Source organism: Rattus rattus, chromosome 1 (genome assembly GCF_011064425.1).
Source record: "Rattus rattus isolate New Zealand chromosome 1, Rrattus_CSIRO_v1, whole genome shotgun sequence".
NCBI classification, from domain to species: domain Eukaryota; kingdom Metazoa; phylum Chordata; class Mammalia; order Rodentia; family Muridae; genus Rattus; species Rattus rattus.
Genome location: NC_046154.1, coordinates 40,139,063 through 40,370,430, shown reverse-complemented (window position 1 = coordinate 40,370,430; position 231,368 = coordinate 40,139,063). Strand labels below are relative to the sequence as shown.

Genomic DNA, 231,368 nt, shown 5'->3' with positions numbered 1-231,368 from the left:
CCTGTGTTACAACTTGGACTTTTAGACAGAAGAAAGGAGAGGAGAGTTGAGGGGGCAGAGGAGGAGGGAGGAGGAAAGGGAAGAGGGAAAAAGGAGGAAGGAGAGAGGGAAATTCTCTCCCAGCCTCTTTTTTAAAGTTCATTTCATTTACATTGAAATTGAGCTGGATTCCCAGCACCCACATTTGGCTCCCAACTTTTGGTATGTAACTCCAGTTCCCGGGGGATAGGACACCCTCTCTGGATCTCCTCAGACACTGCATGCACATGGTGCTCAGACATACATGCAGGCAAAACACCCCTCCAAATAAAATACGATTTTTTTTTAACTTTTCCTTTTTTTCCTTTAATTTTTCAAGGAAGGATTTTTTTTTTTTCCTGTGTAGCACTGGCTGTCCTAGAACTAGCTCTGTAGATTAAGCTGGCCTCAAACTCACAGAGATCCATCTGCCTCAGAAACTCCCACCCCTGCGGTGATGGGTTTAAAGGTGACACAAGGGTTGAGGGATTTAGCTCAGTGGTAGGCTGCCTAGGAAGACAAGGCCCTGGGTCCATCCCCCAGCTCCAAAAAAAGAACAAAAAAAAAAAATGACACAAACCCCACATGGTAGAAAGAAATACATCAAAAATTTGTCCAAGGGTTTTTTAGCTCAGTGGTAGAGCATTTTTATGCGAGGCCCTGGGTTCGGTCCCCCAACTCCGGAAAAAAAAAAAAAAAAAAAAAAGTTGGCCATACCCTCACCTAGACACATAACAAGGGTATGCATGGACACATACTAAATAAATACATTTTAAATTTAATAATTTTTAAAATTACAGCTGAAGCCAATTGAAAAAGATAGTGGACTAAATACCCTATACTTTTTTTTTTTTAATCTTCCCATTCCCAACAAATCAAGGAAACGTTCAGGATTCTCAGATCACCCTTTTAGCTGAAATGCTACTATAGGTAAATTGCAGGCATCACTTACCATGGCTCAGATATTCTTTTCTGACAATTGTTTCTGTTTTTAATTTATTTCTATTCTATGTGCATTGGTGTTTCACCCGCATGAATGTCTGTGTGAAGGTGTCGGATCTCCTGGAACTAAAACTACAAGCAGTTGTGAGCTGCCATGTGGGTGCTGGGATTTGAACTCAGGACCTCTGGAAGAGGAGTCAATGCTCTTAACCACTGAGAATCCCTCCAGCTCCAATCAATTATTATATGTATGTTTCCTCTAACCTTCATGATTTCTCTGCCAAGTATACATTACCTCCCACGTAAGGGACTAAGGCCGCTGAGTGTGGTGGCACACATCTTTAATCCAAGCAATGGGAGATAGAGGCAGGTGGATCTGATCCACAAAGCAGTTTCCCTTGCCGTGGATTCACAGGGAGATTTCTGTCTCGAGTAATAAAAAGGGGAAGTAAGTAGGACAGTCGAATTAATACCTGTTGGAAGATAATTAATACAGACTTGGGGTTCAAAAGTTAAGTTTCCAAAGCTAAGCACTTACCCCTATAAAGTGTGTCCCTCCACGAACATAGCTACATTCCTGTTAATTACAAGAAGTTACTACTACTAGTCTCTACAAAGAGACTAAAATGTATGCACACATATCTTGCCAGCAACTTCTAAGGCAAGCTGTGGGTTGAAACTCTCTTGAGGGTCACATATCAGATATTTACATTACGACTCATAACAGTAGCAAAATTATAGTTATGAAGTAGCAATAAAAATAATTTTATGGGCTGGAGAGATGGCTCAGTGGTTAAGAGCACTGATCAGAGGTCCAGTTCAAATCCCAGCAACCACATGGTAGCTTACAATCCACCACACATGAATAGCAGTAAAGGGTCAGGTTAGGAAGGTTGAGAACCACTGCTCTAAGGCTTTTAAAAGACCGGTCAATTATTTAAAGCAAAACCTACCACTGATCCTAACAGACTTCTTTTGTTGTTCAACTGTTGTTTGTTTGTTTGGGGGTTTTGTTCATATGGAGGTTTGTTTATTGTTGTTGCCTCTCCCCACCCCAAAACAGATTTTCTAAGGAATGGATGACAAACTAGCAGGAAAAAAAACATGCCAATTTGTTGCTCTTCCTTCTATGCTCTTTAAACATATAGTTTGTTCCTTTTTCTTTCTCTTTCAGACAAGGTTTCATGGAAGACGGGGTTGACCTCAGATTCCCTAAGTAGCTGAGGATAACCCTAACCTTCTGATACTCCTGACTCCACTTGCCAGATGTGAGCCAACACTCCCAGTTTTATGCTCTGCTGGGGATTTAACCCAGGACTCTGTGTTGGTAGGCAAGCACTCTACCAACTAACTGTGCTGTATCCCACATCCACAGAGTTATCATACACTGACATCAAAAACAAGGCAAACAGGCTAGAGAGGTGGCTCAGTGGTTAAGAGCATTGACTGCTCTTCCAGAGGTCCTGAGTTCAATTCCCAGCAACCACATGGTGGCTCACAACCATCTGTAATTGGATCTGATGCCCTCTTCTGGTGTGTCTGAAGACAGCTACAGTGTACTTACATATAATAAATAAATCTTTAAAAACAAAGCAAACAACCTTTCACAATAGTGAAGACGCAAATAAAACCCTACAATCTACTGAAACACTATCAGCTGATAACAGGATAACACTGAGCCAGTACTGAGAATCTTCAACGTCCATCCCAATACAGAATGGAGCATCCATCAAGCTGGTGATGAATTGAGGCCAGCCTGGTCTACAGAGCAAGTTCCAGGTCAGCCAACCAGGGGTACACAGACAAACCCTGACTCAAAACACACACACACTCACACACCCCAAAAACCAAACAAACAAAAAGATTGGTGAGGAAGGAAGACGCTCGAAGTGAGGAAAGAAATACAAATATGCTGATGTCCTAATCATTTTGGTTTTCTCTAAAATCATAAAAACTCTTTAACAGATCTAAAAAGAAAGTGATAATTTGTTCTGTGTGATACCTAAGTTGGCCACTCAGTTCCAGATTAGGACACTGGCAAGCGAACGCATGGCAACTACACGACAGCTCAGCTCAGCTCAGCTCAGCTCAGCTCAGCAGTTATCCTCTCCATGGGCCAACACAGCAAATGCGGACATTTCAGGATGGCTGCATAATTCAAACTAAAAGCAACCTGCTGAGCTTGACACCCTGCAGGGAAATAAGTCGCAATCGCCATTCAAACCAAAGGCATTCTAGCATAAAACTGACATCCCCGACTTAGCTGCAAAAAATCACCATGGCACCCACTAGTGCCAGACAGATCAAAAGATAGATCTTAGAACTGTACTGGTTCTTTTGAGTAACTACCATATTTGCTATGAAACTGGAGCCACCCGGCTCAGGCCAGGCGGCAGGCCACAACATAAAACAGAGATTTAGGCTGAGAGTTACAAAGGCATTGAGGTAAATTAGTTCACATGCCTTAGCCATTTACAGGAATCTCTGCGGTTTTTGTTTGGTTTGTTGTTTTATTGAGATAGTTTCACACTGTAGCCCAGGCTGGCCTGGAACACACAGGAACCCTCCTGCCTCATCCTCCTGAGTACTGGATTACTGGTATAAACCACCACGTCTGGCTAGGAATTCCTTCTATGAACTGCCCACGTGAGGGCAGCGAGATGGCTCAGCAGGTAAAAGTGCTCGTGGAACAGACTGACAACCTGAGTTCAATCTCTGGTTCCCACAGTAAAGAGCTGACTCCTGAAAGTTGTCCTTTGACACCCTCCCACACAGAACAAAGAAGTGGAATGTAAGAAATTAAGCTGGGTAACCAGGATGACAACAAACTTTTTTTTTTAAAGATTTATTTATTTCATGTATGTGAGTACACTGTAGCTGTCTTCAGACACACCAGAAGAGGGCACGGATCTCTTTACAGATGGTTGTGAGCCACCATGTGGTTGCTGGGAATTGAACTCAGGACCTCTGGAAGAGCAGTGAGTGCTCTTAACCACTGACCCATCTCTCCAGCCGGACAACAAACTTCGGATCCCCCTGCCTTCACCTAAGAAACAGGATTCCTGGCACACACCACCATAGCAGTTTTTTATACAGTCATTCAGAACTCCCGCATGCTAGGCAAGCACTCCAGCAAGCAAGCTACATCCCTGTCCAGATGTTCTGATTCTTACCGATCTTTTCTTTCCAATGAAAGAAAAACACTGGCTCTGTAGTATATATTACTTTATTTGAATACTGAACCTGAGGCTAATAGTTAAAACAACGGCCAGTAAATAAATTCCAAAACATTCTTTAATAATATCCCCACTATTTCAGGTATGACTTCAACAGCATTTCAGACCAGCTGGAAGAACTACATACAACCTATCATACTTTTCATATATCGCACATGACAGTTGGAGATCTTTAGTGAGCTGGGCACTGTGCTCCCACCTGTTACCCCACAGGGAGAAGGCTGAGGCTGGACCTCTGAGTTTGAGTCCAGCCCAAGCTACAACATGAGATCCTGTCTCAACAAAGAAAATCTTCAAAGATATCTGCTCCTTTGTTGTTGTTTTGTTTGGAGGGGGGATTCCAGATAGGGCTTCTCTAGCCCCTCATCCTGGAACTCGCTCTGTAGATGAGGTGCCCTCAAACTCAGAGATCTGCCTGCCTCTGCCTTCTGAGTGCTGGGATTAAAGGCGTGTGCTACCACGGCCCAGCTGTGGTCATTTAATCTGTTAACCGCTGAGTTATCCTGCCCTTCTAGCTCCGATTTCATCCATCTTGACTCTTCTATCCAGAGACACAAAGTATCTCAGTATGTGCTCAGTGTTAACTGTCAACTTGACAAAGTCTAGAATCGCATGATAGTCACTTCATTTGGGCATGCCACTGAGGACCATCTTGACTGCATTAGTCAGGCGAGAAGCCCCATGCACTGTGCTGAGCACCACTCCTGGCTTTGACCCTGGAGAAGGGCACCTGAGGGGTAGCATGCTAACTCATTCTCTCGCTTTCTGACTATGAGCAGAAGTGACCTGCTGCTTCCCAGTCCTCCCACCTCGGCTTCTGGAAGGACCCTGGGATTGTAGGTCAGAATGAAGCCTCTCTCTTTCGAGCTGCTTATTGGTAAGGCTTGCTCACACGACAGTGCCCGTGCATGTGACTTTTTTTTCTCCTCAGTGTGTTCTTACTGGTTTCTTCAACACGGAATTAACTAAAAGGAGAAGCGCTTCTGACCTTTCAATCTCCTTTGTCTGTGCTCTGAGATGGTATGTCCTGCACAAATCCTTATCACGGTTATCTTGCCGCACACTAATTGTTGCTTATCTGTTTTCTTCTGGACTATGAGCTCCATAAGGACTTGGACTTGAACGTGCTCACCTTCAAATGAATTATGGTATATGCATGTTAGTATTGGATAGAAGTCAAAACATATAGTTGGGGGGGAAGGGGTAAAATTTAGACACTGAGACTTAAATTTTAGGGGTTCTTTTGTTTTGGATTTAGTTTGACTTTTTGTTGTCAAGTGTTTGAAATGTGCACTTTTGTTCTGAGGACAGAGTCTCTCACTGGATCTTGCTGATTATACGAGACTGACTGGCCAGTGCGCCTCCCTCAGGAATTATCTTCTCCATTTCCCTAGCATTGGGATTATGGATGCATGCCATTATATCCCAGCTTTCTAAATGAGATTTGGAGATCACTGGGGTCAAATCCTCGTGCCTGTACCGTAAGGACTTTATTAACTGAGCTATCTCACCATATGGGGATTTAAACTGTATATCTAAAAATACTCATTTTTTTCTTTTTTCTTTGGTTTTTTTTTGTTTGTTTGTTTTTTGTTTTTTGTTTTGTTTTGTTTTTGAGACAGGGTTTCCAGGTGTAGCCCTAGCTATACTGAACTTACTCTGTAGTCCAGGCAGGCTCAAACTCAGCAATCCTCCTGCCTCTGCCTCCAGAGCGCTGGGATTAAAGGTATACAGCACCATGGCTGGCCTATATTTAGTTTTCATTGCTTAATTGACAAGTCATTTTGTGTATCTTGGTGTTTTGTCTGTATATCACATGTACACAGTGCCCGCCAAAGCCAGAAGCGGAGAGCATCAGATGCCTGAAACCAGAGTTATGGATGGCTGTGAGACCATCAGGGGATCTGAGGATTGAATCTGGATTCTCTGCAAGAATAGCCAATGATTTAAAACACTGGGCCATCTCTCCAGTCCCCATGCACATAAATTTTTTTTAATGTCTTTTTAAAAGTTGCTAAGAACTAAATTAATTGAATGTGGCTGGACAATTGAGGGCACACTGTACAAGTAACTAAAGAATAAGAACCAGGACACATTATGGCTAATAACCCAGCAGCTGAAAGCATTCCAAACACCAGAGCCCTGGGACCTGACAGTTAAGAAGGAAATGTGTTGTTCTGTGGATTTACTTCTGAAATTAAAACTTTCCTGAAATTAGAAATTCATTCCTAAAGTCCTTTTTGATAATACTATACAGTTTTCAGTAATGATGTATACATAGTATTGCTTTTTCTCCTTAAATGTGCTATTTTCATAAATATCTAATGAATGGAAAAATATGCAAATTTATCAAGATTATCACAGTGAATACAATGTGGAAATCATTTTTGAAAAAAAAAAAAAAAGGAGCCCATGCAAATTGTTCTAGGAAAACATTAGCAATAAAATCACCCTAACTTTTTCTTCTTTTTCTTGTTTTGTTTTGTGAGAGTTTCACTACAGAGCCCTGGCTGCCTTGAAACTCACTATGATACCAGGCTGACCTCAAATACACAGAGATCAGCCTGCCTCTGTCTCCCAAGTGCCCAGTAAAGGCCTGTACCATCAGGCCCAGCTCCTGATTTTCTATATTACACAAGATTATATCATTCTATTCCACCTAATACAGAGGAAGACATGACAGCCTCTGTACAACGTGTTCAGAAGATAAACTAATAAACAGCATTACATTTCATGTCTAATGATTTACAGTTCACAAGCACTTTGACCCTTACAACAATTCTGTGTCCTTGTTCTAGCTGGATAGATTCAATCAGCAAGGACTGAAATGCAGAAAGCCTGTCTTTTTATATTTCAAAATCCAGAAACCATAAAAGAAGATTGAAAAGTTTATCAGCATAAAAATCTAGAACTTCTATAGGGAAATAGAAGAACAGACATCAGAAAGGCGAATATTAAAATGGATCTGAGGGCCTGAGGGCAGAACAGAGCTTGGTTCGAAAGAGGCCCTGGGTTCAATCCCCTCCATCCATGGAAGAAAGAGAAGAGTTCGTGTAGAACATATCGCAGACCTCTAACTTTTTATAGGGAGTCCAAGAAATCAGAATGACAGAGAACCCTGACTCAACAGAGAGGTTATGACTCAAACATAAAAGATGCTTCATCTCAGCATAATTAAAATAAAACAGCTGAACCGCTCCAAGATATCTCTCATTTGTGTCTATCACACTGGCAATAATCCAAGACCGATAACAGCAGACATAATATTAACAACGCTGACCCTCCAGTCACAGTGCTGACAGCCATCTCCACAGCAGCTCGGTAGCTACAAAACCAGAGTCAGTGCCCACCTCAAAGGGCTTTTACTAAGATTAAATGAGATAATATACATAAACTTTCTACAATAGTATTCATTGTACGAAACACTGTTTAAGCACTAGCTACGTACGGCCCGGGCAATGTAGATGGGAAAAATACCTAAGGAAGGAAACTGGTAGTAAATGTATATCAGCTTTAAAATTCTGCTTTTGTAAATTCATCCTGCAAATCCCCTTGCACGCATGTCAAAATGACATGTTCAGGGTCTACATTACAGCACTGCTTGGAATATTAAAAGTCTAAAGAAATGTGCATAAAGGGAACAAGTTATAATACACAGATTCAATAGCTTTTTGGTGTTTCTTTAAACAATTTTTTTTCTATTACATTCATTTATCTGTGTGTAGAGAGGCCAGAAGGCAACCTGTGGGTCCCAGAGATCGAGTTGTGAGACTCTGTGGTGGGAATATTTACCCACCAAGCCTCGTCACCAGTCCATTTTGTTGTTGTTGTTTTTGTCTTGGATTTTGAAACAGGGTTTCATATAGCCTACAGTTGGCCTCCCTTTTGCTGTGTGTAACCTTCCCCTGATAGGTGCTATGATAGCCCCAAATGCTATCACACACACACACACACACACACACACACACACACACACACACACACACACACCAGCCCATGGAAAATCTTTGTTATTCTGAATAATCCTAGGCCAAGTACAGAAAGGGCTTGTGGGATGTGTTCAGCAGGGACCAGGACTGTTATTTATGAAGACTGCTCTACTCTACCAAGAAGATGCCTTCCTCCGTCCTGCATGCATCCTCCTCCATTCAAAGCCTAGGTTCAGCCAACAGCAACCTAAAAAGCTTACTAGGTGTCATCAGCTTTCCCTGTGGGTCCAGAGGTGATTCCCTTGTTCTCCAACGTCTATTCTGTACAACTTAACTCAGTCTGTCTGTCTATCTACCTATCTATCTATCTATCTATCTATCTATCTATCTATCTATCTATCTATCTATCTAAAATTGATGGTCCCTGAGGCAGGGTGACATAACACACATACCCCAAAACTCTATAAAGACATCTCAGGGTCAAAAGAGATTTTTGTTTCTGGGAAAGGGGTGGGGGAATGTTTGGTTTGTTTTTCAGATTGAGTTTTTCTTTATGCAGTCCAGGCTATCCAGGAGCTTGATATCCAGACCAGGCTAGACTTAAACTCCCAGAGATCCACCGGCTTCTGCCTCCAGAGTACTAGGAATGCTAGAATGCGTGGCCACACCCTTCTCCACCCAAAAGAATTCCCTGGGAGACAATATAGGTGTATAAACTTGTTTTACAAATGAGGAAGCTCTCAAAGTATTAATCTGAAAAGCCCTCCAGGATACACTAAAATGAAAGACACGCCCAGTGAGGTGGAGGCCAGAACTGTGAGGAACCATCAGCTCTTTCAAGGAAAATTAAAAAAAAAAAACAAGGTTATATATTCATGTTTGGAAGCATTTGCCTAAACAAAGTCTAAAAGAATGCAAAGACAGATGGGTTGAGCTGGTCTAGCCTGTATGCCAGGGAAGTCAGAAGCTGAAGGTCGTCCTCAAAAATCCCTTCTTCAAAAATAAAAAAGGGGTGAGATGAGGGCCTATTATAAAGGGCAGCAGCTGAGCAGGACACATGTCCAGCATGCTTGGGACTCTGGGTTCATCTTCGGTCCTGAGCACCCAAAGAGTTTTAAGACAATGGCTGGGAGGCATGAAGGGAGCATGGAACTGGGTGGACACAGCAGCCATGAGACTGTGACTCTTTATATAAAATATATAAATATTTAAAATCCTGTTATATGTAAATAGTTTTATATTTAATCACTTGAATATATTATATTTTCAAGTAATATATACAATAGATATAATAAATATGTTATTTATTTTAGGATCTTTTTGGATGTTTTGTTGGGGTGTGTGTGTGTGTGTGTGTGTGTGTGTGTGTGTGTGTGTGTGTTTTGTTTTCAGCAGAACAAGCATTTATTAAGGAAAAGTGAGGAACGTTCCCAAGAGTGGAGCTAATTCTAACAGAGAAATGCACTATTTTTTGGTATTTCTGAGACAGAGTCTGACTATGCAGAACAGGATGCTCACCCAAAGCCTGTGACCCCACTTGCTTCAGTCTCCTGGATGCTAGGATTACAGGATGCGCCACAGCACCCCGCATCAAACATTAAATTGTAAAAACAAAGCAAAGCACCAAGGCTTACGGAAAATAAGTATTTTACCTATAACCACGGAGTTAATAACGCAATCTCAGGTTTGATTCACACTGCCTTTATAAATATCAGAGGACCAGAAAAATGGGTAAAGGTATCTGCTGCCACACTTGATGACCCGAGTTCCATCTCCAAGACCCACATGGCAGAATCAACTTCTCCAAGTTGTCCTCTGCTTACACGCACACATACATGCGCACACACATGTGCGCACACACAAATAGTAAAAAAAAGTCAAGAATGGATATTTGACACGTTACAAATATGTTAACAATCAGCCCTCTCTGAATATTCAGCAAAAATAACCCTACTGAGCCCACATTGAAGTCATCTTCATTTGATGACTCAGAAAACAGCATAATACCCATTGTTGGTCTAAAACATTCACCATCACCCACACAAACAATGTACTAATTAGGTTCCATTTACCAGAAGTAGAAAAAACTCCCATAAAAGTCCTTATCTGAGATTTCAAACTCTAATAAAACATTCGTATTTCTGAGCAAAACGAAGTGTGTGATATCAACAATGCATTTATAACCACTTTAATATAGGGAGGAGAATATTTTAAAAAACAAGCCCCCTTTCTACTCTCAATAAGCGAGGGAACAATTTTCTTCTTATAATTAACTAAAACTGTAAGTAGAAAGCATCATTTGCAGTGTCTGAGAGCAGATTATTAGCCTCCTAGCATGTACGCGTGTAAACCAGAATTAAGACCTTCATATGCCAAACCACGCAGGATGGTGTTTGAGGAGCCATCCCAAACATTTATCTCTATAAAAGAATAACATATCATACATTGAAATCACCCAGATGGGGGTTGGGGAGCCATCCCGCTTGCCTAAGCTCAAGGCCCTTTATCCCCATAAAAAAAAAAAGAACCAAAAAAAAACAAAAGAATGTGAAAAAAAAAAAAAAAAAAAAAAAAAAAAAAAAAAAAAAAATCACCCAGATGTCTGAGAACCTCACTGTTAATTTAGATACAAACCTCTCTATCACTGAATACTAGTTTCTAACATGTGGGTTCCTCCTCGTTGATGATAGGCCCCACCTATAATATCTCCTGCCTTCCATCTCCTGCTATCATATTGAGTAATTATGACATCCATACAGATGACAGAGTCAACACAGCCCTTAGCGCTGTTGAACTATTTTAATAACCTACAACTCCACTTCCCTTCGACAACACTGAGACAGTCAGTTACACCTTTTTTTCTTCCTTGGCCTTGAAAGAACTCTTCTTACAAAATCCAGTCTTCCATCACAGTTCTGATTATCTCCTCATTCTACAAGTACTTTTAAAAGTTGTTATTTATTTTATACGCACGAGTGTCTTGCCTATATGTCTGTGCATTGTGTGTATGCACTGCCCAAGGAAGCTAGAACAGGGTGTTGGCTCCCGCAGAACTGGAGTTACACATAGTTGTATACAGTCACTGGGACCTGCATCTGTGTCCTCTGGAAGAACGGCCAGTGCTCTTAAAAGCTAAGCCACCTCTCTTCAACCCCAGACTTTACTTCTTATAACTTCTAATTCACACTGTGCATCATCACAGATCCACACTATTATTAGCAGTCTGTAAAGTGGCTCCCCTTTCATATTTCTGTTTCAAATTCCAGTTTTGGATCAACCCAATCTTTTGGGATGTTTTGTTTTTTGTCTTCCTGTTCTTAAGATGTTGAAGAAAATGTAGAATCTGGTGGTGGCACACCCTTTCAATTCCAGCAGAGGCAAGTGGATCTGAATATAAAAAGGAAGGAAGGAAGGTAGGCAAGTAGGTCCTTTATCCTTGGTGCTGGAGATGTTCAGTGATTTAAAGCGCTTGCTTTTCTAGAGAACCTGGGTTCAAGTCCTAGCACCCACGTGGCAGTCATGACAATCTTCACCTCAGTCCCAGGAGTCTACTGCCCTTTTCTGACCTCTGGGCACCATCACACATGTGGTGCACAAATATACACACAGGCAAACACTTATACACCATACAGCATGACCTACATAGTGAGTTCCAAGTCAGTCAGGGCTACACCTTGAGATTCTGTCTGAAAACAAACCAACAGAAAAATCACACTGATCACACAGAATAAAAGTAAAACTTAAAAAAAAAAAAAAAAAAAAAAATCCTTGCTATTTCCCACTGATGATCCCTCCCATAATGGTCACGTCAGAAACTCAGCACAGTTCCTTCAACCTCCAGAGAAATCTGATTCATCTACAGATAGCTGATCACAATAAAAATAAGGCCAGTCTAGTGTGATAACATACATAATTCCAGGCTGGCCTGTACTACACAATCCTACCTGAAACAAACAAGCAGAGAGAGAAAGGAGAAAGGCACGTTACTCACTGCTGCCTTCCACTCACTCCTAAAGCCATGCGCTGACCACAATTTCACAACCGCCAGATGATCAAAACTGCCTTGGAAAGAAAATAAGTCGCCTCCTAATGGCCAAACTCACTGGCTTCTTACTCCCCTTCTACTCGACCTGTGAGGCGCCTGGGTACCCCCTCCCAGGAGCCTGCCTTCCTTGGGCTTCAGGAGCCTGCCATTCTGCTCTAGCTAGCTCTTCAGTGTCCGTGGTCCTCAGCAGTGCTGCCTCTGTCTACAGCCCGATTCTCAGCTTTCTGGAGTACTACCAGGAGGTACTAAGGTTTCAAGTATTCCTCTATAATTCCAATTTATGTCTTTAGAGCCTAACTTTCTCAAGTTTTATGACCAATTTTCCACCTCTATTTGAAAAATTCAGATTGAACTTGTCCACAACCAAACTTATCACTCTTCAAAATTGCGTCTTCAGATTGTTTCCATTAACATCACCAAACCCGTATCATAAACCAATGAGAAATCCTTACTTAGAAAAGCAGAAAGCAACAACAAACTCTCCAAATTCTATTTTGAAAGTTCTTGGAATTTCATGCCATTCTCTTCATTTTCCTACAACTATTCCAGTCCATTCATCCTCTCTAGACCACAGAAGCACAATAGTTTCCTGCCTACCTGGGCCTTCTGCTCTCCGGTTCTACTTTCAATCTTTCTTTCCCATTTTCCAGAGATAATCCTTATCAAGCTCCTGCTTACAACCTTCAATGGCTCCGTGTGCCTACAAATAATGTCCAAATTCTTTAACAAGTTTTTCTCAGAGGTATAAATTGAAGTCTTTCAATTCGAGTAATCTGGATTTTATTTCCAGCTAAATCCGAATCGTAGTTTAGATAAGTCTTCAAAAGGAAGGGTAAAAAACTAAATAAATAAAAAGGAGAAGTCTCTTAGGATAGGAGTCAGGGTGGTTAGGAGAGATGAGCACGTTTCGGAGGGAATCCAGATCTCGGGGAGAAGTGGGTACTAAGACCAGTGAGGCACACTCAGTAGGGGAGCGGGACGTGAAGGATTCCACAACTTCACAAGTGAGGAAGGTCAGACGCAACCTCAACTCGAGTATAACTTCCAGTAAGTTCTCGGCCTCTGAGGCGAGGTGGGGACTGTCCCGGGACCATGAGGGAAGTGAGAAGGGAAAGGAAAGAAGGAGAGGGGCGAGAGACAGTCCCCTGACTCTTTGAGAATCTCAAGTAAGGCACCGGATTGTCCAGTGCTCAGCGACCCGTGAGCCAAGGCTGAGCGCGCCGCAGGGATGCCGAGCTGCGGTCCTCAGGCACTCTCTCCCGATGTTACCTGAGGCACAACTGAGCCGCGGAGGGGGCGTCTGCGCCGGCCGGAGGGCAAGGGAGGCAGCGGCCCAAAGCGAGCATAGCAGCTCCCGGTCGTGGCTGTCTAGCCTGCGGAGGAGACCGGGGTCCCTCGCGCAGAAGTCGGCGATTGCTTAGGGCCAGGAGCGGCGCAGGAGCAGGAGGCTACTGCCATGGCCTTGCGGTCTGGGCTGCTTTCCCCCGCCTGCTCGGCGGGGCCCGGAGGCGGATCACCGCAGGGACTGAGAAGGCAGCTGGAAACTCTCGGCTCCCCGCCGGTGAGTGTCTGAAACGCCTGGGGGCAGGGGACTGGGGGCGGGGCCCTGTGAGCTCCGCCCCCTCCCCAGGCCTCCGTCAGAGTAGCCAATCAATCGTCAATCTTTGACAAACGAGCTAGTAGAGTTACCCAATTAACGTTAGGAATACCACGTGGTACGAGGGTGGGCACAATGGGCGTCCAGAAAAGCCAATCAGCAACGCTCCGCGCCAACTCTTATAAGATGAAGGGAACCAATAGGAAGGGAGTGGAGGTAAAAACAGAAGGCACAGTGTGTTGAAAAAGCGGAACCTAGAGCAGAGAATTCACCTTGTGGGGGAAAACCTAGTCTCCGAGGGCAGGGCACGGAGAGACCAATCAAAACCCCCAAACAGAAGCGATTGGTAATTAATTAAGCCAATTAAACAAGCACTAGACTGGCGCCTCTTTTGAATAAGATGTTCTGCAGGGGGCTGGAGAGATGGCTCAGTGGTTAAGAGTATTGACTGTTCTTCTAGAGGTCCTGAGTTCAAATCCCAGAAACCACATGGTGGTTCACAATCAGCTGTAACACGATCCTATGCCCTGTTCTGACAGCTACAGTGTACTTACATATAATAAATAAACCTTTAAAAAAAAAAAAAAAAAAGTGGGGTTGGGGATTTAGCTCAGTGGTAGAGCGCTTGCCTAAGCGCGAAGGCCCTGGGTTCGGTCCCCAGCTCCAAAAAAAAAAAAAAAAAAAAAAAGGTGTTCGGCAGGATTGAATGCAGTGTCCTGCAGGATCGCAGTATACTGACAAGCAAAAATTAGCACATAATTCCTAGCGACTCGAGATAGAGCAATAAGGATAACATATATGAAATGCCAAATGAAGAGATTGAATTCAGATTCAGAGAAGGTTTAGAGTATTGGTATAACCAGCTAGGTTGACAAGGAGAATTATGAAAGATCTTCGAAGGGAATAAGTACTATCCAACTGTTCATCAGGTATAGATTTCCTCACACTTTCCGTACCCATGGATCTTAAGGGTTCATAATCTTATAGCTGAGCAGACTGCAATACAAGAATAAGAGCAGATAGATACAGCCTTATTATTCCAAAAGGTTTAGGGGTCTCCCTTCAGAAGTCTTTAGTATGTGGGACATAAATAATTAAAATAAGATTAGGGGCAGAAAGCAATGATAGAGTATGTACCATGTGGTCCAGGGTTCAATCCCTAGCACTGACAATAATACAAGGGAATGAAGGTGGTCCTGCTGGCAACTGAATTTAAGAAAATGTATAGGGGTTGGGGATTTAGCTCAGTGGTTAGAGCGCTTGCCTAGGAAGTGCAAGGCCCTGGGTTCGGTCCCCAGCTCCGAAAAAAAGAACCAAAAAAAAAAAAAGAAAAAGAAAAAAAAAATGTATAGTAGGAAATAAAATTAGAAGAGGTTGAACATGAGTGGAGTTTAATAAAATTATCTTTTTGTTTTAAATGCTGTGTGATTTGTCCTTGAACAGAAGCATAACCTAAATAGGGAATTGGTTAAGGAAAAGTAATAGCTCACAGAATCTCTGAAAGCACTTAACTCCAGCCCACTTCTCTTGGCCTGTTCAGAATCATTCAGACATAAATTATGTGCTGCCACCTGGTGGCAGTTCAGGTGCTATTTGTCCACCTTGTCCTCCAACACTTCTATTGAAAGACTTAGCACCCTTACAAGTGTGTCTCCCACAGAGCTTGATACAAACAGTTGATAAATACAACTGGCAGTAATCAGAGCTAAACAATGCCACCGTGACACATGAACTATCTGCCCAGTAAAAACAAAGAGAGGCTTGGTGGAAAAGCTTGTGTTAAAAGTGGGTCTAGGGGGCTGGAGAGATGGCTCAGTGGTTAAGAGCACCGGACTGCTCTTCCAGAGGTCCTGAGTTCAATTCCCAGCAACCACATGGTGGCTCACAACCATCTGTAATGAGGTCCGATGCCCTTTTCTGGTGTGTCTGAAGACAGCTACAGTGTACTTATATATAATAAATAAATCTTTAAAAAAAAAGTGGGTCTAAACAACATTTTTTTTTTAAATTTAAAGCTGGAGATGCAGTCCATTTGGCAGTGTTAGTATGCATGAAGCCCAGATGCGGTGGTACACTCCTATCAATCCGCCATTCAGAAAGTGGAGACAGGATATCAGGAGTTCAAGGTCATCCTCAACTACATATGGAGTCTAGGGCAGTCTGAGATACTTGATACCTGGCCTCAAAATAAAAATATAAAAAGGGGGAAAGTAATACAGTGGGTATAAGTAGTTGCCATGCAAACATGAGGAAGAGTCTGTAATCCCAGCATTCCTGGGGGGTGGGAGGCTGAGACCAACACCAGAGTTGTCTCCTACTCCCAACACCATAGCATGAATGCACACTCTCAGTCATGTACACAAGCAAGCCAGGTTTGGCAGTGCATACCTATAATTCCAACACCTGGGGGTGGTGAGAGGAGGGGCAAGGCCATCTTTGGCTATATAAAGAGTTTGAAGCCAGCCTGGACAACACAGGATTGTCATATACACACCAAATAAAACTGGGTCTGAAGCTCAGTACCGTATCACTTGGAATCCTGGCAATCAGGAGACTCAGGCAGGATTGAAACCAGTTTGAAGCCAATCTGAACTACACAGAGTTCTGAGCCAGTCTAGGTAAATATACAATACATAATAAATAAATATGAGGCTGGAAAGATGAGTCAGCAGTTAAGAGCACTGACTGCTTTCCCAATGGATCCTGGTTTGATTTCCAGCATATATATGCTAATTCTAGCTAACTCCAGTTCCAGAGGATCCAGTGCTCTCATCTGGCCTCTGTAGGCACCAGGCAAGTTCAGTGGCACCGACATACATGCAAGCAAAGTACCCACTCACATGAAATAACAATATATAAAACAAAAGCAAGAAACCTCTCCTTCCCTTCCCTCTCTCTTTCTCTCTGGCAAGGTATAATTATACAGTCCTGACTGGTCTTGAACTCAGAGATCCACCTGCCTCTTCTTCCCTTCCCAAGAGCTGGGATTAAAGATGTGCACTCTCATACCCACTGAGAGACCCTACCTCTGGCCACCACATATTCATGGTGAGCATGATCAGGTGTAACTGCACATACACCACACACACACACACACACACACACACACACACACACACACAACAAATGAAAGAATGTGGAAGACATCCCTATATCTATTCAATGTCCAAGGCCCTCTCCCTATAACGTTGGCTATCAGTTGGGCCAGAGATTTAAATATACTGTTACTAAAAGTAGTTCCTGTTTTACTCCCTCATCCTTTTATTATTTTTATTTCAAATAACTGTCTCCTCTTGCCAGCCTGAACTAAGACTTGGAACCTTCCCATAAGCTGACTGCACATCTTAGTTCTAGGCAAATGCATACAAAGACCTAATTGGTGGATGGATGGCACTATCTTTTGTCTATACTTACCACTGGAAGAGGCCTCATGAGGTCTCTGAAATGCGGCTGACTCTTAGGAAATTGTGAACCCTCTAGAACGTAAAGACCAGGAAAGAAGAAAGTAAAGCCGTCCTCCGATGCCTAAGAACATACACCTTTCAAACTGTTTAGTTCTCTTTCAACTTAACACAAGATATGGTTATCTAAGAAGTGAGAATCTTTATTTTAAGATTTGTTATGTACATAATGTTTTGCCCACATGAATGCCTGCATGCCAGAAGAGGGCACAAGATGGTTATGAGCCACCATGTGGTTATAGGGAATTGAACTTGGGACCTCTAAAAAAGCAGCCAATGCTTCTAAGTTCTAGAGTCATCTCTCCAGCCTGAAAAGTGAGCAAATCAACTGAGAAAACACCTCCATCCGATTGGTCAGTAGACAAGTCTATGGGGGCATTTTCTTGATTAATGATTGATGGAAGAGCCCAGTCCACTGTGGGAGGTGCCACCCTAGGCAAGTGGTACTAGATTATATTTAAAAAGCCAGCTGACCAAGCCAGTTAGCTGCCTTCCTCCATGTCAGTTCCTGCCTCCAGGTCCCTGTCTTGACTTCTGTCAGGACTGAATGACGGATTATAAACTGTAAAACACACCTTTTCCTCCTCCAGTTGCTTTTAGTGTTTTGTCACAGCAATAGAAAAATAAGATAAGGGGGGCTAGAGAGATGGCTTAGCGGTTCCAGAGGTCCTGAGTTCAATTCCCAGCAACCACATGGTGGCTAACGGCCATCTGTAATGGGATCTGATGCCCTGTTCTGGTGTGTCTGAAGACAGCTACAGTGTACTCAACATACATAAAATGAAACTTTTTAAAAAAATTTCCTACCTCAAAAAATTAAAAAGGAGGCTGAAGAGATGGCCCAGTGGTTAGGAGCCCTTGCTACTACTATTTGATGGTCAGTATCTACATAGCAACTCACAATCATGTATAACTCCAATTCAAGAGGATCTGATAACCCCTTCTGGCCCCTCAGGACACTACACACAAGTGGAGCATAGACATACATGCAGGCAGAATAAAGTAATTTTTTACTTTTTTACACCACTCACATAAAGTAATGAAATAATATTTAAAAATAAAAATAGTATAATTTGAAGCATGGAACTCTTTATTTCCTCTTGAAGGTTATAGCAAAAAAACACTTTTTGGCTGGGGTAAGAGCACGAACCTTTGATCCCAGGACTAGGGAGGGAGAGGCAGGAGAACCTCTGAGAGTTCGAGGAGAACCTGTTTCAGGACAGCCAGGGCTACATAAAGAGATCCTTTCTCAAAATAAGTAAATAGAGATTTTCGTTCTGTTGGTGTTTGTTTTGAAGATGACTTGATTTCAGAGAAACTGAACTGTAGACACACAGTTCATACAGACGGAGGGGCCACTGAGGGTGAGGCAGTATGGAAAGGCTGGAGTGAGCCTCAGGAAGCAGTGTGACTGCCTACATCCAGTGCCCGCCAGAACAGCACACTCTCCTCTGTAATCTCAATCCTGCCTCAGCGCAACATCCTAACCCACTCTACACATCGAAGAGGAGAAATCAGTTCTGTCCAAGTTCACTGGAGCTCACAGTCAAAGCTGTAGCTTTGATTTCAGAGACAGAGGCCATAGGAACCAGTTAAGTAACAAGAAGGAAATGAATGGCTGAGTCTATCCCAGGTGGGTGAAGGTTTATAGGAAACACATCAGGGAGAACTAAGCCACTTTATTTTGAATTAGCCGGGGAGCAGGAATGGCTGGAGAGTGAGATGCCTCCATAAAGAGGGCACCTACCAGAGGGGATGCAAAGGCGGCCTTGGAGAGAAGCTGCATCCCATTTTCTCACAAGCTCTTACAGGTCACTCTGGAAGATCCTGGGGCCATGAAGGAACAGGTCTTCTAGCCCAACATCCTGGGCATGGAACTGAGAGCTGCTAGGTTCCAGGTTAGAAAGGGAGTTGTTCTGGAGTTCTAAGACAAAGGAAGATGAAATTAAAAAGCAAAACAACATTAGCAAGTTGCTGATATGCACAAAACTAGGGCCTGAACCTCCCTGGAAAAGACACACAGGCCTGGTTTTACATGCGCTGACTCTATGGTGGCTTCTGACTGTCTGCACCTGTCCCCCAGCTGCAATGAAATGATTTGAATGGAAATGTGGCGGCACATGTCCATAATCCTAGTACTCAGGAACTTGAGGCAGGAAGATTTTGAGTTCAAGACCAATCTTGGCTACATAGCAAGCCTGAGCTACAAAACAAAACCTAGCGTTTAACTAAGTATTAAATAATAATTACTTTCGTTTCTCTTCAAGTCACATAAATCTTTCGCCTTTTACTAAACAAATATCAAATAATAAAATAGCTTTATGGGGCTGGAGAGATGGCTCAGTGGTTAAGAGGTCGTGAGTTCAAATCCCAGCAACCACATGGTGGCTCACAACCATCTGTAATGGGATCCGATGCCCTCTTCTGGTGTGTCTGAAGACAGCTGCAGTGTACTCATATACATAAAATAAATAGATCTTAAAAAAAGTAAAATAAAGTAACTTTACTCTCCCTGATATATAACATAGGTAGATGGACTCACAAAGAAAAGACAATGCCAAACAATTAGCCAGCTGCATTCAGGCGTCATTGAGACTCTGTCCTTACCCCTATCTAGTTTCTTTAAAAGTTCCCAGCTACGGTCACAGTCTGGGAGACTGACTTCAGAGCTAGATGAAGAAAGAGACATGTCGAAGATGGTGGCCAGAGGCAGCTTAGAGTGCCGGGCATGAACAGAGCTCCTAGAGAGAACAATCAGAGGCAGAGATGGTGATGGATCTAGGACCCTCTTCCAGCATAAAACGGTCTTCTATTCTGAAGCCAGGATTCCAGCCCACCCCCCTCCATTATTAATCAGACACATAAAAATAAGTCACAACTCTGAATCAAATGAAGAATGCCTAACACTGGGCCCAGCAAGATTGCCCAGCTGATAAACATGCCTGCCACCAAGTCTAAAAACTTGAGGTTGATCTTTGGAACCCATATGGAAGGAGAGAACTGAATCCTACTAGTTCTCTGACCTGTACATGCACTTCATGCTCCGTATGCCCTCAGATACACAGACTAATAGCACACACCTGCTGTTCAGTTGCCGGAAACAGGGACAGAGGCTGGTGAGCTTGAGGCCAATCTGGGCTACCCAGGGGAACCCATGTCAATAAAAATAGATAAGTAAACAACTGAGCCTGGTAACATATACCTGCAAGACCTGCACTTGGGAGGTAGATCAAGAGGATCAGGAGTTCAAGGACAGCCCAAGCTAAACGATCCAATGATGTTATGAATAAAAAGCAGATGCTCAGACTGGCCACCCCAACCAATCCTGACCAAACTTTGCTTGACCAATGTGACACAAATCCTCTCTACTGGTACAGCCCACACAAATTCTCACCTGAGGAGATAGGGCTCTTCCTTCTGGGCATCATGGGCCTCTGTCCTGGTAACCTCCAAGGTATGAACCTTGCCCATCTGGCCACTCTGTAGGTGTTCCAACGTCTGCCAGACCATGGTGCAGAGGGAGGACTAAATCTCTCTCTTTCCAAGGGAAACTCCCTCCCATAGCTCCCCTCCTCGACACATGAGAATCTACATGTGGGCAAGGACAGTGAATCATGCTTACTGCAAAGAGACTGGGAAAACTGCTTTGGAGAGATGTGGAACCAGCGTGGAAATAATGAAAGAGAGAGATGGGGGTGGGAGAAGATATCCAGGCCCTTTCTGTCGAGCAAGATGGACAGCAAGAATGGGGACTCTAGGAAGAACTATGTGGAGACTGATCTAACCCTGTCCTACCTTCCAGCTGCGGGCCTGAACCTGGCGCCCTTCAGCCATCTGTTCCAGTAACAACTCCTGATGTTGGCCTGAAAATGAAACAGAATATTAGGAGACCATTCTCCAGCTTCACTCCTTCTTCTTCACTGCCTTGTGACCAGACTGGTGGCAGAAACTAAAACACGTTCTGGCCCAGCTGCTGGAAAGATTCCAAGCTGATGGGAAAGACTGAATGACATGAGAAACAAAGAGCAAAGAGCACAGTAAAAAGCCCTGTGCATTTGATACTCAACATCACACAATATTTAAATCATACAATATACAAATAATAGTAACAATAATAATATCAATAATAATTTTCCTGGAGTGGTGCCACATACCTTTATCTCAGCACTTGGGAGGCAAAGACAATGAGTCTCTGTGAGTCCAAGATCTGTCTGGTCCACACAGTAAGGCCCAGGACAGCCAGGGCTATGTAGAGCCCCTGTCTCAAAAAGGGAAGGGTTCATTCCCAGCACCCACGTGGTAGCTCACAACTGTCTGTAACTCCAGTTCAAGGGGATCTGCACCCTGCCAAGGCTGTACACACAGGCAGAACACCAATGTACATGAAATAAAAATAAACTTTAAAAAATGATGAAAATAATATGCCAGACTTTTCAATAGCTCACACAGTCAGGAGTAAGGTCACTAACTGCACAAGAACATAGTCCAAAAACAGGGGCAAGAAAATCCCCTCAACCTTTTACTCACTCAGCTGGTCTCGAAGCAACTTCAGCTCCTCCCGAAGAATCTCTGACTCTTCCCACAAAAGTTGGTGCCTACAGGAGTGACAGCAGTGCCATTCTAGAATCAAACACCAAACCCAGAATGGCTGGAGATTACAGCTCAGTGATAAGGGTGTCTACCTTGTAGGTACTGGGCCCAGAGTTCAATATCCAACATCACAGAGAAACGAAACAAAGCAAGGAAGCCAAACATCTTATGCTAAGAGCTCAGAAGCCTCAAAAGAGGAAGCCTTGGGGCTAGGAAGATGGCTCGATGGTTATGAGAACTCATTGCTCTTAAAGAGAATTTTGATTCCTAGCATCTACATGGTGGCTCAAAATCATCTTTAACTCCAATTCAAGGGGATTCAACAGGCATGTGGTATACGTACATATGTAGGTAAATAGTCATACACATAAAATAAATACTTTTTTGTGTCCTTTCTGTTTTCTGAGAAAAGATCTCTCTTTGTAGCCCTGTTGGCCTATAGCTAATATGTAGAGCAGGCTAGTCTCAAACTCAGAAGCCTGCCATCCTCTGCCTCCCAAGCACTGGAACTAAAACCGTTTGCCACCAGGAAGCACACCTTAAATAAACAAACAAACAAAAGGGTGAAGTCTTGCCCATCACTTACTCGTTCTGCAGCTCTTGGTGAAAGCCACTGGCAGTGCTGAACTTCCCTGGTCTTGTTCTCATTTGGGTTTGGACTAGCTCTTGAACCTGACTCCGAAGGCCTTGCAGTTCCTTTCTCAACCCTTCCAGGCGTTGCTCCAGGAGGGCTCTCCCTTTTGGGCCCTCCTGCAGCAGTTTTAGTGATGCTGTAGTGGTTAAAGTAAAGGCCAGCTGCTCTAAGAGATTCACAGGAGAGCCCAAACAGCTGCATTAGCACATATACAAAGCTATGCGGGGCTGGAGAGAAGCTCACTCACTCACTAAAAGGCTAAGTAAGCCTCACAACAAAAAGCTATATGTAGATCAGTGGTAGAGCACAGTTCACTCAGCATGTGCAAAACTCTTGGTTTCAATTTTTTTTTTTTTGCTTTCAATTTTAAAACTCTGTGTGCTGTACATAAAGAAAAGAATTGGCCCAGTACCTTCTAGAGCACTGATCTTGAACATCTGCTGCTCCCGATCCTTCAACAGGCTCTGCACAGAATGCCTTAGTGCCTCAGTCACCTACCCAAGCAGAGAAAAAACAAGACATTCCTTTCTAAGTCATTTTCCAACTGCTAATATTATCATTTCACATTATCACCACATGCAAACCCCTAATACCTCACCTGAGTCTGAGTCTGAAGCTGGGAGCGAAGTTTAGTAACTTCATCCCAGAGAGAGGAGCTGTGGGCTTCAGTACAGCTCAGACTCTCACCAAGAATGGGAGTCTTTAGAGCCCAAGGCTGTTGAGCTTGGGCCCCTGGCTGAGGAGGCAAGTGATGAGGGGAAATCCAGGTGTCAGCCAGGTCCCCTATTGAGGGAATAGGGAAGGGACAAGAGCAGGGTCTGTCTGTTTAAGAAATCAGAATTCTAGAAATGAAGTAGCTGGAATTTTTACACAACTGTGAGTGGTACAGGCAGATACTGAAAGAAAGAAGGCTTTGAGAAGAGAAAAGGGCTGGGGAGAAAGGACACTACTTACCTGTAAAGGAAACTCGAAGAGGATACAAACTCTGCAAAAAAAAAAAAAAAAAAAAAAAAAGCAAGAAAACAGTTCCAGAAGCCAGTGAGCTCTCAGTGCCCTTTAACCTGCACCCTAGCCTAGCCTCCCAATGGGGGATTCGAGGGGGATCCTAGGGGTCGGGAAGGGAGTTTCCTGTGCCTCCTTACCTTAATCCGGGCCATATTTTCATCAGTTGAACTGAGAACTGCTTGAAGCTGATCAGACCAGCTAGAGCCCCTGCTCATCCTGGAGCACTTGAAATTGCGTCCGTGACTTTTCCTGTTCTTGTTCTCCCAGACCGAAATACCCGCGGAACAGCCCAGGACAAGCCACAGAGTTAGATGGAAATGAGGAAAGCGGGAATATACTAGGGCTCCAGATACAGTACGATAGCAATACTGCGAATCTAGAACTACGGAACGGAGTACTTGGAAAGCGGGTAAAACAACAAGAACAACAAAACAACAACAAACCTAGATTATACACAGATACAGAGGATAGAATGAACCGAATTTTGGCTGAGACATCCACAAATCAAGGACGGTATCACCACTAAATCAGTGACAAGTGCCGCTCAAGAGTTCAAACTCTGGTAGGCGGAGAATGAGATTTACGAACCGGTGCCGCAGCGCCACCCGGGAAACTGAGTCCGCTTCTTGCAGAGACCACAGGCAACAGAGGGCGGAAATACGTTTCCCTGGAAATACGTGCCCTATGCATTCACGCTCACACCTCCCGTGAAGCTTGTCGGGACACGGAGTCTTCCAGACTATGTTATGTTTGGGCTACAAGGACAAAAATGAACTACATGTACCAAGATGCATCGTTCAGAGTCAACTGAGTCCGTTACTATTCCTTTACTTCCTGGGAAATGTAGTCCAGTCCTGCTGGAAGCATATAGGCCCAAAGTTAACTATGAGACTACATTTCCCAGCAAGCTCAGCGTTCAGCGTGCGCTATGGAGCCGCGTGTCGCAGAGCTGAAGCAGAAGATTGAGGGCACCTTGTGTCCTTTTGGCTTCGAGGTTTACCCCTTCCAGGTTGGTTTGCCTTCCCTGTAGTCTTAGGGTGACCTCTATAATTGGCCTTGGTGCTAAAAGCGTGAGATCCGGTGAGCCCTTCTGATCCCATCGACCTACCGCAGCCATCTGACGACCAGGTCTCCAGGTCGTTGTGTGAAATGGGGCTTGATTTAAAAGGTGGAGAAACACTTGTTTGCTCTTTTACGTCTTTATGATGTCAAACAAATGAATGGGATACAGCCCACGATTCCCTAACCTGTCATCATCATAATTTACCAGAAAAAAATGTCTCCCGGTGGAGCCGGGATCACCGGATTCTTACAAAGGAATTAGAAAAGGTCAAAACTTGGAAGATGTAACTGTGTATTAGACCAGATGAAGAGAAATGGTATCCCGGATGTTGAACAAGATACAATTGGCTAGTTTGTTTAGTCAGCCAACAGAAGGCTAATTCATAGTGTTGCTTGCCATCAATACAGGACTGAGCATAGAAATTCCTCACACTCGCCTGGTACAGAAGTCTCTGTAACCCTCAGTCCCTCTCCACCCCACCCAGTCCCGCCCTATTTCACACTTTCCTCCCACAGTGCTGAGTGAACAAATTATGTTTAAGACACAAACTTAGGGGTTGGGGATTTAGCTCAGTGGTAGAGCGCTTGCCTAGGAATCAAGGCCCTGGGTTCGGTCCCCAGTTCAAAAAAAAAAAAAAAAAAAAAAAAAAAAAGACACAAACTTAAACAAAAATTAGCCTGAGTCCTTGGCCTGTCTTAAGATTCCTATTCCATTGAGCTTTCCACCGGAAGACTAGGAAGAAGATAATGTAGAGAAGTTATGTCTAGTTTGAAAACAGTTTCAAGAGGATAAAGTTGAACTGCTGGAGGATATAGCCTAGTAACAGAGATCTTGACCACCATGCTTGAGGTCTTTGGTTCAATCCCCAGTAATGAGAAAAAAACAATTGAGAGCTAGGACTATATAACTCAGTGATAGATGTTCATCTATCTATCCATCTATCAGAAGTGTCTGGCAGAGGGATAGATAGGTAGCTAGCTAGAGTGCCAGCTTAGCATTTGTAAATCTTAAACACCAGCACAAAAACAAATGTCTATAAAAAGATGGATTGAAAGAAGGGGAGGACTATGTACATTCTAGAGTGAGAGTTTGGAGGCCGTGATGGAAGGCAGGTGTATGGGAAAGAGCAAGAGTGCCTATGTGAGTGCTAGGCGAGGTGGCAGGAGCCTTTGACCCCAACACTCAGGAGGCAGAGTCTTCCAGACCAGCCTGACCTACATATCAAGCTCCAGGTCAGCCAGAGGTATATAGTGAGACCCTGTCTTAAAATTGTGTGTGTGTCTGTGTGTCGAGTCTCGGAGATAGGAGCTACTGTACTGAACAGAGTTAGCCCTGCCTCTATCATAAGGTCTTGCTACCCAGCTTTCCAGTCCTGCATCCAACAGCCACCATGAATATCACCTGAATCTTCCAAACACGTTTTGTTTTGTTCTTTAGCCCACCATCCTATCTTAGATCCCAGAACACTTCTCTCATGGGGATTATTGCAATCTCCTTGCTGCCATCTTGGCTCCAATCCATTTTCTACGCTGCAACCAGATCTTTCTACATATTGGGTCACTTTTAAGTGTTAAATGACTCCTCATTTTCACCAAGTTGGAGCCATAGGTTTTAAGTTGATGTGTAATGACAGGCACAACCTCACTCCTACTAATCTCTCAAGCCTTCCCCTTCACTTCCACCAAACTAGACAATCTGCTCTTTTCAAATGTGCTTAGTATAAGTCCCTCCCTCCCTCCCCCAACCCCCCCCTCTCTCCTTTTTCTTTTCTTTTTTTTTCCCAAAAAGACAGGGTTTCTCTGTGTAGCCCTGGCTGTCCTGGAACTTGCTCTGTAAACCAGACTGGCCTCAAACTCAGAGATCCAACTGCCTGACTGTTTGTGTTCCAGGTGGCGTGGTACAATGAACTCCTGCCTCCAGCCTTCCACTTGCCCTTCCCAGGACCTACCCTGGCATTCGTGGTGCTCAGCAAGCCTGCTATGTTTGACAGAGCCCTCAAACCCTTCTTGAAGAGCTGCCACCTCCAAACACTGAGAGACCCTGTGGATCAATGTGTGTCCTACCACCTGAAGAGTGTTACAGAAGTAAGGTGGAACTTTCCTTCAACTCCCAAACCCACATCCGCTTCTATGTTGATCAAGCTCAGGGCATGATCCAGCCTTAGGGCTAGGAGCCATGACATTCTGCAACTTCTTCATATTCTTCCTTCTCACACCCAGGTTTTACCCTTTCCTTTAGCAGACTCCCCATCTGGAATCTGGGCGACTGTAGTGATGGACAGCTAAAGGACCCTCTGGCTAGTCTTAATCTCCAATTGGAACATTAGTAAATCTTCTAAGTTCTGTGCTGTCTGTGGAGCCTTTTGAAGATAGAAGAGTGTTTCCCAGCCTGTACTCATTCATATACACATAAATTTTTCTATATAGATTCTAGGTCTTCCCACTCTAGAATTGCCACACAAGGCTTAATAACTCCTATAATGGAGGCTTCTGAGCAAGGCCTTCTGAGGGGGCAGAGGAACTTTAAATCCCTTTACTTTGTAGCTCCTTAGGTTAAAGTTATGTTTTCTCTTCATATAGGCTTTTTTTTTAAGGTTTATTCATTTATTTTATGTGTATTAGTACACTTCAGACACACCAGAAGAGGGCATCAGATCTCATTACAGATGATTGTGAGCCACTACGTGGTTGCTGGGAATTGAGCCAAGACCTCTGAAAGAGCAGTCAGTGCTCCTAACTACTGAGCCATCTCTTCAGCCCTCAAACAGGCTTTTAATGGTGAATTCCACCATTAGGGAGATAGAAACAGGAGAATCAGGAATTCATGATTATCTTTGGATACATATAGCAAGTTCAAGGTCATTCCGACTCTGTCTCTCTCACACTCACACACAAAAACAAACCTTGGGCTTATGAAAACAGGAAGCATGTTAATATTTAACTTAAGCCTTAGAACAAAGTCCTGACTCCCATCATGCTAACAAGAGCCCTGTATTCTGTTCCAGAAGTTTCCAGAATTGCATATAGAAGTCATTGCTGACTATGAGGTACACCCCAACCGGCGTCCTAAGATTCTAGCCCAAACAGCAGCCCACGTGGCAGGTGCTGCTTACTACTACCAACGACAAGATGTGGATGCCGACCCATGGGGGACCCAGGTTAGAGAATAAATGAATGAGGAGTGGGGACTAAGAGAAAAGATGGTACAGGTTCCTAAAGTATCCAAATAAGGTCCCACATCCCTTCACCATCCTTTAATGAAATTGATACATAACCCAGAACAAAGAATCTATGGTCCTGACAAATAGGCCACATACTTTTGTGCCTTCACCTGAGGTTATAACAGTTCAGGAAATCTGATCTTTTTTAGTGTTATAAAAATCGTTATTAGAGGGGCTGGAGAGATGGCTCAGTGGTGAAGGGCACTGACTGTTCTTCCAGAGGTCCTGAGTTCAATTCCCAGCAACCACATGGTAGCTCACAACCATCTGTAATGGGATCTGATCCCCTCCCTCTTCTAGTGAATCTGAAGACAGTGACAGTGTACTCACATATATAAAACAAATTTTTTAAAGTCTTATTTAAAAAAAAATTGCCCAGTGTGGCAGCATATGCCTTTGATCCCTGCACCCAGGAAGCAGAGGTAGCAGATCTGAGTTTAAGGCCAACCTGGTGTATAGAGTGAGTTCCAGGACAGCCAGGGCTACATAGGAAATTCTGTCTCAAAAGCAACCAAAACGAAAATAAATTTTACTTTGGGCGTTTGCCCCTTTGGAGGTCAGAGGACAATTGCAGAAGTCAGTTCTTTGCCTCCACCATGTGGGTCCTTGGGGGTGAAACAAAGTTGTCAAGCTTGGCTGTGGGCCCACTTGTGGAGCCATCTCACCAGCTTCCTGGTCAGTTTTTGAGACAAGGTCTCTTTACATCTCTGGCTGTCTTGGAACTCATTGTGCAGTTAGGCTGGTCTTGAACTCATAGAGAGAACCCCCCAACCCCCGCCTCTACTGTACTGGGACTAAAGACTTGTAACCCCCAAGTCTGGCCTGATCTGTTCTTAAAACCTTGTGTTACAAGGGTGTCTCAGAAAGCCAAAGGCAGAGAGGTGATCAGGAGATGGATGGTGAAACTGGGAAACCCTTTCCTCCTCTAGAATGAGGTGGTCAAGAGGAGAACAGAAACAGTGAGACCGAGGGAAAGGCACTGGGCCACTGTGCACCACATAAGTATGGCAAGCTGAGTCTGATCTCTGGAACCCATGTAAAGCTGAAAGAGAACCAAACCCATGACATTGTCCTCTGACCCCACAGACAGGCACACTTGCATGGACACAGTAATAGATTTAAAAATAAATATGGGACAGAGCCTTCTGCATGGAATCAGTGTGTACTGAGTGGGAAATAAAAGAACAAAAGTAGGGGCTGGAGATAGCTTAGAGATTAGGAACATTTGTTGCTTTTGTATGAACATGTTCAAATCCCAGCTCAGAACCGTCTGTAATTCAATTTACATCTGACACCCTCTCCTGTCCTCTGTGGGTACTGCTTGCATGCAGGCAAGACTCTCATACCCATAAAAATAACTTGAGGGGGATAAAAAGCTTCCAATAATGATAGTTGAACTAGTATCAAACTGACCTCTGGAACCCTGCTTTTTCTTTGCTCTCTCCCCAGCACATAGCAGGTGTGTGCATACACCCCCGATTTGGGGGCTGGTTTGCTATCCGAGGGGTAATGTTGTTGCCAGGGATTGAAGTGCCAAATTTGCTACCCAGAAAGCCCCCTGACTGTGTGCCTACAAGAGCTGCCCGCATCACTCTTCTTGAAGGCTTCAACTTCCACTGGCGGGACTGGACTTACCGGGATGCAGTGACTCCTGAAGAACGTTACTCGGAAGAACAGAAGATCTACTTTTCCACCCCACCTGCCCAACGCTTGGCCCTGTTAGGCTTAGCCCAACCCTCAGGACACCCTAGCACTACATCCGAGCATCCTGTTTCCTTGCTTACCAAGCCTCAGGATTCCAGGAGAGCTCGAAGCTGGCTTAGTCCAAGTGTCTCACCACCTGCCTCCCCAGGTCCTTGATAACTTTCCCCTGTGGGTCCCACTCATGGTAGGATTTGGGTTTTGAAAAAGCACTTTTTTTGAGAAAAGGTTTCTCTATGTAGCCCTGGCTGTCCCAGAACTTTATAGACCAGGCTGGCCTCAAGCTAACAGAGATCCATCTGCTTGTGTCTCCTCCAGGGTACTGAGACTTTTGCACCTTGAAAACCCTTATTTTATTTTGGGTTATGATTTCCTGATAATAGCACTTCAAAGAGAGTCAAGACTCAATTACAAAATACATAAACCATATGCCACGGCAGACTCAAAAGCGGCAATTAACTTCAAATATTAGACTCATACCCCTCACTATTCATGTACAGTACTCTTAAGGTACTATTTAAGAACCAGTGTTCTCACTGTTCCTAATGCTGCTACCCTTTAACACAGTCCCTCATGTTGTGACCCCAACCATAAAATTACTTTTATTGCTACTTCATAACTTATTTTTCTAGTTATGAATTGTGATATAAACATTCCAACTGTCTTAGGGAGTCCAGTTAAAAGGATTATTAAATACTTGGGGAGGGATCATGACCCACAGGTTGAGAAACAGACTTAGCTCCTAGGGGTACCTACCATACAGAGCTATACTGAATTAATATGTAAGTAAACTACTTAGAAACTGCCTGACCTATAGTATGTTATTACCAAAGGCTTAAGGAATCTTATGCTCAAATAGATGTACTTTGAATTCTGGAATGTTGGGAGGCCATGATGGCATTGGATTGTCTACCCTAACCAAGAATCCATAAGAAACTTCTTGCTGACTTAACAGGATCAAAAAGGAATATTCTCTAATCATAACTAAAATACAAGTCGAATACAATCCTAAAACCACCAACTTTGTTTGCCTGCTCTTTTGATTCCAAAGATAATAGTTTCCCAATTCTGATTTTTCAAGTTTCACTGCTGGGGTCTAGGGAGGTTGGTTGGTAAATTGTTTGCCATGTGTAGTATAAATGATACTGGTAAATTGTCATGTGTTGTTTGTACTTATTGAAAACTGACTCGGGGTTGGGGATTTAGCTCAGTGGTAGAGCGCTTGCCTAGCAAGCACAAGGCCCTGGGTTCGGTCCTCAGCTCCGGAAAAAAAAAAAAAAAGAAAAAGAAAACTGAATCAGAACAAGAGATAGACCCCCTGTCTCAGACTCAACCATGTTAATCTCAAATATCTTCCGACAGGAAAGCCTCCAACCCTGCAAAAGGGGGGAAGAGAAGCAAACTATGAAGGGTATTTAAAAAAAAAAGAAAATTACACCCGGTTTGGAGAGATTTTTCAGAGGTTAAGAGCAAGCACTGGATATTCGTCCAAAGGTCCCAAGTTCAATTACCAAGAATCACATGATAGCACATAACCATCTGTGTGACCTGGTGCCCTCTTCTGGCCTGCAGGCATATGTGCAGGCAGACCATATGTATATATAACATGTATACATACAGAATATATGTATACACAGTAAATCTTTTTTTAAAAATGCATCCTGAAAACAGGTAGGTGTGACATTTCCAAGGTATTACTTATTCCATGGTATAAAAATGTAGTGGGAAAAGGGAAAAAGAAGGAATAACCTCATTGTTCAAACACTTTACTGTGCCCTGCCCAGAACATTTAAATGTTCTATACTTTGGTTGCTGAGAACAAGGGGAGAAGACAATTGTTTATTGACAGCAAACCTCAGTAAGCATCCAGTTCAGTAAGACTGTCTCATCTCACAACTGCCTCTCATTCCAGCCTCAAAAGACTGAGCACATTCTTTTGGCCTACACACAAAGCAAAGTCTTACTATGTAGCCCAATCTGGCATTCATCTCTTGGATTAAAAAACTTGTCAGGCTTGGACATTCCTTTTTCTTCTTTCTAAATTATTCATATTCATGAGGAGAGGTGTATCACAGTGTGGATCAGAGAACAACTTATAAGTGTCACTTCTCTCCTTCCACCATGTGGCAAATATCTTTAATGTGCTTTGAATAGGCATAGCCCCCACACACTCATGTTTTTGAATGCTTGGCCATAGGTGACTACTCTATATTAGTAAGTCTGGCCTTGTGCCTTGTTGGAGCAAACTGTTACTGTGAGAACATGCTTTAGGTGTTCTATGCTCAAACTACACCGCAGTGTGGCATGTTAAGTCTCCTGCTACAACTCACAGCTCCTTGGCCAGCATGTCTTCCTGCACTCTGCCATGTTTCTCACTATAATGGACAAAACATCTGACTGTAAGTCAGCCCCAATTAAATATGTTCCTTCTTTAAAGTTGCCATGGTCATGGTGTCTCTTAACAATAAAACTCTAAGGTACCCAATGTACTTCTTACTGGCCTAGTTCTATTTATTTTGTAGAGCAGACAGACACTGGGCATGTATACTAAGAAGCAAAAATTCTGTTTTCGTGCAACCCTCCCACACTATAAACAGCCCCAAGTAATTCTTACTCAGACTTGCTTGCAACCCAGCAAAAATGAACTGCAGCACAATGGCTAAGAGGGTCACTTAAAATGTAAAATAAAAATTGTTCTGTGTGGGTATGCATATCTTCAGTTGAGTCTAAGGAATCTTTTTGTTTCTTTAAAAACAGGGCTCCATGGGGTTGGGGATTTAGCTCAGTGGTTGAGCGCTTGCCTAGGAAGCACAAGGCCCTGGGTTCGGTTCCCAGCTCCGAAAAAAAAAGAACCCCCAAAAAAAAAAAAAAAAAAAAAAACAGGGCTCCATGCCTCTCATAGGTGAACCCAGAATCCTTTTGCCTTCACTCAGTTATGTAGCACTGAGATTACAGATGTGTATATTTATCATACCTTGTTTGTGGGGCTGTGGGGTTATAACAAGGCTTTATGCACACTAAACATAATGATTAACTTCTGTCAATCTCACATGAACACTTGATATTCATTCACTTAGGAAAGGAAACATCAACTGAAAAATTGCCTCGATTAGACTGGTCTATGGAACATTTACTGTTTGGTTGCTAATTGATTTAGAAGGACCCAGTCCAGTGCACATAGTACCTACCATTTCTAGGCACTGGTTGGTCAGGATCTGTTTAAGCTGGCTGAGCAGATGCCAGAGCACAAGCCCCTTTCTATGGTTTCTGCTTCAGTTCCTAAGTCCAATCCTGACTTTACCTCAGTGATGATTCTGACCAGGAAGTATAAGTCAGGTAAACTTTCTTCCAAGTCTATTTTAGTCACATGGTAACACAGCAACAAGCAGCAAAGCAGAAGACCAGGCAAGCGCCCTACCAAAAGCTTTGTCTCCAGCCCTGAGGCACCTCTTAAACCTAACTTTTAAAGAAAAGCAGGGGCTATGGAGATAGTTCAATTGTAAAGCACTTGTGAGGAAGAATTTGGTCCATGAACTCCCCTCAAAAAAGCCAGGCAAAAGCTGGCACTAGTGGCACACATCTTTAATCCCAGAAGGATTAAATAGGCAGGTAGATCTCCAAGTTAGAGGCCAGCCTGATCTAGAGTTCCATGACAGCCAGGGCTGTTACACAGAGAAAACCCTCCCTTAAAACAAAAAGCCAAGTATGCTTATAAAACTAACACTGGAAAAGCAGATCCTGAGAGCTTACTAGCCTCACCTACACATCAGGTTCCAGATCAGTGAGAGATACCATCTCAAAAGTAAGAGACTGGAGACATGACTCAGGGTTAGGAACACTGCTGCTCTTGTAGAAGACCAAGGTTCAAATCCTAGCACCCACATGGTGGGTCACAGGAATCCATGACACAAATTCCAAGGCATCCAACAGTCAGGTAAATGGTACATATGCTGGGAAAACTTTTTTAAGATTTATTTATTTTATGTGAGTTCACTGTTGCTGTCTTTGTGCACACCAGAAGAGGGCATCAGATTCCATTACAGATGGTTGTGAGCCACCATGTGGTTGCTGGGAATTGAACTCAGTCAGGACCTCTAGGAAGAGCAGTCAGTACTCTTAACTGCTAGGCCATCTCTAAAACCCCATGGGAAAACATTTAAAAAACAAACAGGTAGGGCTGGAGAGATGACTCAGTGGTTAAGAGCACTGACTGCTCTTCCAGAGGTCCTGAGTTCAATTCCCAGCAACCACATGGTGGCTCACAACCATCTGTAAAGAGATCCGATGCCCTCTTCTGGTGTGTCTGAAGACAGCGACAGTGTACTCACATACATAAAATAAATAAATCTTAAAAAAACAAAAAAAACCAGGTAAACAAATACACACACACACACACACATTTTCCCCTACTCATGAGGAAAAATAAGTTCCTCTTTACAATTGCAATGTTGCCTTTAAAGAATGAACCACCAAGTTCACAGAATTCACGTTTAATAGATACTTTAAAAAAAAAGAGAGAGAGAGAATTAACAGGCTGGTTTCTGTGACTGATATAAGATGGTCTGCCCCTTACCAATAGTGGAAGAAAGGCTAACCACCCCCAGCCCTTGTAGGAAAGGCTTATCTGGAATCACACCACGTCATGTGTAGAGTACAAATTTCTTCTGGCTGCTCAAAGCTGTCTGGCAGAAAACTGGTCCAGTGCTCACTTCTGCTTAGAGAAATACTCTTTGCTCTTATTGACATCAGGCTTGATGGTATCACTGCCAGGTTTCCAGCCAGCTGGGCACACTGCAAGAGAAAGGTATTATTAATCAGTAACCTGCTCAAGTGTGTATTTCCCTCCCCTGCATCCTTGAACAAAAGGTTGTCTGGCTGCTGTGGCACATGCTGGCAGGATATGATAAAGATATGGAGGCAAGAAGGTTATGAATTTGAAGCCAGCCTAGGCTATACATTTTTTGTGGCACATACCTTTACTCCAGCATTCAGAAAGCAGAGTTAGGCATATCTCTGGAAATAAGTTCAAGGCTATACAGTGAATTCCAAACCAAGTGAGACCCGTCTTGGCCAAATTCAAGGCAAGCCTGGATGGTAATAAGACTCTGTCCCAAATACCAATAAAACCCCAAAGCAGCTGGAAGGTAGCCCACATCTGATGGTGCAAAACTGCCTGGCACTCAATACCTTCTTCTCCATGCATAATTATAAAAATAATAAACCTTTATTTAAAAATCTGATCCTTGGGAGTAAAAAAAAACAAAAAACAAAACAACTGAGTTTTGAATCAAATCAACTTTGCAATCTGTCGCTCAGGGTTTTGGTAATCGTTACCTTTTATTCTCCTGAACCAAAGGTCATCTCAAAGGCTTGCTTTGCTGCCTGTTTGCAAACCTAGGCCTAGTCCCAGAAACTTCTAGCCTCTGTACAATCTTATCTAAGCCTAAAATGTTTTCAGTCCGAGACTTTCTGATGAATAAACTCACCCTTTATTTCTAATCTCTAGCTGGCTATTCCTATCTAGGCTGACTGATTCAATCTTGTTTCTCTCTCTGACTCTCTTGAATTGCTCTGCTTGGTCTCATACTAACTTTGGCACTCTGTTCTAATCTTTTGCCTCCTTCTCATTCTCTTGTTCTCTCTGTAAAACTGCCTCCTCCTCTCCCTACACTGTCCCTGAAGTAGCTTCCCTTTCCTTTCTCTTATCATAGAGAATCAGGCTTATCCTATTCTGTCAAATCTTTCTCTGATTTGTCACTTTGCCACTCAATCAGACATCACTTTCAAATATGGGTTCTTCCTTCTACCTGTGCCACTGTGGGCATGGGCTTTAAAACCCTTATCCTAGGGGTTGGGGATTTAGCTCAGTGGTAGAGCGCTTGCCTAGCAAGCTCAAGGCCCTGGGTTCGATCCCCAGCTCCGGGAAAAAAAAAAAAAAAAAATAAATGAAAACCCTTATCCTAGCTGCCTGGAGGTCAGTATTCTGCTAGCCTTCAGATGAAGATGTAGAACTCTTTCTTAGCTTCTCCTGCACGATGCCTGCAAGATGCTATCATGCTCCTGCCTTGATGATAATGGACTGAACCTCTGAACCTGGTAAGCCAGCCCCAATTAAATGTTGTCCTTGTAAGAGTTGCCTTGGTCATGGTGTCTGTTCATAGTAAAACCCCAAGACAGCCTCCTAAAGACAAAATGAAGAGTACAAAAGGTGTGGCATGTTGCCAGCTTGCTGGCAAGGCTCCCATAACCCCTTAAAAACCACAGATCTCTTTAGTCCATGTTGGCCTTGAATGTGCACAACTCTTGCCTCTTACAACAGACTTTTACATGGCAAAATCTTACCTTTGATCCTATAACAAGTTTCCACACACCTTATATTTTTGAACATGTAGTCCTGTAACTGTAGCCTAGAATGAGTTTGACCTTAGACCTCTTCCCAAAAGTGCTAGGATTATACCAAGCTATGTACCCAGTACCAAAACACCAATTCTTGGTAGCATGAATACTAGACATGAGCCTCAGGGACTCACAGGTTAGAGAAGCTACCACCAAGTTACATCTCTAGCAACCATGAATTTAAGAAGACTTTATGCATGAGTTTTTTTGCCTTCATGCATGCATATGTACCGCCTGTAAACCCTGAGCCACCGAAGGTCAGAAGAGGCACTGGAGCCCTAGAAATGGAGTTAGACTGTTGTGATCCACTATGTATGTATGTGTTAGGGATCAAATCCAAGTCCTCTGCAAGGAGCAAACTCATTTACCACTAAACTATCTTCCTAGTTCCTTGTTTATTTATACATACTTATATTTTCTAAAAAAAAAAAAAAAGAGAGAGAGACAGACAGACAAGAGAGAACCCCGCCCTCCCTTTTTGAAACAGGGTCTAGTATGTAGCTTTTGGCTCTTCTGGAATAGGCTGGCATCAGACTTAAGAGTTTGCCTCTGCCTACTGCGTACTGGGATCAAACACCTACATCCAGTTTGTTTTATCCTCTATAGTGAGATCCTCCTCAAATCTGCAGTAATCGGTGATTCCAAATCAGAACAGAAGCGGAAAGTATGATGCTTGAACAAAACGCCTTTGTTTTTTTCTCCGGGCTTGTCTATTACCCACCCCCAGAGATAACTCTAATCCACAGCCCTGCAGACACAATCACCCTTTTATATAATAGCCTTTGTACCCTACCACAAACTATCTCATTAGCAGACAGATGACTTACCTTCACCATGTTTGTCAGTGAACTGGAAGGCCTGGACTAGTCTCAGAATCTCATCCACAGAGCGGCCAACAGGAAGATCATTTATTGTTATCTGGCGAAGGATACCTTTATCATCAATAATAAAGAGGCCCCTGGGTGAAAGAAATTGAAGGATTGAGAAAAAGGCATTCATTACAAGTCGAATATCATTGTTAAAATCCCAAAGGAAATAAGCTCTAAGACTTATACAAGCCTACCATTAGTGAGACCACTACATTAAATATTTCAGTGAGAAAGAGATAGAACTCACTTTGCAGAGTGCTTGCTTAGCATGCAGAAAAACCTGGGTTTGACCCCCCAATACCAAATAAAACAGAAATGGTACACTAACAAAAGTGCAGACAGGGGCTGGAGAGATGGCTCAGCAGTTTAGAGCACCCGACCACTCTTCCAGAGGTCCTGAGTTCAATTCCCAGCAACCACATGGTGGCTCACAACCATCTGTAAAGAGATCCGATGCCCTCTTCTGGTGTATCTGAAGACAGCTACAGTGTATTTATATAAAATAAATGAATAAATCTTTAAAAAAAAAAAGTGCAGACATTTAATCAGGAGTTCAAGATTATCCTCAGCTATCTGACACCATTTCCAAAATAAAATAGGTTGGAGTAGAGGCATGGTGGCACATGCATATAAATTCCAGTACTTGAGAGGTTAAGAGGAGGATCAGTAGTATGAGGTCAACCTGAAGTTCAAGGCCAACTTGGGCTATGATATAACAAGACTGTCTCAAAAATTAAAAACAAAGAGGCTGACGAGAGATGACTTAGTAAAGTGCTGCTCTTGTAAGTTTGAGCACCTGAATTTGAGCCCCAGAAGACATGAAAAGTAATCTCATCTTTAAAACAAACAAAATAATAATAGTTTAAGAAAAAAATCAAGCGGTTGGAGAAATGGCTCAAACATTAAGAACATTGGCTGCATGGGCTGGAGAGATGGCTCAGCGATTATGAGCACTGACTGCTCTTCCAAAGGTCCCGAGTTCAATTCCCAGCAACCACATGGTGGCTCACAACCATCTGTAACAGGATGCCCTCTTCTGGTGTGTTTGAAGACAGCTACAGTGTATTCATAAATAAAAATGAAATTCCTTTAAAAAAAAAAAAAAAGGGGGTTGGGGATTTTGCTCAGTGGTAGAGCGCTTGCCTAGGAAGCGCAAGGCCCTGGGTTCGGTCCCCAACCCCAAAAAAAAAAAAAAAAAAAAAAAAAAGAACATTGGTTGCCCTTCCAGAAGACCTGAGATTGATGGTCAGCAAATTGTGGTTCACAACCATTCTCTGGTTCCAGGGGATCCAATGTGCATATATACACATTCAAGTAATAAATATATTTAAAATTAAGGCTGCAATCCCAACACAGAGGAGGTAGGAACATGTAAACCCCAGGTATTCGCTTACCAGCCAGTCCAACCTACCTTGCAGGTCCCTACTCAATGAGACACTATCTCTAAAAATAGTGGACAGTGTCTGAGGAACAGAACACTCCAGGTACAGACTGTGGAGAGATGGCTCGGTGATTAAGAGCACTGACTCGTCTTCCAGAGGTCCTGAGTTCAATTCCCAGCAACCACATGGTGGCTCACAACCATCTGTAATGGGATATGCTTCTGGTGTCTGAAGACAGTACAGTATACTTACATAGAATAAATCTTTAACCCAAAAAAAAAAAAAGAAAGAAAGAAAAGACATGAAGAAGAGTGTTCCTCAGCTATGCTCTGGCTTTTCCTAAAAAATGGCTTTCACTAACAAGACTGTTCTCCAGTAACTTCCACCTCCCACCCTTAAGCACATACCTGAAAGAAATACCTTCATCAGCTTTTAAGACTCCATAATCCTGAGCAATGGTGCGCTTGGGATCTGATACCAAGGGAATGTTCATGGGTCCCAATCCTCCTTGTTTCTTGGGTGTGTTAATCCTACAGCAAAGGAGATTCTTAACTTTATCTAAAACTTCAACTTTTTCCAATAGTAAAGTAAATGGCTAAGAACACTCAAGAGTGTTCACCAGTGTATGTAAGATATTAGCAACTCAAGGTACTTTACTTCTGCTAGGTAGTAAGAGGCAGTGGGAACCCAGAAACCAATACTTAGGTCTGTCAAACCTCTAAATTTGCTCAAGAAATCCCCAACATACTGCCAGGTGTTGTGGTATACACCTGCAATCCCACCTACTCATAAGGCATGAGTACTAGAAGCTGAAAGCCAGCTTGAGTTAAATATTACTCTGACTAAAAAACAAAAAACTCCACATACAAAATGGACCAAAAACTTTACCATGCCAGATGACAGAAGTGAGAATCCACAGAAGCTCCAATCACTTGGCAGTTGAGTTTCTTAAATTCTTCTGCTCTATCACTGAAAGCAATGATCTCCGTGGGACACACAAAAGTAAAGTCAAGAGGGTAAAAAAAGAATACAACATATTTTCCTGAGAAGAAAAAAAAAGCAATCAAGTTAGCTTTGAAGCGGAATTTCTGATGTAGGAGGGCTGATACATGCCTAAATTCCCATCATTCAGGACGGTTGCTGTAAGTTAAAGCCAATCTGAACTACAGAGTAAGAAACAGACCAGTCGGGTTGGGGATTTAGCTCAGTGGTAGAGCGCTTGCCTAGCAAGCACAAGGCCCTGGGTTCGGTCCCCAGCTCCAAAAAAAAAAAAAAAAAAAAAAAAAAAAAGAAACAGACCAGTCAGGTTTAGAAACCCTGTCTCAACGAAAACAAGCAATTTCCAAAAGATTCCTTTGCAAAGATATTGGCTTTTTAAATTAATGACCAACAGAGCAATCAATGTTAGCATACTTAGATGGCTCTTAGCAGCTACCTTTATAAGCTTTATACCAAGAAAGCCTGAATTAAAACGACAGTTTCTTCTTTGGTTGCTAACTAAGAAATAACATTATTCAGTCTAATTTTGGTTTTCTGAGATTATCATGCACACCAAGTTCTTTCAATGATTAAAAAAAAAGGAGGCATGGATGCAATTCATCTAGTAACAAATACCTAGAACATCAAGTGTGGTGGTACACTCAGAGGCAAGTCAGGGTGAGATAAGAGTGGCAAGAAGACTGAAGAGTTAGAGGCCAGCCTGAGTTACACAGTGAGCTCCAAGATGAAAGTTTCTAAACACACACATATAAAAGCCTGATGTGGGTAGCAAACACTGCCTGTAATTCAGCTTATAAAGTCCAGCATCCAGAAGACAGAAGCAGGAAAGTCACAAGTTCAAGACCAGCCTAAGCTATTTAATAAGTTCCAAGGAGACCCCATCTCAAAAACAAAACTGCTGAGTGGTGGTGGCATATGCCTGGCAGATGAATCTCTGAGTACAAGGTTACCCTGGCCTACAAAGCAACAAAGCCACAGAGAAACCCTGTCTCAAAAAACAAAACAAAAAAGTTGGGGTAGAAATTCAACATCACAATCCCAGGACTTGGGAGGTGGGGTACAGGAGACTCAGGAGCTTGAGATCATCCAGCAGTTAAGATCTGGCTGCTCTTCTAGAAGCCTCAAATTTAATTTCTAGCATCCACAAGATGGTTCATAAGTGCCTTTAACTTCAACCCCAGGGGGCCCAACTGGCCTCTTCCAGTGCTAGACATATATGCATGGGTGATACAAACATATATGCAGACAAAATACCCACATAAAATAACTAAATTTAAAAAAAAAAGCAAACGGGGTTGGGGATTTATTTATTTAGTGGTAGAGCGCTTGCCTAGCAAGCGCAAGGCCCTGGGTTCGGGTCCCCAGCTCCGAAAAAAAAAAAAAGAAAAAAAAAAAAAAAAAACAAACAAAGACAGAAAGTCAAGTCAGAGCCTTTATACAATGATGCAAGAATAGTTAAGTGATCTCCTGAGTAATTTTCTCCCCTTCCCTCTTGTTATAAGCAGGGTTTCTTGTTTCTGCTGTTACAATGTGGTATTGCAGACAGACTAGTTGTCTCTACCTATCTTGATTAGGAATAGTGATATTATAGAATCCAACTAATTAATCCTATTTTTTATGTACGTCCCATGGATTAAAAAAATTCAAGTCCCTCAAGCTTGTGCAGCAAGCACTTTGACCTAATGAACATTGTTTCCAGCCTTCATGGGTAATGTTTAAGTAATCTCATGAATCACAACAACTGTGTTCCTAACAAGTCCAACAGGACATGACAGGAAAAACGTTGGGGTTGGGGATTTAGCTCAGTGGTAGAGCGCTTGCCTAGGAAGCGCAAGGCCCTGGGTTTGGTCCCCAGCTCGGAAAAAAAGAACCAAAAAAAGAAAAATGTTGCACCAAAAGTACCCAAAGCACTGGTAGGTAACAGGACTTCTAGCTCCAATTTTACTTTAGTAACTGAAATTACCAAAGCAAATCTCCAAGGCCATAAAGCCTCTCACCATACCTAATGGCCAAGCTACTTACTGGAACGTTTCCAAATACCCACTTTCCAGGTGGCAACAACTATGTCTGAAAGTCAAAACAAGCAGTCCTTGACTGATCTAAGCAATCTCTCTATGACTTTGCTTAACAAGCACTTTGTTTGGAGCCTCAGCAGACCAAGCCCTACAGAGCAGAGAGCAAGCCTTCCCAAGACCATGTGCCAGGGTCACCTCGTACTATTATTTAAATTGTTTGCCAGTAAGATATCTTCTCCATACACCCACAATACTGTTCTCATCTCAACAACAAAGTGTAATGTCAGGAAATCTAACTGAATATTTAACTCAAAAGCTATCTCCAGGGAGGCTGGAGAGATGGCTCAGTAGTTAAGAGCTCTGACTGCTCTTCCAAATATCCTGAGTTCAATTCCCAGCAACCACATAGTGGCTCACAACCATATGTATTGAGATCTGGGGTCATCTTCTGGCCTACAGGCACACATGCAGACAGAAAGCTGTATGATGTATACATAATTTAAAAAAAAAATTAAAAAAAAAGATAAAATAAAGCATACTTTCTCTAGAAATGACTCATACCTAGGATATCTACCCTAGCTATCACTTCACTTCAACATAAAGACATGTGAAGTGGGGGTTGGGATTTAGCTCAGTGGTAGAGCGCTTGCCTAGGAAGCGCAAGGCCCTGGGTTCGGGTCCCCAGCTCCCAGAAAAAAAAGAAAAAAAAAAAAAAAAAAGACATGTGAAGTGGCCTCTGGCCCAATGTAATTAATCCTACCTTTGTAATCACTTAGGCTGATATCTTTGAATTGTCCATCTGGCATAACAGCCGTGGCCTTGAAGCTGGGAGCAGGATGCCCAATTTTTGCATTTCCTGAAGACATCTTGCTATCAGCTGGAAAAGACAACAAAAAACATGAACCCACGATTTTCTAAAAAAGCAATAGCTTTCACCTACCTAGGAACTTAACTGTAGTTCAATCAGGGAACGGTCCGTGACCTTGAATACATTGGTTTCTATTACAGTAGTAAGCACAGACTAACAGATAAGGGCCACAACCCAAAGCTCCAACTTCTGGGTAAAAACAAGACTGAAAATCAGCCTTTGTTTTCACTTGCTAACAGCTCCACTGTGTGTCTAAATAGGTCAGTTCTCCCACCCTTTCTAAACCAGGCTTTCCAATAGCATTTTATTTTGCATATTCACTAGGCAGAAGTAGAAAGGAAATAGACCAACACAAAAGAATCCAAGCAAATCAATGCCAGGACATTGACATTTACTTATTGCTTCAAAACGTTAGGCGTTCAGTTTATGCGGGTGTTCTGCAGAAGTTTTCTCTACATAACTTGCTTGAGGCCAATCTAGAGAGACCTTGCCTTAAAATTGTCTTTAGATTTATATCAGGAACAGTAAAGCATAATACCAGCACTCTAGACACTGAGGCAGAAGGATACTGAACTGAGGCAAGACTAATAAGAAAACTTGTCTCAAAAACTTTCTGTACCAGGGAGGCTATCTATGCAGGTTAAAGTATTTGCTATCTGATGCCCTTAGGTCAATCTCCAGAATCCCCATAAAGATGGAAAACTGACTCCTACAGGGCTCACGCCTGTAGAAAAAAAAAAAAAGAGCTTAAGTTTCTCATCTTTGGGCCAAGAACCTGGAGCAGATGTACATAAGAAGGATTATTACTTTACAGGCAGGGTTTGTGTAATCCCAAGGCTTGGAAGTAGAAGCTTAAGAACCAGGAGTTGAGTGGGTGGGCGGGGGCGCCTGGAGAGATGGCTCAGCGGTTAAGAGCACTAATTGGTCTTCCAGAGGTCCTGAATTCAATTCCCAGCAACCGCATGGTGGCTCACAACCATCTGTAATAGGATCTAATGCCCTCTTCTGGTGTGTCTGAGGACAGCTACGGTGTGCTCATATACATAAAATAAATAAATCTTTAAAAAAAAAAAAAAAAAAAGAACCAGGAGTTCAAGGCTAGTTAAACAGGACAATCCTAGCCACATGAAACTCTATCTTCGAAAAATACAAAAAAGTCAACGTACTGCTAAGAAACTGATTTCTGCACTATCTACCCAGGTCAACACTACGATAAACTGTTAAAATGTACAATAGTAGCTTCAGTGATGGCTCAACAATTAAGAGCCTACACTGCTCCTTGAGGGGAGTGAGGGGAATCCGAGTTCAGTTTCCTGCATCCGCTTAGGGTGGTTGACAACCACCTGTAACTAGCCCGGGGGGAGGGACTGGGGGGGGAGGAGAACACATAATAAAAAACACAATCTAAAAGGAAATTTACACCTCTCAGTCTGAATGCAAGCTGGAATCCAAGTTCCAAATTTCTTGGTTCATAACACCAATAACCAAAAGAAACACCAAGAAAAAAGCATCTTTCATCGCAAACTTTAAAAAACTTTTAGCTATATTTTTTTTCAGGGATATGCTGCAGCATCGCAACTACCGATCTGGTGCGCCCCTAACATAAATCATCCTTTAATCAAACTTGCTTTGCAAAGTGGCCCAGCACTTTCATAATCAACCAATCCCGGAAAATTGACTTCCGGCCGCTGAGAAGCCTCCCCTGAGGAATCGGATTAGAACGCCAGAGGTCACGCCCCAACCTCGCTGGAGATACCATCCTACCACTCACGCCATCACCCACCCTAGCACTTCAGAAAACATTGACACAGGCCCAGAGCGTGCGGCAAGCTCCAGCACCACCGGTCCCACCAAGCTATCTACGCCCTCTATCGGAGAGCCCGGAAAGGAGGAAACTCGACGTTAGTCTCGGGGTTCCAACAGGTCCCGGGAACTAAGGGCCACGTGAAGAATGCGAGTAATGCTCAAGCACTCGCGGGACTAGGCCTCGCCCGGCCCCTTCAGCCAGCGACCACCTCTGGGGAGCCGGGAGCGGCCTGAGGGAGAAGGAACCCGTGACAGGCGCGAGCCGCGTTTCACAGCCAGGATAGCTGCACACTCACCAGAGTCGAGCTACAGGTCTCACAAACAGAACCAACTGTGAGAACACAGGAAGACGTGCCTGAAAGCGCGCGCCCGGGGAGCTGCTTTTATAGCCCACAAAGTTCTCGCGAGACTCTCACGGGCCGGGGGTAAGGAGGAGAGGGTACTGGCTGAGCCCCGCCCCGCCCTGGCTGTCCGGAGGGGTATGACTCAGCGCTTTCCCTGGACCAGCCTAGAGTTGAGTGGGGGGGCGTCTCAGGAAATGCTCACACTTTCACAGTTTCATCGATGGTGTTCTCAGAGGTGGAAAAGGACTGCCCTTTGAGTCATCTCCTCTTTTACTCAGGGGTAGAAGGGGAATCTGTGCCTCTCTTTATTCCCAGGACCCCTGTGTGCTGTTCACCCAAGACCCAAACTAGAGGAAGGGTCCATCTTACTGCTCATGGAAGGTCACGTCTAAAATTAAACCACATTCAGGGGAATGTGCACCCAAATATTTCTCAGCTGCATCCCAGCCTCATTTTAGGGCTGGAAAAGCTGGCTCAGCTGTTATGAACAGCTTCGCTACCATAGGACCTGGGCTTAATTTCCAGCACCCACATGGCAGCTCATAACTGTCTATAGATCCAGTTATAGAGGATCTAACACCCTCACATATACATGCAAGCAAAACACCAATGCACATAAAAGGAAAAGAAATAAATCACTAAGAACAAAATAACAAGGAAAGATCCTGTTCTAGTCTGGTCCTCAGTAACCCTCACCACTCAGGGCAAACCTACATTGGTCTCTAATTACTGGATGCTGCTTTTCTGTTTCGCATCCATTTCTTGCATTATTCTTAAATCTTTCTGAATCTGATCTTCTCACTAAACTGAATTGTGGTTTTAAAAACGGTCTCTGTGGTCAATTTCCTGAGTTAAGAGCCACTGTTCCAAGCCAGGCGGTGATGGCACAGACCTCCTTAGCACTCTAGAGGCAGAGGCAGGTGGATCTTGGAGTTCAAGGCCAGGCTGGTCTACAATGTGCGTTTCAGGACAGCCAGGGCTACACAGAGAAACCCTGTCTCCAAAAAGAAAATGTCAAGAGAGTTAAAGAGGAGCCAGGCTCAATGGCCAGCGCTGGGAAGGCAGAAGCAGGAGAATCTCTGTGGTTTTTGAGTCCAGCCTGGTCTACATAGCAAGTTCCAGTTCAGCAAGGACAACATAGAGACTTTGGAGGGGACTGGGAGGAAAGGCAAGATAGCTACAAGGCTCAGAATCCCCATTTTATATCACATGCTTTGTGTGATGTAGGGACAGATGGGTGTAATCCAAAATTTACCTTCCAGAAAGTCATGCTGCAAACGTGAGGCAAACGTGAAAACGCAACAGTTAAAACTTTCCATTTTTTTCTAGGCTTATCGTTTAGGCATAATGGTCAATTCAAGGGACAAATGAAAGTCGCTAACACTGTTGAAGGGAAGACTGCATAAACCGGAGTCAGGGATAGCTTTCTAGGAAGCAATACTTACCTGAGCTGCAGGCTTAGCCTCTCAAAGACAGCTAAGGGGAATTGGTTTTCCTGGTTTGAATAGACAGCCTTGAAGCCGTTCTGGGCTTTAGGTGAGGGAGATGGAGATTTCTGTCACAGCAGAAATCATAGTTCACATCTCTATTGCACAATAAGAACCAAGTATTATGGACCAGGTTTGCTGATGCACGGCAATAATCTTAGCACCCAAGAGGCCGAGACAGCCTGGACGATAAAGGAGATGCTTGTCTCAAAAACAAAACACAACACCTACCCACCCCGCAAACTTAGGTATTATGCTATGAACACTAGTTATTTGCATTGAGATACCAGAGTTTGCCAGATGTGGTGATCCATACCTTTAACCCCAGCACTTGGGAGGCAGAGGCAAGGGAAATCTCTAAGTTCCAGGCCAGCCTGGTCTGCAAAACGAGTGCTAGGACAGCCAGGGCTACACAGAGAGACCCTGCCTCAAATCGTCTACCCCGTTCCAAAAAAAGATGTTAGAATTATTGCATTGTATAGGTAAGAAAAGACGAGGCTTCATTGGATTATATTTCATGTAAGGTTGTCACATATAAGGAACAATGACTTTGTGTGTGTGAGTTTGGCAGGGGTGGTGTTGAGATAGGGTTTCTCTGTATAATGCTTGCTGTCCTGGAACTCACTCCTTCAACCAGGCTGGCCTTGAACTCATAGATCCAACGGCCTCTGCCTCCCAAGTGCTGGGATTAAAGGCATGCAACACTATATCACTGGCACTTTTTTTCCCAAGACTTCTCTCTTTTTTTTAAAATATACTTTTTAGATTTTATTTATTATATATACAATGTTCTGCCTGTATGTATGCCTGATCCCATTATGTGGTTGCTGGGAATTGAACTCAGGACCTCTGGAAGGTCCGGCAGTCAGTGTTCTTAACCACTGAGCCATCTCTCCAGCCCCCAAGACTTCTCTTAATTCTTATTAGTAACATAACAGGATAAAACAGGAGAAGTGCTATGTCATGCTAGCTGAGTATCTGAAATATTGGGTGTGTATCATCCTTTACAACAGTAGTGATTCTCATTTTCCTCCTTGGCATGAAGTTATTTCACATTATTCATTTCCACTTAGTGGAGGAGTTAACCCCACTACTTCCCATGGCCCTTGTACCAGGATAGAAATGGGGAAGTGGGGGGCTGGAGAGATGGCTCAGTGGTTAAGAGCACTGACTGCTCTTCCAGAGGTCCTGAGTTCAATTCCCAGCAACCACATGGTGGCTCACAACCATCTGTAATGAGATCTGATGCCCGCTTCTGGTGTGTCTGAAGACAGCTACAGTGGACTCATATACATAAAATAAATAAATAAATCTTTAAAAAAAAAAAAAAGAGTGTGTGTGTGTGCGTGTGTGTATGACTGTGGTGTATATGTATATGTTCATGTGTAGTATATCCTCAAGAGTATATGTGTATGTGTGTGAGAGAGAGATATGGGTACGCTCACGTGTGGTATATGCTCAAGTGTGTGTCCTCAGACTCATGTACCTGTACACTTCAGCAGACACCAGACACCAGAGGAAGATGTTGGTTATGTCTCTGTAAAGAAGCACAGAACATGAAGCAAAGCTGGTGGAGCTGCTCTCGTCTTGACCCACACAGCACTGGGGTTTTACAGACAAATCTATGCAGCTACAGCCACCCCCTCCATGTTGCTGAAATCCACAGCCAAGTCTTTGTGTTCATCCAGCACATTACTTTGTTTTCTCCTTTTTCATTATCATTCATTCACTCATTCACTAGTTTTTTAAGTTTTTTTAATATTTATTTAATTTTTTAATGTGTATGAGTACACTGTAGCTGTCTTCAGACACACCAGAAGTGGACATTGGATCCCATTACAGATGGTTGTGAGCCATCATGTGGTTGCTGGGAATTGAACTCAGGACCTCTGGAAGAGCAGTCAGTGCTCTTAACCACTGAGCCATCTCTCTAGCCCCTCATTCATTTCTTTCTTGTGAGAGCAAGGTGGGCCAGAGGACAGCTTTCAGACATCAGTTTTCTCCTTCCACCTTGTGGTTGCTGGGGTGGAACTCAGGTCATCAGGCTTGGCCTCAAGCTCCTTTACCTGCTGAACCATTGTGCCTAGCCCTTGTTTATTAAACAGAGTCTGAGTCCTGTATGAGTCTCACTCTATAGCCTAGACTGGCCTGAACTCAAGATGGTCCCCCGACTTAGCTCCAATACTGAGATTACTGCTGTGAGTTATCTTGACAGATTTCACACCTTTTCTAATTTTCTATTTTGATGCTACAGCTTGAGTCTCAGCTCTTCCATGAGCTAGGTAGGCAGAAGCTATAGAACAAGCTACATCCACAGCCCCTACTCCAGTTCTCTCCAGTTTTACCAGATTTGACAGCATCTGACCACACAAGGTCACTAGCCATGTATATTGTAACACACACGCACACACACGCACACACACAGAAACTTTATATATATGCAAAGAAAATGTTCATACGCATAAAAATAATTTAAAAAAAAATTAAAAGGGAAAGAAAGAAAATTACCCTCTGGGTCAGCGAGAAAGCTCAGGGGTAAAGGCACTTGCTGCCAATCCTAATCTCCTCAGTCTAATTCCCAGAACCTACAAGGCGAATGGGAAAACTCATTCCCTTACGCTGTCCTCTGATCTCTCCCTTTGCATGCCACAGTAGGCTGGAGGCCGGCAGATGACTCAAGTGAGGCTCAGTCTCAAAAATAACTATTAAAAACAATAAACTTGGCTTGGGGATTTAGCTCAGTGGTAGGCGCTTGCCTAGCAAGCACAAGGCCCTGGGTTGGTTCCCAGCTCGGAAAAAAAAAAAGTTAAAAAAAAAACAAAACAAATAAACTTAGGGCTGGAGAGATGGCTCAGCGGTTAAGAGCTCTGACTGCTCTTCCAGAGGTCCTGAGTTCAATTCCCAGCAACCACATGGTGGCTCACAACCACCTATAATGGGATCTGAGTCCCTATTTGGGTGTGTCTGAAGACAGCTACAGTGTACTCATATATATATTAAATACATGGTATTTTTTAAAAAATAATAAATGTAGACAACATTCTAAATTGAAGAACATGTAGATAAATGAAGGTGCATCGTGTTCATGAACCAAGAGTCAGTGTCAGGATGGGGGACTAGAGAGCTGACTCAGCAGTTAAGAGTCAGTGTCGGGGTTGGGGATTTAGCTCAGTGGTAGAGCGCTTGCCTAGGAAGTGCAAGGCCCTGGGTTCGGTCCCCAGCTCCGGAAAAAAAAAGAACCAAAAAAAAAAAAAAAAAGTGGGGGACTAGAGCTGACTCAGCAGTTAAGAGCACTTGCTGTTTTTGCAGAGGACCTAAGTTCTGTTCCTACTACCTATGTCGGATGGCCCGCAACTACCAGCTCCAGGGCACACAGTTTCTGGCCTCCACAAGCACATACACACATGTACTTACTGAAACTCCCCGTGTAGAGCAGGTAGGCCTTGAACTCAGAGATCTGTCTGCCTGCCTCTCCTGAGACTAAAGATGTGCACCACCCTGGTTTTGATTTTTTATTTTTAACTTTTTTGTTTTTCTTCCTCTATGTAAAGATTAATTTAGTTTGTTTAACCATGTATGAGTGCCTTACTGGCACATATGTATGTGTACTGTGTGCATGTTTGGTATCCAAGGAGGCCAGAAAGGGGTTTGTATCTTCAGGAATGGCAGTTATAGACAGTTGTGAGCCATCTTGCAGGTGCTGGGAACCGAACTCAAGGCCTCTGGAAGAACGAGTGCTCTTAACCCCTGAGATAGCTGTCTAGCCTCTAAACATAGCTTTTATTTAAAAAAAAAAATCGGATTATTAAAAATGCTAGTAGAAGCATATAAGTTAAGCTTCCTGGAAGGAAGAAACCTCATACAGAAAAGGGTCCTGATTGCTAGAGTCAGGCTCCCACGTTGACTACACCCTTGAATGGTGACTCACTTCTACCTTTCTCATTCCTTAAGTCTCTGGAAAGGAGCATAGAGTATTTAATCAAAGCATTCTTTGTCAGTAGTTGCCTTGGGTCTGACTTGTTATGATGGACAATTATCTGACTCATGACGAGCCCTTGTTCCTCCTTCACAGCTACCTAAGGGTAACTGGCAAGGCAGCCCCGTTAATGTTCGGCAATTCTGTGTAAGGCAGAACTTGAGTCAGTCAACACTTTTTATATTAAACCTTCCCAATCTAACCAAGGACAACCCGCTCTAGACGTATACACCATTAAAATTAAACCCATATACTATTAAAATTAAATGGTGTCTTTAATCGTAACAACAAATACAGAAGAAATCATGGAAACCAGACCACAGAAGGTTCTTTTATGAGGTAATCCTGGTGATTCGGAATATGCTTCTGTTAAAGCTGGGCACAGCCGCACATTCCTGAAATCCTGGCACTCAGAGGGCAAAGGCAAAACACAGGCAGTTACTGCAGCTCTGAGACCAAGATGGTTTACATGATGAGCTCCAGGTTAGCCGAGGGTACTGCGAGACTGTTTTTGGAGCTGAGGTCCGAACCCAGGGCCGTGCGCTGCTAGACAAGTGCTCTACCACTGAGCGAAATTCCTAACCCTAGTGTCTTAGTCAGGGTTTCTATTCCTGCACAAACATCATGACCAAGAAGCAAGTTGGGGAGGAAAGGGTTTATTCAGCTTATACTTCCAAGTTGCTGTTCATCACCAAAGGAAGTCAGGACTGGAACTCAAACAGGTCAGGAAGCAGGAGCTGATGCAGAGGCCATGGAGGGATGTTACTTACTGACTTGCTTCCCCTGGCTTGCTCAGCTTGCTCTCTTATAGAACCCAAGACCATCAGCCCAGGGACAGCACCACCCACAAGGGCTGGGTCCTCCCCCTTGATCACTAATTGAGAAAATGCCTTACAGCTGGGTCTCATAAAGGCATTTCCACAACTGAGGCTCCTTTTTCTGTGATAACTCCAGCTTGTGTCAAGTTGACACACAAAACTAGCCAGTACACTCAGGATCTATTATTTTTTTGAAGTTGATATTAAATTTCATCTGTGCATTCTGGAGAGAAGGCTCAGCAGTTAAGGGCACTGCTGTTCTTCCAGAGAACCGAGCTTCAATTCCCAGCACCCACATATCAGCTCACAACTGTCTGTAACTCCAGTTGTAGGGAGTCTGATACTCTCACACAGACACACATGCAGGTCAAACACCAATGCACATATAAAAATAAAACAAAAAAATCATCTATGCACTGGAATTAGTTAAGTCTCAGGTTTCAAAACCACATCTTTATAAGTAAAAATATTGTTTTTATTATTTCTCAATCTTGGCACTATGGACACTTAAAGTTCTACAATTCCTTATTAAGGGTTTAGGGCCTGTTCCATGCATAATAAGAAATAAAAAAAAAAAGAAAGAAAGACAGAAAGAAAAGAAAAGAAAGAAAGAAAGAAATTTAGTGAGGCTGGAGGGATGGCTCAGCTGTTAAGAGCACTGACTGCTCTTCCACAGGCCCTGAGTTCAAATCCCAACAACCACATGGTGGCTCACAACCATCGGTAGTGGGATCTGATGCCCTCTTCCGGTGTGTCTGAAAACAGTAACATACATGAAATAAATAAATAAATCTTTAAAAAAAATTTAGTAACAGCTTGGCCTCTGCTCTCTCTCTCTTTTTTTTTTTTTTCTTTTCTTTTTTTCGGAGCTGGGGACCGAACCCAGGGCCTTGCGCTTGCTAGGCAAGCGCTCTACCTCTGAGCCAAATCCCCAACCCCCCTCTGCTCTCTTAATTCTAGTAGCGTACCTGTTATGAAGTCATCCTAGGTTGAGAGCACTGAACTAGAGAAAATGACTTCCAGCCTGTGCTACTCCAGCCCCTTTGACCTCATTGGCAGGGATGCATCTGTATTTCTAGTCCTTTGTCCTTGTCACAACTTCCCAGGAAAGGAGGCCTTTCTTGCCAAAACATTGCAATGAAAAGAACCACGAAGAGCCAGGCAGTGGTAGCACACACCTTTAGTCCCCGGACTCAGGAGCCAGCAGCAGGCAGAGCTCTGAGTTCAAGGACAGCTTTGTCTACAGATCTACAGAGTGAGCTCCAGGACAACCTGGGCTGCACAGAGAAACCCTGTCTTGAAAAAGGGAGGAAAAGAGAGAAAAAGATTGATGATGTTGAAACAAGATGCACACCCTCTTTGACTTGCTTTTAAGACAAAGCCGCATTCAGGTATGGTGGTGCACACCTGAAATCCTAGCAGTGGGGAGGCGGAGGCAGGCAGGTTTCTGTGAGTTCAAGGCCAGCCTGGTTTCCATAGTGAATTCCAGGATAGCCAGGGCTCTGTAGAGAAACCTTGTCTCAAACAAACAGAAGAAAGTCACAGTGGCTTTGCCATTTGACAGATGTGACGATGAAAATGTCACAAAGGCCTGAGAAAGCAAACGTTGGGAAAGGACAGCTTTAGCTGTGAGCAAGAGCATGACTCGGTGACTCAGTCTTAGTCCTGCCACACCTCTAACCAGGAGTGATCTCACCTCCCTCCCTCAAAGCCCTTAGTCACGGTCCCTCAGCAGTCTCCATATTAGTTCTAGAGGCTTCTTTACATTTTATCCTTCCATTTCCCCCCAAGGAATGACAAAACCACAAATGGACACTAATCTGAGATCAGTAGAACCAAAAAAGGCTCAAAGCAGAGTCATCTCATCTGGGGGAATAGCTCGGACACCTGATAAAAGAGGTTGAGAAAGCTTCGTCATCTGCCCCTAAACCCGATCGTCAGCCCAGTGTCCCGGCGCACATCGATAACCCCAGCACTTAGGAGGCAGAGGCAGGCAGATCTCTCTGAGTTCCAGGTCAGCCACGGCTCATTGTATGTGGTTCATGGGCCAGGTGATGCTGGCCCTTTCTAGTTGTGAAGTAACAACACACACGTACACACAAAACTGTGCCTGTCACTGAAGCTGGATCTACAGTAAACATCTGTTGTCCCAACTACACTCACCGGATGTGATTTTCAAATCTCTGCTGCCGCCTCTGGCATTTGCCTTGGCATCAATCTCCTGACCCCTCTCTCTCCTCCCTCATGTGCACCTTCTGCTGCTCCAGCTGCGAGGGCTGTTCCTTCGCGTTGCCCCGAGTGCATTACGAAGTGCACTCTGCTGTTCCACATCCTGTTCACTGGCGGCCTAACTCTTGCTTGTCTATAAAAACAGAGCTAAGTGTAGGCATAACGTTTTTGTGCACTGGGTAAAGATTATCTCTGTGTTATCCAAATGCTGATTTCTCTGCCCCGCCTCCCCCTATCTAGTTAGTTGCAGTAGCAATTGTATAGAATAAGCATTGTAATGCTTATTCTAAGTATCTCCTGCTTCAAGTTTGTGTAAACATTGTTCCCCATTTATTCTCTTATTTGTCAATAAAAGCCAATCGACCAATGGCTAGGCAGAAGAGAGAATAGGGCTGGACTTCCCATTCCATTCAGGGAAGGAGAGACAGAGAGACTGGAGAAGGAGAGGAGTTGCCCTGAGGTCTGGAGAGATACCATAGAAGAAAACCTGAGGAAGAGAGAGGCAGATCAATACTAAAAATGCAAGTAACATCGGGGTTTAGGCTGGGGGATAGGCCGAGTACCTTAGAGGGATAGAATAGGTTAATAAATGCACAGTTATTATGCTGTGAAGCTTATCAAATAAATCTTATAGTATTTCTCTCATTTATTTGGGTGCTAGCAGGGATAGAGAAAGATTATCATCTTTTAAAAATAAATTTACAGCTAAGAGTCACTAATTTTGAAACAGCTTTCTTGGCAATTCTTCCCTTTTTGGGGGGTAGGGAGGAGTTCTCTTTCCTTCTTTTCTGTATATACTGTTCCTGTGTATATTTCTATTTCCTGTGTATATTCTATATATTTCTATTATAGATAGAACATCTATCACATCTATAATTGTTGATTGTTTCTCTTTCTCTTTCCATGATAGACTATGATTTGAGGAAGCCAAGGCCACCATGGTTGTAAATACCTCCAACCATTGAAAAGAAAATGAAATTTAGAGATGGCTCATCAGGTAAAGGCACTTGTAGCCAAGCCTGAGTTCGTTCCCTGAAACACAAAACAGATCAAGAGAATTGACTCTCAGAAGTTGTCCTTACGCTCCACATGTGCACCAGGCCCCCATGCAACCACACAGAAATAAATAAATGTACTAATCAAAAATGTAAGCAAAATCCAGAAAACTCATTGGGAGCCATTCATTGTAAAGTGTTCTTTACTTAAGACAGGGCAGTAAGCCGGGCAGTGGTGGCACATGTGTTAAATCCCAGCACTCTGAAAGCAGAGGCAGGTGGAGCGCCATGAGTTCCAGCCTGGTCAACACAGAGAAACCCTGTCTCAAAAACAAACAAACAAACAAAAAACAAACAAACAAAAAAGTCAACAGTGTCACTTCTGCATCCCAACATCCAGCACATGGCCTATAAGCAGTTGGTTCTCAGTGACTGGAATACACAAATTCTTCAGGTGGAACGAGATTATTGCTGGGCATGGTGGCACACACCTTTAGTCCCAGCACTAAGGAGACAGAAGCAGGTAGATCGATCTCTGTGAGTTAAAGACTGGCCTGGTCTACATACTGAGTTTTGTTTCTTTTCTTAAAATTTATTTTGTTATTATATATAAGTACATTGTAGCTGTCTTCAGACACACCAGAAGAGGGCGTCAGATCCCATTACAGATGGTTGTGAGCCACCATGTGGTTCCTGAGAATTGAACTCAGGATTTCTGGAAGAGCAGCCAGTGCTCTTAACCACTGAGCCATCTCTCCAGCCCCACTATTACTATTGACGTACATCCCCAGACCCCAGTGTGGGGATTTCAGTGAAGAATGTTTTTGATAAATAGGAGTTACAGGCTAGATTTCCCCTCTCTCCCTTTGTTCCTTCCTTTAGACAGAGGCTTACTACATAGCCCAGGCATCAGTCAGACTCATGTTTGTCCTGCCTAAGCCTACCTAGGGCTGGGTTTCAGGTTGTACCACTACAAGCCACACCCACCTCTTGAATTTACTGTTTCATTCTCTAGAGGGTTTTTAGGCAGCACCTGACCACGGAGTTCCAGAGCTCTAATTATTTACTAATTGGCCATTCAAGTAATAATGTCTGCACAGTACTCAGGTCCCAAAAGATTAATGAAGGAGTTAGTTGGCTTCCTAAATTCTCACAGTAAGACCAGGCTTATGTGAAATTTAATCAATGTTTATCAAATTCCCAGTGCCTCAGTTCTTGGATATCTGAAATTTCATGAAACGAACTCAAATATCTCTTCTACGATTGGACAAGAACACAGCCAAGACAAGCCACTTGGTTGTCATTGGCCTTTAACCGAAAGACTAGCTTTGTAGCTACAGTTTATCTGCAGGATTTCCGTTAAAAAAAAAATAATAGGGTTGGGGATTTAGCTCAGTGGTAGAGCGCTTGCCTAGGAAGCGCAAGGCCCTGGGTTCGGTCCCCAGCTCCGAAATAAAAGAACCAAAAATAAAATTAATAATAATAATAATAATAATAATAATAATAATAATAATAAAGGAAAAAAAAGATTTAAGAGTCTCAAGGCTCAGCACCAACACAGCTCGCCCTCTCACCCTAGTGAAGTAGGGAAAACGTTATTAATACTATAGCTACAACTTTAACTCTCACCTACATTCTGACTACATAAGGAAACGCAGGCTGCTGGGCTCAGTCCTGATTGAGACAGAGCTAAAGAAGAAATCCCCACACCCACCCAGGCAAAGGCCAGCCTCCTCCTGCAAGTTGCACAACTTCTGTCCAGGGGCAGGAGCTAGCACCCTGGCCTCCTATAGCTCTTGGACTTTGATCCTTGGAGCTGAATAAAATGACTATAACTAATACCAAACCCACCTTTGGTAACCATAACTGAGTGTTTTCTTTTCCTCTTTCCGCCTAACACATCACAGACAGCACTCCATGGCTTTCTTAGTACAGATGAATAATAATTTTATTTTCCAGTTTCCTTCTTAGGAACATTTAGGTATGTTTCCTCTCTTCTAAACAACATAATGGCTGGGCCTGGTAAATGCCTATAATCCTATTAGGGAGACTGAGGCAGGAGCATTACAAGGTCAAGCCAGCTGAACAAACTTAGGGAGCCGGTCTCAAAATAGAAAGTAAAAAAATAAGATATATAAATTACAGGCATGTTAGTGCTTGTCTAACAGCAGTAAGCCGCCAAGGCCCTGACTCAACCCCAGAAGTACAAGGAAATATCTCTCACTATTGTTTCTATAGATTACATTCTTGATAATTGCTGGATGAAAAGGAAACATATTTAACATGTTAATAATCATTACTAAATTACCTGGAAAAGAAGTGGGACTTCTCTCTCTCTCTCTCTCTATAGACCAAGCTGGTCTCAAAGTCAAAGATCTGCCCGTTTCTGCTTCTCGAGTGTACCACCATGCCCAACTCCTAACTTTTTTCTTTAAAATAAAAAAACACATTTATTTATGTAATTTGTGTATGTGTGTGAATACAGAAGTCAGAAGACTACTCTCACGTATCAATTCTCTTCTACCTCCTTGTGGGATCCTCTGGCTTGTGTGCAAGAAGTCCTACCTGACTATCTGTCTCTCTGGCTCGTTCTCTGTCAGCAGCCGTATTGAGGATGCAGAGATGGCTCAGTGGTTAAGACCACATGCTGCTCTTGCAGGGGACTCAGTTTGGATGTCACATAGGTGGTTCATAACCACCCATAACTCCTCTACAAAAGACTCAATTCCTTTCAGCTTCCAAGGCATTCACGCATACACGTGCACCTATGCACAAATGATTAAAAATAAAAATAGAGGCTGGAGAGACAGCTCAGCAGTTAAGAGAACTTGCTGCTCTTGCAGAGGATTGGAATTTAGTTCTCACATGGCAGCTCCCAACCATCCATAACTACAGTTTGAAGGGGTCTGACACCTTCCCAGCCTCTGTGGGCACTTACATTCACATGGTGCACATACAGGCAGGCAAAAACACACATAATTTTTTTAATTAAAATTCTTTTTAAAATTTATTTATTTGTTTAATGTATTTAGCACTGTAGGGTTGGTTTAGAGCGCTTGCCTAGAAGCCAAGGCCTGGGTTCGGGTCCCAGCTCCAAAAAAAAAAAAAAAAAAAAAAAAAAAAAAAAAAAAATAAGGTACACTGTAGCTATCTTCAGACACACCAGATCTCATTACAGAACAGATGGTTGTGAGCCACCATGTGGTTGCTGGGAATTGAACTCAGGACCTCGGGAAGAGCAGTCAGAGCTCTTAACCACTGAGCCATTTCTCCATGTAGGATATAGTTCTCAAAATTTTTTTTTTTTTTTTTTTTTTTGCGAGCTGGGGACTCTAACACTAGGGCCAAATCCCAACCTAAAAAATCATCTTTTAAAAAGCAAAAAAATGCGTTTGGGGTTTGCCACTGAGAGCTAAACCCCAACCCCTGGGTTCATTATCTTTAAAAAAAGAACCAAAAAAAAAAAAAATAGCTGTGTGTGGCATTGAGCACCTTTAATTCCAGCATTCAAAAGGCAAAGGAAAGCTGGGTTGTCTCTCTGAATTGGAGGCCAGCCTAGTCTACACAGTGAGTTCCAGGCCAGCCAGGGCTACAAAGTGAGATCCTGTCTCAAAAAGCCAAAGAATGAATGAAATATTTTTAAACTTTAATTTAAACAAAACTAGCCTTAGTGACCTATGCATAAAGTTTTGACTTCCCTCCTCCCCTTACTTTGAAACAGAGCCTAACTTTGCCTGCTTGTGTGTATGTGCACCACGTGCATGCCTGGTGCTCTCAAAAGTCAGAAAGGGCTTCAGATCCCTTGGGCCTGGAGTTACAGATGGTTGTGAACCAACCACCATGTGGGTGTTAAGAACCAAACCTGGGTCCTCTGGATGAGCATCCAGTGTTCTTAGTCACTGAGCCAACTCTCTCTCTCTCTCTCTCTCTCTCTCTCTCTCTCTCTCTGTGTGTGTGTGTGTGTGTGTGTGTGTGTGTGTGTGTGTGTGTGTGTGTTTCATGTGTGGAAATTAGTGTATATGTGTACAGATATATACCCTCATATGTGTTCCTATGGAGTCCAGAGTGAGATGTTAGGAACCTTCCGTTACCACACTGTCTCATTGCTTTGAGGCAGGGTCTCTTAACTGAAAAACTTGTCTTTCTTTTCCTCTAGGTTGGCTGGCCAGTAAATCTTCATGCTGCGCCGACAATAGGCATTTACAGTGGTGCCAAGCTTTATTCAAGCGCTGGGGAACTCAGGTCACAGTCTTGCAGAGCAAGCAGTCCTGCCCACTGAGCCATCTTCCCAATCTCTCCTTTATTTTTTATTGGATTTACATGATTGTTTTTCCTAAAATCCTTTGTCTTCAGAGAGAATCATGTGCTAGTCACCTGTGTTCTTTTTGTTTGTTGTTTGGTTGTTTGGTTTTGGTTGAGACTGGGTTTTTCTGTGTAGTCCAGGTTGTTCTGGAACTCACTCTGTAGACCAGGCTGGCCTGGAACTCAGAGACGCATCTGCCTCTGCCTCCCGAGTGCTGGGATTAAAAGTGTGTGCCACCTCCTCTCAGTTCTATGTTCTCTGTTTTAAAATATTTATTTATTTTTATTTTATTCATATTGGCGTTTGTTTGCCTACATGTATGTCTGTATACCATGTACATGTATGTATGCATTGCCCGAGGGGCCAGAAGAGAGCATTTAATACTCTGGAATGGAGTTATAGATGGATCTTAGCTCCCATATGGGTGCTGAGAATTAAATTTGGCTCCTCTGAAAGAACAGCCAGTGTTCTTACCACTAAACCATCTCTTCAGTCCTTTCATTCCTCCCGCTGTCCCTCCATCCCTTCCTCCCTCTTTCTTTCTTTTCCTTCCTTCCTTCTTTTCTTCCTTTCTTCTCTTTTTTTTATTTTTTTATGTTTTTTTTTTTTTTTGGTTCACCTTAGCTGTCAGACACACCAGGAGAGGGCATCAGACCCCATGACAGATGGTTGTGAGCCACCATGTGGTGGCTGGGAATTGAACTCAGGACCTCTGGAAGAGCAGTCAGAGCTCTTAACCGCTGAGCCATCTCTCCAGCCTCCTCTTCCTTTCTTTTTTTTTTTTTTTTTTTTTTTTTTCTGGAGCTGGACCAAACCTAGGGCCTTGTGCTTGCTAGGCAAGCTCTACCACTGAGCTAAATCCCCAACCCCCTCTTCCTTTCTTTTCTTGCAACATGATCTCCTGTACTCCAGGCTCGGTTAGACCTTACTCTGAAGTAAAGGATAACATTGTTCTTCCTAGGGATGTAGCACTGAATGCACGCAAGTGCACTCAGTACCAACTTTGAACCCAGGGCTCCATGTATGCTGGGCTGCAGTCTGGCAGCCCATCTACAGCCCGGCCTCACCTGCCTTATTCAACAAGGTGAAGAATGTGCTGGGGTATGGGGCCCTGCTTGTTCTTCACACGTTGGCATATGTTAGTTCTTCAGCCTAGATAGCTGCTGCCTCCCAGCTTCTTTAAACTCCTGAGTGACACCTGTTTATCCTTTCAGAAGACTTTCAGCACACAGCAGTTACCATTAACTATCTGTCAACTGCATGAGTAAATCGTGCTTTTACGTATTGGGGACTGAGGATCAAACTCAGGTTTTGTTTTTAGATTTTTGTGATTTGTTTGTTTTCTCTATGTAACTGAGCGCTGGCTGTCCTGGACTCACTCTGAAAATCAGGCTGGCCTCGATCTCACAGAGATCTGCCTGCCTCTGCCTCTGCCTCTGGAGTGTACCACCATGCCGGACTCTAGGCCTGGCTCCAGGATTTCTTTTAAAAGATAAGATTGGGCTGGAGAGGTGGCTCAGTGGTTAAGAGCACTGACTGCTCCTCCAGAGGTCCTGAGTTCAATTCCCAGCCACCACATGTGGCTCACAACTATCTGTAATGAGATCTGATGCCCTCTTCTGGTGTGTCTGAAGACAGCTATAGTGTACTCATATACATAAAATAAATAAATCTTAAAAAAAAAAAAAGATAGGATCTTTCTTTCTATTTATTCCAGACTGGCCTTGAATTTATAATGCTCTTGAAATTATGGGCAGGGGCCACATTGCCTAACTAACTCAATCACTTCTACCCACTTCTAACAGAGCATTGTTTGTGGGTGACATTCGCAATAGAAGTCTGTAAAATCAGGAAATGAATTTAACAGAAGAAATCAGTCCTGCCACATGACTTAGGCCATCCGCTTCCTTCTGCATTTTTCCCTTCGCCTGTAGTTCTGCCCATATGACTCCCTCTCCTTCCTCCCCACCCTCGAGCCACAGCCTAGTGGTTTCAGCTGGCTGCAGTCTTCTTTCCACCACCTTACTTCAGCACTAATCTTCCTGTCTGATTCCTGCCCTGACATATCTTCTATGCCCATAGCTGGTGCTCCACACAGAGGTATGTGAATATTTACATGTGTGAGTGTGCATGCCTACATGCGTGCATTTATGTAGAAGGAGGGGAAAGTGCAACCTAGTTCTAGAATCCTGCATTCCTCATCATCCTAACTCTGTTGGGCTAAGTTGCACTTTCAAGGGATAGAGTGGGAGAGGGGAGGTGACAATTCTACCCTCTGTAGGAGTCTAGTCAATAAGAATAAGTAATAACTGTTATACTCAGTTCCCACCAGTGTTCTCGACAGTTTCCTTTGATCCCAAAATATCTAAAAGAAAAAAAAATGAGGATTTTTTCAAATTTCTTTCTTTCTTTCTTTCTTTCTTTCTTTCTTTTCTCTTTTTTTTGGAGCTGGGGACTGAACCCAGGGCCTTGCGGTTGCTAGGCAAGTGCTCTACCACTGAGCTAAATCCCCAACCCCTCTTCTTTTTTTTAAAATATGAGTACACTGTCACTGTCTTCAAACACACCGGAAGAGGGCATCAGATTCCATTACAGATGGTTGTGAGCCACCATGCAGTTGCTGGGAATTGAACTCAGGACCTCTGGAAGAGCAGTCAGTGCTCTTAACTTCTGAGCCATCTCTCCAGCCCCTACTTAATTTACTTTTATTATTTAATATATTTATTTTGTGTTTTGGAGACAGGATTTCAAGATTAACCCAGGCTGGTCTTTAAATGGCATTGATCTTTCACTTCTGCTGCCTGTATTCTTCTGAGTTTATTTATTTTATATATGTATGTGTGTTTTGCCTGAATGTCCATCTGTGCATCACATGTGTGTAGTGCCCTCAGCAGAGAGTGTTAAATCTTCTGAAACTGGAGTTACAAATGCCCGTCAGCAGCCAACCCCACCCTTTTTTTTTTTTTTTTTTTTTGTGACCCATCGAGCTCAATTTGTGCTTATGGGCATGAGACCATCCACTGCAATGTGTTAAATGTATGGATCTGCACCCTTAAAGAAAACAACACCCCTCCCCCAAAAGCCATCAACTGTCAATAATTCCTGTTTGGGGTGGTGCTTACAAGTCTCCTTCTTCTCCGTGCTAGAGTACTGAGTAACTTGATCTTATGCTGACCGTCACAGCTGACGTGAGATCGGGAGTAGACTGCTTCCTTCCAGGAGGAGACACTGCCTTGTTCCAATCCTCCCTGACCACTATCTCTTAACAACCTACGCCCCTGTTCCGCCAGCTCCAATGGACCTGACATCCTCTTCTGCCTCTAAGATGCTTGTTCCCATGCACACACGCCCATGCGTGCACACACACATATGTTTAGACAAGTAATACATTTTTAAAAAAAATATTTTTTACAGAAAATAATTTTTTACAGGGCCTTTTGTCAGGTTAGGTGAGACTGGGCATGATGGTGTTACAGGGTTCCTTCAGTTCTTGTCTTCTGGAAAGAATTCAGCTGAGAGACGCAGGCAGCAAATCCAAGCAAGCATTCCAGAGAGCTGCTCCAAATTAGTGGTGGTAGCACAATGGATTCTGGATGGTGGCTTTTTAAAAAGTGAATATTTATGATGTAGGTGACATCTTTATGGGTTAACGATTCAAATTTTCCCTCCCAAATCATGGAGGACTGGATCTGCCCTGTCTCCATCTTTCTGTCTTTCTGTCTCTGTTTTTTTCAAGATGGAGTTTCTCTGTGTAGCCCTGGCTGTCCTGGAACTCATTTTGTAGACCAGGCTGGGCTAGAACTCAGAAATCCAACTGCCTCTGCCTCCCTAGTACTAGGACAAAAGGCGTGCACCACCGCTGCCCAGCCTAGATCTTTCTTCTAAGGTATTTTACCTCGTGATCCTCTAGGTAGCTCACAAAGGGAGGATTGGGAGGAAGGCCAAAATGTAATAAAGGCAAGGGGGCTTTAGTGCACCTGTGGGGACGCCCTGGTTCCTGAGTAACAGACCGTGTGAGCTGCCGTGTGGATGCTGGGAATTGAACCTGGGTCCTCTGTAAGAGCAGCAAGTTTGGGATGGAGCTAGAACAACCTATTTGCAACCCCAAGGACGTTAACCACAAAGGAGTCTTTTCACAGCCTGGAGACACAGCTATAGAGGTACAGCTACAGTTTCCTTAATGACCTCATATCGAACTTAATTTCGAAAGCACTCTAGATCCCATGACTGACCTCATGGCTAGCTCTCTGTTAATAAAGTTCGTAATTCCAGAATTAAGACATTTTGTTGTTTTTCTAAACTGTGGCTTTGTTATGAAGGCCGGGTTTTAGGATAGTTTTCCAGGCTGTGTAAACAGGAACATGGTTTGTACCATCTGTAAGACTTTCTCTCAGTTTTATACTCATTTCCATATTCCTAACCGTGAGGTCTGCCTCTAATTCTAGAATTTGGGATATAGAGGCAAAAAGGTCAGAAGGTCCAGGCCGGCCTCAGCTATATAAGACCTTATCTCAATAAAACAAACAGGGATCAGGCTTGGTGGTGAGTGCCTTTAATACCGTAACTTGGGAGACAGGGGCAGGAAGATCTTTGTGAGTTCAAAGCCATGGAGTCTATGGAGTGAAGAAAAAAGTGGGACATTTCCTGGACAGCCAGTCTAGCCAATCGGTCAGCTCCAAATCTAGTAAAAGACTGTCTCAAAATATTAAGGTGGGGGGCTGGAGATGGCTCAGTGTTAAGAGCACTGACTGCTCTTCCGGAGATCCTGAGTTCAATTCTCCAACCCACAGGTGGCTCCACGACCATCTGTAATGGGATCCGATGCCTCTTCTGGTGTGTCTGAAGGCAGCAACAGCATAATTATATATAATAAATAAATAAATAAATCCTTTAAAAAAATTATTGATTCCTCAGGTAAGCTTGTCAGGTTCATCTCTGGTCTACCTTAAGAAGACAAACCACGGGGTTGGAGATTTGGCTCAGTGGTAGAGCGCTTGCCCAGGAAGCGCAAAACCCTGGTTCGGTCCCCAGCTCAAAAAGAACCAAAAAAAAAAAAAAAAAAAAAAATGTGGTTTGTGTTCCCAGTCAGACTACATTGGAGAAAGAAATAATAAGGCAGAAACATGACTGAAGAATGCATCCTATGTTGATTTCTGGCCTCCACATACACAGGCATATTTTGGCAAAGGAACACATACACACCAAACCAAACACCACACCACACCAAGCAAACAAAAACTGTCTTTATGTCCACTCCAGACAGTAGATTATATAAGGAGAAAGCGGTGGGGAGGAAACGTAGCTGTTCATGGCAGAGTTCAGGCTCGCTTCTCTCCTCAGGCGAGCAGCCATCTGACTTGTGATGTTTATGCTTCTCTTGCTATATCTGGGATTCTTCTCTGTGTATATTTGGGACCAGACACTTCTTTATGTTTATGTGCATTGTGTTTTGCCTGCATGTACATCTTTGTGACAGCACCAGATCCCTGGAACTGGAGTTACAGAGGATTTTAATCTGTCACCAAATTTTGGCAATTGAACACCTTCACCAGCCCAGTGCTCTAACTGATGAGCCATCTCTCACCCCCAAAACTTTTCAAGATTTTTTTTTTTTTTTTTTTGTTCTTTTTTCGGAGCTGGGGACCGAGGGCCAGACCTCCTGAAACAGCGCTACCTTGAGCTAAATCCCCAACCCCTCAAGATATTTATTTAATGTATATGAGCACGCTGGTAGCTGTCTTCAGACACACCAGAAGAGGGCATCAGGTCCCATTACAGATGGTCGTGAGCCACCATGTGGTTGCTAGGAACGAACTCAGGACCTCTGGAAGAGCAGACAGTGCTCTTAACCACTGAGCCATCTCTCCAGCCGCCTCATTCATTTCTTTTCTTTTCTTTTCTTTTTTTTTTTTTCTTTTCTTTTTTTCGGAGCTGGGGACCTCATTCATTTCTTTTTTTTTTTTTTTTTTTTTGTTTTTTTTCTTCAGGGGCTTGTGGGGTGTTCATCTCCCCTCAGTGTCTCCTTGCCTTTGTGTAGTCTCTAGCGGAGTGGGGGGTTATCCCCAGGCTCCTACCTACACTGTTTGGCCCTTTTTTTTTTTTTTTTAATTTATAAGTACACTGTAGCTGTCTTCAGACACACCAGAAGAGGCATCAGGTCCCGTACAGATGGTGGTTGAGCCACCATGTGGTTGCTAAGGAGCAGACTCAGGACCTCTGGAAGAGCAGACAGTGCTCTTAACCACTGAGCCATCTCTCCAGCCCCTCATTCATCTTTTCTTTTCTTTTTTTTTTTGGACTGGGGACCTCATTCATTTTTTTTTTTTTTTTTTTGTTCTTTTTTGGAGCTGGGGACCGAACAGGGCCTTGTGCTTCCTAGGCAGCGCTCTGCCTCTGAGCTAAATCCCAACCCCTCAAGATATTTATTTAATGTATATGAGCACGCTGGTAGCTGTCTTCAGACACACCAGAAGAGGGCATCAGGTCCCATTACAGATGGTCGTGAGCCACCATGTGGTTGCTAGGAACGAACTCAGGACCTCTGGAAGAGCAGACAGTGCTCTTTAACCACTGAGCCATCTCTCCCGCCTCATTCATTTCTTTTCTTTTTTTTTTTTTTTTTTTTTTCTTTTTTTGAGCTTAACCTCATTCATTTTTTTTTTTTTTTTTTTTTTTTCTTTTTTTTCGGAGCTGGGACCAACCCAGGCCTTGCCGCTTCCTAGGCAAGCGCTCTACCACTGAGCTTAAATCCCCAACCCCTCATTCATTTCTTAATCATTACATTTTTTTTTAATCATTGTGGAGGTGTATGTGTGTGGGAGGTGCACATTTGCCACAGCATGTGTGTGTAGGTCAGAGGACACCTTGTGTAGTTGGTTCTCTCCTTCCACCTTTAAATAAGCTCTAGGAATTCAAACTGAGGTCTTCAGGCCTACAGAAAAAGCACTTTTACCTACTCTGAGTCACCTCAGCATTGTCTCAGACCCTTGAAAATAAACAGTTTCATATATGCACACATGGCCGTGTTCACTCTTGTTCCCTCTGACACCCCTAACGTGTCTTCCTCCCACCCTCACGTCTCCACTTTTATTGTGTGTGGAACCCACTGAGTGCTGCCTGCTGAAGTACTGACTCATCTTGTTGGCTCACTCTTGCCCTCGGGCACTTCTTGAACCTCTGAGTACACTTAATGCCTGATGGTATCGACCTTGAGTACTCCTCCAGAGGCATTAGAACAAACCGACTGCTGATGGTATGTACTTGCTAAGCAATTAATCAAAAAGGAGGCAGTGGATGTTCAGGCGAAAAGGCACCAGTTGCCAAGACTGGCAACCTGAGTTAGTTCCAGGAAACACTAGGTAAAAGGAGAGAACCAACTCCTGACACGCATGTACACATGTACACAAAATAAAAAAAATTAAATGCAATTAAAAAAAAAAGACACCTCTGGGGCTGGAGAGATGGCTCAGCGGTTAAGAGCACCTGACTGCTCTTCCAGAGGTCATGAGTTCAATTCCCAGCAACCACATGGTGGCTCACAACCATCTGTAAAGAGATCCGATGCCCTCTTCTGGTGTGTCTGAAGATAGCTACAGTGTACTTATATATAAAAAATGAATAAATCTTTAAAAAAAAAAAGACACCTCAGCTGGATGGCGGTTGTGCCTTTAATTCCAGAACTTGAGAGGTAGAGGCAGGCAGAACTCTGTAAGTTCAAGGCCAGCCTGATTGACATAAAGGGTTTAAGGACAGATAGGACTATATAGTAAAAGTCTGTCTTGAAAAACCATCCCCCATACCTATACTTAACCCCTTTAACCTCAGCACTCAGTAAGCAGGGACAGATTGATATGTGTTAGTTGAAGGCCAGGCCTGTCTACATCGTGAGCTCCAAGCCAGTCAGGGATACACAATAAGACCCTGTCTCAAATAAAAACAAAACCAAGCCAGATGAAGTGGTTCATGCCTTTAATCCCAGCACTCACTCGGGAGGCAGAGGTAGGCGGATCTCTGTGAGTTTGAGGCCAGCCTGGTCTACTGAGCAAGTTCCAGGACAGCTAGGGCTATACAAAGAAATCCTGGGGTTGGATTTAGCTCAGTGGTAGAGCGCTTGCCTAGGAAGCGCAAGGCCCTGGGTTCGGTCCCCAGCTCCAAAAGAAAAGAAAAGAAAAGAAAAAAAAAAAGAAATCCTGTTCCCCAAACAAAGTAAAAATTTACACACACACACACACACACACACACACACACACACACACACACACACACAATTGGTTGAAACACCTTGTGTAAAACCAACCTGAGTTTGATCCCTGAGAACCACATAAGACAGAATAAACTTGGGGTTGGGGATTTAGCTCAGTGGTAGAGCGCTTGCTTAGCAAGCGCAAGGTCCTGGGTTCGGTCCCCAGCTCCGAAAAAAAGAAAAAGAAAAAGAAAAAAAAAAGAATAAACTCCACACAAAGTTGTTCCCTTATCTTAATCTACACAAGTGCCATGGCACATGCCCCACAATACACATGTATAAATGATAAATAACTAAATAAAACTTCATTTACACACACACACACACACACATGCACGCACACGCACGCACGCACACAACACACAGAGTGCAGACTTTCTTTGTTCTTTCTGTTTGTTTGTTTGTTTGTTTAGGACAGAGTCTTACTATGGGGCCCTGACTGGACTGGACGTCCCTATTAGATCAGGCTAGTCTCAAACCTTCAGGGACCAGCCTGCCTTTGCCTCCAGATTTTTCTTAAATTTGGCCCTGACACTTTCTGGACTGAGTTGAAGATGAGCCTCTGGGCATCTGAGCTGTGCTGTTCTCATTCAGACAGGCAGAGTAGCCTAAGCAGGAAGGGTCAGCAAACAAACCAGGGCACATCGGAGATTGGAGCAGAGTGTTTCCTTAACCTTTGAACCGGACTACAGTTCCCTTACGGGCCCAGAAGCACCTGCCAAAAGCTAATGTTTTCAGAACGTGCTGAGGATTTCTTAAGTCTCAAGCCCTTCCTCCTACTCCTAGTTGAGAGAGGATCTTGCATGACTGCGCACACGTCCTCCCTAGCCACTTGCTCGCTCTAACCGTGTCGTCCCTTTAAGCACCACTCAACTGAAGCTGAGCTGGCTTCCTCACAGGCCATGTTTCTTCCTGCTGCACATTAGCTCTCTGAACTGTAGCCTTGACACGGATGCCAGAGCTGGCCTAGGGTGTTGGCGTGTGTGTGTGTGTGTGTGTGTGTGTGTGTGTGTGTGTGTGTGTGTGTGTGTGTGTTCAAGATCAGAGTACAATCTCAGGAGTCAGTTCTCCTTTAATAGTGTGGGTAAGTAGGTCCCAGGGATGGAATGCAATCCATTCCATGCAGGCCTGAAATTAATTTAATATTAAAAATTAGAGATTTTTAAAAAATTATTTATTTACTGTATGAATGTTCTGCTGCAAGTACACGTGCATGCCAGAAGAGGGCATCAGATCTCTACATAGATGTTTGTGAGTCACTACGTGGATGTGGGGGAGAGGGGTATGGGGGGGGCCTCGACGCGGTGGGGGGGGCGCCAGGGGAAAGGCGGGAGGCGGGGGGGGGTGGGGGGGGGGTGAGGATTGAACTCAAAAGCAGCCAGAGTTCTTAACCACTAAGCCATCTCTCCAGCCCAATTATAAAAGTTAAAATTGAGGCTAGGGATGTTGTTCAGTTGGTAGACCCCTCCAGAATCTGTTGCAAGATGGTCAGACAAGTTTTATATTCCCTGAAGTAGGGACAGAGACATAACTCCACTTGCATCTCCCTTCATAGCATAAAGAGTTCTCCTTCCCCTTAATGACCTCCACTCAGGCCAAACTGGGATTTATGGGTTTACCACAGGAAAGAATTCCAGGATGAGCTAGTATGAAACAAAGTTGGATTCATTAAAAACAGAAAGGTGGGGGCTGGAGAGATGGTTCAGTGGTTAAGGCTCTTCTTGCTTTTGCCAAGGACCCGGATTTAGTTCCCAACACCCACATGGCTGTTCACAATCTTTGGTAACTCTGGTTGTGGGAATGTAGTGCCATCTTCTGATCTCCTTGGGCCCCAGGCATGTACCTGGTGGTGCGCATGCACATATGCAGGCAAGCACTTATACACATAAAATAAAATAAACAAATCTAAAATAAAACAGAAACAAAACAAACAAAACAAGATGTCCAGAGAAAGAAGGTCACACTGGAGAGCAAAATCGTGAGCTTCCCAAGGGAGTGTTTAGGTTGGAAACAGAAGTTTGGCAGTTAGAAACTGGCCCTACTAAGACCCTCTCTGGAGTCCCAGCTATCTGGACAGACTCTCCTGACGTCAACTGCAGTTGCTTCACAGATCAAGGGCCTTCTACTTGATGACTTTTGGGTAATTATAGTGGTTTATGACAGAGTTCCAGTGCCAAGAGAAGAAAGCAATCAGTAATCTCGTGCACTGAGAGAAGACAAGACACCCTTTGTTCCTACCCTGCTATTGATTTCCTTCTCTGTAACCACTTAAAGGCACATAGTCCCTGCCACTTGGATGGTAGGTGTCCTGTCTTGGAACCCTTTGCAGCTTTCTCTTTTAATAGACACGTTGGTTGAGTCAATTCTTGACTGTCCCTAGGACACCATTCTGCGGTTACAACAATTACAAGAGGGTATAACAATTACAGCTACCATACACTTGCAATCAGGTCCCCCTTCCTCCTCCTGGAGACAGGGTTTCCCGGTGTACCCCTGGCTGTCCTGGATTACCTTGTAGACCAGGCTGGCCTGGAACTCACAGAGATCCAACTGCCTCTGCCTCTGCCTCTGGAGAGCTGGATTAATGGCTGTGGCACCATGCCAGCAAGAATTCTTTTTCTTTTTAAATGTGTATGGATGTTTTACCTGCTGGAATGTCTGTGTATGTAGCAGTTGCGTGCCAGAAAAGTGTGATAGGTCCTTAGGATCTCCAGTTAGAGATGGTTGTGGGCCACCAAGTGGACACTGAGGATCCTGAGCCTCCTGGCAGAGCAGTCATTGCTCTTAACCACTAAATGAAGTGATCTCTCCAGTCTGAAGTCAGTTCTTTGTTTGTTCATTTTGTTTCTTTGTTTTTTTTGGGGGGGGTGTTGTTTTTGTTTTGTTTTAAAGACAGAGTTTCTCTGTGTAATAGTCTTGACTGTGGATTTCCTGGAGCTCACTTTATAGACCAGGCTGATTTTTTTAAAGATTTACTTATTTTTATTTATCTGAGTACACTGTGGCTGTCTTCAGACACACATCAGAAGAGGACATCAGATCCCATTACAGATGGTTGTGAGTCACCATGTGGTTGCTGGGATTTGAACTCAGGACCTCTGGAAGAGCAGTCAGTGCTCTTAACCACTGAGCCATCTCTCCAGCCCCTTCCAGCTCCCTCCCCTCCTGTGATCATGTGCCAGCTGGAATAGAACCAAAGTCAAAACGATTAATAACAAACCTGAAAGTCCTAGGTTAACCATTAACAGTGTGTGGCTAAATTAGGAAGGAACTCAGCCCCCTCACATCAGATCTGATTAAAGTCCCAGGCTGTTAGTTAGGTAAGTCCACTCTATCCCTTCTCTGATGAGACCCTCTCCCCCCACTAGCCTCCTCTGGTTTATTCTGAAGTAAACCTGTCACTCTTTTTTTTTTCCCCCGGAGCTGGGGATGGAACCCAGGGCCTTTCACTTGCTGTGCAAGCGCTCTACCACTGAGCTAAATCCCCAACCCCAAACCTGTCACTCTTTTTTTTTTTCCCCCGGAGCTGGGGACTGAACCCAGGGCCTTTCACTTGCTGGGCAAGCGCCTACCACTGAGCTAAATCCCCCAACCCCAAACCTGTCACTTTTTTTTTTTTTTTTTTTTTAAGATTTATTCATTTATTATATATAAGTGCACTGTAGCTATCCTCAGATACACCAGAAGAGGGCATTGGATCTCTTTACAGATGGTTGTGAGCCACCATGTGGTTGCTGGGAATTGAACTCAGGACCTCTAGAAGAGTAGTTGGGTGCTCTTAATCGCTGAGCCATCTCTCCAGCCCAAACCTGTCACTTCTATAGGGTCACCTCCTCTTCTTTCTTCTTACATTTGGTGCCCTGTTTGAGGACAGGTGCTTGGAGCAAGGACTCATTTGGGGCTTGTCTATGCCTCTCTCGGATAACAACACAATTATGTTTAATAATAAGATTCAAGCTGGGCAGATACTCATCTATTCTAATATGACTATGCTGGCTACTTCCCAGTCACATGCCCGATCACCTGTCATCTTAGTCTTTCTCTGGGTTCTCCTGCTCCACCTGTGTGCTCATGGCTCCCTCTAGACTCTTCTCTGTCTCTCTCTCTGTCTCTGTCTCTGTCTCTCTCTCTCTCTCTCTCTCTCTCTCTCTCTCTCTCTCTCTCTCTCTCTCTCTCTCTCGGGTCAGAAGTCCTGCCTTAACTCTCCTGCCCAGCTAGAGGCTGATCAAATCTTTATTAACCAATCAGAAGTGATGGAGAGCAATTTTTACACAACATCGAGAGACAGGAGATGCTTCAATAATAATGACTATGCCAACATCCGGACTGCAACCAGATCTCTGGGTGCAAAAATCAGCATCTAAATACATGGTACGTAAAACCACACCCCACCTAACTTCCTTGCAACCCAGGTAGCATCACTTGGTGGCAGCTCCTCTCGGGATCCTGGCTTTTACATTTTTTTTTTTTGATTTATTTATTTTATTTATTATATAGAAGTACACTGTAGCTGTCTTCAGACACCAGAAGAGGGCATCAGATCTCATTACAGATGGTTATGAGCCACCATGTGGTTGCTGGGACTTGAACTCAGGACCTCTGAAAGAGCAGTCAATGCTTTTTTTTTTTTTTTTTTTTTTTGGTTCTTTTTTTTCGGAGCTGGGACCGAACCCCAGGGCCTTGCGCTTCCTAGGCAAGCCGCTGAGTCAATGCTCTTAACCACTAAGCTATCTCTCCAGCCCCTGGCTTTTACTTTTAATCTGTCCTCTTCTACTCCTTCAGTCTTTACCCTCTGGTTACAAGACAGTTGCAGTCTGCTTGTTGGGACTTTCAGGTCCAAGCTAGGGTGACACTGCTGAAACCCCAAATCACATTCAGTTTTTAGCAGGTCTTAACCTCTCTGAATTCTCTTTGGTAATCCAGCAGGTGATATTTTTTTTTTTTTCGTCCCTCTTACCCTCCTTTTCTTAGCTTCTGAAGACCTGAGAGTCTTCTTGTGCTCATGCCCAGTGCTGGACTCATATCCACTCCCATAAGCGGCAACTGATTCCTTCTGCTAGTTGCTTCTCTCCCAAGGCCCTGTGCAATTAGTGCCCTGGGCACTGTCTAAGCTGAAGGTTGGTGTGGTCAAAGTCTGCTGCCATTTTCTGACTTCTTCCGGAGAGGTTGTGCTGCTGTCTGAAATTCTGATGGGAATGCCTGTCAGTGGATCAGGAATCCTCAGAACGCCGAGTTCTTCCTCAAGAGCATGGGTTCCCAGTTTTCCAAAATAACTTCGACTTCCTCCTTGAGCCATCCTTTCTTTCTCTCTTTCTCTCTCTCTCTTTCTTTCTTTCTGACAGAGTTTCTCTGTGTAGCCCTGGCTGTCCTAGAACACACTGTAAAATAGGCTGGCCTTGAACTCAGAGATCTGCCTGCCTGCCTCTGCCTCCTGAGTTATGGGATTAAAGGTGTACACCACCACTGCCAGGCTATCTACCCTTTCTAAACTGTGCCTTAACATAAAGTGACTACTCTGTCTGGTTCCAGTATACGTTGTCCCAATAGCCTGAAAATGGCACATTTGACTTCCAAATTCTAGAAGATCTCGGTTATATCAGAAGAACCCAAAATGACAAGTGGCAAGAAGTTCCCAATATGTAGGCTTACCCCTCCCCCCTAATCCCCTCCCCTCCTCTCCTCCTAATCCTACCTTTCCACATCCCAATATCCCAATCCAGCTCTCCCAGCTCCTGGGCCTTTAATGCGTTTCACCCCTCCTCTAACTAGATCTCTGCAGGACTTACCAAATCTCTTTGCTCCTTTCTACGCACACACAGCCTTAGCTCAGCAGTTGTGCTTTGATGCTTGAAAGCCAAAGCAGCTATCCCACCTCCCCTCTGGGTAGGCTGAGGCCTCTATTAATGGGTGGACCATGCCCTTCACCCTCAATAGAACTTGTTTTAGTCTGCCCAACCCCTAGAGCCCATGCCAGGAGACCTTGGGTGACAATCAGTTTAAACTGGTGTGTGTCTGCCGCCAGCTTGGCTTTGACTGCTTTTTAAAGTTGCACTTCCTTTCAGAACACTAATTCAATCCACAGACTTCCAAACTGCTCCTCTAGCCTGCAAGGATGCCTTTCAGCCACAGTCTTATCTCTTTCTAGCCCTCTCACACTTCCCCTGCCTTCCTGCAATACAGCTATCAACCAAGTCCCAAGAGATAAAGTGTTCTTGGTTAAAATGACCAAAATAACTCCAAGTCACCACCGCTCCTACACACACAGTCCTTGATGGGGAGACTCTTGCTTACGTCTTATATAGATATAAGGTGGACATTATCTTTTGTCCCCCTTGATGGTTAAATAGAATCATGTTATTTCAATGTTTACAGTGTTTTTTGTTTTTTGTTTTTTACTAACCTTGCTGTCCCCTGCTTGTACATTTAATTGGTGTTTTGGGGACAAGTGGCTGAACCTAGCTTGTCAAAGCTGGTAGGGATCAAGCACTGACCTAAAATCTCTGCTAAGAAGACAGAGGTAGAAGTTTTGTTAAAGCAATGGCAGTTATTAGCCCACATCACATGTGTCTCTGCTGGCTGGCTTTGTCAGCTTGACACAAACAAGAACCACCTGGGAAGAAGAGCGCTCCACGCTGAGGACTCACCTCCATCAGCTAGGCCTTGTCATCAGTGAGCTTGTCCGTGGAGGCATTTTCTTACTTAATGACTGCTGTGAGAGGCTGCAGCCCACTGTGCATCTCTGGTCAGGTGTTCCTGGGCTGTATGCTGAACAAGCCGTGGAGAACAAGTCAGTAAGACAGGGTTCTCCATTGTCTCTGGAAGGACCTGTACTGGCAGAAGACACTTGAAGACTGGAAACTTAGCTCAAAGGAGATGTATTTGTCTCAGAGAGACAAAGGGCAGGAAACCACAGGCAAAGACAGGAAGGAAATAAAGGGAGAAAGGGGAAGTGAACAAGGGTGAAGGGGAAGAGATGCTTGCTCTGGAAGGACAAAGGATTCTCTCTGGAGACAGAGGAGTCAGATGGACGTTGCCCATAGGCAAATAGCAGTGTATAAAAGTAAATGAGGAAACTCTGTGTTAGGAAGAGGCGTTTAATTTTAATTGGGCATGTTAATTAGGAGATTTAAAGGAGGCTTTTGTTTGCTGAATTTCAATACTTTGATAGCTGGACCTTGGTAGTCAGATTTAGGAGGAGGAAGTGACCACTTAAAGGAATAGATCTTGGAGAGCTACCTTTAGGAATGTAATCTAATAGTTTTTATCATGGCAGAGAGAATTAGGAAGGGCAAGGCTAGCCACAGTCATGTTCGCCAAGGTTTGGCCTGCATTTGCCAGCTCAGGCCTGCTAGTGCCCCTTCAATCTTTCCTTCAGTTCCTACTTCTAGGATCCCAAGTGGGTTCCTGTTCTGACTTCATTCAGTGCAAAACAGTCACAGTGTAAGGTGAAACTAGCCTTTTTCTTCCCAAGTTAGTTTTGATCAGTGTCACATGTAGAGGAATAGAAAGCAAACTAGGGTAATGGCCCAAACCATAAACTACACCATTTCAAAATTATGTCTTTTATTTATTTATTTATTTATTTATTTATTTATTTATTTATTTATTGACAGGGTCTCCCGTAGCCCAGATTGACCTCTAACTTGTTACATAGCCAAGGCTACTGATCTCACCTCCTCCAACTTCCAAGCCCTGGAATTAGAGACTTGATCCACAACACCCAGTAAACAGATTAGAGACAAAGGGTCTCTAGGTTTGGAAAACAACAGAAATCCAACCAGGCTAGAAAAACTCTTGGAGGGTGGGGGTTACCCTTTGCAGGAGGCGTCTTGTAATCTCTGAGTTGAGGAAGGAGGCAGCTGGGTTACAGCAATGATTCAGCAGTTTATCCAGCGGCAAGGTCACGAGTGATTGTTGTACTTCAGACTTTTAAAAAGCCAGATTCAGCAGGGAAAAGAATGGAGAGTCCACTAGACCTTGCAGAAGATGGTGGAGGTTCTAAGACAGGAGGTTTGGGAGCACAAAGGTCCTTGTACTCACTAAGAGAACCAGACAAGTTACATCATGGCCTGCTGACCTCTATGCTATCAGTCAGAGACCACACTCCATTCTAGGCCTTTGAGCTATAGAGCCCACCCTCACAGTCACATGTAGTTTGAAAAGGTGTTTCTATGTAGATACGGCTTGAGCTTTATTATACACTGTCATTGGGCTGATGTCACCTGGAAACCCTGTCCTCAATTGCACTGGGTTTTAAAGATGTTGAAAATGCATCAGACTCCCCAAAGCCTGATCCAGGATGACAAAGTCAGTCTGTGCTATGTTTTCATTCTTCTCACTTTGAGAAGTTCAATTTCCTGTTTGACATCTGCAGGGACCCCTTCCTCAAAGGGAGAGACAGTATGTGTCTCTTGACGGTAAGATGTATTTGAAGGATTCTGAATTCTAATAATTAATTAGAATCTGAATTTACTTATTTTTTTTTAAAGATTTATTCATTTATTATATATAAGTACACTGTAGCTGTCTTCAGATACACCAGAAGAGGGCATCGGATCTCTTTACAGATGGTTGTGAACCACCATGTAGTTGCTGGGAATTGAACTCAGGACCTCTGGAAGAGCAGTCGGGTGCTCTTAACCACTGAGCCATCTCTCCAGCCCCGAATTTACTTATTTTTTGAGGCAGGGTTTCACTCTAGTTCAGGTTGGCCTGAATGCTTTGTAGCCCAGGTTGGCCTTAAACTCAGGTCAATTCTCCTGCCTCAGCCTTTATCCGGCATTGGGATTATAATCATAAGTCACCATACCTCCTGATTGTGTTTACTACGATAGTGCAAGATGTTGGACATATCCGTGGACACGGCGCTGGGAAGTATGGCTGTGCTGAACACCTGTCTCCTCAGAAACCGGCTGCTTTGCTTCCGAGTAGGTTAGGCTCAGAGCCCCTGGCGATTCTGACAGAACCAGAAAGAGTTAACTTCAACAAGTCCTGGCTACTGTTTATCCTGTATCAGTGTAGATAATAAATAAAGAGGTCCAGACTATCAAAAGTTTCACAGACACACAGACAGACAGACAGACACACACACAGAGAGAGAGAGAGAGAGAGAGAGAAAGAGACAGACAGACAGACCCAGTGACGACCAATGTTTGTCCTGTATATCCCTAAAGCAGATCACCTATTATGTAAAAACGTATTATTCCTTGGCAAAACGAAGAAATGACCACCCAATAATTCACATATGAATGTGCAGAGGCTTTCTACTCGGTAAGATCTAAACGACCTGGCATCGAAAGGCCTCATACCTGACTGGCCTCATAGAAATGCCTCTACTGCAATTTCTATTCCCTTGCCCCTATGGATACAGCACAACTCCTTCTCAAAACCAAAAATGCTTGGCAAGGCCAGCAATGGCCTGAAGCCAGGGCCTTGGGGGAGCTGGTGCTTCAGATCCTGAGAACCCAACTCTTCCCACAAAATGGGGCTGGCTTTAGTTATCAGTCCAAAGGCTGTGGTGAGCTTGGTCTAGAATATTTTTGAGATACTCTGTAGCAGCATTGTTTGATTAGCTTTCCTCTGACTTAGTCCCATTGTATGACAGTTTCTGCTGGGTTCCACTTCTCCCCCGGAAGTAGTATATCAGATGCTCAACTTCTTGACAGACATAGTTTGTGAAAGACCTCCCCATCTCAAACTTTATCTTTCTGCTCATCTTCTGATCTCCTGGTCCTCTCTCAGGACCCTGTCACTGAAGAATGACCTGCAGGTCTAGGTCATTTCTGACCTCCTCAAGCCCCTGCATGCATGAGGTACACAGACATACACTTAGGCATACAAATAAAAATAAATTTTTGTTTTTGTTTTTTGCACTCTGTAGAACAGGCTGGCCTTGAACTTGGAGATCTCCTGAGTGCTAGGATGAATAACATGTACCACTGCCACCTGATAATAAAATACATTTTTAAAAAGAAAAGAAAAAGGACTGAGCGTGGTAATGAATGCCTTTAATTTTAGCACTTGGAAGGCAGAGCCAGACAGATTACTATGATTTAGAGGCCAACCTGGTCTACATAGTGAGTTCCAGGACAGCCAGATAGTGAGACTGTTGAAACCTGGATTGGAAATTCCCCACCTTCACTCAGACATGCAAGATAGAGGGCAGTTTGAACCGTTATGCCCAAACTATTAAAAAACAACAAAAAACTTGGAAAAAGACCGACCACTCTATAGCCCTCTCTAACCTACTTAAGAGCTCATTGTGGTTTTTTTTTTTTTTTTTTTTTTTTCCTTTATTAGCTAGCCCTGGAAAATGTTCATGGTTCAGTTTCTGAGTCTTGCGCCTGGCTATGCCCCCGATATCTCTCTCTGTGTCTGTCTCTGTCTTTCTGTCTGTCTGTCTCTCTCTCTCACACACACACACACACACACACACACACACACACACAGAGGCCACCTTTATGCAGGTGCTCAGGGAGTTCAAAAGAGGATGTTAAATCCCCTGTAGCTGGAGTTACAGATGGTTGAGAACCTCCTGACATGAGCGTTGAGTACTGAACTTGAGTTCTCTGAAAAAGCGTTAAGTGTTCCTGACACCCCCACACCCCTTCTCTCCAACTTTCAAACCTTTTCCTTTTAGATTTGGGATCTCAGGCAGGCCTCAAAGTCAATGTGTAGGAGCCAAGAAATATTGAATCTTCTGATCCTCCTTGCCTCCACCTCCCAAGTGCTGGGATCACGACTCAATTTTATGCAGTGCTGGGATTTTGAACCCAGAACTTTGTTAAGCAAGCACTGTATTAATTTAACTACATTCCCAGCTCATATTTGTGAAGTCTTTTGCACAGTGCTAAAATGCAAGGTACTGAGTGAAAGAGCAGTAACTTTCTAAAATGGGGTTTGCAGAGGCAAGATTTTCTGTATTTTGGTCCAACTTCGTATCAGGCCTGCTCTGAGAATCCGACAAATTCACTTTAGAGAAAGAAAGATGGGCGGCCAGAAGGACCCACTGGGTATCATAGAGGATCTTCTCAGAAAGTACAGGAATCTATGCCTAGAGAGGTGCCTGCGCGGTGCACTGTGGGCTCGTCCTGGGCGCGGCCAGTCACCCAAGACCGTCCACGTAGCCTGTGCGCATGCACAGTTTCGGGACCCCGGCCCGTCCAGACGTTCGTGGTGGAGTGAGAGGTTCCCAGGGGAGGAATGTGCAAAGTCCCTGCTTTGGCTTCTACCCCCTCTTCTACTTCGCAGGACAGCGGGGGTCCCCTCCGTCCTGCGCGTAGTTCTGGAAGCCGGGCCCTCGCTCCTCCCTGGGGTGGGGCTGCTGCTTCTCCGCCAGACTTAAGCCGGGGCCTGCTGGCTCAGTACTGGAGTGCAGAGCTGAATTCTGGCCACTTTGTCTTCTCCACAGCCTGTGCTCATTGCCAAGGTGAGTTCTTCCTGCTGCTGGCCCATCTTTTTTTCCTGAGGAAAAAGTGGGGGTCCTTCAGTACCATGAGTCAGGCCCGGGATTAAACGAATGGCGCCGGCACGTGGAGGGATGAGATTTAGTGTCGCATTTAAGCACTTCCTCTATTCTGTTCTCAGATATGTGTTTCTGGACCTTTGTTTCCTCAGAGTTGGAATGAGCAGGAAAATCATCAGTGCTATAGGGAGAACTGGGATAAACCTTTGAACGTGTCTAGTACATATCTAGTGCTTTTGCCGTCTCTTTGTTTTCTCATCTGCACGAATTTTCTAGGCTCTCTGTCTTTCCTAATGGAGGTACAGGGATATTTCTAGGAAGTGGCGGAAGTGGGAGCGAGAGATTAGCTTTCGCCTTTGCTTTGGATATATCCTGTAGCTACTGATCCCTTTTAAAGTGAAAATACTTAAACCATCACATCACCGAGCCTACTGTTAATGGACACTACTGTTTAGACTATTCATAGGCCTGTAGGACCTGCTAAGGTTCTGATCAGGCCTGTTACAGGCCACTTCAGTAGCAATACAGGTTTAATTCCAGTATGATCCTTCCTTGTCCGGCGGAATTGTTGTTATTTGTAGGTGTTTTTTTTTTTTTTTTTTTTTTTTCTTCTTTTCTTTTTTTCGGAGCTGGGGACGGAACCCAGGGCCTTGCGCTTGCTAGGCAAGCGCTCTACCACTGAGCTAAATCCCCAACCCCTGTAGGTGTTTTTTGAGACAGAGTCTTTTTCCAAAGAATTTTTTTTCTAAAAATTAATGTTTTGTCTGCGTATAAGTATGTGCCCATGGAGGTCAGAAGAAAACAGCATTTCCCCTGGAACTAGAGTTTTATAGATGGTTGTGAGCCTCTCTGTGGGTTCTGTGAATCAACCCCAGGTACTCTGCAAGAGAAATGAGAGTGTAACAGCAGAGCCATCTTTCTTTTTTTTTTTTTTTTTTTTTTTTTTTCGGAGCTGGGGACCGAACCCAGGGGCCTTGTGCTTCCCAGGTAAGCGCTCTACCACTGAGCTAAATCCCTGTGCCCCCAGAGCCATCTTTTCTTAACCACAGAGATTTGTAGCTTAGTCTTGCTTGAACTTGTGTTAGTAGCCAGGATTACCTTGAATCCTCTGATCATCTTCCTGCCTCCATCTTCTGAGTGCTGGGATTGTAGGAGTTTGTCACTATCCTGGGTTTTATGAATTGCTAGGAATCAGACCCCCAGGCAAGCCCTTTACCAACTGAACTACACCTCCAGCCCAGAGCCGCCGCCCCCCACCCCCCAGCTGGGGACCGAACCCAGGGCCTTGCGCTTCCTAGGCAAGCGCTCTACCCCTGAGCTAAATCCCCAACCTTTTTTTTTTTTTTTTTTAAATACTTGCTCAAAGTTAGTAAAATACTAACAAAATACTAACAGGTGTAGGTCGGTGGTGGAATTGGCATGTTTAAGGCCTTGGGATCATTCCCCAGGACATACACACACACACACATGACTTTCCTTTGGTTTTCCAAGATGGATTGAAGATGATGGAATCTGTGACTTCCTCAGATGCTGGTCCAGCTAGCGTGGCACGGTATCTAATGCCTGTAAAACCAGTGTTTGGAAGGGTGAGGCAGGGGGATCATGAATTCAATGCCATCTTGGCTATAGATAGTTCAAGACCATCCTGGGCTGTGTGAAACCATATCTGGAAAAAAGCCCAAACCAAATAAAAAAGAAAAGCCCCAAATATTAGCTTCCGTGTGTGCATGGTAAAGCATTCAGGTGAATGATCCTGGTTTGTGGGGGAAATCTTTTTATGGACAAAAAGATGCAGTGAGATACACAGTCTGTATCAGTTTTCTCTCTCTCTCTCTCTCTCTCTCTCTCTCTCTCTCTCTCTCTCACACACACACACACACACACACACACAATCCTGTGCAAAAGTGACTAGAAGTTTCAGGAATGAAGCAGAATTTCCTTGTGCTAGGTCAATGGTGAGTAACAATTAGCAAGGCAAATGTGAAGTTTGGGGAAGAAAATGCACAGACCTGGAGTCAAGTGGTGCTGAGGTGCCAAAACGAGAGGTGTGGTACCTAGATTTTAAAGGAGTCTGGATTTTTTCTTTTTATATAAAATATGGAACGCTTCACGAATTTGCGTGTCATCCTTGTGCAGGGGCCATGCTAACCTTCTCTGTGTCGTTCCAATTTTAGTATATGTGCTCCGAAGCCAGCACAGGAGTCTGGACTTTAACCTAGGGAGAATTGCTGAACAGTTTGCGCCAAGGAGTCACGTGATTGGATTTGGTGGATTGATTTTGATTAAGTCCAAATTAAAAATATTGCCTGGTTTAGTCAAAGGATGGTAGTGCTCACAACTAGAGCAGGAACAGTGGAGGCTTATATAAATTAGAAAAGATTTACACCCCAGCGTCAGGGAGTAAAGGTAGGTATGTTTTCATTTTTGTTTTTCAAGACGGGGTTTCTTTGTATGGCACTGGTTGTCCTGGAACTCACTCTGTAGATCAGGCTAGCTTTGAACTCACAAGAGATGTGCCTGCCTCTGCCTTCCAAGTGCTGGGATTAAAGGCAGGCCCCCAACCCAGCTTGTCTACTTTATATCTGTTTACTCTCTGTGTTTCCAAGACGGTAGTATGTAGCGTAGTGAACCTGTGGAGATTATCTTGCCTTACTTAACCTCAGATGTGCACCATCATGCTTAACTCAGGAAGTAGATATTTTTGGAGATTTGAAAGTTTTGGGCTTTTTTTGTTTTTTAATAATTTTTTGATAAGTACACTGTAGCTGTCTTCAGACACACCAGAAGAGGGCATCAGATCCCATTACAGATGACTGTGAGCCACCATGTGGTTGCTGGGAATTGAACTCAGGACCTCTGGAAGAGCAGTCAGTGCTCTTAACCATTGAGCCATCCCTCCAGTCCTTATAAACAGGATTTTTTTTTTTTTTTTTTTTACTTTTTTATTTTTCGGAGCTGGGGACCGAACCCAGGGCTCTACCACTGAGCTAAATCCCCAACCCCTTTAACAGGATTTTTAATGCAGAAAACAGAAGAGATCCGGGCCAATATTACATATTTAGGATGATTTTTAAGCAGCGTTCTTAGAAGTGCAGGAGAAGATAAAAGAACCCTTAGATTCTGAGTTTTCTTTTTAAAGATTTATTCATTTATTATATATAAGTACACTGTAGCTGTCTTCAGATGCACCAGAAGAGGGCATCGGATCTCTTTTCTTTTTCTTTTTTTTTTTTTTTTTTTTTTTCGAGTTGGGGACCAACTCAGGGCCTTGCGCTTGCTAGGCAAGCGCCTACCACTGAGCTAAATCCCAACCCCGGATCTCTTTACAGATGGTTGTGAGCCACCAGTGGTTGCTGGGAATTGAACTCAGGACCTTTGGAAGAGCAGTCGGTGCTCTTAACCACTGAGCCATCTCTCCAGCCCCTTAGATGAGTTTTTAAAGAATATTTTGTTATGGGAGACGGGGGGATGGGATAGGTGGTTTCTGGAGGGGAAACCCAGGAAGGGAGTGACATTTCAAATGTAAATAAATAAAAGATCCAATTTAGAAAAAGAAAACAAACAAACAAGAGTATTTTGTTATTACTGTATGAGTGGGTGTGGAGCTCAGAGGATAAGGGCTCTTTTTTCCCCCTTTTTTCAGGGGGTATGAGTTCAAGACAGGATTTCTCTGTGTAGACCTGGCTGTCCTAGAACTCCCATGTAGACAAGGCTAGCCTCAAACTTGAGATCTACCTGTCCCTGCCCCCCAAGTGCTTGAATTAAAGTTGTGAACCATCACTGCCTGGCTCTGCCTGGTTTGTTTTAATATTTGCCATCCAGGGCTTTGGCTCTGGTGAGTTAGAGTATACAGAAAGCAGAGAATGAGTCAGGTACTGTGCAAACTCTTGAAATAGCGGAGCTGAGATTCAAGCCACGTTGTGCAATTCTAGATCCTAGAGGATTCTGCACTCTGCTGATGGATCTAATGAGGTAGTTTCAGTCCCTCAGATTCCTGTGGATCACGCTGGCAGAAAGGCCCAGAAGACTTAAACATATGAAACTGGTGTAGGAAAAGTCAGAGTTTTATTTTAGAACTGAAAAAGACTTGACCAAAGGAAGAAAAAGTGGATGGGGATGAAAGTCAAAGAGCACGGAGTTGGTGGGAGGGAGGCAGAGGGAAGTCCTCAGTCAGGACTTCTGTAGGCACTATGTACTATGTACTTTGTGCCTTGTTAGCAACTTTGCCAGCTATCCTGGAAAGCCGTAGCTGAATCACAAGTGAGCAGAGGATTGCTTTCTGTCCTGTTGGAAGTCTGTCTCCAGTCCCTTCTCAGAAGTTCTTTACAGGTCTTTGTTCTTCCTGCCTTCTGGTTTTCAGTTTCACCTGCAAAAGGAATGAAGAAGCAAGATTAAGATTCCTTCCATGTTTTCCTGTAAGCTAGGCTTTTGTGCAATCTCCACCCATGTAATTTCAGAGCCTTCTCAAGTGCTGGGAGAGGTAAACAGGTTATTGTTTGAGATCAAGCCTAGGAACCTAGCCATAGAACTACTTGCTTGATCCCTAGGAAGTATGTGGTTACAAAGACCATGCTCTCAGATTTAACAGGTTTTGATGGAGTTTCAACAGAAAGAACCACTTGTATATTCAAGCTTTGCTAGACAATAGAATTCTTTCTGTCAGAAATACTAGGAAAGACTGCTTTGGTGTTCATTTACTCAGGATTCATTATTACCTGCCCTCCCATACATCTTTTTTTTTTTTTTTTTTTTTTTTTTTTTTTTTTTTGGTTCTTTTTTTTGAGCCTGGGGAGCGGACCCAGGGCCTTGCGCTTCCTAGGCAAGCGCCTACCACTGAGCTAAATCCCAACCCCATACATCTTTAAAACTCAGAAACAAAGTTCATATTTATAAAGATGTTATTGGCAGTTAGAACAATCCCAGGAGAATATTTATGGTACTGATAAGATCGAGGGAAAGGTTATTTCTACTTGATTGACTCTTGGAGCAAATATTCTATCTTCCTTTCTCTTTCTTGATAACTGTTTACTCTCCTCTCACTTGCTAGGTTTGGAACCTAGGGTCCCAAACTCCCAAACATTCTGGTCAGCATCCTACCACTGAGCTATTGTTAGTTCCAGAGACGGGAGGTGAAAGACCACTGAGCCGAATCATGGCTAAATTAATGAAAGCAAACTTTTAGTCCTGTACAAGGCTGCCTTCCCCTAAAGTGGGGTTGAAAAGGTCACAGTAGTTGGTGTGGGGAAGATAGGGGTTTCCAAATGGGGATTTAGCAGGGAAATAGGAGCCCAGTCCTGAGAAAGAGAGGCTTAATCATAGACAGGAATGAACCTAGTTTGTCAAGCCCAAGGTGGAGGCAGGCTGGTTTATCCTTCTATCCCCAGACCTCTTTTTACTTTTTTATTTTGAGATCAGGTTCCACTGCATTGCCTGCCTATGGCTTTTGGTTCACTGTGGCACAGGCAGGCCTTGAGCTTGCAGTCTTCCTGCCTCATATTCCCAAGCTCCTGAGATTACAGGCTTCTTACCATCAAGCCTGTCTTCTCACTTGTTTTATTTGAGACAGAGTCTCTCTGTGTTGTCCTCATTGTCCTGAAACTTACAAATGTAGGTGAGGCGGGCCTTAAACTCTCAGATATTCTCCTACCTCTGCCTCCCAAGTACTGGGACTAACGGTACCTATTCTTTTTTTCTTTGCAAGCAAGGTCTCTTGTGGAGGATGCCCTAACTCCTGGTCCTCCTACCCTTACCTCCCAAATGCTTGGATTACAGGCTTGCTCTACTGTGTTCAGCCTCACTCCTTTTGTTTGGTTTTTCGAGACAGGGTTTCTCTGTAGCCATGGCTGTCCTGGGACTGGCTCTGTAGATCAGGCTGGCCTTGAACTCAGAGGTCCACCTGCCTCCGCCTCCAAGAAACTATCCTGAGGCAGACAAGGAGGGTAGGAAGCCTGTTTAAATGTGTTTCTCAACTCCTAGAACTTCATCATTGGGTGACTGAGAATTCACGTGCTATTTGACTGACCAATATCTATCTCTATCTCTTTCTCTTTCTCTTTCAGCAGGTTCTTTTTTTTTTTTTTTTTTTTTTTTTTTTTCTTTTTTTCGGAGCTGGGGACCGAACCCAGGGCCTTGCGTTTGCTAGGCAAGCGCTCTACCACTGAGCTAAATCCCCAACCCCTTTCAGCAGGTTCTTACCATGTAGCTCTGAGTGTCCTATAACTCACTGTGTAGACCAGGCTAGCCTCAAACTCACAGAGATTCACCTGCTTCTGCCTTCCCTTCCAAGTACTGGGATTAAAGGATGTCCCACCACTGCCTGGTTGAATATGAATATATATATATATATATTTGTTTATTTATTGAAGAAAAGTCTTATAATATACAGCTGTGGTTGGCCTGAAATTTGTAGTATGAACCAGGCTGGCCTCAAACTCACAGAGATCTGCCTGCCCTCTCAAGTGTTAGGACGAAGGCTTGTGCAACAAAGGCCCACAAAGGGGTATATGCTTTAGAGATCTGCCTCCCTGTCTTTTTCGAAGCTTTTCCTTATAGCCTTGAGTATTCCACTTTGCTGCCTATGTTTTCTCATCTGAGAAGTGGTAAGTGCTTTACTTCGCTTGAAGGAGCCTGCTCACGCCTCTGAACTGAGCCAGTTGGACATGCGTGAGAGGGATTCAGAGAGTTTCTGTGTTAAAAAGCTTCAGTTCCTGAGTTGACATGTTCCTGCTTAAGACATTAATTTCGTCTTCAGAGAAGTCATCTTTTTTTGAGCCTGTTGTTATGAAATCTTTGTCTCATAATGACCCTTGTCTTTTTGTTTTTCAATTTTTTCAAGACAGGGCTTCTGTTTGTGGTCTTGGCTCCCCTTGAACTCAGAGACCTACTTGCCTTTGCCTCCTGAGTGCTGGGAAAGGTCTTTGATTTCTTGAGACAAGCTGGCTTAGTACTTTTGATCCTTTTACCTCAGCTTCCTAAGTGCTGGCATTATAGACTGTCTCTGTGTTGGGTTTGGTATGTGTGTGTTGCTAGGGATGGCGGCCTGGGCCTTGTCCGTGCTAGACCAGTGGTGTACCACAGAGCTACTCTCAGCCTCAGAAACTAGAGCTTTTTACTGACCTTTAGCCCTGTGTGAAGGCTGTCTGGTTACTGATTGTTCAGGAGCTACTGGGTTTGCTTGATTTCAGGTATCTTGTCTCTGTCTCTGCTCACAGGCACTTATATGAGGTATTTGTTCCTATGTCTGCCGCCCTCCTGTCTCCACCCTTTTCTGAAGCATGCTTTACAGCAGTGGATGGCTAAGGCTCAAGGCAGCACCTCCTCACCATTTGTTTCCTGTTTGTGTCTTAGGGGACAATGACGGCCTCCAGTGTCCTCCTGCACACTGGACAGAAGATGCCTCTGATTGGTCTGGGGACATGGAAGAGTGAGCCTGGTCAGGTGAGGGATTGGGAAGAAGGGGGAGACTTCTTGAGTCTCAGTCAGGGAGAAGGAGGGATTTACAAGGCGGGCCCTGTATTTTTTCCAACAATAACCTGCATTATTGTTTCTGGTAAGTAGACAGATAGTGGAGAGATGAGGGAAGAAGGGACAACTATGAGCCCTTAGTTTCCCAGCTAACTCAGGAGGGACGTAGGGCCCTGAGAACATCTCTGCAGAGTGTAGTTGGTGTTGGAGCCTTTTTGTTTTGGGCCTGGGCTGAGTCCCAATATATTACTTACCTCCCCGTGCTGTGGCCACATCTCCTACAAGCCAGGCGTATCGAGACCTGGGCCTTTCTCAAGTGCATATTTTGGAGTTAAGAGCATAGTCTGAAACTTGAGAAGTTACTGGGATAACTGTATAGACAAGAATTAGGCAAAAGGTTTTAAGTGAACTTTTTTTTTTTTTTTTTGGTTCTTTTTTTCGGAGCTGGGGACCGAACCCAGGGCCTTGCGCTTCCTAGGCAAGCGCTCTACCACTGAGCTAAATCCCCAACCCCTTAAGTGAACTTTTAAAATTAAAGTAATTGGTAGTTTTATCCATGTAAGTAATGCATACTGACCACAATTATCCCCTCCTTTTTTTCCCCAGACAGGATCTTTCTATGTAGCCCAAGCTGATCTGGAACTCGCCCTTCAGCTCAGGCCATAGTCCTAGTTTAGTCCAAAGTGCTGGGATTACTATGCCTGACAAGTTTTTCTTTTTTCTGAAGGTTTTATTTAGTGTGTGTGTGTGTGTGTGTGTGTGTGTAGTTGGGTGCTATCAGTTGTCAGTGCTAAGAACTGAACTCCCGTCCTCTGTGGGAGCAACCAGCACTCTTTTTTTTTTTTTTTTTTTTTTTCCTTTTCTATTTTTTCGGAGCTGGGGACCAAACCCAGGGCCTTGCGCTTTACTAGGCAAGCGCTCTACCACTGAGCTAAATCCCCAACCCCAAGAACCAGCAATCCCCAGCAATCTCTGTAGCCCCAACACACTTTCTCTTAGTGACCCAGGTGGTCACTGCTTTAGGCTTTGTTAAATGACATTCAGAGTGGAAGTGACTTTACTCTTGTTCAGACTTGTCCTCATGTGTGGCTTAGGCTGGCTTAGAGTGCAGCCTTTCTTTAGCCTTCCCAAGGACTGGGGTCACAGGCATGTTTTACGATGCCCCCGATTGTACTCTTCTACAGCCATTGAATAAGCAATCATTTAAGAATACCAAAGCTGTGGGGTTGGGGATTAGCTCAGTGGTAGAGCGCTTGCCTAGCAAGTGCAAGGCCCTGGGTTCGGTCCCCAGCTCCGGGGAAAAAAAAAGAATACCAAAGCTGCTTGGTTCATGGCTGTTCTCTCAGCACTTGGGAGTGCTATGTGCTATGTACCCTGGGCTGCCTAGTGAACTCGGGCCACCAAATATGAACCTGTCTCAGAAAGCCCCCCAAAATGAAAATAAAGTGAAAGTCTTACCTGAGTATTCATGCTGCTAAATCTCTGCTGTTCCCTTTTTTCCTTAGAAATCTGAGTTAAGAGTTGATACAGGTTTAGGGATTAAGCTTGGGGATTAGGCTGTGAGGGAATTCTCTATCAGGGTTAAGGAGGAGGCAGGAGTCCAGGAAAGAGCTAAAGAAAGTATATCTGCTTAGTAAGAACTGAACTCAGAGGTAGGTAGGTAAGTAGGTTGGTAGGTAGGTAGGTAGGTTGGTTGGTTGGTTGGTTGGTTGGTTGGTTGGTTGGTTGGTTAAGAAAAGGTCTCATGTCGCCAGTTAGGCCTGTGTTTTCAGTATAGCCAAGAATGGCCTTGAATTTATGAGTAGTGGGATTATAGAAATAGATCACCATGCCCAGTTCATTTAGGGAATTTAACCTAGAACTTTATCCTTGCTAGGCAAGCACTCTACCAACTTAATTATCTTCCCAGCATTTTGTGGTTGTTGTATTCGAGACAGAGCCTTGGTAAATAGCTGTGGCTCCTGGTTCTGACTTCACTATAGCGTAAGCTACAGTTGAATTTTTGGCAATCCCCTTACCTTCTTTTTCTCTCTTTTTCTTTTTTTCCGGAGCTGGGGACCGGGGCCTTGCGCTTCCTAGGCAAGTGCTCTACCACTGAGCTAAATCCCCAACCCCACCCCTTACCTTCTTGGATTAGTCTGCTTTTTTTTGCAAATTAACTGACCTATTCTTCTGTTGCTGTAAAATTATAAAAATGGCGTTAATTTTACACCAACATTCTTCTACTTGGTCTCTGCTTCCTTCTCTCCATTAAGGGACTCTAGTTCCAGTTTCTTTAGAAGACTTTTGGGGAAGGGGGAGCAATGTTAGGGAGAGGTAGCGATGCCTCAGCAGTTAAGAGAACTCAGTGCCTGCTTTGATCCTCAGCATCCACACAGTGGCCCATAGCCAACTCCAACTCCAGGAGATCTAAAGCCCTCCACTGACTTCTACAGATACCAGTGTGCATGTGTGCAGGAAAAATATACATAAAACACAATAAATCTTTTTTTAGAGGTATGCTATATGATTCTGCTTTTATTTTTGTTTTTTTTTAAAGATTTATTTATTATATATAAGTACACTGTAGCTGTCTTCAGACGCACCAGGAGAGGTCATCAGATCTCATTACAGATGGCTGTGAGCCACCATGTGGTTGCTGGGAATTGAACTCAGGACCTCTGGAAGAGCAGTCAGTGCTCTTAACCACTGAGTCATTTCTCCAGCCCAATAAATGAATCTTTTTTTTTTTTTTTTTTAGATTTATTTATTTATCATATATATGTACACTATACCAGTCTTCAGACACACCAGAAGAGGGCAGTGTATCTCATTACAGATGGCTGTGAGCCACCATGTGGTTGCTGGGAATTGAACTTAGGACCTCTGGAAGAGCAGTCAGCGCTCTCAACCACTGAGCCATCTCTCCAGCCCCCAATAAATGAATCTTAAACAATTTTTTTTTCTTTTTTTCAGAGCTGGGGACCAAACCCAGGGCCTTGCGCTTGCTAGGCAAGTGCTCTACCACTGAGCTAAATCCCTAACCTTAAACAATTTTTTAAGGAGCCTTTTTATTTTTGGTTGTGAGCCTAGCCATTAATGGCTGAGCCATCTCTCTAACCCTAATAAGCCGTTTTAAATTTCTACCCTCCACCTCTTTTACTAGCCTGGGATCTCAGAGCTTACTCTGTTATATGTGGCTCTCTGAAATCCCTCTCTGCATGGCCTTGGCCCTTAGCCTAGGAATTTCCTTCCTTCCTTCCTTCTTCCTTCCTTCCTTCTTCCTTCCTTCCTCCCCATTGTTTTTTCTCTCATTTTTAAAAATAGGATTTATTTGTTTAATGTATGAGTGAGTGCTCTATCTGCATGTACACCTACATGCCACAAGAGGGCTTTGCATCCTATTACAGATGGTTGTGAGCCACCTTGTGGTTGCTAAGGATGGAACTCAGGACCTCAGGAAGAGCAGTCAGTGTCCCTCACAGCTGAGCCATCTCTCCAGCTCCCATTGTTTCTCTTTTTAACATGCTCTCTGTAGCCCAGGATTGCTGTACATCCTCCCAAATGCTGTGATTATAGGATGACCTTGAACTAGCTTTCTATATTTATTTTGTGTTACGTTCATGAATGTTTTGCCTGTGTGTATATATATGTACCACATGCATGCTTGGTGTCCACAGAGATCAGAAGACTCCCCTGAAACCAGAGTTACAGAAGGTCATGTGCCACCTTCGAGATGCTAGAAACTACACCTAGATCCTCTGAAGATCAGCCACTATTCTTTTTTTTTTTTTTAAATATTTATTTAATGTACATTGTAGCTTTCTTCAGACACATCAGAAGAGGGCATCAGATCCCATTACAGATGGTTGTGAGCCACCATGTGGTTGATGGGATTTGAACTCAGGATTGCTGAAGAGCAGTCAGTGCTCTAACCACTGAGCCATCTCTCCATAGCAGAGCCTGGATTTCTGATCCTCATGCCTTTATCTCCTGAGTGCTGATTTATAGGCTTAAGCCTGCACACTCTGTTTATTCTAGAGATCAAATTAGGGCTTCATACATGCTAGGCAAACATTCTACCAGCTGAGCTACATCCTTAGTCTAGAATCGTTTTCATCTTCTCACCTTGATCTGCGTAAGTGGCCCTCACATCTTCTCCCTTACGAGTTCAGACCTGAAATCTTTTCCCCTCTTTTTTTCAATGCAGGTGAAAGCAGCTATTAAATATGCCCTTAGCGTAGGCTACCGCCACATTGACTGTGCTTCTGTATATGGCAATGAAACTGAGATTGGAGAGGCCCTGAAGGAGAGTGTGGGAGCAGGCAAGGTAAGAATTGGGGATGTAAAGAAAATGGGATATGAGGACTTAGGGCTGAATCTGGGACTTGGTCTTACATGAGAGAAACTGGCATTAGCTCCCAGCATGTCCAGTCTTCTGACATTGTTACCTGTAAAGAGTTACGTGAGAGTAACGTGGTCATTTAAAAGAAACCTCACTGGGTGGTGGTGCACACCTTTAATAGTAGCACACAGGAGTCAGAGCTAAGCAGATCCCTGAGTTTGAGGCTAACCTGATCTACAGAGCAAGTTCCAGGACAACCAGAACTACACAGAGAAACCCTGTCTGGACAAAAAGCCACACACAATGGCTCTGGTTGAGCACTGGCTGCTATTCCAGAGGACCTGGTTCAGTTCTCAGCACACATATGGCAGCTCATAGCTGCCTGTTGTTCTGGTTCTAGGGATCTTGACACTCTCATAGAGACCTACATGTAGGCAAAACATGTGAAGTAAAAATTAAAAGAAAAATGAGGAAAAGGAAAAGGAAACCCCTTACTTTAAGTAAGTTATGGTTTTACATTGGGTCACATTCTAGGACACACTGTGTTTCTCTCAGAGGTGGTGTGGGTAAGCTTGGGTGTTCAAGACTCTTCTCACAATGTATGCTGCCTCTGTCACAGGCAGTACCTCGAGAGGAGCTGTTTGTGACCTCCAAGCTATGGAATACTAAGCACCACCCTGAGGATGTAGAACCTGCCGTCCGGAAGACGCTGGCTGATCTGCAGCTGGAGTATTTGGACCTCTATTTGATGCATTGGCCTTACGCCTTCGAGTAAGCCTCAGCCGTGTGCCGGTTTCTAGAAGTTGAGGGTTGGGTGTGGTAGCGTTGGTAATCGATACATTCACAGCTGCAGAGCAGGCTAAGAACCGTGATCAGTGGAGCGAGCACAGGGGCTTCCTTACCATGGGATCCTTGCCTTTTCTGCAGTCAGGTGTTTAGGTTGCACCCAGTATGTACCCTAGTGCCCCAGGGATGCTGCTCTTCTTTTGAAGTAGGTCCCCTAAGATTTTGGCCATGAATGTCTCAGCAGAGGAGGGTGTGAGTAGTCTTACGTAAGCACCATGCTCTTGTCAGATGGGCAGAAACCCTCTGAAGAAAGTAACGTTAAGGAAGTTGTACTAGAGGAGATAGAATCTGGCTGTGAACCAGGCACTGATGTACATGTCTTTAATCCTAGCACCTGGGAGACAGGCAGGTGAGTTTTTGAACTCAAAGCTAGCAGAGCTAGTTTCAGGACATCCAGGGCTGCCTAGAATAACCCTGCTTTGAAAAACAAAACAAGGGGTTGGGGATTTAGCTCAGTGGTAGAACGCTTGCCTAGAAAGCGCAAAGGCCCTGGGTTCGGTCCCCAGCTCCGGAAAAAAAAAAAAAAAAAAAAAAAAAAAAAAAAGAAAAACAAAACATAAACATAAATGCACACTATGAAAGGGTGAAGGGGTGGACGTTCGGTGTAGATGAAATGCCTGAGCTATAACAGGAAGGGCAATAAAGCATTGCTGCTCCTAACCGTTGTCACTTTATCCCTGTGTCTTATGGTGTGGAACATAGAATAGCTGGGTGGCAGGCAGGGCAGAAGCCTGACCTTTGTGCTGACACTTGGTGGGTGTGGTCTGTTTTCTCAGGCGGGGAGACAATCCCTTTCCCAAGAATGCCGATGGAACTGTCAAATATGACTCCACTCACTATAAGGAGACCTGGAAGGCTCTGGAGGCACTGGTGGCAAAGGGGCTGGTGAAAGCCTTGGGCTTGTCCAACTTCAGCAGTCGGCAGATAGATGATGTCCTCAGTGTGGCCTCGGTGCGCCCAGCTGTCTTGCAGGTCAGCACAACAGCAGATGAATGGAAGATGTATTGTATGCACAGTGCGTCAGGTGGGGAATCTCCTCAGTGGAGGTGGCAATGCCAGAAGTGCTGTTGAAAGACTTCTCTGTATAAGGGTGGATTTGAAGTCCTGGAAGAGCTCACCAGTGGGCTTAAAGGCAGCAGAGGTTAACAGTGGAGGGCTATTCCACTCAAAGTGTCAAGGGCTCAGGTAATCTGGGTGTGGCTACCCATGCTGAAGGGCTGTCACTTTGTTTTAGGTGGAATGCCATCCATACCTGGCTCAAAATGAGCTCATTGCCCACTGTCAAGCACGAGGCTTGGAGGTGACAGCTTACAGCCCCTTGGGTTCATCTGATCGTGCTTGGCGCCACCCTGATGAGCCAGTCCTGCTTGAGGAACCAGTTGTCTTGGCACTAGCTGAAAAACATGGCCGATCTCCAGCTCAGATCTTGCTCAGGTATGGGACATTTTTGAGGAAAAGGTCTAGTTGGAAGGTGAGGACTAAGGGAATTATTTATTTGAGAAAGGCCTGGAACCTTATCTAGATTAGGCGGGTAAAGAATTTACAGATCCACTAGCCTCTGCCTCCAGAGTGCTAGGATTAAAGGATTGATACCAGCACAGAAGATATCTCTCCATCTCTCTTTCCTACTGTATTTTCATTAATTTATTTAGTCACTTACTTACTTACTTTATTTATTTATTTTTAATTCGCCAGAATAAGGCTGAGGGGTTTGCTGTGTGGTCTAGAGTGAGGCTACCATAGGTCATGTTGCCTATTCCTATGAGGCTCAGGAGGTCTAGGAACTAGGGAGAGCTGCATTAAGATCAAGATACCGTTTGTGAATACTAACTCCTTTTCCTTGTCTCCATTTCCTTACCTAGATGGCAGGTTCAGCGAAAAGTAATCTGCATCCCCAAAAGCATCACTCCTTCCCGCATCCTTCAGAATATTCAGGTACTTGGCTGTTAGCTTCTGTCTTCTTTAGTCTATTGAGATATGTTCTGGTCCTGATTCTGTCTGCTAAGAAGCCAGTACTGGGGACTTCAGCCACCACTCACAAGGCTCGTTTTCTCTCCCCCAGGTATTTGATTTCACCTTTAGTCCAGAGGAGATGAAGCAATTAGATGCTCTGAACAAAAATTGGCGGTATATTGTGCCCATGATTACGGTAAGGATGTGTCAGGGAACAGGGAATAGGCGACATACTCAGGCATACTAGAGCCCCTTCAATAAGAGGTCTGGAGTGTGGTGGCTCAGGTCTGCTTCAGCCTTGCTGGTGGAGAAGGGACAGAATGTTGGTGAGACTGCTATCCAAGGTGCAGTGCTCATTTCTTCTTGCTTTCTGCCTTCCTTCTTTCCCTTTTAAAAAAAAAAAAAAAAAAATGGGGTCTTATTATATTGCCTTGGCTGGCCTGAAACTCCGAGCTCTGCCTGCTTGTGCCTCCTGAGTGCTGGGATTAAAGGTGAATGTCATCATGCCTGGCTCCCTTTTTGTTTTTTTTTTTACTTTTTTTTTTTTCTTTTCTTTTTTTCGGAGCTGGGGACCAAACCCAGGGCCTTGGGTTCTACCACTGAGCTAAATCCCCAACCCCTTGTTTTACTTTTTGAAATGGGGACTTAACACTGTAGTTGATATTTTGTGGAACCCACTATGTAGCTCAGACTGGCTTTGAACTCCCACCATTCCTCATGCCTGATTTCTTTTTCTTTCCCTTTGAGTTTATCTCTCCTTCCTTCTTTCCTTCCTTCTTTCCTTCCTTCTTTCCTTCCTTCCCTCCTTCCTTCCTTCTTTCCTTCCTTCTTTCCTTCCTTCCTTCCTTCCCTCCTTCCTTCCTTCTTCCCTTCTACCCTTCTACCCTTCTTTCCTTCCTTTTAGGCAGGTTTTAAACTCCATTCTCCATTCTCTTGACTCAGCCTACCAAGTTCTGGGCCACACCAAGCTCTGCTCCGATGACCGTGTTCTCTTGAAGTTGGAGAGAATTAGGTGGCTCGGGTGTAATGAATAAACCAGTGAGTCTCCGTGTGCTCACTGATCTTGTAGCCTGTTCAGTCTCTCTGGTTGCATAATAAGGGTAGCACTCAAAAAGCACTCTTGAACTTGTTGAGGCTGCTACACATAAGTAAGCAGGCAGATCTAGGCACACTGCTCTAGCTGGGACTGTGAAGTCTTAGGTGGGTAACCGTGTAGCAGGCTGTGGATTTGATGCTGGAATCACTGTTGATGCTGTGACATTAATTGAGGCTTGGGTCTTGCTGATGTCACCCAGCATAATTCTAGACATAGTGGAATTTTTCGGGAGAATTGGGTCTTCGAATGTCAGTGCTTCCTATTGGGTTAATATACTTTATCTTTCTTTTCAGGTGGATGGGAAGAGAGTCCCCAGAGATGCTGGACACCCTCTGTATCCCTTTAATGACCCATACTGAGGCCCGTAGTTTCTCAGCTTCCCTTTCAGTTCTCCTGCTAAGCATTGCCTGCTACTCCCGAGAAAGAAGGACTCAATAAAGCCATTGAAGTGTATATACTGTGTGCTTGACTTACTTGTCTGGTTAGGCATGAGGTAGAAGTTGTCCTTAGGGAAAACACAGACCTAGGGCTGCTGGGTGTGACTTACTGTTACTTTTTCTTTCTTTGAGAAGCACTACATGCTTCCTTAGCACTCTACAGAAATGCTATCATCTCAGCTTGCAGATTTATGAAAGACAGGAGTGGGTGGTTTTGTTTTGTTTTTCTTTTTTTTGGAGCTGGGGACCGAACCCAGGGCCTTGTGCTTGCTAGGCAAGCGCTCTACCACTGAGCTAAATCCCCAACCCCTGGTTTTTTTTTTTTTGTTTTTTTTTACTCTCTCTTTTGGGTACTACAGTGAGTGTGCATAGGCCATCTAAAGGAGGCAAGTGTGAGGTCCAAAGCCTGTCACCTAAGACGATTAGGACCACTAGAGGTCACTAACAGATTTTTGGAAGGATTTTGGTGACTTAAACTGGCTTTAAACTCTATCTATGTGGTGCCTCCAAGTTAAGGCATTTGCCTTTATTCACTGATAGTTATGAGTACATGTGGATTAGGCACAGTGCTAGTCCCTGAGGATACAGTATAACTAAGATATGCAGGTCCCTGTAGCCTACTTGAGGAGACAGACTTTAAATAATTGTATAATTAGTTTAATTATAGTTGGGAGTAATCATGAGATGCTTACTTAATTTAATTAGTTGAAATCTTAAGGATGAATAGAGATTAATTAGTTAAGGGAGGTAAGAGTGGGAACGAGCAGGATTCCAGATTGGACCGCCTCGGGGAGAGCTTTGCAGTTGGAAAAATTGGGAAAAACAAAGGTGACAGAAACTAAAAGTGAGTACAGCAGTGTAAAGTGAGGCCAAGGATGATGCCCAAATGATAGGAGCCTGGTAATAAAGTGCTTGACTAATTAAATGGTGCTAGACAGGCTGGAACTGTAGCCCAGTCCTTACAGTGCTTTCCTACCAAGTTTGAATCCTGGAGTTTGGTCATCAGCATCAAATAAAGTTAGTTTGTGGATGAAAACCTGCAATCCCAGCACTAGGGAGGTAGCTAAGTAAGTCAAGTTTGAGGCCAGCATGAGATTCCAGAAGACCTCTCCAAAATAATAATTATCAGGCTGTCAAGATGGTCAGTGAGGGCCAGAAGGATAAGTAAATAGTTGAAGAGTGCATACTGCTCTTGCAGAGGTCTGGAGTTTGATTTTCAGCTCCCGTTTCAAGCAGCTCACAATTACCTGTAGCTTCAGACCCAGGGGTATATGATACCCCTATTCTCTGTGGCCAACTATACTTACGTGCACATACACACCGAGGATGGCTCAGTGAGTTAGGTTCCTGCCACATCCTGGGTTTGATCTTCAGACCTATGCGAAGATGGAAGGAGAAAAAAAACAATCCCTACAGAGTTGTCCACTGACTAACATACGGGTGCCCTTTTGCACACAAGCACATTTAATCCCAGTGTTTGGAGGCAGAGGCAGGTGGGTCTCTTTGTGAGTTCAAGGCCAGCCTTGAACCCTGTCTCAAAAAAAAAAAAAAAATCAAAAAACAACAAAAAAAAACAAAAACACATTTACACGAGGGTTTGTTTTTTGTATGTTTTTGTTTTTCAAGACAAGTTCTTTGATTCAGGGATCCACCTGCCTCTACCTTCTAAGTGCTGGGATAAAAGTTGTGTACCGCTTTTAGCTGGCCTAAGAAAGTTGAACCCAGATGTATATAAAAGGAAAGCAACAGGAAGAAACAAGGAGAACACATCTTTTAGTTACTGTCCTATTGCTGCAAAGAGACACTAAGACCAGAGCATCTTAAAAGAAAGGCTTTGGGGCTGGGGATTTAGCTCAGTGGTAGAGCGCTTACCAAGGAAGCGCAAGGCCCTGGGTTCTGTCCCCAGCTTCGAAAAAAAGAACCAAAAAAAAAAAAAAAAAGAAAGAAAGGCTTTAATTCCAGGCCTGCTGACAGTGTTAGAGGGGGAGTCCAAGATCGTCATGGTGGGAGTGTGGCAGCAGGCAGGCATAGAGCTGGGCAGTAGTAGAGAGGTTACATCTTAGCAAATTGGAGACAGAGACATAATGAGGCTAAAACTCAAAGCCACTTCTAGTAACACATCCTCCAAGGCCACACCCCTAAATCCTTTCCAAAACCAGTCCCATCACCTACAATCTAAACAAATATATGAGTCTTTAGGGGTAGTCTCATTCAAACTACCACACCATCTACATTACTCTGTTATGCTCAAATGCCTATGAAAATAAGGTGTTGGGGTGGCCTTATTTTTGTGCACTGTGTAAAGACTGTTGTCTTTGTATTATTCAGATGCTGACTTTTCCACACCAGCAGAGATCTGAGTACAGGAGACTTTGGTATTTTTATAAAGTATCACCTGTCTCAGTGTTTTGTAAACATCTTCTCCATCATTTTCTGATTGCTTTACTAAAAAGCTGCCCTGTAGCAGGGTAGGAGAGGAAAGGTAGGGCATTCAGCAGAGGTAGGAACTCTAAAACAGACACAGGTTCGGGAGATTTGCCAGCCAGACACAGAGGAAGAAATAGGTGTTGGGGCTGAGGAGAGTTAACGGGCCTCGGTGCAGAACTTAGATTAGGATAAATGGGTTAATTTAAGTTATATGAGCTAGTTGGAAACAAGTCTAAGCTAAGGCCTAAAGCTTCCATATTAATAAAAGTCTCAGGGGTTGGGGATTTAGCTCAGTGGTAGGGTGCTTGCCTAGGAAGCACAAGGTCCTGGGTTCGGTCCCCAGGTCCGGGGGGGGGGTGTCTCTGTGTCATTATTCGGTTTGGTGGGTCCAGACAGTTCAGCAGTAAGGAGGGATGTATTTTGGGAACACAGCCCATTGTAGCAGGGAAGATATGGTGGCAGGCTTGGTGATGAGAAAATGAGACAGTTTGCTCACATCTGATAGATTAGGAAGTGCTACTCAGACACCAAATGGAACTTGCTGTAAACCTCAAGATTCTCCCGCAGTGACCCACTTCCTCAATGAGGCACCACTTCCTAAAGATCCTAGAACCAACCCAATACCAGTAGCTAGGAACCAAGTGTTCAAACAGAAGACTAGGAATTGTCTGAGGTTCTATTGCTGTCATAAACACCATGATCAAGAGCAACTTTTGAAGGAAAGGATTTATTTAAGCTTACAACTCTGGGGTCACACTCCATTGCTGAAGGAATTCTGGTTAGCAATTCAAGACAGAAACCTAGAAGCAGGAAATGACCCAGAGGCCATGGAGGAACAAGGCTTACTAGCTTCTATTCATAGCTTACTCAGCCTTTCTTTCTTCCTTTCTTTCTTCCTTAAGACTTACTTATTTAGTCTGACACACCAGAAGGGGCACTGGATCCCTTTAATAATTAGTCTGATGAAGGTAATATTACTGTTTTCTAAATAGACATATACTTATACAGTGGGATATGGTATGCTATTTTAATACGTGTATGCCTCATGTAATAATCACACAGGATAATTAGCATATGTAGTACCTTAGACATCTACATTTCTTTGAAATCACAATGAAAATCCTCTCTTGTAGCCATTTTCTTTTTTTTTTTTTAAAGATTTATTTATTTATTTTGTATATGAGCACACTGTCGCTGTCTTCAGACACACCAGAAGAGGGCATCAGATTCCATTACAGATGGTTGTGGGGTTGGGGATTTAGCTCAGTGGTAGAGCGCTTGCCTAGCAAGCGCAAGGCCCTAGGTTTGGTCCCCAGCTCCGAAAAAAACAAAACATAACAAAACAAAAACCAGATGGTTGTAAGCCACCATGTGGTGGCTGGGAATTGAACTCAGGACCTCTGGAAGAGCAGTCGGGTGCTCTTAACCACTGAGCCATCTCTTCAGCCCCTATAGGTAAATCTTATGGGGGACAATTTTTTTTAAAATTGAGAGTTCCTTTTCCCCAGTGATTCTAGTGTAGGCTTAGATTTTTCTAAACCTGCTTCATTTAGGGTTCTTGAACACTTAAACCTTCCTTCTGACCCACCAACCCGAGTTAGGTGAAAAGGAGGTTTATAGGAAAAGAGAGTTGTGGACCTGTTTAATAGTAATTCTTTAGGGAGATTCCACTCTTTTCAGGATACCAGCACTTTAGTCCAATATCAAACACCAAACTCAAATGAGAAGTTGCAGCTCGATCCAGCAGAAATCCCAAAGCTCCCAAATCTGCATGAGTCGTGGAAGCAGCAAGAATCAGCTGAAATACCATGAGAAGTTCTTTAGCACATTTCTCTGAGTGAAGACCAGTGAAGACCATCCAAGCATTGCATGGCAGTGGAAGACCAGTGAGGCTTTGCAAGGCTTCACAATGCAAGAAGTCCTTCCACTGTCTGTGGGGTTCTACTTATACCCTTTCCAAACATCCTGTGGACTCTCAAGCATCTGCTCCAGCAAAACATCTCATGCCCTTTCAGATGTCTGCTTCAGCAAAACATCCTGGAAAGTGTCTATTTCAAGAAAACATCCTCTAGCAAGACCACTTCTAGAAAAACATTACATGACCCAACTGAATTTCCAAAGAAACTAGAAATTTGCACTTTATTTTAGCTTGTGTCAAATTGACATAGAGCTACTCAGCACAAGGACATTTTACATCTAAACCATAACACAATCTATGAGACAAGTAAAGTGGCCTGAAAAAGGACTCTATTGACCTAGAAAGTGGAACAAATTTCTCTCTCCCTCTCCCTCTCTCTTCACTATATATCCTTGGCTAACCTGGATCTCACTATGTAGACCAGCCATGCTTTGAACTCAGAGTCCCCCTACCTTGCCACCTGAGTGCTGGAATTAAAGGGTCCACTGTTGCAAGGAACCAATCTTAAACTAGGCATGTTGGACACCCACCCCGTGGGAGGTTGAGGAAGATTCCCTGAGTCTAGAACAGCTTGGGCCCCTATGTCTTTCTCCAACCTCTTTTTACTTCTCCAATTAATTCTGTAACTATACCAGGGTTGCTTTGTTTTTCTTTGGGGTGGAGGGTTAAACCCAGGGTCTGAGCAGAAAATACACGTATTTTACCACTGAGCTACTCCCCTATTCCTGGGTTGTGGTTCTAAATGATTCGGTAGCTTCCTCTTGTATTAAGGAATTACAATAAAGAAAGGCAGGGCAGAGATGGAACTCAGTGGTAGAATTGTGTGGAGGCCAGAGGACAATTCTTGGTTGTTCTTCCTTGACATTTCATAGGATCAAGGGATTAAATTCAGGTCCTCTGTCCTGATTAGCCGTCTTATCAGCTCTCTCAATCAATACCTATCTATCTATCTATCTATCTATCTATCTATCTATCTATCTATCTATCTATCTATACACCTATCTTTGTATCTGTCTATCTGGAACTTGATATGTAGATCATGATGACCTCAAACTCCCAGAGACAGGCATGTCTCTACCTCTCCAGTATTGGATTTAAAGGCACCCTACCCCCCAATTCTTTTTTTTTTTTTTTTTTTTTTTTTTCCCCTGGTTCTACCACTTTTTTCTTTTTTTTTTTTTTTTTTTTTTTGAGCTGGGGACCAACCCAGGGCCTTAAGCTTCCTAGGCAAGCACTCTACCACTGAGCTAAATCCCCAACCCCAACCCCCCAATTCTTATCAGTATACCACTCATACGATTTTAGACACATCCTAATGACTTCATCTGAAACTTAATGGTTCTTTGGAAAGTCAATCCTGTTGGATGGTGTTTTGTGAGGCAAACACGTGAAGGAGTGTGTGAAGTGGACACAGGTGAAAGCCTCAGGCAGACTTGTGAAGGAACATTTGGCTGAAGCAGATACAGGAGAAAGAATCTTCTGCTAAAGCAAGCACAAGAAAGGATATGTGATGGATTCTTTGCTAATGACACACTTGTATTGGTCCACCTTATACTTTCGTGTAGTTGAGGTCCATTTGTTGGGATTCACTGAGAGAAAAACTTCTGGTGGCATGCTTCAGTTTCTTGCTGCTTCTGATTGGCAGAGTGATGTCCGCTGAGACAGATGTATGGGCTGAGGCAAGACCCTTAGAGGACACATGATGTTTGGAGGGATATAAATAGAACTCAATGGACAGTGATGGAGGCAGAACTAAGCTTGCTTATAGAGCTAGCTGTGCAACACTTGTCTTTGGTGATCTTTGCTTCACTGAGAGGCCCAGTTGAGAGCTTCTCCAGGTGTTCCTGCTGGTCCCCCCTGTTGCTGATGTGTGGAGGCTGAGCCCTGGGCAATCTCTCCTAGGTAGTGCCACTGTTGTTGAGTGTTTGCTCTCCTGACTCTACCTATCTGGGTTGGTAGTGTATACATGAAGTGTTTGTGAATGAATCGAGTGGTCATTGAGAACCTGTGAACTGAATTGGCGATTCCCATTCAACACAGACAGTTGCTCCAAAGAACCTTTCTAAACAGGTCCACTTCCCCTGTATCCTTTCTTCTTCACTACCTCTGGTGGGTGGTGGGCTAAAAGGGAGGTTAAAGTGTTTAAGAACCATCATTAAAAGTAGGTTTTGAAAAACATTAAAGTTACACTTCAGCTTAACTTTTTTTTTTTTTTCCGTTTTCTTCTTGAGGGAAGACCTAACTCTGTCTTATACTGGCTGTGTTAGATCCTGTCTCAAAAGACCCAGAAAGATGGTGTGGTGACACACAACTATAATCCTAGCACTTGGGAAGTGGAGGTAGAAGGATCAGGAATTCAAGATCATTTTTGGCTACATAAAGTGGAAAGCTAAGCTGAGCTATATGAGACTGTCTCAAAAAAAAATCAAACAAGGGGCTGGGGATTTAGCTCAGTGGTAGAGCGCTTACCTAGGAAACGCACTGTTCTCCCCAGTCAAAAAAAAAAAGAACAAAAAAAAAAAAAAAAAAAAAAAAAAAAATCAAACAAAAGGCATGGTGGCATACACCTTTAATCTCAGTGCTCAGGAGGCAGAGGCAGGGGGATCTCTGACTTTAAGGCCAGATTGAGCTATATAGCAAGTTCCAGGTCAGCCAGGGCTATGTATTGAGACACTGTCTCACTCCACCCCACGCCTCCACCCTGAAAAAAAAAAAACCCAACAACAAAACAAAACTTATTTTGGAATCTGAGGGTATGGGTAGGTTGCAGAATTACTAAACAAAAATGTCAGGCATGGTAGTGCATTATGTTAATTACAACAGTCAAAGGCAGAGGAAGGTGGATTTTTTTTTTTTAATTCAAGTCCAGCCAGAGCTGCAGAGTGAGACCCTGTCTCAAACAAAACAGTTTTTAAGAAAGGGAGCTAGAAAATTGATTCAGTGTTAAACAGAGCTAGTTGCTCTTGTGAAAATCTGGGTTTGAGTTCCAACACCCACATATTAGCTTACAAATGTCTGTAACTCATCTGTTAAGAACACTTGTAACTTCCAGAGGACTGGAGTTTGGTTCCTAGCATTTATACCTATTACAACTATCTGTAATCCCAGCTCCAGGCCAATCATTTTCTCTTACCTTTGTTTCAGTGTACTCACAATCACAAATCTATATTTGTATACATAATTTAAAAGATCAAAGATTTTTTTTTTGAGGCAAGATCTCACTCTGAGAAGCCTTGGCTGTCCTGGAATTCCCCACAGAGATTAGGCTGCCTCAACAGCCTCTGCCTTTGGAATGCTGAAGAAGATGTTTGTGAGCACACTGGCTTTTTTTTTTTTTTGGTTCTTTTTTTCAGAGCTGGGGACCGAACCCAGGGCCTTGCGCTTCCTAGGCAAGCGCTCTACCACTAAGCTAAATCCCCAACCCCAGCACACTGGATTTTTAAACAAGTCGTTATTATTAATGTTATTGTGGTTATTAGGTTTCTCTGTGTATCCCTGGCTATCCTGGAACCAGCTCTGTAAACCATGCTGGGTTTGAACTCAGGGAAACCAATCTGCCTCTGCCTCCTGAGTGCTAAGATTAAATGTGTGTGCTAGGGCTGAAGAGACGGCTTATCCATTAAAGAGCACCGGCTATTCTTCGAGAATATGACAGCTCACAAACTATCTGTAATTCCTGTTCCAAGGGATTAGACACCCTCACACAGACATACGTGTAGGCAAGATACCAATGTACAACAAATACAATAAATTATAAAGATGTGTGCCGGGTTGGGGATTTAGCTCAGTGGTAGAGCACTTGCCTAGCAAGCGTTTAAGGCCCTGGGTTCGGTCCCCAGCTCCAAAAAAAAAAAAGGGAAAAAGAGAAAAAAAAAAGAAAAAAAAAGATGTGTGCCACCATGCTCCAAAAAAAGTTATTTTTTAAAAGAATCCAATTATTTCTATTTATTCATTTTTAGACTTTTTTCATTTTGTGTGAGTAAATGCTTTACTCACATTCATATCTGTGTACCACATCATGCATGTGCCTGGTGCCTAACGAAGTGGTGAGCCTACTTGCGGGTCCTGGGAATTGAAACACGGTTCTTTGCAAAAATAACAAGTGCTCTTAACTTCTAAACTAACTTTCCAGCCACACTTACTTTTATTTAATCTGTATGAGTGTTTACTTGCATACATGTATGTGTATTGTGTGTATGCCTAGTGCTTCTGGAGGTCAGAGGAAGGGATTGAATGAATGCCCTGGAACTGGAGTTACAAAGGGTTGTAAAACAATATGTGTGTGGTAGTGGTCACCTGTAATCCCAGCATTTGCAATCAGTCAGGCAGATTTCTGTGGGTTAGAGGTTAACCAGTCTAAATAGTAAGTTTCAGGCTAGCCAGGGATATACTGTGAGTCCCTGTCTAATATATATGAAAGAAAAAAATAGACAGCTAAAATGTTTAAAGTGTTTTATGTCTTTTTTTTCCCCCCCTGGAGCTGAGGACCCAACCCAGGGCCTTGTGCTTGCTGGGTAAGTGCTCTACCACTGAACTAAATCCCCATCCACTAAAGTGTTTTAAGTATAGGATTTAGATCAACAACTTGGAAGTGGGTAGAGTAAGATGATGGCATCAACGGATTGGATCAGTCAAAGGGGGTGGATCTAAACACTCACATCCCTTTGCTCCTCTGAGTTTTGAATCAAGCGCGTTAGTTTATCTGTAGCCAATCCTAGAGCAGTATCTTCCTTCGTCAGTAGTTGCTGAGGCCCAGAGCCACGCGTCTCTCTGGTCAGTTCTAGCCGTTGCTGCTGTACTCGTGCCCAGCTCTTGCGTTTCCATCCGTTAAGACTGAGAGGGCATAGGGAAGACCTGTCACCTTCTCGGGTATCCCCGTCAGAAAGAAACCCTCGGGACTACTTTTTCCACAGTCGCAGAGACTCACTGGTTCCACTTAATTGTGGAATCTCTAGGCTGGCTCCCATTCAGAAGTTGTAGTACCGAGATTTTGGTGCTTCTAACACGACTAGCCACAGAAGCAGGAAGTTGTTTGATTTTTGTTTTCTTTTTTCTTTCTATCTTACTTTCTTTTTCTTTTTTCTTTTTTAAGGAAAAACGGGCCAGGGCGGGAAGATAACCAAACGGGAAGGGATAAGGGGCTGTGTGTCCTTGTGACAGAAAGGTGTTGAATGCTAGCCCTTTAAACACGAGGGGGAGGATCCGGAAGTGGATGGGCGGGGCAAGGGGCTCTGGTATATAAGAGGGCCTCAACCGCGCGGGGTCTCCAATCTGCCATTTTCTCTACCTGAGTAAGTCATCGTTGTCTGGAATTCTCTCGTTTTCTTCGCAGGCAGTATACTGCCCACTGGCCCACCACCTCAGGGGAACGATGGCCACAGAGTCTACAGCCACTGCTGCCATCGCCGCGGAACTGGTTTCCGCTGACAAGTAAGCGGGACTGTGGCGAGCTTGAGGCACGGGCCAGTCCTCAGGGAGAGCTGGTGGACTTGGCTTCGCGGGCGGGACGGACTGGTGGGTGGGACAGCTGCCTTCCCCTAAACAACTGCGGGCGTTCGGAGAGGGTTGGTTTGTGGAGAAGTCCCACTTGCGAAGAGCTGCCGCACTAGCGTTAACGGCGGGTGGCTGGCGCCCCCTGCCCGGCTTTTCACGGCCGCCATCTTGCCGGGGGCAGCGGTGGCTGTCTCCATCGCCGGCCCCTTTTCTTCCACCCCCGGCCCGAGGTTGCCGGTAGGTAGGCGGGGCCCGGCTCCAGTCGGTTCTTGAGCCTCTACCGGCCGCGCATTCCTAGGGTGCGCCTCTGTAGAGAGTCTGTAGACGAACCTAGAAATTGGCCAACAGATTTGGCGCCAAAAGAAAAAAAAAAGCCACACGAGGGTGAAGGCTTGGAACTGGGGACTCGGGTGGGTGGGGCCTCTCAGAGGGCGGGGTTTGCACTCCGGCCCTCTTGCTTTTGGCTCTTAAGAGTGGGCGGGGCTTTTAGGAGGCGGGAAAACTCCATTGTTTGGAGTTGAGGCTGCTTTTGCCACTGCGGTTGGGCGCAGCGAATTTTATTCTATACTCCTACCAGGTTTACAGTAATCTGAGGGTGGTTACGGGACTGAAGCTTTGTAACTCTCATCCTTTGCAGAGAAGTGTCGTGGTTCTTTAGGTTTTCACTGTGTGAGTCGGAGATTTTGTAGCTTCAAGAGACATTTCACTTGTGTAGCGTCTAAGGTAAAGGCTGCGTGGAGCTTTCAGTCTAGTAGTGTTTACTTGCTAGATGAGTTTGTTAGGCGAAAGGATCCCAAAGGAGGAATGACCTAATTTGAGAGCTTAATCAAACATGAACTATTTCACCTAGTGCAGAGAAACCTCCATCAGTTCGAGAAAAGAGTATTTTCCGTACAATAGGTTCGATTTTCCAATTTCCCGTGCCTTTTTTAGGTACTTGAGTCTATTTTTTTCTGTTTTTTGAGCATTTAGAAGTATTGCTTTGGGTAAAAGTAAAGGTATCTGTGAGATATTTGAGTGGTTTTTTTTCTATAGGTTTGTTTTAGTTGACATTTCACTCAGTACAATTTTATCAGAGATCATAGTGTCTTTGCTTACCCTTATCACATTGGTTCCTTTCCTAGACGTTCTTGAAAATCAGTGGTTCTCAAACCACTCAACCATTTGGGAAGTGCAGTTTTGATTTTAGATCCCACTCCTTTACTTCCTCTTCATTGATTTTTTTTTTTTAATTTTTATATTTAATGTATATGAGTACACACACTATAGCTGTCTTCAGACACACCAGAAGAGGGCATCAGGTCCCATTACAGATGGTTGTGAGCCACCATGTGTGTGCTGGGAATTGAACTCTGGACCTGTGGAAGAGCAGTCAGTTCTCTTAACCACTGAGCTACCCCTCCAGCCCAACTTTTTTTTTTTTTTTTTTTTTAAGGACCAGAGTAGATTAAGTTTGGGAATTCTGTAGATAATATTACAGAATGAATCCATTTATGGTGCTTTTCTTTTTTTTTTTTTTTTTTTTTGAGCTGGGGACCGAACTTATGGTGCTTTCTGAACAGCTGTTTGTATTACATCGGAGATCCTTTTTTTCCCCCAATACTTTACAGTTTGGGAGTGCTTACCTAGCATAGTATCTTGGATTAGATCTTCAGCTTCTTCCCCTTCTCAGTTTTTTCCAGACAGCGTTTCTCTGTAGTCCTGGCTGCCTTGGAACTCAAGAGAAGAGTTTCTGACTGCCTTGGTCTCCCAAGTGCTTAGGGTTAAAGGGGAGTGTACTGCCCCTACCCAGCCTCCAGCTTTTTTTTTTTTTTTTTTTTTTTTTTTTTTTTTTTTTTTGGTTCTTTTTTTCGAGCTGGGGGACCGAACCCAGGGCCTTGCGCTTCCTAGGCAAGCGCTCTACCACTGAGCTAAATCCCCAACCCCTCCAGCTTTTTTTTTTAATGACTGTATAAACAAACTTTACAGAAATTTTCATGTATTCATTTATGTTCAGTTAAGCTCTAGCTATTGGTGGAGTAATTCCCAGCTTCCTGGATGGGTATTTACAGAAAATTACATGCCTACTTATAAAAAAATCTACACATACTTTTTTGTTTTTGAGAGAGCGTTTCTCTATATCTTGGCTGTCCTGGAATTCACTATGTAGACCAGGTAGACCTGGAACTCACAAACTTACTTGCCTCGGCCTCCCAAATGCTAGGATTAAAGTTGTGCATCACTATGTTTGGTCTTCAGACACACTTTTTAAAAATCGTATCGTAAAATTATTAAAATTCAGTGATTATGTATTGGCATGTATGTGTATGAATATGTGTGTGTGTATGTGTGTGTGTATTCATGTGAACATCATGTTTATGCCTGATCTCTGAGGAAGACAGAAGATCCCGTGGTTGTTATTTTTTTCTGAGACACTTTCTTTGTGAATCCCTGATTGTCTTTGAACTCATTCTGTATACCAGGCTGACTTCCACCATTCCTGACCTGATAATTTATTTAACAAGTATATTTTTGAACTGGGTAGTGGTGGAATACTTAATCCCATTCCTAGGGAGACAGAGGCAGACAGATCTCTGAGTTTGAGACCAGTATGGTTTATAGAGCTAGTTCCAGGATAATTAAGGCTACACGGAGAAACTGTATTTCAGAAAAAGTATATTTTTGAAAAGTATTAAGGTTATTGTTGTGTATATATGTGTGGTGCCAGAGCACTCTTGTAGTCAGGGACACCTTTCAGAAGTGAGTTCTGGGAACTCAAATCTGAGTTATCAGTTCCGCAAGCAAGCACTTTACTTGTTGAGCCATCTTGCCAGCCCCAAATGTTTTTGTTTTGTTTTGTTTTTTGATTCTCCTGTCTCTTCCTGAGAGTTGGGATTAATTACAGCATGAACCAACAAACATTGTAAATTACTTGCCTATTCTTTTGAGTATAGTCAATTAAAATTAAACACATAAAATTAGTTTTTAGGGCTAAGTGTGACACACACCTTTATTAATTCCAGTACTTGGGCGGCAGAGGTGAATTTATAATAATGTTTTGTAAATGGTAGATACAATGAAATGTACAGTGCTTTAGTGTAGTTAGAAACACAGCATAATCTGACATTGCCCTGTGATAATATCTTCTATTTTATCTGTTACATATTGGAAATAAATAAAAATATAGTCCTTTAATCATGGTGCTTAATACATTTGTTCGTGTTCCTTGGCTCAGCATAATCTTGTAGTCCTTGGATAGAGGACGGGGGTGGTAGATCACTTACTTTAAGTCTACCATTTGAAAATTTTGCTTAGTATCTGTGAAACAATCAACGGGAATATAACTAGCTGATCTAGAGTTTGTACATAGGAATCTAAAAGGCCATTCTAGGATCTGGTAGTTAGTCTGCTTTGTTGAGTCCTGCATTTGAAAGTACTGCTTTTTAAATTATTGTGCCTGTTTTTTTCTGGTTTGTCATAGGAAAGTTGCTGCTTGTTTCAGTGATCAAGGATTAAGTTTTATTTATTAAGCTACATTTGAATTTTGTGTAGAGGTAAGGGACGACATGTGTGTAGGGGTCAGAAAACAAGTTGATGTGAGTCATTCTAACCTATACCATGTGGGTTCCAGTCATCAAACTTAGGTTGTCATGCTTGGAAGGAAGTGTGACTTTACCCACTCACCAAAGAATTGAACTTAGTAATGCATATGAGTCAGTAAATATTTGCTTTGTGTGTGTGTGTGTGTTTGAGACAGTTTCTCTGTGTAGCCCTGGCTGTCTTGGAACTTACTTTGTAGACCAGGCTGGCCTAGAGTGCTTGGATTAAAGCGTATACCACCCACTCCCCTGATATCTGTGTTTTTTTTTTCCCCCCCCCGGAGCTGGGGACCGAACCCAGGGCCTTGCGCTTGCTAGGCAAGTGCTCTACCACTGAGCTAAATCCCCAACCCATCTGTGTTGTTTTTAAAATTTCTTTTATGTTTTTGTATTTTTCTGATATTACTTAATACCCAAGCTTAAGAGATCCTCCATTTTAACTTTTTTCTCTTTTATTGATTATAGAATTGAAGATGCTCCTGCTCCTTCTACCTCTGCAGATAAAATGGAGAGGTAAGGTTATATGGTACAATGATGTTTGTATTTGAAACAAGTGAAGTTATATAACTGAGGGCAGATTGCTCACTGGGGATGGAATCTGAGGCTTTACTCATAGTAGTATCTCTGGAAATGTACCTTCTGCCCCTCTCCTTTTCTTCTTAGATGCCTCTGTGGTCTGAAAAACCTGTTCAGGGATTCATTTATGTCTTTTATAAAGAAGTTCTGCCCCTTTCATTGTATAATCGGCACTAATGTAAACCCAATAGTAGGTAAACCTGATTGATATCCCTCCAATAAAAAGGATATGCCATGATGACTACTATAAACTGCTAACAGATTTTTCAAATACCTGGGTATTTGGAAGATGCTTTGTCTAAAATGAGAGCATTCCTTAGGGGAATCAAATCACAATGTTTGTTTCCAGTATTAAAATTTGAGGTAAATGAAAATTAAGATTTTCAGTGTAGCTTAACTATTAATATGCTTTCTTAGCATGCCTGAGAATCAAGGTTTAGTCTCTAGTAACAGAAAAATAAAGTAGTTGAGCTTACATCTTGTAAGTAACCCCAGTTATCTTAGTTTGTTTTCTGTTAACTATTATGAAACACTGAGTAAAAGCAACCTGGGGAAGAAAAGATTGGTTGGGCTTAACACTTCAAGCATCAGTAAGGAAAATCAGAGTGGGAGCCATGGAAACTCTGCTGTTTTCTTTGGTTTGCTTACAGGTTCATGCTCAGCAAGTTTGTTTGTCAGTTTTGTTTATTTTTTGCAATGGAGGTTCATCTTTCTAGGGATGGTGCTTCCCTCAGTCTGATTCTGGGCTATTCCTTGGTTAGTAATCAAATGGCTCTAGGGTATGTCTAGTTGGCAGCTAAAGCTAAGTAGGACACCCAGCATATGGGATGCTAAGATAGGAGTTATCCTTGGCTACAGATTGAGCCATCTCTCCAGCAGTTAGTGCTTGGCTACAGATTGAGACCCTGCCCCCCCCCCCAAAAGAAAAAAAAGCCAAACCACAAAACCTTAAAAATAATTTAAACATTTGGAAAAGTATTTTGACTATTGTGAATTTGACCATGTCCCAATACTTCAAAAATGATTTGATAAAATTAGATATGACTTTTAAAAAATGTGGTAAGATGTAAGCATAATAGTACTTAACTATTTTAGCTATTCTATGAGTTGAAATAGGAAGGCTGATCACTTTTAGCCTCAGTTCATGGCCTATCAGTGCAACTTGTGAGACCCACTCCCATTCCTTTCTACTAAGTGCTGGGTTGGCAAGTATGCACCAGCAACTCTGGCTTACCCAATCTAAGCTGATCTTTAGCTTGCTGTGTCGCTGGGGCTGTATACCACCATACTGGTTTTATGTTATTCTAGGCTTTAAGCCCAAGGATTCATCCATAAGTCGGCATTTTTCCTACTTAGTCACCTATCTGCATATACCTCTTCACAACATTTTTTTTTTTTTTTTTAAAAGATTTATTTATTTATTATATATAAGTACACTGTAGCTGTCTTCAGATACAATTGAAGAGGGCATCAGATCTCTTTACAGATGGTTTTTGGTTGCTGGGAATTGAACCAGGACCTTTGGAAGAGTAGTCGGGTGTTCTTAACATTTTCTCCAGCCCACAACATTTTTTTTTTAAAGATTTTTATTTTACGTATGTGAGTACACTGTAGAGTGGGTACACTGTAGCTGTCTTCAGACACACCAGAAGAAGGTTTCAGATCCCATTACAGATGGTTGTGAGCCACCATGTGATGGCGGGAATTGAACTCAGGACCTCTGGAAGAGCAGTTGGAGCTCTTAATTAACCACTGAGCCATCTCTCCAGCCCCCTCAAAACATTTTTTAAATTTACTTATATTTTAATATTTTATGTGTTTTGCCTACATGTACATAATGTTACCTGGGTACCTAGTATTACTTGGAAGCCAGAATAGGTTACTAAACTATTCCCATTGAACTAGGTTTTGAGATACCATATGGGTGCTGGGAATTGAATTTAGGTCCAATGCTTATATTGAGCCTTCTCTAGCCTTTCTGTATCATGCATCCCAACATGTACCATGTGTCCCCTTCTGAGATCAAAGTCTTACTTTTTAAAAAGCCTTGGCTAAACTGGAACACACCATGTAGACCATGCTAATCTACTTACCTCTGCCTCCCCGGTGCTGGGATTAAAGGATGTGTCACCATGTTTTAAATTTTTTTTTTTGAATTTTATTTTTGTTTGTGGCATGCCTAATTTGTATATGTGCTTATATGGTTGTATGTTGTGTGTTGTTGGAGTTCATGTTCACTCAAAGGTACAAGATTGATATTGGGAATCTTTGATCATTCATTGAGTGTGGATCTCACAACTGAACCCAGATCTTGCTGAGTAGGATCCCATCTCTACTTTCTAAGTATTGGAAATGCGAGTGGGTCTATCCTGCATTTAAGAGGGTCCTAGGGATGCAACTTAGTCCTCATGCTTGTTCAACAAGAGATTTAGCCATTGAGCTAATACACTGAGCTCCTATTTATTTAGTTTGCCTATTTACCCAGACAGGGTTTCTCTGTATCCTGGAACTCACTATGTTGACTAGTTTGTCCTTGAATTCTCAGATCCGCTTGCCTCTGCTGGCATCAAAGGCATAGGCCATCACACCTAGCTTATTTATTTAGGGTATTACCCCTCTGGAGGGTTTCATATAACACTGGTTGGCCTTAGTCTCCCTGTATTTCCTATAATGATCTTGAAATTTTAAATTTTTGTCTCCTTCCAACTGCTGTCATAGGTCTATGGTACCATACCTGCTTTTATGCAGTGCTGGAGATTAAACCCAGGGATTTTTGTGTACTAGACAAATAACTATCAACTGAGCTATATCCATATTTCCTTTTATTTTTTGAGTCAGTCTCACTATGTAGTCTTGGGTATCTTGAATTTGCAGATATCCACCTGCCTCTTAAATTCTGGGGTTAAAGACATGTACCACCTGGCTTCTGTTCCACCCCTCCTTTTTTTTCTTTTAAAGCACTGTGTGTGTGTGTGTGTGTGTATGTGTGTATGTGTGTATGTGTGTGTGTGTGTATGTGTGTGTGTATCACAGCATGGATTGTGGAGGTCAGATAACAACTTGTGTATATAGAATGCTAGGAATTAAATCAAGTTGTATGAGTAGAACACTATAGCTGTCTTAAGACACCAAAAGAGGGCATCAGATCCCATTACAGCTGATTGTGAATCACTGTGTAGTTGCTGGGATTTGAACTGAGGACCTCTAGAAGAGCAGTCATTACTCTTAACCGCTGAACCATCTCTACAGCCCTTCAGTTTACTTTTTAAAAAATTTATCTTGGGGTTGGTGATTTAGCTCAGTGGTAGAGCCCTGGGTTCTGTCCCCAGCTCCGAAAAAAAGAAAAGAAAAATAAATAATTTATCTTTTTTATTTTTAGTGTATGTATGTATGTATAGCTATGTGAATTTATATGCTGCATAAAGGATTCTACATGATGACAAGACAATGGATTACTTGGAACTGGGGTTACATACATACCATATTATTATTAGTATTATGGGAGACCCTGTGGGTGTTAGAAATTGAACCCAAATCCTCTGGAAGAACAGCCAGTGCTCTTAACCCCTAATCTTCTCCATACACCTATCTTTTTTTTTTTTTTAACATCAGTTATTTACTTCAAGATAAGATAATCTGTTTCCCATTGATTGATAATTTTGTCAAAAAAATTTTTTTAAAGATTTATTCATTTATTATATATAAGTACACTGTAGCTGTCTTCAGATAACACCAGAAGAGGGCATCGGATCTCTTTACAGATGGTTGTGAGCCACCATGTGGTTGCTGGGAATTGAACTCAGGACCTCTGAAAGAGTAGTCAGGTGCTCTTAACAGCTGAGCCATCTCTCCAGCCCGTCAAATTTTTAATTGACTGAATTATGTAAATCTAGTTTGAATTCTGGTCTGGTCTGTTTATTTATGCTAGTATTATATTGTCCTGTCTCAACCACTATCTCTTTCCTAAGTGTTTTTTCTTTTATGGTACGGGAGCTTGGTTGAATCCAAGGCCTCATGCATGCTAGGCAATGCTTTTGACTCCCAAGTCAGCCTTTGTGTGTTTTTCTTTTTTTTTTTTTTTTTTTTTTGTTATGTTTTAAATTTATTTTTGTTTTATTTGTATGTGTGTTTTGCCTGTGTATATATGTATGTGCACCATGCCCCCTTCTTTAAAACCTTTTTTAAAAAAAGAGACAGCCTCATTTTATAGCTGCCCTGGCCTCAAATCATGGAGAACTGCTTGCCTATTTCTTGTGAGCTCTGGAATCAAAGCTGTGTGCCACAACACAATCTTTCTGCCTTTGAGATAGGGACTCATGTAGGCTCATCTCTATATCCTGAGAATGGTTAGTATAGTTATCTACCACCATGCCTCGTGTATATGGTACTAAAGACTGAATGTAAAGCTCCTGTTCATGCTAAGAAAGCACAGTTATGGCTCCATCATTAACCATACCTGTCTATTTTTTTCATACTTTTTACTTTTAATTTTAACTATTAAACGTGTATGTCTTTTGGTTTCCTTGGTGGTTTTTTTGTTGTGTAGTTAGCATTTATTTATAACAGTATGACCTGTAAGGTTTTGTGAAAGTTGCATTTTTAATTTCTTTTTTCTCATTCTGTAAATAAATGTGACTTAGCAGGTCTTCTCTTTTTTCATGTAGTATCTTGTCGTGTAGTTCAAGCTCATTCTCAGGCATCCTGCCTTTCCTTTTAGAGTGTTGGGATTTTGGGTGTATGCATCATGCTTGGTTAAGTTAACAACTTGGTTAACAACTATTTTAACAATTGTTTAAATGAGTATTGATGGGAACAATATTTGACACTAAGATATTTTTCTTGCAGTCTGGATGTGGATAGTGAAGCTAAGAAACTACTGGGATTAGGACAGAAACATCTGGTGATGGGTGACATTCCAGCAGCTGTTAATGCATTCCAAGAAGCAGCTAGTCTTTTGTAAGTATTTGTTCTATTGTAAAACAGTAGTATATTGCTTACAAACTTGTAACAGGTTTTCTATTGGGAGAAAGAAGGAAGAATGAGGGTAGGGGTATAGGACCCGATGGTAGAGTGCTTGCCTGTCTATATATGTGAACTCCCATGTCTAATCTGCTGAACCACAAAAACAACTCTGGCTTTTTATTTTCTGAGGATGAGTTTTTTCATGATTCTAAAACCTAAATATCACTCAGTAATTTCAGTCTTTAATTTTTTGAATAAGGTGATTTTTATCATAGTCATTAGTAAGGACAAATAAGTAATTTTTTACTTTTTATTATATAAAACATGTTTGAGAGTTGGATGGTTGTGAACATACCTTTAATCTCAGAATTTTGGGGGCAGAGGCCAGCCTGGGTTACAGAGGGAGTACTAGCACATCCAGGTATACAGAGAAACTGTCTCGAAATAGATACTTGGGTTTAATTCTAAGATCTTTTAGATGGAAAGTAAGTATATTACCATTATGCCTTTCCCTTATTCTACTGGGGTATATCAGTTTGGTTTCTATTTTCTAATTTTTATGTGTATGAATGTTGCATGAAAGTATGTATATATGGCATATGTGTGCCAAGTGCTTATGGAGGCCAGGATTGGGCATTGGGATACCTTTTGTAGTAGATTGTGAGTTGTCAAATGTATGGGTGCTTGGAATCAAACCTAGTTTCTCTGCCAGAGCAGCAGCTTTTTTTAAAGCTCTCAACCTTCTCTCCAGCTTGACTACCCTTGACTTAATTTCTGCTACTAAATTTGTTTAGGATAGCATTTTCCAAACATTAACTGATTGGAATATGATAGGAGTTGTGAGTTGGCTGTGTGTCAAACAGATTAGTAATCTTCTTCAAAATATCCTTTTCCTAATCACTTTGTCTGAACTTGAACTAGATGTCTCTATGATAGTTTTTCTAGCAATTGAAAGTTAGTCATGTGTTTTCATTCACACTAGGAAAAAAAATTCTGACAAGTTTTTGTAGGTTTCATATTTACTTTTTGCCTGTGCCCAATTTCTTCTCTCAGCATGCAGACCAATGTTATTCTTAGATGTCTATAGCAATCACTGGGCCTGCCTTTGTTCTGTTCTGTCTGGACTTAATAAATTTGGGCTGTGGTATTTAGTACTGTGCTATGAGTTAAATTCTCCTTGACTAGGAAAAAAATTTAAGGTAAATTGTTCTAATGAAATTCACTTAAACATAAACTTCAACACAATTCTTCTTGATTAGTTTGTCTTATAATCACTTTTTTTTTTATAAATTATTACTTTTTTCCATGATCATTAGTGTTTGCTTCATATATGTCTATGTGAGGGTGTCAGATCTCCTGGAAAAGGAGTTAGATAATTGTGAGCTGCCATGTGGGTTCTGGGAATTGAACCCTGGGTACTATGGGAGAACAGCTAGTGCTCTTAACTGATGAACCATCTCTCTAGTCCCCTTATCTCAGTCTTTTTTTTTTTTTTTTTTTTTTTAAAGATTTATTCATTTATTATATATAAGTACAAAAAAAAAAAAAAAAAAAAAAAAGAAAGATTTATTCATTTATTATATATAAGTACACCAGAAGCGGGCATCAGATCTCTTTACAGATGGTTGTGAGCCACCATGTGGTTGCTGGGAATTGAACTCAGGACCTCTGGAAGAGCAGTTGGTGCTCTTAACCACTGAGCTATCTCTCCAGCCCTGTCTCAGTCTTAAAACATTAGTTGGTTTAATTTTGTATGACTTATGCTAGTCTTTGGATTCCACGAAAGCCTTGTTTCTTGTTTCTTGTTTTTTAATGTTTTATGTCTACCAGGTATGTTCAGTAGTTTAGAGGCTCAAAGAGAGTTCTGGATTCTCTAGAGCTGGAATTTGCAATACTTGAACTACGCAGCTATTTCTCCAGCCCTAAATGTTGAGTATATATGTATGTGTGCTTGTTAGGTGCCTTCAAGAGGCTAGAAGAAGATATTATATTTGGAACTGATGTTATGGTTGTTAACCACCTGGGTGCCAGGAACAAGTGCTTCACTTGTCTTTTTCCAGCTCCCTTTTTTGTTCTGTTCTGGTTTTGGTTTTGTTTTGTTTTGAGACATAATTTTCTCTGTGTATTCCTGGTCATCCTGGTCACTCTGGAGACCATGCTGGCTTCCAGCAAAAGCCACATTGACCTCTGCTTCCCAAAGTGCTGGAATTAAATTGCCCAGCTTTTCCAGCCACCTTTTTAGTTTTTTGTTTATTTGTTTTGTTTTTTCCTATGCTTATTTTTCCCCCAGACAGGGTTTCTCTGTGTAACCCTGACTGTCCTGGAACTCATGACTGTCCTGGAACTCCTTTCTTAGATAAGGCTGGTAGATAATTGTCAACCTGTTCAGAGTGTTGGGATTAAACCTTAAGTACCACCATGCTGGGCAACCATTTTAAGAAAAAAGCTCTGAGCAGTTAATAACATTTGCATTTTCCAAAATAGAAAATTTTAGGCACTGAGATAGAAGAATATTTAATAGTTATTGCTAGTAGTTATGAGTTTAATAGTGTATTGCTAGTTATGAGTTAAAAAACGGTTTTGGTTTAGGCATCCTCGTTTCCGTATTTTCCTTTGGGGACTGGCAGATGTAGTGAATTAGAGCACTGACTCTTGTGGGGATTTAGCTCAGCGGTAGAGCGCTTGCCTAGCAAGCACAAGGCCCTGGGTTCGGTCCCCAGCTCCAAAAAAAAAAAAAAAAAGTCAACAGTGCTAGAGCACTGACTCTTCTTCCAGAGTATCTAAGGTCCAATTCTCAGTATCCACATGGCCGCTCATACCTGTTTATAACCTTAGTTTTAGGGCTTATGACACCCATGCAGGCAAAACACTAACGGATGAAGAAAAATAAATTAAAAACACAATCAGAAATAATACTTTTTATTTCAGAATAGCTTTCCATGATTCTTTTTCATCATGGAAGTCCCAACCAAAGAACCTAACAGTTCTGGACCACATGGTATTTATAAAGTGGCAGGAGAATACCTCTTATAAGTGACACTTAAAATATACATTATAGGGGTTAGGGATTTAGCTCAGTGGTAGAGCGCTTGCCTAGGAAGGGCAAGGCCCTGGGTTCCGTCCCCAGCTCCGAAAAAAAGAACCAAAAAAAAAAATATATATATATACATTATATATAGATTTAGAACATTTAACATTAACTTATGTGTTGTTAACCAGCAATTAAAAATGTTCAGACTAGGTATTTACTTTCTTTATAGAGGTAAGAAGTATGGAGAAACGGCTAATGAGTGTGGAGAAGCCTTCTTTTTTTATGGGAAGTCACTTCTGGAGTTGGCCAGGTATGTCTTGGAAAGTCTCATTTTATGAGTGGAATATTTTATGTCACTTTGGTTTCTTTAAATTAAAGCTTCCTTGTTGGTTAAAATTGTTTATGCAAAAAATGAAATTACATCTTGAGGTTTTGAATTAGTAGAAGCAATGATCTTTTCAATAATCAGTGGTTGATCAGAGTTTAATACCGAGATATGGACAGTAAGGGACAGTAAGACACTCTGAGCAAGCTCAAAAAAAGTTACTCAACACGGACTGTATGGAGTAGAATTTGAAAGTCACACATGAAAATATCTAGTAAATAAGACTTTCTGTTTGGTTGGATTCCATATTCCTGAATTTCCCAAAACCTGGGGAGGATGAAGCAGGGGGACCAAGTTTAAGTTTTGTAGCCTAACTTACAAAAAGGGACCTGTCTCTTTCTCTCCAGTTACAAAGACTTATTATTAACATTGTTGGAAACTGCTCAACAAATTTATTATATAAATGTTCAATTTATTAATTTACTAATTAATTTACTAATTAATCAATTAACTTACAACTTGTATAAAAAAGCAAAGCTATTTTGAGGATATACAAAATATTAACTGATCAGTCTTTACACAATTTTGAATATTCAGAACATTTAATGCATTAGTACGAAGTGAGTTAGTACTAACGCATTAAGTTCACAGAATGTCACTGGCCATTTAAGGGAAATGGGAGTATACTTTGGTATAGTTTAGAAAATATAGTGTGTTCCTGCTACAAAATGAAACGGGGATAGATGTTTTAGTCTCTAGATGATAATCACTATTTGTAATTTTCAAGTGAGAATCTTCTTTCTCTTAGCATCTTATGGCTTCTTTAGTATATTTTAATTGTTCATAAAAATCAGCCAGTCCTGTGGCAATCTTATATAGGCTTAAGCACAGTTGCTATTAAGCAGAAAGTGCTCTTGTCTTGTCATACTGGAACTCAGTGTCTCCACCCTTCCTCTCCAGTTTATTCATCCTCTGTGCCTCTTGGAGTTCTCTGAACCATGGAAGAGGTGATACAGAAGTTCCATTTACAGCTGGGCATTCATTATTCTTAACGTTTTCATCATTGGTTGTCTTTCTTGAGCTTGTAGTTGGTTTTGTTTCTTTGTTGTTTGTTTTGATATGGGGGTGTCTTAGTTGATCAAAGCATCTTATCGAAATGAGCTTATTGGAGACTTACAGTTTCAGAAGGTGACTTCATAACTATCATGGAAGCATGGTACAGGGCTGCCAGGCATGGCACTGGAGTAGTAGACATTGTTTGGATGGCTTGGAATTTTGAAATGCCAGTGCCCACCCTCAAGTAGCACTCCTCTTCCAACAAGGCTTTTCCAGATAGTTCCACTATCTAGAGATCAAGGATTCTAATATAAGCAATTCTCATTCAGACCACTATAGAAAGTTTTACTATATACATCAGTCTGGTCTTGGACTGACAGAGAACTGCCTGATTCTTACTCCTTTGTTGGGATTAAAGGCATGTGACATAAGACTGGGCTTAGTGATTTTGTTACTGTTGCTGTTCTTTCTTTCAGGTTTTTCTTACTTAGCCAGTCAGTGGTGTCACAGCATTTGGGAGGGAGGGGCAAGCCGACTTTTGTGTTTGGGGACAGACTGGTGTATACAGAGCTACTTCTGGGACAGCCAGGGCTACACAAAGGAACTGTCTTTAAAAAAAAAAATTAAACAAGTTTTTTCTCTTATTTAATTATCTATAGGGGTAGATTTGTGCACTATGTGCAAAGTACTTCCTAAGGCCAGAATTCTCAGTTCTCATAAGTTTGAGTTATAGACATTTGTGAGCTGTCTAATATCGATCCTAGGAACTGAAATCAGGTCCTCTTGGAGAGAGGCAAATGCGTTAACCACTGAGCCACTGCTCCAGCCTGTCTCCCCCCCCCCCCCTCCTTATTTTTAAAGACTAGGTCTTGCTGTACAGACCTGGTTGGCCTGGAACTTGTAGAACTACTCCTGTTTTGAATATATATATATTTATATTCTTTTCACTTGATTTCTTTTTCTGCTTTTTTCCCCTAGTCATAAAATACATTTTTAGGAACTAGTTATACTTTTGTGCTTTTTCTTCTTATAGAATGGAGAATGGAGTGTTGGGAAATGCCTTAGAAGGAGTGCATGTAGAAGAGGAAGAAGGAGAAAAAACAGAAGATGAATCTTTGGTAGAAAATAATGATAATGTAGATGGTATGTAGAGTTGCATGCTACAGTCAAGAGATGCGACGACTGATACTTCCTTTAAATAAGTTGTGGAAATAGGGTTCTCCTTATGGTGGTTGGTCTCTCCAGAGATACTTGGGCTGATGTAGTAAGTGTAGACCGTAACTAAAGTGGTAGTGAGCTTCTAAGAGAATAAATAAATGTATCAAATAGATAAATTCTTTTAAATTGGTATATTAAATATTAAAAAAAAACAAATTTTTCTGATGCATATGTTTAAAACACCTTGCATAGCTCAGTTATTTTAATAGTCCTTGGAGCACTGCTGTTTTGTACCTCTTAGAAAATTATTTTCTAAGTTTGGTTGTTAAAATTTTACAAATCAAATAAGTATAATGTTTAAGAGAGGGAGGAAAGCTGGACATGTCTTTTCTGACTGGTAACAGATTACTTGATGTGAACCTACAGGCTTCATTTCTTTTGCAGTATGTTGCTTTGCTAGCTTGGATTCTCCCTTTCTCCCTTTGCTTTTCTCATGGGGGCAGCTGATAAAACTTAGGCTTAAAGGGAATGTATTTCTACTTTCAATTTATGCTTTTATCATTAAACTTGGAGACATGTTTATGCTTCATGTTCTTTAACCATGTAGAGGAAGCAAGGGAAGAGTTGAGAGAACAGGTTTATGACGCCATGGGAGAAAAAGAAGCCAAAAAAGCAGAAGGCCAGTCTCTGACAAAGCCTGAAACTGATAAAGAACAGGAAAGTGAAGTGGAGAAGGGTGGAAGAGAAGATATGGATATAAGTGAGCCTGCAGAGAAGCTCCAGGAAAAAGTTGAATCGACTTCAAAGCAGTTAACTGAATCCTCTGAAGAGGCAAAAGAAGCAGCAATACCAGGACTGAATGAAGATGAGGTCACTTCTGGGAAGACAGAACAGGAATCATTGTGTACTGAGGAAGGAAAATCCATTTCTGGAGTTTATGTTCAAAATAAAGAATTCAGAGAAGCAGTGCCTCAGGAGGAGGGAGAGGAAATGATAAGCTTAGAGAAAAAGCCAAAAGAAACTTCAGAAGATCAGACTATTGGGGCTCCAGAAAAGCAGGACACTTTAATGAAGGTGGTAGAAATAGAAGCTGAAATAGACTCTGAAGTCAAGTCAGTGGATGTGGGTGGGGAGGAGCCAAAGGATCAGGGAGCTACCTCTGAGAGTGAACTAGGAAAAGCTGTTCTTATGCAACTCTCAGGGCAAGATGTTGAAGTATCACCAGTAGTGGCTGCAGAGGCTGGATCAGAAGTCTCTGAGAAGCCAGGGCAGGAGATTACAGTTCTTCCCAACAATGGTCCAGTTGTTGGACAATCATCTGCAGGAGATCAAACTCCTAGTGAACCACAGACTTCTGCAGAAAGACTGACAGAAACTAAAGATGGCTCAAGTGTAGAGGAGGTCAAGGCAGAGCTGGTTCCTGAACAGGAGGAAGCTATGCCTCCTGTAGAAGAGTCTGAGGCAGCTGGAGATGGGGTTGAGACCAAGGTAGCCCAGAGGGCCCCGGAGAAAGCACCTGAAGACAAATTTAAGATAGCTGCTAATGAAGAGACACGAGAGAGAGACGAACAGATGAAAGAGGGTGAAGGTAACCGGGATATGATAGAGCTGCAGTGGGTGGAGTCCATGTCTAGATTTGACTCACTAATCATTTGTAAAAGTCAGCCTTCCATTCAGGATTTTCAGTCTGCCTTTAGAAACTACAAAGTAGGTCTTCTGATTTCTGAAACTTGGCTAGCGGATAGTAACTTGTTATGTCATGCTTGCCAATGAAATGATATGAAGGGTGGATTAGAAATGGGTTGTGGGATAGCTAGGGACATAGTAGGCTAGGCTGGCAGAGAATGCTGAATGGATGTTCACTTGCATGCTTTTGGATTTTTAAATTTACTCTCCACATGGTTTCTCTTCTGTAGGAAGTAGGAACAGAGCAGTAGAATCCACTGAATTGGTACACTTAAGCAGGCATGCCATTTAGGTGAAGTCAGTTTAACTTTCTGGTGCCCTTTTCACATTTAGTTAATAGAGATGTTCAGGGGATTATTCACATTAATTTCAGTAGCCCTCTTCAGGGGAAAGAGATAGCAAAGTTCCTAGTCATTATCCCTTTTGTTGCTTTCCTTCTTCATTTAATGCTTGCTTTGGCTGCTAATCAACTATAGTGTTATTGGCTTAATTCAGATTCAATTTTATCAATAATTTTAAGCCTCTAACCAATTGGCACGTCTGACTTGAGTTGTGCTCAGTTGGGGATTCTACTGTATTTAAGTTTCATCTAACATTGGCATTAATAATTACAGGTATATTTCAATGAATAATTTTCTGCATAATTGATAAACTATTTTATGGGTTGTCTTAAGAATTTTCAGTGACCCATCTTTATTACTTGACCATTCTGGTAAGTTTTTGCCTATGTGCAGGTCCCTGCACTCCAGCCAGCAGAGACATAGTCAGATGTGAACTTCGTAAGCGGTAGCAGTGTTGGGCTTCTTGAGCGTCAGGATTCTTTAATAGAAAGCTTAGAATTGAGTTTCTCAGTCTTTGTTTTTGAAACTCTTATGTTTTGATTCTTCCCCCTCCCCCCTCCGAAGTGCTGAGGATTGGACACACGGCCTCATGTGTTAGCCAGATACTGTACTAATGAACCAAATATTCTGCCCTATAAGTGACATTTTCCAGTGTTCTTTGTCTAATAAAATTTTGTGGATTTTATAAATATGGTCTGGGGAGAAAGCCTTCATCACATCTAAGAGAGATAGGTGAATCTAGTTTAAGGTGCAGCCACTTTCTATGGTTGGTTCCATGATACTGGATAAATGCTAATCCACATCCTCTATGTGGGTGAAAAGCACACACATTGATAATTAATGTCAAACCTAAGTCTGAATGAGTTCCTAGAATCCACATAAAAGTTGTCATATCCTCCATACTAGTCTTTCTAAGGAGAGATAGAAGTCATATACAGATTTCACGGAAGCTTGTGGAACAACTAGCCTTGCATACAAAAGAGACCCTGTCCCATCTCTGAGACACCCAAGGCCATTTTCTTCCCTGTACAGATGCAATGACGTATGTACCCTCATTCACATACATGGATTTCTACACACAATTAAAACCCCAGTGCATAGGCTGGCACTTGAGTGGTAGAATACTTGCCTGGCATGTGCAAAGTTTGATCTAAATTCACAAGAAAATAACAACCCATTTCATGGTACTTGACTTGTTACCATTTCTGGCATATCTATATCCCTGATACAGATTTCTTATTATCATGTTAGATGTGGTTGGTAAGTAGGTGAAAATTTAATCAAATTATGCTCAGGTGGTCTGTGCTAACTGATAGGGTGGGTACTTGATTTACCTGAAGGAATTCTAGAATTAGTATACTCTCATTTATTTGTTTTTGAGGCAGGTTCTCGCTATAATCCAGACTGGCCTGAAATAATTGCAGTCCCCTTGCCTATGACATGCCCTCTCTCCTTTTAGATGTAAGGATTGCATAGCTTATTTATCTTTAATATATTTTCTTAATTTCTAATTTTGGTTTTGGCATATTTTAAGTATGTCACAAAATCAGATCTAAAAATAAGAAAATGGAATATGCACATGAGTAGTAATACTCCTTTGCAAGAAGGTCAGAAAATACTTCAATTTATATTTGCTGGGACATTATGTATATATTCCCATTAGTGTTTGATCACTGGTTACTAAGTGTGGAAGTCTTACAGTTAGTATCTTTCTTTATTAACCTAGCTCATCACCACTATTCCATAAAGGCAATAACAGATTTCTCCAGAGAAACCCATTATTCTCAGGTCATTAATATATAAATTTCCAAGTTATTGTATGCCAACTTAAGTTTCATGACCCTTTGCTATAGGTACAAATAGGTACAGATACCAGATACTTAAATATATGTCTGTAGTTTTATTTTTTTGAGATTGCATCTAACTTAGTTTCACTAATAAATGAAAGTATAGCCCTTGTTAGCCTTTACCTTTTTGTTTGTTTGTTTTCAAGACAGGGTTTCTTTATAGCCCTGGCTATTCAGGAACTCAGTAAGTAGTCTGTAGACCAGGCTTGCTTTGAATGAATGTACAGAGGTCAGCCTGCTTACTGTGTGTATAGGTATTAAAGGCATCTGGTACTATCACCTGGCCTCACTTTCCAACTTTTGATGATCCTCCTTCCATGCCTAGTATTGTGAAAGCACATATATTTAATTCTGCATTCTTGGATTATTTTGGAAGTTTGGTGAAGTCATCCAGTTTAAACTTAGAAAACTAAAGTACATGAAAAAAATAATGTTGGGGGTTGGGGATTTATCTCAGTGGTAGAGCGCTTGCCTAGGAAGCGCAAGGCCCTGGGTCCCCAGCTCCGAAAAAAAGAACCAAAAAAAAAAAAAAATGTTGGAGCTGAATAGATAGCTTAGTGGATAAGAGCAGGTACTGCTTTTGAAAAGGACCCGAGTAACATCCACATTAGACACTTTACAACTGCCTGTAACTCTACTTCCAGGGTGGAACCCTTTTCTGGGCCTCCACAGGTATTTGTACTCTGCATGGGCATCCATGATTTTTTTTTTTTTAAATCCTTTTTAAAAAATTTTTTTCAAATTTTGTGCATGTGAGTACACTGTCACTGTCTTCAGACACACCAGAAGAGGGCATAGGATCCCATTACAGATGGTTGTGAGCCACTATGTGCTGGGAATTGAACTCAGGACCTCTGGAAGAGCAGTCAGTGCTCTTAACCACTGAGCCATCTCTTAAAGTCTAAAAATCTTTTAAAAACTGCTTTGGTGACTGTTTCAGAAACACTTGAGTTGCATAGTCAAAAACATAAAAGTCTTTTATATCCTGTGAAGTAGCCAGTTGTTGAGCTCCAGCTTCAGTGAGAGACCCTTGTTCAGAAAGTGGGGGGGGGGTCAGGGGAGACACATAACATTGACTTCTGGTCTCCATGGGATACACACCTTACAAAAATGTGAACCTTTTGATTACACAGGGTTTCTATAGTTAACTAGATTGTTCTTTACAAATTGTTCAAGTACTTTGATAGTGCTAGCTATTGGCAATTTATAGGAATTTTCTGTACCTATTCTCATTACACCGTTGATTTGCAGATAAAACCACTGTCATTTAGGTTCGATAGGCCTTATGGAATTCATGTTTAGTCAGTACTTTTGAAGCAGAGATTAGTTTGAAGCCAGAATGGTTTATATATAGCAAGTTTCAGAATAGCCAAGGATATAACTTGTTTTCTCAAAAAAAAAAAAAAAATCATGAAAACCAACTCTTTTTGTTTCTGTTCTTATATATAGGTTGTAGAGTGGTGACATCTGTTTTTTTGTTTTTAGTTTTGTTTTTTTTGGTAGGAGAAAGTTAAAAACATTTACCTGGGAGCTATGTACTCCCAGCTGCTAGGGAGATGCAGAAATATTGCTAATTCCTGGGTCTTTGAGAGTAGTTTGGGGTATATAGTAAGATTTCTTTCGTTGAGAAGGAAAAGACAATTACAGAAAAATCCCCATCTAGCTTAAGGAAAGTTGACAACCAGTATATCCTTATTAATCTATGTGAATTGGTTGTATCAACTAAAACAGCTGACATTTTGAATTTTAAGTTGTCTTATCAATAGTAATTATAAAAGCTTATTATTAAACTGATGTGTAACTGTATCAGCATAGTTTGTTGGTGGCTACACACTTAAATCTTAAAGTAACTAGTTGTTTATTCTCAATTTTTTTTTTTCTTTTTTTCGGAGCTGGGGACCGAACCCAGGGCCTTGTGCTTGCTAGGCAAGCGCTCTACCACTGAGCTAAATCCCCAACCCCTATTCTCAATTTTTTTTGAGCTGGCTGGAGTCTGTGACTTGCTCATTGAGGAGAGCTGAAAAAGACATTTCTTTTCTTCCCCATAGCTTATTGTAGGAATGCTAGTTTCTGGTATTCTGAATGGTCTGGAATTAGTATGTTTTGATACTTTGAGTATAATGTGATTATCTTAACAAATGAGTAAAACCTGTTCGGTGAGTAGATGGGAGACTTTTACAGGAAGCAATATATAGGTGATCTTTCTTACTCTGAATCACCAGGTTTAGTCTTACAAGAAAATCATTAGTCTCTTAACTGATATTTGGATGAATATATCAGGTGTGCATATTCTAGTGTAGATAGTAACCACTAACTGAGGATAAACTTTAGATCAAATGCTAACTTGGATTAGCCTCTTTTCCATTCTGTCTGAGAATGTAGGTTGACAGATACTTAGCAGAATCAGACCAGACAAGAAATACTTTTAGTTACATCTCAATACTGAGGAGTTTTTTCTTGTAGAAACTGAAGGCTCAGAGGAAGAAGACAAAGAAAATGACAAGGCTGAAGAAACAACAAATGAATCAGTTCTTGAAAAAAAGGTAAGCTGTCATTCCTTCAGTGCCAATACAGCTTCCTTACTGTAGGGCTGTGGGTACTAGCATAGGAAAAGTAAGTAGTTGTTCCTTGGGTAGGGCGTAGGGATTTTTTTTTTTCATTATAAGGTGAAATACAAATTTATAATTATTTCACTGAGGTAAGGCGACACCTTATAGGAGGTACACATTTGGTGTAGGTTTTAGGGAGACGGCCTGCACTTCGATTTTTTTTTTTCCCCCTATTATTTTTTTCAGAGCTGGGGCCCGAACCCAGGGCCTTGCGCTTGCTAGGCAAGCGCTCTACCACTGAGCCAAATCCCCAACCCCTCGAATTTTTTTTTTTAATTATATTAAATTATACATTTAAGATTTATTCTCGGGTTGGGGATTTGGCTCAGTGGTAGAGCTTGCTTGCCTAGCAAGCACAAGGCCCTGGGTTCGGTCCCCAGCTCTGAGAAAAAGGGAAAAAAAAAAAAAAAAAAGATTTATTCTCTAAAAGATTCCTGTCTTGTTCTTTTGCCTAACGCCAATGATTCGGATATATTTCAGACTCTTCAAGAAAATGAAGAAGAGGAGATTGGGAATTTAGAACTTGCCTGGGATATGCTAGATTTAGCCAAGATTATTTTTAAGAGGTAAAAACTCTTGGTGTTTTTGGGCTCATGTGGGAATTTGAAAATAGAAAGCAGTTTAAAATTTGACAATTATTTTTAAGGCTTTACTAATCTTTCTTTTAGGCAAGAAACAAAAGAAGCCCAGCTTTATGCTGCACAAGCCCATCTTAAACTTGGAGAAGTCAGTGTTGAATCTGGTAATGCATTTTCCTTTATGTTGTCTCCGACCTTTCCCTGTGTCCCCATTCTCCCCTCCTGTTTTCTTTAGAATTGACTTTTAACATTCAAAATTACAAAGCCCTCTGCTGACTAAAGGAGAAATGTTAGCACGAGCTATCTCTATATAAAACAAAATACCATGGGCAGGAATAGGGGGTCTGCGTTCCCTATAGCATCTAGCGCACTAACAGCCTTGTAGCCCATATATCCTGAGAGTTAATCCAAGCATTCTGCAGGAGAGACAGTGACTCCAGGCCATCCACATCTATATAGTGAGACCTTGTTTGGAAAGAGGGAGAGATGAGTCCGTTCGTGAACTGGTTTTATGTTAAATGCTGTCCATGGTGTTATTTCTTCATTTATCAGAGAATTATATCCAAGCTGTGGAGGAGTTTCAGGCTTGCCTAAGCCTGCAAGAACAGTATTTGGAAGCTCACGATCGTCTCCTTGCGGAGACTCACTACCAGTTGGGTTTGGCCTATGGTTACAACTCTCAGTATGATGAGGCGGTAGCACAGTTTGGCAAATCTATTGACGTCATTGAGAAGAGAATGGGTAAGTGAACAGTAATGACTTCATGTTTAGATGATACAGTGATTATATAGTGGGGAAAACACTGCGTTCTTTGTTAATGACTTAAGGCTGTTCTTTGTAGCTGTACTACTTGAGCAGATGAAGGAGGCTGAAGGATCATTTACTGAATACGAGAAAGAAATCGAGGAGCTGAAAGAACTGCTCCCTGAGATTCGGGAAAAGATAGAGGATGCAAAGGAGTCTCAGCGGAGTGGGAATGTAGCTGAGCTGGCTCTGAAGGCCACTCTGGTTTGTTGAGTTTTATCTTAAAATTTTTTTAAATAAAATACTTGTACAGGTAATGTTTATAGTCCATTTTAAAGGCACTTTTCTCATGACTCGATTTTGAATTAGTTGATCAGAATGTGAGTGAGCTAGACCTGTGCTTAGAAAGTGTGCTTTGTGTGCAGGAGACAGGTGTAGATTCTGTCACTGCTATTTTGTTTAACCTTGGACATTTCTTTGCCTTTCAGTATAAATATTGTGTTACTATTTGTAAAGTGTTTTTGAGAATACCATATAGAAAAAGCTTAAGTCACAAATGGAGTCTCTTTTTTTTTTTTTTTTTTTTTTGTTCTTTTTTTTTTCGAGCTGGGGACCCGAACCCAGGGCCTTGCCCTCCTAGGTAAGCGCTCTACCACTGAGCTAAATCCCCAGCCCCTACAAATGGAGTCTCTTAGTCACAAATGCCTGACTCGGCTCCTACTGTGTATTGGAAATAGGACGGAACGGTTTAATGTCTTGTCCACTTAGGATTTCTCAGGTGTCTGTGTTGAAGAATTTGCTGCAATGTGGTAGGCAACTTGAGCCTGAGTGTGTGGGTTCTGTGCTGTAACATGCTTGTCTGTCTCACACAGGTCGAGAGCTCTACTTCAGGGTTCACTCCTAGTGGAGCTGGTGCCTCGGTATCCATGGTGTGTATTTTGTTTCTGTCAATAGGCTTACTATGACTCTAATAAGGTTTTTGTAAATTCATAACTAACAAAGGCTCATTTTCGCCAGATTGCCAGTAGAAAACCAACAGATGGCGCTTCCTCATCAAACTGTGTCACTGATATTTCCCATCTTGTCAGAAAGAAGGTAACATTTACATGAACTTACTTACAGTGTCTGCATTCCGAGGGTGGGAAGTCTGTATTAATACACTAGGAATAATAGATTCACCCTCCTGAGTGGCACAGTGAGACAATTCAATTTCAAAGAAGCCAAAGCTTTGCGGGAATGGGTTAACTTCTTAGCCTGGTGGCTATTTGGAAAGCTCATGGAGGATTGAACAGGTGAGTATGGTGTAGGAATCTTGCTGGTTTGCTCTATAGTAGGCTTCTCACACTTCTGCCTTGTGCCAGTAGTTCCATCGGTGATCCTTACCCTGTGGTGTAAGTCTTCTGTATCCTTGCTTGTGCTCCTTCATTGTTGAGATCTCTACCCTCGCTCACTTCTGTGTGCCTTAACTATGTCAGTTTTAAGATAAAGGACATTGTGGCATCATCTATGCTCAGCATTACCCTGTAACTAGAGAGCACATCCCCAAGGCTGTGTGAGAGTCATCGTTTTCAAGATGTTGTCACCACATGGGGCCTCTAGGGTTATTCTGCAATTGTTTTCTTAAGATAAAACAGGAACCTTTACAATTCTACCTTTAGAGGAAACCAGAGGAAGAGAGTCCCCGGAAAGATGATGCAAAGAAAGCTAAACCAGAGCCAGAGGTGAATGGAGGCAGTGGAGATGCTGTCTCCAGTGGAAATGAAGTTTCAGAAAACATGGAGGCAGAGGTGGGTAGTGTAAGACTGGCCACTCGCCTCACACACTGTTCTTAGCTCTGGGAAGCCAGGCCTTTCAAGTGCGTATATGAAAAATGAATGTTCTTAAAATAGTTTGCATATGATGTTATTAATAGTGAATCTGGAAGAGTACCTGGTTAACAGTACTATTGATCCTTTCTACTTTATCCTTTGGCCTGGGTTTGTCAGCCCTATCATCTGGTTGGGAAGGACTGAAGCCTGCTGTTACATACAATGGGATGACTTACGTCAGGGTAAGTTATAGCTAGGCTCTTTGTCTTTCAGGCTGAGAATCAGGCTGAGAGCCAGACAACAGCAGATGGGACAGTGGACTCTGCAGCTACAGTTAAAAGCACTGCATGTTAAGAGGCGAGCAGAACCTTCCTCCTGAGGGAAAGTGGTTTTGTACATAATGTATTTTTTCACTTTTGGGGATTCTTTTTGTATAACTCCAATAAAGATTGTAGGCAACAGCTGAGACTTTGGCTTTTTTCTTAAAAATATTGGTGGACTGTTTTGGGGCACTCTATATTGTGTATACATGCCTTGTGTTTTGCTACTGCACAACCCACTTCCTGTCTAATGTGGAGGTGATCAAGTGTGATCAAGGCCCTTCATCTACTGGTGCTATGTTTCTATTTCCAAATACTTGGCTGAATTCAAATACCTTGTAAGCTTTCCATGGTGCTGTCCCTGGATGGGGTCTGCTAAACAAGAACTGGTAGAAATCAGTTTGGTGCTGAAAATGGAGCATGGAATATGACCCAGGTCTTGGTTTGTGCCTACCTTCTGTTCACCTGGTTTCCATTTAAGGCCATAATATCCTGCCCTGGCAAAACTGGCAGAAACATGGGAAATGATTCCTGAGGAAAACTGTTGTTAGATACTCTGTAGGATCACACTGTAGTGGGAGACAAGTAGAAGACTATGGAGGAGAAGTCTGTTATGTTATTTTCTGTATAGAAAGATTACAATATGTCAATAAGTGGAATTGTTATATTGTGCAGTTTTGTCTATAAAAATAAATATGCTAATTTTAACAAAGCCCTTGTTCTGGAATTATACTTGAAAGACTACAAGAACGTCCTGGGCTGCCTGGCGTACCTCATTGTGGGGTATGGGGTTGAGTGGCAAACTGGTCCATCAATTCTGGGTGTCTAATTAATTGGTCAGATATAAATACCATCCTATGGTGCTAGGACAGTAAGGGTGCATGAATTAAGACCCACATTGAGCTGTCTCATACTGGCTTGTTAAAATGCAATTATGGAAACACTCCCCTCAGTTCTGCCACAAAGCATGGTGACCAGTTTCAGTCTTGAGGATGGAGTTGTACAGAATGACTTTTCCAATTTTTCTCATATTTTGTGTTAGTCACTAAAGCTTGGCTGAAGAGTAAAGAATATCTGGCTCTTCTTCATAACCTTGTGTTCTACAAAGTGTTTTCCCACATTTTTCCAGTCTTAATATACTTTATATGCAGCGCAGGATCCTTGCTGATTGGATCTGTGGTTAGGTCCAGCGTGCAGTTCTCATACATCACCTTTTACTTGGCTGGAGAATAATTCGGCTGAGGTCTACCCTTGAATCTAAATCTCTAGTTCCCTTTATATTGTAAGCTTGGTCCTGGATAGATTTCTGTATACAAGTCATGAGAAAGCTGAGTTGAATGAAATTTGATAACATATAAAGTTGGCTAGTTTAAGAAAAGCAGGTTTAGTGTTCTTTGTAGCCACCCAGTATTTAAGGATCAAATGTTTGCTGCTGCTGTAAGACCCCATTTTAAAAGCTGCAGGTCTAGAAATTAGTGTTTCCTTCAAAACTGGTGAGGACTCAAGTGCTCATCTTTATCCTCGACACTGACGAAAGTCTCTTCTGTGGGAGGTGGGGGGTCAGCAATGCCAGAACTGTGGGTGAAGAAACTGGATTCCAGGAAAGATGAACTGGACATCTGTAAAACATGAAAGGTAGGGTTTTGTTTTGTTTAAGCGAGACTAGAGTTAACTGTTCTTTTTCTGCCACATGGTAATTCATGGATCTTAAAAGAAAAAGAATTTTTTTTATATGAGTACACTGTAGCTGTTTTCAGACACTAGAAGAGGGCATGGGATCCCATTACAGATATGGTTGCTGGGAATTGAACTTCGGGCCTCCGGAAGAACAGCCGTCAGTGCTCTTAACTGCTGAGCCATCTCTCCAGCCTTAATGTAGTACTTAACTGGTACACACTATCTAATAGAAGCTGCTTAGCCAACAGGCTGACCCGTTATACACAGAAGTGGACTCACCATTGGTGGGTACTGGTACTCATGGGCACTTGCTGGATTGATCTCTGCCAATGTCTGGGCATCTGTGTCTCTTGCGTTTACCAGCCTCAGAAAGAGCTCAGCTTGGCCGGCCTGACAGAGGAAGTGGTACTCCATTGGAATCTTGGGGTGCACCCAGTCTCTACCCTCTACACTTACCTGGGGCATCTCATTCATCTGGGCAAAGCTGAGGCTGGTGGTAGGAGGGACCCGAAGTGGGAGGCGCCAACGGCCACTAAGCACCCTCAGACTTTGGTCAAATAGCATTAGTGAGGCCCAAGCCTTTGGTTGTGGTGTCCATGTAACACCCTGCCAGGCCTGTAGTTTGCAGATCAAAGATAGCAGTGGTGATGGAGGCAGCCTGTGAAACCACCAAAACCATGTTGGAAGACTTAGCCGAAATCCCTTCCAAGGGTATAGCTCTTGGGCCCAGCGTACAGATTAAACATTAGGTGCATCCTTTATGACCTCTACCTACTAACCTCGGCACAGGTTGCCTGCTTGCGAGGATAGCACAGTTGCCCATAGGTCCAGAAGCTGAAGGTGGTGGCAAGCAAAGTGCTGGAGGTAGTGCTGTGGCCCCTCCTGTATCCTGTCCATCTCGGGCCAAGCTTGTCATTAGCTGCACCCAAATCCAAGAAGCCTCAAGGCCCCGCAGGAAGTCATAGAAAATGACAAGGCCAGCCCTGAAGAATATAAATTATGTACAGAGGCCTCCCCCCCCCTTTTTTTTCTTTTTTTTTCCGGAGCTGGGGACCGAACCCAGGGCCTTGCGCTTACTAGGCAAGTGCTCTACCACTGAGCTAAATCCCCAACCCCGAGCCCCTAATGTCTCTATCCAGCCAGTACTTCAACCCTGGATGGCTGTGGAGAGTGGGTTTCTATGATTTCAGTAGTGGTTAAGTCTAAGATGCTGTGAAGGAGGGAGCAGGCCTCACCCAGGATCATAGGGTGCAGGACCTAGAACATTCGATGCTGGTAGGAAGTGGAGATCCAGACCCAAGTTTCTTGTCATGGTTCCATTAATTATCTATTGTGGATAAAGAGTTCAGCGGGACAGAACTGCAATCTGCTCATGTTCCCCAAAGTGCATGTCAAGGATGGCCAGCCATCAACCCTGACTCCCTGGCTTCCTCACAGCCTTTGAAGTGCCGTGGAAGTCCTGGACTTTTGTGGAACTTGTAACTGGTGGCATTGGGGGTGCAAGTGGTGGAGGGAGGAGGGAGTTATCACGCCTTCTTCTCAAGTGTCGCCAGAGATCCCTGGAACCTAGAAAACAGTTGCACTTGGGCTGGAGGAAGCAGGAACTGAATCAATCAGGGGGAGTACAGGGTCATAAACACAAGGGTAAATGTATAGACAGAAACTCATATTACATATATGGACCTCATTTTCCTGACATGGTCCCTTCACCCCTTCATAGTTGGGTTCCCTGTGATGGGTTAAGGAGAGGTTACATTTTTCACTGACCCCAGGGCGACAGACTCAGGACTTTCTGCTTCTGCAAGGCCAGAATTTCTGCCTCCAGGATCCTGTTTTCGGCTTCCACCATTAGAACCTCCTCAGAGGCGGCACTTGCTTTTTCTGAGGTGAATTAAAGCGACCTGTCAATCGTAGTTCTCCAATGTTAAGTGTTTCTCCACAAGCCTGGATTTGTCAACTGGCAATGGATTTTCCTTCCTTCAGCTTAAGTGCCTCCCATTCTAGTGGTGCTCTCCCTCACATCTTTTTCTCCTCCCAAGCCTAGGACCATTATTAGTGTAGAGACCCTTTTGTTCACCCTTGCAGTTTTGCGACCGCCGCAATTCCAGTGCTGACGCCTCCACTTGCAGTTGTAATATTTTGTCCAGAACTTCTGGGTCCCGGCCTCCACCGCGCACGTAGACCTCACGTAGCACCCTAGCAAGTAGGCATCAGAAAGCGATCTCCCAGACTGAACAGACTCCCGCCCCTGCCCAACCGGGTCGGGGTCCTCACCGGATCTCTTCAGCAAGCGTTTCCGGGTTGTACCGTAGGGGCAGGCAACAGAATTCCACTACCCTTTGGGCGTCCTGCTGGTGGCTGGCGCGGGGAGATGATGTCACTGACCTGAGCCCAATGTCCCGCCCCACCCGCGCTCTTTCCAAAGCTGGACTAGCGGCTCACGTGGGCTGAGGCTGGAGCGCCTGAACACGCGCTCCTAACGTTTGCAGCGCTCCCCGTGTCCGGCTGGCCTCTTCCCTGAGTTCTCTGAGTTCGCGCTCCAAGACGATTGGGCGGGGTAATCCTCTCTTGGGTCCCGCTAAACTGTGGAGGCGCCGTTTTAATTCTGAAGGTGAAAGGGGCGGAGTCAGGGTGAGTCCACACACAGCGCGAGGGCAGAGAGTCTATGCCTCCCTACCTCTCACCTTCGCCGCGTTGCTTCAGGGCTCGGCTTTGCGCTTCAGTTTCCTCCACGCGTCTGGCTCGTGTTCCCTGCAAGTCTCGCAGCCTCTCCTCAGGGCTCCCTGCAGTCTGGGAAGTGTCAGTCGCCCAAGGACCTATTTTCTGTAGGGACAGTCTCAGCAACTCCGTCTGCAAGTAACCCGGACCCATTCATTATCTCTGTTCTGGGTGATCCCCGCAGCTACTAGACACATGTGAAGTTTGTAGCCGTGTTGGGTGTGTACCTCCTCTGCCAGTCTCTTTAGAGATTTGGTGGCCTCCTGATCTGAACGCCTCTGTTCTTGTGCCATAATCTGGGAGCGGGGAGATGAAAACATGAGAATACGGCTTGCTGGACCGCCTACCCCTGGCAACTGGCGGTTCTTACCTTGGTGCCTCGTTGTTCGATGGCTACTGAAGGCTGTGTTTTAAGTGTTACCTCCGGAGTCAGCCCGCCAATGCAGAATCGCTTGGTGTGTTTGGCCAACAAAGCTCTGGAGCGGAAAACCATATCACAGGATTCACAGGGCAAAAGTCCTGACTTCCCAGAGTAATCGGCCATGGGATGGAATCTGTTAAAGACACCAGCGTCCTACAGAGGATGTGGTAAAAGAGAAAAGGTAGACTGGAAAGAAAAGAGAGCAAAGAGACAAGGAATAGACCAACTCTGTTACATCTCCAAGTCCTTCAAATTTATGTTTATGTTTGGGGAGGTGCCCTAGTTCCCTGGGCAGCGAGTACAGGTGTAGTCAGGCCAGGACAATGTGCCTTGCCCCCTTTGGGTGGAGCCCAGGTGAGAAAGCGTCACAGTTTGTTCCACCAGTTGCAGCGAGCTTGGCCAACGTGTAGCAAGCAGCTTTTATTTCACTTCCTATAGAAAAGGCAGCTTCCTTAACGAGCCTCTGATATGCAAGTATCACCTGTACCACTGCTGTTCTCCACTGTAGGGAACATTTTGGCACAAAGTGAATCTAATATTAGCAGTATGTCTTTGCATAAACTCAACTTTTACAGAATTAACCCATCACACAATGGCATGGTCTTTCTAACCCCCATTCTGGGACGTGGATGATCTGAACCGCCCCAGTCATGAAAACTGGGTTGGGGAAGTACAATCTGTCAGATGAAGGGATAGGATACTATTTGGAGGTCAAGCAGGCTTCCTGCTGGTCAAGTTATCTTCACCTTTACACTGACTTGCAAAAGCAACTTTTATTCACCTGATGTAATTGTCATCTCCTAGACTTACTGCGTCTGCCTGCGAATCTATGCTTAGAGTGGTTCAGCCTCTGAGGCTTACTGAAGAAACTCAGTCTAGCTCTTCCTCAAAGCTGGCCGGCTGACTCAGCTGTTCTGTCTCAAAGTCCTTTCCAAACTTACTGATTCAAACTGGCTTCTCTGAGCTACTCATTGAAATGCTCTGCTTGGCTAAACTGCCTCTGAACTCCATTCTACTGAACTCAAAGATGGACTCTTCTCCCCGCACCGCTCTTAAATAGCCTTTGTTTCCTATCAGTGTGAGTTGGGCTTAGCCCATTTCTGACTCATTCGGTCAGATCTTTCTCTGATTCATCACATTGTTCAATCCTCAATTTGACATCACTTTCCAACATGGTGCTTCCTTCTACAAACTAACCTTACATAGTTTGGGATTAAAGATGAGTGCTCAGGGCATGTCTGTATTCCAGCCAGATCATATAGACAGGTCTTTTGGATGTGAGCCCTTACAAGAGCAAACAGGTTCCTGGATTAAAATTCCTCTACACAGATCCATGCACCTAATTTTCAAAGCACCCTTCTTTCCTCAGCAAGACAGAGCCATTAAGGTATTTTCCCCAAAATCCAAGTATGAGGAACAAGTTACAAAAGGTTTCAGAGTCTGCTCTGAAACCTTTCGTAAAAGTTGAGCATTCTCTCCAGTGCCCCAACAACATATTGTTACTGCAGATTTAAAGATCCATTTTCTTTTTTGGTGTATGGATATTTTGCCCACGTTTATGCCTGGGCACCAATGCATTCAGTTCCCAATGGTGCTAGAAGAGGGATCCCCTGGGGCTGGCATTAGGTGACAATTACTAGTTGCATTAGAACCCTCGATCACTCAAAGAGCAGCCAGTGAGTCCTCCATGGGAGACTTCCAATTCTAGCCCCTATTTCTTAGTGGTTTACATGGGCATTATACTCTAAGTGGTAAGTTCTCTCTCATTACATGAGCATTATACTCTAAGTGGTAAGTTCTCTCTCATTACATGAGCATTATACTCTAAGTGGTAAGTTCTCTCATTACATGAGCATTATACTCTAAGTGGTAAGTTCTCTCTCATTGGTGGTTTCAGGTGGTAGATCCAGGGCCTTGGGCATGGAATGGAAGTTAAGTGTTTTGCTAGAATCTCCAGTTGCAAATTTCCTTAACATATCTGAACATTTAGTTTGTGCATGTATGTGTTAGCACAGGCATGCCGAGGTAAGGTATCATGCCAAGGAGTCATCTGTCAGCTTTCATCATGCGGATGGCAGGAATCCAACAGATCCTCAAACTTAGGGACATGGCTTACTCATTGAGCCATCTTGGTGGCCCTAACAGACTCAGGTACAGAACCAAACCCACGAAAACTGCAAAAGCAGCAGGAGCTCCTAATCACCTAACCACCTCTCCAGCCTCATTCATGTCCGCATGTCATGCTCACATATACAACTCAGAGAACAGACTGGAAACCACTTCTTTCTCCCCTTCCACCACCGCGTTTCCAGGGATGGTAGATCTGAGACTCAGTGGGCAAGTGCTGTAAACCACCTTGCTAAGCCGAGGAGTCATTCTCACCCCTCCATCTCCACTTCATCTTACTTCAGTCACTCCCCATGCAGAAAACATGAGTCAGGTCTTTTTTAAAACATTCATATTGGTGGCTGGACACCCGGCTCAGCAGCAGTTCAGAGCCGCTCTTCCAGAGAACAGAAGCCTGCTTTTGCCCTCCTCTGGCAACCAGCGCAGCAAGGAGTTCACATCCACACACATAGGCAAAACACCTACGCATAAAACAAAACCAACGGGGGAGGAAGGGAGCCTTCAAACCCAGGTATATTGATAAATCCTGGGCATTAAAAAATTCTTTCAGGAAAGAAAGTGAAGTTTATTAATAATTTATTGCACAGGTTTTTCCACATCAAGAATTTTTGCTGAAAAGAGAAACAGGTGGGCCTGAATTCAGTTTTCCCCAAGATTTCTAAAAATATTTCCCCTAAAAAAGGAATCCACCCTCTAATTTTAAAGAAAATATATTTCTTACACAAGACAATCCAAACTGATGCAAAATATTTATTCCACGTTAGTTATTTTATGCAGTAGTTTTTCCCCTCAACAGACTTGTGGTAACCACATCTTTTAAATCTGTAAATAATGTTATCAAAATAATCTTAATCTTTGAATCTCACAAAAATTCATATTTTACAATCCACCCTGAATATCAAGGCTGCAAGAATAACATTTCCTATATCCAAATATTTTACAGCTGTACCCCAAAAAAAGGAAAAAAAAAAAAACCCAAACAAAAACAACCACATATGCTTGGTTAAGGGCTAAGTTACCCCAGCAGCCAAAAATAAAATAAAATATCCAAATTATTAGCATTAATTTAATACAATTATAACTTCAATAGTCACTTTGTCATTGACAATGATTGTGTGAGCACAGGGTGAGTGCCCAAGGCTGGGAGCAGAAGCGGTTGAGCAGCGCAGCGTCCCCTCCCTGCACCTTTGCCTGCACAGCTCCCACTTGTGCACAGCCCAACAGGTACTGTGTGTGCTTAAAAATTCCCACCACACAAATGTCTACTGAGCAGATAACAGGGAAGAACAACAAAAGCTAAGCAGGACAATGGCTCTGTCTTTGGGATATGACTATTTCCCTTGTGCACGAAGTATTCAACAACAGAAGAAAGGAAAGAACTTTATATTCTCTAACACAAGGCCGAGCTCAGCGGGGCAGGGCAGCTGCGAGCATTTCTACTTCTACTTCCAGGCGTCGTCGTCTGACGTCTCGCTGCTGCTTGTTTCCGTGTCTGAGTCCTCACACTCTGCAATGCAAGTGCTTCTCCATGGGGAGAACAGGCTGGAACTACGGCCTTGTAAGAAGCCATTCTTTACAAACCCGTTCCTTCGTAGCTGCAGAGCATAGGAGAAAGATAAAAATCCTTCAGTGACTGCAGCGGTCCATTCAAGCCTCAGAGAAGGATTTCAATTCTTTTGAAAGAGACAGTGTCTTACTGTGTTGTCCTGGAACACCCTATGTAGATCATGCTGGCCTCAAATTCAAAAATCTGTTTATGTCCCAGGTTCTAGGCTTAAAGATGTATGCAACCAAAGCTGGGTCGTCCAAATATTTTTTTTCCCCTTTTCCTGTAAAGTCACAGTCTAGTTCAGTCTGCCAGGTGTAGGGTTTAGAGTTCCTATTTCTAAAACAGTTCTAAGTGGTAAATCTTATGTCAGCATGTAGACTGCCCTATTGTGAGACTTATTAGGTGTCGTTTGTGCTTTAAAGATATTTATTTTTAATTATGTGTGTTGCCTATGAAAGCTGGAGATCTCAAATCCTTAGAAGCTGGAATTAATTTGGTTGTAAGCCAAAATGAGTGTCAAGAATCAAAATCTGGTCCTATTCAAGAGCTACATGCCATCCTCACCACTGAGCCATCTCTCTCCAGTCGACAGTTTATGCTGCAGAGGGTGAGTGAGGCACAGGGCTGGTTTTCAAGAAGACTCAGGAGCTCAGAGCTAATGTTTTGATAAGGGTTAGAGCTGTGAGCATGGCCCCTGTATCCTCCAAGTCTGCAGATTTGTACCGTGCAAACAGTCTGACACCATGCTGCACTACTGTGGTAGTGTCTCTCTCAATTTTAGTGCTTCCTTGCCAGCCAACACATGGCTGTAATCTCAGTAACCACGAGGCAGAGGTAGGAGGACTGCTGTAGGTTCATGGTAGCCTATTCTACTTAGCCTGTTCCAAACTAGCCAGGCCCATAAATAGAGTGAGATCCAGGGGTCTTTGTTTTGAGCATGGTCTCTCTGTGTAGCCCTAGCTGTTATGAACTCTGGAAACCCAGGCTGGGGATTAAAGCGTCTACTACCTGACCAGATCCTGTCAGCAAAAACTGGACCCCCAAACCCAAATAAACACTAGAATTTCCTAAGGGCAAGGAACTTGTAAACATGTAACTTGGTGTCGGTGAAGGCTTCGGGCTCAGTACGGACCTGTTCTGTTCTCGTGTGGAACTCCTTGAGTTCATCCTCTGTGAGTGGGAGGCAACTCTCATCATTTTCAGGATACTCCTGCCACCCCATTGCTTTCAATAACCTGGAGGAGGCAAAGGACAGAGCAAAGAAAATATGCAGTAAGCCCAACCATGCACCCACAGGACGTCTGTCCAAGGCCAATGCACGATACGGAAGGAATCCTGTACTCTCCCGAGTAGGACAAGTTACTCAGGTGCTCTTAATGATTTAAGGGGAAAGGACCTATTCAAAAAGATAGTAGAAATAACAAAAAAAGACGGGACAGCAACTCATAGTGGCAAACCTTTGACTACTGACTACACCCCTAAACAGGCTAGCCCAGGGGACTACTACAGTGTGAATAATTAGGGATTCATGGCCACACCCCTCTTGCATTTTAATTACTTTAAGGGTCTCACATGCCGTACATCTTATCCTTACCTGTGCTCTGCTTCTAGAGAGTGGGACAGGACCTCCCTTTCCTCTACCATGGGTAGAGAAAGCCCGTTCTGAAGACAACCTTGTTCTCCATTTTCCTTTGGTTCAGGTGTGTGGCTGCCCTCCAACTGTAATAAAGGAAAGGAATGAATGCAACCAACAATACACAGGTTTTCCCCATTTCAAAACTGAGACCAAGGGGTTGGGGATTTAGCTCAGTGGTAGAGCGCTTGCCTAGCATGCGCAAGGCCCTGGGTTCAGCAGTCCCCAGCTCCAAAAAAAAAAAAAAAAAAAAAAAATCAAAACTGAGACCAGCTGTGCCAGTAAACTGAGAAAGTCCAAAGATCCAGAGCATCTAGCGCCCAGAGTGGGTGGGTGCACTGATAAAACCTGAGGTGCGCAGAACCCCTGGAGAGAGAGCACACTGCTTGAGCACATGACTATTAGGTAAAGCAACACAGGAACAATCCACAAAAACCTCAGGTATCTGTTCTGTGGTAAACACTGTTTAGAGACGGGAACAGTATGGCAGCACAGGGCTGTCATCCAAGTACTGAGGTGGCAGAAACACCAACATCAAGAATTCAACACAGCAAGACCCATACCCTGGGCCCCAGCAACAAAGATAAGAAGAGATGGGGAGGAAATGTATAAAATTCTCATCTGACGAGGGATCATTTTCTATGATAAACAAAGAACACTTAAAATTTAACAGTAAGAGAATGAGAAAGGAGCTGGCAGTCATGGCCCACAAGTTTAATCCTAGCAATGGGGGCACAGATTCAGGTGAAGTGGCTTCACTCTCTGAGTCATCTCACCAGCCCTCATGATTACTTTTTGAGGAAAAATTCAAGAGGTGGTAATGACACGTACCTCAAAATATAAAGTCCACACGAGGCCACCCCTGCTTAATTCTTAGCAGAGTGCGTCACCTCCCAATGTTCCTTCCAGACATTTAAGTATCATGGCGGGGCTGGATTTGGTGTTGTACACACCTTTAATCCAGCTGAGGAGGCAGAGGCAGAGCAAATGGATCTCAATGAATCTGAGGACAGCCTTGTCTAATAGTGAGACAGAGTTACACAGTGAGATCCCATCTCAAAAGACAAAACCACACCCAAACCAAAATGAACAAACAGAAAAAAACAAAAACAAAGAGGGCTGGTGAGAGGTACAGTCGGTAAAAGCAACGGCAACCAAGCCCGATGGTTTGACTTGGAGGCCTTCAAGTTTCTGACCTCTGCTATTGGACTGTGAAACATGGACAAACCCACACACATTTAAAGAAGTTAAAAAAAAAGAAAGAAAAATACATAGAACAAAAGAAAATACATAGACACCAGAAAAGTCCCATACTCTTAGCCCCTCCAGCTTGTCACAGTCTCTACTTTGGGAGCAGTCTCCATTGCGCTCATCCTTCAGAGTCTTCAGGAACTCGCTCTTCCTGTCTGTGGTTCGTCGGGTCAATTTGGTCAGGCGAGAGGAGCTGATCTCTATTGGAGGGGTAGTACTGGAGGGACTCTGCACAAACAGCACAAACAGATTGCTCCTACTAGTAAAGGGCAAAAACTAGAAATCCCTGAGTTATGTAAAAGCACTCAGGCTATCCTTAGAAGGACCCAGGTGCAATTCTCAGAACTGTGCTAGGTAGCTCATAATGTCCTTTAACTCAAGGGATCAGAGACATACACGCAGGCAAAACACCCATATATACAGACAATACAAAACCACCCACAAACCAGTTTATTTAAAAATATCGGGCTTTTTCTTTTTTTTTTGACTTTTTAGAATACAGAGTCCTGGTTTACATGACACACCTATTCTAATCACTCTGCAGAAACCAGGGAAACATAAACCATGGTTTACTACAGAGCACTTATACCATGGAGTGGTATAAGGCTTATGTGACGCCTATGAAGGATATCAATAAAGAAGGTAATCAGATGAATACAGTCACAGCAGAAATGGTGTTTGTTGTCCCCATACTTTACACTGCAAACCTTTTTTTTTTTTTTAAAAAGATTTATTTTATGTATATGAGTACACTGTTGCTGTCTTCAGACACACCAGAAGAGGGCATCAGATCCCATTACAGATGGTTGTGAGCCACCATGTGGTTGCTGGGAATTGAACTTAGGACCTGTGGAAGAGCAGTCAGTGCTCTCAACCACTGAGCCATCTCTCCAGCCCTACATTGCAAATCTTCATGCAAATGAATGGAAAAGCCCAAGATTTGTGTGTGTGTGTGTATGTGTGTGTGTGTGTGTGTGTGTGTGTGTGGGTGAGAGAGAGAGAGAGAGAGAGAGAGAGAGAGAGAGACAGACAGACAGACAGACAGACAGACACCCAGGCCAGCTAGGAACTTACAACACCCTTGTCTCAGGCTCTACTGTGATTCAGGCATGCACAACCACACACTGCTCAGAAATGACAGCTTAAACAAAATTATTCTTTTACATCTTTTACAATTGTATAAGAAATAGTTCAGCTGAAAAGATGGCTCATCAGTTCAGAGCACTGGCCACTCTTCCACAGGACTTGGGTTCAGTTCCCAGCAATCACACAAACCTTCTAACTTCTTGAAAGTCTAGATGCAGGCAATTTGACACCCTCTTCCCACCTCCACAAGGACCAGAAAGTCATGGGATACATACATATATATCCAAGTAAAACACTCATACACATATAATCTTTAATCGGGAGGGGGATGCCAACTTTTTGAGGCACATGTGGACAAAGTGCCCACATACCATAAATGGAGCCCTGGGTTTGATTCCCCAAACTATATGAAACTGGGCATAAGCTAGGTGTATGTATATAATCCCTATACTTGTGAGCTGGGGCACAGGCAGGAGGATTAGACATTGAAGGCCATCTGTATTTTAAAACACTGCCCCACAGTTACTCTCACTCACCTCTTTGGGAGAGTTGAGAACTACACCAGCAGCTAGTACCACTGGTTTAGTAACAGAAACTGGATTGGTCAAAGCAGACTCCCGGCTGGAGGAAAGTGATCCAGATTTGTGTTCCATTCTGTTAGCTTTCCATGCGTTGGGCTATGTAGGAATAAAGGACATGTCAGTCAGAAGCAACACACACAGAGCTCTAGCTTACAAAATCATAGGAAAGTGTGAAATGTTATGTGGGAACACAAGTTCCCAGAATTCCCTGTCAGCACGTATGTAACTTCTGAGTTTAGACAGATGGGGAATGGAGAGGCCACAAGCTGTGCTGAGGAAGTTCCATACCTTTTATACCATGCTAGCTCTCAAAGCACTTAACTGCCGGAGAGCAGAATCTCCACTCACACTTAGAACCCCTGACCTCTGGAATTCTTGTGTGACGATGATAAATTTCCACAAAGCATATCAGAAAACACTGCAGTTTTCTAGAGATGTTAACAGTGCTAGGCTAGTTCCGTGCTAAGGTGCATAGTGTAAATGGCACACGGTCCTCTCTGGCTCAGTTTTGTGGGATGTGGCCGCAGCTATGACAACTACAGTATAGCTGGAATGAATATTTCATCATTTTAGTCGGTCACGCTGTCTACAGACATGAAAGAAAGCTGGGCATGGTGGGCATAGCTTTAGTCCCAGCCCTCAGAGTTCAAGGCTAAGAAAGGCCAGCATGGTCCAGAGTGAGTTCCTGGCTGTTACACAGAGAAACCCTGTGTTGGAAAAACAAAGAGACCAAATAAGATGATAGAGATCAGGTCAACAAAGTGGAACAGAAATAAGTGCAAGACTACTTATTTCCCCAAAACAAAACAGAAGGAAGACTTAAGGGAAAAAGGAGTTTCTATGAAAAGAGCTCCTTTCCATGATGCAGTAAATGCTCTTACCCACCTTTCTACTGTAATTCTTAGTTAGGGCAATCATGTGTCTATCTTTTAGCAAATAATACTGAGCACAATACAGTTATGCAATTTGTTCAATATTACTCAGCTAATGAGAATAACTTAAAAAAAAAAAACTTTCCCAAGATGTACAAGAAGCAGAATGAAGAACTTCCTATTTTGTGTTATATATGCAAGTGCACCAAGTGTCAGGAAGACTTTGGATGCCCTGAAGTCGGAATTAAGGATTACTGTGAGCTACCATTTAGAGCTTGGATTTGAGCCCAGGGCCTCTGTAAGAAAAAGGATTAATTACTCTTAACCACTGAACCATCTCTTCAGCCCCAGATTTTTTTTTTTCTTACACTTATGGAAAAGAAAAGATGCTTGTGTTCAGTTACCCATCAAAGTGACTTATGATTGTCTCATAATTATAGCATGACATTAGAAAACTTGCCTTTTACACCGTGGCCTCTGGGCAAAGAAACACTGTTACAGTACTATAAAAGTTTTACTAGACAGGTGTACCTGTAATGAATAAAACATGGGCAGGACTGGAGAGATGTCTCAGTGCTCATGGTGGGTCTGAATTGGTATGGTCCCCATAGCCTGTCTTTAAATGCTTGCTTCTGAAGGAATGGCAGTATTAGGTGGTGCTGAAGAAGTCTATCGCTGTAGAGGTAGGTTTGAGGTCTCCTATGTTCAAGCTATGCCCAGTGTGGCACACAATCTCCTTCTGCTTCTTGTGGATAAAGACACAGAACTCCCACCTTCTTCTCCAGCACCAGGTCTACCTGAACACTGGCACGGTTCCCACCATGGAAACAGATTAAATCTCTGAAACTGTAGCCATTGCACTTTTCCTTTCTGAGTTGCCTTGATCATGTCGTATCTTACAGCAGTAAAACCCTAGCTAAGATAGTGATTAAGATAACTGGCTGGTTATCCACAGGACACAGGGTTCCCGTAGCACCAGAGGCTTACAGTCATTAGCTCCAGTTCCTGTATATACACCAGGCATGCAGGTGATGCACAGAAATAATTACAGGCAAAATACTTTACACATTACAACAAATAAGGCAGAAACATTTGTACTTAATCTAGTTGTCAGTGACTATGAACACAACAGGATAAATAATTGCTCCATGCCTGGTCCTACCATGCCTTTATATAGGAGGCATGAAGCTCATTCTGGCTTGGAACTTGTGATCCTCCTGCCTTACCTACCCTAGGTACTATAAGTAGTTCATGGTCTTATAATTTTTATTATATGATTACAAAGTTAAAACTCACTAAAATGAGCTAAATTTTATTTTCAAACATGGTTTTCAGGTTTCTTTTTTTTTTTTTTTTTGGTTCTTTTTTTCAGAGCTGGGGACCGAACCCAGGGCCTTGCGCTTCCTAGGAAAGCGCTCTACCACTGAGCTAAATCCCCAACCCCTTCAGGTTTCTTTCTAATTTAAAGTACGGTGCATGCAAATAAGCACTGTGTGTGCCAGGCAAGGGTTTTACCAAAGAGCTTTATCCTGAGAAATCGTTATCTTTCCTTTTTTTTTAAAAAAAGATTTATTTATTTTGTATATGAATACACTGTAGCTTGTCAGACACTCATTACAGATCCCATTATAGATGGTTGTGAGCCACCATGTGGTTGCTGGGATTTGAACTCATGACCTCTGGAAGAGCAGTCAGTGCTCTTAACCACTGAGCCATCTCTCCAGCCCCATATCTTTCCTCTTAAAGTATTCCTTTGCACCATTCCCCTTCTGTTTATTCTTTCATTTGTGAGCACACGGAATTCAGGACAACTGTGGCAGTCAGTTATTTTCTTGGAACTCAGGTCTCAGGCATGATGAAAAGTGCCTTTACCTACTCCGCCAAACCATCCTCTTACCGTTTCCTTGGTGAACTGAATTAGAAAAACTAGTTATGTGTGACTTGTCAGTTTCAATTGCTACAATCACGTAAGCATGTAAAACTCCTCTATTCAACCTCTTCCCATACTGAAGCGCTGCCTCTATTTCCCGAATGGAAGCCAGATATAATCACTTGTAATCACTTTAAACATGAGACGTTCTACCTTCATCAGGCTATGTCTTTCACAAGTCTGTGTGGACATGTACATAGTCCACATTTGCATGTGGGCAAATGAGGATGTAAGTGGGAGCTCACAACCAACCTCAGCATGGCTCTGGATCACTCCTCACCTTACCTCAAAGCTTGCTGGCTAGCTGCTGAGGAGACCCCAGCTGCACCCTGATTTACGTTAATTCTATAGATCTGAACTCCAGCCACCTTTAAAGTACTCAAAGCTAACTCGGTTTACCAAGGGAGATTGCTGTCGTATTCATCTATCTATCCACCCATCCATCATCTATCTATCTATATCTATCTACCACCCATCCGAGACAAAACCTCACCATGTAGTTAGGCTGACCCAGAACTTACAGATCATTATACCTCACTACTGTTCTTTTCCTTTGATTTGCTTCCCCACTTGCTACTATGACATCCTGCCTTGCTCAACTCAGCTTCCTGATTAAGCTATCCTTTCTCTGTGTGCCTGTTTGTGTGTGTGTGTGTGTGTGTGTGTGTGTGTGTGGTTGTGCGCCTGCCTGCCACCTCAGATAGAGTGGTTTATCAGTAAGACTGTGGAATTGGCCTATCTCCATAATACCATCAGCTCTGGCTTACAAATATATGTACACCTAGTTTTTTCTTTTGTTTTATAATATAGGTGCTAGGACTCAAACTCTGACCAGCATGCTAGTATAGAAAACACTATCTGAGCACAGGTATCATCCCTTTTTAAAAAAAAACAAGAGTATATTAGCATTCTGTCTTGTATATATACCTAACAATAAGTGTAAACTGAAGTTAAGCTCTGTAATGATTTGATCCTTGTCACTTTTCACTTTTAAAACATGAGACCCTTGAAGACATTGTCTTGTATATTTTTATATTCTTACAAACTCTTTTCTTTACATTTATTTTATGTACACCAGTGTGTTGCTTTGAGTATGTGCATGAGAGACACAGACAGGGACAGTGAAGCAGAATGCTCCCATTTGGATGATGGGAACTGGACCTGGGTACTGTGCAAGAACAGCAAGTGCTCTGAACCACACCGAGTCAGCTCTCTACCCCATGGTGTTAAAAGTGTGGAACTTGTACATCATAGCACTCTGCTTAATAAATTCTAATGATGGGTAAAACATATAGTGTGCTTGCCATGGTGGTAATAAACACTACTTACTGGAATTTACTTTGTGCCAGTTTTCATAAATTATTGTTATTTCTCACTAAAAAGTTAAAAAGTAAGGATTATCACCTCTACATACACACACACACACACACACACACACACACACACACACACACACACACACTCTCTCTCTCTATGAAACCTTCCCAAGGTCACTGTACAAAGAAAGAGCAAAATGACAATTTGTTACTCTCAAAATTCTGGTGTTAAAGGTCCTGCTAGATTGTTTTCTTTTCTAGAATTTTTAAAAAATGATATGTGTATGGGTGTTTTTGCCTGTATGTATGTCTGGGCAACATGGGCATGTGTAGTGCCTGCAGATGCCAGCTGGTGTTGAATCCCTGGATGTAAATGCTTGTGAGGCATGGTAGAGCGCTGGGAACAGATTAAGGTTGTTCTTGGAGAGCAGCAAGTGCTCTTACCTGTACAACTCTCTCTACAGGTTTGTTCTAACAGCTGCTTTTATCCTTTCCCTTTTGTACAGAAGAACAAGGATCCCAACCATACCCCTTAGGAAGGTAACTGTTGTAGGTGGGGGAGACAGCGCAGCAGGTGGAGGCACTTGCTGCTGAGCCTGCCAACCTGAGTTCAATGTCTGAGATCCACAGGGTGGAAGGAAGGAGACAAATTGTTATCACACTTTTATGTGTGCCACAGAATGTAAGACACAGACACTGACACACATGCACACACTACATGACAGTAGTAACAATAAAACTAATTAGCATAGTTTAGATTTAAAATAACCCCATAAACAGCTGGAGAGATGGCTCAGCGGTTAAGAGCACCAACTGCTCTTCCAGAGGTCCTGAGTTCAATTCCCAGCAACCACATGGTGGCTCACAACCATCTGTAATGGGATCTGGTGCCCTCTTCTGGTGTGTCTGAGGACAGCTACAATGTATAAATAAATAAATCTTTAAAAAAAAAAAAAAGGAGGGAGGGAGAAGGGGGGGAGGGAGGGAGACAGAGTGTCTCTTGATAGGCCACTCAGACCTGAAGTCTTAGATTCAACTGCACCATCCTCCTGAGGGCTGAGTACAGGTATGTGATAATGTGGCCAAGTGTATTCAACTATTTAAGGATGATCAGTTTAGCAGTTCTGTGAAATATGACGATAAAGAAGTACAAGGGTGTGCAAAGTGGCAAAGTTCTAAACAAGGAAAAAGAAAAAGAATAACTGAAATAATTGCTTGGCTGGGGGAACAAAGGAAGAAGATAAAGAGGGAAGCTGCCCAAGTACTCAGCGTTGACTGATCAGACATGTTAATACTATTAAGAAGGATCAAGCTGATCCTCCCAAAAGGAAGTTAGTCAGCTGGCATTGGCAGAGTCTGGTGATGGGAGTATAACTCTATGAATGCAACAGGCATAACAAATAATTTGTCAACGATACAAATATATTAAACACCCGACTTATTACTTACCTTGTGTCTCAACATCCTATAAAGATTGCAATTCATACCTTAGAGGGAGGTGGTGCAGGCTTGGGAACCAAGTTCTTATAAACACTCGGGACCATGGTTGACACTTTGTTCCCATTTGCATGGTGGGATCCTGAGGTAAATGCAGCGGAAAAGGCGGCAGCAGGATCCTCTTTGGAAATTTTTTTGATGACTAGCATCTTTGAGGGTTGCTTGGCACTAGGTGGATTTTCTGTGAAATGTAAGAGTGGAGACACAAAAGGAGGTCAGAGCTTTGACAAGCAAAACCAACAGTTTAAACAATAGCCTCACCTTTAACCTAGGAGATGAAGTTGAGTTCAGGGGACAAACACTGCCTTGTGTTCATTTAACAAATTCTTAAAAAAAAAAAAAAAAAAAAAAAAAAAAGATACTATGGCTGTGGTATAGTCATGCTGGTAAAGTGTTTACCATGCCAGCACAGGTATATGAGCTTAAGAACCCATTAAAAAAAACAAAAACAAAAAACAAACAAACAGGTACAAACGCTTGTAATAGTAGCAACAGAGAGAAAGACAGGTAAGTCGGTCCCTAGGATTTACTAGCCAGTCGGTCCATAGCATACGAGGTGTCAGATAAATGAGACAGTGTTGAAAATAAGGCGGATGGCTCCTGAAGAAAACCACTCCGGTTGACCTTTTCCCTCTGTATGTGCATGCATGTGCTCATGCCCCCAAACATTTTACTAAAACAATACAGAAGACACTACTGGAAAAATAATAAGACTTTTCAAATTTTATTTAAAAAATTACTTATTTAATGTGCATGAGTGTTTTGTCAGCATACCAGACGCATGCCTAGTACCTCAGGGAGCGAGAGGAAGGTGTTGAATATCCTGGAATTAAAACCTTATAAGCTACCATGTGGGTGCTGGGAATCAAATCTTGGTACCCTAGAAGAGCAGTTAGTACTCTTAACCACTGAGCCATTTCTCCAACCCCCCCCCCTCTTTTTTTTTGAGACACGGTCTCTCTCTACAGATCTGGGTAGTCTGAAAACCATTATAACCACTTTAGGAACTAGGCTGTCCTTGATTTCACATACATTCAGCTGTACCTGCTTTCCAAGTGCTGGAATTAAAAGTCTAGCCATTCCTTTTTTTTTTTTAAAAAAAAAAAAGAAGATGCCATTTGGTAACTGTATGAAAAAGAAGGAAATAAAAAACCAGCACACAAATCCCTAAGTTTATAAATCAGTCTTATGGGGTCTGGAGAGATGGCTCAGAGGTTAAGAGCACTGAATGCTCTTCCAGAGGTCCTGAGTTCAAATGCCAGCAACCACATGGTGGCTCACAACCATGTATAATGGGATCAAAATGCCCTCTTCTGCTGTCTGAAGACAGCTACAGTGTACTCATATAAATAAAATAAAATAAATCTTAAAAAAAAAAAAATCAGTCTTGCAACACAAAAGATTAGCAGTGCTTAGGGAATGTTTAGCTTGTAAGATGGACAGGATCATCAGACACAACCAAGTAAGAAGGGGGAGCAAACCTTTAATATTAGTGATAAGGAGGCAGAGGCAGGTGGATCTCTGAGACTCTGTCCCAATCATCAGGGCTGGTGAGACTGTTGGGCTTATATGGTTCTTGTAGAAGACCTCAGTTCAGGTCCCAGGACCCATGTCACCTGTAACTCTAATTCCAGAGCATCTAACATCCTAGTCTGGACACCAAGGCCATCTGAACTCACGGGTATGTATGCACATGTGCTGGCACTCCTCTCTCCTGATATCAACACATCTTTAAAAATAAACTCTCAAACAAGCAGACAATTCAAGCTAAAACTATTCAAACTGCCAGAAAACCTACCCAATAGCAAACCCCACCCATGTCCAATTAGAGCCCTGAGCTTATTATGGTTGGATGGTTCACGGGTAGACGATATCTTCCTCTCTTGTAGAGGAAGAGCTATCTTAACGAGCAGCTAACTGGTGTTGGCTATGCAAGGCCAAGAGATGAAAACACAAAAAATTAAGAACAAAATTTAAAAAAAGGAAGAATTTTTATTTCTAACACCTGTCATAACAAATTTCAAGCTGTGCTTTTAATACAGTCAAATCTACCTACCCCACACTCCAGAAGGGGTCCCAATAGGTCTGCATGGCTGATTCTGTTTGCCAGCTTCTGGATTCAAAGAAGGCTAGGAAAAAAGGGATATAAATGGTTGATACAAAAAGTTCCTTTACTTGGGAATTTTTCAAAGTAGCCATCACCATAGAAGCTACCAAATAACTATTAGTATCAGATCAACTAATTTAATAATATATCAAAAATATAACAAGTAATATGTTGAAATAGCAGACACGATGTTATTTGTATCTTGAATTATATTTCCTTTGTCATAGGATTTCTTATGCATATAGATGTACATACATATAAACATGCATTTTCCATCTTTTACAGGGTAAGTATAAAAAAGGAGGCATAGAAAGCCACAGAACGGGTTGGGGATTTAGCTCAGTGGTAGAGCGCTTGCCTACCAAGTGCAAGGCCCTGGGTTCAGTCCCCAGCTCCGGAAAAAAAAAAAAAAAAAAAAAAAAAAAAAGAAAGAAAGCCACAGAACAAGAACATGGGTTGTTTTCCTCAGAATCAAGGAAGCAGTATTCACTCAAGTTCTAAGACTGCATTAGAGTAGAAGAAAAACACATTGCAGGACTGTATGAGGAATACAAAGGCAATTTAAAAGGCCCAGTCCTCACACGACTATAACAGAGATAAAACTTGTAGCCAAGAAAATATCCTAAAAGGCTCTAACTGGGATAAAAATTCACTGAGCAGGGAATGGATAATTTCTGGCAGAGAAATGAGAAGCTCCATTACAGGTGACGACTGAGACCTATCCTGCAAGAGTAAATAAATCCAAAGCTGGAGATGTATGATTCTAAGAACCGAAGGCTCGGTCATCGCAAAACAAGTTAGACTTAGCCTTAACTAATTGTATAGAGGACAGAAGGGATGTCCAGAGTAGAAACTGTTTTAATGGATAAAAAGAAAAGCTATCTATCTTCTCTCCTTTCCCTCCAGTGCAGGGGACTGACCTCAAGGTATTATACCACACTGAATACATACTCAGAACTTTTTTTTTTTCTTTTAAAGACTTAGGATAGGATATGGAGACCACATCTTTAATTTCAGCAAGAAGGAGGCATAGGCAGGTAAATCTCTGTGAATTCCAGGAGAGCCAGAGCCACCCAGTCAAACTTTTTTTTTTTTTTTTTTAAACTGGATTTTCAATTTATATTTCAAATGTTATCTCCTTTCTTGGCTTCCGGTCCATAAACCCCCATCCCATCCCCTCTCCCTCTTCTTCTATGAGGGTGTTCCCCTCCCCAACAACCCATCCCTTCCAGCCTCCCCACCTGACATTGTCCTACACTGGGGGTCCAGCCTTAGCAGGACTGTCAAACTCTGCCTTAGATAAACAGTAGGACTGTAAAGTTATTTGTGTGTGTGTGTATCTAAGTATACCTAACTACAGAGCCAGGTCTCTGGTCCCTGGGCATGTGTTCTTGAACAGAAATTCTACCTATTTATGCAGCATCCCCAATCTCATCACACTGCGTTTTAATTAATTAATTTTATGCATTTGAGTACATTTTCCCTCTCTTCAGACACACCAGAAGAGGGCATCAGATCCCATCACAGATGGTTGTGAGCCACCATGTGGTTGCTGGGGATCAAACTCAGGACCTCTGGGAGAGCAGTCAGTGCTCTTAACCACTGAGCCATATCTTCAGCCTATTTTAAGTTCTAAATGATGTGTTTATGTGTATTTGCATCTGAGTGCAAGTTTCTGAAGAGGCCAGAATAGGACATGAAATCCTTTGGATCTGGAGTAAATGAGGGTTGTGAACCAATATGATGCTGCCAACCAGATGTGAGCCCTCTGTACAAAGCACTAAGCATTTTTAACTCTCTGACCCATCTATTTAGCAACTTGAATTTTTCTTTCTTTTCTTTTCTTTTTTTTTTCCCGGAGCTGGGGACCGAACCCAGGGCCCAAGTGCTCTACCACTGAGCTAAATCCCCAACCCCGCAACTTGAATTTTTAAAAACGTATTTTTAAGATGATATAGATTAACTGGGCTGGAAAAATGGATCAGTAGTAAAAAGAGCTTGCTATACAAGCGTTATGAGCCAAGTAAAACCCCAATATCCCAAGGTAGAAAGAAAGGTTATTTCTGTCTCTACATGCTGGCTAAGCCACACACATGGACACACACACCACTCAAACCCACAAAAACAAAAGCAGATAATTAACAGGCAAAGTTCTCCACACAAGTACATAACTGACTAACCTGGGTACACTTTGTAAACCATTATCTTTAAATGACTTTAGATAACCTCTTTGACCTTTTTAGTTATTTGTCTGTTGTTTGTTTTTCTGAGACAGCTCTGGCTGTCTTGAATTCACAATGTAAACCAAGCTGACCTCAAATTCAAGAGATCCATTTGTCTCTGCTTCCCAAGTGCCAAGACCAAAGATATGCACCACCGTGCCCAATTTTGATCTTATTGTTTTAAGAGTTAGTTTATTACACGTGTGCCTGTGGAGACCTGATAGCTCAGAGCCTCCCAGAACTGAACTTTCAGGAGGTGTTAACCACCTGTTGTGTGGGCTACAAACCGAACTCAAGTCCTCTGCAAGAGCAGTGCCTGCTCTTGACTGCTCAGCCATCTTTCTCCATCCCCATTGTATATTCTTATTTTGTATGCCAGTGCCTATGTTTGTGTGTAGGAACGTGTGCTACTTAGTGAATGTGTAGGTCAGGAGACATCTTGCATCTCCTTTGACATGGGTCTAAGGAATTGAATTCAGGTAATCTAGCTTGGTGGCAGGCAACTTAATTCCTGGAGTCAGCTGACTGGCCCATGAATCTCTTTGATAGAGCACGAGTAATCTTCAAATACTTCCTTTGTAGAATGAATTTTAAAAAAAAGCCATTATTTCATAAACATCTTGTCCAGGAATACATTTTAACACTGTGATATAGGTACTAGGTTATTCTCTAATTCGGGGATCAACTTCCGCTTTTAGTTTTTATAGCACTATCCCAATTTAAAGACAAATACCCAATAATTTATTGAAATATCCAATCCAGTTAAAGTTGGTTTCAAGTTTTGAGTTTTTGTGTTTTATATTAATGGGTGTTTTGCCTGCATACATGTTTGTATGCAAAATGTCTGCCTAGTGTATGTGTAGGCCAGAGAAAGGTGTTGAATTTTCTGGAACTAGAGTCACAAATGATTGTCAGCCACCAGCTGAATGCTGGGAACTGCACTGTGTCCTCTGTAATAGCTGCAGTATCCCTTCTCTCCTGCCCAAACTTGAAGGCCAGTAGGCTCACATCCTCTCTACCTACTTTATCCTGTGTGTCATTCATCTAAGAGTCTGCAAATAGCAATGCCAGTATTTAAAAAACTAAAACATTAGTCCTTTGAAATATGTGTTTCTTATTTTCTCCTTTTTTTTTTTTTTTTTTTTTTTTTTTTCGGGCTGGGGACCCGAACCCAGGGACCTTGTGCTTCCTAGGCAAGCGCTATTTCTTATTTTCTCATCCGAAGTAGTTATATAATACCTCCACTTTAGGAACTATTATATATGTTATTATATGCTGTACTGTCTTTGTTAGTTCACATATAGACATTTATCAAGAACTCTGTAGATGATAGACAAGAACTCTGCCTTTAACCTAAGCACTTCAGGCTCCTGATTCCATTAAGTAATCTGCTGGGACCAGGAGAGAGCTTGGTATGTATAATACACATGATGTATATGAACCCTATCACTGAATTGTAACCACAGATACTTGGGGTACACCGTGAGAAGGTGACTGTATATTCAACTGTTAATTCTGTACTGGCAGAAAGCTATGTATGGCCCAATGCTGGCCTCATATTTTGTAAATATTCTTTCTAATCTAGAATTGTATCTGAATGGTTTTAATAAAGAGCTGATAGCCAATAGCTGTGCAGGTACTGGAAGGCAGAAGAATCAAGAGGAGGGAGATTTAGCTAGGGGATACAGAGGGGGATGGATGGACCAGAGCAACACAGAGAAATAGATCTGGCCATGTGGAAATAGGTTAGGATTAGTCGAAATAGAATAGCTGGGAGGGTGCTCAGCAAATGGCCTAAGCTTTAAAATATTAAAGATTCCCTGTCATTATTTATATCAGTGATAGGTCTGATCAAATCCCACTATATTTGGCACCCAAATATACCACATGTATTTCTTTTGTTAACATCTTTCCTGATTATCTGAACCTTATTCTCTAGTAATTTTGTAATTTTTACAAAGAGTATCCTGAGTCATCTTTGTTTTGTTTCAATCTGTCTTTGGCAAATGTGTACATGAATCAGTGTGTACAAACGCGGAAGCCAGAAGCTGGCAGCAGGTCCTCTGTTACTCTCACTTAACTGGGGGCAATTTTTTTTTAAGTTACACTGGCTGGCCGGGAGATCTGCTTTCTTCACCCACCATCAAGCTGGGGTTACACAGAAACGAAACTCTATGGCTCTTATGTGGGTGATAGGAATCCAAACTCAGGTCCTCACTACTGCAGCACACACTTGTCTCCCCCTCCCACAACACTCTTAGCTATCTCTCATGCATTATTCCTTATGTCTTAAAGATTGATGTTTGCCTGGGACCGTTTAACAGAGAATAAATTTAACAGTACGTAAAACTGTTGGCTTGTATTTTCTTTCCTTTAGTACTCTGTTTACTAATTTTAATTCTCTGTTGCACAAAGCAGTTGTCAAAGTGTATCTGATTCTGTTCTTTCTGTTCAAGCCTAGAATCTTTTAAAGATTTATTTATTCATTTATTATATATAAGTACACTGTAGCTGTCTTCAGACACACCAGAAGAGGGCATCGGATCTCTTTACAGATGGTTGTGAGCCACCATGTGGTTGCTGGGAATTGAACTCAGGACCTCTGGAAGAGCAGTCGGGTGCTCTTAACCGCTGAGCCATCTCTCCAGCCCTCAAGCCTAGAATCTTTATAATAATCTGGATAATAATGCTTCATTTTCAACTTATAGCTTCTATATAAAATTTTTTAAAATTATAACTCTCAGCATTAAAGCTACTGTTTAGCATTGGTTTTCTTGATAGTGTCCTATAATATACGTCCTTAATCTTTTTGGTCAAATTTCTTTTTCTAAAATTTTCATGCTCACTCTTATCACTAAAATAAAATTTTATCTAATTCCTGACCATATTTTTTCCTTTCTTTTCTTTTCTTTTTTTTTTTTTTAAGATTTATTTATTTAAATTAAGTACAATGTCACTTTCTTCAGACACACCAGAAGAGGACGACATCAGATTCCATTACAGATGGTTGTGAGCCACCATGTGGTTTCTGGGAATTGAACTCAGGACCTCTGGAAGAGCAGTCAGTGCTCTTAACCTCTGAGCCATCTCTCCAGCCCTTTTTTTTTTCTTATTTAATCTTCATTTGTTTCCTGAAATCTCCCATTATTAAGAATGCTACATTTCAAGCCATTTTCTAAGTAATATTATTTTTTTATTCTTTTAAAAAGATTTATTTTATTCGTGTGTATGCATATATGTACACATGTACATGTTTGTGTACTAGTTTAAATGGGACAGACTGCATTGAATCATCTGAAGCCGAAATTATAGTCTGTTGTTATGAACTGCCTGACATGGGTGCTGGTATTTGACCTCAAACCCTCTCTAGCCCAGCTATATTAAGTTTTTAGGTAGATTACCACTCTTACCTGTTTTGAGGATACCTCTTTTCAAAGATTTACTCTATTATGCATTTAGGTCTGCATAATACATATAGGTGCCTAGTGCCCAAGATCAGAGAGAATGCTATATCCTAGAACTGGATGGGTTAGGATGGTTGCGAACCACTATGCAGGTGCTGAGAACTGAACCTAAACTTCCTGTAAAAGCTGAGCCACCCATCACTTTAGTTCCTGTGGACGAACCTTACAGGTGTGCTCTGCATCCTGTGTTACGATACTATTCTGTACTTCCTTTGCCCTGACTGTTATAAAACGGTAGGAAGAGATGAGGCTTTGGGGTTTTTTTTTCTATTCTTTTTTTCGGAGCTGGGGACCGAACCCAGGGCCTTGCGCTTGCCTAAGCGCTCTACCACTGAGCCAAATCCCCAACCCCTTGGGTTTTCTTTTTAAAAAGATTTATTTATTTATTTCTTTTCGGAGCTGGGGACCGACCCAGGGCCTTGCACTTGCTAGGCAAGCGCTCTACAACTGAGCTAAATCCCCAACCCCTAAAGATTTAATTTTAATTATGTGTATATGTGTATATTTGAATGCCTGTGCCCTAAGAGGCCAGGTTGTTGTGAGCTACCTGACCTGGATGCTGGAATAACTCCAGTCTCCTAGAGAACTATATTCTCTTAGCCACTGACCTCAGCTTAAGAGAAAACCCTAATTCTTTCGTCTTTTTATATGATTCATTTTTTTGTTAATATTGGTCTGGCTAGCTTTTCTTTTCTCCTTTTTGGTTTTTTGAGACATGGTTTCTCTGGAAAGCGCTGGCTCTCCTGGAACTTGCTCTGTAGACCAGGCTAGCCTTGAACTCAAGAGATTTTTCTCCCAGATGCTGGGATTAAAACTATGCACACAACTGGTTTTATGTTCTTTAGTATTTGCTTACCTTTAATCTGAACATATTCCTTTCCCTATTGTTCCTGTCTCTGTACAGCTCAATCTGGATTATACTGCCAACAGTTTGTTCTCAGTGAGAAGGTTTGTACTAGACCAGAATACTAGGTAATTCTATACAGACCAGGCAGCCTCTACATCCTAAAGATTTGCTTGCTTCTGTCTTTTGGTGCTGACATCAGAGGCCTGTGCCACCTTGCCTTGTATTTTAATTTAAAAAAAAAAAAAAGTGTAAATTTCTGAATAAAGACGATAATGATTGTATTACCATACATATGCTGGACATATTTATTTAATTAGATTTATTTTTAAAGTTCTTAGAGGGGACCGGAGAGAGGACTCATTGGATAAAGGCACTTGCCTGGTGTTCTGAGTTCAGTGCCTGGAACTCAGGTGGAGGTGGAAGAGCTAACTTTAAATCTGTCCCGAGGCCTGGTAACTACTGCATGCACGCCCACACACATACATAATGTGTGCATTCACAGGCCAGCATGATAGTCTACCTAATTTATGAAGGAGGATCTTGGGATCAGCAAGATGGCTCAGTAGGTAAGGGTCCCTTATCATCAAACCTAATATAACTTATTCTAATTCCCAGGATCCCCATGACGGAAGAAAAACAACCACTCCAGTTGTCCTCTGATCTCAACATACGTTCATGCTACAGATGCAGTCACACTCACATATACAACAGAATGAAGAAAATTAGATACATCCTAAGCACTAAATTCCATCATCTACACTTAACAGCCAAAACATAGTTATTTTACAAAGAGCAAAATCCAGGGAAAACAAACTTTTATGATAAAGGTGACTGAACAGACAAAAAAATTCACATGAGTCCTGAGCTGACCCAGTGACACATGTCTGTAATTCCAGAATTCTGGAGGCAGAGACAGACATAACTCTTTGAGTTCAAGGTGAGCCTGGTCTACATAGAGAGACCCTGTTGCAAATAAATAAATTAGGGTCCTGTGTTGTTTTTTTGTTTGTTTGTTTGTTTTTCTTTTTTTCGGAGCTGGGGACCGAACCCAGGGCCTTGCGGGTGGCTAGGCAAGCGCTCTACCACTGAGCCAAATCCCCAATCCCGTCCTGTGTTTTTTAAAAGACAATGTTTGTTTGCTTTTAACTACACATTTAAAAGCTTTATACTTACGAAGTCTTCCTCTTCAAACTGCAACTTTTCTACTTTATCCTCTTTTTTCTCTTCCCTAATTTCAGTTGGTGTTTTTTCTTGAAAGGCACAGCCTTTCCGGGAATGGAAGCTGCCATTCCAGTGTCGGTGGTTTCCTGTGCTACCTCCACCACGTTGGCTCATGCCATCATGACCTCGGGAAGAGCCATGCCAACCAGACAGATTCCCTGTGGTTCCAGCATATGCTCCCTTAGAGACACCAGAGTCAACAGAATCATGGCGGAATAGGGAGGGTTGGTGCCAAGAATCTAAAATATCAAGGAAAAGCAAGGTATTAGTTGTTTGTTTCTTATGAATTCAGAAATAACTGGGCTAGATGCTTCCTGATTTGGTCAAAGTTATTTCTAAAAGGGCTTTAGCAAACATCTTAAATGAGAAATCCACACAAAGGAAACAATAAATGTGCCATTCTTTGTGAGGCAATCCTCCCAGCCTTCTGGAGCTAGAGCTACTGGGGGAAAGTGCGCAAACCACTAAGCTAAATCCCCAGCCCTTCTAAAGTTCTTCAACTGAAAGGGTGATTCACAGAAACAGGTATAGGAACTAGGAAATAACTATTTCTGGATTATGGGCATACATCCAGCTGAGTTTAGTGTAAACAGCAGTTCACTGTTGTTTTCATTTTGGTCTGAGACATGGTCTCACTATTTAGCCTTGTCTGTCTTGGAAATACAAAGATTAGGCTTGTGTAAAGCTCACAGAGGTACACATGCCTGTCTGCTGAGTGCTGGGATTAAGTGTTCACTACCATGCGTGGTCTGAAACAGTAGTTTAAATGTATGATAACAGCTGGACTTAATTAACTCACCTCCTGTAGTCCGCAGAGGTCCATTGTTAAAAAAGCCATCAGAGGAATTATGTCTACGACGGCTTATTCCAAATCTACCTTCTCCACGGGATAGGTGCTCTCCGTGTTTGTCAAAGGTGGCTGTAGATGACTAACATTATAAAGTGTAGAGAAGCAAAGATTCAGTTTCTTTCTAAATCAGTGGTTCAAAAATAAGTAATAGTCTGTGGTGCTAGTACAATGTCTGTAACCAGCACTAAGAAGGCCAGCTGCCATTGAGTTTGAGGGCAGCTACATGGGGAGACCCTGTCTCAAAACTAAACAAACAAATATGTATTATAGATGCGAACTATCATAACCAGTTTCTACAATGTTTGTCTTTTGAGTCAGAGTCTTATTTTTAACCCAGGACTTCCTATATAACCTAGGTTTGTATCAGTTTAGGGATACTGTTTATATTCACTGTGTGAACATGTGTCCTTCCCTGCCTGCCTAAGGTGCCTTCTAGCCTATAGAAAAAGGTAGAATAGAAGGTTGGACATTCAGCAAAGAGAGAGGAACTCTAGAAAAAAGTCAGAGGTAGGAAGAATTGAAGGAAGTTGGATGTATGAAACTGAGGAGAGGTAGACATAGAATAGTACTAACAGGTACTATAAGTTAAGAGCAAGCTGAGGAGCAGCAAAAGCATTGTAAATACGCATAAGCTTCCATGTCATTATTCAAGAATAAGGGCAGGCACAGGAAGGCCCACAGTTACACATCAGACTCATGGCAATCTTCCTGCCTTAGCTTTTCGAGCACTGGGATTACAGCCAAGACCCACTAATGTGTTACCATGGTTTGAAAATACTTCTAAACATTACTTCATATTTGTGGCAATTCTGTAATTTTAGTATAGCCCCATTTACTTATTTATACAGAAGAGGAAAAAAATTCAGGGAGATTAAGTCTTTAAATTTACCTAAACAAAATAAAAGTTTTAAATGATCATAGATTAATTCTAATATTCCTATTCCATAACTTTTTATTCTAAACCTCTTTCTGGATGTGTATGTGAATGGGTATCTGGGCACGTTGTGAGTATACTGTGGCCTGAGGATGACATAATATATATCTTCTGCTTTGCTCTCCCTCTACTTTAGTTACCAAGGCAGGGAACTATCATCGAACCTAGAGCGTGCTTACTCAGCTGGTCACACTTGCCTGAGGGATCCTGTTTATTTTCCCCTAGTATGGGTATTTACACTGGAATTACTGGTGGGCTGCTGTACCTTTGCAGGTTTTAAGTGAAGGTGGGGCAAACTTGGATTGCCATGCGTATTCAACAAGCACTTCATAAACCACCCTCTCCCCAGGTTTCTATATATCCTTTACTTTCAAGTGATATTGATGGCTCATTTGTTAGCTTCGCTAGGGTATGGCATGCATTTTTAGACAAAAATGCATAAACTAAATATGATTATGAGGTTGTTTCCAGAGAAGGGTTAGTGAACTGAGTTGGAAAGACCCTCCCTGAATTTTTCTGGAACTATCTACTAAATGTGAAGGCATATAAGCAAAACACTCATCGACTAGCATTCGACCTTCCTTGAACAGGGACCTTTTTGGGTTTTTTGCCCTGACAACAGAAAAAGTAAGATTCCACATTTCCTTAGCCTGTAAACACAGACTTGTACCAGTCATTTTTCAAAGACCTTCAATGGCATTTGCATATCTGTGTATATACACCTTTAAAAAACAGAGACACTAGCATCAAGGTGCACATTAATGTGAACTGAATAATTATTCATGTACATTTTTGTTAAAAAAAGTTTTTAGATTTATTTATTTTACACATAAGTATCTTGCGTGAATGTTATGTATCTATGTGTACCGCATGCATGTCCGGTGCCCGAAAAGAAGAAGAGGGGAGTCAGATGGTTCTGAAACACCCTGTGGATTCTGGGTATCAAACCTGTGTTCTCTGTAAGAGCACAGAATGATCTTAACTTTTCTTGCCATGTCTCCAGCCCCAATTATTGATAGGCTCTTAAGAGAATGGGAAATCTAAGAATATGTTTGAAATCCAGAGGAAGGGATTTCAGGAGTAGGACATATATGAAAAACAAAATACAACACTCTCTCTTCAAAATAATCAAAATAAGAACAGCAACATAGCCTGAAACACAAAACAGAAGCCACACACCACTCAGGATGAAAAGAACTAGTATTTTTGGTAGTTACCACAAGAATGAAGATAGTACCTTAGCTGACTGTGGCGTTGAAAAATTTAGCCAAGCAGGAACAAAGTCATGCTGCGCCATTTAGGTCCAGTGTCTTTTCAGCAAGTTGAGGCATCCAACCTCATGGCCAGGATCTACACGAGAACAAATCCCTCTGAGTCTAACAGTGTGACGCCAGTGTGTAAAGGAGTCTGTGAGTAACCTACAGAACACCTTCACAAAGTACTTAAACCCCGAAAACTCTCCACAGACTACTTTTCAAGACTGTAAATCTCAGGAATTCTAAATACCACAAACATGATGGAAATAAAGAACATTGTAGGAAGGAAGCAAATGCCTTCTTGAGTTTTTGCCTAAAAAACAAAACAAAAGCACCTACCACAGATACATATAGAAGAGTGGTTCTCCACCTGTGGGACAGCCCCATCTGTGGTCAAGAGACACTTTCACAGGGTTGTCCTCAGAGAGTTAAAATTATAGTTATAAAATAACTTTATGATGGGTAGTCACCACAACATGAGGGACTGTATTAAAGGGACAAATTATCAAGAAGGTTACTGATATAATAAGGGTTGAAGCATTTAAGTAGGTCACTGCTATAGAACCTCTCAAATGTTACTTTAGCAACATTTTCTCACATATAAACTTGTATCCGTTTTCTTGAGATTCACTGGTGTACCTGAATTACTGATAGTCTCTGAAAATGAAACGCTTAGCAGCACAACAGAACATATTTTTCATGACATATAGCTATGCATGTTTTCTCCAAAAGTTAAGAGACATGAATAATATTTACCCGCAGAGTGTCACCTCTGTGGTCCTGTATCCGAGTTGCCACCTGTATCTTCCACGAGGTTTTCTTGTAAAAAGGGTCTAAAATAGCCTGGGCAGCAGCACGCCTTGTGATGAAGCACAAAGAAGCCCAGCTCTGTGTGGCCCACCCTCTGAATCCTCTCAATCGCTCATCCTCAATACCTAGTTCCCAACACTTTTCCACAGGGGGAAGGGGAAGGGGAAGGGGGAAGGGGAACATAAAAAGTTATTTGTTACATTTAAAAAAGGGGGGAAAGGGGGAAAAGCTATGTCTATGTTCACCTCATTCAACTTCCTTGAGTAATGGCACTATAATGTTGCTTAAATAGGCAAAACATGGACATCTGCACAGGGAGTGCAAACACTGTTCATAACAAGGTCATGGCTAAAAAGACAAGTGGTCTCAGGTGTGAACAGGAAATGTCATCAGGGTGACAGGTCAAAACTGTATAGTAAAGCACTGGGATAGAGCTTCTGTACAACCAGTTCCAGTGGCACAATATCCACAACAAAAGCTGTTAAAACAGAAATCTCATTATCATACACAACTGCTTAAAGCAGTGTGCAGATAAATGCTTTCATTGGTTTTAACCTCCAAAATCTAAAGATATAAGTAGTCTTGTTTTGTTTTTTGTAAAAGGAATCCAACAGAAACTTGATATATTTTTCCTGCCACAGAATAGCAGCTTTCAAGGCAAATGTCTTGGTATAAAGCTCCTAAATATATATCCTATTTCTTTGGTCTTTACTATTTATACATTCAAAGCAAAATTATAAGTAGAAAAGATAAGGGTCAAGGAGAAAGAGAATTCCAAAATGAGGTTTTCTTCTTATTAATTTTCTGTATTTCACTTGTGCTCCTCTTTCCCAAAAACTGAACTGTGCTTCCAGAAGTGATATGAAGAATCTTCTATTGCTTTATTGAAGAAATCACTTTCTAATTTGGGTCCATCTCCATCATTACACAAACATTAAAAAGGCCACTTGAGTCTGCAAATCTGAGGGAAAAAACAAAACACATAATGAGAAAAGGCAAAAACAGTCACACATTACTGCTAATGAATAGCAATCAAAGCAAGACCTTGAGAGTAAATCCCTTAAATTCAATTTAGACACTAATTTAATTTGTCACTGTCCACAATAACATGGCTACAAGTCTTTTTGTTGCAGAGACAAGAAAATTACTATGCTTCCCAGGTCCCTTGACCTCCATAGTCCCTTGCCTCAGTCTTCTAAGCAGCTCAGACTATAGGCATATCACACCACACCTAACCTTTAAGTCCTTTAAAGATTTCATAAATCTCATTTGATCATAGATTTAAAAACAAAACAAAGAAAACCAACCATTTCTCAAGTAGCCATCAAGGGTATTCAGAAATGCCAATTACTGGGTCTTTTACATCTAGATTTTCTTACTTTTTAAAAAAAAAATATTTATTCTATGTATACGAGCACACTGTAGCTGTCTTCAGACACCAGGAGAGGGCATGGGATCCCATTACAGATGGCTGTGAGCCATGATGTGGTTTCTGGGAGTTGAACTCAGGACCTCTAAAAGAGCAGTCAGTGCTCTTAAACACTGAGCCATCTCTCCAGCCCCCCTAGATTTTCAACTTACCAAGCCATACAGTATGTGGAAGGAGACTTTCTAATTATTGGGTATTATCCAAATGTAGATCATTAGGACAATCTGCCACCTTATTTATTTATACTATACATAGTTCAGATAATTATCAGTTTAGAGACAAGTAAAACTCTTTTTGATCTAACTTAATATGAACTAAGAGGACTCAAATGTTTTTTTGGCCTAATCCCCACTATTCTTCCAGAAATTACTCTTTGGTAAGAGAACTTTATCTTTGAGCAGGTTCTGTTCTGCCGACAAATCTTATGCATTACTGTGTTAAGTTCATGGACTACAAAATACCAAGTTTGTGACAATAGACATCTCTGGGGAAATGCCTCTTCCTCCCAAGTGCTGGGGATAAAAGCGATGCCACCACCATTCGGCAATCTAGGTTGTTTCGTCTTTTTTTTTTAAATCAGGACTGTTTATAAGACAAAATGTGGGGAAAACCATACTAAACTTTAGTGGTCCAGACCAGCCATGGCAACATAGTAAGATCAAACACAACAACAAACCCACTTTTATTATTTTTTTTTCTTTCGAACTGGGGACCAAACCCAAGGGTCTTGCACTTGCTAGGCAAGCGCTCTACCACTGAGCTAGATCCCCAACCCCAATTTTTATTATTTTTAATTATATGCATAGAGGTAGGGTATGCACATGAGTTTGTACATAAGAGAATTGGATCTCCCAGAACTGAAGTCACAAATACTCTGTGGCTGCTTACATGGCTGCTGGGAAGAGCTCTCAACCACTGAGCCATTGCTCCCCCGGGTACAATAAAACAAAATAATTCTTTCTGAGCATAGCAACAAAAAAGTAGCTGACATAGGGAGGAAGGGGAAGAGAAGGAAACGGTAATGGGGAGACAAATATTGTGTCTTCTCTCAACATGGAGGACATAAAAGAAAGAGGATTATTTAGGAGGGAAGATTAGCAGGAAGGGGTAAAGGAGGACAAGGTCAAATATAACCAAGGTACAATGATAAATATTAAGAATGTCTTCAGGGGTTGGGATTTAGCTCAGTGGTAGAGCACTTGCCTCAGCAAGCACAAGGCCCTGGGTTGATCCTCAGCTCCAAAAAAAAAAAAAAAAAAAAAAAAAAAAAAAAGAATGTCTTCATAAAACCCCTATTTTGTGGGCTTAACAAAAGACAAAAACTGCCAGAAGTGTTGGCGCATGCCTTTAATCCTATTACTCGGGAGGCAGAGGCAGGAGAGTCTCCTTGAGCTCCGAAGACGGCCAAGACCAGAGACTGTCTCAAAAAAGCTCCATGGGCTGGAGAGATGGCTCAGAGGTTAGAGCACTGTCTGTTCTTCCAGAGGTCCTGAGTTCAATTCCCAGCAACCACATGGTGGCTCACAACCATCTGTAATGAGATCTGATGCCCTCTTCTGGCCTGCAGGTGCATACATGCAGGCAGAAAGCTGTATGATGTATACATAATAAATAAATAAATGGTTTAAAAAAAAAAAAAAAAGCTACCATAAGTAGAAGTAATAAAATAGGGCTAGCAGTTAATAGCTCTGGTTGCCCTTCCAAGACTTGGGTTCAATTCCTAGTACCCACATGGAAGCTCACACCTGTCTTTAACTCCTGTTCCAGGAGATCTGACACTCTCTTCCAGACATACCTGCAGATAAAAATATGTAAATTCTTAAAAAAATAAATGTACTAGAGAATGCAAATTCTACAAATCAAGGCATTTAGCTGAAAACAAACAAAAAGAAACCAAATTTAGGTAAGTTAATTAGGAAAGGAATTTATCAAAACACCAATGGAGTTCAGAGAATTAGGAGAAGTTGTTGCTTTGGCAAACGTAAAACAACAACAGAAACGAAGCAGTTGAACCCAATGCCATAGTCACAACACAGGAAGAGCTAGCTGCCTTAGGAAACGGCTCCGACTAGCAAGGTAACGACTGCCAAAGGGATGAATGCTCAATGGTCTTTCTTTGTAGCTCACTGGCGAAACTTGGGTATGCAAACTCATGTACACAGCCTCTTCAGCATCTTCTCCCAATAAAATTAATAAAATGCCAATATAGGGGCTAGAGAGATGGCCCCGTGGTTAAGGGCACTGACTCTTTCAGAAGTCCTGAGTTCAATTCCCAACAACCATATGGTGGCTCACAACCAGCTATAATGGGATCTTCTGGTGTGTCTGAAAACAGCTACAGTGGACTCATATAAATAAAATAATAAATCTTTTAAAAAAATCCCAATATAAAGGGGGCTAAAACAAATACTATACGGGCTGGTGAGATGGTTTAGATGTTAGAGTCTGATATCAAACCTCATTAACCAACTATGATCCCCAGAACCCATAAAGTAAAAATGAAAACATTGATTCCTGACCTATACACACACACACGCACACACACACAAAATATAAAAAATAATTTTTAAGAAAAGCAATAAAAGATCATCTTAAAAATCAATTAGTTGGGGGGATGTGATGGAGGATTATGGACGGGAAACTGGGAAAGGGATTAGCATTTGAAATGTAAATAAATATGCAATAAAAAAACCAATTAGTAGACTAACACAAAAATCCTGCCAGTGATAAATGCTATCATTGTACCTGCTCCTGAAAATTTCAGGAAATTTTCAGAAAGTAATAAATAGCAACATTTGCTACCTTTCTCAGGTAGTCTTCTAATGCTCTGTTACATTCAAAGAACACAAATGTTTAATGCAAGCAAACCTAATAATATCAAACAAGTAAGAACTAAATCTAAAATCAAACAGATTCAAATGAGAAGTGTTAAAATAAAAGGCAAACTGTACCAGAGCATAGAACATAAAACATATCGTTGGTGAGAATTGCTTTTTAAGGGTCTGTATTTATGCACATCATGTGCTTGTATGTAGGTCAGAATTGGGCATCAGATCCCTTGAACTAGAGTTGCAGACTGTTGTGAGCCACCATGTGGCTGTTGGGAACCAAACCTGCCTGGGTCCTCTGCAAAAAGCAACTGTTCCTCATTGCGGAACCCCTGCCCTGTTTGCTTTTGGTCCAGGCTGGTCTCCAACTCACTCACTAGTGTGAGGCAGGGGAACCCAGTCCTACTGCCTCCTCATCCCAAGAGCTAGGATTACCAGAGTGGGAAAGTAGTCATTACTATTATTATTATTAGTAGTAATTAGCATTACCATGTTCTGTTTATGAAATTTTAAGGTTATTCACTTTTATTTTTACAATGCTGGAAAATTAACTCAGGATCAAGAATTCTATGTTAAATCCTTAACATTTAAATATTAAAACCCCAAGATTTTAAAACCAGGAAAAATATATTTTTTTACATCTGCTCTAAAAGTCACTGTACTAAACATGTTATAAATAAGTTATTCAGTAAAGATCACCATTTTTTTCTACTCAAGCATGGTGGCTTATGCCTGTAGTTCTAGCACTAAAGAAGATGGATTACCAAGATATCTGGGCCAGTCTAAACTACAGATAACCTGTTTATCTGAAACAAATAAAAGGAGCTAACTTTTATCAATAATTTCAAACTGTACTGACCTTGAAAGGGTATATTTATGTAAAAGACTTTTTATTATCTCATGTGAATATTTCTTAAATTCCTAAAAAGTCCCCTAACCTTCATATACATACAAAATAAAACATTAAAAAAAAATCTCGTCTCATGTGACTCAGCTCAGAGTGATTCTGTAGCATGCACAAAGTCCTGAGACTGGAGAAAACTGTGACCCACCACATGGATGCTGGGACCTGAAACTGGGTCCTCTGCAAAAGCAGCCAGTGCTCTTAACCACTGAGTCAACTCTCCAGCCCTCACAACTCACAATCATTTTTACACACTGTAGGGGTCCAACATGGCTAGGAGGCTGGCTCAGTGATTATTGGCATCTGCTGGAAAAGTCTAACAACCTGAGCTCCATCCCTGGGACCCACATGCTAGAAGCAAAGAACTACTGCAGAAATTGTTCTCTGACCTCACTCCTCAACGTATGTACAGAGACATGCATACAGCCCCACCCCCCATACATATCTCAAGAGTTCAATGTGCCAGGTGTAATGGCATATGCCTTTAATCCCAGCACCCCAGAGACAAAGGCAAGCGGACAGTTAAGACCCTGTCTCAAAAATAAAATAAAATGGAGTCTAATATATAATCTTTTGCCTTTTAGCATTTGTTTAAAATAGGTATTAATAGAGCTTGGTTTCCAGTAATTACAAGGGAGCTCGCTATTGCCTGTAACTCCAGTTCCAAGGGATTTGAAGCCCTCTTCTGGTCTCCAAAAACACATTCCATACTCATAGAAACAAATATGTAAAAATCTTAAAAAGGGATTTTAAAAACAGATGTTAATTATTCTATAAACGTATCTATAGATACCAAAAATAAATGAAAATTTAGGGGTTGGGGATTTAGCTCAGTGGTAGAGCGCTTGCCTAGGAAGCGCAAGGCCCTGGGTTCGGTCCCCAGCTCCAAAAAAAAAAAAAAAATAAATAAATAAATGAAAATTTAAACTTTTAAATATAAATAAGGGTTTTGAAGGCAAATGTAAAGTACAGTCAATCCTAAACCGTTTGTTTAATTTTTTTAGTCTAGTGATTTGGCTTTTAGTCTTAATAAAGCAAAGTAGTCTGGTTGTTCACAGAAAAGATACACTTGATGAGGATTTTAAAATCAATTTCTTTAAGAAAGACAACTAAACTAACGATGTGTAACTCACTGGTAGCATGTCATGTACAGAGCCCTGGGCCAGATCCCCAGAACCAGCACCAGCTTGGTCATCCACCTTCCTTCAGAAGGAAACTATAGCTATGCTGTTATCCTGTATTTTTATACTTCAGCTGGCAAACTGTGAAGTCTTTTTGTTGTGGAAATAACTGCTTTATGGTCTACCAGATACTCCATCCCAGCCCCCAGGACACGGAAACCTATGCTAACAGTGACACCCCCAGTGCTCACTTTGCTGAAAAATTGGTTTGTCAAATAAAGCAGTTATGGGCTGATGATTGCCTTGGTAGAGGAATATAAAGTAATAGTTGCCTTTCTATAACTTTTAGTTATAGAAAACTATAAAATTCAATTAATAGTATATTAAGTAATGAATGAACCTTACAATTAAAATATGTTATGGACAGAAGAAGTTCAACTTTTCTCATAAAACCATTTTTTTTTAGTATTTTGACTGTGGGTAGTTTTGTTTGAGGCTGAGTGTAGTAGTAAACAGAAATCATTGGGTTTGTTTTAAAAGTAATTTGAGGTGTTAGATCTCCAGCACAAACAAAAACAAGTTAAATTCTAGACAACACCAATTACAATGCCCTACAAAGTAAATTCTATCTTATCTGTATACCAAGACCCTCCCACAACACAAATTCAGAAGGAAGGAAGGCAGGCAGGCAGGCAGGCAGGCAGGCAGGCAGGCAGGCAGGCAGGCAGACAAACCGACCTGGGGCTGGAGAGATGGCTCAGTGGCCAAGAGCACTGGCTGCTCTTCCAGAGATCCTGAGTTCAATTCCCAGCAACCACATGGTGGCTCACAACCATCTGTAATGAGATCTGATGCCCTCTTCTGACCAGACAGCTACAGTGTACTTATAATAAAATAAATAACTAAATAAGAAAAACAGACCCGTGTATGTGATGTGTGTTCCTACATGTGCCACTGCACAATGGAGTTAAGAGGCCCATTTCCAATGTCAGTCCATGCTCTCACTTGCCTGAGACAGGGTCTCATTTGTTGCTGCGCATGCCAGTTAGGTCCATGTGTTCTAGGGAGTCTCTTGTCTCTGGGCTTGCACAGGAGATCTGTAGATATCAATCTAAGTCCTCGTAAGGCAAATACTTTATGCCCCAGCTATCTCCCTGGCTCAAAGTTGCCTTTCTTTTCTTTTTTATCACACAGCATGAGTGTGAAGGTCAAAGGACAATTTACTCTACTAACAACCATGTGGATCTCAGGGATCAAGCTCAGATCCTCTCAGGCTTGGCAGCAAATAACTTCACCCAACTGAGCTATCTTGCCTGACCTAAATTTTGCCTTTTCTAGAAACCATTTTTGTTAGGATGCCTTAAAATGGCTCATGTCCCTGTTACAACAGTTTAACTTTCATGTTTAAAAGCTGTCAGGACTGGGGAAGGGGTAGGGCAGTTCAACCTCCATCACTGAAAAACTAAACAAACAAAAGAAAAATCAACTAAGGTCGATGTGGCACAGGCCTTTATCTTAAGCACTAGAAAGACAGAAGCAGGCAGATCTCTATTAAGAGTTTGATACAACTGTTATCTACAGAGTGAGACCAGGTCTCAAAACAAAGCATAACAACAAAAATCCTCAACCAACCACATAAGAACAAAAACAAATACCTACACACAGCACTCTAGTTAAAGGCCACAGTCAAGCATCTTGACAGTCCATTTAGGTTTGTCTACTGGACAAATGAGTCTCACCTTCATTTTTCTCAACTACCAAGTAAGGAAAAAAAAAACCCAAAAAAACCAACCATCTGCTTAGCAAAGCATGATGTCACACACATGCAATCACAGCTACCTGAAAGGAGGCAAAGCAGGATGTTCACAGGTCAAGGACGGCCATAATATTTCTTAAGTAACACTAAAGATACAATTAGGCATAATAGGATTGGTTTAACATCCATGAGGTGTCCGTTCAATTCCCAGTAACAGGAAAAAAAAAAAAAAAAAAAAAAAAAAAAACACACACAAAAAAAAAAAACCAACCCCACAATATTGGTTCACAACCATTATTAATTAATTTAATAAATGAAAAGTATTTTGACCCAGGCATGGGAGTACACACCTTTGACCCCAGCTCCTGGAAGGCAGTAGCAAGTAGATCTCTGAGTTTGAAGCTAGCCTGGTCTATTTACAAAGTAAGTTCCAGGGTAAATAGTGCTAGTCTGGAAGGGAGAAAAAGGCATTCTGCACATGTAGAGATAATCTCTTATAAATATCATCTGTCAATAAAAAAACTGATGGCCAATAAGTTGAGGCAGGAAATAGGAGGTGGGACACTGGCAAGAAGAGAGAGGATTCTGGGAAATAATAAGAGATAAAAGACTGGAAAGCCAGAAGGTAGATGAACTTGGAGAGACACTGAGGGAGATGCTGAGGAGGCAGAGGGCTGAGAATGAAGGAGAGGTAACTAACCACATGGTAGACACAGAATAGTTTAAATGGTTAAATAAGTTACAAGCTAGTCAGGAAAAGAGCCAAAGCTTATGGCTAGGCATTTATTAATATTTAGTCTCAGAGTCTTCCTTCTGTGAGCAGGACCGGGAAAGGAAAAACTGATTTATTTTTACACTCTCCTGGCACATTAGTCTTAAACTATTAAAATTAAGATTTGCTGTCTTCTGAAGGAAGATTGAGAACTGTTTAAATGAGGATTTAAAAAACTATATCGGGGTTGGGGATTTAGCTCAGTGGTAGAGCGCTTGCCTAGGAAGCGCAAGGCCCTGGGTTCGGTCCCCAGCTCCGAAAAAAAAAAAAAAAAAAAAAAAAAAAAAAACTATATCATAGGGCTGGAGAGATGGCTCAGCGGTTAAGAGCATCAACTATTCTTTCAGAGGTCCTGAGTTCAATTTCCAGCAACCACAGGGTGGATCACAATCATATGTAATGGGTTCCAATGCCTTCTTCTGGTGTGTCTGAAGACAGCTACAGTGTACTCATATAAAATAAATCAATCACCCTCTCTCCCCCTCCATGTGTGTGTAATATATATATAAAAAAACAGGAAAACAGAGCTGGGCAGTGGTGGCACACACCTTTGATCCCAGCACCTGGGAGGCAGAGGCAGGTAGATCTCTGAGTTCAATGCCAGCAGTTTACAAAGTTCCAGGACAGTCAAGGCTAGCTTGAAACCCTAGAGCTCGAAAAACCATAAATAAATAAACAAATCATATGGCCTGGAGATTTGGTTAGGTGGTTAAGACCGCTTGTTCTTTCAGAGAACCTGAGTTCAATCCCAAGAACCCAAGTTAATTGTCTGTCTTCAATCCCAGGGATCCAAGGCCTGACACATACCTCTGAGGGTGCCAGACACACATGTGATGCACATACACACAGGCAAAACATTCATGAACACTAATAATAAATTAATTCTATTAGAAAATAAATTATAGGCTGATAGTTATATAGGTTTGTGACATATTTGTAGCATGCACTAGACTGGGTTTAATTACCCACATTGAAAATAAAAAGTAGGGTTGGGGATTTAGCTTAGTGGTAGAGCGCTTGCCTAGGTAACGCAAAGCCCAGGGGTTGGGCCACAGGGACGAAAAAAGGAACAAAAAAAAAAAAAAAAAAAAAAAAGTAGCCAGGTACAGGGGAGAATGCCTTTAATTTTACCATAGGAAAGGCAGAAGCAAGGGGATCTCTATGACTTCCAGATCAACATGACTCTATACCAGTGTTTTTTAACCTGTGGGCTCAAGGGGTCACATCAGATGTTTACATTATAATTCCTAACAGCAGAAAAATCACAATTCTGAAGTAGAAACACAATAATTTTAAGGTGGGGGGTTCCTCACCACATCAAGTCTCAAGCATTAGAAGGGTCACTGAGACCCACTGTTGTACACAGTATGACTGTCTCAAAAAAGTGTTTCTATGTATATGTATATAGAGACACACACAGAAATACACTCACAGATTTCTTAACATGTACAAATTATTGAAATGCTGGAAAAGAGAAAAGCCAGACATGGTGGTGTACTCCTTTAATTAATCATAGCATGCGTAGGCAGGTAGATACTAGTTCCAGAACAGCCTGGTCTACAGAGTGAGTTCTAGGTCAGCCAGCACTACACATAAAAAACCCCCATCTCAATCAATCAAACAAACAAACAAACAAAAAGAATTCTGTTAATTCAAAATAAAGGCTTCCCATTCCGCTTCCCAACTTTAAGAATTCTGAAAGCACACTGTCCACAATCAACCAAATGAATAGTTAGCCCAAAAAATAAATGCAAGCCATTTTAGAACACTCAGAAAAGAGGTAAAAAGGTAAATTTAAGGTAGTCTCTCCCAAATACTGTAAAATAATAATATCAAAACAGAAAGCAACTATAATTTTTAAAAAGAACTTTAAATGATTTTCTTCCAAGACCAACAAAATAAATAAGTAAATAAATATTTCCTGGGGTTGAAGAGATGGCTTAGCAGTTAAGAGCGCTGGGATTCCAGGGGATCCAGTATTTTCTGACCTCAATGGGCCCTGTCTGCATATTTACACAGGCATACATGCAGACACAATACCCATACACATAAAAAAAAAATTCCCAGAACCAAAACTTTCCTGTCTAAACCAATGTATAAAAATAACTGAAACCAACTCTATGAAAGGTGTCAGGTTTATCCTGTGAATGAATCTTCAAAGATCCACAATTTGCACTCTATTTTATCTTTTGAATAGACAGAAATTTCAACTCAATCATACTTTTCCAAAAATTAAAATTTGCTCTTGTTTCTGTTGCACTTCTAGCAGGGTCTTTTTGTTTTGTAAGCAAAGAATGCCTTTAGTTAAAAAAAAAAAAAAAAAAAAAAAAAAAAAAAAAAAAAAAAAAAGGAGGGGGGGCACAGTCACCTAGCATTGCACTTCTGAACATATTTTCACCTCCAAAATTGCTTATTTTGTAAATGCCCAAACTTCATGGATTCTAAGGTGAAAACTACCTTAAAAAACATGAGACCTCCAGCTGAGCAGTAGTGATACACAAGCCCTTTAATCCCAGACAAGGAATCCGAGTTCGAGCCCAGCAAGGTCTACAGTGTGAGTTTCAGAATGGACAGGGCTACACAGAGAAAACCATCTTGAAAACAAACAAACAAACGTGACCACCAACAAACTACAAATTTCAGTCTACTTAAGTCTAGTTTTAGTTTTTGATGAGATTTACAGAAGAAAGTGGCTTATTACTAAACAAAAAACATGAACCGCCACTAACTTCAACCGGTGTATAAGAGTTATCAAAGTTAAACTATTCAACATATTATACACGCCAACCTCAGAGTACAAAAGTGGCAGACAAAACAGATACCATAGCACAATTTCAGAACTATTCACAACTTCCAAAAAAACAAAAACAAAAAAACCGCACCCATTCTTATGTAAACTTTTGCAGTAAACTTCCTGAGCCTCACCTTCGCTTTCACCTACCCTCTCCAAAGAGGCCATCTGACAAAAACTCCGAAGATTTAACGTCCCATAGGGAAAAACGACTGAAATATTATATTTAAGCATTTAAACAGGGTACTTCTCAAGGCTACAGTCATTTTAGATTCGGTATCGTTTTAATTTTATGGGTTGGGGAGATTTAGCATGGAATAAAAACAACTAGTTAAGCCATTTCAACCAATCAAACCTCCCCGATGGGACGGAGTTTGGTAGAAACTGGTAAGACAATCTGAAGCTCTGAAAAGGTCTCCCTACCCGGGAGAACCCCGACTCCCGGCGTGGAAGTTCCCTTTCCCCCAGATATTCCACATTTGACTTACACGACTTTTTCCTCGTTAAGTTTCTCTTAACTGGAAAACAGAAGCCTTCGGCTCTTATTTTAAGGAAAGGTAAAATAAAAGAATAAAAAAACCGAGTAAACCAAATCACTCAACCGCTACCAAGCCGGAACTCTTGGAAAGGAGCCGGAGCCGGGAGCCGCAGGTGAGCGTTTCCGACTGGGAACTGAAGTTGAAGTCGGAGAGCTCTGGAACCGCCGCGGCGACGCTAGTGTGCAAGGCTCCTCCCGTTGGGGGGTGGGGGGAGGGGGACGTTCCAACTAGACAACTCCTAGTTCCTCTGGTCCACCGCCGTAGACCCACACCCAACCACCTGTGCAAGACCTTCTTCCAACTAGTTTTCATAGACGGCCAGTTAGGCAGCCGGCGGAGCCCGTGCCGGGACGACTCGAGGTCTCCTTCTGCTCTGTATCCAGAACCCGCACTCACCCGGCAGCGGCGGGGCTACGGTCAAGGACGACTCGCGGCGTCTAAGGACGCGTCCCCAGCTTCTCCGACCAGCAGAGGTGACTAGCCCACAACCATAACAAAGCTCTTCCCAAAATGGCTGCCCGGCCCACAAGGCCCAGGAGGGGGCAGAGCGGGTGGAGGAGGAGCGACGACCAGCTGGGCCCTCCCTCTGCCGCTTCGGCCCGCCTCCTTCACGCCCACTAGCAGAGGCGCACGCGCATGCGTGAGATCTTGTTTCCGTGACCCCGCCCGGGCGCCGGCGGCTCGCTCCGTAAACGTTGGGCTGTTCCCGCAGCGGTTTTTTTTTTTTCCCGCCCCGCCCCCGGCGCTCTTCAGCGGGACCTCGGGCCTGTGGGCTTTCCCTTACGCAAAGCCTTTCGCCTTTCCTTGCGTTGCTCTTGAGGCAAGGACCAGCCATTTTCAGCACAGCCCCTTAAAGCTCCCTGCCCCGGCCTCCGGCCTGGGAGCATGTGAATATGGGTGGATATTTTTTTACCAGTACTTCCCCTGCCCATTTTTTCTTCACCCTCTCACACCTCGATTGTGAACCAGATGCTTCGCCAACTACTAGAATTAGCAAACAAGAGCGTGTTTTCCGAGCTCTTTCTGTACACCTCTGCCCCTCCTTTCCCGTGCGCGCGCCGTTGAAACTCCAGTCCTGGGCATACCACAGACACACATACTCCCGCCCCAGGACTAAAGGCATGCGCGGCGGTGTCGACGCACTACCCGCCGGGAGTTGTAGTTCATGGGCATTGCAGGCCTCACAGAGCCTGTGATTTCTAGTCCAGCCCTGTCTTTGCTAATAAACCCCCAAGGCGTCTATCAGCACTCCCTTGGGTATTGCATGACAGGAAGGGACTGTAAAACCTTGCCAGAGAAGGGAATAAAACTGGTGGACAGCTGCTTCTCACTAGAAACAAATGTTTCAGAAAGTTAGTTGTACTACTTAGAATGGAGAAATAAGCCAAAAAGGGTCCCTATGTAAACTCTCCTTTTGTCTCAGCTTTTTGCTCAAAGATCCATAAACGCTCAAAGTACTTGGTGTCTGCTCCTTTGGCCGGCAGATGGCAGGTTGGGGAGTGGAAGAGGGGGCTTATAAATCACATAAGTGGATAAATTCAACGATGATGTGACTTCCTAGATGACCTCCAATCCCAATGCCCGTAACGCCACACCTTGATTCATAGAATTTTGAATGTTGGGTCCCAGTCCTCTGTATTCCTTAATGTAATTTCTAGGTAATAGTAAGAGAATAAAGTAAAAAAATCATCCCTCCATTCTCGCCCAGTAGTAGTAATAAAAGACTCAAATGCGGAGAAAGATATGTCCAGTCGACTGGACTCCGTTGTTTTGCAAAGAATCCCAGGCGATCTTGTCCTTAAAAAAAAAAAAGGGGGGGTTGGGGATTTAGCCCAAGAGGAGAGGCGTGCTGCTAAAAAAGAGAAAGGCCCTGGGGGCGGTCCCCAGCTATAAAAAAAAAAACCAAAAAAAAAAAAAAATTCCGTAGACCAATTCGACCAACTCTAAGTCTCTTCCTAGCCTCTTCCACTACTGTTACTAGGGTTGATTTTATATATATATATATATGGTTAAAAATCCTGGAATAGAGACTTGTAAGGTATCTGAAAGCCAATTTCAAGTAGAATTAATATTTTAGACTAGCTTACGGGACTTCAAAGGCAGCTCTGCGGTTAAAGCGCTTACTGCTCTGACAGAGAACCTCAGTTCAACTCACAATACTTACACTGTGGGAGATCCAGGCTTCTGGCCTCTGTGGACACATGCACTAAAAGTGCATGAACACACACATTAAAAATAATGTAAAATAACTGAGGGAGGGAAGCTCTCAAAAACGGAGAGTCGGAACTTAACTACCGTAAGTTCCCATCCGGACTCATTTTCCTGCCCTCAGGAAGTGGAAGCCCTGCGATAACAGTTGCCGGAAGTGTTGCTTCTGTGTTTCTGGTTCAATTTGTCGTGCAACTTTGGCGCCGCGTGATGGTGGCAAGTATGTTTCAGGGTTGTCGAGGGTACACGTTGGTGAGGTGGTGGTGGTGGGGGTCACTACGGGTTGGTATAATTGTCCCAGGAGTGGTAAGGACAATTTGTTTCTAAATTCCGCTCCTACCTAAAGTGTCGGCTGTAAGTTCCCAGTTTGTGGTATTTGCGTTGGCGAACTGAAAACATTTTGGCGTTTTTTTCGTGGATTGGGCGAATTGACTATGAGCTTTTAGTTTTTAATTTCCACATCACCTTCTGTCTCTGAGCTTCAGCTTGTCACATTATAATACTCCAAAATTAGAAAAACATGTGCTACACTGGTTACTGAGTTCCAAAAGGTGGAGAATTAATATGTGGAAAAGATCTAACTACATTGCTTGGTTCACAACAAAGCGATATTAGTGGGTGCTCCTCACTTTTAGTGTAAAAATTCTGCAGCCCTGAAGTACACAATAACTAAAGATAGCGGGAACAAAAGATGTAACTGTCAGTTTTAAAGATGAGAAAACTAGTACACCACTGGTGCTTAACAAAGTGGTAGAGATATATGCTAAATCCAGATGTTCAGTTTCACATTGCTTTTTTGTTAAACCAAACAGCCAAAACTAAAATTATTCTTCAGGAAAAAAAAAAAACCCAAAAAACAAAAAACTCAAAACTTATTTCCTTAATGTGTAGCAAATAAATACATAAATAAATCAATAAATCATGCTTCATCGAAGAGATTTTAATGACTTCTATAAATGTATAAAATGTAGATAACTAAGCAGTATCTTGCCTTATGTATAGGACGTTGCTTTAAATTCAGCTATCCTCCTCAACTGTAAAAATACATGAATCAGAATTGCATCTTCTGGGGACAAAACTCTTGAGTAGAAACCAGAATGCTTCACTTCATCCAGAAAATTTCTGGAGCATCTTCAAAGGTTAGTTGATCACTACTTGTCAATAACTGTCTGGCTATGGCAGATATAAATATTTGTATTCAAATGAGGAAGGAAAATAATGGGCAAATTATAAATAAGTAAAACATTTACTATGTCAAATAGTAAGTACTATCCATCAGGAAAGAGAATAGGGAATATCATGAACAGAGAGGACCAGGAGGAGAGCTCAGCTTTGTTGAAAGCACATACTGGGGGCTTAGTTTGATTCCAGTACCTGTGTTGTGTGGCTCACAACCACTGTCACTCCAGCTTTCCAGGACTTGGAGTTCCTCTGAAGGGACCCACACACATGTAAATAAGAAGAAATCCTGCCAGAATATAATAGACAGGATTATATAACCTAAATAGAACAGCTAGAAAATTAAGGCCATGTAGGTAGCTGAAGGAAAAGCTTTCTAGCTGAAGACAAAAGGAGTAAAGGCCAGCATGCAAGCATTCCCAGCATGTTTCTGGGGGCTTGCCAAGACTGGTAAATAGCTGTTCCTTTTTCTTTTAATTTCAAAATAATATTTTTTAAGAGGGTTTTTTTTTTTTTTTATGTGTATGGGTGTTTTGCCTACATGTATGTCAGTGTTCTACCTGCATGTAGTGTGTGTGGGGACTAGAAGAAGGTGTAAGATTTCCTTGGAACTGGAATTAGAATTAGTTGTAAGCCACCACATGTGGCAGGAGTCAAACCTGGGTCCTCTGGAAAAACAGCCAGTGCTCCTAATTACTGAGCATCCCCCAACCCCAAAATTACTACTTTATATATGTAGCGTTTTGCCTGCATGCATTTCTGAGTACCATGTGTTCTTATTTTTAAGCTTTGTCCCTGGTTCTGTTTCCTTTATAGATACTAAAGAACCCTTTTACAGTGAGACTCAGAGCCAGCAGACTAGATATACTTTCTCCCAAGACATGTCTTCCACGGGACTTTTCCTCTTTGTCTCCAAGAACTTGGCTTTCCACGTCATTTCAAGTGTGTATGAGGAAGATAGAATGTTATCATGCGTCACCATGCAACTTTAAAAAGCAGCAGAAGGAGGCAGTCCTTCCCCCCAAGAAACCAAGCACCATCACTTACCTACGTGATAGCCCAAAGCCAGCCTTATATACAACTCTGGTGGGGTTAATCCCCTTTGCTGCCCCACCACTCATCATGGTAATAACAAAGTCTTATCTCCCCATACTAGCTTTTACTCAGATGGCCTATGGAGCCAGTTTCTTAGCTTTCCTGGGAGGCATTAGATGGGGCTTTGTTCTGCCGGAAAGTAGTCCGGCCAAACCAGACTATATTAATTTAGCTAGTAGTATGAGTCCTGTTCTGTTTTCATGGGTAGCCATCCTATTTTCTGAAAGACTCAATGAAGCCATAGTTACATTAATAATAGGTTTAGGGATAGCATTACATAATGAACTTTTCCTCTTACCACATTATCCCAACTGGTTCAAAGCCTTAAGGATCATAAGTACTTTGGTGGCTTTTATCTCACTTGTAATCACTTTAATCCTTGAAAATATTTATCCAGAAAAGGGGCCCAGGAGATTTGACTAAGTAGAAATATAAAACTACTTTCTTGATATCATGTGCAGTGTCTGTGTAGGCCAGAAGCCTGTTGAATGCCCTGGAGCTAACGTTACAGGCGGTTCTGAGCCACCCAGTGTCTAGGCTGGGAACTAAACTTGTGTCCATAGCAGTACAGTCTTGAGCACTGAGCCTGTATCTCTACACTGTAAAGCTTCATTTTAGCATCACAATCCTGTTTCTCTTGTTTGGTTCTTTTTTCTTCCTCCCACTGGTAGGAATTTATTCTTCATACATTGTTTGTTTTTGTTTTTTCTAAAGAATTATCTCTTTTAGCCAGATGGTAGTAATATACACTTTTTATCCCAGCAGAAAGGAGGCAAAAGCAGGTGGATCTTTGAGTTTGAGGCCAGTTTGTTCTATAAAGCAAGTTCCAGGAAAGCCAGGGTTCCATGAGAAACTCTATCTGGGGGGGGAGGGGGGAGTTACAGTTACCTGCCTTTTGCCTCCTAAGTGTTGGGATTATAAAAATTATTTCTAAGTAATTTATCTTGAAAAATTTCCGGGTTAATGTTAGTTTACATTTTTGTGTGTGACTTGTATAGTCACATAAGTAAACATTTCAGTGTTAGATTATACTGAGAATAGTAAAAGACAAGATGAAAAATCCTGTATTAGAGTCTAGCAATCATGAAGTCCTATTTCATGAGACTTCTACTTGTAGTGGTTTGAAGAGGTTTGGCCCCCATCGACTCATGTGTTTGAATATGCTTGGCCCAGAGAGTGGCACTATTAGTGGTGTGGACTTGTTGGAAGAAGTGCGACACTGTGGGAGTGAGCTTTGAGACCTTCCTCCTAGCTGCCTGGAAGACAGTCTTCTGGTTTCCTTTGGAACAAGATGTAGAACTCTCAGCAGTGCCAGTACTGCCCATGTTTCCCATCTTGATGATAATGGACTGAAACTCTGAACCTGTAAACCAGCCCCATTTAAGTGTTGTCCTTTCTAAGAGTTGCCTTGTCCATGGTGGTCAAAGATGGAAACCTAACTAAGGTATCACCAGGAAGTTCATGACATCTTAAAAATAAAAGTATTTCTGTCAAATTTTTATAGCACTTCTGGAAATTGCATGTCTAAGCCCTGTGTTTGTTTCTTTTGTTTGTTTTTATTGAGACAAGGTATTACTATGTAGCACTGGCTGTCTTGGAATTCACTATGTAGGCCATGCTTGCCTGGAGCATATAGAGATCTGCCTGTCTTTACCTCAAAAGTGCTAGAATTAAAGGTGTGTGCCACTACACCTCGCTTGTCTAAGCTCATTTTACCTGGAATAACTTAGTTTTATGAACGGAAATGATCTGTGGCTCTAAATGTGGTAGGCAGTAGTGGAATAAGGAAAGCCTCTCAGAGAAAAGCTAGTCACATGTTAAGACTTTTGTTTGGTGTTTTCTGATCACAATTAGCCTACCAAAGCTTTTAAAATAATAGCAAAAGGGCTAGAGACATGGATGGCTTAGTGGCTAAGAGCATCCCCTTCTCTACTAGAAAACCCATATTCAATGGTCAGTATCTACACTGTGCTAACAACTGTAACTACAGTTCTTGGGGTTTAAATATTTCCTGCCTGGTACACAGACATATATTCAGACAAAATACTCAGATACAGTAAAAATTTTTTAAATATTAACACGTGATCAGGCACGGTGAACGCCATAGATCAGCCCGATGTATTTAGCAAGTTTGAGGACAGACAATACTACATAGAAAGAGTCTGTGTCAACATCACTTTGGTTTGATGTTCCTCCTCCCATAGTAGTAGGAAATGAGCCTAGAGCCTCATGTATCCTATACAAGCACTGTTACTGCGCAATCCACCCACAGGCTAGCAGTTTGGATTTTAACTTTAAACTCTAGCCTGGGGTCGGTATGTATGTGTGTAGATTCCCTAGTTTGAAAATGTAGCTTGGTGAATAAAATACTTCTTATCATGCTAAGCCCTCAGTTTGCTCCCTTGCTCCCCAGTACTCCACAAACTGGGAATAATAACACAAGTCTTTAATCCTAGCACTTAGGAGGATCAGAGATTACGTCGTGTAAGTATGAATCAAAGGTAATTATTTTTGAATGTTATATCTTTGATATAAGCAGTCAAACACTACAAGTTTTAAGAGTAAATTATACACACACATTTTCTAGTAATTCCTACTATGATATAACTATCAACATAGTCACTGTGCTTTTTGATGTTTGTAATGTTACACTACAGTAAGAGTATTTTCATTCCAGATGATGACTGTCAATATAATAAAATGTAGCAGGCATCACAACAGTGATAGAACTTTGCTGGTAGGATTTTTATTTATTTTTAACAAAACATCTAAGATGTCTCCATCATTTATTCAGGTGATTGTAGAACCAAGGAAAGCCACTGTGCTACTGATGCTAGTTTTGGTCATATATAGATATAGATGTGTATACATACACATTTGAATTTTTGAAGACTCAAGTTCTATATCAACTTTGGGGAAGTTTGCCAGTTTTTGGGGTTTTTTTTGTTGTTTTTTTTTTTTTTTTGGAGCTGGGGACCGAACCCAGGGCCTTGTGCTTGCTATGCAAGCGCTCTACCGGGTTGGGGATTTAGCTCAGTGGTAGAGCGCTTACCTAGGAAGCGCAAGGTCCTGGGTTCGGTCCCCAGCCCGGGGTGGGGGATTTCCTGCAGCAAGCGCTCTACCACTGAGCTAAATCCCGAACCCGAAGTTTGCCAGTTTTATATAGTCAGTTGGCATAGTATATAAATTAACTGGTATTTAAATATATATATTTAATAGTATATAAATACTGGTATTTACATATTTCTCCCCATCTGTTCAAAGTTAACATACTGAATATCTAGTCTATGAGGGTTTGATTACAAACACTAAAATAGTCTCCAGATAAAGAAAAAGGAGGAAATGTATCAAAGGAGCAACATGTTTGCTTTTTTACACACTTAACTACCTCTAACCACTCTAAGCTTTTTTTTTTTTTTTTTTTTTTTTTTTTTTTTGAGCTGGGGACCTAACCAGGGCCTTGCGCTTAGGCAAGCGCTCTACCACTGAGCTAAAACCCCAACCCCACTCTAAGCTTTTAAACTACTAACACCTAGTAAGTCATCATGTGACTTTCAGAAATAGGAACCTTTACATAGTTATATTGTAATGTAATTTGCTATATTGTGATTGTGATGGGCCTTTATGTGGTCTGATTAGTGTTTTTGTAGAAGGGACTGTTAGGGACCGTGGAGAATAAGTGCCGCATGTCTGTGATAATGACCACCTACCAGACCAGACCAGACGCTTGGAGCACAGAGCCCTCAAAAGGAAGGAACTTCCTTTTGGTTTCACTGATTTCGCATTTCTTGCCTCCAGAAGTATGGAGACAATATTCTCCTTGGTTTCCCCCAACCCTGGTTTTTTTGTGTGCGGTATTGTGTATATGTGTATTTTGCACATGTGGAGGCTCAAGGTAAATGGCAGGGATCATTCTCTGTCACTGTCACTCTTCCATTTTAATCATTGATGTGGGTCTCAGTCAAACCCAGAGTGGCTCATATGGATAGTCTTGATAGCAGCTTGCTCTGAAGATGTCTAACCAGCATTATAGTGAATTTATCAGATCTGAACTCTGGTCCTCACAGTGAAGCATCAAGGCATTGTCTCAGCCCTTTGCTTGAATTTCTGTAGCATACAGTCAACAGAAGCAATATTAGACTTGTACATTATCACAGCAGACCTCACTTGGATGTCTAAAGGCCTCATCAGGTAATGTAACAGTCTGAAATCACTGGGTTTCGTTTTTAAATATACAGAATACAGGCTGGTATGGATGGAAAGCTTGACTTTTTCAGAGGTTCTTCAGATTCTGTTCAACTGTTTTCATGAGAGTGCTTTTTTGCTTCTAGGTTACTTATACTCAGTTATTTCAAGTTTCCCCCTCATTTCCAATGTTCTCTTCCAGAGAAACTAGCCATATTTTCAAGCCAACTGCCCAACTTCACTTTCAAAATATTAACTTTCAGGTGAATTAAAATATATCCTTTAAAAATCTGTTACAGTCGGGCTGGAGAGATGACTCAGTGGTTAAGAGCACTGGCTGCTCTTCCGGAGGTCCTGAGTTCAATGCCCAGCAACCACATGGTAACTTACAACCTTCTATAATGGGATCCGATACACAGATATACATGCAGATAGAACACTCATACACAAATAAGTAAACTGTAAAAACTTTTTAAAAAAATCTATTACAGCTAGGCATGATGGTATACATCTTTAATTTCAGCAGTTAGGAGGCAGAGTTCTGTGGATCTCTGAGTTCGTAATCATCTGGTCTACATGAGTTCCAGGCCAGCCATGGCTACAGAGTGAGATTCCCTGCCACCACCTCTACCTTTGGTTATTTCACATTCGGGTTCTCTGTCCGTCCTGGAGCTCATTCTATAGACCAGGTTGGCCTTCAACTCCTAGAAATCCACCAACCTCTGCCTCCTGAGTGCTGGAATTTAAAGGTGTATACCACCACCCCTTGGGAAACTTATTAAAAAAAGTTTTATTAAGTTATTCTTAATAAAAATAGTTCTGTAGCATAGCTGCTTCTGGCCTAGATCTTGCTGTGTAGAGCAGGCTAGCCTCAAGTTTATGGCGATTTTCCTTTCTCTGGTCAAGTATTAAGATTAAAGTTGTGAGACACCATACCTGGCTAAAAACTGATTTCTCAAGTACATTGCCCATGGTCTTCAAAAGAAAAAAATTAATTTTGTTTGATTTTTTTTTTGTTGTTTATTGAGGCGCTAAGTGCGGGGTTAGTGCATGTGAGGAGGAGGTGTTTCGTGAGCTCTCTATCCCTGCTGTAATTCTTTCTCGCAACTCTAGTACTTTATGTAGCCTTTAGCACTTGTCCTCAGCTTCCTCCAGTAGATGGGACTTCAGGTATCTGCCAGCACATATAAAATGGATAAAGTATTTAGAAACATACAAACATTTCCAAACATTTTGGAGAAAGATCACTTTAATTTCTTTGAAAATGGAATTATATAACTAAATATACATTTCTAAAATTAAAAACAAAAGCCAGTGTAATACTATTAACACTTTGTTAATTCAGTAATGCTAATGAACTAAGTTAATTCAAAGAAAACAGAATTTTATTAATTAGTACATTCTTTCAAAAACAATGTGTTATGGCCCAAGAATTAGTGCACATTTAGCTGATGTTTCAGGACTCTGCTGTACTAATCATACATACCCAAATACTGAACATCTCGACATTACATTTCTGCCTCAGCCAGTTAAGTCTAAAATATGCAAAACGTCAATAAAGGGGTTCTAACTGGCTAGCAGATAAAAGCAATGATGATGGCCTTCACAGTTCAGCAAAAACGACTCCTACAATGACTATCAGGGAAACGAAGTTTTTTAGAGGCCGTTTTAGATCCAAGGTAGTTAAAACTTAACAATTTTTGTCTATAAAACATTTGCACCTGATAGGTTAAATCCCTGATAAAGATCTGAAATGCTTGGGACTAGAAGGGTTTGGATTTCAGAATACATCAGATTTTAGAATTTTTATGTAGCACTCATCAGCTGAAATCCCTAATTTTGAAAATCAGAAATCTATCCTTTTTTAAAGATTTATTTATCTATTTTATGTATATGAGCACACTGTAGCTGTCTTCAGACACATCAGATCCCATTATAGATGGTTGTGAGCCACCATATGGTTGCTGGGAATTGAACTCAGGACCTCTGGAAGAGCAGTCAGTGCTCTTAACCACTGAGCCATCTCTCTAACCCGAAAATCAGAAATCTAAAATGATCCAATATCCAAAACCTTTTTTCTTCTTCTTTTTTTTTTTGCATTAGATGTTCCCATTCAAAAACTTGCAGACTTCAGAATAAGGATACTCAAAACTGTACCTACAGCCACGTGTGGTGGCTCATACACTTGGCAGGCTGAAGCAGATAGAATGTTGAGAGTTCACTGTTAACCTGGGCTGTAGAAGTAAGGCTATCTCAAAAACAAAGCAAGCAAAAGCTGTAACTACAATTCAGCTTTTTCCAAACCAGGCAGTAGTAGTATAGTAAGCTATTGCATACGCTTACCCAAGGACAAGTAAACAAAGCTTGATAATCTTAACAAAAGTCCCTCTTTCTAAAACTAAACAGTTGATAACTACCTAGGAAATAAAGAAACTTCTAAGAAATGATGCCTGGTGGGACCCTTATACCCATTACATACCACTTCAATAAAGAACTGTCATAATGGACTTAAAAGATGGCTCAGCAGTTGGGAGCACTGGCTGCTCTTCCAGAAGGCCCCAGCACCCACATGGCAGTTCACAACCATCATTAATGCCAGATTCCAGACAAAACTGCAGGTAAAACTCTCACACATATACTGAAAACCAACTGTCATCAAGGGGGATTAGAGAGAGGGCTCAAAAGCGAAGAGCACTTGCAGCCCTTTCTAAGGACCTAATCGTTCAGTTCCCAGCACCCACATCAGGCAGCTTACAAACACCTGTAACTCCAGTTCCAGGGGCTACTCCTCCCTCTTCTGGCCAGAGCAGGCACCTGCGCATACATGGCCCACATATAGACACACACGTACACACACAGCCATATAAATAAAAATAAGTAAAAAACTTTCACCAAGAACCTATTAATTCCTTACCTGCATTCTCAGAATCAAAGCAAAATATTCTCTTAGACTATCAAAAGCAAGACCTATCTAGATATCTAGATATCCCAGCACTCAGGAGGCAGGAACAGACAGATCTCTCTGAGTTTGAGGCCAGCCTGGTCTACATAGAAAGTTCCAAAACAGCCAGAGCTACATAGAGACCCTGTCTCAGAAAACAAAACAAAAAACCCAGATATTCACTATCTCCCTTCCTAATATTCTGCTGCCAATAAAATAATGGGGGACAGCTTCGGTGACTTCTCTGTAGGTCACGTGACATTAGGGAAATTATGTTCTGGATCAAATCATGAATTATAGAAAAATTTTAACTGTCTCATCTTTACACTATATACAGGCTATGTTTCCACTTGAGTGGCACTGGAGGAATAGCCAAAACACACTATTGTCTAGAAGATTCTAGCAAACAATTCTTACAATTAGGATTCTATTGAGAACTGAATAACTGTAAGGCATAAATACGGTTTGTATTGTTGCTAAGTTTTGAAAAATTGTAAGAGTACTTTATTAATTTAAGATATGTTCCATATCCATTCTCATTCAAATTTAAAAAAAATCATTCTTTACTCATCTATTCAATATATGGAATACTCAAAAGAATCAGAAGATCATATTACAAATACATGTTTGATTTGCAAATGGTCAGAACCTACATTTTCAAAATGTTCCTTGTGCTTCTGTGCCTTCGCTGTCACAATACAGCAACACCCCCTTCACAACGACTAGTGATCATATTACCAATTTCAGTCCAAGTATCTGAATGAGGGTTGTAAACTTCAACCGAGTCCAAAGTACCTGGGGCCAAGAAATCATGGCTAGAAGATCGGCCTCCAGAAACATACAGAAGACCATTGACTGCCACAACACACATGCCTGCTCTAGGCACTTTCATTGAAGCAACTTCAACCCACTTTTCCTAGTAAAATGAGAAAAGAATTAACATTAGTACTGTCATAAAAGGATAATAAAATTTCAAGAAATTATATACTTAGACTTTACATGTTTAAATTCAAACAAAGCAATTAAGGAAATATATACAACTTTTTAAAATAAACTTTTGCATAGGTATGACAAAACAGTGAATCTAGAGAAATGATAGTTAAACATAGCAACTATAAATTATGATCAGGTGATATTCTAGAAGTCTTGTAGAGGGACTGGAGAGAAGGCTCAGTGGTTAAAAGAACTCAATGGTCTTGCAGAAAACTGAGATTCAGTTCTCAGTACCTACATGAGGGCTAACAACCATCTGTAACTCTAGTTCTACAGGACCTAACACCAACACTCTCTTCTGGACTCTGCATGCACTGTATACATGTGGTATACAACATTCATGAAGGCAAAACACCCATACAAATAAAATAATGTAAAGAAATCTGTTTTAAAAAACATGTAGGAGTCATTGAAGCCAAAATTCTGAGAACCTAAGTCTATAAAATGCAAGCAATACATTCAAAATGAAGAGATCATCACGTACCAAGGGGCAAATAGGCTTTATATGAAAAGACTTTTTAAAGATTCTTCAAAGTTTTTATTTAGGTAGCTGGAGAGATGGCTCAGCAGTTCAAAGGACTCGGTGCTTGTGGTGGTTTGAAAAAGAATAGCCCAATAAGTCGGTAAATATGTGTCTGGTCACCAGGGAGTGGTACTATTTGAAAGGATTAGAAGGATTAGGAAGTGTGGTCTGTGGGAGGAAATGTGTCACTAGAGGTAGACTTTGGGGTTGCAAAAGGGCATGCCAGCCCTAGGCTCCATCTCTCTCTCTGCCTAAAGATGAGGATGTAGCACTTGGCTACTGCTCCAGCACCTGCCTGCATACAGTCCTGCTCTCCACCACAATAATGGACAACTCTGAAACTGTAAATAAGCCCCCAATTAAATACGCCCTTTCATAAGAGTTGCTGTGGTCATGGTGTCCCTTTACAGCAGGAAAACAATGACTAAGACAGAAGCTGGTACTCGGAAGTAGGGTTTTGCTGTGATAGGTCTGCCTGACCATTCTGTTTGTTGAAAGAATATGGAAGATTTGGAAATTTGGACTGAAAAAAATCAATAGGATGCTTTAAGCCAGGCTTAATGGCCATACTAGTAGGAGTGGAAGACAGTGGTACTGAAAGAATTGTAAAGTATGATGGCCGCTGGGTCCAATAAGTTTCAGAAGGGAAGAACATATAGTGACTCAGAAACCATTCTTGTGATACATATACAGAAGAATGTAGCAGCAGAACTTGGCAATGTGATTCTAGCTTTAGAGTCAAGGATACAAGAAAAGGATTTTGGAATATCCCTCTGTGACTTTAGTCACTGAGAGCAGGCATGAGTTAGGGTCTTGGAGGACTAGAAAGGCCATTTCCTGAAGCCGTAAGGGTAAAGCCAGGATTTCTCTGGACCCCAAAATAATAGAGAATTCCAAAGTTGGAGGATTACCTGCCAAAGAGAGCTGCAGACCAGTTATGGAGCCAGCCTAAGAGAAGTCAAAAGAGCTGAAAGAAATTAGGGATTTGAAAAGCCCTTTGCATCAGAAAGAAATGTAAAATTTTGGAGTATGCAGCTGGGCAGTTGAGAAAATGCCTCCATAAGATCCAGCGGTAGAGCATTTTCTTAATTAGTGATGAGTGAGAAAGCAGGCTGAGCAAACCACAATGGGCAAACTAGTACACAGCACCTGCCAATGTCCTCTGCATCAGCTCCTGCCTCCAGGTTCCAAGGCTGTGTGAGTTCCTGTCCTGACTTCCTTCAGTGATGGATTCCTTCCTACAATGTGGGAGCTTAAGCCAGATAAACCCTTTCCTCCCCAAGTTGCTTTTGGTCAAGGTGTTTGTTCCATCATGGCAATAGTAACCCTAACTAGAACATATATACACATATAAAAACAATAATTGAATATCTTCTAGAAATCTATTTCTTGGGCTGGAGAGATGAATCAGTCGTTAAGAACACTGATTTCTCTTCCAGAGGTCCTGAGTTCAATTCCCAGCAACCACATGGAGCCCTCCAACTATCTGTAATGGGGATCTGATGCCCTCTTCTGGTGTGTCTGAAGACAGCTGCAGTGTACTTACATACATAAAAATAAACAAATCTTTTTTTAAAAAAAATCTATTTATTAGTTTGTGTGTCTGTAGACATATGTGATACAGCATGTATATGGAGGTCAAATGACTACTTCAGTTCTCCGTATGTGGACTCTGGGGTTGAAACAGAGGTTACCAGGCCTGCTCTACAAGTGCCTTTACTCACAGAGCCACTAGGCCCTTTAAGAGGTTTTTTGTTTTGGGTTTTCAAGACAGGATTTCTCTGGGTAGTCCTGGATGTCCTGGAACTTGCTCTGTAGTCCAGGCTGGCCTCGAACTCACAGAGATCCACTTGCCTCTGCCTTCCTAGTACTGGGATAAACGTTGTGCATCAACCCCTGCCCTGTTCCTTTAAGAGATTTTTAAAGTTTTGTGCTAACAAAATCCTTCTAATTTTCCAAGAGAATAATACACTGTACAATATTCTCCAGATTTATTTCAACATGGAGACTTTATTTCTAGGACCGTCAGGTAGAGTTCATAACCTCCAGAATGTATTTGCAAGGAGCAAGTATTACATTTTTATATAGCTTGAAAACAAGGAATGATTTTTCCATAGTGAAAAGTTATATTTTAAGGTAAGGTATGCGGAATACTCCTTTAATCCCAGGACTCAGGAGGCAGATGCTGACAGTGCTCTATGAGTTCAAGGCCAGCCTGATCTACAGAGTGAGTTCCAGGACAGCCAGGGCTATACAGAGAAACTTCATCTCAAAAAACCAAACCCTAAAAAAACAAACAACAAAAAAGCCCCAAAACAACAACAAAAAAACCCAAACAAACAAACAAAACAACAAAACCCACGAACAAAAAACAAAGCGAAACAAAAATCCCCAAAGACCTATTTAATTTTGTTGGTGTGTATGTGTTTTCATGTATGAGTTTATGTGCAGTACATATATGCAAGTGCTAAGGGAAGAGTGTTGGAACTGGGAGTTACGAACTACCTGATTTGGGTGCTGGAAACAAAATCCAGCTCCTCTGGTAGAGCAGTAAGTGATCTTTTTTTTTTTTTTTCTTTTTTTCGGAGCTGGGGACTGAACCCAGGGCCTTGCGCTTGCTAGGCAAGCGCTCTACCACTGAGCTAAATCCCCAAGCAGTAAGTGATCTTAACAGATGACATATTTCTCCAGCCCCACAAGTTATTTCTTTTTTAAATAAAGGAAGTCACATGTGGTAGTCCATGCCTTTAAACCTAGCACTTGTGAGACAGAAGCAAGAAGATCCTGGTGAGTTACCATCAGCCTGGTCTAAATAGTGAGTTCCTAGCCAGCCAATGATACATGGTGAGGCTCTGTCTCAAAACAAAAAAATAGGAATGATGATGATGACGACGACGACGACGACGACGACGACGGTTAAGAGCACTTAGAGGATCTGGCACTCACACAGACACACATACAGACAAAACAGCAATGCACATAAATCAATCAATTGATCCAATCAATCAATCAATCAAATATGTAAGTAAAACGGAAAGAAGAGAGCCTGGAGAGAGATCATTAGCTAAGAGGACTTGTTGCTTCTGGAGGATCTGAGTTTAAATCTTATCCCAGCATCCATATGTGGAGGCTAATACCCACCTATACTTCCGGAGGCTTATACCCTTATCTGACCTCTGCGGGTATCTGAACACACATTGAAGGCACACAGACATAAACATATAAATAAAAACAAACCTTTATTTCTTTTTTTTTTTTTTTTTCGGAGCTGGGGACCGAACCAAGGCCTTGCGCTTGCTAGGCAAGTGCTCTACCACTGAGCTAAATCCCCAACCCCCTTTATTTCTATTTTTAATTTAATTTATTTATTTGGTCTTTCAAGACAGGGTTTCTGTGTAGCTCTGGACGTCCTGGAACTTGCTCTGTAGACCAGGCTAGTATTGAACTCACAGAGATCCACTAGTTTATGCCTCCAGAGTTCTAGAATTAAAGGTATGGGCCACCGTCCCCATCCCCAGATATAAGGTTTTAGAAATGAAATAGTAGATTACATTTGAAGGCTAAAAAAAAATCTATAATTACAAAGAACATCACAAAACTGGCATAGTTGAAAAAAATTTACATTTAATTAAGACAAATTTGGATGCCTTAGAGTTATGTTTGCAGTTAGAGAGAGCTTTACCTTTCTCCCAAAATGTTCCCTGACAAGAATAAAGAGACCATAGGCTCACTTTGTATTGTTTCTTTAATTTCTATCAATGGGTAATACAGAACTATTAAAAAGTATGAACCAAACATGACAGAAACTAAGAAAGAAACAGACAAATCCACATTTACAAACGTAAATGTTACTAAGCCTTTTCTTTCTTACTGATTTCTCAGACTGCCTTGACCTAATAGATATTAAGAACACAAAATACCAGCACGATACAAATTCTTTTCAGAATTTTTATGAAATGTTTATTAAAATAGGAACAATGCAAATGTGTTCTTTGATCAAAATAGAATTTAATTAGAAAAAATCTTAGATGCCTGAGGCAAGAGGATGGCCAGCTAAAGGTAGGTCAGGACTACAAGAGCTCACTCAAAGGCACCCTAGGACTTGTAATAAGACCTTGTCTTTGTTTTGCTTTTGTTTTCCAAACAGGGTTTCCCTGTAGAGTACTGGCTGCCTTGGAACTCACTCTGTACAGCAGGTTGGCCTTGAACCCAAAAGATCTACCGGCCTAGAGTTGGGGATTTGGCTCAGGGGTAGAGCGCTTACCTAAAAAGCACAAGGCCCTGGGTTCGGTCCCCAGCCCCGGAAAAAAAAAAAAGAAAAAAAAAAAAGGCATGGATCATTGCACACTGTATAAAGACTTTTAAGGGGGCTAGAGAGATGGCTCAGCGGTTAAGAGCACTGACTGCTCTTCCAGAGGTCCTGAGTTCAATTCCCAGCAACCACATGGTGGCTCACAACCATCTATAACAGATTCTGGTGTATCTGAAGACAGCTACAATGTACCTATATATACTAAATAAATAAAATATTAAAAAAAAAAAAAAAGATCTACCTGCCTTTGTCTCACAAGTGGTTGGAGACCTGTGATACCACCACCCATCAAAGACCTTATCTTAAAATATGCACACACATAATAATAATAATTAAAAAATTTAAATTAAAAATACAAACAAAACTGCAGGTATATGTGCATCCCACCAGGACTGACAATTAGAATCCAATCCCTAGTACCCATATGATAGAGAGAACCAAGCCCTGCAAACTACCCTCTCATTTCCACATATATAATGTAGAGATCACACACGCACACACATACACACTCTAAATAATAAGTAGACTTAAATAAAAATTAAAAAAATAGAAACTAGTACTTAAAAATATGTGGAAAATCTCCATATATTAGTAAATCACATTATATATATATTTCATGTTATTGTGTGGACCCAGCGACCCACAGTGTCTCGGTGTGCATTTGACTATTTAGTTAAATACTCCCAAAGCAATAAGATACTTTTAACAACCCACTGGCCCAAAAGAATTATCAGAAATTTAAAAAATATTTTAAGGTAATATTAATTAAAAGACAGGAGGACCTGGAGAGATAGCTCAGTGATTAAGAATTCTTACTGCTCTTACAGATGACCCAGTTTTGATTCCTAGCAGACTCAATTGATACCCCACAACTGCCTGTGATTGAAGTTCTAGGGGATTCACTGCCCTCTGGTCTCCATTCATGTTGTACACATAAAGTCACGAAGCCACAACATGTACACATACATAAAAACTAATAAAGGTTTAAAAATTGAAACAAAACACTATCAAATATGTAGGATGCAGAGAAAGTAGTACCTAAAGAAAATTTACAGGGCTGCAGCCTAACAGAGTCAGGACCATTTGTTCACACAAGCCACTAACATTGTTAACAGCTTTAAATTATGTGTATTAGTGTTGTGCCTTCTTGTGTGTTTTACACCATGTGTGCGTGTGCTGCCAAAGGCAGCCAAAAGAGAATGCTGGGTGCCTTGAAACTGGAGTTCAGACAGTCGTGAGCTGCATGTAGGTAGGTACTGGAAACTGAACCTGGGTTATCTCTTGCAAGAGCAGCCATTGATTTTAGTCATTAAACAATCTCTCCACCCTACACCAAAACTTAAAAGAACATTATAGCTATAAATGATAAGAAAATGAAGATTTATAATCTGCCATCTCAGTTAATAATTTAACAAATTAGAAAAGGGCAAAAAACCAAAATACACAAGCAAGAAAAAAAAATAGAAAATGGACAGCAATTAACAGAAATAAAAAAAAAATGACATGTAAAGTTTATTCTTTAAAAAAGAAAGATAAAATTGATAGTCAAAATAATGAGTGAAAGAGAACAACACATCACTACAGATCTAACAGGTATTATAAGAAATAAGGCACTAAACATTTGAAATCGTCCAACCTACCTCTTCAAAGGAGTATTTTTCTACAGTATGAAGGGCGTCTTGTGTCTCATTCCACCCTCCAATAGCATAAATGCAGTCATTGAGTGCTGCCACCCCAAGATATGCTCTTCTGGTTCCCATAGGAGGAAGTGGAGACCAGCGCTTGGAAAGTGGATCGTAAACCTCAAAGGAACGGAGCTCTAGTCCCTCATTGCTGATTCCTCCAACTGCATAAATTAAACCTGAAAAATGGCAGATTTGTGCTCAGTTTCTATTGAACAGGTACAGGCCAACCACGGTGGCACAAGCCTCTGATCCAGTACACAGGGGGCAGAAGCCATCAGACCAGCCTGGTCGACATAGTGAGTTCCAGGACAACAGCAGGAGCTACAGAATGAGACCCTGTGTAAAAAAATTAAACAAACAAACTGTTTTTGTACTTTCTCTCTACTTAGGTGTTGATGTGAGAAAATGACACTAAAGGAAGACACATCAAATACTTTACGAAACAGCTACTCTATCTAGATTTTTTTCCTGTTCTTTAAAAAAACACTATTTGTGTGTGCATCTGTAGATCTCTAAAAGTAGGATGGTATAAAACCAATATGAACACTTACTGGTGACTACAGTTTCATCAAAGAATGACAGGTTAGTTCCACATGCTGTATAAAGGATGTTGGGTTCAGATGACAATTTTCAGGAGTCTGTTATTAATGCCCACCACCAAGTTGGCAGGCCTGGCAGCAGGCAAATTTACCCACCAAACTATTTCTTTTTTTTTTTTTTGGTTCTTTTTTTTGGAGCTGGGGACCCCAACCTGGGCCTTGCGCTTGCTAGGCAAGCACTCTACCACTGAGCTAAATCCCCAACCCCACCAAACTATTTCTTTAGCACCTGTCTGAAGTTTCTTTACTTTTGGGGTGTGTGTGTGTGTGTGTGTGTGTGTGTGTGTGTGTGTGTGTGTGTGTGTGTGTTTTAGACAGGATCTTTCAACTAGCTAGCTTTCAGGCTAGCTTTCAACTCAGAGATCCATCTGCCTCTGCCTACCAAGTGCTGGAATTAAAGGTGTGCATCACCATACCCTGTAACTATCTTTGCTACTTTGTGGGTTTTTCTTTTTTTGACCAGTTATTCCTCTTCCCTTCCTGGTTTCTCCTCTTATCACAAGGTAGGAGAGAAAGAAGGATAGACAGATAGAGATTCCCGAATCTAATTTCTTTCTTCTTGTTTTGTTTTTTGAGCATGACTACTAACACACTACAACCAACCCCCTCAGTGACCAACAGCCACCCATCCCCCATGAGGGTTCTAACATTTTTATACCCTCTGAAACGTTCTCAGAATTACAAATATTGTAAGACCAAAGAAACTCTGCACTGCAAAACCACGCCTCTGCTGAAGCACAAGGCAAATCATAGTCGCTGCTGCGGACAGTCCACAGCAGCCCCACATCCCACACCTGGATTAAAATGAAAACAAAGGGCTGGAGAGATGGCTCAGCGGTTAAGAGCACTAACTGCTGTTCCAGAGTTCCTGAGTTCAATTCTCAGCAACCACACGGTGGCTCACAACCATGTGTAATGGAATCCAATGCCCTCTTCTGGTGTGTCTGAAGGCAGCTACAGTGTACATATACATAAACATATATATAATCTTTAAAAAATGAAAACATATTCTGACAATATTTTTATGGATTTTTAAAAAGAATTATTTATTTTATGTCTGGAAGTACACTGTACAGTCACTGTCTTCAGATACACCAGAAAATGGCATCAGCTTCCATTACAGATGGTTGTGAGCCACCATATGATTGCTGGGAATTGAACTCAAGACCACTGGAAAAGCAATCAGTGCTTTTAACCCCTGACCATCTCTCCAGACCCTATTTCTGTGTTTTTTAAAAGAAATCCAAATTTCATAATTCTCACTATAATATCTGGCTCCCATCTGAAGTTTTTGTTTGTTTGTTTGTTTGTTTGTTTGTTTGTTTTTTTTTTTTTCCGGAGCTGAGGACGGAACCCAGGGCCTTGCGTTTGCTAGGCAAGCCCTCTACCACTGAGCTAAATCCCCAACCCCCCATCTGAAGTGTTCAACATTAGAAAAAATTATTCTGACACTACAGAAACAAAACAATAATACAAGAGGTAAAAGCTAGAATTTCTATATTATTAACACCGAACCCAGGGCCTTGCGCTTAACACTACTTTTTCAATAACAGACCTAAAATATATTTTGAAAACAAGGCCTCAAGTAGTTCATTAACTTACATCTATTTGCTTTGCATATCATATGCACATGTGTGCACACCACAGGCCTGTGTGGAAGTCAGTGAACAATTTGCAGGAGGTGGTTCTCTCTTACCATGTGGGTTTCAGGAATTAAATTCAGTTACACTTGGTAGAAGCTCATTTACCTTTTGTCCGCCTCTCAAATTGTTTTTATAAACAGATTTTTACACACACACACACACACACACACACACACACACACACCCATCTTGCTAGGGATACACAGAGAAACCTTGTCTCAAAAGGATGCAGCACCGTGCCCTGCTCCCCCAAATTATTTAACTTGACTTCTATATCTTCAAAATTATTATACTAATCAAGGCCAATTCTAAGCAAAACCACACATAAGTGTACATACACAGCAAAATGATAACTACTGTATTGCTGGTAACTGAACAGAAAAAAACATTTTATAAATACCTTGCATTTCACAGCACCCAAAGTAGTAGCGTGACACTGCCATGTTGCCAACGACTTCCCATTTATTTTCATCAGGATCAAATCGTTCAATGGTGTCACCAATCTCAGCTCCAACCCACCCACCTGTAACAAAATGGAAAATAATAATTTCTGAGACGAGGGAATCTTCCTTATGATAAAGACTTTAGAAACCACCTCGTCCAACTATTTCCTCTTACAGATGAGTCCACAAGGACCAGAGGTGACCTAAGTTGACATGAAAAGTCAGAATGTAAAGTTCGGATTTATTCATCATAGAGTAAAAAAAAAAAAACAGAAAACTTTAGCATATTGTAGGGGAAATACAATTTTCCAAAAACTTATTTTTAATTTTTGGAATAGTTTCACTATATAACCCTGGCTTTTATGGAACTCAGAGCTTTGCATGCATCTGCTTCTGAAAGCTGGATTAAAGATATGTACTAACAGTCAGATGGTGGTGGGGCATGCCTGTTATGAAAGCTTTTTTTTTAAGATTTATTTATTTATTTGTTGTATATGAGCACACTGTAGCTGTTTTCAGACACACCAGATCCCATTACAGATGGTTGTGAGCCACCATGTAGTTGCTGGGAATTGAACTCAGGACCTCTGGAAGAGCAGTTGGTGCTCTTAACCACTGAGCGACCTGTCCAGCCCTGAGTTTTGTTTTGTTTTTTAAAAACCCAGTTATGTGAATACATTTTTGTTTTGTGGGATAAAAGGCTGCTTCATAGCAGGTGATTACGATTTGCCTCATTTACTAGCAGGGACATGATTTTTGTCAGCTGCAATTAAGTTTAATTCTGGAGACTCTGGAGGAGATATAAGGGGAGAGCTCCAAGAGGGCCCGTAGTGGCTACTGCTTCCCCTTCTGATCTCCCTCCCCTCCCTCCCTGCCGGTCCCTCCTGCAGGTCCTTCCTGCTGGTCCCTGCTGTCCCTGCTGCTGTGTTTGCTATTGCTGGACTGCTGGTTTGCTGGACTGCTGGATATTCTGATGATGAAGGTTGGACTTGCCCCAGGACCCCAATGCTCCTAATCAGCAGAAGTCGCCTATAGAGGTCTATGTTCTCTTTTTCCTCTAATCTTCTCCTGCACAGTGTTGGAAGGTTGGAAGGGAAGTAGAGGTATAAGAACCCAATAAAATAATAAAACAAATCTGCCAACAGATACCTTTAATCCCAGTACTCAGGAGGCAGAAGCAGGCAGACCTCTGAGTTTAAGGCCAGCCAGGTCTACAGAGTGAGTTCCAGGAAAGTCACGGATACACAGAGAAACCTTGTCTAGAAAAACAACAACAACAACAAAAAGCACTAATATACCTGACCACAAGACTCTCTTTCCTTTTTTATTCATTCCTTTTTTTTAAAGACAACATATTATGTAGCCCTCGCTGTCCGAGACCTCGTCATGTAGATCAGAATGACTTTGAGCTCAGAGATGATCTGCTTCTACCTCCCATACGCTCCTTGTAAACTAGTTTTTAACATGACTTTAGTAGCTTCAAAACAGTAAATACTTACCAAGGCCAATCCTAAGCCAAACTACAGTATACTACTTATTTAGGATGAATTTAAGGACTTTCCATTCCCAAGTATCATTTTCTAAATACTCTCCAGGTGTGTGTGTTTGTTTCTTTGGACATAGTAGCACTGTGTAGTCCTAGATTCCCTGAAGCTCATTATGAAGACCAGGTTGGCCTTGAACTCAGGTCTGCTTGCCTCTGCCTCCCGTGCAGTTATTTTTGTTGTCTTTTCAGCTGGATTACTGTTCTTTTATTAGTTCTTTCTTGTTGAGATTATAATTACATCACTCCTTCCCTTGTTTTCCTCCTTTCAAGCTCTCCCACATACTCCTTTGTCTTTAAATTCATGACCTCTTTTTTCATTAATTCATTAATTATTTTACACACAGACATGTATATTCTATATATTCCTAAATACATAAGAACAACCTGTTCAATCTATATGCCTCTTGTATGTATGTTTCCAGGGCTGACCTTTTGGTACTACATAAGCTGTCGGTGTGCTCTTCCCTGGGGAAGGCTACTTCTCCACTCTTGTCATTGCTTGGTTGTCTATGAGCTTTCCTCCGTCCATGATAAGGCTGACTGCTGCTGTCCTTGTTCAGCTCACGTTTAGGCGGTCATTTGGGAAGACTTCTGAGGTATCTTCTGACATTCCCTAAAGGCACTGACCTACACACTTTCCCCCCCTCCTTTGCAATGATCCCTCAGTCTTAGGTGATGGTTTTGTATGTTTCTCCTCTTCTTCTTTCTTCTTTTTCCCTTCTTCTTTCTTGAGACACAATTTCTCTGTGTGTAGCCCTGACCTCAAATTCACAGATTCACCTGCCTCTGCCTCTTGAGTGCTGGGATGAAAGGCGTGTGCCGCCACCACCCAGCAGGTGTCTTATATTTTATAGTGTAGCCCAGGTTGGCCTAGAACTCACTGTTTTAGGGTTAACTTCCAGAATGCTGGCCCATTCTCTAATTTTTGAATTTAAAAAGTTTCCTTCATTCCTATATCCCAGCCAAACCTAGTCTAGTGTTTCTCACTAGAAACACTGGACTACAAATCAAGACTCTGTCTCAAAACAAAACAACAACAAACAAACAAACAAAACAAAAACCACTTGGTTTTTTTGGTTTTGTTTTAAAAACAAGGTCTCACTTTTGCAGCCCCTTCCAGGCCTGGAACTTACTACGTAAATCAGGCTGGCCTTGAAATCCCAGACTCCTGCCTCTTTCGGCCCAAGATCTGGATGCAAATTTCTTACGTCAATAAGGAATGTCTCTAAAATCTATAGGATCCCAAGAATTCAATCTCAGTTGTTTGTTCTTAAATCAAACAGCATAATTACCCAAAGCATAGATTGCCCCGTAGCACACACACACTCCCAATCCACAGCGGGGGTGATTCATTGAAGCAACAGTTGTCCATTGTTTAGTAACTGGATCATAACACTCAGTACAGTCAAAGATCATCGAATCCTTTTCTCCTGATTTAAAAAAGACATCAAGCTTAGTGAGGCTTGCATAACAGAACTATAACACGATACTTGGCAACACTGGCATTCTCTGTTTTCAGAAATCAACCATTATGACTAATTTTAAAATACACATTAAAAGTCTTTGCCTAGAACGAAATATTTTTAATTCAAAGCACTGTCACTTATTAGAGACCATTTACAGAACAAAGGCACATGACCTTTTTTAAAAAAAATATTTTATGTATTCATATACACATTATTCGTACACACTGTAACTGTCAGACACACCAGAAGAGGGCATCAGACCTCATTACAGATGATTGTGAGCCACCATGTGGTTGCTGGGATTTGAACTCAGGACCTCTGGAAAAACAGTCGGTGCTCTTAACCGCTGAGCCATCTCTCCAGCCCCTGCATATGACTTTTTAATTACTCTAATTCTACCACTTAAACAATTCATGTAAATTTTGAAGAAACAATCTGCAGTTTTACACTCCCCATTTTATTTCGGGTAATAATTCTAGTTTATGGCCTGGTACAATTTGAATTTTAATATAATTAAAATCCATATGAAGCAACAAGCAGAAAATTTGAGAAATTAATTCTTTTTTTTTTTTTCTTTTTTTTCGGAGCTGGGAACCGAACCCAGGGCCTTGCGCTTGCTACACAAGCGCTCTACCACTGAGCTAAATCCCCAACCCCTGAGAAATTAATTCTTAAAATAGAATTGTGGTTAGAAGACTGGAGTGGGCAGGGGAAAGCTCTTTTCATCACTGGTTTAAGCACTGGAATGTCTACACTCCAGTAAATAACCCAAAGCTATGTGCACGCGAGCACTGATTACACTCACCAACCCACACACACCAAAAAGTCAGTGAACTGGTTGAGGAAAAGGGGTTCAGCATCCATCCATAAAGTCCTAGGTTCAATCCCCAGTAACACACCCATCATCATCTAAGCAGATTTGCAAGCGACAGCTGATCTGCTGAGACAGTGGCGCACGCTGCTGCACTGCTTCATTCCTAGCACTCGGGAAGCAGAGGAGAGGGGACCTCTGTGAGGTCATGTCAGCCTGGTCTATATATGAGATTTTGTCCCAAAATAAAACTCTTCAAGAAGCTTAAAATTCTTACTTAAAGAACATACAGAAAGATAAAGGTGCATAATGCTCAGGAATGAAAACGTTGGCGTGGAGACTGGAGAGACCGCCTGGCAGGTGAGAACATGCGTGTTTTTACAGAGCACTAACAGGATTGCTCTAGTTCTACTGGACTCACCCTTTTCTCCTCCTCATGCATTGTGCACATATATACACGTAAGGATATACATACAGTAAAACAAAGCTCTTAAAAAACTCAATGTTAACTCTGAGAGGGAGAAGACCTTAAGCAAGGAGAAGAAAAAAAGCATGAGGGCCAATGGGATACACGTGAAATAAAGGCAGAATGGAGGATGAAGGAGATCGGCAAGAAAGAGACCAAGGAGACAAATGCCATAACGAAACACACGACTGTGCCAACCTAAAAGTATTAGTGTGAAAAAACCAATGTAAAGATAATTGTGTCACCCTAGCACATAATCCAATTTTTAAAACATGTAACAAGCGGGTCTGGGGATTTAGCTCAGTGGTAGAGCGCTTGCGTAGCAAGCGCAAGGCCCTGGTTCAGTCCTCAGCTCTAAAAAAAAAAAAAAAAAGAAAAAGAAAACGGAAATATGCCCTGAATGTGTTATAATTTACATTTTATGATTCACAGTGATATATATCAATTTAAATAAAAATATGTGGACACTGTGGAAAAACTGATGTACAAATGTGGTGGTTTGAATAGGAATGGCTCCCATAGGCTTAAATATTTAAATGATTTGTCATTAAGGGGTGGCAGCAGGGATTAGGAGGAAGTGTGTCACTGGGGTGGGGGGCAGACCCAGTGTCTCTCACTTCCTGGTGCCTGTGGATCCTGATGTAGAACTCTTAGCTCCTCTGGCACCAAGTCTGCCTGTTTGTTGCCATGCTGATAATGGGCTAAATCTCTGAAAACGTAAGCGAACTCCAATTAAATGCTTTCCTTTGTAAGAGTTGCCGTGGTCACGGTGTCTCTTCACAGCAATAGAAACACTAGCTAAGACAAAGTACAACCAAGAGTAATCAGACCCTAACAGAAAAGAGTAATAAGAGAAAAACAGCCCTGTCAGATATTAAATCTGTTTTGTTTTTTGGGGGGGAGGTGGGGCTAGGGGTGAGAAGGCATATATTCATCAAGATCAGAGGAGAGTTTGCAGGAATTGGTTCTCTCCTTCAACAATGTGGGTCACACAGTATCTCAATTAGAATTTCTCTTGCTATGATAAAACACCATGGCCATCATGACCATAAGCAACTTGGGGAAGAAAGGGTTTGATTGACCTTATAGTTTGCACCCTGAGGGAAGTGAGGACAGGAATTCAAGGCAGGAGCTGATGCAGAGGCCACAGAGGAATGTTGCTTACTGGCTTGCTACTCATGGTTTGCTCAGCCTACTTTCTTATAACACCTAGGATCACACCTGCCCAGGGGTGACACTACCCACAATGGGATGGGTCCTCCCACATCAACCATCAAATAAAAAAATGCCCTACAAGCTAGTCTGAAAGCCAACACAATGGAGGCATTTTCTCGGTTAAGAGCCTTTCTTCCTCAATGACTTTATCTTGTGTCTAGTTGACTAAACATTAGCCAGCACAGGGAACTTGGTCCTCAGGCTTGGTGGCAATCATTCTTATCTGCTGAGTCATTTTGCTTGCCCTAAACTAAGATTTTTTTTTTTAATAGAGCCAAAGTAATAAGACAGGAGCAGACTGGGGCTGGAGAGATGGCGCAGTACTTAAGAACATTGTCTGATCTTCCAAAGGACCTAGGTAAAATTCCTTGCACCTTCATGTCAGTTTTCAATGGTCTGTGACTTCAGTTCCAGGGCATCTGACACCCTTACACCAATACATGTAAAAGTTATTTTAAAAAAATAGGCAAGAGCAAAGCCCTGGGTTCGGTCCCCAGCTCCGAAAAAAAGAAAAGAAAAAAAAAATAGGGACAGATAAAAAACTAAAGGAACATGACATTCCAGGATATGTCAAAGTTACACAGATCAATGGGGAAAAGAGTCCTTTATGCTAGTTATGATAACTGGTTATACATGAAGGGGACAAAAAGTCCTTTCCTATGGCATACTATCCATACAAACTAAACTCCAAGTCCATTATGTACACAAATGTAACAACAAAGTTTTATTTAAAAAAAATAAAGGTATAAAGTCATGAGTTTTGAGTAAGAAAGAATTTCTTAAGTTACCTCATAAAAAATAATAGGTATGACTACATTAAAACTGAAAATACTTGTTCATCAGAAAGATGTCATAAAAAGAAAGAAAGATATGGGGTAGAAGTGTTGGGATATAGCTCTGTTGATAGAATGTTCACCCAGCACACATTAAGCACTGGCTTGGTCCCTGCCACCATATAACATACCCATAACTCCAGCTTTGGAAAGCAGAGGCAAGAACAACGTTCAGGGTCACCCTCAGGTACAAAAGAGTCCTGTCTATAAAGAAGTGAAGCAGTAGAGGATTCGCTCCATCAATAAAAGTCTAGAGTCCCAAATAAATGAAGAATTCATCTGGACGGATTAGAATTAGCACAGCAGGTTTAAGACTACATGTCCTGATGTGTGTGACGGCTCATGCCTTGAATCCCAGCAGCAGGCGGGTTTGAGGCCAGCTTGGTCTACAAAGCGAGTTGCAGGATGGCCAGGGTAGTTTGAGAGAAATCCTGTCTCACAACAACAACAACAAAGGACAGAACAAAACAAAGACTACCTATCCTTAGCTACTTGCAAAGTTGATCCCTGGCTGGAATCGGGAAATATGGTGGATAAACAGTGATATAAAAATGTCCCAAAGTACCTCATGAAGCCGAAAAGCTTCTGTAAGCCAAGGATGTAATCAATAGGACAAATTGGCAACCTACAGGTTGCGGAAAAAAACCTTCCCTAACCCCATATCTGAACTGAAGAAGCTAACCTCCAAAAAACCAAACAACCCAATCAAAAAATGGGATATAGAGCTAAACAGAGAATTCACAACAGAGGAATCTCGAATGGCCGAGAAACACTTAAAGAAATGTTAAAAGTCCTTAGTGATCAGGGAAATGCAAATCAAAACAACCCTGAGATTCTAGATCAAAAACTCAGGTGACAGCACATGTTGTCAAGGATGTGGAGAAAGAGGAACACTCCTCCACTGCTAATGGGATTGCAAACTGGTACAATCACTCTGGAAATCAATCTGTAGAGGTTCCTCAGAAAATTGGAAATAGATCTACCTTAAGACCCAGCTATACCACTCTTGGGCATAACCCAAAAGATGCTCCAACATATAACAAAGATACATGTTCCACTATGTTCATAGCAGCATTATCTATGATAGCCAGAAGCTGGAAAGAACCAGCTGTCCCACGATGGATACAGAAAATGTGGTCCATTTACACAATGAATACTATTTAGTTATTAAGAATGAGGACATCGTGTTTTGTAGGTAAATGGATGGAACTAGAAATTATCATCCTGAGTAAGCAACTCAGATCCCAAAGGACATGCATAGTATGTACTTGCTAATAAGTGGATATTAGCCAAAAAAGTACAGAATACCTAGATACAGTCCATAGGACTCAAGAATGTTAATAAACTGAAGGCCCAAGTGAGGATGCTTCAATCCTGCTTGGGAGGGAGAAGAAAACAATCACAGAAGGCAGAGGGAGGGAGGGATCTGGTGGGAGAGGAGGCAGGAAGGAGAAAAGGGGAACTTGATCAGGTATGGGGGGTGGGGAATAGAGAGAAGCCCTGAGGGCCAGCAGAATGAATGAAAAAATACAACGGGGGGTCAGGGGGTAGGGGAGTGAGGGAGAGGGACCTTAGATGAAATGCCCAACATTTGGGGAGAGGGAACTTGTAGAGCCCACCTCCAATAGAAAGAGCATCAAGTGGAGGGATGGAGTTGCCATCCCACAGTCAAAACTCTAACCCAGAAGTGTTCCTATCTTAAGAACTGCAGGGATAAAAATGGAGGAGAGACTGAAGGAAAGGTCATCCAGTGACCAGCCCAACTTGGGATCTATCTCAAGGGGAGGCTCCAAGGCCTGACACTATTACTGATGCTATGGTGTGCTTGCAGACAGGAGCCTAGCATGGCTGCCCTCTGAGAGGCCCAACAAGCAGCTGAGACAGATGCAGATACTTATACCCAACCATTGGACTGAAGTCGGGGACCCTGTGGTTGAATTATGTAAGGGCAGGAAGAAGCTAAGGAGGAGGGTGACCCCATAGGAAGACCAGCAGTCTCAACAAATCTTGACCTCGGTGATTTCTCAGACACTGAGCAAACCACACACAAGCTGGTCCAAGGCCTCTGACAAACATACAGCAGAAAACTGCCTGTTCTGGCCTCAGTGGGAGAAGACTTGCCTAATCCTCAAGAGACTTGAGGCCCCAGGGAGTGGAGAGAACACATCCTCTTGGAGACAGGAGGAATGGGATGGGGAACTGTGGAAGGGCAGACCAGCAGGGGGGCAATGACTTGACTGTAAAAAAAAAAAAAAAAAAAAAAGTCCCAAAGTAATGAGTGGCTTGCTGTTCCTGAACTGTTTATATAAGCTGAACACATACTTTCCTTCCTAGGCCCTGAAACCCAGTTTACTTATTCTTTGTTTTGAAGCAGGGTGTTGAGGTACATTGGAAGGTGCATCTCTGTATTTTCAATTGTTAACTCTGTACTAGCAGAGAGCTAAATGCTGGTAGGATCTTGCTATTGTTACTTCTATGCCCCATCCCAGGCCTCATATTTTGTAAATGTTAATTTCTTCCTCATTAGCCAAAGGCAATCTAAAATTTTATGTGATTGTAATAAAGAGCTGATGGCCAATGGGCACAAAGTGGAGGTGGAATTTCTAAGAGAGAGAGGGAGGCTGGGAGAAGAAATGAGATGTGGGAGCTTCCTCATGGTGTAGGTGAGGGAGGCTTCCATACTGCCCAAATAGTACAAGTGCCCACGTCTGTTGGCATACCCCTTGACACAAAATAGAGAATCCTAGCAAACTAGTGGAACCTCAGAGTAGGCCTGGAATAGGGTGGTAGCTGCGTCCCTGTCTTTACATAAGTCCTCTTGGGTCCTGGCAACCTGACACCTCCACAAAGTACCAGTGGGATGATTGGCTACCACAGAGCATCTATCGCTTCCTCATTGGTCACTGCTGGATAGAAAGGCTTGCTGCTGTGCAGTGTAGTAGATCTGCACCTCCATGCTGGTCTCCAGTCTGTTTTCCGGGGCTCTTGACTTCACCACCCTCACCCACTCCTCCATCCCAGATCCAACACCACGGCACACTTATGCATTATATTCACAAATAAATAATAAAGAATGCATAAAAAAGATTCTCAAACATGAGTCTGATTATAGGAACAAATTTACTATTCTTTGATAAAACTATAGCCACCACTAAATGTTTAAATTGGTTTTATGCCATTTTTCTTTTAAAGCTGGGAAAATTGAAGCAATTAAACTAAAATAAGGGTATCTTTTTCTAAGAAAAAAGGAAAAAAGATGGTGAAGTTCAATACAGTGAAGGGTAAAACGATAGTGATATTTTCTTGAAAAAGAAAAACATGTGGAACATGGATACATAATGAAAATGGATTTTTCTTTTTCTTGCTTTTTGTTTTTGTTGTTGTTGTTTTTGTTTCTGTTTTTTGAAACAGGGGTTTAATTGTGTAGCCCTGGCTGTCCTGGAACTGACTCTGTAGACCAGGCTGACCTCGAACTCACAAAGACCTGCCTACTTCTGCCTCCAGTCCTAGGATAAAAGGCATTCACCTCTAGACCTGGCCCTGACTTCTTCTTTTTGTACTATTTTTTAACATTTTATTTTTATTTTTGTGTAGTGTATTTTGTCTCCATGAGCACTGTACTACATGTATACATGTATGCAGAGCCAGAATACGGTGAGTGTCGGATCCTCTGGAACTACAATTACAGGAGGCTGTTAGCCACCCTGGATGTTGAGAACAAAACCTGGGTCTCCTGGAAGGGCGACCAGTTCTCGTAACTGCTGAGCCATCTCTCTGGCCTCTCTTTCTTTTTTGAGATAGGTCTTATGTAACCCTGGCTGACCTCAAACTACTCGTGCTGCTGAGAAGGACTTTGAACTTCTGACCTCCTGTCTCCACTTCTTGAGTGCTGTGATTACAGCCAAGTACTACCACTGTGACTTATGCAATGCTGAGAAGTGAACCCAGGGCTTCCTGCACGTTAAACAAGCACCAGGCCAACTGATCTACATCTTCAGCCCCCAATCTAGATTTCCCTTCAACAGTAGACAAGGAGCCATTCTGGACTTAAGAATAGGACAATAACATTATCAGATTCAAAATGTAAGAGCAGATCTTAGAGATGAAGACAGAAACATCGAGCCTGAGGTACTATAATGTTGAGGGAGCTCATCTATATAAATACTGTTGGACTGGCTACAGGAGTGAGAGAAAGACAACTGGAGGATGACTGAGGTTTGAGGGGATCTTCAGCTCACTGGTAGTGCTTACCTCACATACATGAGGTTCTAGGATCAATCACTCAGTACTGAAGGAACAAAAAAGATGTCCAAAGCTTTGTTCTGACCCACTAGGTAAATCACTGATACAATCCAACATATGGAAATCACAGACGGAAAATACAGATTTTGGTGTAGACAAGCTAATTGTGAAGTACATATTCGCATATATTTAAGTTCAAAGAGATGGTTATTTTCTTTTATAAATAAATATTTTTTTATTAAAAACACCTAGGGGAGAGGGGAGGAAACAAAGAGTGAAGATAATCAAAGCACATTTCATAGTTACAAGGGGGGAGCAGGGGGACATATACCAACAGTGTAGCCAAGTAGACTAATGAGAGAAATGAAATAGTTTATTATTACCTCCAATAGCATAGACCATTCCTCCTAAAACTGCAACTCCAAGGCCGCACCGAGCCTGATGAAGTGAGGACACAGTGGTCCAGTACTGGCTAAAGGTATCGAAACGCTCTACACAACTGAGGGCTCTGCTGTCACTCCAACGCCCCCCCTGCAGCCGCGTGTATCCACCTAAACACAGGAAGGAAAAAACACAGTGACCCACTTACTGCTAAATACAGAAATGGAAGTAGGGAAGAAAATCTAGGCCTCTGCATCTAAACATTTATATAGCTTAGACTGTCACCTCTATAAAAAGAGTATATAAAATAGATCACTCTCAATTATGCCAAGTCCTGGGAAACTATGGCTTCTATGCAATGGGATGTTAACCTCCCTGTTTAACCACATGATCTCATTTATAATAGAAGGCTATAACAAATATACGCCTAGGTCATGTCCTCTAACTAATTATAAAGTTTCACTATGACTTTCGTATGTCTCAGTTAAAAACAGTGTGTAGAGATGGCTCAATGTTTAAGTGTATGCACTATTGCAAAAGACTGGGAATGACCTGTAATTCCAGGGGTCTGATGCCCTCTTCTGGAGTTTGCTGGCAACTGTACTCACACATTCATGTTTCCACTCAGAGATACACATTCATATAAGCACATAATTAAAAATGAAAAAAGAAAAGCATATCTAAAAAAAAAAAAGTGGGTTGAGGGCTGGTGAGATAGCCAGTGGGTAGAGGCATTTGTCACTTAAGTCTGAAAACCCTAGTTCAATCCTTAGAACCCATATTAAGACGGAAGGAAATAAGTAACTCCATAAAAGTTGCTCTCTGATCTGCGCACACACACTATAGCATGTACATGCACACACACAGACCATACACCTAGAAATAAACAGAAAACAAGCTTTTAAAAAGTAAAGCAAAAGTCGGGCATTGGTGGTGTACACCTTTAATCTCAGGACTTGGGAAGTAGAGGCAGGTTGATCTCTGAGTCTGAGGCTGGCCTAGTTTACATAGTGGATGACCAGGGCTACACAGAGAAACCCTGCCTCAAAAAAATAAAATTAAATTAAAAAAAATAAAATAAAATAAAACAAAGTAAAAATAATTAATTGAAATTCATGTTTTCGGGTTAGAGAGTTGCCTCAGTGGTTAAGAGCACTGACTGCTCTTCCAGAGGTCCTGAGTTCAAATCCCAGCGACCACATGGTGGCTCACAACCATCTGTAATGGGATCTGATGCCTTCTTCTGGTGTGTCTGAAACAGCTGCAGTGTACTCATATATATAATAAATAAATCTTTAAAAAATATTCATGTTTTCCCTACCCATCCACTTGGCAAAAAAAATTATGTATAGTAATTATATATACATTCCAAAAGAATGTTTACATGATATGTAAAAATATACATACAATTCATCATGTGTAATTATGAGCTACATTATACATAAATAATTATATAGAAACCATAGCATATCCAGATTTCTGGATAAACTTATATGCTATATACATTTACCAATTTAATGGTTTAAAATTAAAACATTTTGACATATTCCTCCAATTTTTTTTTTTTGCACAAATCCACTTTTTTATTTATTTATTTATTTATTTTTTGAGACAGAGTCTCTCTACATAGCCCTGGCTATGTACATAGCTTTGAACTCACACAGAAAAACTAATGGATAAAACTTTATCACATGATCTGTCTTCCTAGTGCTGAGACTGAAGTCTCTAAGTCCTTTTCTTTAGTTTAAATCGGGAGGGGACAAGATCACATGGCTCCGGCTGCTTTGGAATTTGACATGAGCCTGCCACTGGTTCTCAGGGCCTGAGTTACTTTCCCCGGTCACTCTGGTTTGTTTCGTTTGCCTCCAGGAGTCACTGTGTCCTCTTGCTTTATACACATAAGTACATCTCTTGCTTGAGCGAACTCGCTCGGTTTCATCTCGGGCATAAACATCTTCAGTTCTAGGATGAGCTGAGTGTTCTTTGCTGATGGAGAACTTGCTAACAGCCAGCAAAACCAGCCTTGCACCACGGCCTCCCGGACATACTTGCCTTTTAGAACTTCTGTTCCTACCAGGACTATGCAGATTCCAAGATAGCAGAACGAGTCCGCTGACGTTCTTATGCTGCCTAAACACTTTGGAAACCACTCAACCCTAATGATTATCTACGACATTATGAAGAGTTCAAATTTTAAATATAGTTTCCTTGTTTTTCACTTAAATTTAAGGCTTTTAAAAGACAGTGCCACACTGTAGCCTCAGCTACCCAGAACTCACTAAGTAACCCAGGCTGACTCAAGATGGCACTCCTGTCTCAGCCTCAGAATGCTAGAATTGTAGGCATGAGCTATTATGCCTAGCAAAATTTTGACTTTTACAGAAACGTTTCTTGTGCTGGTGAAGCAGCTCAGCAGGGAAAGGCACCGGCTGCCCCGAGTGACCTGAGTTCATCTCCTGGGCCCTACAGAGTGGGAGAAGCAACCAATTCCTCTAAGTTGTCCTCTCATGTACACATAGACCACGGCCCATGTATCTGAATACACACAATAAATTAATAAATCTGTAGACAGTTATTTGACCAAAGATTCAGAACATAGAATAAAATGTTGACTAGAAGCTATTAAGTTTTAAATGTGTTCAACCTAATATGCAAATTTAATTCACTAATCTTAAACCTAAATATGCAATTAAATATGCTTCTGATGGCCTTGCACAGCAACAACAGCAAACTAGCAAAGCTCTTATCCTGAAAATGATTTCTGTTATTACTCAAAGTTTCTTACCTACTGCATACAGATATTTTCTTGCTTTCTTCCGAGGTCGAGCTTTAGACGTCTGCAGAAAACTACAAAACTTGTTCTCTTTGGGAGACTTGCAGACCTCACAGTACTCTTTCAAGAGCGTTTGCAGTGCAACTCGAAGATTAAAATCAGATACTCCTAAACAGCGTTTAAGAAGACAATGCTTTAAATGACTCAAATATTACTGAAAAGAAACATTTCCTGGTCAGTCATGGAAGCACACGCCTTTCATCTGAGCACTCAGGAGGCAGAAGCAGGAGGATCTCTGTGAGGTCGAGCCCATTCTGGACTAAATAGTGAGACCCAGCCTCAATAAAGGAAAAACAAAATAAAAAACAATAAGGAAAACTCCCTCATCATTGGTGTTGGAGAGAGTTAAAGGAATGTGCTGCTGGGCTGGAAAGATGACTCAGTGGTTAAGAGCACCGACTGTTCTTCCAGAGGTCCTGAGTTCAATTCCCAGCACCCACATGGTGGCTCATGACCATCTGTAATGGGATCTGATGCCCTCTTCTGGTGTGTCTGAGGACAGCTACAATGTACTCAGTGTACTTATATAAATAAAATAAATAAAAAAAAAAAAAAAAGGAATGTGCTGTTGTCACAGAGGACCCAAGTTCAGTTCCTACTAACCACACCTAGAATTTCAGCTCAAAGGAATCCACATCCATGAGCATCCACACCCAGGAGGCACCCACACACTTACATGTAATGACCAACACACATACACACTATTTTAGATCAAATAAATCCTTCAAAAATAAAACCCTACTCGAACAATGGTATGTTTCTTATATAGAAAATATTATTTTTATAATTGGTACTAAGGAATATACTTTCCTTAAATCTATCCAAATAGATGTTAAGTGTTTTTAAACGGGACAGTGAGATGGCTCAACAGGTAAAGGTATTTACTGCCAAGCCTGACAACCTTAGTTTGATTCCTGGAACCTCTATGGTGGAAGACGAGAGCTAGCCCTTCAGACGGTCGGCTGTCCTCCTCTGATGCTGAGGTCACTTGAACCCACATAAATATGTACAAAGGTACACAGAAACATAATTCAAAAGCTTTAAAAAAAACACACACCATCTAAGAAAAAAATTAAAAGTCAAGTTTTATACATAAAATCTAATAAAAAGAAAATACATTTGTTAGAAACCTTTAAAAATGATATGCCAAAGCAAGAAAAAAATCTTTAAGAATTTTTACAATTAATTTTACTTATGTGACTGGGTGTTTTGTCTGCATGTATACCTGTACATCATGTATATGCCTTTTTACAATATTGGTGTTTCAATTCTATTTCCTTAGCAATGGAAATAAAATTAGAATTCCTCCTATCCTAATGCTCCTCTTAGAATACATTTTTTTCTTTTCTTTTCTTTCTTTCTTTCTTTTTTTTTTTAAGTTTTTTGAGACAGGGTTTCTCTGTATAGCTGGGGATGTTCTGGAACTCACAGAGATCTACCTGCCTCTGTCTCCTGACTGACTGCTGGGATGAGAGGAGTGAGCGCCACCACCCTGCTAAGGTTATATTCCTTTAGTAACTCCATTGTCTGAGTCTCAAGAGGAATGAACGTGTTTCCATTTATGGCTGATTCCCCTCACACCTTACCTGCCCTCTGCCCCTCCACTCAGGCCGGATCCCTCCATTTCTTCCTCTTATTCTCCCAGGGATCCACTTCAATAGATGCTCCCCACCCACCCTCACCCCCATCTTGTTTACAGGGCCTACTCCAGCAAACTCTGCTCGGACGAAGAGCTGATTCTCCCTCTCCCTCTTTTCATCTTAATACAATTACTTTGTATTCTCCAGCAGAAATTCTGAATGAGACTTGTGCTCTCGCTGTATCTTTCTAGCCTGAAACAGAAGAGCCATGGAATAAAGCTCTAGGGCTGATGTCCTTACTTCGGATTACACCTAACGACAAATGTATGCTAGGCAAGCCTCCACTGGCCTCTAACCCAACACAGATACTATACTGTAATTATTTTTGTTTCTCAACTGCCTCTGCTTTGCTTTTTTTTTTTTTTGGTTCTTTTTTTCGGAGCTGGGGATCGAACCCAGGGCCTTGAGCTTCCTAGGCAAGCGCTCTACCACTGAGCTAAATCCCCAACCCCTCTGCTTTGCTTTTCAATCGGTCATTCTTCCTCCAAAATATCCACCGATGGATCCTAAGATTTCACGCATTGGCCTGCCCTCCTCCTCCACATTGCTTACAGGATGCAGAGATAAGACTGGGGTATACTGATAAGGCTAGGAAATAGTCCCTTACTAGTTCTACATGAAAATCAGAAAACACTGCTCTTTCAGGAAGACAAGACGTCCTGTTAGTCCATGACACTGGTTGACTTTCTCCTCAAGTACCCACCTCATCTAAGTATCCCTGAGCAGGGGCGACCTACTCAATCACACCCGGGAGACCTTAGGAAATTCTCCTCATGCCATCAGAATATTTTGTTTCTAAACTGGTCCTGGGGGTGCCCACCTGTGATCCTAGCACCTGGGAGGTGGAGGCAGGAGGATTAGAAGTTCTAGGTCACCCTTCATTATATAATGAGATTAAGGCCAACCTGGGCTAAGAGACCTATGTCAAAAAGAAGGTGGAATGGCGAGATGGCTCAGTGGTTAAGAACATTGGCTGCTCCTCTAAAGGAGCCTACTTTGATGCCTGGCACCCACACGGCAGCATATAATGGTCTGTAACTCCGGTGTAACCCTAGTGTAACCCCAGTTCCAGGGCATCTGTCACGTTTTTCTAGTTCCCAAGGCACAGACATATATACAGGCAACACACACACACACACACACACACACACACACACACACAGTACATTTAGAAAATTAAACTTACATGTTTACATATGTATTTATCTTTTTGAGAGGTCTCTGTCTGAGACAGGGCCTTACTCTCTAGTCCAGGTTGGTCTAGCACTCACAATGCAGTCTAGGCTGGTCTCGAATTTGCAGTGATCCACCTGTTTTTGCCACCTGTATACTAGGATTACAGACATGCACCCTCACACTCAGAGGAACTTTCAAAAAGAAAGAAAATATGATAGAATCTAATTTTAAAAAAATAGCAACGTTTAAAACAACAACAAAAATCAAGAGTAATGAAAGAATTCCTAAGGCATTCAATTAAGAAAGAGAAAGGAAGGAGGGAGGCAGGGAGAGGGAGAGAGAGAGGGAGAGGGAGAGGGAGAGAGAGAGATCAATGAACAATAATAAAATTGTTTTACGGGCTGCCATGATGGCTCAGTGGGACAAAGCATTTTACCATCAAACCTGAAGACCCTCAGGACCTATAAGGTGGAAAGAAAGACTACACCACTCTTATAAATTGTCCTCTGGCCTCTGTGGGGGTAAACTGTGCGACGGTGTGATTCTGCACATTCAGTTGTTACTTCTGTACAGCAGAGAGCTATGGCCCATCACCTTTCTATTTTGTAAACGTTCATCTTCCTCACTTGCTAAATAAAAATCTGATGGCCAATGACTGGGCAAGAAGGGGAAGGTGGAACTTCTGTGCAGAGAAAGGGTCTCTAGGAGAAGAAATCAGAAGCTAGAGATTCAGCCAGCAGATATAGGGGTGGACAGACAATTAGAGCCAGCAGAGAGGTAGACCTGGCAACCCGGAGGGATGCAGGACACAATTAGTTGGGTTGAAAAGATGTGCTACCTGGGAGACAGTCCAAGCTAAAGGCCTAAGCTTTTAAAATATACGAGTCTCTGTGTCACTTATATAGCTGGCCAGTCCATGAAAGGCTTGTTATAGGCATTCTCAGAATCCTACAGCCAATCCCATAAGAGGCTGAAAACCATCTGTTAGCATCAAAATCATCTGAACAGAGAGATAAAGAGGAAAATGCTTAGAAGCTGAGGAAAATTCAAAGTTTACACAGAAGCTATAATACTGTATGAGCTGTTCAATGACTTCTGACCCAAGTATACGGACCTAAGCTTGATCCTATCACCCATGTGAAAATTCCCAGCACGGTGGCATGAGCCTGAAAGCTAGAACCGGGGAGGTGGAGACAGTGAGATCCCTGGGGTTTGTTAGCTAGCTAGTCTAAGTAAAGCAGCATGCTCCAGGTTCAATGAGAGATCCTGTCTCAAAACACAAGGGGAGGAACGACTGAGGAAGACACATCAAGTCAACCTCTAGCCTTTAAGTGCTCACACACACACACACACACACACACACACACAGAGAGAGAGAGAGAGAGAGAGAGAGAGAGAGAGAGAGAGAGATACAGATCTTGGAGATCAACTAATTTGATATACAGTAAAGAGTTACCTTCTATGTACTTTAAAAGCCTCTGAGATGGTAACAAAGGGAATCGAACTGGATCTAACACTTCCACCACATGTTTCCTTCTCTTTCCCAGATCTTTCAGAATCCACTGCATTGCAGCTAAGAAGACTTGGTATTCGTCTTCAATGCTAAGCTCTTCGCTCCGTAAAATTCTGATCAGCTGATCTTTTGTAAGTGCCAGGAACTCTTCCCCACTATGAACCTCCAAGAAATGGACATGAATATAATTTTCTGTAAATTCCAAAAGATCATGGCAGGCAATTTGCTCAGAGAACTGGAAGAGTCCAATGCAGTTCTGAGGATCAATTTGTGCTTTCAGAAAATCACAGCAAAGATTAACAACTTCGGTCAACTGTAGCATGTCTGCTGCAACCATGAGCTCCTGGACGTTACTCACTGCTATGCTCACTAGCCCTAGGGAACAAAGAGGAAGTCACCAACAAGCCAGATCAAACATCTGCTTCATATTTTACTTGACTTTAATAATACTTTAGTTTTTGCAGAGCAGAAACTAAGTAAACAGGATATGTGGGGGAAAAACAAAACTTAAATGACAACGATATTTAACATTTATGAACTAGGCCTGTCTTGCTGGTACATGTCTTCCATCCCGACACTCAGGAAGCAGAGACAGGAGGATCTCAGTGAGCTCAAGGCCAGCCTAACCAACATAGTGAGTTCCAGGGCAGCCAGTAGTGCATATTGCAACATTTATAACTTATTATAAATTATTATAACTCTAATAAGGCAGACACTGTTTTAGTTGCTTTACTCATTTAACACTCACTATACTCCTACCTAGTAGATATCAATTTTCTTATTGTTGTATTAAGGAGCTCACTCTGTAGACCGGGCTGACCTCGAACTCAGAGATCCACCTGTTCTGCCTCCCAAGAGCTGAGACTAAAAGCACGCACCACTACCGCCTGACCCATAATTAGGAAATTTAAATAACTCTTATCAAAATTACATGACTGACAGGCTAGAGAGATGGTAAAGCAGTGAAGAGCATTTGATGCTCTTGCCGAGACACAGGTCTACTTCCCAGAACCTGCAGGACGACTCCCAGTGACTGATAACTCCAGTTCCCTTGAGAATCCAAAGCCCTTTTTGGTCACTGCAGGCACTGCAGACATGTAATACAAATACATACATGCAAGTAAAAACTCATACACAGAACATAAAAATCAATAATTCTTCAATAATTGAATAATTGAAAATAAATCAATTTTGAAGAAAGTTGTATGACCGAACAAGTTGCGGATTAGTCTGGCCTTAAAGCCAACACCTTGCTTGCTTCTTAAGACTGTTACTACACAGAGCAAGCTGACTTTCAACTTTCAGCCTTCTTGTCTCTTCTTCCAGGGTGCTGGGATTAATGCAGTGCACACTATATTCAGATAAATTCATACTTTTAGTATATTATATGCATGTAACAAATAAACAGAGGTGCTGGGAAGGGGAACAAAGCAGGTTTACTATATTCATTCGTCATATGTCATACAACATTAGGATTTTTTAAAGATTTATTTATGTATATGAGCACTCTATCTGCATGTGTACCTGGATACCAGAAGAGGGCATCAGACCTCATTACAGATGGTTGTGAGTCACCCCCTCTGGTAGAGCAGCCAGTGCTCTTAACTGCCGGTTCAGCTCTCTAGCTCCAGTGTTAACTTTTCAATAGAAGGTATAACTAAGAAACTATAGCATATGAGGAACTACTATTTTTTTAATTTACCTAATTCTATTTTACATGCATTGGTGTGAAGGTGTCAGGTCTCCTGGAACTGAAGTTACAGAGTGGTGAGCTACCATGTGGGTGGTGGGAAGCAAACCGGGGTTTTCTGGATGAGCAGCCAGTGCTCGACTGTTGAGCCATCTTTCCAGTCCAATTAGGAGCTACTACATATTTGAACTGAATACTTGGATTTCTACCCCAAAGACTCCATTTTCATTTTACTTTTTCTGAGACAGGGTCTCTGTAGCTGAGGATGACCTTGAATTCTGGATTCTTCTGCCTCTACCTCCCATCAATTATGTGCTACTATGGCTTCACTTTCGTAGTTTATGTAATAACTTCTGGAGGATATCAAATAGCTAATTATATCTAAGGTAGCAGAAGCACTGTAATTCCCTTACCTAATAAGCATCTCATTCAGTCTTACACTTTTATCCCTTTTAAGGGTCGAGGGATAACCTAGAGCCTTGCACACAATAGATAATTACTCTACCACTGAGCTCTACACTTAGCCTTTAAAATTTATTTTATTTCTTTAGATATTATTTTACTGGCTGACCTGAAATTTGTTATATAGACCAGGCTGCCCTTAAACTCACGAGAGATCCTCCTGCCTCTGCTTCCTGAGTGCTGGGATGTGTGCAGCACTAAGCCTGGCCACCTAGCCTTTTACAACAATCATCTTATCCCTTTTCTAACGATCACTGTTCTAAGCTATTTGTTCCTAATTTACTTTCCTAGTTCTATTTATAAAGTTTAAGCTGGACTTTAACCCAGTGCTTGGAAGGCAGAGGCAGGTAGATCTTTGTGAGTTCAAGACCAGCCTGGTCTACAAAGTGAGTTCCAGGATAGCCAAAGCTACATAGTGAGACTCTGTTTAGAAAAAACTATTTAGGGGCTGGGGATTTAGCTCAGTGGTAGAGCGCTTACCTAGGAAGCGCAAGGCCCTGGGTTCGGTCCCCAGCTCTGAAAAAAAAGAACCAAAAAAAAAAAAGAAAGAAAAAACTATTTATATGTGTATACATAGACACGCACACATATGTGTGTATATGTTTATTAAAGTTTGTGTATGCATGGTTTGCCTTCTCTACCCCCAATGATGTAGTCCAATTGGATAGTCAAAAATTTATTTAGAAATGTAAATACATAAAATATCCAAGAAAAAATTAAAAAATTATTTATGAGTGAGTGGCCAAAGAGATTAAAGAAACAGAAGAATGCCGAGTACAAATTGAGGTTTAAGGGGCTGGAGAGATGGCTCAGCAGTTGAAGCAATGAATACTCTTCCAGAAGACCTGGGCGCAACTCCCAGAGCCCACACAGGTCCTATCTGTAACTCTAAGATGGGACACCCTCACACAGACACATACGTGCAGACAAAACACCAATGCATATCAAATAAAAATAAATAAAACAAACAAACAGATTGAGTTTTAAAAGTGTAGAATCATATGATCCAGCAAGGGGACATATGACAGGTGGAGGTCAGAAGAGGTCATGGATCCCCTGGAACTGGAACTAGAGTTGGTTTTGAGCAGGTGCTGGGAGCCAAACCTAGATCTTCTGAAAGAAGAGTAAGTATTCTCAACCACGGAGCCATTTCCCCAGCCTCAAATACCACATATTTTTAAAAATGAAACACTTTACTAAGTCTTATAATAATTTCCCAAGAAGTTTCTTTTTAATTTTTTTTACAGTATCCCCCACCCCCACCCCATGTGTGTCTGTGTATAGATACACATCACCATGTCATGCTTGGAGGTCAGAGAACAACTTCCTGAAGTCAGATCTTTTCTTCAGTCCTATAGGCTCAAGGGATTGAACTCAGGCCCTGAGGCTTTACCCACTGAGCCATCTCACCGGACTCCAGTACATAACCTCTTCAGGAGAACATAGTATATATAGTCTCAAAACTAGGCCAAATAAAGTATTTGTCTTCATTTTTTCCCCTAACTGTAAGAGTAATTAAGGGTGGAGAGGGGAGGGAGGGTGTGGTTAGGTGAGGGAGCACCCTCATAGAAGCAGGGGGAGGAGGGATAGGATAGTGGGTTTCTGGAGGAGAAACCAGGAAAAGGGATAACATTTAAAATGTAAATTAAAAAAATCCAATACAAGAAAAAAATGTTTAAAAAAAGAGTGATTAAGGGCTAGAGAGATAGCTCCGAAGTTAAAAGCACTTGCTGCTGCATTTCCTAGGACATGTCTTCAGTCCCCAGCAAACACAGTGGCTCATAAGCATCTGCAACTCTGGCTCTAGGGGATCCAATGCCTCTTATCCCTATAAGTACTACATGCAAGCACACGTCTACACGTGCCGACACGACGCTCATTCACATGCGAGAAAAATAAGTAAATCTTTAAACATAACTAAGATTACGTAAATTACTTTGGTCATGCTATTTTATCGCAGCAAAAGATAACCAATACACGGATATATACCTGTATAAATGAAATCTAGAAGTAACTGAAAGATTCCAGCTTCAACTCCTAGAATCTGTACAACGTCTTTTGAGGACTCTTTCATTCCTCCAGTGAACAAAGCTGCAAAGTATGGACTACTGGCGGCCAGGACCAGACGGTGAACCTGAAAGGTTTCCTTCCCCACCTGTAGCTGGACATCGCAGAAATGCTGTCCAGTTCTCATTTTGTTCATCTGGGCCAAGATGAGCTGGGCATGTTTATCAGAGGAAAATGAAGTGTCAGCGGCCTTGGCGTACTCCTCCTTAGACATGGTGATTGAAGATTAATGAAAGACACAGTTACCCATTATCTGCTTCTACCCTGAGAAACAAAGCACAAAGATCAGACTACTTCTCTATTTGTTAATATAGTTTCTATTCACATATAGATGAGACTTCTCTATAATTTCTCTAGGATCATAGGACACACACCAAACAAATAAGGGCTGACTCATGGCTAGACTTCTATTATGCCTTTGGATAGTAGAATGAGTAGTCAGTAAGAAGCCAAAGGATGCGCCACAGAAGAAATAAACATTGAGAGATAAACAGCGGTAAGGTATGAAGAACGGCCAGAAGCCCCCATTGAATAAAGGAAATAAGGTGCAGACAGAAAGAAGGTCTATCACTACAGTTAGGAAGCAGACATCTTAGGCAGGATGAACTTGTAAAAATCAACTGTGACCACCCCAAATGTCCAATTAAAATCTTTCTGTCTGTATGTTTCCTTTAACAGAGAAAGCCTTTGTGGATCTTTGTTTTAACCCCAGACTCCGTTCTATACATTTTCCTGCTCTCTCTCTCCTCTATACCTGTTGGCCACCCTAACCTCACCTATGTTATAGTCTATATCACATTCAATCGCAACTATCCAAGCTCATGCACACACACACGCACACACACACACACACACAGAGAGAGAGAGAGGAGAGAGAGAGAGAGAGAGATTGAAAAATAGTTCCTTTATGGAAGGAAGTAGCTACTACTGCTATAGAATCAGTCTCTTAACACACACCAGCATTTCAAATGTTTGTGAATTAAGAAATAATAAAAGGGGTTGGGGATTTAGCTCAGTGGTAGAGCGCTTGCCTAGGAAGCGCCAAGGCCCTGGGTTCGGTCCCCAGCTCCGAAAAAAGAACCAAAAAAAAAAAAAAAAAAAAAAAAAAAAAGAAATAATAAAAGGCTTGGGGTTTATGAGATAAGGGTCTCAACCTTGTAATGATCCTTCTGCCTTCTGTTACTTACAGCCAGGCCTGCAGGCATGTGTCACCATATCTGCCTCAATAGGTAGCTTCTTCACAAGTTTATACCAATTATAGTTTTTGGCTTACTTATTTGTTTTGTTTTGTTTTGTTTTTAAGACATGGTATCACTATGCAACCTTAGCCAGACTGGAATTCACCATGTAGACCAAGTTGCCCTCAGACCCAAGAAGATCTATCTGCCTCTCTGCCTTCTGAGTGTGGGATTAAAGTCTCGTGCAACCATGCCTCATCCTCGATTGTAATTTTTATGAGAAGAAAAGATAATCTCTAAAGTCACAGAGAAGCAAACTACCAAAGTTTCCCAAAGCATTAGAACACCGATAGTCTCGGACTTATTTTATCTAAGCCTTGGGCTGTTCATGTCATATTATATTACAGAGAAATTACCACACTAGGTTGTAGAGAATGGTGCCCAAGTACAGAAACTTGGACCTGAATCGTTATAGGTTTAACAAAACCAAACATGCCAATAGTCATTTCAGAACGCTTGGGTTCTCCAAGTAGGCAGGAAGTAGGAGATAACAAGAATCCAACCCTTTCATTATTTCTTATTTTTCAAACAAAAGTTGAAGAGAAGCAACATGACAAATTACTATGAGAATCAAAGGGATAAATTCAAGTCACTGAATAAAGAACCCATGAGTTCTTGCAATATAAGAGACAGATAAAGCAAAGGAAATGTAAGCTGATTAGTGCCTTGAAATGCAGGCATCAAAGAAAACCGGTGGTGAAAAATGACAGAACTGCTGTAAGCTGATGTTTAAAAAAAAAATTCAGTATATAGCATTCAGTCAAAAATTATCAGTAAAAACAGTCTGGGACTGGGTGTGGTGGTGCAGAGGTAGGCAGATCTCTTAGTTTCAAGCCAGCCAAGACTACATAGTAAGACCTTGTCCAAATAATAATAAAAATACCAATAATTAAAAAAAAGGATAATCATGAACATCTAGAAACTAATTTTTTGAGAGGTTTAAAGGAAGCCACTAAAATTTACTTCAGCATGTACACAATGCCAACATCTTACAAGCGAGTGGCACATAAACGCAGTCTATTTCTCTCTATGTGGAAATTCGACCTATAGATGTTATTAAACATGACATGGTTGTCAGACTTGCTGGTTTGTTTCTCCCTGGCAGAGGATTCTGAAACCCCTGCTGACCCCATCCCCGCCGCACGTGGCGAGTGTACACATACACACACACACACACACACACACACACACACACACACACACACACACACACACACACACACACGGTGTGACTCCAGGCTACCTCCATTAGTCTCTTACTCAAGGTATTAAAGCACAGCCACTAAGTCAAATGCCTCCTGTTACAAGAAACAGTTCATTTAATATTCACTTTGACAGTAGAGAGCCAGAGTGTTTGTCATCTTTCTCAGTAAATACAGTAAGCGGAGTACCTCATCGCAAAATGTGGCTTGGGAAATGAGTGTTCATACAAACATGAAAAGCAAAGATCTAAGGACTATACTTCAATACAGTTTATTGGTTAACGATGGAGACAATCAGAGGGACTAAAGAGGACCTTTGGTGGCCTCGATTTCGCTCTCAAGAGCTGCTGAAAGTTGATTAAGAAAGGGGGCCAGAACTCCAGCTGAGCATCAAAACAACTGCGACTCTTTGTGCTTGAGTCGGAGGCTGTAACTAAAATTCTGCCTAAACTGGTCCACACTAGAGGGAGAAAGTCATCTCTGTGCTATTGACGGCTCAAGCATGGGAGGAATTTCAGACTGGAGCCGGCAGAAATCAGGGACAAGGTCTGGCCCTGGGGAGAGCAGAGGCCGCGGCGCCGTAGACTGGAGGAAGCTCCAAGACGGCGAAAACACTTGGACGGTCAGAGCGCCTCCGGAGGTGACAGGAGGAAAGCGAAAGTACGGTGCGTTCCAAAGCTCCAGTCCCTTTCCCTTCCCGGTCCGGAGAGGACACGAGGAAGTTCCCAACCTGTGAGAAACACAGACCGTACGCAGGCCTCGCTTACCCGCCGCGTACCTTCCCGCCGGCGCCCTCCGATGCTCTGCGCGCGCAGGCACCGGAGGGGGCGGGGACAGCCTGTGGAGACAGGTGACTGAGACCGCTGAAAGCGCAGCTACTGCGCTGATGCGGGAACCTTCTACTGCGCGTGCTCCGTCTCTGGGCCCGCCTCCTCACAGCCACGGGCGCCGCTGGGTGGACCTGGGTGGCTGCTCGCTGGCAGTGGAGGATGGTTCTAAAAGTTCCCCAGCTGCAAAAAAGTGACTTTTGATATATTCTTCAAAAATTAGGTAGTGGTAACAGTTACATGCCTATGTAAACAGAGTAAAGAAAAAAAAGTCACTGGATTGTATGCCTATCATTAAAAGGGTAAACGTTATGGCATGTGAATTACAGCTCAATAAAAGCTGCTGCATTTTTTTAAATGTTAGATTATGTTATCCCTGTGCTCAGAATTCCCCAGTGATTTTCCATTTCATTTAGAGCAAAAGTCACTTTCTCCAAGTGAAAAACAGCCTCTGTGGTGGGGAGCCAGAAAGAGATGAGCAGTTAAGAGCTATCTTGCCAGCTACTGTGGCGGCACACCCCTTTGATCCCAGCGTTATTCTGTAGGCATTAGCAGGCGGATGTCTGTGTGTTTGAGGATAGCCTGGTCTACAAAGTGAGATTTAAGACAGCCAGACTGTTATACAGAGAAACTCCATCTAGAAAAACCTTAAGGAGAGGGGGGAGGGGAGGAGAGAGAAAAGAGGGGGGGGTTGGGGATTTAGCTCAGTGGTAGGAGCGCTGGCCTAGGAAGCGGAAGGCCCTGGGTTCGGTCCCCAGCTCCGAAAAAAAAAACCAAAAAAAAAAAAGAAAAAGAGAAGAGAGAGAGAGAGAGAGAGAGAGAGAGCTATCTTGCAGAGGACCTAGGTTCAATTCCTAGCATCCACATGGTTGCTTTATAGCCATCTGTAACCCGAGATCCAGAAGATCCAACAACAACACACACTGTGCACATACATATATACAAACCAGTCATAAAAAACTAAGTGAGTAGTAAATAAAACCTAAAACAAATGTTTAAGGCTCTGTTGGGCCCCTCCTCCATCACCTCCCTACAGCTCTCATCTGTGGCTTTCCCATGCCTTCATTCTGGTTTGGTCTTTCTAGCGTTCTTGTTGGTGTTTTTCCCCATCCTATGAGCAAGCACACTCCCTTTTGGCACCTTCCACTCTAGACTGTTCTGCAAGCTACCCTTTTGTTCTCTTCAGATCTGTTTCTTCAGATTTTACCTTTTCAGTGAGACCATCCTGTAGAACTCTCTCTGCATGTTCTCATCCAGATTTTTTCCTCAGGACACTTACTGTCTTAAGGCTACTGTTTCTTCCATGAAGTACCATGATAAAAAACAGATTGGGAAAGGAAGGGTTTATTTTACTCACAGTTCCATATAACAGTTCATCAAAGGCAGTGAGGGCAGGAACTCAAGCAGGGCAGAAAACTTGGCAGAAGCTGATGCAGAGGCCATGGCGGGGTGTTGTTTACTGGTTTGTTCCCCTTGCTTGCTCAACCTGTGTTGTTATTAGAACGCAGGACCACCATCCCAGAGATGGAACCACTCACAATGGTCTGGGCTCTCCCTCATCAACCACTAATTAAGAAAGAGCCTTCCAGGCTCTACAGTCCACCTTAGGGAGACCTTTTCTTTTCTTTTCTTTCTTTCTTTTTTTTTTTTTTCTTTTTTTTCGGAGCTGGGTATTAAACCCAGGGCCTTGCAGTTGCTAGGCAAGCACTCTACCACTGAGCCAAATCCCCAACCCCCCCCTTTTTTTTTTTTTAAGATTTATTTATTGGGTTGGAGGGATGGCTTGCAGGCGTACAGGCAGGCAGAATATTGTGCACATTATTATTATTTTTAGATTTATTTATTTCATGTATATAAGTCCACTGTAGCTGTCTTCAGACACACCAGAAGAGGGCATCAGATCCCATCACAGATGGTTGTGAGCCACCATATGGTTGCTGGAAATTGAACTCAGGACCTCTGGAAGAACAGTCAGTGCTCTTAACCACTAAGCCATCTCTCCAGCCCCAGGGAGACATTTTCTTTTTCTTTTCTTTTTTTTTTTTTTTTTTTTTTTTTTTTTTCGGGGCTGGGGACCGAACCCAGGGCCTAGCTGAGCTAAATCCCCAACCCCAGGGAAGACATTTTCTTAACTGAGGCTTTCGCTGATGATTCTAGCTTATGTCACGTTGACATAAAACCAGGTGGTACTTATTGTCATCTAATATACTAATTTTACAAGATTTGCTTTATTATTATTATTATTTTATTTTTTGAGCAGGGTTTTTCTGTGTAGCCCTGTTCCTGTCCTGGAACCTGCTCTGTAGACCAGGCTGGCCTTGAACTCAGATCTGCCTGCCTCTACCTCCAGAGCACTGAGATTAAAGGAGTATTCTGCAAGATTTTCAATTCTGTGTACTACATGTGTCTTTGTGTGGGCATGCACACATGCATGCACTTGCCTACGGAGGCCACAGGCATTCGATCTACCGGAGCTGGAGTTACAGGCAAGTATCAACTGCTTGCAGTAGGTGCTAAGACTTGAACTCTGGTCCTCTGAAAGAGCAGTGTATGCCCCTAGCCACGGAGCCATCTCTTCAGTCCGTTATTTCTTGTTAATATGTTTATCTAAGCATGAACTCTCCATCATTCCTACATTCTGTATCACTACATTCGTGCTGGCTCGTGAAAGATGCTCAATCGTCATTGCATGAAATGTGAACGTTTTACTCTTCCTGCTGTGTGTGTGTTTACTCTTGCTCAAATCCATCCACCTTTTATCTTCAGAAAGAAATAAAATGAGATATTTAAAAGTAGGAGCCAGAGTTAGAGGACCTTGGTTCAAATCTCACTATATCGTCATCGAGTGCCTTTGGACAGCTTCTGTTTGTTTTTTTGTTTGTTTGTTTTAAACTCTTCAATTGTTTGTTTGAGATAAGTTCTCATAGGCCCTGGTTGTTCTGGGACTCATTTGTAGGCCAGGCTGGCAGCAAACTCACAAAAATCCACCTATCTCAGCCTCCCAAGTGCTGAGATTAAAGGTATGTGCCCCCAAGTCCAGAAAAAAAAACTTAAAATTTTTATTTTTATGGATGTGTGTATGATTGTGTATTTGGGCACTTGTGTAGCTCAGAAGGTGTTAGATCACCCTGGAACTCAAATATAAATCAGGTGTGGAGACCTGAGTTGCAGATGGTTTTGAGCCACCAAGTGGGTGCTGGGAATCAAACCCTGGTGTTCTGTAAGAGCAGCCAGTGCTGTTAACTGCTGAACTATCTCTCCAGAATCCCAAATTAAATAATTTTACTCATGTACTGCAGTCTAGGTAATTGCCAAGATCATTGTTTTACTTGGGTTCACAAAATATTGCTTTAAAAAAATTCTATTGGTGCTGATAGACAGTGGTGGCACATGCCTTTAATCCAACACTCCAGAGACAAAGGCACGTGGATCTCCGTGAGTTCAAGGCCAGCCTGGTCTACAGAGTGAGTACTGGGACAACCAGGGCTACACAGAGAAACCCTGTCTTGAAACAAATAAACAAATACACATTCTATTGAGCTGAGGAGATGGTTGTCTCCAGAGATTTCTGGAAAGAACTCTCCCATGTCTTTTTTTTTTTTTTTTTTTTTTTTTTTTGGTCCACCTGGACACAACTGCTATCCAAAGATAACAGATACTCCACTTGGAGGATAGAACCGTACAACACGTTTGAATGCTTCGTCCCCAGACAGTAGTGCTGTTTTCAGAGGTTGTAGAACCTTTGGGGTCTTTGAAGAAGTAGGCCACTAGAGGCAAGCATGGAAGGTTGTTTTTGGTCTGTGTTCTCTGCTTCTTGATTTACCAAGATGTGAGGAGTCTTCACCACAAGTTCCTACCACCACAGAAGGCCTTTTTCCATACCCTCCCAACCTCTAAAACTGTGGGCCAAAATACACGCCTTCTTCCTTAGTGGTTCTCTTACAGAGACACAACAGTGATTAATACAACGTTTTTGAGTAGCGGGAATTCTTTTCTGGTTGTCTGTTGTATCATTTTGGTTCAACACCAGTAATGGCCTTGGAGCATAAAAAGATATTTCAGGGTGCTAGAGGGGGTGGCTCTGTGGTTAAGAGCATTTGTTGATCTTCCAGGAGACCTGAATCGGTTCCCAGCACCTATGCCAGGTAGCTTACAATTGTCTGTAACTTCAGCGTTAGGAGATACAACTCCCCTTTCTGCCCCCACAGCCCCACACATGGAAATAAAGGTCTGGAGAGATGGCTCAGCAATTGAGAGCACTTGTTCTTGTTGAGGGCCAAGGTTTGGTTCCTAGGACCCACATGGAAGCTCACAATCATTTATAACTTCAGTTCCAGGGGACCCTATACCCTCTTCTTACTTCCAGGGGTGCCAGGCGTACATGTGATGCACATACATCTAAGCAGACAAAACATTCATAAATATAAAAATAAATGACTAAATCTAAAAGGACACATTTTAAAACTAAAATGAAAATTAACAATTAAAAGATATTTCAGGGGGTTGGGGATTTAGCTCAGTGGTAGAGCACTGAGCCTAGCAAGCGCAAGGCCCTGGGTTCGGTCCCCAGTCCGAAAAAAAAAAAAAAGAAAAAGAAAAAGAAAAAAGAAAAAAGAGAGGAACCTAGCTATATGGCCAAGATATTTGTAAATATGTTCTGAGTATGAGTCTTATATCTGGGACCAGGGCCTAACTTCAACAAAAGACTTTCCAATTAACCTATTTCACAAAAGTTCGAGTGAAAATGTATGAGTCAAAAGTGAAGTGCTCTCTTTCTCTCCCTTTTCCTTAAATGAGATAGTCTGAAAGTGCTGAGCCTGGAAGAAAACTTAATGGAAAATAAAAGCTTGCTTAAGCCAGGACATGACAGTGCATATTTGTAATCTTAGCACTGAAGGGGCACAAGAGCACTTAGTGCTCCTAACCAGTGAACTCTTGCTCCAGCAACATGAAAATAATGATGTCTTTTAAAAAAAAACAAAACCAAAATAATTACACGTAAAAGAGCTGGCTTTCCAGCTTGGATGGGAAATTTGCTATAGAACTATCAGATGCAGAGCAAAATGGTTTTAATTAGCCAGAAAATGTGTCACCCTGAAATGCAGAGGGGAAAAGAAATAATGAGGTGGTGTCCTAGAGAAAGAAATTTCAGGAAAGCAACAGTCAGCAAATTATCCACAGTCCCATCTGTTTGTGTTGGGTGCTCAGCCCAGACGTACTCTGCAGAGTCATTGTGTGTACTCATTGGAGAAGTGAACCCAGAGTCCACGGAGAAGTAGCTCATTTGCACACTCGAGCAGAACTGAATGCAAAGTTCACAGTCCACCTTCTCTTTACTTCCCTTACACCTCAGCCCTCTCCGAATCACCTGAGAAGACTGGCTTTGACCTTTACGGTCATAGTTTCACTTTGGTTAACCGGAGAGAGGTGGATGTTGCCTGGCTATTTTGTGATCTAGATTATATTCCTTCTACAGGCCAGTTCCTGTATTTCCAGGAAGTTGGGCTTTGTCAGAAAACCCACCCCAAACAGGATATTTTTTTCCAAAGGAGCCTTTTTCTCCCCACAAGTGCTTTCCAAAGACAATTGAGTTCGATCGCATGAACACCGGTTCTCAGCCTTGGCTACCTATTAGAGTCACCTGGCCTTTTCAACTGCATTGTGCTTATCCGCCAGAGCTGCTGACTCTTTGTTTAGAGTGAGGCACGCTCTATTATTATGGTCTAAAACACTTTCCAGGAGATTCTAACACTCTTTCAGCTAAGGACAAAAAGCAACTGTCCTAAACACACTGAAAACCACGAAGGCTTTTGATAGTAGGAGAGGAAAAGTATACACGCGGGAGAATATAGGCTCATCTGACTTATTCTACACCCCATCAATAAGATATGTTAAATGCCATCCGAATATACATGTATATTCATTTTGTATAAATTATGCATGACAAACTATAAAATGAAAATTATATAATAACAATATATTTTTTTATTTTTTAAAATTACACTTTTTGGGGGGAGTGTATATGAGGGGGTGCTCATATCACAGCACGTGTGTGATCAGAAGACAGCCTTGGGAGTACCTTCTCTCCTTCCACTAGTGGGGTTCAGATGAAACAAAGGTGATCAGGTTTGATGGCAAGCACCTTTATCTACCGAGCTGACCCATAAGCAGTATTTTTAAATAGTTCAATTTTAAAACTATTTTTTTTTGTTTTGTTTTTTGAGACAGTGTTTCTCTGTGTAGCTCTGGCTGTCCTGGAACTTGCTCTACAGACCAGGCTGGCTTCAAACTCAGAGATCTGTCTGCCTCTGCCTCCCTAATGCTGAGATTAAAGAAACCACTAGTACCACCAGGCATCAGTTAAAAGAAATTTTAAGGTCTCTTTTCTGTGGTATGAGCCCCTTTTGTTCCTTTTTAATCCTCTTCCTCTTCCTCTTCCTCTTCCGCTGCCGCTTCTTCTTCCTCTTCTTCTTCTTCTTCTTCTTCCTCTTCTCCTCCTCCTCCTCCTCCTCCTCCTTCTTCTTCTTCTTTTGCATAGTCAGTGTCTGTGTGTATTTGTGTGTGCACATGTGTCTATTTATTACACAGGTGTGTTCACCCATGCATACATATGTGGAAGCCAGAAGTCACGTCACAGGTCTTCCTCTACCTCTCCACCTTATTTGTTGAGACAGGTTCTCTCAGTGAGCCAATCGGCTAAACTGGCTGGCTAGCAAGCTTCAGGGATCCTAAGCACTAGGGCTACACACACGCAGCGCCTCACCCAGCTTTTTATGTGGGTACCAGGAATGGAATTGAGTCCTGGTGCTTACACAGCAGGCACTTTACCAATAAGTCAAATTTTCATTTCATAACTTTCAAGAGGGTAGATGATGAATCTGGACTGATAACATGTGCCTGTAACACAGGCTACACAGGAGGCAAAGGGAGAGAATCACAAGTTCACTTCCAGCTTATGGTGCAGAATAAATTCTAGGCCACTTCTGGGCAACCTGGCAAAACTTCGTGTCAAATCGAGCAAAACTAGAAAGCTAAGGAAGGATGTAGCTCAGAGGTCGGGTGCTTGTCTGGCATGCACTACACCTAAGTCATGGTGAACATAAACAAAGAGATTATTAAAACTGACTCCTAAAACCAGGTGCCAAGACTGGTGAGATAGCTCAAGGGTAGAGTGCTTGGCTAGTACAGGACGGGCTCCAGGTTTGGTCTCCACCCCCATAAAAAGGAACAAACAGAAAACCAGAGAGAGGAAAATGGAAGAAAAAGAAAAGAATGTATTAGATGGAATTGATGGCAAATTGGACCCTGGAAATCAGTTAAGCTGAAGTCGTAGCCATAGAAACCAACTGAAAGGAGTCATGGAGAGGATTAGCAACTCAGAAAAATAGTCGCTACAAATACAGATGCCTGTAAGCGCAGGTGGGGACCAATCATATAATAACCTGGTCAAAAAAGAGTGATAAACAATAAGAGCTACAGGCATAAGCTAGATGCCATCTGCTATCCTATATCAGAAAACCTGTCAGTCTCTGACCTTATTAATATGTGTATCACACTGGAATCCTTGAATGACACTATCAGCCTTATTACATAAATGACACTTAGAAAACCCTAATTCAGCATCAAGAATAAATATATAACATGCTTATTTATTTATTATTAAAAATGAGATATTTTATATAAATACAAAATTGTGTTTCTTTATACAACTGCAATAGGATTTGGATCACACTGCTAGGATTTATTTAAAGAAAGCAATGATATAAAAACAGCAAGAAGACCTGAATCCAAAGGTTTTCCTCTAACAGTACCAAATACCTCAAGGTACAGATTATTATACAAATGTGTACAAATCTTTAATACAAATACAACAGGGCTAGGCAAAAAAGAGGAACGCTTCACAAATTTGCGTGTCATTCTCACGCAGGAGCCGTGCTAATCTCTGTATTGTTCCAATCTTAGGATATGTGCCACTGAAGCTAGCACTCTTTATTTTGGGACAGGGTTTTTCTGTGTAGCCCTGGCTATCCTGGAGCTCACAGAGACCTGCCTGCCTCTGCCTCTCGAGTGCTGGGATTAAAGGCATGCATCACCCCATGCTTGGCTATTTTTTTTTTTAAACTTTCTCTATACCCAAGATGCCCTTGATAACCTTCAGGCCTCCCCCTCCCAAGTGCTGAGGTCCCAAGCATGTAAAACCATGCCCTATGCTGAGTGTACACAAAGCAGAGGGTGAGCCCAGAGCTTCACACATGCTAGACAGGCTGTGAACTGATCTACATTCTCAGCCTAATAAATATTGTTTTCAAGAACACAGTAGAAGATTTAGTAATAGAGACTATATTGTAGGCTTTAAAGACAAGTCTCGGGGTTGGGGATTTAGCTCAGTGGTAGAGCACTTGCCTAGCAAGCGCAAGGCCCTGGGTTCCGTCCCCAGCTCCAAAAAAAAAAAAAAAAAAAAAATTAAAGACAAGTCTCAATGAATATGAAAGGATTTCTACAATATGATCTGTGAGTACAAATAAGACTAAACAGAAGCAGAAAACTACCATGCAAAACCCTCAACTATCAACTAACACATTTTCAAACTACACATGGTTCAATGAAGAATTCAATAAGGAATTAGGAAATAGTTTGTATTGTATTAAAGTAAAACTTGAGCACTCAGGGCTGCACCAGTGGCTCAAGGGTTAAGAACACTTGCTGTCCTTGCAGAGGACCTAGAACCTAACGTGGTAGCACACATGGCGTATTGGCTAGTTTTGTGTGTCAGCTTGAGTCAACATAAGCTAGACCCATCAGCGAGGAAGGAGCCCCAGTTGAGGAAATACCTCCATGAGATCCAGCTATAAGGCATTCTCTCAATTAGTGATCAATGGGGGAGGACCCAGCCCATTGTGGGTGGTGCCATTCCTACACTGGTAGTCCTGAATTCTATGAGAAAGCAGGCTGAACAAGCCAGTAAGCAGCACTCCTCCATGGCTTCTGCATCTTCTCCTGCCTCTAGGTTTCTGCCCTGCTTGAGTTCCTCCTTCTCTGGTCTCCTCTGATAATGAACTGCCTTGTGGAAATGTAAGCTGAATAAACACTTTGCTCCCCAAGTTGCTTTGGTCATGGTGTTTTATCACATCAGTAGTAACCGTGAGACACATGAAATCCTATACCTTTTCATGGCCTTTGTGGGAACCAGGCACACACATTGTGCACATACCTAAGTGTAGGCAAAATGCTAGCACGCATAAAGTAAAAGTAATATATAAATCTTTAAAAATATCAATAATAATCTTTACTTAAAAACAAAACAAAACCTCAAAGCTCAATGTATCTATAGGCGAGATTCAGGTAAAAGCTTATAGCACTGGGCTGGAGGGATGGCTCAGTGGTTAAGAGCACCGGCTGCTCTTCCAGAGGTCCTGAGTTCAAATCCCAGCAACCACATGGTGGCTCACAACCATCTGTAATGGGATCTGATGCCCTCTTCTGGTGTGTCTGAAGACAGCTACAGTGTACTCACATATAATAAATAAAAATCTTTTAAAAAAAAAAAGCTTCTAGCACTAAATGTGTATGTTAGTTAAGAGGAAATGTCTCAAATCAATGGCCTAGACTTTTAAGAAAACAGGCAGTGAGCCAGGCAGTGGTGGCACACGTTTTTAATCCTAGCACTTTGGAGAGTGAGTTCCAGGACTGCCAGGGCTATACAGAGAAACCCTGTCCCAGAAAACAAACAATCGAACCAAAGAAGAAGAAGAAGAAGAAGAAGAAGAAGAAGAAGAAGAAGAAGAAGAAGAGGAGGAGGAAGAGGAGGAGGAGGAGGAGGAGAAAGAAGAAGAAGAGAAGAAGAAGAAGAAGAAGAAGAAGAAGAAGAAGAAGAAGAAGAAGAAGAAGAAGAAGAAGAAGAAGAAGAAGAAGAAGAAGAAGGAGAAGAAGAAGAAGGAGAAGAAGAAGAAGAAGAAGAAGAAGAAGAAGAAGAAGAAGAAGAAGAAGAAGAAGAAGAAGAAGAAGAAGAAGAAGAAGAAGAAGAAGAAAAGAAAAGGAAGGGATGGGCATGGGGTATGCACCTATAGTCCCATAGCTATTCAGGAGTTGATGCAAGGAATTGCCTGGGACTAGGAGTTTGGAACCAGCATGAGAAACATAGTGAGACCCTATTTCTTGAACTTAAAAAAAAATTAGCTCCTGTTCTCTTGTTCTCTCTTGCTCTCTTGCTCCTCTCCTGCTCCCACTCTCCCCATTCCCTTACCCCCTCCTCTCCATATGCTCATGGCCTGCTCTCTCTCTCTCTCTCTCTCTCTCTCTCTCTCTCTCTCTCTCTCTCTCTCTCTCGCTCTCCTTTCTCTGCCTCTGCCTCTACTACCCTCTTAACTCCCCTCCCCATGCTCTAAATAAACTCTATTCTATACTAAAAAAAGTTAGTATGGGTTGGGGGGGGTCAACACATGTGCCATGGTGCATGTGTGGTGGTCTGAGGGCAACTCTGGAGTTCATTCTCCCCTTCCACCTTTCCATAGTTCTGCCAGACTTGTGTAGAAAGCACCTTTACCCCATAAGTCATCTCACTGTTCCCAGCCTTTATTCCTTAAAAGAAAAGGAAAAAGAAAAGAAAAAGAAAAGGAAGAAGAAGGTGGCTGGGAATAGCTTAGCTGATAGTGACCTTGCCTTTTGTGCATGAGGCCCTAGGTTTGAGTCACAATGCTACAAGTCAAACAAACAAAGGAACAAAAGGGCTCCCAAAGGGAGCTGGAGAGATGGCTCAGTACTTAATACTGCTCTTATAAGAAGACCCAAGTTTGTTTCTGTAGGCAGATGTATGGTTAGTGGGGTTCTGTGTCTGCTCTGCCACAGGGCATGGCTGCTTGTGAGGCAGGATGCAGAAGTTTGACTGTGCTTACCCCAAGCCAACACTGGGGGTAGGGAAGTGCAGTCTCAGGCATGGGACAGCCAGAGCTGGCTCAGGGGTCTCTGGGCTTGCAAGGAGACTGGGGCCATCTGGTTCTCAGGCTCTCAGACATACAGGCGCCACGGGGAGCCATGGAAGAGCTGAGAATGGGGTGGGGACCCGAGGGCTGGATATAGCGGGGGAAGAGGGGGGATCTGGGGGGGCAGGTTGGGGAGAATTAGGGGAAGCTCAGGCTGGTCCCTCGGGGGAGTCCTTGGCTTGTCAGCTGCAGGCTTGGGCTTGGGCTGGGTGGCAACCATGGCTGGGAGCACAGAGAGACCTTCTGCAGGAGATT

The 231,368-nt window shown here is 42.1% G+C and overlaps 9 protein-coding genes and 2 non-coding genes across 16 annotated transcripts; 4 read left to right on the top strand and 7 right to left on the bottom strand.

Moving 5' to 3' along the window:
- Nucleotides 1–18,887: 18,887 nt before the first annotated feature.
- Ccdc163 (coiled-coil domain containing 163) lies at nt 18,888–24,136 on the bottom strand. The gene is made up of 10 exons (XM_032899722.1): nt 23,595–24,136; nt 23,407–23,437; nt 23,051–23,274; nt 22,865–22,946; nt 22,405–22,588; nt 21,756–21,823; nt 21,024–21,091; nt 20,623–20,726; nt 19,836–19,897; nt 18,888–19,152 (listed from the first exon to the last, which is right to left on the bottom strand). The coding sequence occupies exons 1-10, from the start codon at nt 23,670–23,672 to the stop codon at nt 19,034–19,036; spliced, it is 1,020 nt and encodes a 339-aa protein (XP_032755613.1). The 5' UTR covers nt 23,673–24,136; the 3' UTR covers nt 18,888–19,033.
- A 235-nt stretch (nt 24,137–24,371) lies between these two features.
- On the top strand, nt 24,372–30,462 carry Mmachc (metabolism of cobalamin associated C). The gene is made up of 4 exons (XM_032899716.1): nt 24,372–24,466; nt 26,410–26,604; nt 27,525–27,677; nt 29,190–30,462. The coding sequence occupies exons 1-4, from the start codon at nt 24,386–24,388 to the stop codon at nt 29,598–29,600; spliced, it is 840 nt and encodes a 279-aa protein (XP_032755607.1). The 5' UTR covers nt 24,372–24,385; the 3' UTR covers nt 29,601–30,462.
- A 3,453-nt stretch (nt 30,463–33,915) lies between these two features.
- On the bottom strand, nt 33,916–44,243 carry Prdx1 (peroxiredoxin 1). Its single transcript, XM_032899713.1, has 6 exons — nt 44,073–44,243; nt 41,863–41,979; nt 38,977–39,130; nt 38,496–38,618; nt 36,665–36,795; nt 33,916–34,232 (listed from the first exon to the last, which is right to left on the bottom strand). The coding sequence occupies exons 2-6, from the start codon at nt 41,966–41,968 to the stop codon at nt 34,147–34,149; spliced, it is 600 nt and encodes a 199-aa protein (XP_032755604.1). The 5' UTR covers nt 41,969–41,979; nt 44,073–44,243; the 3' UTR covers nt 33,916–34,146.
- Nucleotides 44,244–77,270: 33,027 nt separating this feature from the next.
- Nucleotides 77,271–93,770, top strand: Akr1a1 (aldo-keto reductase family 1 member A1). Its single transcript, XM_032899708.1, has 9 exons — nt 77,271–77,598; nt 84,982–85,071; nt 89,288–89,407; nt 90,042–90,193; nt 91,045–91,240; nt 91,503–91,702; nt 92,131–92,203; nt 92,331–92,417; nt 93,611–93,770. The coding sequence occupies exons 2-9, from the start codon at nt 84,988–84,990 to the stop codon at nt 93,674–93,676; spliced, it is 978 nt and encodes a 325-aa protein (XP_032755599.1). The 5' UTR covers nt 77,271–77,598; nt 84,982–84,987; the 3' UTR covers nt 93,677–93,770.
- LOC116890326 lies at nt 79,726–79,831 on the bottom strand. The gene has a single exon (XR_004386549.1). It is a non-coding gene; the product is annotated as a U6 spliceosomal RNA (small nuclear RNA).
- Nucleotides 93,771–103,348: 9,578 nt separating the features above from the next.
- Nucleotides 103,349–128,923, top strand: Nasp (nuclear autoantigenic sperm protein). 2 transcript variants are annotated; one of them, XM_032899685.1, is made up of 15 exons: nt 103,349–103,529; nt 107,636–107,683; nt 112,592–112,702; nt 115,969–116,049; nt 118,154–118,263; nt 118,886–119,866; nt 124,616–124,695; nt 125,242–125,327; nt 125,430–125,503; nt 125,892–126,080; nt 126,181–126,347; nt 126,956–127,012; nt 127,101–127,178; nt 127,742–127,870; nt 128,165–128,923. In XM_032899685.1, exons 1-15 carry the CDS (start codon nt 103,471–103,473, stop codon nt 128,243–128,245), a joined length of 2,331 nt encoding a protein of 776 aa, XP_032755576.1. In that variant the 5' UTR covers nt 103,349–103,470; the 3' UTR covers nt 128,246–128,923. The 2 variants fall into 2 exon arrangements, with proteins under 2 accessions (XP_032755576.1, XP_032755578.1); XM_032899687.1 differs by lacking the exon at nt 118,886–119,866 and having other exon boundaries at nt 103,353–103,529.
- Nucleotides 128,924–129,563: 640 nt separating this feature from the next.
- Ccdc17 (coiled-coil domain containing 17) lies at nt 129,564–133,691 on the bottom strand. 2 transcript variants are annotated; one of them, XM_032899696.1, is made up of 13 exons: nt 132,977–133,691; nt 132,834–132,902; nt 132,573–132,678; nt 132,331–132,493; nt 132,163–132,246; nt 131,966–132,084; nt 131,656–131,769; nt 131,324–131,454; nt 131,124–131,215; nt 130,668–130,871; nt 130,345–130,546; nt 130,168–130,278; nt 129,564–129,830 (listed from the first exon to the last, which is right to left on the bottom strand). In XM_032899696.1, exons 1-13 carry the CDS (start codon nt 133,148–133,150, stop codon nt 129,696–129,698), a joined length of 1,704 nt encoding a protein of 567 aa, XP_032755587.1. In that variant the 5' UTR covers nt 133,151–133,691; the 3' UTR covers nt 129,564–129,695. The 2 variants fall into 2 exon arrangements, with proteins under 2 accessions (XP_032755587.1, XP_032755582.1); XM_032899691.1 differs by lacking the exon at nt 130,168–130,278 and having other exon boundaries at nt 132,573–133,062.
- A 2,022-nt stretch (nt 133,692–135,713) lies between these two features.
- On the bottom strand, nt 135,714–173,269 carry Gpbp1l1 (GC-rich promoter binding protein 1 like 1). 2 transcript variants are annotated; one of them, XM_032899699.1, is made up of 12 exons: nt 173,117–173,269; nt 160,527–161,541; nt 159,752–159,864; nt 157,530–157,659; nt 156,683–156,969; nt 148,926–148,998; nt 146,860–147,050; nt 141,210–141,350; nt 139,651–139,815; nt 138,298–138,422; nt 137,836–137,938; nt 135,714–136,749 (listed from the first exon to the last, which is right to left on the bottom strand). In XM_032899699.1, exons 3-12 carry the CDS (start codon nt 159,809–159,811, stop codon nt 136,597–136,599), a joined length of 1,428 nt encoding a protein of 475 aa, XP_032755590.1. In that variant the 5' UTR covers nt 159,812–159,864; nt 160,527–161,541; nt 173,117–173,269; the 3' UTR covers nt 135,714–136,596. The 2 variants fall into 2 exon arrangements, with proteins under 2 accessions (XP_032755590.1, XP_032755596.1); XM_032899705.1 differs by lacking the exon at nt 173,117–173,269 and adding an exon at nt 172,670–172,885.
- Nucleotides 173,270–175,858: 2,589 nt separating this feature from the next.
- Nucleotides 175,859–178,697, top strand: Tmem69 (transmembrane protein 69). Its single transcript, XM_032899681.1, has 2 exons — nt 175,859–176,067; nt 176,924–178,697. The coding sequence occupies exons 1-2, from the start codon at nt 176,026–176,028 to the stop codon at nt 177,623–177,625; spliced, it is 744 nt and encodes a 247-aa protein (XP_032755572.1). The 5' UTR covers nt 175,859–176,025; the 3' UTR covers nt 177,626–178,697.
- A 3,477-nt stretch (nt 178,698–182,174) lies between these two features.
- On the bottom strand, nt 182,175–220,189 carry Ipp (intracisternal A particle-promoted polypeptide). Of its 3 annotated transcripts, XM_032899678.1 has the most exons (9): nt 220,075–220,189; nt 216,790–217,131; nt 212,592–213,023; nt 208,272–208,427; nt 205,489–205,656; nt 197,365–197,502; nt 194,484–194,606; nt 191,797–192,017; nt 183,475–185,244 (listed from the first exon to the last, which is right to left on the bottom strand). In XM_032899678.1, exons 2-9 carry the CDS (start codon nt 217,079–217,081, stop codon nt 185,020–185,022), a joined length of 1,755 nt encoding a protein of 584 aa, XP_032755569.1. In that variant the 5' UTR covers nt 217,082–217,131; nt 220,075–220,189; the 3' UTR covers nt 183,475–185,019. The 3 variants fall into 3 exon arrangements, with proteins under 3 accessions (XP_032755561.1, XP_032755565.1, XP_032755569.1); XM_032899670.1 differs by lacking the exons at nt 216,790–217,131; nt 220,075–220,189 and adding an exon at nt 182,175–182,561 and having other exon boundaries at nt 184,982–185,244; nt 212,592–213,018; XM_032899674.1 differs by lacking the exons at nt 216,790–217,131; nt 220,075–220,189 and adding an exon at nt 182,393–182,561 and having other exon boundaries at nt 185,124–185,244; nt 212,592–213,018.
- A 7,827-nt stretch (nt 220,190–228,016) lies between these two features.
- LOC116890364 lies at nt 228,017–228,120 on the bottom strand. The gene has a single exon (XR_004386582.1). It is a non-coding gene; the product is annotated as a U6 spliceosomal RNA (small nuclear RNA).
- Between the last annotated feature and the right edge of the window lie 3,248 nt (nt 228,121–231,368).

Excerpts from the sequence above, each read along its gene's own strand:
- Gpbp1l1 (XM_032899699.1), bottom strand. The coding sequence starts at position 159,811 with ATGGCGCAGCATGACTTTGTTCCTGCTTGGCTAAATTTTTCAACGCCA. Across the intron at positions 148,999-156,682 it reads AGTTTGAAGAGGAAGACTTC|CCTTCTTTGAATCCAGAAGC; the intron begins GTAAGTATAAAG and ends CTTTTTTCCTAG. Across the intron at positions 147,051-148,925 it reads GACCCCTTCTGGAGTGTGGG|AAAATCCACCTAGTGCCAAG; the intron begins GTAGGTAGATTT and ends TACATTTCACAG.
- Akr1a1 (XM_032899708.1), top strand. The coding sequence starts at position 84,988 with ATGACGGCCTCCAGTGTCCTCCTGCACACTGGACAGAAGATGCCTCTG. Across the intron at positions 92,204-92,330 it reads GCATCCTTCAGAATATTCAG|GTATTTGATTTCACCTTTAG; the intron begins GTACTTGGCTGT and ends TCTCTCCCCCAG. Across the intron at positions 92,418-93,610 it reads ATATTGTGCCCATGATTACG|GTGGATGGGAAGAGAGTCCC; the intron begins GTAAGGATGTGT and ends CTTTCTTTTCAG.
- Mmachc (XM_032899716.1), top strand. The coding sequence starts at position 24,386 with ATGGAGCCGCGTGTCGCAGAGCTGAAGCAGAAGATTGAGGGCACCTTG. Across the intron at positions 24,467-26,409 it reads TCGAGGTTTACCCCTTCCAG|GTGGCGTGGTACAATGAACT; the intron begins GTTGGTTTGCCT and ends TTTGTGTTCCAG. Across the intron at positions 26,605-27,524 it reads ACCTGAAGAGTGTTACAGAA|AAGTTTCCAGAATTGCATAT; the intron begins GTAAGGTGGAAC and ends ATTCTGTTCCAG.
- Nasp (XM_032899685.1), top strand. The coding sequence starts at position 103,471 with ATGGCCACAGAGTCTACAGCCACTGCTGCCATCGCCGCGGAACTGGTT. Across the intron at positions 116,050-118,153 it reads TCACTTCTGGAGTTGGCCAG|AATGGAGAATGGAGTGTTGG; the intron begins GTATGTCTTGGA and ends TTCTTCTTATAG. Across the intron at positions 126,348-126,955 it reads TGGCTCTGAAGGCCACTCTG|GTCGAGAGCTCTACTTCAGG; the intron begins GTTTGTTGAGTT and ends TGTCTCACACAG.
- Ccdc163 (XM_032899722.1), bottom strand. The coding sequence starts at position 23,672 with ATGAGCAGGGGCTCTAGCTGGTCTGATCAGCTTCAAGCAGTTCTCAGT. Across the intron at positions 23,275-23,406 it reads TCTTCGAGTTTCCTTTACAG|ACAGACCCTGCTCTTGTCCC; the intron begins GTAAGTAGTGTC and ends TTTCTTAAACAG. Across the intron at positions 22,589-22,864 it reads CAAGATCAGTGCTCTAGAAG|CATCACTAAAACTGCTGCAG; the intron begins GTACTGGGCCAA and ends TAACCACTACAG.
- Tmem69 (XM_032899681.1), top strand. The coding sequence starts at position 176,026 with ATGCTTCACTTCATCCAGAAAATTTCTGGAGCATCTTCAAAG. Across the intron at positions 176,068-176,923 it reads TTTCTGGAGCATCTTCAAAG|ATACTAAAGAACCCTTTTAC; the intron begins GTTAGTTGATCA and ends TTTCCTTTATAG.
- Prdx1 (XM_032899713.1), bottom strand. The coding sequence starts at position 41,968 with ATGTCTTCAGGAAATGCAAAAATTGGGCATCCTGCTCCCAGCTTCAAG. Across the intron at positions 36,796-38,495 it reads GATGAAGGTATTTCTTTCAG|GGGCCTCTTTATTATTGATG; the intron begins GTATGTGCTTAA and ends TCTTTCACCCAG. Across the intron at positions 34,233-36,664 it reads CACTGACAAACATGGTGAAG|TGTGCCCAGCTGGCTGGAAA; the intron begins GTAAGTCATCTG and ends TTTCTCTTGCAG.
- Ipp (XM_032899678.1), bottom strand. The coding sequence starts at position 217,081 with ATGTCTAAGGAGGAGTACGCCAAGGCCGCTGACACTTCATTTTCCTCT. Across the intron at positions 213,024-216,789 it reads TCTAGATTTCATTTATACAG|GGCTAGTGAGCATAGCAGTG; the intron begins GTATATATCCGT and ends TTTGTTCCCTAG. Across the intron at positions 197,503-205,488 it reads AATGGTCTATGCTATTGGAG|GAGAAAAGGATTCGATGATC; the intron begins GTAATAATAAAC and ends TTTTTAAATCAG.
- Ccdc17 (XM_032899696.1), bottom strand. The coding sequence starts at position 133,150 with ATGGCCGATTACTCTGGGAAGTCAGGACTTTTGCCCTGTGAATCCTGT. Across the intron at positions 130,872-131,123 it reads CCTGCACCCTATGATCCTGG|GGCTGGCCTTGTCATTTTCT; the intron begins GTGAGGCCTGCT and ends TATATTCTTCAG. Across the intron at positions 130,547-130,667 it reads AGCAGGCAACCTGTGCCGAG|GCTGCCTCCATCACCACTGC; the intron begins GTTAGTAGGTAG and ends GTGGTTTCACAG.